The following is a 288,358-nucleotide window of genomic DNA, read 5'->3' on the forward strand; positions in this document are numbered from 1 at the left end:
CCACACCAAAACGGTGCAATAACGTACGAGTACATCCATACGGTACAAAACCACACCAAAACGGTGCAATACCGTACGAGTACATCCATACGGTACCAAACCACACCAAAACGGTGCAATACCGTACGAGGACATCCATACGGTACCAAACCACACCAAACCGGTGCAATACCGTACGAGTACATCCATACGGTACCAAACCAAACCAAAATGGTGCAATACCGTACGAGTACATCCATACGGTATAAAACCACACCAAAACGGTCCAATACCGTACGAGTACATCCATACGGTACAAAACCACACCAAAACGGTGAAATACCGTACGAGTAAATCCATACGGTACCAAACCACACCATAACGGTGCAATACCGTACGAGTACATCCATACGGTACAAAACCACACCAAAACGGTGCAATACCGTACGAGTACATCCACAGGGTACCAAACCACACCAAAACGGTGCAATACCGTACGAGTACATACTTACGGTACGAAACCACCCCAAAACGGTGCAATACGGTACGAGTACATCCATACGGTACAAAACCACACCAAAACGGTGAAATACCGTACGAGTAAATCCATACGGTACCAAACCACACCATAACGGTGCAATACCGTACGAGTACATCCATACGGTACAAAACCACACCAAAACGGTGCAATACCGTACGAGTACATCCACATGGTACCAAACCACACCAAAACGGTGCAATACCGTACGAGTACATACTTACGGTACGAAACCACCCCAAAACGGTGCAATACGGTACGAGTACATCCATACGGTACCAAACCACACCAAAACGGTGCAATACCGTACGAGTACATCCATACGGTACCAATCCACACCAAAACGGTCCAATACCGTACGAGTACTTCGTTACGGTACCAAACCAAACCAAAACGGTGCAATACCGTACGAGTACATCCATACGGTACCAAACCAAACCAAAACGGTGCGATACCGTACGAGTACATCCATACGGTACCAAACCACACGAAAACGGTCCAATACCGTATGAGTACATCCATACGGTACAAAACCACACCGAAACGGTGCAATACCGTACGAGTACATCCATACGGTACCAAACCACACCAAAAGGGTATAATACCGTACGAGTACTTCGTTACGGTACCAAACCACACCAAAACGGTGGAAAACCGTACGAGTACATCCTTACGGTACGAAACCACCCCAAAACGGTGCAATACGGTACGAGTACATCCATACGGTACCAAACCACACCAAAATGGTGCAATACCGTACGAGTACATCCACACGGTACCAAACCAAACCAAAACGGTGCAATACCGTACGAGTACATCCATACGGTACAAAACCACACCAAAACGGTCCAATACCGTACGAGTACATCCATACGGTACAAAACCACACCAAAACGGTCCAATACCCTACGAGTACATCCATACGGTACCAAACCACACCAAAACGGTGCAATACTGTACGAGTACATCCATACGGTACCAAACCACACTAAAACGGTACAATACCGTACGAGTACTTCGTTACGGTACCAAACCACACCTAAACGGTGCAAAACCGTACGAGTACATCCTTACGGTACGAAACCACACCAAAACGGTCCAATACGGTACGAGTACATCCATACGGTACCAAACGACACAAAAACGGTGCAATACCGTACGAGTACATCCATACGGTACCAATCCACACCAAAACGGTCCAATACCGTACGAGTACATCCATACGGTACCAAACCACACCAAAACGGTGCAATACCGTACCAGTACATCTATACGGTACCAATCCATACCAAAACGGTACAATACCGTACGAGTATTTCGTTACGGTACCAAACCCCACCAAAACGGTGCAAAACCGTACGAGTACATCCTTACGGTACCAAACCACACCAAAACGGTGCAATACTATACGAGTACATCCATACGGTACCAAACCACACCAAAACGGTGCAATACCGTACGAGTACATCCATACGGTACCAATCCGCACCAAAATGGTCCAATACCGTACGAGTACATCCATACGGTATAAAACCACACCAAAACGGTGCAATACGGTACGAGTACATCCATACGGTAGCAAACCACACCAAAACGGTGCAATACCGTACGAGTACATCCATACGGTACCAATCCACACCAAAACGGTCCAATACCGTACGAGTACATCCATACAGTACAAAACCACACCAAAACGGTGCAATACCTTACGAGTACATCCATACGGTACCAAACCACACCAAAACGGTGCAATACCGTACGAGTAAATCCATACTGTACCAAACCACACCAAAACGGTGCAATACCGTACGAGTACAACCATACGGTACCAATCCACACCAAAACGGTCCAATACCGTACGAGTACATCCATATGGTACCAAACCACACCAAAACGGTACAATACCGTACGAGTACTTCGTTACGGTACCAAACCACACCAAAATGGTGCAAAACCGTACGAGTACATCCATACGGTACCAAACCGCACCAAAACGTTGCAATACCGTACGAGTACATCCATACGGTACCAAACCACACCAAAACGGTGCAATACCGTACGAGTACATCCATACGGTACCAATCCATACCAAAACGGTACAATACCGTACGAGTTTTTCGTTACGGTACCAAACCACACCAAAACGGTGCAGAACCGTACGAGTACATCCTTACGGTACCAAACCACACCAAAACGGTGCAATACGGTACGAGTACATCCATACGGTACCAAACCACACCAAAACGGTGCAATACCGTACCAGTACATCCATACGGTACCAATCCACACCAAAACGGTCCAATACCGTACGAGTACATCCATACGGTACAAAACCACACCAAAACGGTGCAATACCGTACAAGTACATCCATACGGTACCAAACCACACCAAAATGGTGCAATACCGTACGAGTACATCCATACGGTACCAAACCGCACCAAAACGGTGCAATACCGTCCGAGTACTTCGTTACGGTACCAAACCACACCAAAACGGTGCAATAACGTACGAGTACATCCATACGGTACAAAACCACACCAAAACGGTGCAATACCGTACGAGTACATCCATACGGTACCAAACCACACCAAAACGGTGCAATACCGTACGAGGACATCCATACGGTACCAAACCACACCAAAACGGTGCAATACCGTACGAGTACATCCATACGGTACCAAACCAAACCAAAATGGTGCAATACCGTACGAGTACATCCATACGGTATAAAACCACACCAAAACGGTCCAATACCGTACGAGTACATCCATACGATACAAAACCACACCAAAACGGTGAAATACCGTACGAGTAAATCCATACGGTACCAAACCACACCATAACGGTGCAATACCGTACGAGTACATCCATACGGTACAAAACCACACCAAAACGGTGCAATACCGTACGAGTACATCCACATGGTACCAAACCACACCAAAACGGTGCAATACCGTACGAGTACATACTTACGGTACGAAACCACCCCAAAACGGTGCAATACGGTACGAGTACATCCATACGGTACCAAACCACACCAAAACGGTGCAATACCGTACGAGTACATCCATACGGTACCAATCCACACCAAAACGGTCCAATACCGTACGAGTACTTCGTTACGGTACCAAACCAAACCAAAACGGTGCATTACCGTACGAGTACATCCATACGGTACCAAACCAAACCAAAACGGTGCGATACCGTACGAGTACATCCATACGGTACCAAACCACACGAAAACGGTCCAATACTGTATGAGTACATCCATACGGTACAAAACCACACCGAAACGGTGCAATACCGTACGAGTACATCCATACGGTACCAAACCACACCAAAAGGGTATAATACCGTACGAGTACTTCGTTACGGTACCAAACCACACCAAAACGGTGGAAAACCGTACGAGTACATCCTTACGGTACGAAACCACCCCAAAACGGTGCAATACGGTACGAGTACATCCATACGGTACCAAACCACACCAAAATGGTGCAATACCGTACGAGTACATCCACACGGTACCAAACCAAACCAAAACGGTGCAATACCGTACGAGTACATCCATACGGTACAAAACCACACCAAAACGGTCCAATACCGTACGAGTACATCCATACGGTACAAAACCACACCAAAACGGTCAAATACCCTACGAGTACATCCATACGGTACCAAACCACACCAAAACGGTGCAATACTGTACGAGTACATCCATACGGTACCAAACCACACTAAAACGGTACAATACCGTACGAGTACTTCGTTACGGTACCAAACCACACCTAAACGGTGCAAAACCGTACGAGTACATCCTTACGGTACGAAACCACACAAAAACGGTCCAATACGGTACGAGTACATCCATACGGTACCAAACGACACCAAAACGGTGCAATACCGTACGAGTACATCCATACGGTACCAATCCACACCAAAACGGTCCAATACCGTACGAGTACATCCATACGGTACAAAACCACACCAAAACGGTGCAATACCGTACGAGTACATCCATACGGTACCAAACCACACCAAAACGGTGAAATACCGTACGAGTAAATCCATACGGTACCAAACCACACCATAACGGTGCAATACCGTACGAGTACTTCGTTACGGTACCAAACCACACCAAAACGGTGCAAAACCGTACGAGTACATCCATACGGTACCAAACCACACCAAAACGGGCCAATACCGTACGAGTACATCCAAACGGTACAAAACCACACAAAAACGGTGCAATACCGTACGAGTACATCCATACGGTACCAAACCACACCAAAACGGTGCAATACCGTACGAGTACAGCCACACGGTACCAAACCACACCAAAACGGTACAATACCGTACGAGTACTTCGTTACGGTACCAAACTAAACCAAAACGGTGCAATACCGTACGAGTTCATCCATACGGTACCAAACAAAACCAAAACGGTGCAATACCGTACGAGTACATCCACACGGTACCAAACCACACAAAAACGGTACAATACCGTACGAGTACTTCGTTACGGTACCAAACCAAACCAAAACGGTGCAATACCGTACGAGTACATCCATACGGTACCAAACCAAACCAAAACGGTGCAACACCGTACGAGTACATCCATACGGTACCAAACCACACCAAAACGGTCCAATACCGTACGAGTACATCCATACGGTACAAAACCACACCAAAACGGTGCAATACCGTACGAGTACATCCATACGGTACCAAACCACACCAAAACGGTGCAATACCGTACGAGTACATCCATACGGTACCAAACCACACCAAAACGGTCCAATACCGTACGAGTACATCCATACGGTACCAAACCAAAACGGTGCAATACCTTTCGAGTACATCCATACGGTACCAAACCACGCCAAAACGGTGCAATACCTTTCGAGTACATCCATACGGTACCAAACCACGCCAAAACGGTGCAATACCGTACGAGTACATCCATACGGTACCAATCCACACCAAAACGGTCCAATACCGTACAAGTACATCCATACCGTACAAAACCACACCAAAACGGTGCAATACCGTACGAGTACATCCATACGGTACCAAACCACACCAAAACGGTGCAATACCGTACGAGTGCATCCATACGGTACCAAACCACACAAAAATGGTGCAATACCGTCCGAGTACTTCGTTACGGTACCAAACCACACAAAAACAGTGCAAAACTGTACAAGTACATCCACACGGTACCAAACCACACCAAAACGGTCCAATACCGTACGAGTACATCCATACGGTACAAAACCACACCAAAACGGTGCAATACCGTACGAGTACATCCATACGGTACCAACTCACACCAAAACGGTACAATACCTTACGAGTACTTCGTTACGGTACCAAACCACACCAAAACGGTGCAAAACCGTACGAGTACATCCTTACGGTACCAAACCACACCAAAACGGTGCAATACCGTACGAGTACATCCATACGGTACCAATCCACACCAAAACGGTGCAATACCGTACGAGTACATCAATACGGTACCAATCCACACCAAAACGGTGCAATACCGTACGAGTACATCCATACGGTACCAAACCACACCAAAACGGTGCAATACCGTACGAGTACATCCATACGGTACCAAACCACACCAAAACGGTACAATACCTTACGAGTACTTCGTTACGGTACAAAACCACACCAAAACGGTGCAATACCGTACGAGTACATCCATACGGTACCAAACCACACCAAAACGGTGCAATACCGTCCGAGTACTTCGTTACGGTACCAAACCACACCATAACGGTGCAAAACCGTACGAGTACATCCATACGGTTCCGAACCACACCAAAACGGTCCAATACCGTACGAGTACATCCATACGGTACAAAACCACACAAAAACGGTGCAATACCGTACGAGTACATCCATACGGTACCAAACCACACCAAAACGGTGCAATACGTCCGAGTACTTCGTTACGGTACCAAACCACACCATAACGGTGCAAAACCGTACGAGTACATCCATACGGTTCCAAACCACACCAACACGGTCCAATACCGTACGAGTACATCCATACGGTACAAAACCACACAAAAACGGTGCAATACCGTACGAGTACATCCATACGGTACCAAACCAAACCAAAACGGTGCAATACCTTACGAGTACATCCATACGGTACCAAACCACACCAAAACGGTCCAATACCGTACGAGTACATCCATACGGTACCAAACCACACCAAAACGGTGCAATACCGTCCGAGTACTTCGTTACGGTACCAAACCACACCAAAACGGTGCAAAACCGTACGAGTACATCCATACTGTACCAAACCACACCAAAACGGTGCAATACCGTACGAGTACATCCATACGGTACCAAACCACACCAAAATGGTACAATACCTTACGAGTACTTCGTTACGGTACCAAACCAAACCAAAACGGTGCAATACCGTACGAGTACATCCATACGGTACCAAACCAAACCCAAACGGTGCAATACCGTACGAGTACATCCATACGGTACCAAACCACACCAAAACGGTCCAATACCGTACGAGTACATCCATACGGTACAAAACCACACCAAAACGGTGCAATACCGTACGAGTACATCCATACGGTACCAAACCACACCAAAACGGTGCAATACCGTACGAGTACATCCATACGGTAGCAAACCACACCAAAACGGTACAATACCGTACGAGTACTTCGTTACGGTACCATACCACACCAAAACTGTACAATACCGTACGAGTACTTCGTTACGGTACCAAACCACACCAAAATGGTGCAATACCGTACAAGTACATCCATACGTTACCAAACCACACCAAAATGGTACAATACCGTACGAGTACTTCGTTACGGTACCAAACCACACCAAAACGGTGCAAAACCGTACGAGTACATCCTTACGGTACCAAACAACACCAAAACGGTGCAATACCGTACGAGTACATCCATACGGAACCAAACCACACCAAAACGGTGCAATACCGTACGAGTACATCCATACGGTACCAAACCACACCAAAACGGTGCAATACCGTACGAGTACTTCGTTAAAACGGTGCAATACCGTACGAGTACATCCATACGGTACAAAACCACACCAAAACGGTACAATACCGTACGAGTACTTCGTTACGGTACGAAACCACACCAAAACGGTGCAATACCGTACGAGTACATCCATACGGTACCAAACCACACCAAAACGGTGCAATACCGTACGAGTACATCCATACGGTACTAAACCACACCAAAATGGTACAATGACGTACGAGTACTTCGTTACGGTCCCAAACCACACCAAAACGGTGCAAAACCGTACGAGTACATCCTTACGGTACGAAACCACACCAAAACGGTGCAATACCGTACGAGGACATCCATACGGTACCAAACCACACCAAAACGGTGCAATACCGTACGAGTACATCCATACGGTACCAAACCACCCCAAAACGGTATAATACCGTACGAATACTTCGTTACGGTACCATACCACACCAAAACGGTACAATACCGTACGAGTACTTCGTTACGGTACCAAACCACACCAAAACGGTACAATACAGTACGAGTACTTCGTTACGGTACCAAACCAAACGAAAACGGTGCAAAACCTTACGAGTACATCCTTACCGTACCAAACCACACCAAAACGGTCCAATATTGTACGAGTACTTCGTTACGGTACCAAACCACACCAAAACGGTGCAATACCGTACGAGTACATCCATACGGTACCAAACCACACCAAAACGGTCCAATACCGTACGAGTACTTCGTTACGGTACCAAACCACACCAAAACGGTGCAATACCGTACGAGTAAATCCATACGGTACCAAACCACACCAAAACGGTACAATACCGTACGAGTACTTCGTTACGGTACCATACCACACTAAAATGGTGCAATACCGTACGAGTACATCCATACGGTATAAAATCACACCAAAACGGTGCAATACCGTACGAATAAATCCATACGGTACAAAACCACACCAAAATGGTACAATGACGTCCGAGTACTTCGTTATGGTACCAAACCACACCAAAACGGTGCAAAACCGTACGAGTACATCCTTACGGTACGAAACCACACCGAAACGGTGCAATACCGTACGAGTACATCCATACGGAACCAAACCACACCAAAACGGTATAATACCGTACGAATACTTCGTTACGGTACCATACCACACCAAAACGGTACAATACCGTACGAGTAGTTCGTTACGGTACCAAACCACACTAAAACGGTGCAAACCCGTACGAGTACATCCTTACGGGACCAAACCACACCAAAACGGTGCAATACCGTACGAGTACATCCATACGGTACCTAACCACACCAAAACGGTGCAAAACCGTACGAGTACATCCATACGGTACCAAACCACACCAAAACGGTGCAATACCGTACGAGTACATCCATACGGTACCAAACCACACCAAAACGGTGCAATACCGTACGAGTACATCCATACGGTACCAAACCACACCAAAACGGTGCAAAACCGTACGAGTACATCCTTACGGTACCAAACCACCCCAAAATGGTACAATACCATACGAGTACTTCGTTACGGTACCATACCACACCAAAACGGTGCAATACCGTAGGAGTACATCCATACGGTTCCAAACCACACCAAAATGGTGCAATACCGTACGAGTACATCCATACGGTACCAAACCACACCAAAACGGAGCAATACTGTACGAGTACAATCATACGGTACCAAACCACACCAAAACGGTGCAAAACCGTACGAGTACATCCTTACGGTATCAAACCACACCAAAACTGTACAATACCATACGAGTACTTCGTTACGGTACCAAACCACACCAAAACGGTGCAATACTGTACGAGTACATCCATACGGTACCAAACCACACCAAAATGGTACAATACCGTACGAGTACTTCGTTACGGTACCAAACCACACCAAAACGGTGCAAAATCGTACGAGTACATCCATACGGAACCAAACCACACCAAAACGGTGCAATACCGTACGTGTACATCCATACGGTACCAAACCACACCAAAACGGTGCAATACCGTACGAGTATATCCATACTGTACCAAACCACACCAAAACGGTCAAATACCGTACGAGTACTTCGTTAAAACGGTGCAATACCGTACGAGTACATCCATACGGTACCAAACCACACCATAACGGTGCAATACCCGTACGAGTACATCCATACGGTACCAAACCACACCAAAACGGTACAATACCGTACGAGTATTTCGTTACGGTACCGTACCACACCAAAACGGTACAATACCGTACGAGTACTTCGTTACGGTACCAAACCACACCAAAATGGTGCAATACCATACGAGTACATCCATACGGTACCAAACCACACCAAAATGGTGCAATACCGTACGAGTACTTCGTTACGGTACCAAACCACACCAAAACGGTGCAAAACCGTACGAGTACATCCTTAATGTACCAAACCACACCAAAACGGTCCAATATCGTACGAGTACTTCGTTACGGTACCAAACCACACTAAAATGGTGCAATACCGTACGAGTACATCCATATGGTACCAAACCACACCAAAACCGTCCAATACCGTACGAGTACTTCGTTACGGTACCAAACCACACCAAAACGGTGCAATACCGTACGAGTACATCCATACGTTACCAAACCACACCAAAATGGTACAATACCGTACGAGTACTTCGTTACGGTACCAAACCACACCAAAACGGTGCAAAACCGTACGAGTACATCCATACGGAACCAAACCACACCAAAACGGTGCAATACCGTACGAGTACATCCATACGGTACCAAACAACACCAAAACGGTGCAATACCGTACGAGTACATCAATACGGTACCAAACCACACCAAAACGGTCCAATACCGTACGAATAGTTCGTTAAAACGGTGCACTACCGTACGAGTACATCCATACGGTACCAAACCACACCAAAACGGTGCAATACCGTACGAGTACATCCATACGGTAGCAAACCACACCAAAACGGTGCAATACCGTACGAGTACATCCATACGGTACCAAACCAAACCAAAACGGTGCAAAACCGTACGAGTACATCCTTACGGTACCAAACCACACCAAAACGGTACAATACCATACGAGTACTTCGTTACGGTACCAAACCACACCAAAACGGTGCAATACCGTCTGAGTACATCCATACGGTACCAAACCACACCAAAATGGTACAATACCGTACGAGTACTTCGTTATGGTACCAAACCACACCAAAACGGTGCAAAACCGTACGAAAACATCCATACGGAACCAAACCACACCAAAACGGTGCAATACCGTACGAGTACATCCATACGGTACCAAACCACACCAAAACGGTGCAATACCGTACGAGTACATCCATACGGTACCAAACCACACCAAAACGGTACAATACCGTACGAGTATTTCGTTACGGTACCGTACCACACCAAAACGGTACAATACCGTACGAGTACTTCGTTACGGTACCAAACCACACCAAAATGGTGCAATACCGTACGAGTACATCCATACGGTACCAAACCACACCAAAATGGTACAATACCGTACGAGTACTTCGTTACGGTACCAAACCACACCAATACGGTGCAAAACCGTACGAGTACATCCTTACCGTACCAAACCACACCAAAACGGTCCAATATCGTACGAGTACTTGGTTGCGGTACCAAACCACACCAAAATGGTGCAATACCGTACGAGTACATCCATACGGTACCAAACCACACCAAAATGGTGCAATACCGTACGAGTACATCCATACCGTACCAAACCACACCAAAACTGTACAATACCGTACGAGTAGTTCGTTACGGTACCAAACCACACCAAAACGGTGCAAAACCGTACGAGTACATCCTTACGGGGCCAAACCACACCAAAACGGTGCAATACCGTACGAGTACATCCATACGGTAGCAAACCACACCAAAACGGTGCAAAACCGTACGAGTACATCCTTACGGAACCAAACCACACCAAAACGGTGCAATACCGTACGAGTACATCCATACGGTACCAAACCACACCAAAAAGGTACAATACCGTACGAGTACATCCATACGGTACCAAACCACACCAAAACGGTACAATACCGTACGAGTACTTCGTTACGGTACCAAACCACACCAAAACGGTACAATACCGTACGAGTACTTTGTTACGGTACCAAACCACACCAAAACGGTACAAAACCGTACGAGTATTTCGTTACGGTACCAAACCACACCAAAACGGTGCAAAACCGTACGAGTACATCCTTACCGTACCAAACCACACCAAAACGGTCCAATATCGTACGAGTACTTCGTTGCGGTACCAAACCACACCAAAATGGTGCAATACCGTACGAGTACATCCATACGGTACCAAACCACACCAAAACCGTCCAATACCGTACGAGTAATTCGTTACGGTACCAAACCACACCAAAACGGTGCAATACCGTACGAGTACATCCATACGGTACCAAACCACACCAAAACGGTGCAATACCGTACGAGTACATCCATACGGTACCAAACCACACCAAAACGGTACAATACCGTACGAGTACATCCATACGTTACCAAACCACACCAAAACGGTACAATACCGTACGAGTACTTCGTTACGGTACCAAACCACACCAAAACGGTGCAAAACCGTACGAGTACATCCTTACCATATCAAACCTCACCAAAACGGTGCAATACCGTACGAGTACATCCATACGGTACCAAACCACACAAAAACGGTACAATACCGTACGAGTACATCCATACGGTACCAAACCACACCAAAACGGTGCAATACCGTAGGAGTACATCCATACGGTACCAAACCACACCAAAACGGTACAATACCGTACCAGTACATCCATACGGTACCAAACCACACCAAAAGGGTACAATACCGTACGAGTACTTCGTTACGGTACCAAACCACACCAAAACGGTACAATACCGTACGAGTACTTCGTTACGGTACCTTACCGCACCAAAACGGTACAATACCGTACGAGTATTTCGTTACGGTACCAAACCACACCAAAATGGTGCAATACCGTACGAGTACATCCATACGGTACCAAACCACACGAAAATGGTACAATACCGTACGAGTACTTCGTTACGGTACCAAACCACACCAAAACGGTGCAAAACCGTACGAGTACATCCTTACCGTACCAAACCACACCAAAACGGTCCAATATCGTACGAGTACTTCGTTGCGGTACCAAACCACACCAAAATGGTGCAATACCGTACGAGTACATCCATACGGTACCAAACCACACCAAAACCGTCCAATACCGTACGAGTAATTCGTTACGGTACCAAACCACACCAAAACGGTGCAATACCGTACGAGTACATCCATACGGTACCAAACCACACCAAAACGGTGCAATACCGTACGAGTACATCCATACGGTACCAAACCACACCAAAATGGTGCAATACCGTACGAGTACATCCATACGTTACCAAACCACACCAAAACGGTACAATACCGTACGAGTACTTCGTTACGGTACCAAACCACACCAAAACGGTGCAAAACCGTACGAGTACATCCTTACCATATCAAACCTCACCAAAACGGTGCAATACCGTACGAGTACATCCATACGGTACCAAACCACACAAAAACGGTACAATACCGTACGAGTACATCCATACGGTACCAAACCACACCAAAACGGTGCAATACCGTAGGAGTACATCCATACGGTACCAAACCACACCAAAACGGTACAATACCGTACCAGTACATCCATACGGTACCAAACCACACCAAAACGGTACAATACCGTACGAGTACTTCGTTACGGTACCAAACCACACCAAAACGGTACAATACCGTACGAGTACTTCGTTACGGTACCTTACCGCACCAAAACGGTACAATACCGTACGAGTATTTCGTTACGGTACCAAACCACACCAAAATGGTGCAATACCGTACGAGTACATCCATACGGTACCAAACCACACGAAAATGGTACAATACCGTACGAGTACTTCGTTACGGTACCAAACCACACCAAAACGGTGCAAAACCGTACGAGTACATCCTTACCGTACCAAACCACACCAAAACGGTACAATATCGTACGAGTACTTCGTTACGGTACCAAACCACACCAAAATGGTGCAATACCGTACGAGTACATCCATACGGTACCAAACCACACCAAAACCGTCCAATACCGTACGAGTACTTCGTTACGGTACCAAACCACACCAAAACGGTGCAATACCGTATGAGTACATCCATACGGTACCAAACCATACCAAAATGGTGCAATACCGTACGAGTACATCCATACGTTACCAAACCACACCAAAACGGTACAATACCGTACGAGTACTTCGTTACGGTACCAAACCACACCAAAACCGTGCAAAACCGTGCGAGTACATCCTTACGGTACCAAACCACACGATAACGGTGCAATACCGTACGAGTACATCCATACGGAACCAAACCACACCAAAACGGTGCAATACCGTACGAGTACATCCATACGGTACCAAACCACACCAAAACGGTGCAATACCGTACGAGTACATCCATACGGTACCAAACCACACCAAAATGGTGCAATACCGTACGAGTACATCCATACGTTACCAAACCACACCAAAACGGTACAATACCGTACGAGTACTTCGTTACGGTACCAAACCACACCAAAACGGTGCAAAACCGTACGAGTACATCCTTACCATATCAAACCTCACCAAAACGGTGCAATACCGTACGAGTACTTCCATACGGTACCAAACCACACCAAAACGGTACAATACCGTACGAGTACATCCATACGGTACAAAACCACACCAAAACGGTGCAATACCGTAGGAGTACATCCATACGGTACCAAACCACACCAAAACGGTACAATACCGTACCAGTACATCCATACGGTTCCAAACCACACCAAAACGGTACAATACCGTACGAGTACTTCGTTACGGTACCAAACCACACCAAAACGGTGCAAAACCGTACGAGTACATCCTTACGGTACCAAACCACACCAAAACGGTGCAAAACCGTACGAGTACATCTTTACGGTACCAAACCACACCAAATCGGTGCCATACCGTACGAGTAAATCCATACGGTACCAAACCACACCAAAACGGTACAATACCGTACGAGTACTTCGTTACGGTACCAAACCACACCAAAACGGTGCAAAACCGTACGGGTTTATCCTTACGGTACCAAACAACACCAAAACGGTGCAATACCGTACGAGTACATCCATACGGAACCAAACCACACCAAAACGGTGCAATACCGTACGAGTACATCCATACGGTACCAAACCACACCAAAACGGTACAATACCGTACGAGTACTTCGTTACGGTACCATACCACACCAAAATGGTGCAATACCGTACGAGTACATCCATACGGTACCAAACCACACCAAAACGGTGCAAAACCGTACGAGTACATCCTTACGGTACCAAACCACCCCAAAACGGTACAATACCATACGAGTACTTCGTTACGGTACCAAACCACACCAAAACGGTGCAAAACCGTACGAGTACATCCTTACGGTACCAAGCCACCCCAAAACGGTACAATACCGTACGAGTACATCCATACGGTACCAAACCACACCAAAACGGTACAATACCGTACGAGCACTTCGTTACGGTACCAAACCACACCAAAACGGTGCAAAACCGTACGAGTACATCCTTACGGTACCAAACAACACCAAAACGGTGCAATACCGTACGAGTACATCTATACGGAACCAAACCACACCAAAACGGTGCAATACCGTACGAGTACATCCATACGGTACCAAACAACACCAAAACGGTACAATACCGTACGAGTACTTCGTTACGGTACCAAACCACACCAAAATGGTGCAATACCGTACGAGTACATCCATACGGTACCAAACCACACCAAAACTGTACAATACCGTACGAGTAGTTCGTTACGGTACCAAACCACACCAAAACGGTGCAAAACCGAACGAGTACATCCTTACGGGACCAAACCACACCAAAACGGTGCAATACCGTACGAGTACATGCATACGGTACCAAACCACACAAAAACGGTGCAAAACCGTACGAGTACATCCTTACCGTACCAAACCACACCAAAACGGTACAATACCGTACCAGTACTTCGTTACGGTACCAAAACACACCAAAATGGTGCAATACCGTACGAGTACATCCATACGTTACCAAACCACACCAAATCGGTACAATACCGTACGAGTACTTCGTTAGGGTACCCAACCACACCAAAACGGTGCAAAACCGTACGAGTACATCCTTACGGTACCAAACCACACCAAAACGGTGCAATACCGTACGAGTACAACCATACGGTACCAAACCACACCAAAACGGTGCAATACCGTACGAGTACATCCATACGGTACCAAACCACACCAAAACGGTACAATACCGTACGAGTACTTCGTTACGGTACCATACCACACCAAAACGGTACAATACCGTACGAGTACTTCGTTATGGTACCAAACACACCAAAACGGTACAATACCGTACGAGTACATCCATACGGTACCAAACCACACCAAAACGGTACAATACCGTACGAGTACTTCGTTATGGTACCAAACCACACCAAAACGGTGCAAAACCGTACGAGTACATCCTTACCGTACCAAACCACACCAAAACGGTCCAATATCGTACGAGTACTTCGTTACGGTACCAAACCACACCAAAATGGTGCAAAACCGTACGAGTACATCCTTACGGTACCAAACCACCCCAAAACGGTACAATACCGTACGAGTACATCCATACGGTACCAAACCACACCAAAACGGTACAATACCGTACGAATACTTCGTTACAGTACCAAACCACACCAAAACGGTGCAAAACCGTACGAGGACATCCTTACGGTACGAAACAACACCAAAACGGTGCAATACCGTACGAGTACATCCATACGGAACCAAACCACACCAAAACGGTGCAATACCGTACGACTACATCCATACGGTACCAAACCACACCAAAACGGTACAATACCGTACGGGTACATCCATACGGTACCAAACCACACCAAAACGGTACAATACCGTACGAGTACTTCGTTACTGTTCCAAACCACACCAAAACGGTGCAAAACCGTACGAGTACATCCTTACGGTACCAAACCACACCAAAACGGTGCAATACCGTACGAGTACATCCATACGGTACCAAACCACACCAAAACGGTACAATACCGCACGAGTACTTCGTTACGGTACCATACCACACCAAAACGGTGCAATACCGTACGAGTACATCCATACGGTACCAAACCACACCAAAACGGTGCAAAACCGTACGAGTACATCCTTACGGTACCAAACCACACCAAAACGGTGCAATACCGTACGAGTACATCCATACGGTACCAAACCACACCAAAACGGTGCAATACCGTACGAGTACATCCATACGGTACCAAACCACACCAAAACGGTTCAATACCGTAGGAGTACATCCATACGGTACCAAACCACACCAAAACGGTACAATACCGTACGAGTACATCCATACGGTACCAAACCGCACCAAAACGGTGCAATACCGTAGGAGTACATCCATACGGTACCAAACCACACCAAAACGGTACAATACCGTACCAGTACATCCATACGGTACCAAACCACACCAAAACGGTACAATACCGTACGAGTACTTCGTTACGGTACCTTACCGCACCAAAACGGTACAATACCGTACGAGTATTTCGTTACGGTACCAAACCACACCAAAATGGTGCAATACCGTACGAGTACATCCATACGGTACCAAACCACACGAAAATGGTACAATACCGTACGAGTACTTCGTTACGGTACCAAACCACACCAAAACGGTGCAAAACCGTACGAGTACATCCTTACCGTACCAAACCACACCAAAACGGTCCAATATCGTACGAGTACTTCGTTACGGTACCAAACCACACCAAAATGGTGCAATACCGTACGAGTACATCCATACGGTACCAAACCACACCAAAACCGTCCAATACCGTACGAGTACTTCGTTAGGGTACCAAACCACACCAAAACGGTGCAATACCGTATGAGTACATCCATACGGTACCAAACCACACCAAAATGGTGCAATACCGTACGAGTACATCCATACGTTACCAAACCACACCAAAACGGTACAATACCGTACGAGTACTTCGTTACGGTACCAAACCACACCAAAACGGTGCAAAACCGTGCGAGTACATCCTTACGGTACCAAACCACACGATAACGGTGCAATACCGTACGAGTACATCCATACGGAACCAAACCACACCAAAACGGTGCAATACCGTACGAGTACATCCATACGGTACCAAACCACACCAAAACGGTGCAATACCGTACGAGTACATCCATACGGTACCAAACCACACCAAAATGGTGCAATACCGTACGAGTACATCCATACGTTACCAAACCACACCAAAACGGTACAATACCGTACGAGTACTTCGTTACGGTACCAAACCACACCAAAACGGTGCAAAACCGTGCGAGTACATCCTTACGGTACCAAACCACACGATAACGGTGCAATACCGTACGAGTACATCCATACGGAACCAAACCACACCAAAACGGTGCAATACCGTACGAGTACATCCTTACGGTACCAAACAACACCAAAACGGTGCAATACCGTACGAGTACATCCATACGGAACCAAACCACACCAAAACGGTGCAATACCGTACGAGTACATCCATACGGTACCAAACCACACCAAAACGGTACAATACCGTACGAGTACTTCGTTACGGTACCATACCACACCAAAATGGTGCAATACCGTACGAGTACATCCATACGGTACCAAACCACACCAAAACGGTGCAAAACCGTACGAGTACATCCTTACGGTACCAAACCACCCCAAAACGGTACAATACCATACGAGTACTTCGTTACGGTACCAAACCACACCAAAACGGTGCAAAACCGTACGAGTACATCCTTACGGTACCAAGCCACCCCAAAACGGTACAATACCGTACGAGTACATCCATACGGTACCAAACCACACCAAAACGGTACAATACCGTACGAGCACTTCGTTACGGTACCAAACCACACCAAAACGGTGCAAAACCGTACGAGTACATCCTTACGGTACCAAACAACACCAAAACGGTGCAATACCGTACGAGTACATCTATACGGAACCAAACCACACCAAAACGGTGCAATACCGTACGAGTACATCCATACGGTACCAAACCACACCAAAACGGTACAATACCGTACGAGTACTTCGTTACGGTACCAAACCACACCAAAATGGTGCAATACCGTACGAGTACATCCATACGGTACCAAACCACACCAAAACTGTACAATACCGTACGAGTAGTTCGTTACGGTACCAAACCACACCAAAACGGTGCAAAACCGAACGAGTACATCCTTACGGGACCGAACCACACCAAAACGGTGCAATACCGTACGAGTACATGCATACGGTACCAAACCACACCAAAACGGTGCAAAACCGTACGAGTACATCCTTACCGTACCAAACCACACCAAAACGGTACAATACCGTACGAGTACTTCGTTACGGTACCAAAACACACCAAAATGGTGCAATACCGTACGAGTACATCCATACGTTACCAAACCACACCAAATCGGTACAATACCGTACGAGTACTTCGTTAGGGTACCCAACCACACCAAAACGATGCAAAACCGTACGAGTACATCCTTACGGTACCAAACCACACCAAAACGGTGCAATACCGTACGAGTACAACCATACGGTACCAAACCACACCAAAACGGTGCAATACCGTACGAGTACATCCATACGGTACCAAACCACACCAAAACGGTACAATACCGTACGAGTACTTCGTTATGGTACCAAACCACACCAAAACGGTGCAATACCGTACGACTACATCCATACGGTACCAAACCACACCAAAACGGTACAATACCGTACGGGTACATCCATACGGTACCAAACCACACCAAAACGGTACAATACCGTACGAGTACTTCGTTACTGTTCCAAACCACACCAAAACGGTGCAAAACCGTACGAGTACATCCTTACGGTACCAAACCACACCAAAACGGTGCAATACCGTACTAGTACATCCATACGGTACCAAACCACACCAAAACGGTACAATACCGCACGAGTACTTCGTTACGGTACCATACCACACCAAAACGGTGCAATACCGTACGAGTACATCCATACGGTACCAAACCACACCAAAACGGTGCAAAACCGTACGAGTACATCCTTACGGTACCAAACCACACCAAAACGGTGCAATACCGTACGAGTACATCCATACGGTACCAAACCACACCAAAACGGTGCAATACCGTACGAGTACATCCATACGGTACCAAACCACACCAAAACGGTTCAATACCGTAGGAGTACATCCATACGGTACCAAACCACACCAAAACGGTACAATACCGTACGAGTACATCCATACGGTACCAAACCACACCAAAACGGTGCAATACCGTACGAGTACATCCATACGGAACCAAACCACACCAAAACGGTGCAATACCGTACGAGTACATCCATACGGTACCAAACCACACCAAAACGGTACAATACCGTACGAGTACATCTATACGGTACCAAACCACACCAAAACGGTACAATACCGTACGAGTACTTCGTTACGGTACCAAACCACACCAAAACGGTGCAAAACCGTACGAGTACATCCTTACGGTACCAAACCACCCCAAAACGGTACAATACCGTACGAGTACATCCATACGGTACCAAACCACACCAAAACGGTACAATACCGTACGAGTACTTCGTTACGGTACCAAACCACACCAAAACGGTGCAAAACCGTACGAGGACATCCTTACGGTACGAAACAACACCAAAACGGTGCAATACCGTACGAGTACATCCATACGGAACCAAACCACACCAAAATGGTGCAATACCGTACGAGTACATCCACATCGTACCAAACCACACCAAAACGGTACAATAGCGTACGAGTACTTCGTTACGGTACCAAACCACACCAAAATGGTGCAATACCGTACGAGTACATCCATACGGTACCAAACCACACCAAAACTGTACAATACCGTACGAGTAGTTCGTTACGGTACCAAACCACACCGAAAATGTGCAAAACCGTACGAGTACATCCTTACGGGACCAAACCACACCAAAACGGTGCAATACCGTACGAGTACATCCATACGGTACCAAACCACACCAAAACGGTGCAAAACTGTACGAGTACATCCTTACGGAACCAAACCACACCAAAACGGTGCAATACCGTACGAGTACATCCATACGGTACCAAACCACACCAAAACGGTACAATACCGTACGAGCACTTCGTTACGGTACCAAACCACACCAAAACGGTTCAAAACGGTACGAGTACATCCTTACGGTACCAAACCACACCAAAACGGTGCAATACCGTACGAGTACATCCATACGGTACCAAACCACACCAAAACGGTACAAAACCGTACGAGTACTTCATTACGGTACCAAACCACACCAAAACGGTGCAAAACCGTACGAGAACATCCTTACCGTACCAAACCACACCAAAACGGTACAATACCGTACGAGTACTTCGTTACGGTACCAAAACACACCAAAATGGTGCAATACCGTACGAGTGCATCCATACGTTACCAAACCACACCAAAACGGTACAATACCGTACGAGTACTTCGTTACGGTACCATACCACACCAAAACGGTACAATACCGTACGAGTACTTCGTTACGGTACCAAACCACACCAAAACGGTATAATACCGTACGAGTACATCCATACGGTACCAAACCACACCAAAACGGTACAATACCGTACGAGTACTTCATTACGGTACCAAACCACACCAAAACGGTGCAAAACCGTACGAGTACATCCTTACCGTACCAAACCACACCAAAACGGTCCAATATCGTACGAGTACTTCGTTACGGTACCAAACCACACCAAAATGGAGCAATACCGTACGAGTACATCCATACGGTACCAAACCACACCAAAACCGTCCAATACCGTACGAGTACTTCGTTACGGTACCAAACCACCTTAAAACGGTGCAATACCGTACGAGTACATCCATACGGTACCAAACCACACCAAAACGGTGCAATACCGTACGAGTACATCCATACGGTACCAAACCACACCAAAATGGTGCAAAACCCTACGAGTACATCCATACGTTACCAAACCACACCAAAACGGTACAATACCGTACGAGTACTTCGTTACGGTACCAAACCACACCAAAACGGTGCAAAACCGTACGAGTACATCCTTACGGTACCAAACCACACCAAAACGGTGCAATACCATACGAGCACATCCATACGGTACCAAACCACACCAAAACGGTACAATACCGTACGAGTACTTCGTTATAGTACCAAACCACACCAAAACGGTGCAAAACCGTACGACTACATCTTTACGGTACCAAACCACACCAAAACGGTACAATACCGTACGAGTACATCCATACGGTACCAAACCACACCAAAACAGTACAATACCGTACGAGTACTTCGTTACGGTTCCAAACCACACCAAAACGGTGCAAAACCGTACGAGTACATCCTTACGGTACCAAACAACACAAAAACGGTGCAATACCGCACGAGTACATCCATACGGAACCAAACCACACCAAAACGGTGCAATACCGTACGAGTACATCCATACGGTACCAAACCACACCAAAACGGTACAATACCGTACGAGTACATCCATACGGTACCAAACCACACCAAAACGGTACAATACCGTACGAGCACTTCGTTACGGTACCAAACCACACCAAAACGGTGCAAAACCGTACGAGTACATCCTTACGGTACCAAACCACACCAAAACGGTGCAATACCGTACGAGTACATCCATACGGTACCAAACCACACCAAAACGGTACAAAACCGTACGAGTACTTCATTACGATACCAAACCACACCAAAACGGTGCAAAACCGTACGAGAACATCCTTACCGTACCAAACCACACCAAAACGGTCCAATACCGTACGAGTACTTCGTTACGGTACCAAAACACACCAAAATGGTGCAATACCGTACGAGTGCATCCATACGTTACCAAACCACAACAAAACGGTACAATACCGTATGAGTACTTCGTTACGGTACCAAAACCACACAAAAACGGTGCAATACCGTACGAGTACTTCGTTACGGTACCATACCACACCAAAACGGTACAATACCGTACGAGTACTTCGTTACGGTACCAAACCACACCAAAACGGTACAATACCGTACGAGTACATCCATACGGTACCAAACCACACCAAAACGGTACAATACCGTACGAGTACTTCATTACGGTACCAAACCACACCAAAACGGTGCAAAACCGTACGAGTACATCCTTACCGTACCAAACCACACCAAAACGGTCCAATATCGTACGAGTACTTCGTTACGGTACCAAACCACACCAAAATGGTGCAATACCGTACGAGTACATCCATACGGTACCAAACCACACCAAAACCGTCCAATACCGTACGAGTACTTCGTTACGGTACCAAACCACCTTAAAACGGTGCAATACCGTACGAGTACATCCATACGGTACCAAACCACACCAAAACGGTGCAATACCGTACGAGTACATCCATACGGTACCAAACCACACCAAAATGGTGCAAAACCCTACGAGTACATCCATACGTTACCAAACCACACCAAAACGGTACAATACCGTACGAGTACTTCGTTACGGTACCAAACCACACCAAAACGGTGCAAAACCGTACGAGTACATCCTTACGGTACCAAACCACTCCAAAACGGTGCAATACCATACGAGCACATCCATACGGTACCAAACCACACCAAAACGGTACAATACCGTACGAGTACTTCGTTATAGTACCAAACCACACCAAAACGGTGCAAAACCGTACGACTACATCTTTACGGTACCAAACCACACCAAAACGGTACAATACCGTACGAGTACATCCATACGGTACCAAACCACACCAAAACAGTACAATACCGTACGAGTACTTCGTTACGGTACATAACCACACCAAAACGGTGCAAAACCGTACGAGTACATCCTTACGGTACCAAACAACACAAAAACGGTGCAATACCGTACGAGTACATCCATACGGAACCAAACCACACCAAAACGGTGCAATACCGTACGAGTACATCCATACGGTACCAAACCACACCAAAACTGTACAATACCGTACGAGTAGTTCGTTACGGTACCAAACCACACCGAAACGGTGCAAAACCGTACGAGTACATCCTTACGGGACCAAACCACACCAAAACGGTGCAATACCGTACGAGTACATCCATACGGTACCAAACCACACCAAAACGGTGCAAAACTGTACGAGTACATCCTTACGGAACCAAACCACACCAAAACGGTGCAATACCGTACGAGTACATCCATACGGTACCAAACCACACCAAAACGGTACAATACCGTACGAGTACATCCATACGGTACCAAACCACACCAAAACGGTACAATACCGTACGAGCACTTCGTTACGGTACCAAACCACACCAAAACGGTGCAAAACCGTACGAGTACATCCTTACGGTACCAAACCACACCAAAACGGTGCAATACCGTACGAGTACATCCATACGGTACCAAACCACACCAAAACGGTACAAAACCGTACGAGTACTTCATTACGGTACCAAACCACACCAAAACGGTGCAAAACCGTACGAGAACATCCTTACCGTACCAAACCACACCAAAACGGTACAATACCGTACGAGTACTTCGTTACGGTACCAAAACACACCAAAATGGTGCAATACCGTACGAGTGCATCCATACGTTACCAAACCACACCAAAACGGTACAATACCGTACGAGTACTTCGTTACGGTACCATACCACACCAAAACGGTACAATACCGTACGAGTACTTCGTTACGGTACCAAACCACACCAAAACGGTACAATACCGTACGAGTACATCCATACGGTACCAAACCACACCAAAACGGTACAATACCGTACGAGTACTTCATTACGGTACCAAACCACACCAAAACGGTGCAAAACCGTACGAGTACATCCTTACCGTACCAAACCACACCAAAACGGTCCAATATCGTACGAGTACTTCGTTACGGTACCAAACCACACCAAAATGGTGCAATACCGTACGAGTACATCCATACGGTACCAAACCACACCAAAACCGTCCAATACCGTACGAGTACTTCGTTACGGTACCAAACCACACCAAAACGGTGCAATACCGTACGAGTACATCCATACGGTACCAAACCACACCAAAACGGTGCAATACCGTACGAGTACATCCATACGGTACCAAACCACACCAAAATGGTGCAAAACCCTACGAGTAAATCCATACGTTACCAAACCACACCAAAACGGTACAATACCGTACGAGTACTTCGTTACGGTACCAAACCACACCAAAACGGTGCAAAACCGTACGAGTACATCCATACGGAACCAAACCACACCAAAACGGTGCAATACCGTACGAGTACATCCATACGGTACCAAACCACACCAAAACGGTGCAATACCGTACGAGTACATCCATACGGTACCAAACCACACCAAAACGGTACAATACCGTACGAGCACTTCGTTACGGTACCAAACCACACCAAAACGGTTCAAAACCGTACGAGTACATCCTTACGGTACCAAACCACACCAAAACGGTGCAATACCGTACGAGTACATCCATACGGTACCAAACCACACCAAAACGGTACAAAACCGTACGAGTACTTCATTACGGTACCAAACCACACCAAAACGGTGCAAAACCGTACGAGAACATCCTTACCGTACCAAACCACACCAAAACGGTCCAATACCGTACGAGTACTTCGTTACGGTACCAAAACACACCAAAATGGTGCAATACCGTACGAGTGCATCCATACGTTACCAAACCACACCAAAACGGTACAATACCGTACGAGTACTTCGTTACGGTACCCAAACCACACCAAAACGGTGCAATACCGTACGAGTACTTCGTTACGGTACCATACCACACCAAAACGGTACAATACCGTACGAGTACTTCGTTACGGTACCAAACCACACCAAAATGGTACAATACCGTACGAGTACATCCATACGGTACCAAACCACACCAAAACGGTACAATACCATACGAGTACTTCATTACGGTACCAAACCACACCAAAATGGTGCAATACCGTACGAGTACATCCATACGGTACCAAACCACACCAAAACCGTCCAATACCGTACGAGTACTTCGTTACGGTACCAAACCACACCAAAATGGTGCAATACCGTACGAGTACATCCATACGGTACCAAACCACACCAAAACTGTACAATACCGTACGAGTAGTTCGTTACGGTACCAAACCACACCAAAACGGTGCAAAACCGAACGAGTACATCCTTACGGGACCAAACCACACCAAAACAGTGCAATACCGTACGAGTACATGCATACGGTACCAAACCACACCAAAACGGTGCAAAACCGTACGAGTACATCCTTACGGAACCAAACCACACCAAAACGGTGCAATACCGTACGAGTACATCCATACGGTACCAAACCACACCAAAACGGTACAATACCGTACGAGTACATCCATACGGTACCAAACCACACCAAAACGGTACAATACCGTACGAGTACTTCGTTACGGTACCAAACCACACCAAAACGGTACAATACCGTACGAGTACTTCGTTACGGTACCAAACCACACCAAAACGGTTCAAAACCGTACGAGTACATCCTTACGGTACCAAACCTCACCAAAACTGTACAATACCGTACGAGTAGTTCGTTACGGTACCAAACCACACCTAAACGGTGCAAAACCGTACGAGTACATACTTAGGGGACCAAACCACACCAAAACGGTGCAATACCGTACGAGTACATCCATACGGTACCAAACCACACCAAAACGGTGCAAAACCGTACGAGTACATCCTTACAGAACCAAACCACACCAAAACGGTGCAATACCGTGCGAGCACATCCATACGGTACCAAACCACACCAAAACGGTGCAATATCGTACGAGTACATCCATACGGTACCAAACCACACCAAAACTGTACAATACCGTACGAGTAGTTCGTTACGGTACCAAACCACACCAAAACGGTGCAAAACCGTACGAGTACATCCTTACGGGACCAAACCACACCAAAACGGTGCAATACCGTACGAGTACATCCATACGGTACCAAACCACACCAAAACGGTGCAAAACTGTACGAGTACATCCATACGGTACCAAACCACACCAAAACGGTACAATACCGTACGAGTACTTCGTTACGGTACCATACCGCACCAAAACGGTACAATACCGTACGAGTACTTCGTTACGGTACCAAACCACACCAAAATGCTGCAATACCGTACAAGTACATCCATACGTTACCAAACCACACCAAAATGGTACAATACTGTACGAGTACTTCGATACGGTACCAAACCACAGCAAAACGGTGCAAAACCGTACGAGTACATCCTTACGGTACCAAACAACACCAAAACGGTTCAATACCGTACGAGTACATCCATACGGAACAAAACCACACCAAAACGGTGCAATACCGTACGAGTACATCCATACGGAACCAAACAACACCAAAACGGTGCAATACCGTACGAGTACATCCATACGATACCAAACCACACCAAAACGGTACAATACCGTACGAGTACATCCATACGGTACCAAACCACACCAAAACGGTACAATACCGTACGAGTAATTCGTTACGGTACCAAACCACACCAAAACGGTGCAAAACCGTACGAGTACATCCTTACGGTACCAAACAACACCAAAACGGTGCAACACCGTACGAGTACATCCATACGGAACCAAACCACACCAAAACGGTGCAATACCGTACGAGTACATCCATACGGTACCAAACCACACCAAAACGGTACAATACCGTACGAGTACTTCGTTACGGTACCAAACCACACCAAAACGGTGCAAAACCGTACGAGTACATCCTTACGGTACCAAACAACACCAAAACGGTGCAACACCGTACGAGTACATCCATACGGAACCAAACCACACCAAAACGGTGCAATACCGTACGAGTACATCCATACGGTACCAAACCACACCAAAACGGTACAATACCGTACGAGTACTTCGTTACGGTACCAAAACCACACCAAAATGGTGCAATACCGTACGAGTACATCCATACGGTACCAAACCACACCAAAAGTGTACAATACCGTACGAGTAGTTCGTTACGGTACCAAACCACACCAAAACGGTGCAAAACCGTACGAGTACATCCTTAGGGGACCAAACCACACCAAAACGGTGCAATACCGTACGAGTGCATCCATACGGTACCAAACCACACCAAAACGGAGAAAAACCATACGAGTACATCCTTACGGAACCAAACCACACCAAAACGGTGCAATACCGTACGAGTACATCCATACGGTACCAAACCACACCAAAACGGTGCAATACCTACGAGTACATCCATACGGTACCAAACCACACCAAAACTGTACAATACCGTACGAGTAGTTCGTTACGGTACCAAACCACACCAAAACGGTGCAAAACCGTACGAGTACATCCTTACGGGACCAAACCACACCAAAACGGTGCAATACCGTACGAGTACATCCATACGATACCAAACCACACCAAAACGGTACAATACCGTACGAGTACATCCATACGGTACCAAACCACACCAAAACGGTACAATGCCGTACGAGTACTTCGTTACGGTACCAAACCACACCAAAACGGTGCAAAACCGTACGAGTACATCCTTACGGTACCAAACAACACCAAAACGGTGCAACACCGTACGAGTACATCCATACGGAACCAAACCACACCAAAACGGTGCAATACCGTACGAGTACATCCATACGGTACTAAACCACACCAAAACGGTACAATACCGTACGAGTACTTCGTTACGGTACCAAACCACACCAAAATGGTGCAATACCGTACGAGTACATCCATACGGTACCAAACCACACCAAAACTGTACAATACCGTACGAGTAGTTCGTTACGGTACCAAACCACACCAAAACGGTGCAAAACCGTACGAGTACATCCTTAGGGGACCAAACCACACCAAAACGGTGCAATACCGTACGAGTGCATCCATACGGTACCAAACCACACCAAAACGGAGAAAAACCATACGAGTACATCCTTACGGAACCAAACCACACCAAAACGGTGCAATACCGTACGAGTACATCCATACGGTACCAAACCACACCAAAACGGTGCAATACCGTACGAGTACATCCATACGGTACCAAACCACACCAAAACTGTACAATACCGTACGAGTAGTTCGTTACGGTACCAAACCACACCAAAACGGTGCAAAACCGTACGAGTACATCCTTACAGGACCAAACCACACCAAAACGGTGCAATACCGTACGAGTACATCCATACGGTACCAAACCACACCAAAACGGTGCAAAACCGTACGAGTACATCCTTACGGAACCAAACCACACCAAAACGGTGCAATACCGTACGAGTACATCCATAGGGTACCAAACCACACCAAAACGGTACAATACCGTACGAGTACATCCATACGGTACCAAACCACACCAAAACGGTACAATACCGTACGAGTACTTCGTTACGGTACCAAACCACACCAAAACGGTTCAAAACCGTACGAGTACATCCTTACGGTACCAAACCTCACCAAAACTGTACAATACCGCACGAGTAGTTCGTTACGGTACCAAACCACACCAAAACGGTGCAAAACCGTACGAGTACATCCTTAGGGGACCAAACCACACCAAAACGGTGCAATACCGTACGAGTACATCCATACGGTACCAAACCACACCAAAACGGTGCAAAACCGTACGAGTACATCCTTACGGAACCAAACCACACCAAAACGGTGCAATACCGTACGAGCACATCCATACGGTACCAAACCACACCAAAACGGTGCAATACCGTACGAGTACATCCATACGGTACCAAACCACACCAAAACTGTACAATACCGTACGAGTAGTTCGTTACGGTACCAAACCACACCAAAACGGTGCAAAACCATACGAGTACATCCTTACGGGACCAAACCACACCAAAACGGTGCAATACCGTACGAGTCCATCCATACGGTACCAAACCACACCAAAACGGTGCAAAACCGTACGAGTACATCCTTACGGAACCAACCCACACCAAAATGGTGCAATACCGTACGAGTACATCCATACGGTACCAAACCACACCAAAACGGTACAATACCGTACGAGTACTTCGTTACGGTACCATACCACACCAAAACGGTACAATACCGTACGAGTACTTCGTTACGGTACCAAACCACACCAAAATGCTGCAATACCGTACAAGTACATCCATACATTACCAAACCACACCAAAATGGTAAAATACTGTACGAGTACTTCGTTACGGTACCAAACCACACCGAAACGGTGCAAAACCGTACGAGTACATCCTTACGGTACCAAACAACACCAAAACGGTTCAATACCGTACGAGTACATCCATACGGAACGAAACCATACCAAAACGGTGCAATACCGTACGAGTACATCCATACGGAACCAAACCACACCAAAACGGTGCAATACCGTACGAGTACATCCATACGATACCAAACCACACCAAAACGGTACAATACCGTACGAGTACATCCATACGGTACCAAACCACACCAAAACGGTACAATACCGTACGAGTACTTCGTTACGGTACCAAACCACACCAAAACGGTGCAAAACCGTACGAGTACATCCTTACGGTACCAAACAACACCAAAACGGTGCAACACCGTACGAGTACATCCATACGGAACCAAACCACACCAAAACGGTGCAATACCGTACGAGTACATCCATACGGTACCAAACCACACCAAAACGGTACAATACCGTACGAGTACTTCGTTACGGTACCAAACCACACCAAAATGGTGCAATACCGTACGAGTACATCCATACGGTACCAAACCACACCAAAACTGTACAATACCGTACGAGTAGTTCGTTACGGTACCAAACCACACCAAAACGGTGCAAAACCGTACGAGTACATCCTTAAGGGACCAAACCACAACAAAACGGTGCAATACCGTACGAGTACATCCATACGGTACCAAACCACACCAAAACGGTGAAAAACCGTACGAGTACATCCTTACGGAACCAAACCACACCAAAACGGTGCAATACCGTACGAGTACATCCATACGGTACCAAACCACACCAAAACGGTGCAATACCGTACGAGTACATCCATACGGTACCAAACCACACCAAAACTGTACAATACCGTACGAGTAGTTCGTTACGGTACCAAACCACACCAAAACGGTGCAAAACCGTACGAGTACATCCTTACGGGACCAAACCACACCAAAACGGTGCAATACCGTACGAGTACATCCATACGGTACCAAACCACACCAAAACGGTTCAAAACCGTACGAGTACATCCTTACGGAACCAAACCACACCAAAACGGTGCAATACCGTACGAGCACATCCATACGGTACCAAACCACACCAAAACGGTGCAATACCGTACGAGTACATCCATACGGTACCAAACCACACAAAAACTGTACAATACCGTACGAGTAGTTCGTTACGGTACCAAACCACACCAAAACGGTGCAAAACCGTACGAGTACATCCTTACGGGACCAAACCACACCAAAACGGTGCAATACCGTACGAGTACATCCATACGGTACCAAACCACACCAAAACGGTGCAAAACCGTACGAGTACATCCTTACGGAACCAAACCACACCAAAACGGTGCAATACCGTTCGAGTACATCCATACGGTACCAAACCACACCAAAACGGTACAATACCGTACGAGTACTTCGTTACGGTACCATACCACACCAAAACGGTACAATACCGTACGAGTACTTCGTTACGGTACCAAACCACACCAAAATGCTGCAATACCGTACGAGTACATCCATACGGTACCAAACCACACCAAAACTGTACAATACCGTACGAGTAGTTCGTTACGGTACCAAACCACACCAAAACGGTGCAAAACCGTACGAGTACATCCTTAGGGGACCAAACCACACCAAAACGGTGCAATACCGTACAAGTGCATCCATACGGTTCCAAACCACACCAAAACGGAGAAAAACCATACGAGTACATCCTTACGGAACCAAACCACACCAAAACGGTGCAATACCGTACGAGTACATCCATACGGTACCAAACCACACCAAAACGGTGCAATACCGTACGAGTACATCCATACGGTACCAAACCACACCAAAACTGTACAATACCGTACGAGTAGTTCGTTACGGTACCAAACCACACCAAAACGGTGCAAAACCGTACGAGTACATCCTTACGGGACCAAACCACACCAAAACGGTGCAATACCGTACGAGTACATCCATACGGTACCAAACCACACCAAAACGGTGCAAAACCGTACGAGTACATCCTTACGGAACCAAACCACACCAAAACGGTGCAATACCGTACGAGTACATCCATATAGGGTACCAAACCACACCAAAACGGTACAATACCGTACGAGTACATCCATACGGTACCAAACCACACCAAAACGGTACAATACCGTACGAGTACTTCGTTACGGTACCAAACCACACCAAAACGGTACAATACCGTACGAGTACTTCGTTACGGTACCAAACCACACCAAAACGGTGCAAAACCGTACGAGTACATCCATACGATACCAAACCACACCAAAATGGTACAATACCGTACGAGTACATCCATACGGTACCAAACCACACCAAAACAGTACAATACCATACGAGTACTTCGTTACGGTACCAAACCACACCAAAACGGTGCAAAACCGTACGAGTACATCCTTACGGTACCAAACCACCCCAAAACGGTACAATACCGTACGAGTACATCCATACGGTACCAAACCACACCAAACGGTACAATACCGTACGAGTACTTCGTTACGGTACCAAACCACTCCAAAACGGTGCAAAACCGTACGAGTACATCCTTACGGTACCAAACAACACCAAAACGGTGCAACACCGTACGAGTACGTCCATACGGAACCAAACCACACCAAAACGGTGCAATACCGTACGAGTACATCCATACGGTACCAAACCACACCAAAACGGTACAATACCGTACGAGTACTTCGTTACGGTACCAAACCACACCAAAATGGTGCAATACCGTACGAGTACATCCATACGGTACCAAACCACACCAAAACTGTACAATACCGTACGAGTAGTTCGTTACGGTACCAAACCACACCAAAACGGTGCAAAACCGTACGAGTACATCCTTAGGGGACCAAACCACACTAAAACGGTGCAATACCGTACAAGTGCATCCATACGGTACCAAACCACACCAAAACGGAGAAAAACCATACGAGTACATCCTTACGGAACCAAACCACACCAAAACGGTGCAATACCGTACGAGTACATCCATACGGTACCAAACCACACCAAAACGGTGCAATACCGTACGAGTACATCCATACGGTACCAAACCACACCAAAACTGTACAATACCGTACGAGTAGTTCGTTACGGTACCAAACCACACCAAAACGGTGCAAAACCGTACGAGTACATCCTTACGGGACCAAACCACACCAAAACGGTGCAATACCGTACGAGTACATCCATACGGTACCAAACCACACCAAAACGGTGCAAAACCGTACGAGTACATCCTTACGGAACCAAACCACACCAAAACGGTGCAATACCGTACGAGTACATCCATATGGTACCAAACCACACCAAAACGGTACAATACCGTACGAGTACATCCATACGGTACCAAACCACACCAAAACGGTACAATACCGTACGAGTACTTCGTTACGGTACCAAACCACACCAAAACGGTACAATACCGTACGAGTACTTCGTTACGGTACCAAACCACACCAAAACGGTGCAAAACCGTACGAGTACATCCTTACGGTACCAAACCACACCAAAACTGTACAATACCGTACGAGTAGTTCGTTACGGTACCAAACCACACCAAAACGGTGCAAAACCGTACGAGTACATCCTTAGGGGACCAAACCACACCAAAACGGTGCAATACCGTACGAGTACATCCATACGGTACCAAACCACACCAAAACGGTGCAAAACCGTACGAGTACATCTTTACGGAACCAAACCACACCAAAACGGTGCAATACCGTACGAGCACATCCATACGGTACCAAACCACACCAAAACGGTGCAATACCGTACGAGCACATCCATACGGTACCAAACCACACCAAAACTGTACAATACCGTACGAGTAGTTCATTACGGTACCAAACCACACCAAAACGGTGCAAAACCGTACGAGTACATCCTTACGGGACCAAACCACACCAAAATGGTGCAATACCGTACGAGTACATCCATACGGTACCAAACCACACCAAAACGGTGCAAAACCGTACGAGTTCATCCTTACGGAACCAAACCACACCAAAACGGTGCAATACCGTACGAGTACATCCATATGGTACCAAACCACACCAAAACGGTACAATACCGTACGAGTACATCCATACGGTACCAAACCACACCAAAACGGTACAATACCGTACGAGTACTTCGTTACGGTACCAAACCACACCAAAACGGTACAATACCGTACGAGTACTTCGTTACGGTACCAAACCACACCAAAATGGTGCAAAACCGTACGAGTACATCCATACGGTACCAAACCACACCAAAACTGTACAATACCGTACGAGTAGTTCATTACGGTACCAAACCACACCAAAATGGTGCAAAACCGTACGAGTACATCCTTACGGTACCAAACCACCCCAAAACGGTACAATACCGTACGAGTACATCCATACGGTACCAAACCACACCAAAACGGTACAATACCGTACGAGTACATCCTTACGGTACCAAACAACACCAAAACGGTGCAATACCGTACGCGTACATCCATACGGAACCAAACCACACCAAAACGGTGCAATACCGTACGAGTACATCCATACGGTACCAAACCACATCAAAACGGTACAATACCGTACGAGTACTTCGTTACGGTACCAAACCACACCAAAATGGTGCAATACCGTACGAGTACATCCATACGGTACCAAACCACACCAAAACTGTACAATACCGTACGAGTAGTTCGTTACGGTACCAAACCACACCAAAACGGTGCAAAACCGTACGAGTACATCCTTAAGGGACCAAACCACAACAAAACGGTGCAATACCGTACGAGTACATCCATACGGTACCAAACCACACCAAAACGGTGAAAAACCGTACGAGTACATCCTTACGGAACCAAACCACACCAAAACGGTGCAACACCGTACGAGTACATCCATACGGTACCAAACCACACCAAAACGGTACAATACCATACGAGTACATCCATACGGTACCAAACCACACCAAAACGGTACAATACCGTACGAGTACTTCGTTACGGTACCAAACCACACCAAAACGGTGCAAAACCGTACGAGTACATCCTTAAGGGACCAAACCACAACAAAACGGTGCAATACCGTACGAGTACATCCATACGGTACCAAACCACACCAAAACGGTGAAAAACCGTACGAGTACATCCTTACGGAACCAAACCACACCAAAACGGTGCAATACCGTACGAGTACATCCATACGGTACCAAACCACACCAAAACGGTGCAATACCGTACGAGTACATCCATACGGTACCAAACCACACCAAAACTGTACAATACCGTACGAGTAGTTCGTTACGGTACCAAACCACACCAAAACGGTGCAAAACCTTACGAGTACATCCTTACGGGACCAAACCACACCAAAACGGTGCAATACCGTACGAGTACATCCATACGGTACCAAACCACACCAAAACGGTACAATACCATACGAGTACTTCGTTACGGTACCAAACCACACCAAAATGGCGCAAAACCGTACGAGTACATCCTTACGGTACCAAACCACCCCAAAACGGTACAATGCCGTACGAGTACGTCCATACGGTACCGAACCACACCAAAACGGTACAATACCGTACGAGTACTTCGTTACGGTACCAAACCACACCAAAACGGTGCAAAACCGTACGAGTACATCCTTACGGTACCAAACAACACCAAAACGGTGCAATACCGTACGAGTACATCCATACGGAACCAAACCACACCAAAACTTTACAATACCGTACGAGTAGTCCGTTACGGTACCAAACCACACCAAAACGGTGCAAAACCGTACGAGTACATCCTTACGGGACCAAACCACACCAAAACGGTGCAATACCGTACGAGTACATCCATACGGTACCAAACCACACCAAAACGGTGCAAAACCGTACGAGTACATCCATACGATACCAAACCACACCAAAACGGTACAATACCGTACGAGTACATCCATACGGAACCAAACCACACCAAAACAGTGCAAAACCGTACGAGTACATCCTTACGGTACCAAACAACACCAAAACGGTGCAATACCGTACGAGTACATCCATACGGAACCAAACCACACCCAAACGGTGCAATACCGTACGAGTACATCCATACGGTACCAAACCACACCAAAACGGTACAATACCGTACGATTACTTCGTTACGGTACCAAACCACACCAAAATGGTGCAATACCGTACGAGTACATCCATACGGTACCAAACCACACCAAAACTGTACAATACCGTACGAGTAGTTCGTTACGGTACCAAACCACACCAAAACGGTGCAAAACCGTACGAGTACATCCTTACGGAACCAAACCACACCAAAACGGTGCAATACCGTACGAGTACATCCATACGGTACCAAACCACACCAAAACGGTGCACTACCGTACGAGTACATCCATACGGTACCAAACCACACCAAAACGGTACAATACCGTACGATTACATCGTTACGGTACCAAACCACACCAAAATGGTGCAATACCGTACGAGTACATCCATACGGTACCAAACCACACCAAAACTGTACAATACCGTACGAGTAGTTCGTTACGGTACCAAACCACACCAAAACGGTGCAAAACCGTACGAGTACATCCTTACGGTACCAAACAACACCAAAACGGTGCAATACCGTACGAGTACATCCATACGGAACCAAACCACACCAAAACGGTGCAATACCGTACGAGTACATCCATACGGTACCAAACCACACCAAAACGGTACAATACCGTACGAGTACTTCGTTACGGTACCAAACCACACCAAAATGGTGCAAAACCGTACGAGTACATCCTTACGGTACCAAACCACCCCAAAACGGTACAATACCGTACGAGTACATCCATACGGTACCAAACCACACCAAAACGGTACAATACCGTACGAGTACTTCGTTACGGTACCAAACCACACCAAAACGGTTCAAAACCGTACGAGTACATCCTTAAGGGACCAAACCACAACAAAACGGTGCAATACCGTACGAGTACATCCATACGGTACTAAACCACACCAAAACGGTGAAAAACCGTACGAGTACATCCTTACGGAACCAAACCACACCAAAACGGTGCAATACCGTACGAGTACATCCATACGGTACCAAACCACACCAAAACGGTGCAATACCGTACGAGTACATCCATACGGTACCAAACCACACCAAAACGGTGCAATACCGTACGAGTACATCCATACGGTACCAAACCACACCAAAACGGTACAATACCGTACGATTACATCGTTACGGTACCAAACCACACCAAAACGGTGCAATACCGTACGAGTACATCCATACGGAACCAAACCACACCAAAACTTTACAATACCGTACGAGTAGTCCGTTACGGTACCAAACCACACCAAAACGGTGCAAAACCGTACGAGTACATCCATACGGAACCAAACCACACCAAAACGGTGCAATACCGTACGAGTACATCCATACGGTACCAAACCACACCAAAACGGTGCACTACCGTACGAGTACATCCATACGGTACCAAACCACACCAAAACGGTACAATACCGTACGATTACATCGTTACGGTACCAAACCACACCAAAATGGTGCAATACCGTACGAGTACATCCATACGGTACCAAACCACACCAAAACTGTACAATACCGTACGAGTAGTTCGTTACGGTACCAAACCACACCAAAACGGTGCAAAACCGTACGAGTACATCCTTACGGTACCAAACAACACCAAAACGGTGCAATACCGTACGAGTACATCCATACGGAACCAAACCACACCAAAACGGTGCAATACCGTACGAGTACATCCATACGGTACCAAACCACACCAAAACGGTACAATACCGTACGAGTACTTCGTTACGGTACCAAACCACACCAAAATGGTGCAAAACCGTACGAGTACATCCTTACGGTACCAAACCACCCCAAAACGGTACAATACCGTACGAGTACATCCATACGGTACCAAACCACACCAAAACGGTACAATACCGTACGGGTACTTCGTTACGGTACCAAACCACACCAAAACGGTTCAAAACCGTACGAGTACATCCTTAAGGGACCAAACCACAACAAAACGGTGCAATACCGTACGAGTACATCCATACGGTACTAAACCACACCAAAACGGTGAAAAACCGTACGAGTACATCCTTACGGAACCAAACCACACCAAAACGGTGCAATACCGTACGAGTACATCCATACGGTACCAAACCACACCAAAACGGTGCAATACCGTACGAGTACATCCATACGGTACCAAACCACACCAAAACGGTGCAATACCGTACGAGTACATCCATACGGTACCAAACCACACCAAAACGGTACAATACCGTACGATTACATCGTTACGGTACCAAACCACACCAAAACGGTGCAATACCGTACGAGTACATCCATACGGAACCAAACCACACCAAAACTTTACAATACCGTACGAGTAGTCCGTTACGGTACCAAACCACACCAAAACGGTGCAAAACCGTACGAGTACATCCTTACGGGACCAAACCACACCAAAACGGTGCAATACCGTACGAGTACATCCATACGGTACCAAACCACACCAAAACGGTGCAAAACCGTACGAGTACATCCATACGATACCAAACCACACCAAAACGGTACAATACCGTACGAGTACATCCATACGGAACCAAACCACACCAAAACAGTGCAAAACCGTACGAGTACATCCTTACGGTACCAAACAACACCAAAACGGTGCAATACCGTACGAGTACATCCATACGGAACCAAACCACACCAAAACGGTGCAATACCGTACGAGTACATCCATACGGTACCAAACCACACCAAAACGGTACAATACCGTACGATTACTTCGTTACGGTACCAAACCACACCAAAATGGTGCAATACCGTACGAGTACATCCATACGGTACCAAACCACACCAAAACTGTACAATACCGTACGAGTAGTTCGTTACGGTACCAAACCACACCAAAACGGTGCAAAACCGTACGAGTACATCCTTACGGAACCAAACCACACCAAAACGGTGCAATACCGTACGAGTACATCCATACGGTACCAAACCACACCAAAACGGTGCACTACCGTACGAGTACATCCATACGGTACCAAACCACACCAAAACGGTACAATACCGTACGATTACATCGTTACGGTACCAAACCACACCAAAATGGTGCAATACCGTACGAGTACATCCATACGGTACCAAACCACACCAAAACTGTACAATACCGTACGAGTAGTTCGTTACGGTACCAAACCACACCAAAACGGTGCAAAACCGTACGAGTACATCCTTACGGTACCAAACAACACCAAAACGGTGCAATACCGTACGAGTACATCCATACGGAACCAAACCACACCAAAACGGTGCAATACCGTACGAGTACATCCATACGGTACCAAACCACACCAAAACGGTACAATACCGTACGAGTACTTCGTTACGGTACCAAACCACACCAAAATGGTGCAAAACCGTACGAGTACATCCTTACGGTACCAAACCACCCCAAAACGGTACAATACCGTACGAGTACATCCATACGGTACCAAACCACACCAAAACGGTACAATACCGTACGAGTACTTCGTTACGGTACCAAACCACACCAAAACGGTTCAAAACCGTACGAGTACATCCTTAAGGGACCAAACCACAACAAAACGGTGCAATACCGTACGAGTACATCCATACGGTACTAAACCACACCAAAACGGTGAAAAACCGTACGAGTACATCCTTACGGAACCAAACCACACCAAAACGGTGCAATACCGTACGAGTACATCCATACGGTACCAAACCACACCAAAACGGTGCAATACCGTACGAGTACATCCATACGGTACCAAACCACACCAAAACGGTGCAATACCGTACGAGTACATCCATACGGTACCAAACCACACCAAAACGGTACAATACCGTACGATTACATCGTTACGGTACCAAACCACACCAAAATGGTGCAATACCGTACGAGTACATCCATACGGTACCAAACCACACCAAAACTGTACAATACCGTACGAGTAGTTCGTTACGGTACCAAACCACACCAAAACGGTGCAAAACCGTACGAGTACATCCTTAGGGGACCAAACCACACCAAAACGGTGCAATACCGTACGAGTACATCCATACGGTACCAAACCACACCAAAACGGTGCAAAACCGTACGAGTACATCTTTACGGAACCAAACCACACCAAAACGGTGCAATACCGTACGAGCACATCCATACGGTACCAAACCACACCAAAACGGTGCAATACCGTACGAGTACATCCATACGGTACCAAACCACAACAAAACAGTACAATACCGTACGAGTAGTTCGTTACGGTACCAAACCACACCAAAACGGTGCAAAACCGTACGAGTACATCCTTACGGGACCAAACCACACCAAAACGGTGCAATACCGTACGAGTACATCCATACGGTACCAAACCACACCAAAACGGTGCAAAACCGTACGAGTACATCCTTAAGGGACCAAACCACAACAAAACGGTGCAATACCGTACGAGTACATCCATACGGTACCAAACCACACCAAAACGGTGAAAAACCGTACGAGTACATCCTTACGGAACCAAACCACACCAAAACGGTGCAACACCGTACGAGTACATCCATACGGTACCAAACCACACCAAAACGGTACAATACCATACGAGTACATCCATACGGTACCAAACCACACCAAAACGGTACAATACCGTACGAGTACTTCGTTACGGTACCAAACCACACCAAAACGGTGCAAAACCGTACGAGTACATCCTTAAGGGACCAAACCACAACAAAACGGTGCAATACCGTACGAGTACATCCACACGGTACCAAACCACACCAAAACGGTGAAAAACCGTACGAGTACATCCTTACGGAACCAAACCACACCAAAACGGTGCAATACCGTACGAGTACATCCATACGGTACCAAACCACACCAAAACGGTGCAATACCGTACGAGTACATCCATACGGTACCAAACCACACCAAAACTGTACAATACCGTACGAGTAGTTCGTTACGGTACCAAACCACACCAAAACGGTGCAAAACCGTACGAGTACATCCTTACGGGACCAAACCACACCAAAACGGTGCAATACCGTACGAGTACATCCATACGGTACCAAACCACACCAAAACGGTACAATACCATACGAGTACTTCGTTACGGTACCAAACCACACCAAAATGGCGCAAAACCGTACGAGTACATCCTTACGGTACCAAACCACCCCAAAACGGTACAATGCCGTACGAGTACGTCCATACGGTACCAAACCACACCAAAACGGTACAATACCGTACGAGTACTTCGTTACGGTACCAAACCACACCAAAACGGTGCAAAACCGTACGAGTACATTCTTACGGTACCAAACAACACCAAAACGGTGCAATACCGTACGAGTACATCCATACGGAACCAAACCACACCAAAACTGTACAATACCGTACGAGTAGTCCGTTACGGTACCAAACCACACCAAAACGGTGCAAAACCGTACGAGTACATCCTTACGGGACCAAACCACACCAAAACGGTGCAATACCATACGAGTACATCCATACGGTACCAAACCACACCAAAACGGTGCAAAACCGTACGAGTACATCCATACGATACCAAACCACACCAAAACGGTACAATACCGTACGAGTACATCCATACGGAACCAAACCACACCAAAATAGTGCAAAACCGTACGAGTACATCCTTACGGTACCAAACAACACCAAAACGGTGCAATACCGTACGAGTACATCCATACGGAACCAAACCACACCAAAACGGTGCAATACCGTACGAGTACATCCATACGGTACCAAACCACACCAAAACGGTACAATACCGTACGATTACTTCGTTACGGTACCAAACCACACCAAAATGGTGCAATACCGTACGAGTACATCCATACGGTACCAAACCACACCAAAACTGTACAATACCGTACGAGTAGTTCGTTACGGTACCAAACCACACCAAAACGGTGCAAAACCGTACGAGTACATCCTTACGGAACCAAACCACACCAAAACGGTGCAATACCGTACGAGTACATCCATACGGTACCAAACCACACCAAAACGGTGCACTACCGTACGAGTACATCCATACGGTACCAAACCACACCAAAACGGTACAATACCGTACGATTACATCGTTACGGTACCAAACCACACCAAAATGGTGCAATACCGTACGAGTACATCCATACGGTACCAAACCACACCAAAACTGTACAATACCGTACGAGTAGTTCGTTACGGTACCAAACCACACCAAAACGGTGCAAAACCGTACGAGTACATCCTTAAGGTACCAAACAACACCAAAACGGTGCAATACCGTACGAGTACATCCATACGGAACCAAACCACACCAAAACGGTGCAATACCGTACGAGTACATCCATACGGTACCAAACCACACCAAAACGGTACAATACCGTACGAGTACTTCGTTACGGTACCAAACCACACCAAAATGGTGCAAAACCGTACGAGTACATCCTTACGGTACCAAACCACCCCAAAACGGTACAATACCGTACGAGTACATCCATACGGTACCAAACCACACCAAAACGGTACAATACCGTACGAGTACTTCGTTACGGAACCAAACCACACCAAAACGGTTCAAAACCGTACGAGTACATCCTTAAGGGACCAAACCACAACAAAACGGTGCAATACCGTACGAGTACATCCATACGGTACTAAACCACACCAAAACGGTGAAAAACCGTACGAGTACATCCTTACGGAACCAAACCACACCAAAACGGTGCAATACCGTACGAGTACATCCATACGGTACCAAACCACACCAAAACAGTGCAATACCGTACGAGTACATCCATACGGTACCAAACCACACCAAAACGGTGCAATACCGTACGAGTACATCCATACGGTACCAAACCACACCAAAACGGTACAATACCGTACGATTACATCGTTACGGTACCAAACCACACCAAAATGGTGCAATACCGTACGAGTACATCCATACGGTACCAAACCACACCAAAACTGTACAATACCGTACGAGTAGTTCGTTACGGTACCAAACCACACCAAAACGGTGAAAAACCGTACGAGTACATCCTTACGGTACCAAACAACACCAAAACGGTGCAATACCGTACGAGTACATCCATACGGAACCAAACCACACCAAAACGGTGTAATACCGTACGAGTACATCCATACGGTACCAAACCACACCAAAACGGTACAATACCGTACGATTACATCGTTACGGTACCAAACCACACCAAAATGGTGCAATACCGTACGAGTACATCCATACGGTACCAAACCACACCAAAACTGTACAATACCGTACGAGTAGTTCGTTACGGTACCAAACCACACCAAAACGGTGCAAAACCGTACGAGTACATCCTTACGGTACCAAACAACACCAAAACGGTGCAATACCGTACGAGTACATCCATACGGAACCAAACCACACCAAAACGGTGCAATACCGTACGAGTACATCCATACGGTACCAAACCACACCAAAACGGTACAATACCGTACGAGTACTTCGTTACGGTACCAAACCACACCAAAATGGGGCAATACCGTACGAGTACGTCCATACGGTACCAAACCACACCAAAACTGTACAATACCGTACGAGTAGTTCGTTACGGTACCAAACCGCACCAAAACGGTGCAAAACCGTACGAGTACATCCTTAAGGGACCAAACCACAACAAAACGGAGCAATACCGTACGAGTACATCCATACGGTACCAAACCACACCAAAACGGTGAAAAACCGTACGAGTACATACTTACGGAACCAAACCACACCAAAACGGTGCAATACCGTACGAGTACATCCATACGGTACCAAACCACACCAAAACGGTGCAATACCGTACGAGTACATCCATACGGTACCAAACCACACCAAAACTGTACAATACCGTACGAGTTGTTCGTTACGGTACCAAACCACACCAAAACGGTGCAAAACCGTACGAGTACATCCTTACGGGACCAAACCACACCAAAACGGTGCAATACCGTACGAGTACATCCATACGGTACCAAACCACACCAAAACGGTACAATACCATACGAGTACTTCGTTACGGTACCAAACCACACCAAAGGGTGCAAAACCGTACGAGTACATCCTTACGGTACCAAACCACCCCAAAACGGTACAATACCGTACGAGTATATCCATACGGTACCAAACCACACCAAAACGGTACAATACCGTACGAGTACTTCGTTACGGTACCAAACCACACCAAAACGGTGCAAAACCGTACGAGTACATCCTTACGGTACCAAACAACACCAAAACGGTGCAATACCGTACGAGTACATCCATACGGAACCAAACCACACCAAAACGGTGCAATACCGTACGAGTACATCCATACGGTACCAAACCACATCAAAACGGTACAATACCGTACGAGTACTTCGTTACGGTACCAAACCACACCAAAATGGTGCAATACCGTACGAGTACATTCATACGGTACCAAACCACACCAAAACTGTACAATACCGTACGAGTAGTTCGTTACGGTACCAAACCACACCAAAACGGTGCAAAACCGTACGAGTACATCCTTACGGTACCAAACAACACCAAAACGGTGCAATACCGTACGAGTACATCCATACGGAACCAAACCACACCAAAACGGTGCAATACCGTACGAGTACATCCATACGGTACCAAACCACACCAAAACGGTACAATACCGTACGATTACATCGTTACGGTACCAAACCACACCAAAATGGTGCAATACCGTACGAGTACATCCATACGGTACCAAACCACACCAAAACTGTACAATACCGTACGAGTAGTTCGTTCCGGTACCAAACCACACCAAAACGGTGCAAAACCGTACGAGTACATCCTTACGGTACCAAACCACACCAAAACGGTGAAAAACCGTACGAGTACATACTTACGGAACCAAACCACACCAAAACGGTGCAATACCGTACGAGTACATCCATACGGTACCAAACCACACCAAAACGGTGCAATACCGTACGAGTACATCCATACGGTACCAAACCACACCAAAACTGTACAATACCGTACGAGTTGTTCGTTACGGTACCAAACCACACCAAAACGGTGCAAAACCGTACGAGTACATCCTTACGGTACCAAACCACACCAAAACGGTACAATACCGTACGAGTACTTCGTTACGGTACCAAACCACACCAAAATGGTGCAATACCGTACGAGTACGTCCATACGGTACCAAACCACACCAAAACTGTACAATACCGTACGAGTAGTTCGTTACGGTACCAAACCGCACCAAAACGGTGCAAAACCGTACGAGTACATCCTTAAGGGACCAAACCACAACAAAACGGTGCAATACCGTACGAGTACATCCATACGGTACCAAACCACACCAAAACGGTGAAAAACCGTACGAGTACAAACTTACGGAACCAAACCACACCAAAACGGTGCAATACCGTACGAGTACATCCATACGGTACCAAACCACACCAAAACGGTGCAATACCGTACGAGTACATCCATACGGTACCAAACCACACCAAAACTGTACAATACCGTACGAGTTGTTCGTTACGGTACCAAACCACACCAAAACGGTGCAAAACCGTACGAGTACATCCTTACGGGACCAAACCACACCAAAACGGTGCAATACCGTACGAGTACATCCATACGGTACCAAACCACACCAAAACGGTACAATACCATACGAGTACTTCGTTACGGTACCAAACCACACCAAAATGGTGCAAAACCGTACGAGTACATCCTTACGGTACCAAACCACCCCAAAACGGTACAATACCGTACGAGTACATCCATACGGTACCAAACCACACCAAAACGGTACAATACCGTACGAGTACTTCGTTACGGTACCAAACCACACCAAAACGGTGCAAAACCGTACGAGTACATCCTTACGGTACCAAACAACACCAAAACGGTGCAATACCGTACGAGTACATCCATACGGAACCAAACCACACCAAAACGGTGCAATACCGTACGAGTACATCCATACGGTACCAAACCACATCAAAACGGTACAATACCGTACGAGTACTTCGTTACGGTACCAAACCACACCAAAATGGTGCAATACCGTACGAGTACATTCATACGGTACCAAACCACACCAAAACTGTACAATACCGTACGAGTAGTTCGTTACGGTACCAAACCACACCAAAATGGTGCAAAACCGTACGAGTACATCCTTACGGTACCAAACCACCCCAAAACGGTACAATACCGTACGAGTACATCCATACGGTACCAAACCACACCAAAACGGTACAATACCGTACGAGTACTTCGTTACGGTACCAAACCACACCAAAACGGTGCAAAACCGTACGAGTACATCCTTACGGGACCAAACCACACCAAAACGGTGCAATACCGTACGAGTACATCCATACGGTACCAAACCACACCAAAACGGTACAATACCATACGAGTACTTCGTTACGGTACCAAACCACACCAAAATGGTGCAAAACCGTACGAGTACATCCTTACGGTACCAAACCACCCCAAAACGGTACAATACCGTACGAGTACATCCATACGGTACCAAACCACACCAAAACGGTACAATACCGTACGAGTACTTCGTTACGGTACCAAACCACACCAAAACGGTGCAAAACCGTACGAGTACATCCTTACGGTACCAAACAACACCAAAACGGTGCAATACCGTACGAGTACATCCATACGGAACCAAACCACACCAAAACGGTGCAATACCGTACGAGTACATCCATACGGTACCAAACCACATCAAAACGGTACAATACCATACGAGTACTTCGTTACGGTACCAAACCACACCAAAATGGTGCAATACCGTACGAGTACATTCATACGGTACCAAACCACACCAAAACTGTACAATACCGTACGAGTAGTTCGTTACGGTACCAAACCACACCAAAACGGTGCAAAACCGTACGAGTACATCCTTACGGTACCAAACAACACCAAAACGGTGCAATACCGTACGAGTACATCCATACGGAACCAAACCACACCCAAACGGTGCAATACCGTACGAGTACATCCATACGGTACCAAACCACACCAAAACGGTACAATACCGTACGATTACATCGTTACGGTACCAAACCACACCAAAATGGTGCAATACCGTACGAGTACATCCATACGGTACCAAACCACACCAAAACTGTACAATACCGTACGAGTAGTTCGTTCCGGTACCAAACCACACCAAAACGGTGCAAAACCGTACGAGTACATCCTTACGGTACCAAACCACACCAAAACGGTGAAAAACCGTACGAGTACATACTTACGGAACCAAACCACACCAAAACGGTGCAATACCGTACGAGTACATCCATACGGTACCAAACCACACCAAAACGGTGCAATACCGTACGAGTACATCCATACGGTACCAAACCACACCAAAACTGTACAATACCGTACGAGTTGTTCGTTACGGTACCAAACCACACCAAAACGGTGCAAAACCGTACGAGTACATCCTTACGGTACCAAACCACACCAAAACGGTACAATACCGTACGAGTACTTCGTTACGGTACCAAACCACACCAAAATGGTGCAATACCGTACGAGTACGTCCATACGGTACCAAACCACACCAAAACTGAACAATACCGTACGAGTAGTTCGTTACGGTACCAAACCGCACCAAAACGGTGCAAAACCGTACGAGTACATCCTTAAGGGACCAAACCACAACAAAACGGTGCAATACCGTACGAGTACATCCATACGGTACCAAACCACACCAAAACGGTGAAAAACCGTACGAGTACATACTTACGGAACCAAACCACACCAAAACGGTGCAATACCGTACGAGTACATCCATACGGTACCAAACCACACCAAAACGGTGCAATACCGTACGAGTACATCCATACGGTACCAAACCACACCAAAACTGTACAATACCGTACGAGTTGTTCGTTACGGTACCAAACCACACCAAAACGGTGCAAAACCGTACGAGTACATCCTTACGGGACCAAACCACACCAAAACGGTGCAATACCGTACGAGTACATCCATACGGTACCAAACCACACCAAAACGGTACAATACCATACGAGTACTTCGTTACGGTACCAAACCACACCAAAATGGTGCAAAACCGTACGAGTACATCCTTACGGTACCAAACCACCCCAAAACGGTACAATACCGTACGAGTACATCCATACGGTACCAAACCACACCAAAACGGTACAATACCGTACGAGTACTTCGTTACGGTACCAAACCACACCAAAACGGTGCAAAACCGTACGAGTACATCCTTACGGTACCAAACAACACCAAAACGGTGCAATACCGTACGAGTACATCCATACGGAACCAAACCACACCAAAACGGTGCAATACCGTACGAGTACATCCATACGGTACCAAACCACATCAAAACGGTACAATACCGTACGAGTACTTCGTTACGGTACCAAACCACACCAAAATGGTGCAATACCGTACGAGTACATTCATACGGTACCAAACCACACCAAAACTGTACAATACCGTACGAGTAGTTCGTTACGGTACCAAACCACACCAAAATGGTGCAAAACCGTACGAGTACATCCTTACGGTACCAAACCACCCCAAAACGGTACAATACCGTACGAGTACATCCATACGGTACCAAACCACACCAAAACGGTACAATACCGTACGAGTACTTCGTTACGGTACCAAACCACACTAAAACGGTTCAAAACCATACGAGTACATCCTTAAGGGACCAAACCATAACAAAACGGTGCAATACCGTACGAGTACATCCGTACGGTACTAAACCACACCAAAACGGTGAAAAACCGTACGAGTACATCCTTACGGAACCAAACCACACCAAAACGGTGCAATACCGTACGAGTACATCCATACGGTACCAAACCACACCAAAACGGTGCAATACCGTACGAGTACATCCATACGGTACCAAACCACACCAAAACTGTACAATACCGTACGAGTAGTTCGTTACGGTACCAAACCACACCAAAACGGTGCAAAACCGTACGAGTACATCCTTACGGGACCAAACCACACCAAAACGGTGCAATACCGTACGAGTACATCCATACGGTACCAAACCACACCAAAACGGTACAATACCATACGAGTACTTCGTTACGGTACCAAACCACACCAAAATGGTGCAAAACCGTACGAGTACATCCTTACGGTACCAAACCACCCCAAAACGGAGCAATACCGTACGAGTACATCCATACGGAACCAAACCACACCAAAACGGTGCAATACCGTACGAGTACATCCATACGGTACCAAACCACATCAACACGGTACAATACCGTACGAGTACTTCGTTACGGTACCAAACCACACCAAAATGGTGCAATACCGTACGAGTACATCCATACGGTACCAAACCACACCAAAACTGTACAATACCGTACGAGTAGTTCGTTACGGTACCAAACCACACCAAAACGGTGCAAAACCGTACGAGTACATCCTTAAGGGACCAAACCACAACAAAACGGTGCAATACCGTACGAGTACATCCATACGGTACCAAACCACACCAAAACGGTGAAAAACCGTACGAGCACATCCTTACGGAACCAAACCACACAAAAACGGTGCAACACCGTACGAGTACATCCATACGGTACCAAACCACACCAAAACGGTACAATACCGTACGAGTACATCCATACGGTACCAAACCACACCAAAACGGTACAATACCGTACGAGTACTTCGTTACGGTACCAAACCACACCAAAACGGTGCAAAACCGTACGAGTACATCCTTAAGGGACAAAACCACAACAAAACGGTGCAATACCGTACGAGTACATCCATACGGTACTAAACCACACCAAAACGGTGAAAAACCGTACGAGTACATCCTTACGGAACCAAACCACACCAAAACGGTGCAATACCGTACGAGTACATCCATACGGTACCAAACCACACCAAAACGGTGCAATACCGTACGAGTACATCCATACGGTACCAAACCACACCAAAACTGTACAATACCGTACGAGTAGTTCGTTACGGTACCAAACCACACCAAAACGGTGCAAAACCGTACGAGTACATCCTTACGGGACCAAACCACACCAAAACGGTGCAATACCGTACGAGTACATCCATACGGTACCAAAGCACACCAAAACGGTACAATACCATACGAGTACTTCGTTACGGTACCAAACCACACCAAAATGGCGCAAAACCGTACGAGTACATCCTTACGGAACCAAACCACACCAAAACGGTGCAATACCGTACGAGTACATCCATACGGTACCAAACCACACCAAAACGGTGCAATACCGTACGAGTACATCCATACGGTACCAAACCACACCAAAACTGTACAATACCGTACGAGTAGTTCGTTACGGTACCAAACCACACCAAAACGGTGCAAAACCGTACGAGTACATCCATACGGTACCAAACCACACCAAAACGGTACAATACCGTACGAGTACTTCGTTACGGTACCAAACCACACCAAAATGGTGCAATACCGTACGAGTACATCCATACGGTACCAAACGACACCAAAACTGTACAATACCGTACGAGTAGTTCGTTACGGTACCAAACCACACCAAAACGGTGAAAAACCGTACGAGTACATCCTTAAGGGACCAAACCACAACAAAACGGTGCAATACCGTACGAGTACATCCATACGGTACCAAACCACACCAAAACGGTGAAAAACCGTACGAGTACATCCTTACGGAACCAAACCACACCAAAACGGTGCAATACCGTACGAGTACATCCATACGGTACCAAACCACACCAAAACGGTGCAATACCGTACGAGTACATCCATACGGTACCAAACCACACCACAACTGTACAATACCGTACGAGTAGTTCGTTACGGTACCAAACCACACCAAAACGGTGCAAAACCGTACGAGTACATCCATACGATACCAAACCACACCAAAACGGTACAATACCGTACGAGTACATCCATACGGAACCAAACCACACCAAAACGGTGCAAAACCGTACGAGTACATCCTTACGGTACGAAACAACACCAAAACGGTGCAATACCGTACGAGTACATCCATACGGAACCAAACCACACCAAAACGGTGCAATACCGTACGAGTACATCCATACGGTACCAAACCACACCAAAACGGTACAATACCGTACGAGTACTTCGTTACGGTACCAAACCACACCAAAATGGTGCAATACCGTACGAGTGCATCCATACGGTACCAAACCACACCAAAACTGTACAATACCGTACGAGTAGTTCGTTACGGTACCAAACCACACCAAAACGGTGCAAAACCGTACGAGTACATCCTTAAGGGACCAAACCACAACAAAACGGTGCAATACCGTATGAGTACATCTATACGGTACCAAACCATACAAAAACGGTGAAAAACCGTACGAGTACATCCTTACGGAACCAAACCACACCAAAACGGAGCAATACCGTACGAGTACATCCATACGGTACCAAACCACACCAAAACGGTGCAATACCGTACGAGTACATCCATACGGTACCAAACCACACAAAAACTGTACAATACCGTACGAGTAGTTCGTTACAGTACCAAACCACACCAAAACGGTGCAAAACCGTACGAGTACATCCTTACGGGACCAAACCACACCAAAACGGTGCAATACCGTACGAGTACATCCATACGGTACCAAACCACACCAAAACGGTGCAAAACCGTACGAGTACATCCTTACGGAACCAAACCACACCAAAACGGTGCAATACCGTACGAGTACATCCATACGGTACCAAACCACACCAAAACGGTACAATACCGTACGAGTACTTCGTTACGGTACCATACCGCACCAAAACGGTACAATACCGTCCGAGTACTTCGTTACGGTACCAAACCACACCAAAATGCTGCAATACCGTACAAGTACATCCATACGTTACCAAACCACACCAAAATGGTACAATACCGTACGAGTACTTCGTTACGGTACCAAACCACACCAAAACGGTGCAAAACCGTACGAGTACATCCTTACGGTACCAAACAACACCAAAACGGTTCAATACCGTACGAGTACATCCATACGGAACAAAACCACACGAAACAGTGCAATACCGTACGAGTACATCCATACGGAACCAAACCACACCAAAACGGTGGAATACTGTACGAGTACATCCATACGATACCAAACCACACCAAAACGGTACAATACCGTCCGAGTACATCCATACGGTACCAAACCACACCAAAACGGTACAATACCATACGAGTACTTCGTTACGGTACCAAACCACACCAAAACGGTGCAAAACCGTACGAGTACATCCTTACGGTACCAAACCACCCCAAAACGGTACAATAACGTACGAGTACATCCATACGGTACCAAACCACACCAAAACGGTGCAATACCGTACGAGTACATCCTTACGGTACCAAACAACACAGAAACGGTGCAATACCGTACGAGTACATCCATACGGAACCAAACCACACCAAAAGGGTGCAATACCGTACGAGTACATCCATACGGTACCAAACCACATCAAAACGGTACAATACCGTACGAGTACTTCGTTACGGTACCAAACCACACCAAAATGGTGCAATACCGTACGAGTACATCCATACGGTACCAAACCACACCAAAACTGTACAATACCGTACGAGTAGTTCGTTACGGTACCAAACCACACCAAAACGGTGCAAAACCGTACGAGTACATCCTTAAGGGACCAAACCACAACAAAACGGTGCAATACCGTACGAGTACATCCATACGGTACCAAACCACACCAAAACGGTGAAAAACCGTACGAGTACATCCTTACGGAACCAAACCACACCAAAACGGTGCAACACCGTACGAGTACATCCATACGGTACCAAACCACACCAAAACGGTACAATACCGTACGAGTACTTCGTTACGGTACCAAACCACACCAAAACGGTGCAAAACCGTACGAGTACATCCTTACGGTACCAAACCACACCAAAATGGTGCAATACCGTACGAGTACATCCATACGGTACCAAACCACACCAAAACGGTACAATACCATACGAGTACTTCGTTACGGTACCAAACCACACCAAAATGGTGCAAAACCGTACGAGTACATCCTTACGGTACCAAACCACCCCAAAACGGTACAATACCGTACGAGTACATCCATACGGTACCAAACCACACCAAAACGGTACAATACCGTACGAGTACTTCGTTACGGTACCAAACCACACCAAAACGGTGCAAAACCGTACGAGTACATCCTTACGGTACCAAACAACACCAAAACGGTGCAATACCGTACGAGTACATCCATACGGAACCAAACCACACCAAAACGGTGCAATACCGTACGAGTACATCCATACGGTACCAAACCACATCAAAACGGTACAATACCATACGAGTACTTCGTTACGGTACCAAACCACACCAAAATGGTGCAATACCGTACGAGTACATTCATACGGTACCAAACCACACCAAAACTGTACAATACCGTACGAGTAGTTCGTTACGGTACCAAACCACACCAAAACGGTGCAAAACCGTACGAGTACATCCTTACGGTACCAAACAACACCAAAACGGTGCAATACCGTACGAGTACATCCATACGGAACCAAACCACACCCAAACGGTGCAATACCGTACGAGTACATCCATACGGTACCAAACCACACCAAAACGGTACAATACCGTACGATTACATCGTTACGGTACCAAACCACACCAAAATGGTGCAATACCGTACGAGTACATCCATACGGTACCAAACCACACCAAAACTGTACAATACCGTACGAGTAGTTCGTTCCGGTACCAAACCACACCAAAACGGTGCAAAACCGTACGAGTACATCCTTACGGTACCAAACCACACCAAAACGGTGAAAAACCGTACGAGTACATACTTACGGAACCAAACCACACCAAAACGGTGCAATACCGTACGAGTACATCCATACGGTACCAAACCACACCAAAACGGTGCAATACCGTACGAGTACATCCATACGGTACCAAACCACACCAAAACTGTACAATACCGTACGAGTTGTTCGTTACGGTACCAAACCACACCAAAACGGTGCAAAACCGTACGAGTACATCCTTACGGTACCAAACCACACCAAAACGGTACAATACCGTACGAGTACTTCGTTACGGTACCAAACCACACCAAAATGGTGCAATACCGTACGAGTACGTCCATACGGTACCAAACCACACCAAAACTGAACAATACCGTACGAGTAGTTCGTTACGGTACCAAACCGCACCAAAACGGTGCAAAACCGTACGAGTACATCCTTAAGGGACCAAACCACAACAAAACGGTGCAATACCGTACGAGTACATCCATACGGTACCAAACCACACCAAAACGGTGAAAAACCGTACGAGTACATACTTACGGAACCAAACCACACCAAAACGGTGCAATACCGTACGAGTACATCCATACGGTACCAAACCACACCAAAACGGTGCAATACCGTACGAGTACATCCATACGGTACCAAACCACACCAAAACTGTACAATACCGTACGAGTTGTTCGTTACGGTACCAAACCACACCAAAACGGTGCAAAACCGTACGAGTACATCCTTACGGGACCAAACCACACCAAAACGGTGCAATACCGTACGAGTACATCCATACGGTACCAAACCACACCAAAACGGTACAATACCATACGAGTACTTCGTTACGGTACCAAACCACACCAAAATGGTGCAAAACCGTACGAGTACATCCTTACGGTACCAAACCACCCCAAAACGGTACAATACCGTACGAGTACATCCATACGGTACCAAACCACACCAAAACGGTACAATACCGTACGAGTACTTCGTTACGGTACCAAACCACACCAAAACGGTGCAAAACCGTACGAGTACATCCTTACGGTACCAAACAACACCAAAACGGTGCAATACCGTACGAGTACATCCATACGGAACCAAACCACACCAAAACGGTGCAATACCGTACGAGTACATCCATACGGTACCAAACCACATCAAAACGGTACAATACCGTACGAGTACTTCGTTACGGTACCAAACCACACCAAAATGGTGCAATACCGTACGAGTACATTCATACGGTACCAAACCACACCAAAACTGTACAATACCGTACGAGTAGTTCGTTACGGTACCAAACCACACCAAAATGGTGCAAAACCGTACGAGTACATCCTTACGGTACCAAACCACCCCAAAACGGTACAATACCGTACGAGTACATCCATACGGTACCAAACCACACCAAAACGGTACAATACCGTACGAGTACTTCGTTACGGTACCAAACCACACTAAAACGGTTCAAAACCATACGAGTACATCCTTAAGGGACCAAACCATAACAAAACGGTGCAATACCGTACGAGTACATCCGTACGGTACTAAACCACACCAAAACGGTGAAAAACCGTACGAGTACATCCTTACGGAACCAAACCACACCAAAACGGTGCAATACCGTACGAGTACATCCATACGGTACCAAACCACACCAAAACGGTGCAATACCGTACGAGTACATCCATACGGTACCAAACCACACCAAAACTGTACAATACCGTACGAGTAGTTCGTTACGGTACCAAACCACACCAAAACGGTGCAAAACCGTACGAGTACATCCTTACGGGACCAAACCACACCAAAACGGTGCAATACCGTACGAGTACATCCATACGGTACCAAACCACACCAAAACGGTACAATACCATACGAGTACTTCGTTACGGTACCAAACCACACCAAAATGGTGCAAAACCGTACGAGTACATCCTTACGGTACCAAACCACCCCAAAACGGAGCAATACCGTACGAGTACATCCATACGGAACCAAACCACACCAAAACGGTGCAATACCGTACGAGTACATCCATACGGTACCAAACCACATCAACACGGTACAATACCGTACGAGTACTTCGTTACGGTACCAAACCACACCAAAATGGTGCAATACCGTACGAGTACATCCATACGGTACCAAACCACACCAAAACTGTACAATACCGTACGAGTAGTTCGTTACGGTACCAAACCACACCAAAACGGTGCAAAACCGTACGAGTACATCCTTAAGGGACCAAACCACAACAAAACGGTGCAATACCGTACGAGTACATCCATACGGTACCAAACCACACCAAAACGGTGAAAAACCGTACGAGCACATCCTTACGGAACCAAACCACACAAAAACGGTGCAACACCGTACGAGTACATCCATACGGTACCAAACCACACCAAAACGGTACAATACCGTACGAGTACATCCATACGGTACCAAACCACACCAAAACGGTACAATACCGTACGAGTACTTCGTTACGGTACCAAACCACACCAAAACGGTGCAAAACCGTACGAGTACATCCTTAAGGGACAAAACCACAACAAAACGGTGCAATACCGTACGAGTACATCCATACGGTACTAAACCACACCAAAACGGTGAAAAACCGTACGAGTACATCCTTACGGAACCAAACCACACCAAAACGGTGCAATACCGTACGAGTACATCCATACGGTACCAAACCACACCAAAACGGTGCAATACCGTACGAGTACATCCATACGGTACCAAACCACACCAAAACTGTACAATACCGTACGAGTAGTTCGTTACGGTACCAAACCACACCAAAACGGTGCAAAACCGTACGAGTACATCCTTACGGGACCAAACCACACCAAAACGGTGCAATACCGTACGAGTACATCCATACGGTACCAAAGCACACCAAAACGGTACAATACCATACGAGTACTTCGTTACGGTACCAAACCACACCAAAATGGCGCAAAACCGTACGAGTACATCCTTACGGAACCAAACCACACCAAAACGGTGCAATACCGTACGAGTACATCCATACGGTACCAAACCACACCAAAACGGTGCAATACCGTACGAGTACATCCATACGGTACCAAACCACACCAAAACTGTACAATACCGTACGAGTAGTTCGTTACGGTACCAAACCACACCAAAACGGTGCAAAACCGTACGAGTACATCCATACGGTACCAAACCACACCAAAACGGTACAATACCGTACGAGTACTTCGTTACGGTACCAAACCACACCAAAATGGTGCAATACCGTACGAGTACATCCATACGGTACCAAACGACACCAAAACTGTACAATACCGTACGAGTAGTTCGTTACGGTACCAAACCACACCAAAACGGTGAAAAACCGTACGAGTACATCCTTAAGGGACCAAACCACAACAAAACGGTGCAATACCGTACGAGTACATCCATACGGTACCAAACCACACCAAAACGGTGAAAAACCGTACGAGTACATCCTTACGGAACCAAACCACACCAAAACGGTGCAATACCGTACGAGTACATCCATACGGTACCAAACCACACCAAAACGGTGCAATACCGTACGAGTACATCCATACGGTACCAAACCACACCACAACTGTACAATACCGTACGAGTAGTTCGTTACGGTACCAAACCACACCAAAACGGTGCAAAACCGTACGAGTACATCCATACGATACCAAACCACACCAAAACGGTACAATACCGTACGAGTACATCCATACGGAACCAAACCACACCAAAACGGTGCAAAACCGTACGAGTACATCCTTACGGTACGAAACAACACCAAAACGGTGCAATACCGTACGAGTACATCCATACGGAACCAAACCACACCAAAACGGTGCAATACCGTACGAGTACATCCATACGGTACCAAACCACACCAAAACGGTACAATACCGTACGAGTACTTCGTTACGGTACCAAACCACACCAAAATGGTGCAATACCGTACGAGTGCATCCATACGGTACCAAACCACACCAAAACTGTACAATACCGTACGAGTAGTTCGTTACGGTACCAAACCACACCAAAACGGTGCAAAACCGTACGAGTACATCCTTAAGGGACCAAACCACAACAAAACGGTGCAATACCGTATGAGTACATCTATACGGTACCAAACCATACAAAAACGGTGAAAAACCGTACGAGTACATCCTTACGGAACCAAACCACACCAAAACGGAGCAATACCGTACGAGTACATCCATACGGTACCAAACCACACCAAAACGGTGCAATACCGTACGAGTACATCCATACGGTACCAAACCACACAAAAACTGTACAATACCGTACGAGTAGTTCGTTACAGTACCAAACCACACCAAAACGGTGCAAAACCGTACGAGTACATCCTTACGGGACCAAACCACACCAAAACGGTGCAATACCGTACGAGTACATCCATACGGTACCAAACCACACCAAAACGGTGCAAAACCGTACGAGTACATCCTTACGGAACCAAACCACACCAAAACGGTGCAATACCGTACGAGTACATCCATACGGTACCAAACCACACCAAAACGGTACAATACCGTACGAGTACTTCGTTACGGTACCATACCGCACCAAAACGGTACAATACCGTCCGAGTACTTCGTTACGGTACCAAACCACACCAAAATGCTGCAATACCGTACAAGTACATCCATACGTTACCAAACCACACCAAAATGGTACAATACCGTACGAGTACTTCGTTACGGTACCAAACCACACCAAAACGGTGCAAAACCGTACGAGTACATCCTTACGGTACCAAACAACACCAAAACGGTTCAATACCGTACGAGTACATCCATACGGAACAAAACCACACGAAACAGTGCAATACCGTACGAGTACATCCATACGGAACCAAACCACACCAAAACGGTGGAATACTGTACGAGTACATCCATACGATACCAAACCACACCAAAACGGTACAATACCGTCCGAGTACATCCATACGGTACCAAACCACACCAAAACGGTACAATACCATACGAGTACTTCGTTACGGTACCAAACCACACCAAAACGGTGCAAAACCGTACGAGTACATCCTTACGGTACCAAACCACCCCAAAACGGTACAATAACGTACGAGTACATCCATACGGTACCAAACCACACCAAAACGGTGCAATACCGTACGAGTACATCCTTACGGTACCAAACAACACAGAAACGGTGCAATACCGTACGAGTACATCCATACGGAACCAAACCACACCAAAAGGGTGCAATACCGTACGAGTACATCCATACGGTACCAAACCACATCAAAACGGTACAATACCGTACGAGTACTTCGTTACGGTACCAAACCACACCAAAATGGTGCAATACCGTACGAGTACATCCATACGGTACCAAACCACACCAAAACTGTACAATACCGTACGAGTAGTTCGTTACGGTACCAAACCACACCAAAACGGTGCAAAACCGTACGAGTACATCCTTAAGGGACCAAACCACAACAAAACGGTGCAATACCGTACGAGTACATCCATACGGTACCAAACCACACCAAAACGGTGAAAAACCGTACGAGTACATCCTTACGGAACCAAACCACACCAAAACGGTGCAACACCGTACGAGTACATCCATACGGTACCAAACCACACCAAAACGGTACAATACCGTACGAGTACTTCGTTACGGTACCAAACCACACCAAAACGGTGCAAAACCGTACGAGTACATCCTTACGGTACCAAACCACACCAAAATGGTGCAATACCGTACGAGTACATCCATACGGTACCAAACCACACCAAAACGGTACAAAACCGTACGAGTACTTCGTTACGGTACCAAACCACACCAAAACGGTGCAATACCATACGAGTACATCCATACGGTACCAAACCACACCAAAACGGTACAATACCGTACGAGTACTTCGTTACGGTACCATACCACACCAAAATGGTGCAATACCGTACGAGTACATCCATACGGTACCAAACCACACCAAAACGGTACAATAACGTACGGGTACATCCATACGGTACCAAACCACACCAAAACGGTACAAAACCGTACGAGTACTTCGTTACGGTACCAAACCACACCAAAACGGTGCAAAACCGTACGAGTACATCCATACAGAACCAAACCACACCAAAACGGTGCAATACCGTACGAGTACATCCATATGGTACCAAACCTCACCAAAACGGTGCAATACCGTACGAGTACATCCATACAGTACCAAACCACACCAAAACGGTACAATACCGTACGAGTACATCCATACGGTACCAAACCACACCAAAACGGTGCAATACCGTAGGAGTACATCAATACGGTACCAAACCACACCAAAACGGTACATTACCGTACCAGTACATCCATACGGTACCAAACCACACCAAAACGGTACAATACCGTAGAGTACTTCGTTACCGTACCAAACCACACCAAAAAGGTGCAAAACCGTACGAGTACATCCTTACGGTACCAAACCACACCAAAACGGTGCAATACCGTACGAGTACATCCATACGGTACCAAACCACACCAAAACGGTACAATACCGTACGAGTACTTCGTTACGGTACCAAACCACACCAAAACGGTGCAAAACCGTACGAGTACATCTTTACGGTACCAAACCACACCAAAACGGTCCAATACCGTACGAGTACATCCATACGGTACCAAACCACACCAAAACGGTACAATACCGTACGAGTACTTCGTTACGGTACCAAACCCCACCAAAACGGTGCAAAACCGTACGAGTACATCCTTACGGAACCAAACCACACCAAAACGGTGCAATACCGTACGAGTACATAAATACGGTACCAAACCACACCAAAACGGTACAATACCGTACGAGTACATCCATACGGTACCAAACCACACCAAAACGGTACAATACCGTAGGAGTACATCCATACGGTACCAAACCACACCAAAACGGTACAATACCGTAGGAGTACATCCATACGGCACCAAACCACACCAAAACGGTACAATACCGTAGAGTACTTCGTTACGGTACCAAACCACACCAAAAAGGTGCAAAACCGTACGAGTACATCCTTACGGTACCAAACCACACCAAAACGGTGCAGTACCGTACGAGTACATCCATACGGTACCAAACCACACCTAAACGGTACAATACCGTACGAGTACTTCGTTACGGTACCAAACCACACCAAAACGGTGCAAAACCGTACGAGTACATCTTTACGGTACCAAACCACACCAAAACGGTCCAATACCGTACGAGTACATCCATACGGTACCAAACCACACCAAAACGGTACAATACCGTACGAGTACTTCGTTACGGTACCAAACCCCACCAAAACGGTGCAAAACCGTACGAGTACATCCTTACGGTACCAAACAACACCAAAACGGTGCAATACCGTACGAGTACATCCATACGGAACCAAACCACACCAAAACGGTGCAATACCGTACGAGTACATCCATACGGTACCAAACCACACCAAAACGGTACAATACCGTACGAGTACTTCGTTACGGTACCAAACCACACCAAAATGGTGCAATACCGTACGAGTACATCCATACGGTACCAAACCACACCAAAACTGTACAATACCGTACGCGTAGTTCGTTACGGTACCAAACCACACCAAAACGGTGCAAAACCGTACGAGTACATCCTTACGGTACCAAACCACACCAAAACGGTACAAAACCGTACGAGTACTTCGTTACGGTACCAAACCACACCAAAACGGTGCAAAACCGTACGAGTACATCCTTACGGTACCAAACAACACCAAAACGGTGCAATACCGTACGAGTACATCCATACGGAACCAAACCACACCAAAACGGTGCAATACTGTACGAGTACATCCATACGGTACCAAACCACACCAAAACGGTGCAAAACCGTACGAGTACATCCTTACGGAACCAAACCACACCAAAACGGTGCAATACCGTACGAGTACATCCATACGGTACCAAACCACACCAAAACGGTACAATACCGTACGAGTACATCCATACGGTACCAAACCACACCAAAACGGTACAATACCGTACGAGTACTTCGTTACGGTACCAAACCACATCAAAACGGTACAATACCGTACGAGTACTTCGTTACGGTACCAAACCACACCAAAACGGTGCAAAACCGTACGAGTACATCCTTACGGTACCAAACCACACCAAAACGGTGCAATACCGTACGAGTACATCCATACGGTACCAAACCACACCAAAATGGTACAATACCGAACGAGTACTTCTTTACGGTACCAAACCACACCAAAACGGTGCAAAACCGTACGAGTACATCCTTACGGTACCAAACCACACAAAAACGGTGCAATACCGTACGAGTACATCCATACGGTACCAAACCACACCAAAACTGTACAATACCGTACGAGTAGTTCGTTACGGTACCAAACCACACCAAAACGGTGCAAAACCGTACGAGTACATCCTTACGGGACCAAACCACACCAAAACGGTGCAATACCGTACGAGTACATCCATACGGTACCAAACCACACCAAAACGGTGCAATACCGTACGAGTACATCCATAAGGTACCAAACCACACCAAAACTGTACAATACCGTACGAGTAGTTCGTTACGGTACCAAACCACACCAAAACGGTGCAAAACCGTACGAGTACATCCTTACGGGACCAAACCACACCAAAACGGTGCAAAACCGTACGAGTACATCCTTACGGGACCAAACCACACCAAAACGGTGCAATACCGTACGAGTACATCCATACGGTACCAAAGCACACCAAAACGGTACAATACCATACGAGTACTTCGTTACGGTACCAAACCACACCAAAATGGCGCAAAACCGTACGAGTACATCCTTACGGTACCAAACCACCCTAAAACGGTACAATGCCGTACGAGTACATCCATACGGTACCAAACCACACCAAAACGGTACAATACCGTACGAGTACTTCGTTACGGTACCAAACCACACCAAAACGGTGCAAAACCGTACGAGTACATCCTTACGGTACCAAACAACACCAAAACGGTGCAATACCGTACGAGTACATCCATACGGAACCAAACCACACCAAAACGGTGCAATACCGTACGAGTACATCCATACGGTACCAAACCACACCAAAACGGTACAATACCGTACGAGTACTTCGTTACGGTACCAAACCACACCAAAATGGTGCAATACCGTACGAGTACATCCATACGGTACCAAACCACACCAAAACTGTACAATACCGTACGAGTAGTTCGTTACGGTACCAAACCACACCAAAACGGTGAAAAACCGTACGAGTACATCCTTAAGGGACCAAACCACAACAAAACGGTGCAATACCGTACGAGTACATCCATACGGTACCAAACCACACCAAAACGGTGAAAAACCGTACGAGTACATCCTTACGGAACCAAACCACACCAAAACGGAGCAATACCGTACGAGTACATCCATACGGTACCAAACCACCCCAAAACGGTACAATACCGTACGAGTACTTCGTTACGGTACCAAACCACACCAAAATGGTGCAATACCGTACGAGTACATCCATACGGTACCAAACCACACCAAAACTGTACAATACCATACGAGTAGTTCGTTACGGTACCAAACCACACCAAAACGGTGCAAAACCGTACGAGTACATCCTTAAGGGACCAAACCACAACAAAACGGTGCAATACCGTATGAGTACATCTATACGGTACCAAACCATACCAAAACGGTGAAAAACCGTACGAGTACATCCTTACGGAACCAAACCACACCAAAACGGAGCAATACCGTACGAGTACATCCATACGGTACCAAACCACACCAAAACTGTACAATACCGTACGAGTAGTTCGTTACGGTACCAAACCACACCAAAACGGTGCAAAACCGTACGAGTACATCCTTACGGGACCAAACCACACCAAAACGGTGCAATACCGTACGAGTACATCCATACGGTACCAAACCACACCAAAACGGTGCAAAACCGTACGAGTACATCCTTACGGAACCAAACCACTCCAAAACGGTGCAATACCGTACGAGTACATCCATACGGTACCAAACCACACCAAAACGGTACAATACCGTACGAGTACTTCGTTACGGTACCATACCGCACCAAAACGGTACAATACCGTCCGAGTACTTCGTTACGGTACCAAACCACACCAAAATGCTGCAATACCGTACAAGTACATCCATACGTTACCAAACCACACCAAAATGGTACAATACCGTACGAGTACTTCGTTACGGTACCAAACCACACCAAAACGGTGCAAAACCGTACGAGTACATCCTTACGGTACCAAACAACACCAAAACGGTTCAATACCGTACGAGTACATCCATACGGAACAAAACCACACCAAAACAGTGCAATACCGTACGAGTACATCCATACGGAACCAAACCACACCAAAACGGTGGAATACCGTACGAGTACATCCATACGATACCAAACCACACCAAAACGGTGCAAAACCGTACGAGTACATCCTTACGGTACCAAACCACACCAAAACGGTGCAATACCGTACGAGTACATCCATACGGTACCAAACCACACCAAAATGGTACAATACCGAACGAGTACTTCTTTACGGTACCAAACCACACCAAAACGGTGCAAAACCGTACGAGTACATCCTTACGGTACCAAACCACACAAAAACGGTGCAATACCGTACGAGTACATCCATACGGTACCAAACCACACCAAAACTGTACAATACCGTACGAGTAGTTCGTTACGGTACCAAACCACACCAAAACGGTGCAAAACCGTACGAGTACATCCTTACGGGACCAAACCACACCAAAACGGTGCAATACCGTACGAGTACATCCATACGGTACCAAACCACACCAAAACGGTGCAATACCGTACGAGTACATCCATACGGTACCAAACCACACCAAAACTGTACAATACCGTACGAGTAGTTCGTTACGGTACCAAACCACACCAAAACGGTGCAAAACCGTACGAGTACATCCTTACGGGACCAAACCACACCAAAACGGTGCAATACCGTACGAGTACATCCATACGGTACCAAAGCACACCAAAACGGTACAATACCATACGAGTACTTCGTTACGGTACCAAACCACACCAAAATGGCGCAAAACCGTACGAGTACATCCTTACGGTACAAAACCACCCTAAAACGGTACAATGCCGTACGAGTACATCCATACGGTACCAAACCACACCAAAACGGTACAATACCGTACGAGTAATTCGTTACGGTACCAAACCACACCAAAACGGTGCAAAACCGTACGAGTACATCCTTATGGTACCAAACAACACCAAAACGGTGCAATACCGTACGAGTACATCCATACGGAACCAAACCACACCAAAACGGTGCAATACCGTACGAGTACATCCATACGGTACCAAACCACACCAAAACGGTACAATACCGTACGAGTACTTCGTTACGGTACCAAACCACACCAAAATGGTGCAATACCGTACGAGTACATCCATACGGTACAAAACCACACCAAAACTGTACAATACCGTACGAGTAGTTCGTTACGGTACCAAACCACACCAAAACGGTGAAAAACCGTACGAGTACATCCTTAAGGGACCAAACCACAACAAAACGGTGCAATACCGTACGAGTACATCCATACGGTACCAAACCACACCAAAACGGTGAAAAACCGTACGAGTACATCCTTACGGAACCAAACCACACCAAAACGGTGCAATACCGTACGAGTACATCCATACGGTACCAAACCACACCAAAACGGTGCAATACCGTACGAGTACATCCATACGGTACCAAACCACACCAAAACTGTACAATACCGTACGAGTAGTTCGTTACGGTACCAAACCACACCAAAACGGTGAAAAACCGTACGAGTACATCCTTACGGGACCAAACCACACCAAAACGGTGCAATACCGTACGAGTACATCCATACGGTACCAAACCACACCAAAACGGTGCAAAACCGTACGAGTACATCCTTACGGAACCAAACCACACCAAAACGGTGCAATACCGTACGAGTACATCCATACGGTACCAAACCACACCAAAACGGTACAATACCGTACGAGTACTTCGTTACGGTACCATACCGCACCAAAACGGTACAATACCGTCCGAGTACTTCGTTACGGTACCAAACCACACCAAAATGCTGCAATACCGTACAAGTACATCCATACGTTACCAAACCACACCAAAATGGTACAATACCGTACGAGTACTTCGTTACGGTACCAAACCACACCAAAACGGTGCAAAACCGTACGAGTACATCCTTACGGTACCAAACAACACCAAAACGGTGCAATACCGTACGAGTACATCCATACGGAACCAAACCACACCAAAACCGTGCAATACCGTACGAGTACATCCATACGGAACAAAACCACACCAAAACAGTGCAATACCGTACGAGTACATCCATACGGAACCAAACCACACCAAAACGGTGGAATACCGTACGAGTACATCCATACGATACCAAACCACACCAAAACGGTGCAATACCGTCCGAGTACATCCATACGGTACCAAACCACACCAAAACGGTACAATACCATACGAGCACTTCGTTACGGTACCAAACCACACCAAAACGGTGCAAAACCGTACGAGTACATCCTTACGGTACCAAACCACCCAAAAACGGTACAATAACGTACGAGTACATCCATACGGTACCAAACCACACCAAAACGGTACAATACCGTACGAGTACTTCGTTACGGTACCAAACCACACCAAAACGGTGCAAAACCGTACGAGTACATCCTTACGGTACCAAACAACACCAAAACGGTGCAATACCGTACGAGTACATCCATACGGAACCAAACCACACCAAAAAGGTGCAATACCGTACGAGTACATCCATACGGTACCAAACCACATCAAAACGGTACAATACCGTACGAGTACTTCGTTACGGTACCAAACCACACCAAAATGGTGCAATACCGTACGAGTACATCCATACGGTACCAAACCACACCAAAACTGTACAATACCGTACGAGTAGTTCGTTACGGTACCAAACCACACCAAAACGGTGCAAAACCGTACGAGTACATCCTTAAGGGACCAAACCACAACAAAACGGTGCAATACCGTACGAGTACATCCATACGGTACCAAACCACACCAAAACGGTGAAAAACCGTACGAGTACATCCTTACGGAACCAAACCACACCAAAACGGTGCAACACCGTACGAGTACATCCATACGGTACCAAACCACACCAAAACGGTACAATACCGTACGAGTACTTCGTTACGGTACCAAACCACACCAAAACGGTGCAAAACCGTACGAGTACATCCTTACGGTACCAAACCACACCAAAATGGTGAAATACCGTACGAGTACATCCATACGGTACCAAACCACACCAAAACGGTACAAAACCGTACGAGTACTTCGTTACGGTACCAAACCACACCAAAACGGTGCAATACCGTACGAGTACATCCATACGGTACCAAACCACACCAAAACGGTACAATACCGTACGAGTACTTCGTTACGGTACCATACCACACCAAAATGGTGCAATACCGTACGAGTACATCCATACGGTACCAAACCACACCAAAACGGTGAAAAACCGTACGAGTACATCCTTACGGAACCAAACCACACCAAAACGGTGCAATACCGTACGAGTACATCCATACGGTACCAAACCACACCAAAACGGTGCAATACCGTACGAGTACATCCATACGGTACCAAACCACACCACAACTGTACAATACCGTACGAGTAGTTCGTTACGGTACCAAACCACACCAAAACGGTGCAAAACCGTACGAGTACATCCTTACGGGACCAAACCACAGCAAAACGGTGCAATACCGTACGAGTACATCCATACGGTACCAAACCACACCAAAACGGTGCAAAACCGTACGAGTACATCCATACGATACCAAACCACACCAAAACGGTACAATACCGTACGAGTACATCCATACGGAACCAAACCACACCAAAACGGTGCAAAACCGTACGAGTACATCCTTACGGTACGAAACAACACCAAAACGGTGCAATACCGTACGAGTACATCCATACGGAACCAAACCACACCAAAACGGTGCAATACCGTACGAGTACATCCATACGGTACCAAACCACACCAAAACGGTACAATACCGTACGAGTACTTCGTTACGGTACCAAACCACACCAAAATGGTGCAATACCGTACGAGTGCATCCATACGGTACCAAACCACACCAAAACTGTACAATACCGTACGAGTAGTTCGTTACGGTACCAAACCACACCAAAACGGTGCAAAACCGTACTAGTACATCCTTAAGGGACCAAACCACAACAAAACGGTGCAATACCGTATGAGTACATCTATACGGTACCAAACCATACAAAAACGGTGAAAAACCGTACGAGTACATCCTTACGGAACCAAACCACACCAAAACGGAGCAATACCGTACGAGTACATCCATACGGTACAAAACCACACCAAAACGGTGCAATACCGTACGAGTACATCCATACGGTACCAAACCACACAAAAACTGTACAATACCGTACGAGTAGTTCGTTACAGTACCAAACCACACCAAAACGGTGCAAAACCGTACGAGTACATCCTTACGGGACCAAACCACACCAAAACGGTGCAATACCGTACGAGTACATCCATACGGTACCAAACCACACCAAAACGGTGCAAAACCGTACGAGTACATCCTTACGGAACCAAACCACACCAAAACGGTGCAATACCGTACGAGTACATCCATACGGTACCAAACCACACCAAAACGGTACAATACCGTACGAGTACTTCGTTACGGTACCATACCGCACCAAAACGGTACAATACCGTCCGAGTACTTCGTTACGGTACCAAACCACACCAAAATGCTGCAATACCGTACAAGTACATCCATACGTTACCAAACCACACCAAAATGGTACAATACCGTACGAGTACTTCGTTACGGTACCAAACCACACCAAAACGGTGCAAAACCGTACGAGTACATCCTTACGGTACCAAACAACACCAAAACGGTGCAATACCGTACGAGTACATCCATACGGAACAAAACCACACCAAAAGGGTGCAATACCGTACGAGTACATCCATACGGTACCAAACCACATCAAAACGGTACAATACCGTACGAGTACTTCGTTACGGTACCAAACCACACCAAAATGGTGCAATACCGTACGAGTACATCCATACGGTACCAAACCACACCAAAACTGTACAATACCGTACGAGTAGTTCGTTACGGTACCAAACCACACCAAAACGGTGCAAAACCGTACGAGTACATCCTTAAGGGACCAAACCACAACAAAACGGTGCAATACCGTACGAGTACATCCATACGGTACCAAACCACACCAAAACGGTGAAAAACCGTACGAGTACATCCTTACGGAACCAAACCACACCAAAACGGTGCAACACCGTACGAGTACATCCATACGGTACCAAACCACACCAAAACGGTACAATACCGTACGAGTACTTCGTTACGGTACCAAACCACACCAAAACGGTGCAAAACCGTACGAGTACATCCTTACGGTACCAAACCACACCAAAATGGTGAAATACCGTACGAGTACATCCATACGGTACCAAACCACACCAAAACGGTACAAAACCGTACGAGTACTTCGTTACGGTACCAAACCACACCAAAACGGTGCAATACCGTACGAGTACATCCATACGGTACCAAACCACACCAAAACGGTACAATACCGTACGAGTACTTCGTTACGGTACCATACCACACCAAAATGGTGCAATACCGTACGAGTACATCCATACGGTACCAAACCACACCAAAACGGTGAAAAACCGTACGAGTACATCCTTACGGAACCAAACCACACCAAAACGGTGCAATACCGTACGAGTACATCCATACGGTACCAAACCACACCAAAACGGTGCAATACCGTACGAGTACATCCATACGGTACCAAACCACACCACAACTGTACAATACCGTACGAGTAGTTCGTTACGGTACCAAACCACACCAAAACGGTGCAAAACCGTACGAGTACATCCTTACGGGACCAAACCACAGCAAAACGGTGCAATACCGTACGAGTACATCCATACGGTACCAAACCACACCAAAACGGTGCAAAACCGTACGAGTACATCCATACGATACCAAACCACACCAAAACGGTACAATACCGTACGAGTACATCCATACGGAACCAAACCACACCAAAACGGTGCAAAACCGTACGAGTACATCCTTACGGTACGAAACAACACCAAAACGGTGCAATACCGTACGAGTACATCCATACGGAACCAAACCACACCAAAACGGTGCAATACCGTACGAGTACATCCATACGGTACCAAACCACACCAAAACGGTACAATACCGTACGAGTACTTCGTTACGGTACCAAACCACACCAAAATGGTGCAATACCGTACGAGTGCATCCATACGGTACCAAACCACACCAAAACTGTACAATACCGTACGAGTAGTTCGTTACGGTACCAAACCACACCAAAACGGTGCAAAACCGTACTAGTACATCCTTAAGGGACCAAACCACAACAAAACGGTGCAATACCGTATGAGTACATCTATACGGTACCAAACCATACAAAAACGGTGAAAAACCGTACGAGTACATCCTTACGGAACCAAACCACACCAAAACGGAGCAATACCGTACGAGTACATCCATACGGTACAAAACCACACCAAAACGGTGCAATACCGTACGAGTACATCCATACGGTACCAAACCACACAAAAACTGTACAATACCGTACGAGTAGTTCGTTACAGTACCAAACCACACCAAAACGGTGCAAAACCGTACGAGTACATCCTTACGGGACCAAACCACACCAAAACGGTGCAATACCGTACGAGTACATCCATACGGTACCAAACCACACCAAAACGGTGCAAAACCGTACGAGTACATCCTTACGGAACCAAACCACACCAAAACGGTGCAATACCGTACGAGTACATCCATACGGTACCAAACCACACCAAAACGGTACAATACCGTACGAGTACTTCGTTACGGTACCATACCGCACCAAAACGGTACAATACCGTCCGAGTACTTCGTTACGGTACCAAACCACACCAAAATGCTGCAATACCGTACAAGTACATCCATACGTTACCAAACCACACCAAAATGGTACAATACCGTACGAGTACTTCGTTACGGTACCAAACCACACCAAAACGGTGCAAAACCGTACGAGTACATCCTTACGGTACCAAACAACACCAAAACGGTTCAATACCGTACGAGTACATCCATACGGAACAAAACCACACCAAAACAGTGCAATACCGTACGAGTACATCCATACGGAACCAAACCACACCAAAACGGTGGAATACCGTACGAGTACATCCATACGATACCAAACCACACCAAAACGGTACAATACCGTCCGAGTACATCCATACGGTACCAAACCACACCAAAACGGTACAATACCATACGAGTACTTCGTTACGGTACCAAACCACACCAAAACGGTGCAAAACCGTACGAGTACATCCTTACGGTACCAAACCACCCCAAAACGGTACAATAACGTACGAGTACATCCATACGGTACCAAACCACACCAAAACGGTACAATACCGTACGAGTACTTCGTTACGGTACCAAACCACACCAAAACGGTGCAAAACCGTACGAGTACATCCTTACGGTACCAAACAACACCAAAACGGTGCAATACCGTACGAGTACATCCATACGGAACCAAACCACACCAAAAGGGTGCAATACCGTACGAGTACATCCATACGGTACCAAACCACATCAAAACGGTACAATACCGTACGAGTACTTCGTTACGGTACCAAACCACACCAAAATGGTGCAATACCGTACGAGTACATCCATACGGTACCAAACCACACCAAAACTGTACAATACCGTACGAGTAGTTCGTTACGGTACCAAACCACACCAAAATGGTGCAAAACCGTACGAGTACATCCTTAAGGGACCAAACCACAACAAAACGGTGCAATACCGTACGAGTACATCCATACGGTACCAAACCACACCAAAACGGTGAAAAACCGTACGAGTACATCCTTACGGAACCAAACCACACCAAAACGGTGCAACACCGTACGAGTACATCCATACGGTACCAAACCACACCAAAACGGTACAATACCGTACGAGTACTTCGTTACGGTACCAAACCACACCAAAACGGTGCAAAACCGTACGAGTACATCCTTACGGTACCAAACCACACCAAAATGGTGCAATACCGTACGAGTACATCCATACGGTACCAAACCACACCAAAACGGTACAAAACCGTACGAGTACTTCGTTACGGTACCAAACCACACCAAAACGGTGCAATACCATACGAGTACATCCATACGGTACCAAACCACACCAAAACGGTACAATACCGTACGAGTACTTCGTTACGGTACCATACCACACCAAAATGGTGCAATACCGTACGAGTACATCCATACGGTACCAAACCACACCAAAACGGTACAATAACGTACGGGTACATCCATACGGTACCAAACCACACCAAAACGGTACAAAACCGTACGAGTACTTCGTTACGGTACCAAACCACACCAAAACGGTGCAAAACCGTACGAGTACATCCATACAGAACCAAACCACACCAAAACGGTGCAATACCGTACGAGTACATCCATACGGTACCAAACCACCCCAAAACGGTACAATAACGTACGAGTACATCCATACGGTACCAAACCACACCAAAACGGTACAATACCGTACGAGTACTTCGTTACGGTACCAAACCACACCAAAACTGTACAATACCGTACGCGTAGTTCGTTACGGTACCAAACCACACCAAAACGGTGCAAAACCGTACGAGTACATCCTTACGGTACCAACCCACACCAAAACGGTACAAAACCGTACGAGTACTTCGTTACGGTACCAAACCACACCAAAACGGTGCAAAACCGTACGAGTACATCCTTACGGTACCAAACAACACCAAAACGGTGCAATACCGTACGAGTACATCCATACGGAACCAAACCACCCCAAAACGGTACAATAACGTACGAGTACATCCATACGGTACCAAACCACACCAAAACGGTACAATACCGTACGAGTACTTCGTTACGGTACCAAACCACACCAAAACTGTACAATACCGTACGCGTAGTTCGTTACGGTACCAAACCACACCAAAACGGTGCAAAACCGTACGAGTACATCCTTACGGTACCAACCCACACCAAAACGGTACAAAACCGTACGAGTACTTCGTTACGGTACCAAACCACACCAAAACGGTGCAAAACCGTACGAGTACATCCTTACGGTACCAAACAACACCAAAACGGTGCAATACCGTACGAGTACATCCATACGGAACCAAACCACACCAAAACGGTGCAATACCGTACGAGTACATCCATACGGTACCAAACCACACCAAAACGGTGCAAAACCGTACGAGTACATCCTTACGGAACCAAACCACACCAAAACGGTGCAATACCGTACGAGTACATCCATACGGTACCAAACCACACCAAAACGGTACAATACCGTACGAGTACTTCGTTACGGTACCAAACCACATCAAAACGGTACAATACCGTACGAGTACTTCGTTACGGTACCAAACCACACCAAAACGGTGCAAAACCGTACGAGTACATCCTTACGGTACCAAACCACACCAAAACGGTGCAATACCGTACGAGTACATCCATACGGTACAAAACCACACCAAAATGGTACAATACCGAACGAGTACTTCTTTACGGTACCAAACCACACCAAAACGGTTCAAAACCGTACGAGTACATCCTTACGGTACCAAACCACACAAAAACGGTGCAATACCGTACGAGTACATCCATACGGTACCAAACCACACCAAAACTGTACAATACCGTACGAGTAGTTCGTTACGGTACCAAACCACACCAAAACGGTGCAAAACCGTACGAGTACATCCTTACGGGACCAAACCACACCAAAACGGTGCAATACCGTACGAGTACATCCATACGGTACCAAACCACACCAAAACGGTGCAATACCGTACGAGTACATCCATACGGTACCAAACCACACCAAAACTGTACAATACCGTACGAGTACTTCGTTACGGTACCAAACCACACCAAAACGGTGCAATACCATACGAGTACATCCATACGGTACCAAACCACACCAAAACGGTACAATACCGTACGAGTACTTCGTTACGGTACCATACCACACCAAAATGGTGCAATACCGTACGAGTACATCCATACGGTACCAAACCACACCAAAACGGTACAATAACGTACGGGTACATCCATACGGTACCAAACCACACCAAAACGGTACAAAACCGTACGAGTACTTCGTTACGGTACCAAACCACACCAAAACGGTGCAAAACCGTACGAGTACATCCATACAGAACCAAACCACACCAAAACGGTGCAATACCGTACGAGTACATCCATACGGTACCAAACCACCCCAAAACGGTACAATAACGTACGAGTACATCCATACGGTACCAAACCACACCAAAACGGTACAATACCGTACGAGTACTTCGTTACGGTACCAAACCACACCAAAACTGTACAATACCGTACGCGTAGTTCGTTACGGTACCAAACCACACCAAAACGGTGCAAAACCGTACGAGTACATCCTTACGGTACCAACCCACACCAAAACGGTACAAAACCGTACGAGTACTTCGTTACGGTACCAAACCACACCAAAACGGTGCAAAACCGTACGAGTACATCCTTACGGTACCAAACAACACCAAAACGGTGCAATACCGTACGAGTACATCCATACGGAACCAAACCACCCCAAAACGGTACAATAACGTACGAGTACATCCATACGGTACCAAACCACACCAAAACGGTACAATACCGTACGAGTACTTCGTTACGGTACCAAACCACACCAAAACTGTACAATACCGTACGCGTAGTTCGTTACGGTACCAAACCACACCAAAACGGTGCAAAACCGTACGAGTACATCCTTACGGTACCAACCCACACCAAAACGGTACAAAACCGTACGAGTACTTCGTTACGGTACCAAACCACACCAAAACGGTGCAAAACCGTACGAGTACATCCTTACGGTACCAAACAACACCAAAACGGTGCAATACCGTACGAGTACATCCATACGGAACCAAACCACACCAAAACGGTGCAATACCGTACGAGTACATCCATACGGTACCAAACCACACCAAAACGGTGCAAAACCGTACGAGTACATCCTTACGGAACCAAACCACACCAAAACGGTGCAATACCGTACGAGTACATCCATACGGTACCAAACCACACCAAAACGGTACAATACCGTACGAGTACTTCGTTACGGTACCAAACCACATCAAAACGGTACAATACCGTACGAGTACTTCGTTACGGTACCAAACCACACCAAAACGGTGCAAAACCGTACGAGTACATCCTTACGGTACCAAACCACACCAAAACGGTGCAATACCGTACGAGTACATCCATACGGTACAAAACCACACCAAAATGGTACAATACCGAACGAGTACTTCTTTACGGTACCAAACCACACCAAAACGGTTCAAAACCGTACGAGTACATCCTTACGGTACCAAACCACACAAAAACGGTGCAATACCGTACGAGTACATCCATACGGTACCAAACCACACCAAAACTGTACAATACCGTACGAGTAGTTCGTTACGGTACCAAACCACACCAAAACGGTGCAAAACCGTACGAGTACATCCTTACGGGACCAAACCACACCAAAACGGTGCAATACCGTACGAGTACATCCATACGGTACCAAACCACACCAAAACGGTGCAATACCGTACGAGTACATCCATACGGTACCAAACCACACCAAAACTGTACAATACCGTACGAGTAGTTCGTTACGGTACCAAACCACACCAAAACGGGTGCAAAACCGTACGAGTACATCCTTACGGGACCAAACCACACCAAAACGGTGCAAAACCGTACGAGTACATCCTTACGGGACCAAACCACACCAAAACGGTACAATACCGTACGAGTACATCCATACGGTACCAAACCACACCAAAACGGTGCAATACCGTAGGAGTACATCAATACGGTACCAAACCACACCAAAACGGTACATTACCGTACCAGTACATCCATACGGTACCAAACCACACCAAAACGGTACAATACCGTAGAGTACTTCGTTACCGTACCAAACCACACCAAAAAGGTGCAAAACCGTACGAGTACATCCTTACGGTACCAAACCACACCAAAACGGTGCAATACCGTACGAGTACATCCATACGGTACCAAACCACACCAAAACGGTACAATACCGTACGAGTACTTCGTTACGGTACCAAACCACACCAAAACGGTGCAAAACCGTACGAGTACATCTTTACGGTACCAAACCACACCAAAACGGTCCAATACCGTACGAGTACATCCATACGGTACCAAACCACACCAAAACGGTTCAATACCGTACGAGTACTTCGTTACGGTACCAAACCCCACCAAAACGGTGCAAAACCGTACGAGTACATCCTTACGGAACCAAACCACACCAAAACGGTGCAATACCGTACGAGTACATAAATACGGTACCAAACCACACCAAAACGGTGCAATACCGTACGAGTACATCCATACGGTACCAAACCACACCAAAACGGTACAATACCGTAGGAGTACATCCATACGGTACCAAACCACACCAAAACGGTACAATACCGTAGGAGTACATCCATACGGTACCAAACCACACCAAAACGGTAGAATACCGTAGAGTACTTCGTTACGGTACCAAACCACACCAAAAAGGTGCAAAACCGTACGAGTACATCCTTACGGTACCAAACCACACCAAAACGGTGCAGTACCGTACGAGTACATCCATACGGTACCAAACCACACCTAAACGGTACAATACCGTACGAGTACTTCGTTACGGTACCAAACCACACCAAAACGGTGCAAAACCGTACGAGTACATCTTTACGGTACCAAACCACACCAAAACGGTCCAATACCGTACGAGTACATCCATACGGTACCAAACCACACCAAAACGGTACAATACCGTACGAGTACTTCGTTACGGTACCAAACCCCACCAAAACGGTGCAAAACCGTACGAGTACATCCTTACGGTACCAAACAACACCAAAACGGTGCAATACCGTACGAGTACATCCATACGGAACCAAACCACACCAAAACGGTGCAATACCGTACGAGTACATCCATACGGTACCAAACCACACCAAAACGGTACAATACCGTACGAGTACTTCGTTACGGTACCAAACCACACCAAAATGGTGCAATACCGTACGAGTACATCCATACGGTACCAAACCACACCAAAACTGTACAATACCGTACGCGTAGTTCGTTACGGTACCAAACCACACCAAAACGGTGCAAAACCGTACGAGTACATCCTTACGGTACCAACCCACACCAAAACGGTACAAAACCGTACGAGTACTTCGTTACGGTACCAAACCACACCAAAACGGTGCAAAACCGTACGAGTACATCCTTACGGTACCAAACAACACAAAAACGGTGCAATACCGTACGAGTACATCCATACGGAACCAAACCACACCAAAACGGTGCAATACCGTACGAGTACATCCATACGGTACCAAACCACACCAAAACGGTGCAAAACCGTACGAGTACATCCTTACGGAACCAAACCACACCAAAACGGTGCAATAACGTACGAGTACATCCATACGGTACCAAACCACACCAAAACGGTACAATACCGTACGAGTACTTCGTTACGGTACCAAACCACATCAAAACGGTACAATACCGTACGAGTACTTCGTTACGGTACCAAACCACACCAAAACGGTGCAAAACCGTACGAGTACATCCTTACGGTACCAAACCACACCAAAACGGTGCAATACCGTACGAGTACATCCATACGGTACCAAACCACACCAAAATGGTACAATACCGAACGAGTACTTCTTTACGGTACCAAACCACACCAAAACGGTTCAAAACCGTACGAGTACATCCTTACGGTACCAAACCACACAAAAACGGTGCAATACCGTACGAGTACATCCATACGGTACCAAACCACACCAAAACTGTACAATACCGTACGAGTAGTTCGTTACGGTACCAAACCACACCAAAACGGTGCAAAACCGTACGAGTACATCCTTACGGGACCAAACCACACCAAAACGGTGCAATACCGTACGAGTACATCCATACGGTACCAAACCACACCAAAACGGTGCAATACCGTACGAGTACATCCATACGGTACCAAACCACACCAAAACTGTACAATACCGTACGAGTAGTTCGTTACGGTACCAAACCACACCAAAACGGGTGCAAAACCGTACGAGTACATACTTACGGGACCAAACCACACCAAAACGGTGCAAAACCGTACGAGTACATCCTTACGGGACCAAACCACACCAAAACGGTGCAATACCGTACGAGTACATCCATACGGTACCAAAGCACACCAAAACGGTACAATACCATACGAGTACTTCGTTACGGTACCAAACCACACCAAAATGGCGCAAAACCGTACGAGTACATCCTTACGGTACCAAACCACCCTAAAACGGTACAATGCCGTACGAGTACATCCATACGGTACCAAACCACACCAAAACGGTACAATACCGTACGAGTACTTCGTTACGGTACCAAACCACACCAAAACGGTGCAAAACCGTACGAGTACATCCTTACGGTACCAAACAACACCAAAACGGTGCAATACCGTACGAGTACATCCATACGGAACCAAACCACACCAAAACGGTGCAATACCGTACGAGTACATCCATACGGTACCAAACCACACCAAAACGGTACAATACCGTACGAGTACTTCGTTACGGTACCAAACCACACCAAAATGGTGCAATACCGTACGAGTACATCCATACGGTACCAAACCACACCAAAACTGTACAATACCGTACGAGTAGTTCGTTACGGTACCAAACCACACCAAAACGGTGAAAAACCGTACGAGTACATCCTTAAGGGACCAAACCACAACAAAACGGTGCAATACCGTACGAGTACATCCATACGGTACCAAACCACACCAAAACGGTGAAAAACCGTACGAGTACATCCTTACGGAACCAAACCACACCAAAACGGTGCAATACCGTACGAGTACATCCATACGGTACCAAACCACACCCAAACGGTGCAATACCGTACGAGTACATCCATACGGTACCAAACCACACCACAACTGTACAATACCGTACGAGTAGTTCGTTACGGTACCAAACCACACCAAAACGGTGCAAAACCGTACGAGTACATCCTTACGGGACCAAACCACAGCAAAACGGTGCAATACCGTACGAGTACATCCATACGGTACCAAACCACACCAAAACGGTGCAAAACCGTACGAGTACATCCATACGATACCAAACCACACCAAAACGGTACAATACCGTACGAGTACATCCATACGGAACCAAACCACACCAAAACAGTGCAAAACCGTACGAGTACATCCTTACGGTACGAAACAACACCAAAACGGTGCAATACCGTACGAGTACATCCATACGGAACCAAACCACACCAAAACGGCGCAATACCGTACGAGTACATCCATACGGTACCAAACCACACGAAAACGGTACAATACCGTACGAGTACTTCGTTACGGTACCAAACCACACCAAAATGGTGCAATACCGTACGAGTACATCCATACGGTACCAAACCACACCAAAACTGTACAATACCATACGAGTAGTTCGTTACGGTACCAAACCACACCAAAACGGTGCAAAACCGTACGAGTACATCCTTAAGGGACCAAACCACAACAAAACGGTGCAATACCGTATGAGTACATCTATACGGTACCAAACCATACCAAAACGGTGAAAAACCGTACGAGTACATCCTTACGGAACCAAACCACACCAAAACGGAGCAATACCGTACGAGTACATCCATACGGTACCAAACCACACCAAAACGGTGCAATACCGTACGAGTACATCCATACGGTACCAAACCACACCAAAACTGTACAATACCGTACGAGTAGTTCGTTACGGTACCAAACCACACCAAAACGGTGCAAAACCGTACGAGTACATCCTTACGGGACCAAACCACACCAAAACGGTGCAATACCGTACGAGTACATCCATACGGTACCAAACCACACCAAAACGGTGCAAAACCGTACGAGTACATCCTTACGGAACCAAACCACACCAAAACGGTGCAATACCGTACGAGTACATCCATACGGTACCAAACCACACCAAAACGGTACAATACCGTACGAGTACTTCGTTACGGTACCATACCGCACCAAAACGGTACAATACCGTCCGAGTACTTCGTTACGGTACCAAACCACACCAAAATGCTGCAATACCGTACAAGTACATCCATACGTTACCAAACCACACCAAAATGGTACAATACCGTACGAGTACTTCGTTACGGTACCAAACCACACCAAAACGGTGCAAAACCGTACGAGTACATCCTTACGGTACCAAACAACACCTAAACGGTTCAATACCGTACGAGTACATCCATACGGAACAAAACCACACCAAAACAGTGCAATACCGTACGAGTACATCCATACGGAACCAAACCACACCAAAACGGTGGAATACCGTACGAGTACATCCATACGATACCAAACCACACCAAAACGGTACAATACCGTCCGAGTACATCCATACGGTACCAAACCACACCAAAACGGTACAATACCATACGAGTACTTCGTTACGGTACCAAACCACACCAAAACGGTGGAAAACCGTACGAGTACATCCTTACGGTACCAAACCACCCCAAAACGGTACAATAACGTACGAGTACATCCATACGGTACCAAACCACACCAAAACGGTACAATACCGTACGAGTACTTCGTTACGGTACCAAACCACACCAAAACGGTGCAAAACCGTACGAGTACATCCTTACGGTACCAAACAACACCAAAACAGTGCAATACCGTACGAGTACATCCATACGGAACCAAACCACACCAAAAGGGTGCAATACCGTACGAGTACATCCATACGGTACCAAACCACATCAAAACGGTACAATACCGTACGAGTACTTCGTTACGGTACCAAACCACACCAAAATGGTGCAATACTGTACGAGTACATCCATACGGTACCAAACCACACCAAAACTGTACAATACCGTACGAGTAGTTCGTTACGGTACCAAACCACACCAAAACGGTGAAAAACCGTACGAGTACATCCTTAAGGGACCAAACCACAACAAAACGGTGCAATACCGTACGAGTACATCCATACGGTACCAAACCACACCAAAACGGTGAAAAACCGTACGAGTACATCCTTACGGAACCAAACCACACCAAAACGGTGCAATACCGTACGAGTACATCCATACGGTACCAAACCACACCAAAACGGTGCAATACCGTACGAGTACATCCATACGGTACCAAACCACACCACAACTGTACAATACCGTACGAGTAGTTCGTTACGGTACCAAACCACACCAAAACGGTGCAAAACCGTACGAGTACATCCTTACGGGACCAAACCACAGCAAAACGGTGCAATACCGTACGAGTACATCCATACGGTACCAAACCACACCAAAACGGTGCAAAACCGTACGAGTACATCCATACGATACCAAACCACACCAAAACGGTACAATACCGTACGAGTACATCCATACGGAACCAAACCACACCAAAACGGTGCAAAACCGTACGAGTACATCCTTACGGTACGAAACAACACCAAAACGGTGCAATACCGTACGAGTACATCCATACGGAACCAAACCACACCAAAACGGCGCAATACCGTACGAGTACATCCATACGGTACCAAACCACACCAAAACGGTACAATACCGTACGAGTACTTCGTTACGGTACCAAACCACACCAAAATGGTGCAATACCGTACGAGTACATCCATACGGTACCAAACCACACGAAAACTGTACAATACCATACGAGTAGTTCGTTACGGTACCAAACCACACCAAAACGGTGCAAAACCGTACGAGTACATCCTTAAGGGACCAAACCACAACAAAACGGTGCAATACCATATGAGTACATCTATACGGTACCAAACCATACCAAAACGGTGAAAAACCGTACGAGTACATCCTTACGGAACCAAACCACACCAAAACGGAGCAATACCGTACGAGTACATCCATACGGTACCAAACCACACCAAAACGGTGCAATACCGTACGAGTACATCCATACGGTACCAAACCACACCAAAACTGTACAATACCGTACGAGTAGTTCGTTACGGTACCAAACCACACCAAAACGGTGCAAAACCGTACGAGTACATCCTTACGGGACCAAACCACACCAAAACGGTGCAATACCGTACGAGTACATCCATACGGTACCAAACCACACCAAAACGGTGCAAAACCGTACGAGTACATCCTTACGGAACCAAACCACACCAAAACGGTGCAATACCGTACGAGTACATCCATACGGTACCAAACCACACCAAAACGGTACAATACCGTACGAGTACTTCGTTACGGTACCATACCGCACCAAAACGGTACAATACCGTCCGAGTACTTCGTTACGGTACCAAACCACACCAAAATGCTGCAATACCGTACAAGTACATCCATACGTTACCAAACCACACCAAAATGGTACAATACCGTACGAGTACTTCGTTACGGTACCAAACCACACCAAAACGGTGCAAAACCGTACGAGTACATCCTTACGGTACCAAACAACACCAAAACGGTTCAATACCGTACGAGTACATCCATACGGAACAAAACCACACCAAAACAGTGCAATACCGTACGAGTACATCCATACGGAACCAAACCACACCAAAACGGTGGAATACCGTACGAGTACATCCATACGATACCAAACCACACCAAAACGGTACAATACCGTCCGAGTACATCCATACGGTACCAAACCACACCAAAACGGTACAATACCATACGAGTACTTCGTTACGGTACCAAACCACACCAAAACGGTGCAAAACCGTACGAGTACATCCTTACGGTACCAAACCACCCCAAAACGGTACAATAACGTACGAGTACATCCATACGGTACCAAACCACACTAAAACGGTACAATACCGTACGAGTACTTCGTTACGGTACCAAACCACACCAAAACGGTGCAAAACCGTACGAGTACATCCTTACGGTACCAAACAACACCAAAACGGTGCAATACCGTACGAGTACATCCATACGGAACCAAACCACACCAAATGGGTGCAATACCGTACGAGTACATCCATACGGTACCAAACCACATCAAAACGGTACAATACCGTACGAGTACTTCGTTACGGTACCAAACCACACCAAAATGGTGCAATACCGTACGAGTACATCCATACGGTACCAAACCACACCAAAACTGTACAATACCGTACGAGTAGTTCGTTACGGTACCAAACCACACCAAAACGGTGCAAAACCGTACGAGTACATCCTTAAGGGACCAAACCACAAAGAAACGGTGCAATACCGTACGAGTACATCCATACGGTACCAAACCACACCAAAACGGTACAATACCGTACGAGTACATCCATACGGTACCAAACCACACCAAAACGGTACAATACCGTACGAGTACTTCGTTACGGTACCAAACCACATCAAAACGGTACAATACCGTACGAGTACTTCGTTACGGTACCAAACCACACCAAAACGGTGCAAAACCGTACGAGTACATCCTTACGGTACCAAACCACACCAAAACGGTGCAATACCGTACGAGTACATCCATACGGTACCAAACCACACCAAAATGGTACAATACCGAACGAGTACTTCTTTACGGTACCAAACCACACCAAAACGGTGCAAAACCGTACGAGTACATCCTTACGGTACCAAACCACACAAAAACGGTGCAATACCGTACGAGTACATCCATACGGTACCAAACCACACCAAAACTGTACAATACCGTACGAGTAGTTCGTTACGGTACCAAACCACACCAAAACGGTGCAAAACCGTACGAGTACATCCTTACGGGACCAAACCACACCAAAACGGTGCAATACCGTACGAGTACATCCATACGGTACCAAACCACACCAAAACGGTGCAATACCGTACGAGTACATCCATACGGTACCAAACCACACCAAAACTGTACAATACCGTACGAGTAGTTCGTTACGGTACCAAACCACACCAAAACGGTGCAAAACCGTACGAGTACATCGTTACGGGACCAAACCACACCAAAACGGTGCAATACCGTACGAGTACATCCATACGGTACCAAAGCACACCAAAACGGTACAATACCATACGAGTACTTCGTTACGGTACCAAACCACACCAAAATGGCGCAAAACCGTACGAGTACATCCTTACGGTAACAAACCACCCTAAAACGGTACAATGCCGTACGAGTACATCCATACGGTACCAAACCACACCAAAACGGTACAATACCGTACGAGTACTTCGTTACGGTACCAAACCACACCAAAACGGTGCAAAACCGTACGAGTACATCCTTACGGTACCAAACAACACCAAAACGGTGAAATACCGTACGAGTACATCCATACGGAACCAAACAACACCAAAACGGTGCAATACCGTACGAGTACATCCATACGGTACCAAACCACACCAAAACGGTACAATACCGTACGAGTACTTCGTTACGGTACCAAACCACACCAAAATGGTGCAATACCGTACGAGTACATCCATACGGTACCAAACCACACCAAAACTGTACAATACCGTACGAGTAGTTCGTTACGGTACCAAACCACACCAAAACGGTGAAAAACCGTACGAGTACATCCTTAAGGGACCAAACCACAACAAAACGGTGCAATACCGTACGAGTACATCCATACGGTACCAAACCACACCAAAACGGTGAAAAACCGTACGAGTACATCCTTACGGAACCAAACCACACCAAAACGGTGCAATACCGTACGAGTACATCCATACGGTACCAAACCACACCAAAACGGTGCAATACCGTACGAGTACATCCATACGGTACCAAACCACACCACAACTGTACAATACCGTACGAGTAGTTCGTTACGGTACCAAACCACACCAAAACGGTGCAAAACCGTACGAGTACATCCTTACAGGACCAAACCACAGCAAAACGGTGCAATACCGTACGAGTACATCCATACGGTACCAAACCACACCAAAACGGTGCAAAACCGTACGAGTACATCCATACGATACCAAACCACACCAAAACGGTACAATACCGTACGAGTACATCCATACGGAACCAAACCACACCAAAACGGTGCAAAACCGTAGGAGTACATCCTTACGGTACGAAACAACACCAAAACGGTGCAATACCGTACGAGTACATCCATACGGAACCAAACCACACCAAAACGGTGCAATACCGTACGAGTACATCCATACGGTACCAAACCACACCAAAACGGTACAATACCGTACGAGTACTTCGTTACGGTACCAAACCACACCAAAATGGTGCAATACCGTACGAGTACATCCATACGGTACCAAACCACACCAAAACTGTACAATACCGTACGAGTAGTTCGTTACGGTACCAAACCACACCAAAATGGTGCAAAACCGTACGAGTACATCCTTAAGGGACCAAACCACAACAAAACGGTGCAATACCGTATGAGTACATCTATACGGTACCAAACCATACCAAAACGGTGAAAAACCGTACGAGTACATCCTTACGGAACCAAACCACACCAAAATGGAGCAATACCGTACGAGTACATCCATACGGTACCAAACCACACCAAAACGGTGCAAAACCGTACGAGTACATCCTTACGGAACCAAACCACACCAAAACGGTGCAATACCGTACGAGTACATCCATACGGTACCAAACCACACCAAAACGGTACAATACCGTACGAGTACTTCGTTACGGTACCATACCGCACCAAAACGGTACAATACCGTGCGAGTACTTCGTTACGGTACCAAACCACACCAAAATGCTGCAATACCGTACAAGTACATCCATACGTTACCAAACCACACCAAAATGGTACAATACCGTACGAGTACTTCGTTACGGTACCAAACCACACCAAAACGGAGCAAAACCGTACGAGTACATCCTTACGGTACCAAACAACACCAAAACGGTGCAATACCGTACGAGTACATCCATACGGAACCAAACCACACCAAAACAGTGCAATACCGTACGAGTACATCCATACGGAACAAAACCACACCAAAACAGTGCAATACCGTACGAGTACATCCATACGGAACCAAACCACACCAAAACGGTGGAATACCGTACGAGTACATCCATACGATACCAAACCACACCAAAACGGTGCAATACCGTCCGAGTACATCCATACGGTACCAAACCACACCAAAACGGTACAATACCATACGAGTACTTCGTTACGGTACCAAACCACACCAAAACGGTGCAAAACCGTACGAGTACATCCTTACGGTACCAAACCACCCCAAAACGGTACAATAACGTACGAGTACATCCATACGGTACCAAACCACACCAAAACGGTACAATACCGTACGAGTACTTCGTTACGGTACCAAACCACACCAAAACGGTGCAAAACCGTACGAGTACATCCTTACGGTACCAAACAACACCAAAACGGTGCAATACCGTACGAGTACATCCATACGGAACCAAACCACACCAAAAGGGTGCAATACCGTACGAGTACATCCATACGGTACCAAACCACATCAAAACGGTACAATACCGTACGAGTACTTCGTTACGGTACCAAACCACACCAAAATGGTGCAATACCGTACGAGTACATCCATACGGTACCAAACCACACCAAAACTGTACAATACCGTACGAGTAGTTCGTTACGGTACCAAACCACACCAAAACGGTGCAAAACCGTACGAGTACATCCTTAAGGGACCAAACCACAACAAAACGGTGCAATACCGTACGAGTACATCCATACGGTACCAAACCACACCAAAACGGTGAAAAACCGTACGAGTACATCCTTACGGAACCAAACCACACCAAAACGGTGCAACACCGTACGAGTACATCCATACGGTACCAAACCACACCAAAACGGTACAATACCGTACGAGTACTTCGTTACGGTACCAAACCACACCAAAACGGTGCAAAACCGTACGAGTACATCCTTACGGTACCAAACCACACCAAAATGGTGCAATACCGTACGAGTACATCCATACGGTACCAAACCACACCAAAACGGTACAAAACCGTACGAGTACTTCGTTACGGTACCAAACCACACCAAAACGGTGCAATACCGTACGAGTACATCCATACGGTACCAAACCACACCAAAACGGTACAATACCGTACGAGTACTTCGTTACGGTACCATACCACACCAAAATGGTGCAATACCGTACGAGTACATCCATACGGTACCAAACCACACCAAAACGGTACAATACCGTACGGGTACATCCATACGGTACCAAACCACACCAAAACGGTACAAAACCGTACGAGTACTTCGTTACGGTACCAAACCACACCAAAACGGTGCAAAACCGTACGAGTACATCCATACAGAACCAAACCACACCAAAACGGTGCAATACCGTACGAGTACATCCAAATGGTACCAAACCTCACCAAAACGGTGCAATACCGTACGAGTACATCCATACAGTACCAAACCACACCAAAATGGTACAATACCGTACGAGTACATCCATACGGTACCAAACCACACCAAAACGGTGCAATACCGTAGGAGTACATCCATACGGTACCAAACCACACCAAAACGGTACAATACCGTAGAGTACTTCGTTACGGTACCAAACCACACCAAAAAGGTGCAAAACCGTACGAGTACATCCTTACGGTACCAAACCACACCAAAACGGTGCAATACCGTACGAGTACATCCATACGGTACCAAACCACACCAAAACGGTACAATACCGTATGAGTACTTCGTTACGGTACCAAACCACACCAAAACGGTGCAAAACCGTACGAGTACATCTTTACGGTACCAAACCACACCAAAACGGTCCAATACCGTACGAGTACATCCATACGGTACCAAACCACACCAAAACGGTACAATACCGTACGAGTACTTCGTTACGGTACCAAACCCCACCAAAACGGTGCAAAACCGTACGAGTACATCCTTACGGAACCAAACCACACCAAAACGGTGCAATACCGTACGAGTACATCCATACGGTACCAAACCACACCAAAACGGTACAATGCTGTACGAGTAGTTCGTTCCGGTACCAAACCACACTAAAACGGTGCAAAACCGTACGAGTACATCCTTACGGGACCAAACCACACCAAAACGGTGCAATATCGTACGAGTACATCCATACGGTACCAAACCACACCAAAACGGTGCAAAACCGTACGAGTACATCCTTACGGTACCAAACCACACCAAAACGGTGCAATACCGTACGAGTACATCCATACGGTACCAAACCACACCAAAACGGGCAATACCGTACGAGTACATCCATACGGTACCAAACCACACCAAAACGGTACAATACCGTACGAGTACATCCATACGGTACCAAACCACACCAAAATGGTACAATACCGTACTAGTACTTCCATACGGTACCAAACCACACCAAAACAGTGCAAAACCGTACGAGTACATCCTTACCGTACCAAACCACACCAAAACGGTCCAATATCGTACGAGTATTTCGTTATGGTACCAAACCACACCAAAACGGTGCAATACCGTACGAGTACATCCATACGGTACCAAACCACACCAAAACGGTCCAATACCGTACGAGTACTTCGTTACGGTAGCAAACCACACCAAAACGGTGAAATACCGTACGAGTACATCCATACGGTACCAAACCACACCAAAACGGTGCAATACCGTACGAGTACATCCATACGGTACCAAACCACACCAAAACGGTACAATACCGTACGAGTACTTCGTTACGGTACCAAACCACACCAAAACGGTGCAATACCGTACGAGTACATCCATACGGTACCAAACCACACCAAAACGGTACAATACCGTACGAGTAGTTCGTTCCGGTACCAAACCACACCAAAACGGTGCAATACCGTACGAGTACATCCTTACGGGACCAAACCACACACAATACCGTACGAGTAGTTCGTTCCGGTACCAAACCACACCAAAACGGTGCAAAACCGTATGAGTACATCCTTACGGGACCAAACCACACCAAAACGGTGCAATACCGTACGAGTACATCCTTACGGTACCAAACCACACCAAAACGGTGCAATACCGTACGAGTACATCCATACGGTACCAAACCACACCAAAACGGTACAATACCGTACGAGTACTTCGTTACGGTACCAAACCACACCAAAACGGTGCAAAACCGTACGAGTACATCCTTACGGTACCGAACCACACCAAAACGGTGCAATACCGTACGAGTACATCCATACGGAACCAAACCACACCAAAACGGTGCAATACCGTACGAGTACATCCATACGGTACCAAACCACACCAAAACGGTACAATACCGTACGAGTACATCCATACGGTACCAAACCACACCAAAATGGTGCAATACCGTACGAGTACATCCATACGGTACCAAACCACACCAAAACGGTGCAAAACCGTACGAGTACATCCTTACCGTTCCAAACCACACCAAAACGGTTCAATATCGTATGAGTATGTCGTTACGGTACCAAAACACACCAAAACGGTGCAATACCGTACGAGTACATCCATACGGTACCAAACCACACCAAAACGGTCCAATACCGTACGACTACTTCGTTACGGTACCGAACCACACCAAAACGGTGCAATACCGTACGAGTACATCCATACGGTACCAAACCACACCAAAACGGTACAATACCGTACGAGTACTTCGTTACGGTACCATACCACACGAAAACGGTGCAATACCGTATGAGTACATCCTTACGGTACCAAACCACACCAAAACGGTGCAATACCGTACGAGTACATCCATACGGTACCAAACCACACCAAAACGGTCCAATACCGTACGAGTACTTCGTTACGGTACCGAACTACACCAAAACGGTGAAATACCGTACGGGTACATCCATACGGTACCAAACCACACCAAAACGGTGCAATACCGTACGAGTACATCCATACGGTACCAAACCACACCAAAACGGTACAATACCGTACGAGTAGTTCGTTCCGGTACCAAACCACACCAAAACGGTGCAAAACCGTACGAGTACATCCTTACGGGACCAAACCACACCAAAACGGTGCAAAACCGTACGAGTACATCCATACGGTACCAAACCACACCAAAACGGTGCAATACCGTACGAGTACATCCATACGGTACCAAACCACACCAAAACGGTGCAATACCGTACGAGTACATCCATACGGTACCAAACCACACCAAAACGGTCCAATACCGTACGAGTACTTCGTTACGGTACCAAACCACACCAAAACGGTGAAATACCGTACGAGTACATCCATACGGTACCAAACCACACCAAAACAGTACAATACCGTACGAGTACTTCGTTACGGTACCAAACCACACCAAAACGGTGCAAAACCGTACGAGTACATCCTTACGGTACCAAACCACACAAAAACGGTGCAATACCGTACGATTACATACATACGGTACCAAACCACACCAAAACGGAGCAATACCGTACGAGTACATCCATACGGTACCAAACCACACCAAAACGGTGCAAAACCGTACGAGTACATCCTTACGGTACCAAACCACACCAAAACGGTGCAATACCGTACGAGTACATCCATACGGTACCAAACCACACCAAAACGGTGCAATACCGTACGAGTACATCCATACGGTACCAAACCACACCAAAACGGTCCAATACCGTACGAGTACTTCGTTACGGTACCAAACCACACCAAAACGGTGAAATACCGTACGAGTACATCCATACGGTACCAAACCACACCAAAACGGAGCAATACCGTACGAGTACATCCATACGGTACCAAACCACACCAAAACGGTCCAATACCGTACGAATACTTCGTTACGGTACCAAACCACACCAAAACGGTGAAATACCGTACGAGTACATCCATACGGTACCAAACCACACCAAAATGGTACAATACCGTACGAGTACTTCGTTACGGTACCAATCCACACAAAAACGGTGCAAAACCGTACGAGTACATCCTTACGGTACGAAACCACACCAAAACGGTGCAATACCGTACGAGTACATCCATACGGTACCAAACCACACCAAAGCAAAACCGTACGAGTACATCCTTACGGTACCAAACCACACCAAAACGGTGCAAAACCGTACGAGCACATCCTTACCGTACCAAACCACACCAAAACGGTCCAATATCGTACGAGTATTTCGTTACGGTACCAAACCACACCAAAACGGTGCAATACCGTACGAGTACATCCATACGGTACCAAACCACACCAAAACAGTGCAATACCGTACGAGTACATCCATACGGAACCAAACCACACCAAAATGGTCCAATACCGTACGAGTACATCCATACGGTACCAAACCACACCAAAACGGTACAATACCGTACGAGTACTTCGTTACGGTACCATACCACACCAAAACGGTGCAATATCGTACGAGTACATCCATACGGTACCAAACCACACCAAAACGGTGCAAAACCGTACGAGTACATCCTTACGGTACCAAACCACACCAAAACGGTGCAAAATCGTACGAGTACATCCTTACTGTACCAAACCACACCAAATGGTGCAATACCGTATGAGTACATCCATACGGTACCAAACCACACCAAAACGGTGCAATACCGTACGAGTACATCCATACGGTACCAAACCACACCAAAACGGTACAATACCGTACGAGTACTTCGTTACGGTACCATACCACACCAAAACGGTGCAATACCATATGAGTATATCCATACGGTATTAAACCACACCAAAACGGTGCAATACCGTACGAGTACATCCATACGGTACCAAACCACACCAAAAGGGTACAATACCGTACGAGTACTTCGTTACGGTACCAAACCACACAAAAATGGTGCAAAACCGTACGAGTACATCCTTACGGTACGAAACCACACCAAAACGGTGCAATACCGTACGAGTACATCCATACGGAACCAAACCACAACAAAACGGTACAATACCGTACGAGTACATCCATACGGTACCAAACCACACCAAAACGGTACAATACCGTACGAGTACTTCGTTATGGTACCATACCACACCAAAACGGTGCAATACCGTACGAGTACATCCATACGGTACCAAACCACACCAAAATGGTGCAATACCGTACGAGTACATCCATACGTTACCAAACCACACCAAAACGGTACAATACCGTTCGAGTACTTCGTTACGGTACCAAACCAAACCAAAACGGTGCAATAGCGTACGAGTACATCCATACGGTACCAAACCACACCAAAACGGTGCAATACCGTACCAGTACATCCATACGGTACCAAACCACACCAAAACGGTGCAATACCGTACGAGTACATCCATACGGTACCAAACCACACAAAAACGGTACAATACCGTACGAGTACTTCGTTACGGTACCAAACCACACCAAAACGGTGAAATACCGTACGAGTACATCCATACGGTACCAAACCACACCAAAACGGTGCAATACCGTACGAGTACATCCATACGGTACCAAACCACACCAAAACGGTCCAATACCGTACGAGTACTTCGTTACGGTACCAAACCACACCAAAACGGTGAAATACCGTACGAGTACATCCATACGGTACCAAACCACACCAAAACGGTGCAATACCGTACGAGTACATCCATACGGTACCAAACCACACCAAAACGGTCCAATACCGTACGAGTACATCCATACGGTACCAAACCACACCAAAACGGTACAATACCGTACGAGTACTTCGTTACGGAACCAAAGCACACCAAAACGGTGCAAAACCGTACGAGTACATCCTTACCGTACCAAACCACACCAAAACGGTCCAATATTGTACGAGTACTTCGTTACGGTACCAAACCATACGAAAACGGTGCAATACCGTACGAGTACATACTTACGGTACTAAACCACACCAAAACGGTCCAATATCGTACGAGTACATCCATACGGTACGAAACCACACCAAAACGTTGCAATACCGTACGAGTACATCCATACGGTACCAAACCACACCGAAACGGTGCAATGCCGTACGAGTACATCCATACGGTACCAAACCACACCAAAACGGTACAATACCGTACGAGTACATCCATACGGTACCAAACCACACCGAAATGGTACAATACCGTACAAGTACTTCGTTACGGTACCAAACCACACCAAAACGGTGAAACACCGTACGAGTACATCCTTACCGTACCAAACCACACCAAAACGGTGCAATACCGTATGAGTACATCCATACGGTGCAAAATCACACCAAAACGGTGCAATACCGTACGAGTACATCTATACGGTACCAAACCACACCAAAACGGTGAAACACCGTACGAGTACATCCTTACGGTACCAAACCACACCAAAACGGTGCAATACCGTACGAGTACATCCATACGGAACCAAACCACACCAAAACGGTGCAATACCGTACGAGTACATCCATACGGTACCAAACCACACCAAAACGGTACAATACCGTACGAGTACTTCGTGACGGTACCAAACCACACCAAAACGGTACAATACCGTACGAGTACATCCATACGGTACCAAACCACACCAAAACGGTGCAATACCGTACGAGTACATCCATACGGTACCAAACCACACCGAAATGGTACAATACCGTACGAGTACTTCGTTACGGTACCAAACCACACCAAAACGGTGAAACACCGTACGAGTACATCTTTACTGTACCAAACCACACCAAAACGGTGCAATACCGTACGAGTACATCCATACGGAACCAAACCACACCAAAACGGTGCAATACCGTACGAGTACATCCATACGGTACAAAACCACACCAAAACGGTACAATACCGTACGAGTACTTCGTTACGGTACCAAAGCACACCAAAACGGTGCAAAACCGTACGAGTACATCCTTACCGTACCAAACCACACCAAAACGGTCCAATATCGCACGAGTACTTCGTTACGGTACCAAACCACACCAAAACGGTGCAATACCGTACGAGTACATCCATACGGTACCAAACCACACCAAAACGGTCCAATATCGTACGAGTACATCAATACGGTATGAAACCACACCAAAACGGTGCAATACCGTACGAGTACATCCATACGGTACCAAACCACACCGAAACGGTGCAATGTCGTACGAGTACATCCATACGGTACCAAACCACACCAAAACGGTGCAATACCGTACGAGTACATCATACGGTACCAAACCACAACAAAACAGTCCAATACCGTACGAATACTTCGATACGGTACCAAACCACACCAAAACGGTACAATACCGTACGAGTACTTCGTTACGGTACCAAACCACACCAAAACGGTGCAATACCGTACGAGTACATCCATACGGTACCAAACCACACCAAAACGGTCCAATACCGTACGAGTACTTCGTTACGGTACCAAACCACCCCAAAACGGTGCAAAACCGTACGAGTACATCCTTACCGTACCAAACCACACCAAAACGGTCCAATACCGTACGAGTACTTCGTTACGGTACCAAACCACCCCAAAACAGTGCAAAACCGTACGAGTACGTCCTTACCGTACATAACCACACCAAAACGGTCCAATACCGTACGAGTACTTCGTTACGGTACCAAACCACACCAAAACGGTGCAATACCGTACGAGTACATGCATACGGTACCAAACCACACCAAAACGGTCCAATACCGTACGAGTACTTCGTTACGGTACCAAACCACCCCAAAACAGTGCAAAACCGTACGAGTACGTCCTTACCGTACATAACCACACCAAAACGGTCCAATACCGTACGAGTACTTCGTTACGGTACCAAACCACACCAAAACGGTGCAAAACCGCACGAGTACATCCTTACCGTACCAAACCATACCAAAACGGTGCATTACCGTACGAGTACATCCATACGGTACCAAACCACACCAAAACGGTGCAATACCGTACGAGTACATCCATACGGTACCAAACCACACCAAAACGGTACAATACCGTAGGAGTACTTCGTTACGGTACCAAACCCCACAAAAACGGTGCAAAACCGCACGAGTACATCCTTACCGTACCAAACCACACCAAAACGGTCCAATACCGTACGAGTACATCCATACGGTACCAAACCACACCAAAACGGTCCAATACCGTACGAGTACTTCGTTACGGTACCAAACCACCCCAAAACGGTGCAAAACCGTACGAGTACATCCTTACCGTACCAAACCACACCAAAACGGTCCAATACCGTACGAGTACTTCGTTACGGTACCAAACCACACCAAAACGGTGCAATACCATATGAGTACATCCATACGGTACCAAACCACACCAAAACGGTATAATACCGTAGGAGTACTTCGTTACGGTACCAAACCACACCAAAACGGTGCAAAACCGTATGAGTACATCCTTACCGTAGCAAACCACACCAAAACGGTGCAATACCGTAGGAGTACATCCATACGGTACCAAACCACACCAAAACGGTGCAATACAGTACGAGTACATCCATACGGTACCAAACCACACCAAAACGGTGCATTACCGTAGGAGTACATCGTTTTGGTACCAAACCACCCCAAAACGGTGCAAAACCGTACGAGTACATCCTTACCAGACCAAACCACACCAAAACGGTCCAATACCGTACGAGTACTTCGTTACGGTACCAAAAAACACCAAAACGGTGCAATACCGTACGTGTACATCCATACGGTACCAAACCACACCAAAATGATGCAATACCGTACGAATACATCCATACGGTACCAAACCACACCAAAACGGTGCAATACCGTACGAGTACATCCATACGGTACCAAACCACACCAAAACGGTCCAATACCGTACGAGTACTTCGTTACGGTACCAAACCACCCCAAAACGGTGCAAAACCGTACGAGTACATCCTTACCGTACCAAACCACACCAAAACGGTCCAATACCGTACGAGTACTTCGTTACGGTACCAAACCACCCCAAAACAGTGCAAAACCGTACGAGTACGTCCTTACCGTACATAACCACACCAAAACGGTCCAATACCGTACGAGTACTTCGTTACGGTACCAAACCACACCAAAACGGTCCAATACCGTACGAGTACTTCGTTACGGTACCAAACCACCCCAAAACAGTGCAAAACCGTACGAGTACGTCCTTACCGTACATAACCACACCAAAACGGTCCAATACCGTACGAGTACTTCGTTACGGTACCAAACCACACCAAAACGGTGCAAAACCGCACGAGTACATCCTTACTGTACCAAACCATACCAAAACGGTGCATTACCGTACGAGTACATCCATACGGTACCAAACCACACCAAAACGGTGCAATACCGTACGAGTACATCCATACGGTACCAAACCACACCAAAACGGTACAATACCGTAGGAGTACTTCGTTACGGTACCAAACCCCACAAAAACGGTGCAAAACCGCACGAGTACATCCTTACCGTACCAAACCACACCAAAACGGTCCAATACCGTACGAGTACATCCATACGGTACCAAACCACACCAAAACGGTCCAATACCGTACGAGTACTTCGTTACGGTACCAAACCACCCCAAAACGGTGCAAAACCGTACGAGTACATCCTTACCGTACCAAACCACACCAAAACGGTCCAATACCGTACGAGTACTTCGTTACGGTACCAAACCACACCAAAACGGTGCAATACCATATGAGTACATCAATACGGTACCAAACCACACCAAAACGGTATAATACCGTAGGAGTACTTCGTTACGGTACCAAACCACACCAAAACGGTGCAAAACCGTATGAGTACATCCTTACCGTAGCAAACCACACCAAAACGGTGCAATACCGTAGGAGTACATCCATACGGTACCAAACCACACCAAAACGGTGCAATACAGTACGAGTACATCCATACGGTACCAAACCACACCAAAACGGTGCATTACCGTAGGAGTACATCGTTTTGGTACCAAACCACCCCAAAACGGTGCAAAACCGTACGAGTACATCCTTACCAGACCAAACCACACCAAAACGGTCCAATACCGTACGAGTACTTCGTTACGGTACCAAAAAACACCAAAACGGTGCAATACCGTACGTGTACATCCATACGGTACCAAACCACACCAAAATGATGCAATACCGTACGAATACATCCATACGGTACCAAACCACACCAAAACGGTGCAATACCGTACGAGTACATCCATACGGTACCAAACCACACCAAAACGGTCCAATACCGTACGAGTACTTCGTTACGGTACCAAACCACCCCAAAACGGTGCAAAACCGTACGAGTACATCCTTACCGTACCAAACCACACCAAAACGGTCCAATACCGTACGAGTACTTCGTTACGGTACCAAACCACCCCAAAACAGTGCAAAACCGTACGAGTACGTCCTTACCGTACATAACCACACCAAAACGGTCCAATACCGTACGAGTACTTCGTTACGGTACCAAACCACACCAAAACGGTGCAATACCGTACGAGTACATGCATACGGTACCAAACCACACCAAAACGGTCCAATACCGTACGAGTACTTCGTTACGGTACCAAACCACCCCAAAACAGTGCAAAACCGTACGAGTACGTCCTTACCGTACATAACCACACCAAAACGGTCCAATACCGTACGAGTACTTCGTTACGGTACCAAACCACACCAAAACGGTGCAAAACCGCACGAGTACATCCTTACCATACCAAACCATACCAAAACGGTGCATTACCGTACGAGTACATCCATACGGTACCAAACCACACCAAAACGGTGCAATACCGTACGAGTACATCCATACGGTACCAAACCACACCAAAACGGTACAATACCGTAGGAGTACTTCGTTACGGTACCAAACCCCACAAAAACGGTGCAAAACCGCACGAGTACATCCTTACCGTACCAAACCACACCAAAACGGTCCAATACCGTACGAGTACATCCATACGGTACCAAACCACACCAAAACGGTCCAATACCGTACGAGTACTTCGTTACGGTACCAAACCACCCCAAAACGGTGCAAAACCGTACGAGTACATCCTTACCGTACCAAACCACACCAAAACGGTCCAATACCGTACGAGTACTTCGTTACGGTACCAAACCACACCAAAACGGTGCAATACCATATGAGTACATCCATACGGTACCAAACCACACCAAAACGGTATAATACCGTAGGAGTACTTCGTTACGGTACCAAACCACACCAAAACGGTGCAAAACCGTATGAGTACATCCTTACCGTAGCAAACCACACCAAAACGGTGCAATACCGTAGGAGTACATCCATACGGTACCAAACCACACCAAAACGGTGCAATACAGTACGAGTACATCCATACGGTACCAAACCACACCAAAACGGTGCATTACCGTAGGAGTACATCGTTACGGTACCAAACCACCCCAAAACGGTGCAAAACCGTACGAGTACATCCTTACCAGACCAAACCACACCAAAACGGTCCAATACCGTACGAGTACTTCGTTACGGTACCAAAAAACACCAAAACGGTGCAATACCGTACGTGTACATCTATACGGTACCAAACCACACCAAAATGATGCAATACCGTACGAATACATCCATACGGTACCAAACCACACCAAAACGGTGCAATACCGTACGAGTACATCCATACGGTACCAAACCACACCAAAACGGTCCAATACCGTACGAGTACTTCGTTACGGTACCAAACCAATCCAAAACGGTGAAATACCGTATGAGTACATCCATACGGTACCAAACCACACCAAAACGGTGCAATACCGTACGAGTACATCCATACGATACCAAACCACACCAAAACGGTACAATACCGTACGAGTACTTCGTTACCGTACCAAACCACACCAAAACGGTGCAATACTGTACGAGTACATCCATACAGTACCAAACCACACTAAAACGGTACAATACCGTACGAGTAGTTCGTTCCGGTACCAAACCACACTAAAACGGTGCAAAACCGTACGAGTACATCCTTACGGGACCAAATCACACAAAAACGGTGCAATACCGTACGAGTACATCCATACGGTACCAAACCACACCAAAACGGTGCAAAACCGTACGAGTACATCCTTACGGTACCAAACCACACCAAAACGGTGCAATACCGTACGAGTACATCCATACGGTACCAAACCACACCAAAACGGTAAAATACCGTACGAGTACATCCATACGGTACCAAACCACACCAAAACGGTACAATACCGTACGAGTACATCCATACGGTACCAAACCACACCAAAATGGTACAATACCGTACTAGTACTTCCATACGGTACCAAACCACACCAAAACAGTGCAAAACCGTACGAGTACATTCTTACCGTACCAAACCACACCAAAACGGTCCAATATCGTACGAGTATTTCGTTATGGTACCAAACCACACCAAAACGGTGCAATACCGTACGAGTACATCCATACGGTACCAAACCACACCCAAACGGTCCAATACCGTACGAGTACTTCGTTACGGTAGCAAACCACACCAAAACGGTAAAATACCGTACGAGTACATCCATACGGTACCAAACCACACCAAAACGGTGCAATACCGTACGAGTACATCCATACGGTACCAAACCACACCAAAACGGTACAATACCGTACGAGTACTTCGTTACGGTACCAAACCACACCAAAACGGTGCAATACCGTACGAGTACATCCATACGGTACAAAACCACACCAAAACGGTACAATACCGTACGAGTAGTTCGTTCCGGTACCAAACCACACCAAAACGGTGCAAAACCGTACGAGTACATCCTTACGGGACAAAACCACACCAAAACGGTGCAATACCGTACGAGTACATCCATACGGTACCAAACCACACCAAAACGGTGCAAAACCGTACGAGTACATCCTTATGGTACCAAACCACACCAAAACGGTGCAATACCGTACGAGGTACGGTACATCCATACGGTACCAAACCACACCAAAACGGTGCAATACCGTACGAGTACATCCATACGGTACCAAACCACACCAAAACGGTACAATACCGTACGAGTACTTCGTTACGGTACCAAACCACACCAAAACGGTGCAAAACCGTACGAGTACATCCTTACGGTACCGAACCATACCAAAACGGTGCAATACCGTACGAGTACATCCATACGGAACCAAACCACACCAAAACGGTGCAATACCGTACGAGTACATCCATACGGTACCAAACCACACCAAAACGGTACAATACCGTACGAGTACATCCATACGGTACCAAACCACACCAAAATGGTACAATACCGTACGAGTACTTCGTTACGGTACCAAACCACACCAAAACGGTGCAAAACCGTACGAGTACATCCTTACCGTTCCAAACCACACCAAAACGGTTCAATATCGTATGAGTATTTCGTTACGGTACCAAACCACACCAAAACGGTGCAATACCGTACGAGTACATCCATACGGTACCAAACCACACCAAAACGGTCCAATACCGTACGACTACTTCGTTACGGTACCAAACCACACCAAAACGGTGCAATACCGTACGAGTACATCCATACGGTACCAAACCGCACCAAAACGGTACAATACCGTACGAGTACTTCGTTACGGTACCATACCACACGAAAACGGTGCAATACCGTATGAGTACATCCTTACGGTACCAAACCACACCAAAACGGTGCAATACCGTACGAGTACATCCATACGGTACCAACCCACACCAAAACGGTCCAATACCGTACGAGTACTTCGTTACGGTACCAAACTACACCAAAACGGTGAAATACCGTACGAGTACATCCATACGGTACCAAACCACACCAAAACGGTGCAATACCGTACGAGTACATCCATACGGTACCAAACCACACCAAAACGGTACAATACCGTACGAGTACTTCGTTACGGTACCAAACCACACCAAAACGGTGCAATACCGTACGAGTACATCCATACGGTACCAAACCACACCAAAACGGTACAATACTGTACGAGTAGTTCGTTCCGGTACCAAACCACACTAAAACGGTGCAAAACCGTACGAGTACATCCTTACGGGACCAAACCACACCAAAACGGTGCAATACCGTACGAGTACATCCATACGGTACCAAACCACACCAAAACGGTGCAAAACCGTACGAGTACATCCTTACGGTACCAAACCACACCAAAACGGTGCAATACCGTACGAGTACATCCATACGGTACCAAACCACACCAAAACGGGCAATACCGTACGAGTACATCCATACGGTACCAAACCACACCAAAACGGTACAATACCGTACGAGTACATCCATACGGTACCAAACCACACCAAAATGGTACAATACCGTACTAGTACTTCCATACGGTACCAAACCACACCAAAACAGTGCAAAACCGTACGAGTACATCCTTACCGTACCAAACCACACCAAAACGGTCCAATATCGTACGAGTATTTCGTTATGGTACCAAACCACACCAAAACGGTGCAATACCGTACGAGTACATCCATACGGTACCAAACCACACCAAAACGGTCCAATACCGTACGAGTACTTCGTTACGGTAGCAAACCACACCAAAACGGTGAAATACCGTACGAGTACATCCATACGGTACCAAACCACACCAAAACGGTGCAATACCGTACGAGTACATCCATACGGTACCAAACCACACCAAAACGGTACAATACCGTACGAGTACTTCGTTACGGTACCAAACCACACCAAAACGGTGCAATACCGTACGAGTACATCCATACGGTACCAAACCACACCAAAACGGTACAATACCGTACGAGTAGTTCGTTCCGGTACCAAACCACACCAAAACGGTGCAATACCGTACGAGTACATCCTTACGGGACCAAACCACACACAATACCGTACGAGTAGTTCGTTCCGGTACCAAACCACACCAAAACGGTGCAAAACCGTATGAGTACATCCTTACGGGACCAAACCACACCAAAACGGTGCAATACCGTACGAGTACATCCTTACGGTACCAAACCACACCAAAACGGTGCAATACCGTACGAGTACATCCATACGGTACCAAACCACACCAAAACGGTACAATACCGTACGAGTACTTCGTTACGGTACCAAACCACACCAAAACGGTGCAAAACCGTACGAGTACATCCTTACGGTACCGAACCACACCAAAACGGTGCAATACCGTACGAGTACATCCATACGGTACCAAACCGCACCAAAACGGTACAATACCGTACGAGTACTTCGTTACGGTACCATACCACACGAAAACGGTGCAATACCGTATGAGTACATCCTTACGGTACCAAACCACACCAAAACGGTGCAATACCGTACGAGTACATCCATACGGTACCAACCCACACCAAAACGGTCCAATACCGTACGAGTACTTCGTTACGGTACCAAACTACACCAAAACGGTGAAATACCGTACGAGTACATCCATACGGTACCAAACCACACCAAAACGGTGCAATACCGTACGAGTACATCCATACGGTACCAAACCACACCAAAACGGTACAATACCGTACGAGTACTTCGTTACGGTACCAAACCACACCAAAACGGTGCAATACCGTACGAGTACATCCATACGGTACCAAACCACACCAAAACGGTACAATACTGTACGAGTAGTTCGTTCCGGTACCAAACCACACTAAAACGGTGCAAAACCGTACGAGTACATCCTTACGGGACCAAACCACACCAAAACGGTGCAATACCGTACGAGTACATCCATACGGTACCAAACCACACCAAAACGGTGCAAAACCGTACGAGTACATCCTTACGGTACCAAACCACACCAAAACGGTGCAATACCGTACGAGTACATCCATACGGTACCAAACCACACCAAAACGGGCAATACCGTACGAGTACATCCATACGGTACCAAACCACACCAAAACGGTACAATACCGTACGAGTACATCCATACGGTACCAAACCACACCAAAATGGTACAATACCGTACTAGTACTTCCATACGGTACCAAACCACACCAAAACAGTGCAAAACCGTACGAGTACATCCTTACCGTACCAAACCACACCAAAACGGTCCAATATCGTACGAGTATTTCGTTATGGTACCAAACCACACCAAAACGGTGCAATACCGTACGAGTACATCCATACGGTACCAAACCACACCAAAACGGTCCAATACCGTACGAGTACTTCGTTACGGTAGCAAACCACACCAAAACGGTGAAATACCGTACGAGTACATCCATACGGTACCAAACCACACCAAAACGGTGCAATACCGTACGAGTACATCCATACGGTACCAAACCACACCAAAACGGTACAATACCGTACGAGTACTTCGTTACGGTACCAAACCACACCAAAACGGTGCAATACCGTACGAGTACATCCATACGGTACCAAACCACACCAAAACGGTACAATACCGTACGAGTAGTTCGTTCCGGTACCAAACCACACCAAAACGGTGCAATACCGTACGAGTACATCCTTACGGGACCAAACCACACACAATACCGTACGAGTAGTTCGTTCCGGTACCAAACCACACCAAAACGGTGCAAAACCGTATGAGTACATCCTTACGGGACCAAACCACACCAAAACGGTGCAATACCGTACGAGTACATCCTTACGGTACCAAACCACACCAAAACGGTGCAATACCGTACGAGTACATCCATACGGTACCAAACCACACCAAAACGGTACAATACCGTACGAGTACTTCGTTACGGTACCAAACCACACCAAAACGGTGCAAAACCGTACGAGTACATCCTTACGGTACCGAACCACACCAAAACGGTGCAATACCGTACGAGTACATCCATACGGAACCAAACCACGCCAAAACGGTGCAATACCGTACGAGTACATCCATACGGTACAAAACCACACCAAAACGGTACAATACCGTACGAGTACATCCATACGGTACCAAACCACACCAAAATGGTGCAATACCGTACGAGTACATCCATACGGTACCAAACCACACCAAAACGGTGCAAAACCGTACGAGTACATCCTTACCGTTCCAAACCACACCAAAACGGTTCAATATCGTATGAGTATGTCGTTACGGTACCAAAACACACCAAAACGGTGCAATACCGTACGAGTACATCCATACGGTACCAAACCACACCAAAACGGTCCAATACCGTACGACTACTTCGTTACGGTACCGAACCACACCAAAACGGTGCAATACCGTACGAGTACATCCATACGGTACCAAACCACACCAAAACGGTACAATACCGTACGAGTACTTCGTTACGGTACCATACCACACGAAAACGGTGCAATACCGTATGAGTACATCCTTACGGTACCAAACCACACCAAAACGGTGCAATACCGTACGAGTACATCCATACGGTACCAAACCACACCAAAACGGTCCAATACCGTACGAGTACTTCGTTACGGTACCGAACTTCACCAAAACGGTGAAATACCGTACGGGTACATCCATACGGTACCAAACCACACCAAAACGGTGCAATACCGTACGAGTACATCCATACGGTACCAAACCACACCAAAACGGTACAATACCGTACGAGTAGTTCGTTCCGGTACCAAACCACACCAAAACGGTGCAAAACCGTACGAGTACATCCTTACGGGACCAAACCACACCAAAACGGTGCAAAACCGTACGAGTACATCCATACGGTACCAAACCACACCAAAACGGTGCAATACCGTACGAGTACATCCATACGGTACCAAACCACACCAAAACGGTGCAATACCGTACGAGTACATCCATACGGTACCAAACCACACCAAAACGGTCCAATACCGTACGAGTACTTCGTTACGGTACCAAACCACACCAAAACGGTGAAATACCGTACGAGTACATCCATACGGTACCAAACCACACCAAAACAGTACAATACCGTACGAGTACTTCGTTACGGTACCAAACCACACCAAAACGGTGCAAAACCGTACGAGTACATCCTTACGGTACCAAACCACACCAAAACGGTGCAATACCGTACGATTACATACATACGGTACCAAACCACACCAAAACGGAGCAATACCGTACGAGTACATCCATACGGTACCAAACCACACCAAAACGGTGCAAAACCGAACGAGTACATCCTTACGGTACCAAACCACACCAAAACGGTGCAATACCGTACGAGTACATCCATACGGTACCAAACCACACCAAAACGGTGCAATACCGTACGAGTACATCCATACGCTACCAAACCACACCAAAACGGTCCAATACCGTACGAGTACTTCGTTACGGTACCAAACCACACCAAAACGGTGAAATACCGTACGAGTACATCCATACGGTACCAAACCACACCAAAACGGAGCAATACCGTACGAGTACATCCATACGGTACCAAACCACACCAAAACGGTCCAATACCGTACGAATACTTCGTTACGGTACCAAACCACACCAAAACGGTGAAATACCGTACGAGTACATCCATACGGTACCAAACCACACCAAAATGGTACAATACCGTACGAGTACTTCGTTACGGTACCAATCCACACAAAAACGGTGCAAAACCGTACGAGTACATCCTTACGGTACGAAACCACACCAAAACGGTGCAATACCGTACGAGTACATCCATACGGTACCAAACCACACCAAAGCAAAACCGTACGAGTACATCCTTACGGTACCAAACCACACCAAAACGGTGCAAAACCGTACGAGCACATCCTTACCGTACCAAACCACACCAAAACGGTCCAATATCGTACGAGTATTTCGTTACGGTACCAAACCACACCAAAACGGTGCAATACCGTACGAGTACATCCATACGGTACCAAACCACACCAAAACAGTGCAATACCGTACGAGTACATCCATACGGAACCAAACCACACCAAAATGGTCCAATACCGTACGAGTACATCCATACGGTACCAAACCACACCAAAACGGTACAATACCGTACGAGTACTTCGTTACGGTACCATACCACACCAAAACGGTGCAATATCGTACGAGTACATCCATACGGTACAAAACCACACCAAAACGGTGCAAAACCGTATGAGTACATCCTTACGGTACCAAACCACACCAAAACAGTGCAAAATCGTACGAGTACATCCTTACTGTACCAAACCACACCAAATGGTGCAATACCGTATGAGTACATCCATACGGTACCAAACCACACCAAAACGGTGCAATACCGTACGAGTACATCCATACGGTACCAAACCACACCAAAACGGTACAATACCGTACGAGTACTTCGTTACGGTACCATACCACACCAAAACGGTGCAATACCATATGAGTATATCCATACGGTATTAAACCACACCAAAACGGTGCAATACCGTACGAGTACATCCATACGGTACCAAACCACACCAAAAGGGTACAATACCGTACGAGTACTTCGTTACGGTACCAAACCACACAAAAATGGTGCAAAACCGTACGAGTACATCCTTACGGTACGAAACCACACCAAAACGGTGCAATACCGTACGAGTACATCCATACGGAACCAAACCACAACAAAACGGTACAATACCGTACGAGTACATCCATACGGTACCAAACCACACCAAAACGGTACAATACCGTACGAGTACTTCGTTATGGTACCATACCACACCAAAACGGTGCAATACCGTACGAGTACATCCATACGGTACCAAACCACACCAAAATGGTGCAATACCGTACGAGTACATCCATACGTTACCAAACCACACCAAAACGGTACAATACCGTTCGAGTACTTCGTTACGGTACCAAACCAAACAAAAACGGTGCAATAGCGTACGAGTACATCCATACGGTACCAAACCACACCAAAACGGTGCAATACCGAACCAGTACATCCATACGGTACCAAACCACACCAAAACGGTGCAATACCGTACGAGTACATCCATACGGTACCAAACCACACAAAAACGGTACAATACCGTACGAGTACTTCGTTACGGTACCAAACCACACCAAAACGGTGAAATACCGTACAAGTACATCCATACGGAACCAAACCACACCAAAACGGTGCAATACCGTACGAGTACATCTATACGGAACCAAACCACACCAAAACGGTGCAATACCGTACGAGTACATCCATACGGTACCAAACCACACCAAAACGGTACAATACCGTACGAGTACTTCGTTACGGTACCAAACCACACCAAAACGGTGAAACACCGTACGAGTACGTCCTTACGGTACCAAACCACACCAAAACGGTGCAATACCGTACGAGTACATCCATATGGAACCAAACCACACCAAAACGGTGCAATACCGTACGAGTACATTCATACGGTACCAAACCACACCAAAACGGTCCGATACCGTACGAGTACTTCGTTACGGTACCAAACCACACCAAAACGGTGAAACACCGTACGAGTACATCCTTACGGTACCAAACCACACCAAAACGGTGCAATACCGTACGAGTACATCCATACGGAAACAAACCACACCAAAACGCTGCAATACCGTACGAGTACAACCATACGGTACCAAACCACACCAAAACGGTACAATACCGTACGAGTACTTCGTGACGGTACCAAACCACACCAAAACGGTACAATACAGTACGAGTACTGCGTTACGGTACCATACCACACCAAAACGGTGCAATACCGTAGGAGTACATCCATACGGTACCAAACCACACCAAAACGGTGCAATACCGTACGAGTACATCCATACGGTACCAAACAACACCGAAATGGTACAATACCGTACGAGTACTTCATTACGGTACCAAACCATACCAAAATGGTGAAACACCGTACGAGTACATCCTTACGGTACCAAACCACACCATAACGGTGCAATACCGTACGAGTACATCCATACGGAACCAAACCACACCAAAACGGTGCAATACCGTACGAGTACATCCATACGGTACCGAACCACACCAAAACGGTACAATACCGTACGAGTACTTCGTTACGGTAGCAAACCACACCAAAACGGTGAAATACCGTACGAGTACATCCATACGGTGCCAAACCACACCAAAACGGTGCAATACCGTACGAGTACATCAATACGGTACCAAACAACACCAAAACGGTACAATACCGTACGAGTACTTCGTTACGGTACCAAACCACACCAAAACGGTGCAATACCGTACGAGTACATCCATACGGTACCAAACCACACCAAAACGGTACAATACCGTACGAGTAGTTCGTTCCGGTACCAAACCACACCAAAACGGTGCAAAACCGTACGAGTACATCCTTACGGGACCAAACCACACCAAAACGGTGCAATACCGTACGAGTACATCCATACGGTACCAAACCACACCAAAACGGTGCAAAACCGTACGAGTACATCCTTACGGTACCAAACCACACCAAAACGGTGCAATACCGTACGAGTACATCCATACGGTACCAAACCACACCAAAACGGTGCAATACCGTACGAGTACATCCATACGGTACCAAACCACACCAAAACGGTACAATACCGTACGAGTACTTCGTTACGGTACCAAACCACACCAAAACGGTGCAAAACCGTACGAGTACATCCTTACGGTACCGAACCACACCAAAACGGTGCAATACCGTACGAGTACATCCATACGGAACCAAACCACACCAAAACGGTGCAATACCGTACGAGTACATCCATACGTTACCAAACCACACCAAAACGGTATAATACCGTACGAGTACATCCATACGGTACCAAACCACACCAAAATGGTAAAATACCGTACGAGTACTTCGTTACGGTACCAAACCACACCAAAACGGTGCAAAACCGTACGAGTACATCCTTACCGTTCCAAACCACACCAAAACGGTTCAATATCGTATGAGTATTTCGTTACGGTACCAAACCACACCAAAACGGTGCAATACCGTACGAGTACATCCATACGGTACAAAACCACACCAAAACGGTCCAATACCGTACGACTACTTCGTTACGGTACCAAACCACACCAAAACGGTGCAATACCGTACGAGTACATCCATACAGTACCAAACCACACCAAAACGGTATAATACCGTACGAGTACTTCGTTACGGTACCATACCACACGAAAACGGTGCAATACCGTATGAGTACATCCTTACGGTACCAAACCACACCAAAACGGTGCAATACCGTACGAGTACATCCATACGGTACCAAACCACACCAAAACGGTCCAATACCGTACGAGTACTTCGTTACGGTACCAAACTACACCAAAACGGTGAAACACCGTACGAGTACATCCATACGGTACCAAACCACACCAAAACGGTGCAATACCGTACGAGTACATCCATACGGTACCAAACCACACCAAAACGGTACAATACCGTACGAGTACTTCGTTACGGTACCAAACCACACCAAAACGGTGCAATACCGTACGAGTACATCCATACGGTACCAAACCACACCAAAGCGGTACAATACCGTACGAGTAGTTCGTTCCGGTACCAAACCACACCAAAACGGTGCAAAACCGTACGAGTACATCCTTACAGGACCAAACCACACCAAAACGGTGCAAAACCGTACGAGTACATCCATACGGTACCAAACCACACCAAAACGGTGCAATACCGTACGAGTACATCCATACGGTACCAAACCACACCAAAACGGTGCAATACCGTACGAGTACATCCATACGGTACCAAACCACACCAAAACGGTCCAATACCGTACGAGTACTTCGTTACGGTACCAAACCACACCAAAACGGTGAAATACCGTACGAGTACATCCATACGGTACCAAACCACACCAAAACGGTGCAATACCGTACGAGTACATCCATACGGTACAAAACCACACCAAAACGGTGCAATACCGTACGAGTACATCCATACGGTACCAAACCACACCAAAACGGTCCAATACCGTACGAGTACTTCGTTACGGTACCAAACCACACCAAAACGGTGAAATACCGTACGAGTACATCCATACGGTACCAAACCACACCAAAACGGTGCAATACCGTACGAGTACATCCATACGGTACCAAACCACACCAAAACGGTGCAAAACCGTACGATTACATCCTTACGGTACCAAACCACACCAAAACGGTGCAATACCGTACGATTACATCCATACGGTACCAAACCACACCAAAACGGTGCAATACCGTCCGAGTACATCCATACGGTACCAAACCACACCAAAACGGTGCAAAACCGTACGAGTACATCCTTACGGTACCAAACCACACCAAAACGGTGCAATACCGCACGAGTACATCCATACGGTACCAAACCACACCAAAATGGTGCAATACCGTACGAGTACATCCATACGGTACCAAACCACACCAAAACAGTCCAATACCGTACGAGTACTTCGTTACGGTACCAAACCACACCAAAACGGTGAAATACTGTACGAGTACATCCATACGGTACCAAACCACACCAAAACGGTACAATACCGTACGAGTACTTCGTTACGGTACCAAACCACACCAAAACGGTGCAAAACCGTACGAGTACATCCTTACGGTACCAAACCACACCAAAACGGTGCAATACCGTACGAGTACATCCATACGGAACCAAACCACCCCAAAACGGTGCAATACCATACGAGTACATACATACGGTGCCAAACCACACCAAAATGGTACAATACCGTACGAGTACTTCCATACGGTACCAAACCACACCAAAACAGTGCAAAACCGTACGAGTACATCCTTACCGTACCAAACCACACCAAAACGGTCCAATATCGTACGAGTATTTCGTTATGGTACCAAACCACACCAAAACGGTGCAATACCGTACGAGTACATCCATACGGTACCAAACCACACCAAAACGGTCCAATACCGTACGAGTACTTCGTTACGGTACCAAACCACACCAAAACGGTGAAATACCGTACGAGTACATCCATACGGTACCAAACCACACCAAAACGGTGCAATACCGTACGAGTACATCCATACGGTACCAAACCACACCAAAGCGGTGCAATACCGTACGAGTACTTCATTACGGTACCAAACCACACCAAAACGGTGCAATACCGTACGAGTACATCCATACGGTACCAAACCCCACCAAAACGGTACAATACCGTACGAGTAGTTCGTTCCGGTACCAAACCACACTAAAACGGTTCAAAACCATACGAGTACATCCTTACGGGACCAAACCACACCAAAACGGTGCAAAACCGTACGAGTACATCCATACGGTAGCAAACCACACCAAAACGGTGCAATACCGTACGAGTACATCCATACGGTACCACACCACACCAAAACGGTGCAATACCGTACGAGTACATCCATACGGTACCAAACCACACCAAAACGGTCCAATACCGTACGAGTACTTCGTTACGGTACCAAACCACACCAAAACGGTGAAATACCGTACGAGTACATCCATACGGTACCAAACCACACCAAAACGGTGCAATACCGTACGAGTACATCCATACGGTACCAAACCACACCAAAACGGTGCAAAACCGTACGAGTACATCCTTACGGTACCAAACCACACCAAAACGGTGCAATACCGTACGAGTACATCCATACGGTACCAAACCACACCAAAACATTCCAATACCGTACGAGTACTTCGTTACGGTACGAAACCACACCAAAACGGTGAAATACCGTACGAGTACATCCATACGGTACCAAACCACACCAAAACGGTGCAATACCGTACGAGTACATCCATACGGAACCAAACCACACCAAAACGGTGCAATACCGTACGAGTACATCCATACGGTACCAAACCACACCAAAACGGTACAATACCGTACGAGTACATCCATACGGTACCAAACCACACCAAAATGGTACAATACCGTACGAGTACTTCGTTACGGTACCAAACCACACCAAAACGGTGCAAAACCGTACGAGTACATCCTTACCGTTCCAAACCACACCAAAACGGTTCAATATCGTATGAGTATTTCGTTACGGTACCAAACCACACAAAAACGGTGCAATACCGTACGAGTACATCCATACGGTACCAAACCACACCAAAACGGTCCAATACCGTACGACTACTTCGTTACGGTACCAAACCACACCAAAACGGTGCAATACCGTACGAGTACATCCATACGGTACCAAACCACACCAAAACGGTACAATACCGTACGAGTACTTCGTTACGGTACCATACCACACGAAAACGGTGCAATACCGTATGAGTACATCCTTACGGTACCAAACCACACCAAAACGGTGCAATACCGTACGAGTACATCCATACGGTACCCAACCACACCAAAACGGTCCAATACCGTACGAATACTTCGTTACGGTTACAAACTACACCAAAACGGTGAAATACCGTACGAGTACATCCATACGGTACCAAACCACACCAAAACGGTGCAATACCGTACGAGTACATCCATACGGTACCAAACCACACCAAAACGGTACAATACCGTACGAGTACTTCGTTACAGTACCAAACCACACCAAAACGGTGCAATACCGTACGAGTACATCCATACGGTACCAAACCACACCAAAACGGTACAATACCGTACGAGTAGTTCGTTCCGGTACCAAACCACACTAAAACGGTGCAAAACCGTACGAGTACATCCTTACGGGACCAAACCACACCAAAACGGTGGAAAACCGTACGAGTACATCCATACGGTACCAAACCACACCAAAACGGTGCAATACCGTACGAGTACATCCATACGGTACCAAACCACACCAAAACGGTGCAATACCGTACGAGTACATCCATACGGTACCAAACCACACCAAAACGGTCCAATACCGTACGAGTACTTCGTTACGGTACCAAACCACACCAAAACGGTGAAATACCGTACGAGTACATCCATACGGTACCAAACCCAACCAAAACGGTACAATACCGTACGAGTACTTCGTTACGGTACCAAACCACACCAAAACGGTGCAAAACCGTACGAGTACATCCTTACGGTACCAAACCACACCAAAACGGAGCAATACCGTACGAGTACATCCATACGGAACAAAACCACCCCAAAACGGTGCAATACCGTACGAGTACATACATACGGTACCAAACCACACCAAAATGGTACAATACCGTACGAGTACTTCCATACGGTACCAAACCACACCAAAACAGTGCAAAACTGTACGAGTACATCCTTACCGTACCAAACCACACCAAAACGGTCCAATATCGTACGAGTATTTCGTTATGGTACCAAACCACACCAAAACGGTGCAATACCGTACGAGTACATCCATACGGTACCAAACCACACCAAAACGGTCCAATACCGTACGAGTACTTCGTTACGGTACCAAACCACACCAAAACGGTGAAATACCGTACGAGTACATCCATACGGTACCAAACCACACCAAAACGGTGCAATGCCGTACGAGTACATCCATACGGTACCAAACCACACCAAAGCGGTACAATACCGTACGAGTATTTCGTTACGGTACCAAACCACACCAAAACGGTGCAATACCGTACGAGTACATCCATACGGTACCAAACCACACCAAAATGGTACAATACCGTACGAGTAGTTCGTTCCGGTACCAAACCACACTAAAACGGTGCAAAACCGTACGAGTACATCCTTACGGGACCAAACCACACCAAAATGGTGCAAAACCGTACGAGTACATCCATACGGTAGCAAACCACACCAAAACGGTGCAATACCGTACGAGTACATCCATACGGTACCACACCACACCAAAACGGTGCAATACCGTACGAGTACATCCATACGGTACCAAACCACACCAAAACGGTCCAATACCGTACGAGTACTTCGTTACGGTACCAAACCACACCAAAACGGTGAAATACCGTACGAGTACATCCATACGGTACCAAACCACACCAAAACGGTGCAATACCGTACGAGTACATCCATACGGTACCAAACCACACCAAAACGGTGCAAAACCGTACGAGTACATCCTTACGGTACCAAACCACACCAAAACGGTGCAATACCGTACGATTACATCCATACGGTACCAAACCACACCAAAACGGTGCAATACCGTACGAGTACATCAATACGGTACCAAACCACACCAAAACGGTACAATACCGTACGAGTACTTCGTTACGGTACCATACCACACGAAAACGGTGCAATACCGTAAGAGTACATCCTTACGGTACCAAACCACACCAAAACGGTGCAATACCGTACGAGTACATCAATACGGAACCAAACCACACCAAAACGGTGCAATACCGTACGAGTACATCCATACGGTACCAAACCACACCAAAACGGTACAATACCGTACGAGTACATCCATACGGTACCAAACCACACCAAAATGGTACAATACCGTACGAGTACTTCGTTACGGTACCAAACCACACCAAAACGGTGCAAAACCGTACGAGTACATCCTTACCGTTCCAAACCACACCAAAACGGTTCAATATCGTATGAGTATTTCGTTACGGTACCAAACCACACAAAAACGGTGCAATACCGTACGAGTACATCCATACGGTACCAAACCACACCAAAACGGTCCAATACCGTACGACTACTTCGTTACGGTACCAAACCACACCAAAACGGTGCAATACCGTACGAGTACATCCATACGGTACCAAACCACACCAAAACGGTACAATACCGTACGAGTACTTCGTTACGGTACCATACCACACGAAAATGGTGCAATACCGTATGAGTACATCCTTACGGTATCAAACCACACCAAAACGGTGCAATACCGTACGAGTACATCCATACGGTACCAAACCACACCAAAACGGTCCAATACCGTACGAGTACTTCGTTACGGTTACAAACTACACCAAAACGGTGAAATACCGTACGAGTACATCCATACGGTACCAAACCACACCAAAACGGTGCAATACCGTACGAGTACATCCATACGGTACCAAACCACACCAAAACGGTACAATACCGTACGAGTACTTCGTTACGGTACAAAACCACACCAAAACGGTGCAATACCGTACGAGTACATCCATACGGTACCAAACCACACCAAAACGGTACAATACCGTACGAGTAGTTCGTTCCGGTACCAAACCACACTAAAACGGTGCAAAACCGTACGAGTACATCCTTACGGGACCAAACCACACCAAAACGGTGGAAAACCGTACGAGTACATCCATACGGTACCAAACCACACCAAAACGGTGCAATACCGTACGAGTACATCCATACGGTACCAAACCACACCAAAACGGTGCAATACCGTACGAGTACATCCATACGGTACCAAACCACACCAAAATGGTCCAATACCGTACGAGTACTTCGTTACGGTACCAAACCACACCAAAACGGTGAAATACCGTACGAGTACATCAATACGGTACCAAACCCCACCAAAACGGTACAATACCGTACGAGTACTTCGTTACGGTACCATACCACACGAAAACGGTGCAATACCGTAAGAGTACATCCTTACGGTACCAAACCACACCAAAACGGTACAATACCGTACGAGTACATCCATACGGTACCAAACCACACCAAAATGGTACAATACCGTACGAGTACTTCGTTACGGTACCAAACCACACCAAAACGGTGCAAAACCGTACGAGTACTTCCTTACCGTTCCAAACCACACCAAAACGGTTCAATATCGTATGAGTATTTCGTTACGGTACCAAACCACACAAAAACGGTGCAATACCGTACGAGTACATCCATACGGTACCAAACCACACCAAAACGGTCCAATACCGTACGACTACTTCGTTACGGTACCAAACCACACCAAAACGGTGCAATACCGTACGAGTACATCCATACGGTACCAAACCACACCAAAACGGTACAATACCGTACGAGTACTTCGTTACGGTACCATACCACACGAAAATGGTGCAATACCGTATGAGTACATCCTTACGGTATCAAACCACACCAAAACGGTGCAATACCGTACGAGTACATCCATACGGTACCAAACCACACCAAAACGGTCCAATACCGTACGAGTACTTCGTTACGGTTACAAACTACACCAAAACGGTGAAATACCGTACGAGTACATCCATACGGTACCAAACCACACCAAAATGGTGCAATACCGTACGAGTACATCCATACGGTACCAAACCACACCAAAACGGTACAATACCGTACGAGTACTTCGTTACGGTACCAAACCACACCAAAACGGTGCAATACCGTACGAGTACATCCATACGGTACCAAACCACACCAAAACGGTACAATACCGTACGAGTAGTTCGTTCCGGTACCAAACAGCACTAAAACGGTGCAAAACCGTACGAGTACATCCTTACGGGACCAAACCACACCAAAACGGTGGAAAACCGTACGAGTACATCCATACGGTACCAAACCACACCAAAACGGTGCAATACCGTACGAGTACATCCATACGGTACCAAACCACACCAAAACGGTGCAATACCGTACGAGTACATCCATACGGTACCAAACCACACCAAAATGGTCCAATACCGTACGAGTACTTCGTTACGGTACCAAACCACACCAAAACGGTGAAATACCGTACGAGTACATCCATACGGTACCAAACCACACCAAAACGGTGCAATACCGTACGAGTACATCCATACGGTACCAAACCACACCAAAACGGTGCAAAACCGTACGAGTACATCCTTACGGTACCAAACCACACCAAAACGGTGCAATACCGTACGAGTACATCCATACGGTACCTAACCACACCAAAGCGGTACAATACCGTACGAGTACTTCGTTACGGTACCAAACCACACCAAAACGGTGCAATACCGTACGAGTACATCCATACGGTACCAAACCACACCAAAACGGTCCAATACCGTACGAGTACTTCGTTACGGTACCAAACCACACCAAAACGGTGAAATACCGTACGAGTACATCCATACGGTACCAAACCACACCAAAACGGTGCAATACCGTACGAGTACATCCATACGGTACCAAACCACACCAAAACGGTGCAATACCGTACGAGTACATCCATACGGTACCAAACCACACCAAAACGGTCCAATACCGTACGAATACTTCGTTACGGTACCAAACCACACCAAAACGGTGAAATACCGTACGAGTACATGCATACGGTACCAAACCACACCAAAACGGTGCAATACCGTACGAGTACATCCATACGGTACCAAACCACACCAAAACGGTGCAATACCGTACGAGTACATCCATACGGTACCAAACCACACCAAAACGGTGCAAAACCGTACGAGTACATCCATACGGTACCAAACCACACCAAAACGGTGCAATACCGTACGAGTACATCCATACGGTACCAAACCACACCAAAACGGTGCAATACCGTACGAGTACATCAATACGGTACCAAACCACACCAAAACGGTACAATACCGTACGAGTACTTCGTTACGGTACCATACCACACGAAAACGGTGCAATACCGTAAGAGTACATCCTTACGGTACCAAACCACACCAAAACGGTGCAATACCGTACGAGTACATCCATACGGAACCAAACCACACCAAAACGGTGCAATACCGTACGAGTACATCCATACGGTACCAAACCACACCAAAACGGTACAATACCGTACGAGTACATCCATACGGTACCAAACCACACCAAAATGGTACAATACCGTACGAGTACTTCGTTACGGTAACAAACCACACCAAAACGGTGCAAAACCGTACGAGTACATCCTTACGGTACCAAACCACACCAAAACGGTGCAATACCGTACGAGTACATCCATACGGTACCAAACCACACCAAAGCGGTACAATACCGTACGAGTACTTCGTTACGGTACCAAACCACACCAAAACGGTGCAATACCGTACGAGTACATCCATACGGTACCAAACCACACCAAAACGGTCCAATACCGTACGAGTACTTCGTTACGGTACCAAACCACACCAAAACGGTGAAATACCGTACGAGTACATCCATACGGTACCAAACCACACCAAATTGGTGCAATACCGTACGAGTACATCCATACGGTACCAAACCACACCAAAACGGTCCAATACCGTACGAATACTTCGTTACGGTACCAAACCACACCAAAACGGTGAAATACCGTACGAGTACATGCATACGGTACCAAACCACACCAAAACGGTGCAATACCGTACGAGTACATCCATACGGTACCAAACCACACCAAAACGGTGCAATACCGTACGAGTACATCCATACGGTACCAAACCACACCAAAACGGTGCAAAACTGTACGAGTACATCCTTACGGTACCAAACCACACCAAAACGGTGCAATACCGTACGAGTACATCCATACGGTACCAAACCACACCAAAACGGTGCAATACCGTACGAGTACATCAATACGGTACCAAACCACACCAAAACGGTACAATACCGTACGAGTACTTCGTTACGGTACCATACCACACGAAAACGGTGCAATACCGTAAGAGTACATCATTACGGTACCTAACCACACCAAAACGGTGCAATACCGTACGAGTACATCCATACGGAACCAAACCACACCAAAACGGTGCAATACCGTACGAGTACATCCATACGGTACCAAACCACACCAAAACGGTACAATACCGTACGAGTACATCCATACGGTACCAAACCACACCAAAATGGTACAATACCGTACGAGTACTTCGTTACGGTAACAAACCACACCAAAACGGTGCAAAACCGTACGAGTACATCCTTACCGTTCCAAACCACACCAAAACGGTTCAATATCGTATGAGTATTTCGTTACGGTACCAAACCACACCAAAACGGTGCAATACCGTACGAGTACATCCATACGGTACCAAACCACACCAAAACGGTCCAATACCGTACGACTACTTCGTTACGGTACCAAACCTCACCAAAACGGTGCAATACCGTACGAGTACATCCATACGGTACCAAACCACACCAAAACGGTACAATACCGTACGAGTACTTCGTTACGGTACCATACCACACGAAAACGGTGCAATACCGTATGAGTACATCCTTACGGTACCAAACCACACCAAAACTGTGCAATACCGTACGAGTACAGCCATACGGTACCAAACCACACCAAAACGGTCCAATACCGTACGAGTACTTCGTTACGGTACCAAACTACATCAAAACGGTGAAATACCGTACGAGTACATCCATACGGTACCAAACCACACCAAAACGGTGCAATACCGTACGAGTACATCCATACGGTACCAAACCACACCAAAACGGTACAATACCATACGAGTACTTCGTTACGGTACCAAACCACACCAAAACGGTGCAATACCGTACGAGTACATCCATACGGTACCAAACCACACCAAAACGGTACAATACCGTACGAGTAGTTCGTTCCGGTACCAAACCTCACTAAAACGGTGCAAAACCGTACGAGTACATCCTTACGGGACCAAACTACACCAAAACGGTGCAAAACCGTACGAGTACATCCATACGGTACCAAACCACACCAAAACGGTGCAATACCGTACGAGTACATCCATACGGTACCAAACCACACCAAAACGGTCCAATACCGTACGAGTACTTCGTTACGGTACCAAACCACACCAAAACGGTGAAATACCGTACGAGTACATCCATACGGTACCAAACCCCACCAAAACGGTACAATACCGTACGAGTACTTCGTTACGGTACCAAACCACACCAAAACGGTGCAAAACCGTACGAGTACATCCTTACGGTACCAAACCACACCAAAACGGTGCAATACCGTACGAGTACATCCATACGGAACCAAACCACCCCAAAACGGTGCAATACCGTACGAGTACATACATACGGTACCAAACCACACCAAAATGGTACAATACCGTACGAGTACTTCCATACGGTACCAAACCACACCAAAACAGTGCAAAACCGTACGAGTACATCCTTACCGTACCAAACCACACCAAAACGGTCCAATATCGTACGAGTATTTCGTTATGGTACCAAACCACACCAAAACGGTGCAATACCGTATGAGTACATCCATACGGTACCAAACCACACCAAAACGGTCCAATACCGTACGAGTACTTCGTTACGGTACCAAACCACACCAAAACGGTGAAATACCGTACGAGTACATCCATACGGTACCAAACCACACCAAAACGGTGCAATACCGTACGAGTACATCCATACGGTACCAAACCACACCAAAACGGTCCAATACCGTACGAATACTTCGTTACGGTACCAAACCACACCAAAACGGTGAAATACCGTACGAGTACATGCATACGGTACCAAACCACACCAAAACGGTGCAATACCGTACGAGTACATCAATACGGTACCAAACCACACCAAAACGGTGCAATACCGTACGAGTACATCCATACGGTACCAAACCACACCAAAACGGTGCAAAACTGTACGAGTACATCCTTACGGTACCAAACCACACCAAAACGGTGCAATACCGTACGAGTACATCCATACGGTACCAAACCACACCAAAACGGTGCAATACCGTACGAGTACATCAATACGGTACCAAACCACACCAAAATGGTACAATACCGTACGAGTACTTCGTTACGGTACCATACCACACGAAAACGGTGCAATACCGTAAGAGTACATCCTTACGGTACCAAACCACACCAAAACGGTGCAATACCGTACGAGTACATCCATACGGAACCAAACCACACCAAAACGGTGCAATACCGTACGAGTACATCCATACGGTACCAAACCACACCAAAACGGTACAATACCGTACGAGTACATCCATACGGTACCAAACCACACCAAAATGGTACAATACCGTACGAGTACTTCGTTACGGTACCAAACCACACCAAAACGGTGCAAAACCGTACGAGTACATCCTTACCGTTCCAAACCACACCAAAACGGTTCAATATCGTATGAGTATTTCGTTACGGTACCAAACCACACCAAAACGGTGCAATACCGTACGAGTACATCCATACGGTACCAAACCACACCAAAACGGTCCAATACCGTACGACTACTTCGTTACGGTACCAAACCTCACTAAAACGGTGCAATACCGTACGAGTACATCCATACGGTACCAAACCACACCAAAACGGTACAATACCGTACGAGTACTTCGTTACGGTACCATACCACACGAAAACGGTGCAATACCGTATGAGTACATCCTTACGGTACCAAACCACACCAAAACGGTGCAATACCGTACGAGTACAGCCATACGGTACCAAACCACACCAAAACGGTCCAATACCGTACGAGTACTTCGTTACGGTACCAAACTACACCAAAACGGTGAAATACCGTACGAGTACATCCATACGGTACCAAACCACACCAAAACGGTGCAATACCGTACGAGTACATCCATACGGTACAAAACCACACCAAAACGGTACAATACCATACGAGTATTTCGTTACGGTACCAAACCACACCAAAACGGTGCAATACCGTACGAGTACATCCATACGGTACCAAACCACACCAAAACGGTACAATACCGTACGAGTAGTTCGTTCCGGTACCAAACCTCACTAAAACGGTGCAAAACCGTACGAGTACATCCTTACGGGACCAAACTACACCAAAACGGTGCAAAACCGTACGAGTACATCCATACGGTACCAAACCACACCAAAACGGTGCAATACCGTACGAGTACATCCATACGGTACCAAACCACACCAAAACGGTCCAATACCGTACGAGTACTTCGTTACGGTACCAAACCACACCAAAACGGTGAAATACCGTACGAGTACATCCATACGGTACCAAACCCCACCAAAACGGTACAATACCGTACGAGTACTTCGTTACGGTACCAAACCACACCAAAACGGTGCAAAACCGTACGAGTACATACTTACGGTACCAAACCACACCAAAACGGTGCAATACCGTACGACTACATCCATACGGAACCAAACCACCCCAAAACGGTGCAATACCGTACGAGTACATACATACGGTACCAAACCACACCAAAATGGTACAATACCGTACGAGTACTTCCATACGGTACCAAACCACACCAAAATAGTGCAAAACCGTACGAGTACATCCTTACCGTACCAAACCACACCAAAACGGTCCAATATCGTACGAGTATTTCATTATGGTACCAAACGACACCAAAACGGTGCAATACCGTACGAGTACATCCATACGGTACCAAACCACACCAAAACGGTCCAATACCGTACGAGTACTTCGTTACGGTACCAAACCACACCAAAACGGTGAAATACCGTACGAGTACATCCATACGGTACCAAACCACACCAAAACGGTGCAATACCGTACGAGTACATCCATACGGTACCAAACCACACCAAAACGGTCCAATACCGTACGAGTACTTCGTTACGGTACCAAACCACACCAAAACGGTGAAATACCGTACGAGTACATCCATACGGTACCAAACCACACCAAAACGGTGCAATACCGTACGAGTACATCCATACGGTACCAAACCACACCAAAACGGTGCAAAACCGTACGAGTACATCCTTATGGTACCAAACCACACCAAAACGGTGCAATACCGTACGATTACATCCATACGGTACCAAACCACACCAAAACGGTGCAATACCGTACCAGTACAACCATACGGTACCAAACCACACCAAAACGGTGCAAAACCGTACGAGTACATCCTTACGGTACCAAACCACACCAAAACGGTGCAAAACCGTACGAGTACATCCATACGGTACCAAACCACACCAAAACGGTCCAGTACCGTACGAGTACTTCGTTACGGTACCAAACCACACCAAAACGGTGAAATACCGTACGAGTACATCCATACGGTACCAAACCCCACCAAAACGGTACAATACCGTACGAGTACTTCGTTACGCTACCAAACGACACCAAAACGGTGCAAAACCGTACGAGTACATCCTTACGGTACCAAACCACACCAAAACGGTGCAATACCGTACGAGTACATCCATACGGTACCAAACCACACCAAAACGGTCCAATACCGTACGAGTACTTCGTTACGGTACCAAACCACACCAAAACGGTGAAATACCGTACGAGTACATCCATACGGTACCAAACCCCACCAAAACGGTACAATACCGTACGAGTACTTCGTTACGGTACCAAACCACACCAAAACGGTGCAAAACCGTACGAGTACATCCTTACGGTACCAAACCACACCAAAACGGTGCAATACCGTACGAGTACATCCATACGGAACCAAACCACCCCAAAACGGTGCAATACCGTACGAGTACATACATACGGTACCAAACCACAGCAAAATGGTACAATACCGTACGAGTACTTCCATACGGTACCAAACCACACCAAAATAGTGCAAAACCGTACGAGTACATCCTTACCGTACCAAACCACACCAAAACGGTCCAATATCGTACGAGTATCTCATTATGGTACCAAACGACACCAAAACGGTGCAATACCGTACGAGTACATCCATACGGTACCGAACCACATCAAAACGGTCCAATACCGTACGAGTACTTCGTTACGGTACCAAACCACACCAAAACGGTGAAATACCGTACGAGTACATCCATACGGTACCAAACCACACCAAAACGGTGCAATACCGGTACCAAACCACACCAAAACGGTGCAATACCGTACGAGTACATCCATACGGTACCAAACGACACCAAAACGGTCCAATACCGTACGAGTACTTCGTTACGGTACCAAACCACACCAAAACGGTGAAATACCGTACGAGTACATCCATACGGTACCAAACCACACCAAAACGGTGCAATACCGTACGAGTACATCCATACGGTACCAAACCACACCAAAACGGTGCAAAACCGTACGAGTACATCCTTATGGTACCAAACCACACCAAAACGGTGCAATACCGTACGATTACATCCATACGGTACCAAACCACACCAAAACGGTGCAATACCGTACGAGTACAACCATACGGTACCAAACCACACCAAAACGGTGCAAAACCGTACGAGTACATCCTTACGGTACCAAACCACACCAAAACGGTCCAATACCGTACGAGTACTTCGTTACGGTACCAAACCCCACCAAAACGGTGAAATACCGTACGAGTACATCCATACGTTACCAAACCACACCAAAACGGTACAATACCGTACGAGTACTTCGTTACGGTACCAAACCACACCAAAACGGTGCAATACCGTACGAGTACATCCATACGGTACCAAACCACACCAAAACGGTCCAATACCGTACGAGTACTTCGTTACGGTACCAAACCCCACCAAAACGGTGAAATACCGTACGAGTACATCCATACGGTACCAAACCACACCAAAACGGTACAATACCGTACGAGTACTTCGTTACGGTACCAAACCACACCAAAACGGTGCAATACCGTACGAGTACATCCATACGGTACCAAACCACACCAAAACGGTACAATACCGTACGAGTAGTTCGTTCCGGTACCAAACCACACTAAAACGGTGCAAAACCGTACGAGTACATCCTTACGGGACCAAACCACACCAAAACGGTGCAATACCGTACGAGTACATCCATACGGAACCAAACCACCCCAAAACGGTGCAATACCGTACGAGTACATACATACGGTACCAAACCACAGCAAAATGGTACAATACCGTACGAGTACTTCCATACGGTACCAAACCACACCAAAATAGTGCAAAACCGTACGAGTACATCCTTACCGTACCAAACCACACCAAAACGGTCCAATATCGTACGAGTATTTCATTATGGTACCAAACGACACCAAAACGGTGCAATACCGTACGAGTACATCCATACGGTACCGAACCACATCAAAACGGTCCAATACCGTACGAGTACTTCGTTACGGTACCAAACCACACCAAAACGGTGAAATACCGTACGAGTACATCCATACGGTACCAAACCACACCAAAACGGTGCAATACCGGTACCAAACCACACCAAAACGGTGCAATACCGTACGAGTACATCCATACGGTACCAAACGACACCAAAACGGTCCAATACCGTACGAGTACTTCGTTACGGTACCAAACCACACCAAAACGGTGAAATACCGTACGAGTACATCCATACGGTACCAAACCACACCAAAACGGTGCAATACCGTACGAGTACATCCATACGGTACCAAACCACACCAAAACGGTGCAAAACCGTACGAGTACATCCTTATGGTACCAAACCACACCAAAACGGTGCAATACCGTACGATTACATCCATACGGTACCAAACCACACCAAAACGGTGCAATACCGTACGAGTACAACCATACGGTACCAAACCACACCAAAACGGTGCAAAACCGTACGAGTACATCCTTACGGTACCAAACCACACCAAAACGGTCCAATACCGTACGAGTACTTCGTTACGGTACCAAACCCCACCAAAACGGTGAAATACCGTACGAGTACATACATACGGTACCAAACCACACCAAAATGGTACAATACCGTACGAGTACTTCCATACGGTACCAAACCACACCAAAATAGTGCAAAACCGTACGAGTACATCCTTACCGTACCAAACCACACCAAAACGGTCCAATATCGTACGAGTATTTCATTATGGTACCAAACGACACCAAAACGGTGCAATACCGTACGAGTACATCCATACGGTACCAAACCACACCAAAACGGTCCAATACCGTACGAGTACTTCGTTACGGTACCAAACCACACCAAAACGGTGAAATACCGTACGAGTACATCCATACGGTACCAAACCACACCAAAACGGTGCAATACCGTACGAGTACATCCATACGGTACCAAACCACACCAAAACGGTCCAATACCGTACGAGTACTTCGTTACGGTACCAAACCACACCAAAACGGTGAAATACCGTACGAGTACATCCATACGGTACCAAACCACACCAAAACGGTGCAATACCGTACGAGTACATCCATACGGTACCAAACCACACCAAAACGGTGCAAAACCGTACGAGTACATCCTTATGGTACCAAACCACACCAAAACGGTGCAATACCGTACGATTACATCCATACGGTACCAAACCACACCAAAACGGTGCAATACCGTACCAGTACAACCATACGGTACCAAACCACACCAAAACGGTGCAAAACCGTACGAGTACATCCTTACGGTACCAAACCACACCAAAACGGTGCAAAACCGTACGAGTACATCCATACGGTACCAAACCACACCAAAACGGTCCAGTACCGTACGAGTACTTCGTTACGGTACCAAACCACACCAAAACGGTGAAATACCGTACGAGTACATCCATACGGTACCAAACCCCACCAAAACGGTACAATACCGTACGAGTACTTCGTTACGCTACCAAACGACACCAAAACGGTGCAAAACCGTACGAGTACATCCTTACGGTACCAAACCACACCAAAACGGTGCAATACCGTACGAGTACATCCATACGGTACCAAACCACACCAAAACGGTCCAATACCGTACGAGTACTTCGTTACGGTACCAAACCACACCAAAACGGTGAAATACCGTACGAGTACATCCATACGGTACCAAACCCCACCAAAACGGTACAATACCGTACGAGTACTTCGTTACGGTACCAAACCACACCAAAACGGTGCAAAACCGTACGAGTACATCCTTACGGTACCAAACCACACCAAAACGGTGCAATACCGTACGAGTACATCCATACGGAACCAAACCACCCCAAAACGGTGCAATACCGTACGAGTACATACATACGGTACCAAACCACAGCAAAATGGTACAATACCGTACGAGTACTTCCATACGGTACCAAACCACACCAAAATAGTGCAAAACCGTACGAGTACATCCTTACCGTACCAAACCACACCAAAACGGTCCAATATCGTACGAGTATTTCATTATGGTACCAAACGACACCAAAACGGTGCAATACCGTACGAGTACATCCATACGGTACCGAACCACATCAAAACGGTCCAATACCGTACGAGTACTTCGTTACGGTACCAAACCACACCAAAACGGTGAAATACCGTACGAGTACATCCATACGGTACCAAACCACACCAAAACGGTGCAATACCGGTACCAAACCACACCAAAACGGTGCAATACCGTACGAGTACATCCATACGGTACCAAACGACACCAAAACGGTCCAATACCGTACGAGTACTTCGTTACGGTACCAAACCACACCAAAACGGTGAAATACCGTACGAGTACATCCATACGGTACCAAACCACACCAAAACGGTGCAATACCGTACGAGTACATCCATACGGTACCAAACCACACCAAAACGGTGCAAAACCGTACGAGTACATCCTTATGGTACCAAACCACACCAAAACGGTGCAATACCGTACGATTACATCCATACGGTACCAAACCACACCAAAACGGTGCAATACCGTACGAGTACAACCATACGGTACCAAACCACACCAAAACGGTGCAAAACCGTACGAGTACATCCTTACGGTACCAAACCACACCAAAACGGTCCAATACCGTACGAGTACTTCGTTACGGTACCAAACCCCACCAAAACGGTGAAATACCGTACGAGTACATCCATACGTTACCAAACCACACCAAAACGGTACAATACCGTACGAGTACTTCGTTACGGTACCAAACCACACCAAAACGGTGCAATACCGTACGAGTACATCCATACGGTACCAAACCACACCAAAACGGTCCAATACCGTACGAGTACTTCGTTACGGTACCAAACCCCACCAAAACGGTGAAATACCGTACGAGTACATCCATACGGTACCAAACCACACCAAAACGGTACAATACCGTACGAGTACTTCGTTACGGTACCAAACCACACCAAAACGGTGCAATACCGTACGAGTACATCCATACGGTACCAAACCACACCAAAACGGTACAATACCGTACGAGTAGTTCGTTCCGGTACCAAACCACACTAAAACGGTGCAAAACCGTACGAGTACATCCTTACGGGACCAAACCACACCAAAACGGTGCAAAACCGTACGAGTACATCCATACGGTACCAAACCACACCAAAACGGTGCAATATCGTACGAGTACATCCATACGGTACCAAACCACACCAAAACGGTGCAATACCGTACGAGTACATCCATACTGTACCAAACCACACCAAAACGGTCCAATACCGTACGAGTACTTCGTTACGGTACCAAACCACACCAAAACGGTGAAATACCGTACAAGTACATCCATACGGTACCAAACCACACCAAAACGGTACAATACCGTACGAGTACTTCGTTACGGTACCAAACCACACCAAAACGGTGCAAAACCGTACGAGTACATCCTTACGGTACCAAACCACACCAAAACGGTCAAATACCGTACGAGTACATCCATACGGTACCAAACCACACCAAAACGGTGCAATACCGTACGAGTACATCCATACGGTACCAAACCACACCAAAACGGTGCAAAACCGTACGAGTACATCCTTACGGTACCAAACCACACCAAAACGGTGCAATACCGTACGATTACATACATACGGTACCAAACCACACCAAAACGGAGCAATACCGTACGAGTACATCCATACGGTACCAAACCACACCAAAACGGTGCAAAACCGTACGAGTACATCCTTACGGTACCAAACCACACCAAAACGGTGCAATACCGTACGAGTACATCCATACGGTACCAAACCACACCAAAATGGTCCAATACCGTCCGAGTACTTCGTTACGGTACCAAACCACACCAAAACGGTGAAATACCGTACGAGTACATCCATACGGTACCAAACCCCACCAAAACGGTACAATACCGTACGAGTACTTCGTTACGGTACCAAACCACACCAAAACGGAGCAATACCGTACGAGTACATCCATACGGTACCAAACCACACCAAAACGGTGCAAAACCGTACGAGTACATCCTTACGGTACCAAACCACACCAAAACGGTGCAATACCGTACGAGTACATCCATACGGTACCAAACCACACCAAAATGGTCCAATACCGTACGAGTACTTCGTTACGGTACCAAACCACACCAAAACGGTGAAATACCGTACGAGTACATCCATACGGTACCAAACCCCACCAAAACGGTACAATACCGTACGAGTACTTCGTTACGGTACCAAACCACACCAAAACGGTGCAAAACCGTACGAGTACATCCTTACGGTACCAAACCACACCAAAACGGAGCAATACCGTACGAGTACATCCATACGGAACCAAACCACCCCAAAACGGTGCAATACCGTACGAGTACATACATACGGTACCAAACCACACCAAAATGGTACAATACCGTACGAGTACTTCCATACGGTACCAAACCACACCAAAACAGTGCAAAACCGTACGAGTACATCCTTACCGTACCAAACCACACCAAAACGGTCCAATATCGTACGAGTATTTCGTTATGGTACCAAACCACACCAAAACGGTGCAATACCGTACGAGTACATCCATACGGTACCAAACCACACCAAAACGGTCCAATACCGTACGAGTACTTCGTTACGGTACCAAACCACACCAAAACGGTGAAATACCGTACGAGTACATCCATACGGTACCAAACCCCACCAAAACGGTACAATACCGTACGAGTACTTCGTTACGGTACCAAACCACACCAAAACGGTGCAAAACCGTACGAGTACATCCTTACGGTACCAAACCACACCAAAACGGAGCAATACCGTACGAGTACATCCATACGGAACCAAACCACCCCAAAACGGTGCAATACCGTACGAGTACATACATACGGTACCAAACCACACCAAAATGGTACAATACCGTACGAGTACTTCCATACGGTACCAAACCACACCAAAACAGTGCAAAACCGTACGAGTACATCCTTACCGTACCAAACCACACCAAAACGGTCCAATATCGTACGAGTATTTCGTTATGGTACCAAACCACACCAAAACGGTGCAATACCGTACGAGTACATCCATACGGTACCAAACCACACCAAAACGGTCCAATACCGTACGAGTACTTCGTTACGGTACCAAACCACACCAAAACGGTGAAATACCGTACGAGTACATCCATACGGTACCAAACCACAGCAAAACGGTGCAATACCGTACGAGTACATCCATACGGTACCAAACCACACCAAAGCGGTACAATACCGTACGAGTACTTCGTTACGGTACCAAACCACACCAAAACGGTGCAATACCGTACGAGTACATCCATACGGTACCAAACCACACCAAAACAGTACAATACCGTACGAGTAGTTCGTTCCGGTACCAAACCACACTAAAACGGTGCAAAACCGTACGAGTACATCCTTACGGGACCAAACCACACCAAAACGGTGCAAAACCGTACGAGTACATCCATACGGTAGCAAACCACACCAAAACGGTGCAATACCGTACGAGTACATCCATACGGTACCACACCACACCAAAACGGTGCAATACCGTACGAGTACATCCATACGGTACCAAACCACACCAAAACGGTCCAATACCGTACGAGTACTTCGTTACGGTACCAAACCACACCAAAACGGTGAAATACCGTACGAGTACATCCATACGGTACCAAACCACACCAAAACGGTGCAATACCGTACGAGTACATCCATACGGTACCAAACCACACCAAAACGGTGCAAAACCGTACGAGTACATCCTTACGGTACCAAACCACACCAAAACGGTGCAATACCGTACGAGTACATCCATACGGTACCAAACCACACCAAAGCGGTACAATACCGTACGAGTACTTCGTTACGGTACCAAACCACACCAAAACGGTGCAATACCGTACGAGTACATCCATACGGTACCAAACCACACCAAAACGGTCCAATACCGTACGAGTACTTCGTTACGGTACCAAACCACACCAAAACGGTGAAATACCGTACGAGTACATCCATACGGTACCAAACCACACCAAAACGGTGCAATACCGTACGAGTACATCCATACGGTACCAAACCACACCAAAACGGTGCAATATCGTACGAGTACATCCATACGGTACCAAACCACACCAAAACGGTGCAATACCGTACGAGTACATCCATACTGTACCAAACCACACCAAAACGGTCCAATACCGTACGAGTACTTCGTTACGGTACCAAACCACACCAAAACGGTGAAATACCGTACAAGTACATCCATACGGTACCAAACCACACCAAAACGGTACAATACCGTACGAGTACTTCGTTACGGTACCAAACCACACCAAAACGGTGCAAAACCGTACGAGTACATCCTTACGGTACCAAACCACACCAAAACGGTGCAAAACCGTACGAGTACATCCATACGGTACCAAACCACACCAAAACGGTCCAATACCGTACGAGTACTTCGTTACGGTACCAAACCACACCAAAAGGGTGAAATACCGTACGAGTACATCCATACGGTACCAAACCCCACCAAAACGGTACAATACCGTACGAGTACTTCGTTACGCTACCAAACGACACCAAAACGGTGCAAAACCGTACGAGTACATCCTTACGGTACCAAACCACACCAAAACGGTGCAATACCGTACGAGTACATCCATACGGTACCAAACCACACCAAAACGGTCCAATACCGTACGAGTACTTCGTTACGGTACCAAACCACACCAAAACGGTGAAATACCGTACGAGTACATCCATACGGTACCAAACCCCACCAAAACGGTACAATACCGTACGAGTACTTCGTTACGGTACCAAACCACACCAAAACGGTGCAAAACCGTACGAGTACATCCTTACGGTACCAAACCACACCAAAACGGTGCAATACCGTACGAGTACATCCATACGGAACCAAACCACCCCAAAACGGTGCAATACCGTACGAGTACATACATACGGTACCAAACCACAGCAAAATGGTACAATACCGTACGAGTACTTCCATACGGTACCAAACCACACCAAAATAGTGCAAAACCGTACGAGTACATCCTTACCGTACCAAACCACACCAAAACGGTCCAATATCGTACGAGTATTTCATTATGGTACCAAACGACACCAAAACGGTGCAATACCGTACGAGTACATCCATACGGTACCGAACCACATCAAAACGGTCCAATACCGTACGAGTACTTCGTTACGGTACCAAACCACACCAAAACGGTGAAATACCGTACGAGTACATCCATACGGTACCAAACCACACCAAAACGGTGCAATACCGTACGAGTACATCCATACGGTACCAAACCACACCAAAACGGTCCAATACCGTACGAGTACTTCGTTACGGTACCAAACCACACCAAAACGGTGAAATACCGTACGAGTACATCCATACGGTACCAAACCACACCAAAACGGTGCAATACCGTACGAGTACATCCATACGGTACCAAACCACACCAAAACGGTGCAAAACCGTACGAGTACATCCTTATGGTACCAAACCACACCAAAACGGTGCAATACCGTACGATTACATCCATACGGTACCAAACCACACCAAAACGGTGCAATACCGTACGAGTACAACCATACGGTACCAAACCACACCAAAACGGTGCAAAACCGTACGAGTACATCCTTACGGTACCAAACCACACCAAAACGGTCCAATACCGTACGAGTACTTCGTTACGGTACCAAACCCCACCAAAACGGTGAAATACCGTACGAGTACATCCATACGTTACCAAACCACACCAAAACGGTACAATACCGTACGAGTACTTCGTTACGGTACCAAACCACACCAAAACGGTGCAATACCGTACGAGTACATCCATACGGTACCAAACCACACCAAAACGGTCCAATACCGTACGAGTACTTCGTTACGGTACCAAACCCCACCAAAACGGTGAAATACCGTACGAGTACATCCATACGGTACCAAACCACACCAAAACGGTACAATACCGTACGAGTACTTCGTTACGGTACCAAACCACACCAAAACGGTGCAATACCGTACGAGTACATCCATACGGTACCAAACCACACCAAAACGGTACAATACCGTACGAGTAGTTCGTTCCGGTACCAAACCACACTAAAACGGTGCAAAACCGTACGAGTACATCCTTACGGGACCAAACCACACCAAAACGGTGCAAAACCGTACGAGTACATCCATACGGTACCAAACCACACCAAAACGGTGCAATATCGTACGAGTACATCCATACGGTACCAAACCACACCAAAACGGTGCAATACCGTACGAGTACATCCATACTGTACCAAACCACACCAAAACGGTCCAATACCGTACGAGTACTTCGTTACGGTACCAAACCACACCAAAACGGTGAAATACCGTACAAGTACATCCATACGGTACCAAACCACACCAAAACGGTACAATACCGTACGAGTACTTCGTTACGGTACCAAACCACACCAAAACGGTGCAAAACCGTACGAGTACATCCTTACGGTACCAAACCACACCAAAACGGTCAAATACCGTACGAGTACATCCATACGGTACCAAACCACACCAAAACGGTGCAATACCGTACGAGTACATCCATACGGTACCAAACCACACCAAAACGGTGCAAAACCGTACGAGTACATCCTTACGGTACCAAACCACACCAAAACGGTGCAATACCGTACGATTACATACATACGGTACCAAACCACACCAAAACGGAGCAATACCGTACGAGTACATCCATACGGTACCAAACCACACCAAAACGGTGCAAAACCGTACGAGTACATCCTTACGGTACCAAACCACACCAAAACGGTGCAATACCGTACGAGTACATCCATACGGTACCAAACCACACCAAAATGGTCCAATACCGTCCGAGTACTTCGTTACGGTACCAAACCACACCAAAACGGTGAAATACCGTACGAGTACATCCATACGGTACCAAACCCCACCAAAACGGTACAATACCGTACGAGTACTTCGTTACGGTACCAAACCACACCAAAACGGAGCAATACCGTACGAGTACATCCATACGGTACCAAACCACACCAAAACGGTGCAAAACCGTACGAGTACATCCTTACGGTACCAAACCACACCAAAACGGTGCAATACCGTACGAGTACATCCATACGGTACCAAACCACACCAAAATGGTCCAATACCGTACGAGTACTTCGTTACGGTACCAAACCACACCAAAACGGTGAAATACCGTACGAGTACATCCATACGGTACCAAACCCCACCAAAACGGTACAATACCGTACGAGTACTTCGTTACGGTACCAAACCACACCAAAACGGTGCAAAACCGTACGAGTACATCCTTACGGTACCAAACCACACCAAAACGGAGCAATACCGTACGAGTACATCCATACGGAACCAAACCACCCCAAAACGGTGCAATACCGTACGAGTACATACATACTGTACCAAACCACACCAAAATGGTACAATACCGTACGAGTACTTCCATACGGTACCAAACCACACCAAAACAGTGCAAAACCGTACGAGTACATCCTTACCGTACCAAACCACACCAAAACGGTCCAATATCGTACGAGTATTTCGTTATGGTACCAAACCACACCAAAACGGTGCAATACCGTACGAGTACATCCATACGGTACCAAACCACACCAAAACGGTCCAATACCGTACGAGTACTTCGTTACGGTACCAAACCACACCAAAACGGTGAAATACCGTACGAGTACATCCATACGGTACCAAACCACAGCAAAACGGTGCAATACCGTACGAGTACATCCATACGGTACCAAACCACACCAAAGCGGTACAATACCGTACGAGTACTTCGTTACGGTACCAAACCACACCAAAACGGTGCAATACCGTACGAGTACATCCATACGGTACCAAACCACACCAAAACAGTACAATACCGTACGAGTAGTTCGTTCCGGTACCAAACCACACTAAAACGGTGCAAAACCGTACGAGTACATCCTTACGGGACCAAACCACACCAAAACGGTGCAAAACCGTACGAGTACATCCATACGGTAGCAAACCACACCAAAACGGTGCAATACCGTACGAGTACATCCATACGGTACCACACCACACCAAAACGGTGCAATACCGTACGAGTACATCCATACGGTACCAAACCACACCAAAACGGTCCAATACCGTACGAGTACTTCGTTACGGTACCAAACCACACCAAAACGGTGAAATACCGTACGAGTACATCCATACGGTACCAAACCACACCAAAACGGTGCAATACCGTACGAGTACATCCATACGGTACCAAACCACACCAAAACGGTGCAAAACCGTACGAGTACATCCTTACGGTACCAAACCACACCAAAACGGTGCAATACCGTACGAGTACATCCATACGGTACCAAACCACACCAAAGCGGTACAATACCGTACGAGTACTTCGTTACGGTACCAAACCACACCAAAACGGTGCAATACCGTACGAGTACATCCATACGGTACCAAACCACACCAAAACGGTCCAATACCGTACGAGTACTTCGTTACGGTACCAAACCACACCAAAACGGTGAAATACCGTACGAGTACATCCATACGGTACCAAACCACACCAAAACGGTGCAATACCGTACGAGTACATCCATACGGTACCAAACCACACCAAAACGGTCCAATACCGTACGAATACTTCGTTACGGTACCAAACCACACCAAAACGGTGAAATACCGTACGAGTACATGCATACGGTACCAAACCACACCAAAACGGTGCAATACCGTACGAGTACATCCATACGGTACCAAACCACACCAAAACGGTGCAATACCGTACGAGTACATCCATACGGTACCAAACCACACCAAAACGGTGCAAAACTGTACGAGTACATCCTTACGGTACCAAACCACACTAAAACGGTGCAATACCGTACGAGTACATCCATACGGTACCAAACCACACAAAAACGGTGCAATACCGTACGAGTACATCAATACGGTACCAAACCACACCAAAACGGTACAATACCGTACGAGTACTTCGTTACGGTACCATACCACACGAAAACGGTGCAATACCGTAAGAGTACATCCTTACGGTACCAAACCACACCAAAACGGTGCAATACCGTACGAGTACATCCATACGGAACCAAACCACACCAAAACGGTGCAATACCGTCTGAGTACATCCATACGGTACCAAACCACACCAAAACGGTACAATACCGTACGAGTACATCCATACGGTACCAAACCACACCAAAATGGTACAATACCGTACGAGTACTTCGTTACGGTAACAAACCACACCAAAACGGTGCAAAACCGTACGAGTACATCCTTACCGTTCCAAACCACACCAAAACGGTTCAATATCGTATGAGTATTTCGTTACGGTACCAAACCACACCAAAACGGTGCAATACCGTACGAGTACATCCATACGGTACCAAACCACACCAAAACGGTCCAATACCGTACGACTACTTCGTTACGGTACCAAACCTCACCAAAACGGTGCAATACCGTACGAGTACATCCATACGGTACCAAACCACACCAAAACGGTACAATACCGTACGAGTACTTCGTTACGGTACCATACCACACGAAAACGGTGCAATACCGTATGAGTACATCCTTACGGTACCAAACCACACCAAAACTGTGCAATACCGTACGAGTACAGCCATACGGTACCAAACCACACCAAAACGGTCCAATACCGTACGAGTACTTCGTTACGGTACCAAACTACACAAAAACGGTGAAATACCGTACGAGTACATCCATACGGTACCAAACCACACCAAAACGGTGCAATACCGTACGAGTACATCCATACGGTACCAAACCACACCAAAACGGTACAATACCATACGAGTACTTCGTTACGGTACCAAACCACACCAAAACGGTGCAATACCGTACGAGTACATCCATACGGTACCAAACCACACCAAAACGGTACAATACCGTACGAGTAGTTCGTTCCGGTACCAAACCTCACTAAAACGGTGCAAAACCGTACGAGTACATCCTTACGGGACCAAACTACACCAAAACGGTGCAAAACCGTACGAGTACATCCATACGGTACCAAACCACACCAAAACGGTGCAATACCGTACGAGTACATCCATACGGTACCAAACCACACCAAAACGGTCCAATACCGTACGAGTACTTCGTTACGGTACCAAACCACACCAAAACGGTGAAATACCGTACGAGTACATCCATACGGTACCAAACCCCACCAAAACGGTACAATACCGTACGAGTACTTCGTTACGGTACCAAACCACACCAAAACGGTGCAAAACCGTACGAGTACATCCTTACGGTACCAAACCACACCAAAACGGTGCAATACCGTACGAGTACATCCATACGGAACCAAACCACCCAAAAACGGTGCAATACCGTACGAGTACATACATACGGTACCAAACCACACCAAAATGGTACAATACCGTACGAGTACTTCCATACGGTACCAAACCACACCAAAACAGTGCAAAACCGTACGAGTACATCCTTACCGTACCAAACCACACCAAAACGGTCCAATATCGTACGAGTATTTCGTTATGGGACCAAACCACACCAAAACGGTGCAATACCGTACGAGTACATCCATACGGTACCAAACCACACCAAAACGGTCCAATACCGTACGAGTACTTCGTTACGGTACCAAACCACACCAAAACGGTGAAATACCGTACGAGTACATCCATACGGTACCAAACCACACCAAAACGGTGCAATACCGTACGAGTACATCCATACGGTACCAAACCACACCAAAACGGTCCAATACCGTACGAATACTTCGTTACGGTACCAAACCACACCAAAACGGTGAAATACCGTACGAGTACATGCATACGGTACCAAACCACACCAAAACGGTGCAATACCGTACGAGTACATCCATACGGTACCAAACCACACCAAAACGGTGCAATACCGTACGAGTACATCCATACGGTACCAAACCACACCAAAACGGTGCAAAACTGTACGAGTACATCCTTACGGTACCAAACCACACCAAAACGGTGCAATACCGTACGAGTACATCCATACGGTACCAAACCACACCAAAACGGTGCAATACCGTACGAGTACATCAATACGGTACCAAACCACACCAAAATGGTACAATACCGTACGAGTACTTCGTTACGGTACCATACCACACGAAAACGGTGCAATACCGTAAGAGTACATCCTTACGGTACCAAACCACACCAAAACGGTGCAATACCGTACGAGTACATCCATACGGAACCAAACCACACCAAAACGGTGCAATACCGTACGAGTACATCCATACGGTACCAAACCACACCAAAACGGTACAATACCGTACGAGTACATCCATACGGTACCAAACCACACCAAAATGGTACAATACCGTACGAGTACTTCGTTACGGTACCAAACCTCGCCAAAACGGTGCAAAACCGTACGAGTACATCCTTACCGTTCCAAACCACACCAAAACGGTTCAATATCGTATGAGTATTTCGTTACGGTACCAAACCACACCAAAACGGTGCAATACCGTACGAGTACATCCATACGGTACCAAACCACACCAAAACGGTCCAATACCGTACGACTACTTCGTTACGGTACAAAACCTCACCAAAACGGTGCAATACCGTACGAGTACATCCATACGGTACCAAACCACACCAAAACGGTACAATACCGTACGAGTACTTCGTTACGGTACCATACCACACGAAAACGGTGCAATACCGTATGAGTACATCCTTACGGTACCAAACCACACCAAAACGGTGCAATACCGTACGAGTACAGCCATACGGTACCAAACCACACCAAAACGGTCCAATACCGTACGTGTACTTCGTTACGGTACCAAACTACACCAAAACGGTGAAATACCGTACGAGTACATCCATACAGTACCAAACCACACCAAAACGGTGCAATACCGTACGAGTACATCCATACGGTACCAAACCACACCAAAACGGTACAATACCATACGAGTACTTCGTTACGGTACCAAACCACACCAAAACGGTGCAATACCGTACGAGTACATCCATACGGTACCAAACCACACCAAAACGGTACAATACCGTACGAGTAGTTCGTTCCGGTACCAAACCTCACTAAAACAGTGCAAAACCGTACGAGTACATCCTTACGGGACCAAACTACACCAAAACGGTGCAAAACCGTACGAGTACATCCATACGGTACCAAACCACACCAAAACGGTGCAATACCGTACGAGTACATCCATACGGTACCAAACCACACCAAAACGGTCCAATACCGTACGAGTACTTCGTTACGGTACCAAACCACACCAAAACGGTGAAATACCGTACGAGTACATCCATACGGTACCAAACCCCACCAAAACGGTACAATACCGTACGAGTACTTCGTTACGGTACCAAACCACACCAAAACGGTGCAAAACCGTACGAGTACATACTTACGGTACCAAACCACACCAAAACGGTGCAATACCGTACGAGTACATCCATACGGAACCAAACCACCCCAAAACGGTGCAATACCGTACGAGTACATACATACGGTACCAAACCACACCAAAATGGTACAATACCGTACGAGTACTTCCATACGGTACCAAACCACACCAAAATAGTGCAAAACCGTACGAGTACATCCTTACCGTACCAAACCACACCAAAACGGTCCAATATCGTACGAGTATTTCATTATGGTACCAAACGACACCAAAACGGTGCAATACCGTACGAGTACATCCATACGGTACCAAACCACACCAAAACGGTCCAATACCGTACGAGTACTTCGTTACGGTACCAAACCACACCAAAACGGTGAAATACCGTACGAGTACATCCATACGGTACCAAACCACACCAAAACGGTGCAATACCGTACGAGTACATCCATACGTTACCAAACCACACCAAAACGGTCCAATACCGTACGAGTACTTCGTTACGGTACCAAACCACACCAAAACGGTGAAATACCGTACGAGTACATCCATACGGTACCAAACCACACCAAAACGGTGCAATACCGTACGAGTACATCCATACGGTACCAAACCACACCAAAACGGTGCAAAACCGTACGAGTACATCCTTATGGTACCAAACCACACCAAAACGGTGCAATACCGTACGATTACATCCATACGGTACCAAACCACACCAAAACGGTGCAATACCGTACGAGTACAACCATACGGTACCAAACCACACCAAAACGGTGCAAAACCGTACGAGTACATCCTTACGGTACCAAACCACACAAAAACGGTGCAAAACCGTACGAGTACATCCATACGGTACCAAACCACACCAAAACGGTCCAATACCGTACGAGTACTTCGTTACGGTACCAAACCACACCAAAACGGTGAAATACCGTACGAGTACATCCATACGGTACCAAACCCCACAAAAACGGTACAATACCGTACGAGTACTTCGTTACGGTACCAAACGACACCAAAACGGTGCAAAACCGTACGAGTACATCCTTACGGTACCAAACCACACCAAAACGGTGCAATACCGTACGAGTACATCCATACGGTACCAAACCACACCAAAACGGTCCAATACCGTACGAGTACTTCGTTACGGTACCAAACCACACCAAAACGGTGAAATACCGTACGAGTACATCCATACGGTACCAAACCCCACCAAAACGGTACAATACCGTACGAGTACTTCGTTACGGTACCAAACCACACCAAAACGGTGCAAAACCGTACGAGTACATCCTTACGGTACCAAACCACACCAAAACGGTGCAATACCGTACGAGTACATCCATACGGAACCAAACCACCCCAAAACGGTGCAATACCGTACGAGTACATACATACGGTACCAAACCACAGCAAAATGGTACAATACCGTACGAGTACTTCCATACGGTACCAAACCACACCAAAATAGTGCAAAACCGTACGAGTACATCCTTACCGTACCAAACCACACCAAAACGGTCCAATATCGTACGAGTATTTCATTATGGTACCAAACGACACCAAAACGGTGCAATACCGTACGAGTACATCCATACGGTACCGAACCACATCAAAACGGTCCAATACCGTACGAGTACTTCGTTACGGTACCAAACCACACCAAAACGGTGAAATACCGTACGAGTACATCCATACGGTACCAAACCACAGCAAAACGGTGCAATACCGTACGAGTACATCCATACGGTACCAAACCACACCAAAACGGTCCAATACCGTACGAGTACTTCGTTACGGTACCAAACCACACCAAAACGGTTAAATACCGTACGAGTACATCCATACGGTACCAAACCACACCAAAACGGTGCAATACCGTACGAGTACATCCATACGGTACCAAACCACACCAAAACGGTGCAAAACCGTACGAGTACATCCTTATGGTACCAAACCACACCAAAACGGTGCAATACCGTACGATTACATCCATACGGTACCAAACCACACCAAAACGGTGCAATACCGTACGAGTACAACCATACGGTACCAAACCACACCAAAACGGTGCAAAACCGTACGAGTACATCCTTACGGTACCAAACCACACCAAAACGGTCCAATACCGTACGAGTACTTCGTTACGGTACCAAACCCCACCAAAACGGTGAAATACCGTACGAGTACATCCATACGTTACCAAACCACACCAAAACGGTACAATACCGTACGAGTACTTCGTTATGGTACCAAACCACACCAAAACGGTGCAATACCGTACGAGTACATCCATACGGTACCAAACCACACCAAAACGGTCCAATACCGTACGAGTACTTCGTTACGGTACCAAACCCCACCAAAACGGTGAAATACCGTACGAGTACATCCATACGGTACCAAACCACACCAAAACGGTCCAATACCGTACGAGTACTTCGTTACGGTACCAAACCCCACCAAAACGGTGAAATACCGTACGAGTACATCCATACGTTACCAAACCACACCAAAACGGTACAATACCGTACGAGTACTTCGTTACGGTACCAAACCACACCAAAACGGTGCAATACCGTACGAGTACATCCATACGGTACCAAACCACACCAAAACGGTCCAATACCGTACGAGTACTTCGTTACGGTACCAAACCCCACCAAAACGGTGAAATACCGTACGAGTACATCCATACGGTACCAAACCACACCAAAACGGTACAATACCGTACGAGTACTTCGTTACGGTACCAAACCACACCAAAACGGTGCAATACCGTACGAGTACATCCATACGGTACCAAACCACACCAAAACGGTACAATACCGTACGAGTAGTTCGTTCCGGTACCAAACCACACTAAAACGGTGCAAAACCGTACGAGTACATCCTTACGGGACCAAACCACACCAAAACGGTGCAAAACCGTACGAGTACATCCATACGGTACCAAACCACACCAAAACGGTGCAATATCGTACGAGTACATCCATACGGTACCAAACCACACCAAAACGGTGCAATACCGTACGAGTACATCCATACTGTACCAAACCACACCAAAACGGTCCAATACCGTACGAGTACTTCGTTACGGTACCAAACCACACCAAAACGGTGAAATACCGTACAAGTACATCCATACGGTACCAAACCACACCAAAACGGTACAATACCGTACGAGTACTTCATTACGGTACCAAACCACACCAAAACGGTGCAAAACCGTACGAGTACATCCTTACGGTACCAAACCACACCAAAACGGTCAAATACCGTACGAGTACATCCATACGGTACCAAACCACACCAAAACGGTGCAATACCGTACGAGTACATCCATATGGTACCAAACGACACCAAAACGGTGCAAAACCGTACGAGTACATCCTTACGGTACCAAACCACACCAAAACGGTGCAATACCGTACGATTACATACATACGGTACCAAACCACACCAAAACGGAGCAATACCGTACGAGTACATCCATACGGTACCAAACCACACCAAAACGGTGCAAAACCGTACGAGTACATCCTTACGGTACCAAACCACACCAAAACGGTGCAATACCGTACGAGTACATCCATACGGTACCAAACCACACCAAAACGGTCCAATACCGTACGAGTACTTCGTTACGGTACCAAACCACACCAAAACGGTGAAATACCGTACGAGTACATCCATACGGTACCAAACCACACCAAAACGGTGCAATACCGTACGAGTACATCCATACGGTACCAAACCACACCAAAACGGTCCAATACCGTACGAGTACTTCGTTACGGTACCAAACCACACCAAAACGGTCAAATACCGTACGAGTACATCCATACGGTACCAAACCACACCAAAACGGTGCAATACCGTACGAGTACATCCATACGGTACCAAACCACACCAAAACGGTGCAAAACCGTACGAGTACATCCTTACGGTACCAAACCACACCAAAACGGTGCAATACCGTACGATTACATACATACAGTACCAAACCACACCAAAACGGAGCAATACCGTACGAGTACATCCATACGGTACCAAACCACACCAAAACGGTGCAAAACCGTACGAGTACATCCTTACGGTACCAAACCACACCAAAACGGTGCAATACCGTACGAGTACATCCATACGGTACCAAACCACACCAAAACGGTCCAATACCGTACGAGTACTTCGTTACGGTACCAAACCACACCAAAACGGTGAAATACCGTACGAGTACATCCATACGGTACCAAACCCCACCAAAACGGTACAATACCGTACGAGTACTTCGTTACGGTACCAAACCACACCAAAACGGTGCAAAACCGTACGAGTACATCCTTACGGTACCAAACCACACCAAAACGGTGCAATACCGTACGAGTACATCCATACGGAACCAAACCACCCCAAAACGGTGCAATACCGTACGAGTACATACATACGGTACCAAACCACAGCAAAATGGTACAATACCGTACGAGTACTTCCATACGGTACCAAACCACACCAAAATAGTGCAAAACCGTACGAGTACATCCTTACCGTACCAAACCACACCAAAACGGTCCAATATCGTACGAGTATTTCGTTAAGGTACCAAACGACACCAAAACGGTGCAATACCGTACGAGTACATCCATACGGTACCAAACCACACCAAAACGGTCCAATACCGTACGAGTACTTCGTTACGGTACCAAACCACACCAAAACGATCAAATACCGTACGAGTACATCCATACGGTACCAAACCACACCAAAACGGTGCAATACCGTACGAGTACATCCATACGGTACAAAACCACACCAAAACGGTGCAAAACCGTACGAGTACATCCTTACGGTACCAAACCACACCAAAACGGTGCAATACCGTACGATTACATACATACGGTACCAAACCACACCAAAACGGAGCAATACCGTACGAGTACATCCATACGGTACCAAACCACACCAAAACGGTGCAAAACCGTACGAGTACTTCCTTACGGTACGAAACCACACCAAAACGGTGCAATACCGTACGAGTACATCCATACGGTACCAAACCACACCAAAACGGTGCAATACCGTACGAGTACATCCATACGGTACCAAACCACACCAAAACGGTCCAATACCGTACGAGTACTTCGTTACGGTACCAAACCACACCAAAACGGTGAAATACCGTACGAGTACATCCATACGGTACCAAACCACACCAAAACGGTACAATACCGTACGAGTACTTCGTTACGGTACCAAACCACACCAAAACGGTGCAAAACCGTACGAGTACATCCTTACGGTACCAAACCACACCAAAACGGTGCAATACCGTACGAGTACATCCGTACGGAACCAAACCACACCAAAACGGTGCAATACCGTACGAGTACATCCATACGGTACCAAACCACACCAAAACGGTACAATACCGTACGAGTACATCCATACGGTACCAAACCACACCAAAATGGTACAATACCGTACGAGTACTTCGTTACGGTACCAAACCACACCAAAACGGTGCAAATCCGTACGAGTACATCCTTACGGTACCAAACCACACCAAAACGGTGCAATACAGTACGAGTACATCCATATGGTACCAAACCACACCAAAACGGTGCAATACCGTACGAGTACATCAATACGGTACCAAACCACACCAAAACGGTACAATACCGTACGAGTACTTCGTTACGGTACCATACCACACGAAAACGGTGCAATACCGTAAGAGTACATCCTTACGGTACCAAACCACACCAAAACGGTGCAATACCGTACGAGTACATCCATACGGAACCAAACCACACCAAAACGGTGCAATACCGTACGAGTACATCCATACGGTACCAAACCACACCAAAACGGTACAATACCGTACGAGTACATCCATACGGTACCAAACCACACCAAAATGGTACAATACCGTACGAGTACTTCGTTACGGTACCAAACCACACCAAAACGGTGCAAAACCGTACGAGTACATCCTTACCGTTCCAAACCACACCAAAACGGTTCAATATCGTATGAGTATTTCGTTACGGTACCAAACCACACCAAAACGGTGCAATACCGTACGAGTACATCCATACGGTACCAAACCACACCAAAACGGTCCAATACCGTACGACTACTTCGTTACGGTACCAAACCACACCAAAACAGTGCAATACCGTACGAGTACATCCATACGGTACCAAACCACACCAAAACGGTACAATACCGTACGAGTACTTCGTTACGGTACCATACCACACGAAAACGGTGCAATACCGTAAGAGTACATCCTTACGGTACCAAACCACACCAAAACGGTGCAATACCGTACGAGTACATCCATACGGAACCAAACCACACCAAAACGGTGAAATACCGTACGAGTACATCCATACGGTACCAAACCACACCAAAACGGTGCAATACTGTACGAGTACATCCATACGGTACCAAACCACACCAAAACGGTGCAATACCGTACGAGTACATCCATACGGTACCAAACCACACAAAAACGGTGCAAAACCGTACGAGTACATCCATACGGTACCAAACCACACCAAAACGGTGCAATACCGTACGAGTACATCCATACGGAACCAAACCACCCCAAAACGGTGCAATACCGTACGAGTACATACATACGGTACCAAACCACACCAAAATGGTACAATACCGTACCAGTACTTCCATACGGTACCAAACCACACCAAAACAGTGGAAAACCGTACGAGTACATCCTTACCGTACCAAACCACACCAAAACGGTCCAATATCGTACGAGTATTTCGTTATGGTACCAAACCACACCAAAACGGTGCAATACCGTACGAGTACATCCATACGGTACAAAACCACACCAAAACGGTCCAATACCGTACGAGTACTTCGTTACGGTACCAAACAACACCAAAACGGTGAAATACCGTACGAGTACATCCATACGGTACCAAACCACACCAAAACGGTGCAATACCGTACGAGTACATCCATACGGTACCAAACCACACCAAAGCGGTACAATACCGTACGAGTACTTCGTTACGGTACCAAACCACACCAAAACGGTGCAATACAGTACGAGTACATCCATATGGTACCAAACCACACCAAAACGGTGCAATACCGTACGAGTACATCAATACGGTACCAAACCACACCAAAACGGTACAATACCGTACGAGTACTTCGTTACGGTACCATACCACACGAAAACGGTGCAATACCGTAAGAGTACATCCTTACGGTACCAAACCACACCAAAACGGTGCAATACCGTACGAGTACATCCATACGGAACCAAACCACACCAAAACGGTGCAATACCGTACGAGTACATCCATACGGTACCAAACCACACCAAAACGGTACAATACCGTACGAGTACATCCATACGGTACCAAACCACACCAAAATGGTACAATACCGTACGAGTACTTCGTTACGGTACCAAACCACACCAAAACGGTGCAATACCGTACGATTACATACATACGGTACCAAACCACACCAAAACGGAGCAATACCGTACGAGTACATCCATACGGTACCAAACCACACCAAAACGGTGCAAAACCGTACGAGTACATCCTTACGGTACCAAACCACACCAAAACGGTGCAATACCGTACGAGTACATCCATACGGTACCAAACCACACCAAAACGGTCCAATACCGTACGAGTACTTCGTTACGGTACCAAACCACACCAAAACGGTGAAATACCGTACGAGTACATCCATACGGTACCAAACCACACCAAAACGGTGCAATACCGTACGAGTACATCCATACGGTACCAAACCACACCAAAACGGTCCAATACCGTACGAGTACTTCGTTACGGTACCAAACCACACCAAAACGGTCAAATACTGTACGAGTACATCCATACGGTACCAAACCACACCAAAACGGTGCAATACCGTACGAGTACATCCATACGGTACCAAACCACACCAAAACGGTGCAAAACCGTACGAGTACATCCTTACGGTACCAAACCACACCAAAACGGTGCAATACCGTACGATTACATACATACAGTACCAAACCACACCAAAACGGAGCAATACCGTACGAGTACATCCATACGGTACCAAACCACACCAAAACGGTGCAAAACCGTACGAGTACATCCTTACGGTACCAAACCACACCAAAACGGTGCAATACCGTACGAGTACATCCATACGGTACCAAACCACACCAAAACGGTCCAATACCGTACGAGTACTTCGTTACGGTACCAAACCACACCAAAACGGTGAAATACCGTACGAGTACATCCATACGGTACCAAACCCCACCAAAACGGTACAATACCGTACGAGTACTTCGTTACGGTACCAAACCACACCAAAACGGTGCAAAACCGTACGAGTACATCCTTACGGTACCAAACCACACCAAAACGGTGCAATACCGTACGAGTACATCCATACGGAACCAAACCACCCCAAAACGGTGCAATACCGTACGAGTACATACATACGGTACCAAACCACAGCAAAATGGTACAATACCGTACGAGTACTTCCATACGGTACCAAACCACACCAAAATAGTGCAAAACCGTACGAGTACATCCTTACCGTACCAAACCACACCAAAACGGTCCAATATCGTACGAGTATTTCGTTAAGGTACCAAACGACACCAAAACGGTGCAATACCGTACGAGTACATCCATACGGTACCAAACCACACCAAAACGGTCCAATACCGTACGAGTACTTCGTTACGGTACCAAACCACACCAAAACGATCAAATACCGTACGAGTACATCCATACGGTACCAAACCACACCAAAACGGTGCAATACCGTACGAGTACATCCATACGGTACAAAACCACACCAAAACGGTGCAAAACCGTACGAGTACATCCTTACGGTACCAAACCACACCAAAACGGTGCAATACCGTACGATTACATACATACGGTACCAAACCACACCAAAACGGAGCAATACCGTACGAGTACATCCATACGGTACCAAACCACACCAAAACGGTGCAAAACCGTACGAGTACTTCCTTACGGTACGAAACCACACCAAAACGGTGCAATACCGTACGAGTACATCCATACGGTACCAAACCACACCAAAACGGTGCAATACCGTACGAGTACATCCATACGGTACCAAACCACACCAAAACGGTCCAATACCGTACGAGTACTTCGTTACGGTACCAAACCACACCAAAACGGTGAAATACCGTACGAGTACATCCATACGGTACCAAACCACACCAAAACGGTACAATACCGTACGAGTACTTCGTTACGGTACCAAACCACACCAAAACGGTGCAAAACCGTACGAGTACATCCTTACGGTACCAAACCACACCAAAACGGTGCAATACCGTACGAGTACATCCGTACGGAACCAAACCACACCAAAACGGTGCAATACCGTACGAGTACATCCATACGGTACCAAACCACACCAAAACGGTACAATACCGTACGAGTACATCCATACGGTACCAAACCACACCAAAATGGTACAATACCGTACGAGTACTTCGTTACGGTACCAAACCACACCAAAACGGTGCAAATCCGTACGAGTACATCCTTACGGTACCAAACCACACCAAAACGGTGCAATACAGTACGAGTACATCCATATGGTACCAAACCACACCAAAACGGTGCAATACCGTACGAGTACATCAATACGGTACCAAACCACACCAAAACGGTACAATACCGTACGAGTACTTCGTTACGGTACCATACCACACGAAAACGGTGCAATACCGTAAGAGTACATCCTTACGGTACCAAACCACACCAAAACGGTGCAATACCGTACGAGTACATCCATACGGAACCAAACCACACCAAAACGGTGCAATACCGTACGAGTACATCCATACGGTACCAAACCACACCAAAACGGTACAATACCGTACGAGTACATCCATACGGTACCAAACCACACCAAAATGGTACAATACCGTACGAGTACTTCGTTACGGTACCAAACCACACCAAAACGGTGCAAAACCGTACGAGTACATCCTTACCGTTCCAAACCACACCAAAACGGTTCAATATCGTATGAGTATTTCGTTACGGTACCAAACCACACCAAAACGGTGCAATACCGTACGAGTACATCCATACGGTACCAAACCACACCAAAACGGTCCAATACCGTACGACTACTTCGTTACGGTACCAAACCACACCAAAACAGTGCAATACCGTACGAGTACATCCATACGGTACCAAACCACACCAAAACGGTACAATACCGTACGAGTACTTCGTTACGGTACCATACCACACGAAAACGGTGCAATACCGTAAGAGTACATCCTTACGGTACCAAACCACACCAAAACGGTGCAATACCGTACGAGTACATCCATACGGAACCAAACCACACCAAAACGGTGAAATACCGTACGAGTACATCCATACGGTACCAAACCACACCCAAACGGTGCAATACTGTACGAGTACATCCATACGGTACCAAACCACACCAAAACGGTGCAATACCGTACGAGTACATCCATACGGTACCAAACCACACAAAAACGGTGCAAAACCGTACGAGTACATCCATACGGTACCAAACCACACCAAAACGGTGCAATACCGTACGAGTACATCCATACGGAACCAAACCACCCCAAAACGGTGCAATACCGTACGAGTACATACATACGGTACCAAACCACACCAAAATGGTACAATACCGTACCAGTACTTCCATACGGTACCAAACCACACCAAAACAGTGGAAAACCGTACGAGTACATCCTTACCGTACCAAACCACACCAAAACGGTCCAATATCGTACGAGTATTTCGTTATGGTACCAAACCACACCAAAACGGTGCAATACCGTACGAGTACATCCATACGGTACAAAACCACACCAAAACGGTCCAATACCGTACGAGTACTTCGTTACGGTACCAAACAACACCAAAACGGTGAAATACCGTACGAGTACATCCATACGGTACCAAACCACACCAAAACGGTGCAATACCGTACGAGTACATCCATACGGTACCAAACCACACCAAAGCGGTACAATACCGTACGAGTACTTCGTTACGGTACCAAACCACACCAAAACGGTGCAATACAGTACGAGTACATCCATATGGTACCAAACCACACCAAAACGGTGCAATACCGTACGAGTACATCAATACGGTACCAAACCACACCAAAACGGTACAATACCGTACGAGTACTTCGTTACGGTACCATACCACACGAAAACGGTGCAATACCGTAAGAGTACATCCTTACGGTACCAAACCACACCAAAACGGTGCAATACCGTACGAGTACATCCATACGGAACCAAACCACACCAAAACGGTGCAATACCGTACGAGTACATCCATACGGTACCAAACCACACCAAAACGGTACAATACCGTACGAGTACATCCATACGGTACCAAACCACACCAAAATGGTACAATACCGTACGAGTACTTCGTTACGGTACCAAACCACACCAAAACGGTGCAAAACCGTACGAGTACATCCTTACCGTTCCAAACCACACCAAAACGGTTCAATATCGTATGAGTATTTCGTTACGGTACCAAACCACACCAAAACGGTGCAATACCGTACGAGTACATCCATACGGTACCAAACCACACCAAAACGGTCCAATACCGTACGACTACTTCGTTACGGTACCAAACCACACCAAAACAGTGCAATACCGTACGAGTACATCCATACGGTACCAAACCACACCAAAACGGTACAATACCGTACGAGTACTTCGTTACGGTACCATACCACACGAAAACGGTGCAATACCGTAAGAGTACATCCTTACGGTACCAAACCACACCAAAACGGTGCAATACCGTACGAGTACATCCATACGGTACCAAACCACACAAAAACGGTGCAAAACCGTACGAGTACATCCATACGGTACCAAACCACACCAAAACGGTGCAATACCGTACGAGTACATCCATACGGAACCAAACCACCCCAAAACGGTGCAATACCGTACGAGTACATACATACGGTACCAAACCACACCAAAATGGTACAATACCGTACCAGTACTTCCATACGGTACCAAACCACACCAAAACAGTGGAAAACCGTACGAGTACATCCTTACCGTACCAAACCACACCAAAACGGTCCAATATCGTACGAGTATTTCGTTATGGTACCAAACCACACCAAAACGGTGCAATACCGTACGAGTACATCCATACGGTACAAAACCACACCAAAACGGTCCAATACCGTACGAGTACTTCGTTACGGTACCAAACAACACCAAAACGGTGAAATACCGTACGAGTACATCCATACGGTACCAAACCACACCAAAACGGTGCAATACCGTACGAGTACATCCATACGGTACCAAACCACACCAAAGCGGTACAATACCGTACGAGTACTTCGTTGCGGTACCAAACCACACCAAAACGGTGCAATACAGTACGAGTACATCCATATGGTACCAAACCACACCAAAACGGTGCAATACCGTACGAGTACATCAATACGGTACCAAACCACACCAAAACGGTACAATACCGTACGAGTACTTCGTTACGGTACCATACCACACGAAAACGGTGCAATACCGTAAGAGTACATCCTTACGGTACCAAACCACACCAAAACGGTGCAATACCGTACGAGTACATCCATACGGAACCAAACCACACCAAAACGGTGCAATACCGTACGAGTACATCCATACGGTACCAAACCACACCAAAACGGTACAATACCGTACGAGTACATCCATACGGTACCAAACCACACCAAAATGGTACAATACCGTACGAGTACTTCGTTACGGTACCAAACCACACCAAAACGGTGCAAAACCGTACGAGTACATCCTTACCGTTCCAAACCACACCAAAACGGTTCAATATCGTATGAGTATTTCGTTACGGTACCAAACCACACCAAAACGGTGCAATACCGTACGAGTACAGCCATACGGTACCAAACCACACCAAAACGGTCCAATACCGTACGAGTACTTCGTTACGGTACCAAACCACACCAAAACGGTGCAATACCGTACGAGTACATCCATACGGTACCAAACCACACCAAAACGGTACAATACCGTACTAGTACGTCCATAGGGTACCAAACCACACCAAAATGGTACCATACCGTACGAGTACTTCGTTACGGTACCAAACCACACCAAAACGGTGCAAAACCGTACGAGTACATCCTTACCGTTCCAAACCACACCAAAACGGTTCAATATCGTATGAGTATTTCGTTACGGTACCAAACCACACCAAAACGGTGCAATACCGTACGAGTACATCCATACGGTACCAAACCACACCAAAACGGTCCAATACCGTACGACTACTTCGTTACGGTACCAAACCACACCAAAACGGTGCAATACCGAACGAGTACATCCATACGGTACCAAACCACACCAAAACGGTACAATACCGTACGAGTACTTCGTTACGGTACCATACCACACGAAAACGGTGCAATACCGTATGAGTACATCCTTACGGTACCAAACCACACCAAAACGGTGCAATACCGTACGAGTACATCCATACGGTACCAAACCACACCAAAACGGTCCAATACCGTACGAGTACTTCGTTACGGTAACAAACTACACCAAAACGGTGAAATACCGTACGAGTACATCCATACGGTACCAAACCACACCAAAACGGTGCAATACCGTACGACTACATCCATACGGTACCAAACCACACCAAAACGGTACAATACCGTCCGAGTACTTCGTTACGGTACCAAACCACACCAAAACGGTGCAATACCGTACGAGTACATCCATACGGTACCAAACCACACCAAAATGGTACAATACCGTACGAGTAGTTCGTTCCGGGACCAAACCACACTAAAACGGTGCAAAACCGTACGAGTACATCCTTACGGGACCAAACCACACCAAAACGGTGCAAAACCGTACGAGTACATCCATACGGTACCAAACCACACCAAAACGGTGCAATACTGTACGAGTACTTCGTTACGGTACCAAACCACACCAAAACGGTGCAAAACCGTACGAGTACATCCTTACGGTACCAAACCACACCAAAACGGTGCAATACCGTACGAGTACATCCATACGGAACCAAACCACCCCAAAACGGTGCAATACCGTACGAGTACATACATACGGTACCAAACCACACCAAAATGGTACAATACCGTACGAGTACTTCCATACGGTACCAAACCACACCAAAACAGTGCAAAACCGTACGAGTAAATCCTTACCATACCAAACCACACCAAAACGGTGCAATACCGTACGAGTACATCCATACGGTACCAAACCACACCAAAACGGTCCAATATCGTACGAGTATTTCGTTATGGTACCAAACCACACCAAAACGGTGCAATACCGTACGAGTACATCCATACGGTACCAAACCACACCAAAACGGTCCAATATCGTACGAGTACTTCGTTACGGTACCAAACCACACCAAAACGGTGAAATACCGTACGAGTACATCCATACGGTACCAAACTACACCAAAACGGTGCAATACCGTACGAGTACATCCATACGGTACCAAACGACACCAAAACGGTCCAATACCGTACGAATACTTCGTTACGGTACCAAACCACACCAAAACGGTGAAATACCGTACGAGTACATGCATACGGTACCAAACCACACCAAAACGGTGCAATACCGTACGAGTACATCCATACGGTACCAAACCACACCAAAACGGTGCAATACCGTACGAGTACATCCATACGGTACCAAACCACACCAAAACGGTGCAAAACTGTACGAGTACATCCTTACGGTACCAAACCACACCAAAACGGTGCAATACCGTACGAGTACATCCATACGGTACCAAACCACACCAAAACGGTGCAATACCGTACGAGTACATCAATACGGTACCAAACCACACCAAAACGGTACAATACCGTACGAGTACTTCGTTACGGTACCATACCACACGAAAACGGTGCAATACCGTAAGAGTACATCCTTACGGTACCAAACCACACCAAAACGGTGCAATACCGTACGAGTACATCCATACGGAACCAAACCACACCAAAACGGTGCAATACCGTATGAGTACATCCATACGGTACCAAACCACACCAAAACGGTACAATACCGTACGAGTACATCCATACGGTACCAAACCACACCAAAATGGTACAATACCGTACGAGTACTTCGTTACGGTACCAAACCACACCAAAACGGTGCAAAACCGTACGAGTACATCCTTACCGTTCCAAACCACACCAAAACGGTTCAATATCGTATGAGTATTTCGTTACGGTACCAAACCACACCAAAACGGTGCAATACCAAACGAGTACATCCATACGGTACCAAACCACACCAAAACGGTCCAATACCGTACGACTACTTCGTTACGGTACCAAACCTCACCAAAACGGTGCAATTCCGTACGAGTACATCCATACGGTACCAAACCACACCAAAACGGTACAATACCGTACGAGTACTTCGTTACGGTACCATACCACACGAAAACGGTGCAATACCGTATGAGTACATCCTTACGGTACCAAACCACACCAAAACGGTGCAATACCGTACGAGTACAGCCATACGGTACCAAACCACACCAAAACGGTCCAATACCGTACGAGTACTTCGTTACGGTACCAAACTACACCAAAACGGTGAAATACCGTACGAGTACATCCATACGGTACCAAACCACACCAAAACGGTGGAATACCGTACGAGTACATCCATACGGTACCAAACCACACCAAAACGGTACAATACCATACGAGTACTTCGTTACGGTACCAAACCACACCAAAACGGTGCAATACCGTACGAGTACATCCATACGGTACCAAACCACACCAAAACGGTACAATACCGTACGAGTAGTTCGTTCCGGTACCAAACCTCACTAAAACGGTGCAAAACCGTACGAGTACATCCTTACGGGACCAAACTACACCAAAACGGTGCAAAACCGTACGAGTACATCCATACGGTACCAAACCACAACAAAACGGTGCAATACCGTACGAGTACATCCATACGGTACCAAACCACACCAAAACGGTGCAAAACCGTACGAGTACATCCTTATGGTACCAAACCACACCAAAACGGTGCAATACCGTACGATTACATCCATACGGTACCAAACCACACCAAAACGGTGCAATACCGTACGAGTACAACCATACGGTACCAAACCACACCAAAACGGTGCAAAACCGTACGAGTACATCCTTACGGTACCAAACCACACCAAAACGGTGCAAAACCGTACGAGTACATCCATACGGTACCAAACCACACCAAAACGGTCCAATACCGTACGAGTACTTCGTTACGGTACCAAACCACACCAAAACGGTGAAATACCATACGAGTACATCCATACGGTACCAAACCCCACCAAAACGGTACAATACCGTACGAGTACTTCGTTACGGTACCAAACGACACCAAAACGGTGCAAAACCGTACGAGTACATCCTTACGGTACCAAACCACACCAAAACGGTGCAATACCGTACGAGTACATCCATACGGTACCAAACCACACCAAAACGGTCCAATACCGTACGAGTACTTCGTTACGGTACCAAACCACACCAAAACGGTGAAATACCGTACGAGTACATCCATACGGTACCAAACCCCACCAAAACGGTACAATACCGTACGAGTACTTCGTTACGGTACCAAACCACACCAAAACGGTGCAAAACCGTACGAGTACATCCTTACGGTACCAAACCACACCAAAACGGTGCAATACCGTACGAGTACATCCATACGGAACCAAACCACCCCAAAACGGTGCAATACCGTACGAGTACATACATACGGTACCAAACCACACCAAAATGGTACAATACCGTACGAGTACTTCCATACGGTACCAAACCACACCAAAATAGTGCAAAACCGTACGAGTACATCCTTACCGTACCAAACCACACCAAAACGGTCCAATATCGTACGAGTATTTCATTATGGTACCAAACGACACCAAAACGGTGCAATACCGTACGAGTACATCCATACGGTACCAAACCACACCAAAACGGTGCAATACCGTACGAGTACATCCATACGGTACCAAACCACACCAAAACGGTCCAATACCGTACGAGTACATCCTTACGGTACCAAACCACACCAAAACGGTGCAATACCGTACGAGTACATCCATACGGTACCAAACCACACCAAAACGGTGCAATACCGTACGAGTACATCCATACGGTGCCAAACCACACCAAAACGGTGCAATACCGTACGAGTACATCCTTACGGTACCAAACCACACCAAAACGGTGCAATACCGTACGAGTACATCCATACGGTACCAAACCACACCCAAACGGTCCAATACCGTACGAGTACTTCGTTACGGTTCCATACCACACCAAAACGGTGAAATACCGTACAACTACATCCATACGGTACCAAACCACACCAAAACGGTACAATACCGTACGAGTACTTCGTTACGGTACCAAACCACACCAAAACGGTGCAAAACCGTACGAGTACATCCTTACGGTACCAAACCACACCAAAACAGTGCAATACCGTACGAGTACATCCATACGGAACCAAACCACCCCAAAACGGTGCAATACTGTACGAGTACATACATACGGTACCAAACCACACCAAAATGGTACAATACCGTACGAGTACTTCCATACGGTACCAAACCACACCAAAACAGTGCAAAACCGTACGAGTACATCCTTACCGTACCAAACCACACCAAAACGGTCCAATATCGTACGAGTATTTCGTTATGGTACCAAACGACACCAAAACGGTGCAATACCGTACGAGTACATCCATACGGTACCAAACCACACCAAAACGGTCCAATACCGTACGAGTACTTCGTTACGGTACCAAACCACACCAAAACGGTGAAATACCGTACGAGTACATCCATACGGTACCAAACCACACCAAAACGGTGCAATACCGTACGAGTACATCCATACGGTACCAAACCACACCAAAACGGTCCAATACCGTACGAGTACTTCGTTACGGTACCAAACCACACCAAAACGGTCAAATACCGTACGAGTACATCCATACGGTACCAAACCACACCAAAACGGTGCAATACCGTACGAGTACATCCATACGGTACCAAACCACACCAAAACGGTGCAAAACCGTACGAGTACATCCTTACGGTACCAAACCACACCAAAACGGTGCAATACCGTACGATTACATACATACGGTACCAAACCACACCAAAATGGAGCAATACCGTACGAGTACATCCATACGGTACCAAGCCACACCAAAACGGTGCAAAACCGTACGAGTACATCCTTACGGTACGAAACCACACCAAAACGGTGCAATACCGTACGAGTACATCCATACGGTACCAAACCACACCAAAACGGTGCAATACCGTACGAGTACATCCATACGGTACCAAACCACACCAAAACGGTCCAATACCGTACGAGTACTTCGTTACGGTTCCAAACCACACCAAAACGGTTAAATACCGTACAACTACATCCATACGGTACCAAACCACACCAAAACGGTACAATACCGTACGAGTACTTCGTTACGGTACCAAACCACACCAAAACGGTGCAAAACCGTACGAGTACATCCTTACGGTACCAAACCACACCAAAACAGTGCAATACCGTACGAGTACATCCATACGGAACCAAACCACCCCAAAACGGTGCAATACTGTACGAGTACATACATACGGTACCAAACCACACCAAAATGGTACAATACCGTACGAGTACTTCCATACGGTACCAAACCACACCAAAACAGTGCAAAACCGTACGAGTACATCCTTACCGTACCAAACCACACCAAAACGGTCCAATATCGTACGAGTATTTCGTTATGGTACCAAACGACACCAAAACGGTGCAATACCGTACGAGTACATCCATACGGTACCAAACCACACCAAAACGGTCCAATACCGTACGAGTACTTCGTTACGGTACCAAACCACACCAAAACGGTGAAATACCGTACGAGTACATCCATACGGTACCAAACCACACCAAAACGGTGCAATACCGTACGAGTACATCCATACGGTACCAAACCACACCAAAACGGTCCAATACCGTACGAGTACTTCGTTACGGTACCAAACCACACCAAAACGGTCAAATACCGTACGAGTACATCCATACGGTACCAAACCACACCAAAACGGTGCAATACCGTACGAGTACATCCATACGGTACCAAACCACACCAAAACGGTGCAAAACCGTACGAGTACATCCTTACGGTACCAAACCACACCAAAACGGTGCAATACCGTACGATTACATACATACGGTACCAAACCACACCAAAACGGAGCAATACCATACGAGTACATCCATACGGTACCAAACCACACCAAAACGGTGCAAAACCGTACGAGTACATCCTTACGGTACGAAACCACACCAAAACGGTGCAATACCGTACGAGTACATCCATACGGTACCAAACCACACCAAAACGGTGCAATACCGTACGAGTACATCCATACGGTACCAAACCACACCAAAACGGTCCAATACCGTACGAGTACTTCGTTACGGTACCAAACTACACCAAAACGGTGAAATACCGTACGAGTACATCCATACGGTACCAAACCACACCAAAACGGTACAATACCGTACGAGTACTTCGTTACGGTACCAAACCACACCAAAACGGTGCAAAACCGTACGAGTACATCCTTACGGTACCAAACCACACCAAAACGGTGCAATACCGTACGAGTACATCCATACGGAACCAAACCACACCAAAACGGTGCAATACCGTACGAGTACATCCATACGGTACCAAACCACACCAAAACGGTACAATACCGTACGAGTACATCCATACGGTACCAAACCACACCAAAATGGTACAATACCGTACGAGTACTTCGTTAAGGTACCAAATCACACCAAAACGGTTCAAAACCGTACGAGTACATCCTTACGGTACCAAACCACACCAAAACGGTGCAATACAGTACGAGTACATCCATATGGTACCAAACCACACCAAAACGGTGCAATACCGTACGAGTACATCAATACGGTACCAAACCACACCAAAACGGTACAATACCGTACGAGTACTTCGTTACGGTACCATACCACACGAAAACGGTGCAATACCGTAAGAGTACATCCTTACGGTACCAAACCACACCAAAACGGTGCAATACCGTACGAGTACATCCATACGGAACCAAACCACACCAAAACGGTGCAATACCGTACGAGTACATCCATACGGTACCAAACCACACCAAAACGGTACAATACCGTACGAGTACATCCATACGGTACCAAACCACACCAAAATGGTACAATACCGTACGAGTACTTCGTTACGGTACCAAACCACACCAAAACGGTGCAAAACCGTACGAGTACATCCTTACCGTTCCAAACCACACCAAAACGGTTCAATATCGTATGAGTATTTCGTTACGGTACCAAACCACACCAAAACGGTGCAATACCGTACGAGTATATCCATACGGTACCAAACCACACCAAAACGGTCCAATACCGTACGACTACTTCGTTACGGTACCAAACAACACCAAAACAGTGCAATACCGTACGAGTACATCCATACGGTACCAAACCACACCAAAACGGTACAATACCGTACGAGTACTTCGTTACGGTACCATACCACACGAAAACGGTGCAATACCGTAAGAGTACATCCTTATGGTACCAAACCACACCAAAACGGTGCAATACCGTACGAGTACATCCATACGGAACCAAACCACACCAAAACGGTGAAATACCGTACGAGTACATCCATACGGTACCAAACCACACCAAAACGGTGCAATACCGTACGAGTACATCCATACGGTACCAAACCACACAAAAACGGTGCAATACCGTACGAGTACATCCATACGGTACCAAACCACACCAAAACGGTGCAAAACTGTACGAGTACATCCTTACGGTACCAAACCACACCAAAACGGTACAATACCGTACGAGTACATCCATACGGTACCAAACCACACCAAAACGGTGCAATACCGTACGAGTACATCCATACGGAACCAAACCACCCCAAAACGGTTCAATACCGTACGAGTACATACATACGGTACCAAACCACACCAAAATGGTACAATACCGTACGAGTACTTCCATACGGTACCAAACCACACCAAAACAGTGCAAAACCGTACGAGTACATCCTTACCGTACCAAACCACACCAAAACGGTCCAATATCGTACGAGTATTTCGTTATGGTACCAAACCACACCAAAACGGTGCAATACCGTACGAGTACATCCATACGGTACCAAACCACACCAAAACGGTCCAATACCGTACGAGTACTTCGTTACGGTACCAAACCACACCAAAACGGTGAAATACCGTACGAGTACATCCATACGGTACCAAACCACACCAAAACGGTGCAATACCGTACGAGTACATCCATACGGTACCAAACCACACCAAAACGGTACAATACCGTACGAGTAGTTCGTTCCGGTACCAAACCACACTAAAACGGTGCAAAACCGTACGAGTACATCCTTACGGGACCAAACCACACCAAAACGGTGCAAAACCGTACGAGTACATCCATACGGTACCAAACCACACCAAAACGGTACAATACCGTACGAGTACATCCATACAGTACCACACCACACCAAAACGGTGCAATACCGTACGAGTACATCCATACGGTACCAAACCACACCAAAACGGTCCAATACCGTACGAGTACTTCGTTACGGTACCAAACCACACCAAAACGGTGAAATACCGTACGAGTACATCCATACGGTACCAAACCACACCAAAACGGTGCAATACCGTACGAGTACATCCATACGGTACCAAACCACACCAAAACGGTGCAAAACCGTACGAGTACATCCTTACGGTACCAAACCACACCAAAATGGTGCAATACCGTACGAGTACATCCATACGGTACCAAACCACACCAAAACGGTGCAATACCGTACGAGTACATCAATACGTTACCAAACCACACCAAAACGGTACAATACCGTACGAGTACTTCGTTACGGTACCATACCACACGAAAACGGTCCAATACCGTAAGAGTACATCCTTACGGTACCAAACCACACCAAAACGGTGCAATACCGTACGAGTACATCCATACGGAACCAAACCACACCAAAACGGTGCAATACCGTACGAGTACATCCATACGGTACCAAACCACACCAAAACGGTACAATACCGTACGAGTACGTCCATACGGTACCAAACCACACCAAAATGGTACAATACCGTACGAGTACTTCGTTACGGTACCAAACCACACCAAAACGGTGCAAAACCGTACGAGTACATCCTTACCGTTCCAAACCACACCAAAACGGTTCAATATCGTATGAGTATTTCGTTACGGTACCAAACCACACCAAAACGGTGCAATACCGTACGAGTACATCCATACGGTACCAAACCACACCAAAACGGTCCAATACCGTACGAGTACTTCGTTACGGTACCAAACCACACCAAAACGGTGCAATACCGTACGAGTACATCCATACGGTACCAAACCACACCAAAACGGTACAATACCGTACGAGTACTTCGTTACGGTACCATACCACACGAAAACGGTGCAATACCGTATGAGTACATCCTTACGGTACCAAACTACACCAAAACGGTGCAATACCGTACGAGTACATCCATACGGTACCAAACCACACCAAAACGGTCCAATACCGTACGACTACTTCGTTACGGTACCAAACCACACCAAAACAGTGCAATACCGTACGAGTACATCCATACGGTACCAAACCACACCAAAACGGTACAATACCGTACGAGTACTTCGTTACGGTACCATACCACACGAAAACGGTGCAATACCGTAAGAGTACATCCTTACGGTACCAAACCACACCAAAACGGTGCAATACCGTACGAGTACATCCATACGGAACCAAACCACACCAAAACGGTGAAATACCGTACGAGTACATCCATACGGTACCAAACCACACCAAAACGGTGCAAAACCGTACGAGTACATCCTTACGGTACGAAACCACACCAAAACGGTGCAATACCGTACGAGTACATCCATACGGTACCAAACCACACCAAAACGGTGCAATACCGTACGACTACATCCATACGGTACCAAACCAAACCAAAACGGTCCAATACCGTACGAGTACTTCGTTACGGTACCAAACCACACCAAAACGGTGAAATACCGTACGAGTACATCCATACGGTACCAAACCACACCAAAACGGTACAATACCGTACGAGTACTTCGTTACGATACAAAACCACACCAAAACGGTGCAAAACCGTACGAGTACATCCTTACGGTACCAAACCACACCAAAACGGTGCAATACCGTACGAGTACATCCATACGGAACCAAACCACACCAAAACGGTGCAATACCGTACGAGTACATCCATACGGTACCAAACCACACCAAAACGGTACAATACCGTACGAGTACATCCATACGGTACCAAACCACACCAAAATGGTACAATACCGTACGAGTACTTCGTTACGGTACCAAACCACACCAAAACGGTGCAATACCGTACGAGTACATCCTTACGGTACCAAACCACACCAAAACGGTGCAATACAGTACGAGTACATCCATACGGTACCAAACCACACCAAAACGGTGCAATACCGTACGAGTACATCAATACGGTACCAAACCACACCAAAACGGTACAACACCGTACGAGTACTTCGTTACGGTACCATACCACACGAAAACGGTGCAATACCGTAAGAGTACATCCTTACGGTACCAAACCACACCAAAACAGTGCAATACCGTACGAGTACATCCATACGGAACCAAACCACACCAAAACGGTGCAATACCGTACGAGTACATCCATACGGTACCAAACCACACCAAAACGGTACAATACCGTACGAGTACATCCATACGGTACCAAACCACACCAAAATGGTACAATACCGTACGAGTACTCCGTTACGGTACCAAACCACACCAAAACGGTGCAAAACCGTACGAGTACATCCTTACCGTTCAAAACCACACCAAAACGGTTCAATATCGTATGAGTATTTCGTTACGGTACCAAACCACACCAAAACGGTGCAATACCGTACGAGTTCATCCATACGGTACCAAACCACACCAAAACGGTCCAATACCGTACGACTACTTCGTTACGGTACCAAACCACACCAAAACAGTGCAATACCGTACGAGTACATCCTTACGGTACCAAACCACACCAAAACGGTACAATACCGTACGAGTACTTCGTTACGGTACCATACCACACGAAAACGGTGCAATACCGTAAGAGTACATCCTTACGGTACCAAACCACACCAAAACGGTGCAATACCGTACGAGTACATCCATACGGAACCAAACCACACCAAAACGGTGAAATACCGTACGAGTACATCCATACGGTACCAAACCACACCAAAACGGTGCAATACCGTACGAGTACATCCATACGGTACCAAACCACACCAAAACGGTGCAATACCGTACGAGTACATCCATACGGTACCAAACCACACCAAAACGGTCCAATACCGTACGACTACTTCGTTACGGTACCAAACCACACCAAAACAGTGCAATACCGTACGAGTACATCCATACGGTACCAAACCACACCAAAACGGTACAATACCGTACGAGTACTTCGTTACGGTACCATACCACACGAAAACGGTGCAATACAGTAAGAGTACATCCTTACGGTACCAAACCACACCAAAACGGTGCAATACCGTACGAGTACATCCATACGGTACCAAACCACACCAAAACGGTGCAATACAGTACGAGTACATCCATACGGTACCAAACCACACCAAAACGGTGCAATACCGTACGAGTACATCCATACGGTACCAAACCACACCAAAACGGTCCAATACCGTACGACTACTTCGTTACGGTACCAAACCACACCAAAACAGTGCAATACCGTACGAGTACATCCATACGGAACCAAACCACACCAAAACGGTGCAATACCGTACGAGTACATCCATACGGTACCAAACCACACCAAAACGGTGCAATACCGTACGAGTACATCCATACGGTACCAAACCACACCAAAACGGTCCAATACCGTACGAGTACTTCGTTACGGTACCAAACCACACCAAAACGGTGAAATACCGTACGAGTACATCCATACGGTACCAAACCACACCAAAACGGTACAATACCGTACGAGTACTTCGTTACGGTACCAAACCACACCAAAACGGTGCAAAACCGTACGAGTACATCCTTACGGTACCAAACCACACCAAAACGGTGCAATACCGTACGAGTACATCCATACGGAACCAAACCACACCAAAACGGTGCAATACCGTACGAGTACATCCATACGGTACCAAACCACACCAAAATGGTACAATACCGTACGAGTACATCCATACGGTACCAAACCACACCAAAATGGTACAATACCGTACGAGTACTTCGTTACGGTACCAAACCACACCAAAACGGTGCAAAACCGTACGAGTACATCCTTACGGTACCAAACCACACCAAAACGGTGCAATACAGTACGAGTACATCCATACGGTACCAAACCACACCAAAACGGTGCAATACCGTACGAGTACATCAATACGGTACCAAACCACACCAAAACGGTACAATACCGTACGAGTACTTCGTTACGGTACCATACCACACGAAAACGGTGCAATACCGTAAGAGTACATCCTTACGGTACCAAACCACACCAAAACAGTGCAATACCGTACGAGTACATCCATACGGAACCAAACCACACCAAAACGGTGCAATACCGTACGAGTACATCCATACGGTACCAAACCACACCAAAACGGTACAATACCGTACGAGTACATCCATACGGTACCAAACCACACCAAAATGGTACAATACCGTACGAGTACTCCGTTACGGTACCAAACCACACCAAAACGGTGCAAAACCGTACGAGTACATCCTTACCGTTCCAAACCACACCAAAACGGTTCAATATCGTATGAGTATTTCGTTACGGTCCCAAACCACACCAAAACGGTGCAATACCGTACGAGTACATCCATACGGTACCAAACCACACCAAAACGGTCCAATACCGTACGACTACTTCGTTACGGTACCAAACCACACCAAAACAGTGCAATACCGTACGAGTACATCCTTACGGTACCAAACCACACCAAAACGGTACAATACCGTACGAGTACTTCGTTACGGTACCATACCACACGAAAACGGTGCAATACCGTAAGAGTACATCCTTACGGTACCAAACCACACCAAAACGGTGCAATACCGTACGAGTACATCCATACGGAACCAAACCACACCAAAATGGTGAAATACCGTACGAGTACATCCATACGGTACCAAACCACACCAAAACGGTGCAATACCGTACGAGTACATCCATACGGTACAAAACCACACCAAAACGGTGCAATACCGTACGAGTACATCCATACGGTACCAAACCACACCAAAACGGTCCAATACCGTACGACTACTTCGTTACGCTACCAAACCACACCAAAACAGTGCAATACCGTACGAGTACATCCATACGGTACCAAACCACACCAAAACGGTACAATACCGTACGAGTACTTCGTTACGGTACCATACCACACGAAAACGGTGCAATACCGTAAGAGTACATCCTTATGGTACCAAACCACACCAAAACGGTGCAATACCGTACTTGTACATCCATACGGTACCAAACCACACCAAAACGGTGCAATACAGTACGAGTACATCCATACGGTACCAAACGACACCAAAACGGTGCAATACCGTACGAGTACATCCATACGGTACCAAACCACACCAAAACGGTCCAATACCGTACGAGTACTTCGTTACGGTACCAAACCACACCAAAACGGTGAAATACCGTACGAGTACATCCATACGGTACCAAACCACACCAAAACGGTGCAATACCGTACGAGTACATCCATACGGTACCAAACCACACCAAAACGGTCCAATACCGTACGAGTACTTCGTTACGGTACCAAACCACACCAAAACGGTGAAATACCGTACGAGTACATCCATACGGTACCAAACCACACCAAAACGGTGCAATACCGTACGAGTACTTTCGTTACGGTACCAAACCCCACCAAAACGGTGTAAAACCGTACGAGTACATCCTTACGGTACCAAACCACACAAAAACGGTGCAATACCGTACGAGTACATCCATACGGTACCAAACCACACCAAAACGGTGCAATACCGTACCAGTACATCCATACGGTACCAAACCACACCAAAACGGTGCAATACCGTACGAGTACATCCATACGGTACCAAACCACACCAAAACGGTCCAATACCGTACGAGTACTTCGTTACGGTACCAAACCACACCAAAACGGTGAAATACCGTACGAGTACATCCATACGGTACCAAACCACACCAAAACGGTGCAATACCGTACGAGTACATCCATACAATACCAAACCACACCAAAATGGTGCAATACCGTACGAGTACATCCATACGGTACCAAACCACACCAAAACGGTGCAATACCGTACGAGTACATCCATACGGTACCAAACCACACCAAAACGGTACAATACCGTACGACTACTTCTTTACGGTACCAAACCACACCAAAATGGTGCAAAACCGTACGAGTACATCCATACGGTACCAAACCACACCAAAACGGTGCAATACCGTAGGAGTACATCCATACGGTACCAAACCACACCAAAACGGTCCAATACCGTACGAGTACTTCGTTACAGTACCAAACCACCCCAAAACGGTGCAAAACCGTACGAGTACATCCTTACCGTACCAAACCACACGAAAACGGTGCAATACCGTACGAGTACATCCTTACGGTACCAAACCACACCAAAACGGTGCAATACCGTAGGAGTAAATCCATACGGCACCAAACGACACCAAAACGGTGCAATACCGTATGAGTACATCCATACGGTACCAAACCACACCAAAATGGTACAATACCGTACGAGTACTTCGTTACGGTACCATACCACACCAAAACGGTGCAATACCGTATGAGTACATCCATACGGGACCAAACCACACCAAAACGGTCCAATACCGTACGAGTACTTCGTTACGGTACCAAACCACACCAAAACGGTGCAAAACCGTACGAGTACATCCTTACGGTACGAAACCACACCAAAACGGTGCAATACCGTACGAGTACATCCATACGGAACCAAACCACACCAAAACAGTGCAATACCGTACGAGTACATCCATACGGTACCAAACAACACAAAAACGGTACAATACCGTACGAGTACTTCGTTACGGTACCAAACCACACCAAAACGGTGCAAAACCGTACGAGTACATCCTTACGGTACCAAACCACACCAAAACGGTGCAATACCGTACGAGTACATCCATACGGTACCAAACCACACCAAAACGGTGCAATACCGTACGAGTACATCCATACGGTACCGAACCACACAAAAATGGTACAATACCGTACGAGTTCTTCGTTACGGTACCAAACCACACCAAAACGGTGCAAAACCGTACGAGTACATCCTTACGGTACCAAACCACACCAAAACGGTGCAATACCGTACGAGTACATCCATACGGTACCAAACCACACCAAAACGGTGCAATACCGTACGAGTACATCCATACGGTACCAAACCACACAAAAACGGTACAATACCGTACGAGTACTTCGTTACGGTACCAAACCACACCAAAACGGTGCAAAACCGTACGAGTACATCCTTACGGTACCAAACCACACCAAAACGGTGCAATACCGTACGAGTACATCCATACGGAACCAAACCACACCAAAACGGTGCAATACCGTACGAGAACATCCATACGGTACCAAACCACACCAAAACGGTGCAATACCGTACGAGTACATCCATACGGTACCAAACCACACCAAAACGGTACAATACCGTTCGAGTACATCCTTACGGTACCAAACCACACCAAAACGGTGCAATACCGTACGAGGACATCCATACGGTACCAAACCACACCAAAACGGTACAATACCGTATGAGTACATCCATACGGTACCAAACCACACCAAAATGGTACAATACCGTACGAGTACTTCGTTACGGTACCAAACCACACCAAAACGGTGCAAAACCGTACGAGTACATCCTTACCGTACCAAACCACACCAAAACGGTCCAATATCGTACGAGTATTTCGTTACGGTACCAAACGACACCAAAACGGTGCAATACCGTACGAGTACATCCATACGGTACCAAACCACACCAAAACGGTCCAATAACGTACGACTACTTCGTTACAGTACCAAACCAAACCAAAACGGTGCAATACCGTACGAGTACATCCATACGGTACCAAACCACACCAAAACGGTACAATACCGTACGAGTACTTCAGTACGGTACCATACCACACGAAAACGGTGCAATACCGTATTAGTACATCCTTACGGTACCAAACCACACCAAAACGGTGCAATACCGTACGAGTACATCCATACGGTACCAAACCACACCAAAACGGTCCAAAACCGTACGAGTACATCCTTACGGTACCAAACCACACCAAAACGGTGCAAAATCGTACGAGTACATCCTTACCGTACCAAACCACACCAAATGGTGCAATACCGTACGAGTACATCCATACGGTACCAAACCACACCAAAACGGTGCAATACCGTACGAGTACATCCATACGGTACCAAACCACACCAAAACGGTACAATACCGTACGAGTACTTCGTTACGGTACCATACCACACCAAAACGGTGCAATACCGTAGGAGTACATCCATACGGTACCAAACCACACCAAAACGGTGCAATACCGTACGAGTACATCCTTACGGTACGAAACCACACCAAAACGGTGCAATACCGTACGAGTACAACCATACGGTACCAAACCACACCAAAACGGTGCAATACCGTACGAGTACATCCATACGGAACCAAACCACACCAAAATGGTCCAATACCGTACGAGTACATCCATACGGTACCAAACCACACCAAAACGGTGCAAAACAGTACGAGTACATCCTTACGGTGCCAAACCACACCAAAACGGTGCAAAATCGTACGAGTACATCCTTACCGTACCAAACCATACCAAATGGTGCAATACCGTATGAGTACATCCATACGGTACCAAACCACACCAAAATGGTACAATACCGTACGAGTACTTCGTTACGGTACCAAACCACACCAAAACGGTACAATACCATACGAGTACTTCGTTACGGTACCATACCACACCAAAACGGTGCAATACCGTACGAGTACATCCATACGGTACCAAACCACACCAAAACGGTGCAAAACCGTACGAGTACATCCTTACGGTACCAAACCACACTAAAACGGTGCAAAATCGTACGAGTACATCCTTACCGTACCAAACCATACCAAATGGTGCAATACCGTATGAGTACATCCATACGGTACCAAACCACACCAAAACGGTGCAATACCGTACGAGTACATCCATACGGTACCAAACCACACCAAAACGGTACAATACCGTACGAGTACTTCGTTACGGTACCATACCACACCAAAACGGTGCAATACCGTACGAGTACATCCATACGGTACCAAACCACACCAAAACGGTGCAAAACCGTACGAGTACATCCTTACGGTACTAAACCACACCAAAACGGTGCAAAACCGTACGAGTACATCCTTACGGTACCAAACCACACCAAAACGGTGCAATACCGTACGAGTACATCCATACGGAACCAAACCACACCAAAACGGTGCAATACCGTACGAGAACATCCATACGGTACCAAACCACACCAAAACGGTGCAATACCGTACGAGTACATCCATACGGTACCAAACCACCCCAAAACGGTACAATACCGTTCGAGTACATCCTTACGGTACCAAACCACACCAAAACGGTGCAATACCGTACGAGGACATCCATACGGTACCAAACCACACCAAAACGGTGCAATACCGTACGAGTACATCCATACGGTACCAAACCACACCAAAACGGTACAATACCGTACGAGTACTTCGTCACGGTACCAAACCACACCAAAACGGTGCAAAACCGTACGAGTACATCCTTACCGTACCAAACCACACCAAAACGGTCCAATATCGTACGAGTACATCCATACGGTACCAAACCACACCAAAACGGTGCAATACCGTACGAGTACATCCATACGGTACCAAACCACACCAAAACGGTCCAATAACGTACGACTACTTCGTTACAGTACCAAACCAAACCAAAACGGTGCAATACCGTACGAGTACATCCATACGGTACCAAACCACACCAAAACGGTACAATACCGTACGAGTACTTCGTTACGGTACCGTACCACACGAAAACGGTGCAATACCGTATTAGTACATCCTTACGGTACCAAACCACACCAAAACGGTGCAATACCGTACGAGTACATCCATACGGTACCAAACCACACCAAAACGGTCCAAAACCGTACGAGTACATCCTTACGGTACCAAACCACACCAAAACGGTGCAAAATCTTACGAGTACATCCTTACCGTACCAAACCACACCAAATGGTGCAATACCGTACGAGTACATCCATACGGTACCAAACCACACCAAAACGGTGCAATACCGTACGAGTACATCCATACGGTACCAAACCACACCAAAACGGTACAATACCGTACGAGTACTTCGTTACGGTACAATACCACACCAAAACGGTGCAATACCGTAGGAGTACATCCATACGGTACCAAACCACACCAAAATGGTACAATACCGTACGAGTACATCCATACGGTACAAAACCACACCAAAACGGTGCAATACCGTACGAGTACATCTATACGGTACCAAACCACACCAAAACGGTGCAAAACCGTAAGAGTACATCCTTAAGGTACCAAACGACACCAAAACGGTGCAAAACCGTACGAGTACATCCTTACGGTACCAAACCACACCAAAACGGTGCAATACCGTACGAGTACATCCATACGGTACCAAACCACACCAAAACGGTGCAATACCGTACGAGTACATCCATACGGAACCAAACCACACCAAAATGGTCCAATACCGTACGAGTACATCCATACGGTACCAAACCACACCAAAACGGTCCAATAACGTCCGACTACTTCGTTACAGTACCAAACCAAACCAAAACGGTGCAATACCGTACGAGTACATCCATACGGTACAAAACCACACCAAAACGGTACAATACCGTGCGAGTACTTCGTTACGGTACCATACCACACCAAAACGGTGCAATACCGTAGGAGTACATCCATACGGTACCAAACCACACCAAAACGGTGCAATACCGTACGAGTACATCCTTACGGTACGAAACCACACCAAAACGGTGCAATACCGTACGAGTACATCCATACGGTACCAAACCACACCAAAACGGTGCAATACCGTACGAGTACATCCATACGGAACAAAACCACACCAAAATGGCCCAATACCGTACGAGTACATCCATACGGTACCAAACCACACCAACACGGTACAATACCGTACGAGTACTTCGTTACGGTACCATACCACACCAAAACGGTGCAATACCGTACGAGTACATCCATACGGTACCAAACCACACCAAAACGGTCCAAAACCGTACGAGTACATCCTTACGGTACCAAACCACACCAAAACGGTGCAAAATCGTACGAGTACATCCTTACCGTACCAAACCACACCAAATGGTGCAATACCGTATGAGTACATCCATACGGTACCAAACCACACCAAAACGGTGCAAAACCGTACGAGTACATCCTTACCGTTCCAAACCACACCAAAACGGTTCAATATCGTATGAGTATTTCGTTACGGTACCAAACCACACCAAAACGGTGCAATACCGTACGAGTACATCCATACGGTACCAAACCACACCAAAACGGTCCAATACCGTACGACTACTTCGTTACGGTACCAAACCACACCAAAACGGTACAATACCGTACGAGTACTTCGTTACGGTACCATACCACACGAAAACGGTGCAATACCGTAAGAGTACATCCTTACGGTACCAAACCACACCAAAACGGTGCAATACCGTACGAGTACATCCATACGGAACCAAACCACACCAAAACGGTGAAATACCGTACGAGTACATCCATACGGTACCAAACCACACCAAAACGGTGCAATACCGTACGAGTACATCCATACGGTACCAAACCACACCAAAACGGTGCAATACCGTACGAGTACATCCATACGGTACCAAACCACACCAAAACGGTCCAATACCGTACGACTACTTCGTTACGGTACCAAACCACACCAAAACAGTGCAATACCGTACGAGTACATCCATACGGTACCAAACCACACCAAAACGGTACAATACCGTACGAGTACTTCGTTACGGTACCATACCACACGAAAACGGTGCAATACCGTAAGAGTACATCCTTACGGTACCAAACCACACCAAAACGGTGCAATACCGTACGAGTACATCCATACGGTACCAAACCACACCAAAACGGTGCAATACAGTACGAGTACATCCATACGGTACCAAACCACACCAAAACGGTGCAATACCGTACGAGTACATCCATACGGTACCAAACCACACCAAAACGGTGCAATACCGTACGAGTACAACCATACGGTACCAAACCACACCAAAACGGTCCAATACCGTACGAGTACTTCGTTACGGTACCAAACCACACCAAAACGGTGAAATACCGTATGAGTACATCCATACGGTACCAAACCCCACCAAAACGGTACAATACCGTACGAGTACTTCGTTACGGTACCAAACCAAACCAAAACGGTGCAAAACCGTACGAGTACATCCTTACGGTACCAAACCACACCAACACGGTGCAATACCGTACGAGTACATCCATACGGAACCAAACCACCCCAAAACGGTGCAATACCGTACGAGTACATACATACGGTACCAAACCACACCAAAATGGTACAATACCGTACGAGTACTTCCATACGGTACCAAACCACACCAAAACAGTGCAAAACCGTACGAGTACATCCTTACCGTACCAAACCACACCAAAACGGTCCAATATCGTATGAGTATTTCATTATGGTACCAAACGACACCAAAACGGTGCAATACCGTACGAGTACATCCATACGGTACCAAACCACACCAAAACGGTCCAATACCGTACGAGTACTTCGTTACGGTACCAAACCACACCAAAACGGTGAAATACCGTACGAGTACATCCATACGGTACCAAACCACACCAAAACGGTGCAATACCGTACGAGTACATCCATACGGTACCAAACCACACCAAAACGGTCCAATACCGTACGAGTACTTCGTTACGGTACCAAACCACACAAAAACGGTGAAATACCGTACGAGTACATCCATACGGTACCAAACCACACCAAAACGGTGCAATACCGTACGAGTACTTCGTTACGGTACCAAACCCCACCAAAACGGTGTAAAACCGTACGAGTACATCCTTACGGTACCAAACCACACAAAAACGGTGCAATACCGTACGAGTACATCCATACGGTACCAAACCACACCAAAACGGTGCAATACCGTACCAGTACATCCATACGGTACCAAACCACACCAAAACGGTGCAATACCGTACGAGTACATCCATACGGTACCAAACCACACCAAAACGGTCCAATACCGTACGAGTACTTCGTTACGGTACCAAACCACACCAAAACGGTGAAATACCGTACGAGTACATCCATACGGTACCAAACCACACCAAAACGGTGCAATACCGTACGAGTACATCCATACGGTACCGAACCACACAAAAATGGTACAATACCGTACGAGTACTTCGTTACGGTACCAAACCACACCAAAACGGTGCAAAACCGTACGAGTACATCCTTACGGTACCAAACCACACAAAAACGGTGCAATACCGTACGAGTACATCCATACGGTACCAAACCACACCAAAACGGTGCAATACCGTACCAGTACATCCATACGGTACCAAACCACACCAAAACGGTACAATACCGTACGAGTACTTCGTTACGGTACCATACCACACCAAAATGGTGCAATACCGTAGGAGTACATCCATACGGTACCAAACGACACCAAAACGGTGCAATACCGTACGAGTACATCCATACGGTACCAAACCACACCAAAATGGTACAATACCGTACGAGTACTTCGTTACGGTACGAAACCGCACCAAAACGGTGCAATACCGTACGAGTACATCCATACGGTACCAAACCACACCAAAACGGTGCAATACTATACGAGTACATCCATACGGTACCAAACCACACCAAAACGGTACAATACCGTACGAGTACTTCTTTACGGTACCAAACCACACCAAAACGGTGCAAAACCGTACGAGTACATCCTTACCGTACTAAACCACACCAAAACGGTACAATACCGTACGAGTACTTCATTATGGTACCAAACCACACCAAAACGGTGAAATACCGTACGAGTACATCCATACGGTACCAAACCACACCAAAACGGTGCAATACCGTACGAGTACATCCATACGGTACCAAACCACACCAAAACGGTGCAATACCGTACGAGTACATCCATACGGTACCAAACCACACCAAAACGGTGCAATACCGTACGAGTACATCCATACGGTACCAAACCACACCAAAACGGTACAATACCGTACGACTACTTCTTTACGGTACCAAACCACACCAAAATGGTGCAAAACCGTACGAGTACATCCATACGGTACCAAACCACACCAAAACGGTGCAATACCGTAGGAGTACATCCATACGGTACCAAACCACACCAAAACGGTCCAATACCGTACGAGTACTTCGTTACGGTACCAAACCACCCCAAAACGGTGCAAAACCGTACGAGTACATCCTTACCGTACCAAACCACACGAAAACGGTGCAATACCGTACGAGTACATCCTTACGGTACCAAACCACACCAAAACGGTGCAATACCGTAGGAGTATATCCATACGGCACCAAACAACACCAAAACGGTGCAATACCGTATGAGTACATCCATACGGTACCAAACCACACCAAAATGGTACAATACCGTACGAGTACTTCGTTACGGTACCATACCACACCAAAACGGTGCAATACCGTATGAGTACATCCATACGGGACCAAACCACACCAAAACGGTGCAATACCGTACGAGTACATCCATACGGTACCAAACCACACCAAAACGGTGCAACACCGTACGAGTACATCCTTACGGTACCAAACCACACCAAAACGGTGCAATACCGTACGAGTACATCCATACGGTACAAAACCACACCAAAACAGTGCAATACCGTACGAGTACATCCATACGGTACCAAACAACACAAAAACGGTACAATACCGTACGAGTACTTCGTTACGGTACCAAACCACACCAAAACGGTGCAAAACCGTACGAGTACATCCTTACGGTACCAAACCACACCAAAACGGTGCAATACCGTACGAGTACATCCATACGGTACCAAACCACACCAAAACGGTGCAATACCGTACGAGTACATCCATACGGTACCAAACCACACCAAAACGGTCCAAAACCGTACGAGTACATCCTTACGGTACCAAACCACACCAAAACGGTGCAAAATCGTACGAGTACATCCTTACCGTACCAAACCACACCAAATGGTGCAATACCGTACGAGTACATCCATACGGTACCAAACCACACCAAAACGATGCAATACCGTACGAGTACATCCATACGGTACCAAACCACACCAAAACGGTACAATACCGTACGAGTACTTCGTTACGGTACAATACCACACCAAAACGGTGCAATACCGTAGGAGTACATCCATACGGTACCAAACCACACCAAAACGGTACAATACCGTACGAGTACATCCATACGGTACAAAACCACACCAAAACGGTGCAATACCGTACGAGTACATCTATACGGTACCAAACCACACCAAAACGGTGCAAAACCGTAAGAGTACATCCTTATGGTACCAAACGACACAAAAACGGTGCAAAACCGTACGAGTACATCCTTACGGTACCAAACCACACCAAAACGGTGCAATACCGTACGAGTACATCCATACGGTACCAAACCACACCAAAACGGTGCAATACCGTACGAGTACATCCATACGGAACCAAACCACACCAAAATGGTCCAATACCGTACGAGTACATCCATACGGTACCGAACCACACCAAAACGGTCCAATAACGTCCGACTACTTCGTTACAGTACCAAACCAAACCAAAACGGTGCAATACCGTACGAGTACATCCATACGGTACCAAACCACACCAAAACGGTACAATACCGTGCGAGTACTTCGTTACGGTACCATACCACACCAAAACGGTGCAATACCGTAGGAGTACATCCATACGGTACCAAACCACACCAAAACGGTGCAATACCGTACGAGTACATCCTTACGGTACGAAACCACACCAAAACGGTGCAATACCGTACGAGTACATCCATACGGTACCAAACCACACCAAAACGGTGCAATACCGTACGAGTACATCCATACGGAACCAAACCACACCAAAATGGCCCAATACCGTACGAGTACATCCATACGGTACCAAACCACACCAAAACGGTACAATACCGTACGAGTACTTCGTTACGGTACCATACCACACCAAAACGGTGCAATACCGTACGAGTACATCCATACGGTACCAAACCACACCAAAACGGTCCAAAACCGTACGAGTACATCCTTACGGTACCAAACCACACCAAAACGGTGCAAAATCGTACGAGTACATCCTTACCGTACCAAACCACACCAAAACGGTGCAATACCGTATGAGTACATCCATACGGTACCAAACCACACCAAAACGGTGCAATACCGTACGAGTACATCCATACGGTACCAAACCACACCAAAACGGTACAATACCGTACGAGTACTTCGTTACGGTACCATACCACACCAAAACGGTGCAATACCGTACGAGTACATCCATACGGTACCAAACCACACCAAAACGGTGCAAAACCGTACGAGTACATCCTTACGGTACCAAACCACACCAAAACGGTGCAAAACCGTACGAGTACATCCTTACGGTACCAAACCACACCAAAACGGTGCAATACCGTACGGTACATCCATACGGTACCAAACCACACCAAAACGGTGCAATATCGTACGAGTACATCCATACGGAACCAAACCACACCAAAATGGTCCAATACCGTACGAGTACATCCATACGGTACCAAACCACACCAAAACGGTCCAATAACGTACGACTACTTCGTTACAGTACCAAACCAAACCAAAACGGTGCAATACCGTACGAGTACATCCATACGGTACCAAACCACACCAAAACGGTACAATACCGTACGAGTACTTCGTTAGGTACCATACCACACGAAAACGGTGCAATACCGTATTAGTACATCCTTACGGTACCAAACCACACCAAAACGGTGCAATACTGTACGAGTACATCCATACGGTACCAAACCACATCAAAACGGTCCAAAACCGTACGAGTACATCCTTACGGTACCAAACCACACCAAAACGGTGCAAAATCGTACGAGTACATCCTTACCGTACCAAACCACACCAAATGGTGCAATACCGTACGAGTACATCCATACGGTACCAAACCACACCAAAACGGTGCAATACCGTACGAGTACATCCATACGGTACCAAACCACACCAAAACGGTACAATACCGTACGAGTACTTCGTTACGGTACCATACCACACCAAAACGGTGCAATATCGTAGGAGTACATCCATACGGTACCAAACCACACCAAAACGGTGCAATACCGTACGAGTACATCCTTACGGTACCAAACCACACCAAAACAGTGCAATACCGTACGAGTACATCCATACGGTACCAAACCACACGAAAACGGTGCAATACCGTACGAGTACATCCATACGGAACCAAACCACACCAAAATGGTCCAATACCGTACGAGTACATCCATACGGTACCAAACCACACCAAAACGGTACAAAACCGTACGAGTACTTCGTTACGGTACAATACAACACCAAAACGGTGCAAAATCGTACGAGTACATCCTTACCGTACCAAACCACACCAAATGGTGCAATACCGTACGAGTACATCCATACGGTACCAAACCACACCAAAACGGTGCAATACCGTACGAGTACATCCATACGGTACCAAACCACACCAAAACGGTACAATACCGTACGAGTACTTCGTTACGGTACCATACCACACCAAAACGGTGCAATACCGTAGGAGTACATCCATACGGTACCAAACCACACCAAAACGGTACAATACCGTACGAGTACATCCATACGGTACAAAACCACACCAAAACGGTGCAATACCGTACGAGTACATCTATACGGTACCAAACCACACCAAAACGGTGCAAAACCGTAAGAGTACATCCTTACGGTACCAAACCACACCAAAACGGTGCAATACCGTACGAGTACATCCATACGGAACAAAACCACACCAAAATGGTCCAATATCGTACGAGTACATCCATACGGTACCAAACCACACCAAAACGGTACAATACCGTACGAGTACTTCGTTACGGTACCATACCACACAAAAACGGTGCAATACCGTACGAGTACATCCATACGGTACCAAACCACACCAAAACGGTGCAAAACCGTACGAGTACATCCTTACGGTACCAAACCACACCAAAACGGTGCAAAATCGTACGAGTACATCCTTACCGTAACAAACCACACCAAATGGTGCAATACCGTATGAGTACATCCATACGGTACCAAACCACACCAAAACGGTGCAATACCGTACGAGTACATCCATACGGTACCAAACCACACCAAAACGGTACAATACCGTACGAGTACTTCGTTACGGTACCATACCACACCAAAACGGTGCAATACCGTACGAGTACATCCTTACGGTACGAAACCACACCAAAACGGTGCAATACCGTACGAGTACATCCATACGGTACCAAACCACACCAAAACGGTACAATACCGTACGAGTACTTCGTTAGGTACCATACCACACGAAAACGGTGCAATACCGTATTAGTACATCCTTACGGTACCAAACCACACCAAAACGGTGCAATACTGTACGAGTACATCCATACGGTACCAAACCACATCAAAACGGTCCAAAACCGTACGAGTACATCCTTACGGTACCAAACCACACCAAAACGGTGCAAAATCGTACGAGTGCATCCTTACCGTACCAAACCACACCAAATGGTGCAATACCGTACGAGTACATCCATACGGTACCAAACCACACCAAAACGGTGCAATACCGTACGAGTACATCCATACGGTACCAAACCACACCAAAACGGTACAATACCGTACGAGTACTTCGTTACGGTACCATACCACACCAAAACGGTGCAATATCGTAGGAGTACATCCATACGGTACCAAACCACACCAAAACGGTGCAATACCGTACGAGTACATCCTTACGGTACGAAACCACACCAAAACGGTTCAATACCGTACGAGTACATCCATACGGTACCAAACCACACCAAAACGGTGCAATACCGTACGAGTACATCCATACGGAACCAAACCACACCAAAACGGTCCAATACCGTACGAGTACATCCATACGGTACCAAACCACACCAAAACGGTACAATACCGTACGAGTACTTCGTTACGGTACAATACAACACAAAAACGGTGCAATACCGTACGAGTACATCCATACGGTACCAAACCACACCAAAACGGTGCAAAACCGTACGAGTACATCCTTACGGTACCAAACCACACCAAAACGGTGCAAAATCGTACGAGTACATCCTTACGGTACCAAACCACACCAAAACGGTGCAATACCGTACGAGTACATCCATACGGTACCAAACCACACCAAAACGGTACAATACCGTACGAGTACTTCGTTACGGTACCATACCACACCAAAACGGTGCAATACCGTACGAGTACATCCTTACGGTACGAAACCACACCAAAACGGTGCAATACCGTACGAGTACATCCATACGGTACCAAACCACACCAAAACGGTACAATACCGTACGAGTACTTCGTTAGGTACCATACCACACGAAAACGGTGCAATACCGTATTAGTACATCCTTACGGTACCAAACCACACCAAAACGGTGCAATACTGTACGAGTACATCCATACGGTACCAAACCACATCAAAACGGTCCAAAACCGTACGAGTACATCCTTACGGTACCAAACCACACCAAAACGGTGCAAAATCGTACGAGTGCATCCTTACCGTACCAAACCACACCAAATGGTGCAATACCGTACGAGTACATCCATACGGTACCAAACCACACCAAAACGGTGCAATACCGTACGAGTACATCCATACGGTACCAAACCACACCAAAACGGTACAATACCGTACGAGTACTTCGTTACGGTACCATACCACACCAAAACGGTGCAATATCGTAGGAGTACATCCATACGGTACCAAACCACACCAAAACGGTGCAATACCGTACGAGTACATCCTTACGGTACGAAACCACACCAAAACGGTTCAATACCGTACGAGTACATCCATACGGTACCAAACCACACCAAAACGGTGCAATACCGTACGAGTACATCCATACGGAACCAAACCACACCAAAACGGTCCAATACCGTACGAGTACATCCATACGGTACCAAACCACACCAAAACGGTACAATACCGTACGAGTACTTCGTTACGGTACAATACAACACAAAAACGGTGCAATACCGTACGAGTACATCCATACGGTACCAAACCACACCAAAACGGTGCAAAACCGTACGAGTACATCCTTACGGTACCAAACCACACCAAAACGGTGCAAAATCGTACGAGTACATCCTTACCGTACCAAACCACACCAAATGGTGCAATACCGTATGAGTACATCCATACGGTACCAAACCACACCAAAACGGTGCAATACCGTACGACTACATCCATACGGTACCAAACCACACCAAAACGGTACAATACCGTACGAGTACTTCGTTACGGTACCATACCACACCAAAACGGTGCAATACCGTACGAGTACATCCATACGGTACCAAACCACACCAAAACGGTGCAAAACCGTACGAGTACATCCTTACGGTACCAAACCACACCAAAACGGTGCAATATCGTAGGAGTACATCCATACGGTACCAAACCACACCAAAACGGTGCAATACCGTACGAGTACATCCTTACGGTACCAAACCACACCAAAACGGTGCAATACCGTACGAGTACATCCATACGGTACCAAACCACACGAAAACGGTGCAATACCGTACGAGTACATCCATACGGAACCAAACCACACCAAAATGGTCCAATACCGTACGAGTACATCCATACGGTACCAAACCACACCAAAACGGTGCAAAACCGTACGAGTACATCCTTACGGTACCAAACCACACCAAAACGGTGCAAAATCGTACGAGTACATCCTTACCGTACCAAACCACACCAAATGGTGCAATACCGTATGAGTACATCCATACGGTACCAAACCACACCAAAACGGTGCAATACCGTACGAGTACATCCATACGGTACCAAACCACACCAAAACGGTACAATACCGTACGAGTACTTCGTTACGGTACCATACCACACCAAAACGGTGCAATACCGTACGAGTACATCCTTACGGTACGAAACCACACCAAAACGGTGCAATACCGTACGAGTACATCCATACGGTACCAAACCACACCAAAACGGTACAATACCGTACGAGTACTTCGTTAGGTACCATACCACACGAAAACGGTGCAATACCGTATTAGTACATCCTTACGGTACCAAACCACACCAAAACGGTGCAATACTGTACGGGTACATCCATACGGTACCAAACCACATCAAAACGGTCCAAAACCGTAGGAGTACATCCTTACGGTACCAAACCACACCAAAACGGTGCAAAATCGTACGAGTACATCCTTACCGTACCAAACCACACCAAAACGGTGCAAAATCGTACGAGTACATCCTTACCGTACCAAACCACACCAAATGGTGCAATACCGTATGAGTACATCCATACGGTACCAAACCACACCAAAACGGTGCAATACCGTACGACTACATCCATACGGTACCAAACCACACCAAAACGGTACAAAACCGTACGAGTACTTCGTTACGGTACAATACAACACCAAAACGGTGCAAAATCGTACGAGTACATCCTTACCGTACCAAACCACACCAAATGGTGCAATACCGTACGAGTACATCCATACGGTACCAAACCACACCAAAACGATGCAATACCGTACGAGTACATCCATACGGTACCAAACCACACCAAAACGGTACAATACCGTACGAGTACTTCGTTACGGTACCAAACCACACCAAAACGGTGCAATACCGTAGGAGTACATCCATACGGTACCAAACCACACCAAAACGGTACAATACCGTACGAGTACATCCATACGGTACAAAACCACATCAAAACGGTGCAATACCGTACGAGTACATCTATACGGTACCAAACCACACCAAAACGGTGCAAAACCGTAAGAGTACATCCTTACGGTACCAAACCACACCAAAACGGTGCAATACCGTACGAGTACATCCATACGGAACCAAACCACACCAAAATGGTCCAATATCGTACGAGTACATCCATACGGTACCAAACCACACCAAAACGGTACAATACCGTACGAGTACTTCGTTACGGTACCATACCACACCAAAACGGTGCAATACCGTACGAGTACATCCATACGGTACCAAACCACACCAAAACGGTGCAAAACCGTACGAGTACATCCTTACGGTACCAAACCACACCAAAACGGTGCAAAATCGTACGAGTACATCCTTACCGTACCAAACCACACCAAATGGTGCAATACCGTATGAGTACATCCATACGGTACCAAACCACACCAAAACGGTGCAATACCGTACGAGTACATCCATACGGTACCAAACCACACCAAAACGGTACAATACCGTACGAGTACTTCGTTACGGTACCATACCACACCAAAACGGTGCAATACCGTACGAGTACATCCTTACGGTACGAAACCACACCAAAACGGTGCAATACCGTACGAGTACATCCATACGGTACCAAACCACACCAAAACGGTACAATACCGTACGAGTACTTCGTTAGGTACCATACCACACGAAAACGGTGCAATACCGTATTAGTACATCCTTACGGTACCAAACCACACCAAAACGGTGCAATACTGTACGGGTACATCCATACGGTACCAAACCACATCAAAACGGTCCAAAACCGTAGGAGTACATCCTTACGGTACCAAACCACACCAAAACGGTGCAAAATCGTACGAGTACATCCTTACCGTACCAAACCACACCAAATGGTGCAATACCGTATGAGTACATCCATACGGTACCAAACCACACCAAAACGGTGCAATACCGTACGAGAACATCCATACGGTACCAAACCACACCAAAACGGTACAATACCGTACGAGTACTTCGTTACGGTACCATACCACACCAAAACGGTGCAATACCGTACGAGTACATCCATACGGTACCAAACCACACCAAAACGGTGCAAAACCGTACGAGTACATCCTTACGGTACCAAACCACACCAAAACGGTGCAATACCGTAGGAGTACATCCATACGGTACCAAACCACACCAAAACGGTGCAATACCGTACGAGTACATCCATACGGTACCAAACCACACGAAAACGGTGCAATACCGTACGAGTACATCCATACGGAACCAAACCACACCAAAATGGTCCAATACCGTACGAGTACATCCATACGGTACCAAACCACACCAAAACGGTACAAAACCGTACGAGTACTTCGTTACGGTACAATACAACACCAAAACGGTGCAAAATCGTACGAGTACATCCTTACCGTACCAAACCACACCAAATGGTGCAATACCGTACGAGTACATCCATACGGTACCAAACCACACCAAAACGATGCAATACCGTACGAGTACATCCATACGGTACCAAACCACACCAAAACGGTACAATACCGTACGAGTACTTCGTTACGGTACCAAACCACACCAAAACGGTGCAATACCGTAGGAGTACATCCATACGGTACCAAACCACACCAAAACGGTACAATACCGTACGAGTACATCCATACGGTACAAAACCACACCAAAACGGTGCAATACCGTACGAGTACATCTATACGGTACCAAACCACACCAAAACGGTGCAAAACCGTAAGAGTACATCCTTACGGTACCAAACCACACCAAAACGGTGCAATACCGTACGAGTACATCCATACGGAACCAAACCACACCAAAATGGTCCAATATCGTACGAGTACATCCATACGGTACCAAACCACACCAAAACGGTATAATACCGTACGAGTACTTCGTTACGGTACCATACCACACCAAAACGGTGCAATACCGTACGAGTACATCCATACGGTACCAAACCACACCAAAACGGTGCAAAACCGTACGAGTACATCCTTACGGTACCAAACCACACCAAAACGGTGCAAAATCGTACGAGTACATCCTTACCGTACCAAACCACACCAAATGGTGCAATACCGTATGAGTACATCCATACGGTACCAAACCACACCAAAACGGTGCAATACCGTACGAGTACATCCATACGGTACCAAACCACACCAAAACGGTACAATACCGTACGAGTACTTCGTTACGGTACCATACCACACCAAAACGGTGCAATACCGTACGAGTACATCCTTACGGTACGAAACCACACCAAAACGGTGCAATACCGTACGAGTACATCCATACGGTACCAAACCACACCAAAACGGTACAATACCGTACGAGTACTTCGTTAGGTACCATACCACACGAAAACGGTGCAATACCGTATTAGTACATCCTTACGGTACCAAACCACACCAAAACGGTGCAATACTGTACGGGTACATCCATACGGTACCAAACCACATCAAAACGGTCCAAAACCGTACGAGTACATCCTTACGGTACCAAACCACACCAAAACGGTGCAAAATCGTACGAGTACATCCTTACCGTACCAAACCACACCAAATGGTGCAATACCGTACGAGTACATCCATACGGTACCAAACCACACCAAAACGGTGCAATACCGTACGAGTACATCCATACGGTACCAAACCACACCAAAACGGTACAAGACCGTACGAGTACTTCGTTACGGTACCATACCACACCAAAACGGTGCAATATCGTAGGAGTACATCCATACGGTACCAAACCACACCAAAACGGTGCAATACCGTACGAGTACATCCTTACGGTACGAAACCACACCAAAACGGTGCAATACCGTACGAGTACATCCATACGGTACCAAACCCCACCAAAACGGTGCAATACCGTACGAGTACATCCATACGGAACCAAACCACACCAAAATGGTCCAATACCGTACGAGTACATCCATACGGTACCAAACCACACCAAAACGGTACAATACCGTACGAGTACTTCGTTACGGTACAATACAACACCAAAACGGTGCAATACCGTACGAGTACATCCATACGGTACCAAACCACACCAAAACGGTGCAAAACCGTACGAGTACATCCTTACGGTACCAAACCACACCAAAACGGTGCAAAATCGTACGAGTACATCCTTACCGTACCAAACCACACCAAATGGTGCAATACCGTATGAGTACGTCCATACGGTACCAAACCACACCAAAACGGTGCAATACCGTACGACTACATCCATACGGTACCAAACCACACCAAAACGGTACAATACCGTACGAGTACTTCGTTACGGTACCATACCACACCAAAACGGTGCAATACCGTACGAGTACATCCATACGGTACCAAACCACACCAAAACGGTGCAAAACCGTACGAGTACATCCTTACGGTACCAAACCACACCAAAACGGTGCAAAACCGTACGAGTACATCCTTACGGTACCAAACCACACCAAAACGGTGCAATACCGTACGAGTACATCCATACGGTACCAAACCACACCAAAACGGTGCAATACCGTACCAGTACATCCATACGGAACCAAACCACACCAAAATGGTCCAATACCGTACGAGTACATCCATACGGTACCAAACCACACCAAAACGGTCCAATAACGTCCGACTACTTCGTTACAGTACCAAACCAAACCAAAACGGTGCAATACCGTACGAGTACATCCATACGGTACCAAACCACACCAAAACGGTACAATACCGTGCGAGTACTTCGTTACGGTACCATACCACACGAAAACGGTGCAATACCGTATTAGTACATCCTTACGGTACCAAACCACACCAAAACGGTGCAATACCGTACGAGTACATCCATACGGTACCAAACCACACCAAAACGGTGCAAAACCGTACGAGTACATCCTTACGGTACCAAACCACACCAAAACGGTGCAAAATCGTACGAGTACATCCTTACCGTACCAAACCACACCAAATGTTGCAATACCGTACGAGTACATCCATACGGTACCAAACCACACCAAAACGGTGCAATACCGTACGAGTACATCAATACGGTACCAAACCACACCAAAACGGTACAATACTGTATGAGTACTTCGTTACGGTACCATACCACACCAAAACGGTGCAATACCGTAGGAGTACATCCATACGGTACCAAACCACACCAAAACGGTGCAATACCGTACGAGTCCATCCTTACGGTACGAAACCACACCAAAACGGTGCAATACCGTACGAGTACATCCATACGGTACCAAACCACTCCAAAACGGTGCAATACCGTACGAGTACATCCATACGGAACCAAACCACACCAAAATGGTCCAATATCGTACGAGTACATCCATACGGTACCAAACCACACCAAAACGGTACAATACCGTACGAGTACTTCGTTACGGTACCATACCACACCAAAACGGTGCAATACCGTACGAGTACATCCATACGGTACCAAACCACACCAAAACGGTACAATACCGTACGAGTACTTCGTTACGGTACCATACCACACCAAAACGGTGCAATACCGTACGAGTACATCCATACGGTACCAAACCACACCAAAACGGTGCAAAACCGTACGAGTACATCCTTACGGTACCAAACCACACCAAAACGGTGCAAAACCGTACGAGTACATCCTTACGGTACCAAACCACACCAAAACGGTACAATACCGTACGAGTACATCAATACGGTACCAAACCACACCAAAACGGTGCAATACCGTACGAGTACATCCATACGGAACAAAACCACACCAAAATGGTCCAATACCGTACGAGTACATCCATACGGTACCAAACCACACCAAAACGGTACAATACCGTACGAGTACTTCGTTACGGTACCATACCACACCAAAACGGTGCAATACCGTACGAGTACATCCATACGGTACCAAACCACACCAAAACGGTGCAAAACCATACGAGTACATCCTTACGGTACCAAACCACACCAAAACGGTGCAAAACCGTACGAGTACATCCTTACGGTACCAAACCACACCAAAACGGTGCAATACCGTACGAGTACATCCATACGGTACCAAACCACACCAAAACGTTGCAATACCGTACGAGTACATCCATACGGAACCAAACCACACCAAAATGGTCCAATACCGTACGAGTACATCCATACGGTACCAAACCACAACAAAACGGTCCAATAACGTCCGACTACTTCGTTACAGTACCAAACCAAACCAAAACGGTGCAATACCGTACGAGTACATCCATACGGTACCAAACCACACCAAAACGGTACAATACCGTACGAGTACTTCGTTACGGTACCATACCACACGAAAACGGTGCAATACCGTATTAGTACATCCTTACGGTACCAAACAACACCAAAACGGTGCAATACCGTACGAGTACATCCATACGGTACCAAACCACACCAAAACGGTGCAAAACCGTACGAGTACATCCTTACGGTACCAAACCACACCAAAACGGTGCAAAATCGTACGAGTACATCCTTACCGTACCAAACCACACCAAATGGTGCAATACCGTATGAGTACATCCATACGGTACCAAACCACACCAAAACGGTGCAATACCGTACGAGTACATCCATACGGTACCAAACCACACCAAAACGGTACAATACCGTACGAGTACTTCGTTACGGTACCATACCACACCAAAACGGTGCAATACCGTACGAGTACATCCATACGGTACCAAACCACACCAAAACGGTGCAAAACCGTACGAGTACATCCTTACGGTACCAAACCACACCAAAACGGTGCAAAACCGTACGAGTACATCCTTACGGTACCAAACCACACCAAAACGGTGAAATACCGTACGAGTACATCCATACGGTACCAAACCACACCAAAACGGTGCAATACCGTACGAGTACATCCATACGGAACCAAACCACACCAAAATGGTCCAATACCGTACGAGTACATCCATACGGTACCAAACCACACCAAAACGGTACAATACCGTACGAGTACTTCGTTACGGTACCATACCACACCAAAACGGTGCAATACCGTACGAGTACATCCATACGGTACCAAACCACACCAAAACGGTGCAAAACCATACGAGTACATCCTTACGGTACCAAACCACACCAAAACTGTGCAAAATCGTACGAGTACATCCTTACCGTACCAAACCACACCAAATGGTGCAATACCGTATGAGTACATCCATACGCACCAAACCACACCAAAACGGTGCAATACCGTACGAGTACATCCTTGGGTACCAAACCACACCAAAACGGTGCAATACCGTACGAGTACATCCATACGGAACCAAACCACACCAAAATGGTCCAATATCGTACGAGTACATCCATACGGTACCAAACCACACCAAAACGGTACAATACCGTACGAGTACTTCGTTACGGTACCATACCACACCAAAACGGTGCAATACCGTACGAGTACATCCATACGGTACCAAACCACACCAAAACGGTGCAAAACCGTACGAGTACATCCTTACGGTACCAAACCACACCAAAACGGTGCAAAATCGTACGAGTACATCCTTACCGTACCAAACCACACCAAATGGTGCAATACCGTATGAGTACATCCATACGGTACCAAACCACACCAAAACGGTGCAATACCGTACGAGTACATCCATACGGTACCAAACCACACCAAAACGGTACAATACCGTACGAGTAATTCGTTACGGTACCATACCACACCAAAACGGTGCAATACCGTACGAGTACATCCATACGGTACCAAACCACACCAAAACGGTGCAAAACCGTACGAGTACATCCTTACGGTACCAAACCACACCAAAACGGTGCAAAACCGTACGAGTACATCCTTACGGTACCAAACCACACCAAAACGGTGCAATACCGTACGAGTACATCCATACGGTACCAAACCACACCAAAACGGTGCAATACCGTACGAGTCCATCCTTACGGTACGAAACCACACCAAAACGGTGCAATACCGTACGAGTACATCCATACGGTACCAAACCACACCAAAACGGTGCAATACCGTACGAGTACATCCATACGGTACCAAACCACACCAAAACGGTACAATACCGTATGAGTACTTCGTTACGGTACCATACCACACCAAAACGGTGCAATACCGTAGGAGTACATCCATACGGTACCAAACCACACCAAAACGGTGCAATACCGTACGAGTCCATCCTTACGGTACGAAACCACACCAAAACGGTGCAATACCGTACGAGTACATCCTTACGGTACCAAACCACACCAAAACGGTGCAAAACCGTACGAGTACATCCTTACGGTACCAAACCACACCAAACCACACCAAATGGTGCAATACCGTACGAGTACATCCATACGTTACCAAACCACACCAAAACGGTGCAATACCGTACGAGTACATCCATACGGTACCAAACCACACCAAAACGGTACAATACCGTATGAGTACTTCGTTACGGTACCATACCACACCAAAACGGTGCAATACCGTAGGAGTACATTCATACGGTACCAAACCACACAAAAACGGTGCAATACCGTACGAGTCCATCCTTACGGTACCAAACCACACCAAAACGGTGCAATACCGTACGAGTACATCCATACGGTACCAAACCACACCAAAACGGTGCAATACCGTACGAGTACATCCATACGGAACCAAACCGCACCAAAATGGTCCAATATCGTACGAGTACATCCATACGGTACCAAACCACACCAAAACGGTACAATACCGTACGAGTACTTCGTTACGGTACCATACCACACCAAAACGGTGCAATACCGTACGAGTACATCCATACGGTACCAAACCACACCAAAACCGTGCAAAACCGTACGAGTACATCCTTACGGTACCAAACCACACCAAAACGGTGCAAAATCGTACGAGTACATCCTTACCGTACCAAACCACACCAAATGGTGCAATACCGTATGAGTACATCCATACGGTACCAAACCACACCAAAATGGTGCAATACCGTACGAGTACATCCATACGGTACCAAACCACACCAAAACGGTACAATACCGTACGAGTACTTCGTTACGGTACCATACCACACCAAAACGGTGCAATACCGTACGAGTACATCCATACGGTACCAAACCACACCAAAACGGTGCAAAACCGTACGAGTACATCCTTACGGTACCAAACCACACCAAAACGGTGCAAAACCGTACGAGTACATCCTTACGGTACCAAACCACACCAAAACGGTGCAAAAACGTACGAGTACATCCATACGGTACCAAACCACACCAAAACGGTGCAATACCGTACGAGTACATCCATACGGAACCAAACCACACCAAAATGGTCCAATACCGTACGAGTACATCCATACGGTACCAAACCACACCAAAACGGTACAATACCGTACGAGTACTTCGTTACGGTACCATACCACACCAAAATGGTGCAATACCGTACGAGTACATCCATACGGTACCAAACCACACCAAAACGGTGCAAAACCATACGAGTACATCCTTACGGTACCAAACCACACCAAAACTGTGCAAAATGGTACGAGAACATCCTTACCGTACCAAACCACACCAAATGGTGCAATACCGTATGAGTACATCCATACGGTACCAAACCACACCAAAACGGTGCAATACCGTACGAGTACATCCTTACGGTACCAAACCACAACTAAAACGGTGCAAAATCGTACGAGTACATCCTTACCGTACCAAACCACACCAAATGGTGCAATACCGTACGAGTACATCCATACGGTACCAAACCACACCAAAACGGTGCAATACCGTACGAGTACATCCATACGGTACCAAACCACACCAAAACGGTGCAATACCGTACGAGTACATCCATACGGTACCAAACCACACCAAAACGGTGCAATACCGTACGAGTACATCCATACGGAACAAAACCACACCAAAATGGTCCAATACCGTACGAGTACATCCATACGGTACCAAACCACACCAAAACGGTCCAATAACGTCCGACTACTTCGTTACAGTACCAAACCAAACCAAAACGGTGCAATACCGTACGAGTACATCCATACGGTACCAAACCACACCAAAACGGTACAATACCGTACGAGTACTTCGTTACGGTACAATACCACACGAAAACGGTGCAATACCGTATTAGTACATCCTTACGGTACCAAACAACACCAAAACGGTGCAATACCGCACGAGTACATCCATACGGTACCAAACCACACCAAAACGGTGCAAAACCGTACGAGTACATCCTTACGGTACCAAACCACACCAAAACGGTGCAAAATCGTACGAGTACATCCTTACCGTACCAAACCACACCAAATGGTGCAATACCGTACGAGTACATCCATACGGTACCAAACCACACCAAATTGGTGCAATACCGTACGAGTACATCCATACGGTACCAAACCACACCAAAACGGTACAATACCGTATGAGTACTTCGTTACGGTACCATACCACACCAAAACGGTGCAATACCGTAGGAGTACATCCATACGGTACCAAACCACACCAAAACGGTGCAATACCGTACGAGTCCATCCTTACGGTACGAAACCACACCAAAACGGTGCAATACCGTACGAGTACATCCATACGGTACCAAACCACACCAAAACGGTGCAATACCGTACGAGTACATCCATACGGAACCAAACCACACCAAAATGGTCCAATATCGTACGAGTACATCCGTACGGTACCAAACCACACCAAAACGGTACAATACCGTACGAGTACTTCGTTACGGTACCATACCACACCAAAACGGTGCAATACCGTACGAGTACATCCATACGGTACCAAACCACACCAAAACGGTGCAAAACCGTACGAGTACATCCTTACGGTACCAAACCACACCAAAACGGTGCAAAATCGTACGAGTACATCCTTACCGTACCAAACCACACCAAATGGTGCAATACCGTATGAGTACATCCATACGGTACCAAACCACACCAAAACGGTGCAATACCGTACGAGTACATCCATACGGTACCAAACCACACCAAAACGGTACAATACCGTACGAGTACTTCGTTACGGTACCATACCACACCAAAACGGTGCAATACCGTACGAGTACATCCATACGGTACCAAACCACACCAAAACGGTGCAAAACCGTACGAGTACATCCTTACGGTACCAAACCACACCAAAACGGTGCAAAACCATACGAGTACATCCTTACGGTACCAAACCACACCAAAACGGTGCAATACCGTACGAGTACATCCATACGGTACCAAACCACACCAAAACGGTGCAATACCGTACGAGTACATCCATACGGAACCAAACCACACCAAAATGGTCCAATACCGTACGAGTACATCCATACGGTACCAAACCACACCAAAACGGTACAATACCGTACGAGTACTTCGTTACGGTACCATACCACACCAAAACGGTGCAATACCGTACGAGTACATCCATACGGTACCAAACCACACCAAAACGGTGCAAAACCATACGAGTACATCCTTACGGTACCAAACCACACCAAAACTGTGCAAAATCGTACGAGTACATCCTTACCGTACCAAACCACACCAAATGGTGCAATACCGTAAGAGTACATCCATACGGTACCAAACCACACCAAAACGGTGCAATACCGTACGAGTACATCCATACGGTACCAAACCACACCAAAACGGTACAATACCGTACGAGTACTTCGTTACGGTACCATACCACACCAAAACGGTGCAATACCGTAGGAGTACATCCATACGGTACCAAACCACACCAAAACGGTGCAATACCGTACGAGTACATCCTTACGGTACGAAACCACACCAAAACGGTACAATACCGTACGAGTACTTCGTTACGGTACCATACCACACCAAAACGGTACAATACCGTACGAGTACTTCGTTACGGTACCAAACCACACCAAAACGGTGCAAACCGTACGAGTACATCCTTACGGTACCAAACCACACCAAAACGGTGCAAAACCGTACGAGTACATCCTTACAGTACCAAACCACACCAAAACGGTGCAATACCGTACGAGTACATCCATACGGTACCAAACCACACCAAAACGGTGCAATACCGTACGAGTACATCCATACGGAACCAAACCACACCAAAATGGTCCAATACCGTACGAGTACATCCATACGGTACCAAACCACACCAAAACGGTACAATACCGTACGAGTACTTCGTTACGGTACCATACCACACCAAAACGGTGCAATACCGTACTTGTACATCCATACGGTACCAAACCACACCAAAACGGTGCAATACCGTACGAGTACATCCATACGGTACCAAACCACACCAAAACGGTACAATACCGTACGAGTACTTCGTTACGGTACCATACCACACCAAAACGGTGCAATACCGTTGGAGTACATCCATACGGTACCAAACCACACCAAAACGGTGCAATACCGTACGAGTACATCCTTACGGTACGAAACCACACCAAAACTGTGCAATACCGTACGAGTACATCCATACGGTACCAAGCCACACCAAAACGGTGCAATACCGTACGAGTACATCCATACGGAACCAAACCACACCAAAATGGTCCAATACCGTACGAGTACATCCATACGGTACCAAACCACACCAAAATGGTACAATACCGTACGAGTACTTCGTTACGGTACCATACCACACCAAAACGGTGCAATACCGTACGAGTACATCCATACGGTACCAAACCACACCAAAACGGTGCAATACCGTACGAGTACATCCATACGGTACCAAACCACACCAAAACGGTACAATACCGTATGAGTACTTCGTTACGGTACCATACCACACCAAAACGGTGCAATACCGTATGAGTACATCCATACGGTACCAAACCACACCAAAACGGTGCAATACCGTACGAGTCCATCCTTACGGTACGAAACCACACCAAAACGGTGCAATACCGTACGAGTACATCCTTACGGTACCAAACCACACCAAAACGGTGCAAAACCGTACGAGTACATCCTTACCGTACCAAACCACACCAAAATGGTCCAATATCGTACGAGTACATCCATACGGTACCAAACCACACCAAAACGGTGCAATACCGTACGAGTACATCCATACGGTACCAAACCACACCAAAACGGTACAATACCGTACGAGTACTTCGTTACGGTACCATACCACACCAAAACGGTGCAATACCGTACGAGTACATCCATACGGTACCAAACCACACCAAAACGGTGCAAAACCGTACGAGTACATCCTTACGGTACTAAACCACACCAAAACGGTGCAAAACCGTACGAGTACATCCTTACGGTACCAAACCACACCAAAACGGTGCAATACCGTATGAGTACATCCATACGGAACCAAACCACACCAAAACGGTGCAATACCGTACGAGAACATCCATACGGTACCAAACCACACTAAAACGGTGCAATACCGTACGAGTACATCCATACGGTACCAAACCACACCAAAACGGTACAATACCGTTCGAGTACATCCTTACGGTACCAAACCACACCAAAACGGTGCAATACCGTACGAGGACATCCATACGGTACCAAACCACACCAAAACGGTACAATACCGTACGAGTACATCCATACGGTACCAAACCACACCAAAACGGTACAATACCGTACGAGTACTTCGTTACGGTACCAAACCACACCAAAACGGTGCAAAACCGTACGAGTACATCCTTACCGTACCAAACCACACCAAAACGGTCCAATATCGTACGAGTACATCCATACGGTACCAAACCACACCAAAACGGTGCAATACCGTACGAGTACATCCATACGGTACCAAACCACACCAAAACGGTCCAATACCGTACGAGTACTTCGTTACGGTACCAAACCCCACCAAAACGGTGAAATACCGTACGAGTACATCCATACGGTACCAAACCACACCAAAACGGTACAATACCGTACGAGTACTTCGTTACGGTACCATACCACACGAAAACGGTGCAATACCGTATTAGTACATCTTTACGGTACCAAACCACACCAAAACGATACAATACCGTACAAGTACTTCGTTACGGTACCATACCACACGAAAACGGTGCAATACCGTATTAGTACATCCTTACGGTACCAAACCACACCAAAACGGTGCAATACCGTACGAGTACATCCATACGGTACCAAACCACACCAAAACGGTCCAAAACCGTACGAGTACATCCTTACGGTACCAAACCACACCAAAACGGTGCAAAATCATACGAGTACATCCTTACCGTACCAAACCACACCAAGTGGTGCAATACCGTACGAGTACATCCATACGGTACCAAACCACACCAAAACGGTGCAATACCGTACGAGTACATCCAGACGGTACCAAACCACACCAAAACGGTGCAATACCGTACGAGTACATCCATACGGTACCAAACCACACCAAAACGGTGCAATACCGTACGAGTACATCCATACGGAACCAAACCACACCAAAATGGTCCAATACCGTACGAGTACATCCATACGGTACCAAACCACACCAAAACGGTACAATACCGTACGAGTACTTCGTTAGGTACCATACCACACGAAAACGGTGCAATACCGTATTAGTACATCCTTACCGTACCAAACCACACCAAATGGTGCAATACCGTATGAGTACATCCATACGGTACCAAACCACACCAAAACGGTGCAATACCGTACGAGTACATCCATACGGTACCAAACCACACCAAAACGGTACAATACCGTACGAGTACTTCGTTACGGTACCATACCACACCAAAACGGTGCAATACCGTACGAGTACATCCATACGGTACCAAACCACACCAAAACGGTGCAAAACCGTACGAGTACATCCTTACGGTACCAAACCACACCAAAACGGTGCAAAACCGTATGAGTACATCCTTACGGTACCAAACCACACCAAAACGGTGCAATACCGTACGAGTACATCCATACGGTACCAAACCACACCAAAACGGTGCAATACCGTACGAGTACATCCATACGGAACCAAACCACACCAAAATGGTCCAATACCGTACGAGTACATCCATACGGTACCAAACCACACCAAAACGGTACAATACCGTACGAGTACTTCGTTACGGTACCATACCACACCAAAACGGTGTAATACCGTACGAGTACATCCATACGGTACCAAACCACACCAAAACGGTGCAAAACCGTACGAGTACATCCTTACGGTACCAAACCACACCAAAACGGTGCAAAATCGTACGAGTACATCCTTACCGTACCAAACCACACCAAATGGTGCAATACCGTATGAGTACATCCATACGGTACCAAACCACACCAAAACGGTGCAATACCGTACGAGTACATCAATACGGTACCAAACCACACCAAAACGGTACAATACCGTACGAGTACTTCGTTACGGTACCATACCACACCAAAACGGTGCAATACCATATGAGTATATCCATACGGTACCAAACCACACCAAAACGTTGCAATACCGTACGAGTGCATCCATACGGTATCAAACCACACCAAAATGGTACAATACCGTACGAGTACTTCGTTACGGTACCAAACCACACAAAAACGGTGCAAAACCGTACGAGTACATCCTTACGGTACGAAACCACACCAAAACGGTGCAATACCGTACGAGTACATCCATACGGAACCAAACCACACCAAAACGGTCCAATACCGTACGAGTACATCCATACGGTACCAAACCACACCAAAACGGTACAATACCGTACGAGTACTTCGTTATGGTACCATACCACACCAAAACGGTGCAATACCGTACGAGTACATCCATACGGTACCAAACCACACCAAAATGGTGGAATACCGTACGAGTACATCCATACGTTACCAAACCACACCAAAACGGTACAATACCGTACGAGTACTTCGTTACGGTACCAAACCACACCAAAACGGAGCAAAACCCTACGAGTACATCCTTACGGTACCAAACCACACCAAAACGGTGCAATACCGTACGAGTACAACCATACGGAACCAAACCACACCAAAACGGTGCAATACCGTACGAGTACATCCACACGGTACCAAACCACACCAAAACGGTACAATACCGTACGAGTACTTCGTTACGGTACCATACCACACCAAAACGGTGCAATACCGTATGAGTACAACCATACGGTACCAAACCACACCAAAACGGTGCAATACCGTACGAGTACATCCATACGGTACCAAACCACACCAAAACGGTGCAAAACCGTACGAGTACATCCTTACGGTACCAAACCACACCAAAACGGTGCAAAATAGTACGAGTACATCTTTACCGTACCAAACCACACCAAATGGTGCAATACCGTACGAGTACATCCATACGGTACCAAACAACACCAAAACGGTGCAATACCGTACGAGTACATCCGTACGGTACCAAACCACACCAAAACGGTACAATACCGTACGAGTACTTCGTTACGGTACCAAACCACACCAAAACGGTGCAAAACCGTACGAGTACATGCTTACCGTACCAAACCACACCAAAACGGTCCAATATCGTACGAGTACTTCGTTACGGTACCAAACCACACCAAAATGGTGCAATACTTACGAGTACATCCATACGGTACCAAACCACACCAAAACGGTCCAATACCGTACGAGTACTTCGTTACGGTACCAAACCACACCAAAACGGTGCAATACCGTACGAGTACATCCTTACGGTACCAAACAACACCAAAACGGTGCAATACCGTACGAGTACATCCATACGGAACCAAACCACACTAAAACGGTGCTATACTATACGAGTACATCCATACGTTACCAAACCACACCAAAACGGTGCAATACCGTACGAGTACATCCATACGGTACCAAACCACACCAAAATGGTACAATACCGTACGAGTACTTCGTTACGGTACCAAACCACACAAAAACGGTGCAAAACCGTACGAGTACATCTTTACGGTACGAAACCACACCAAAACGGTGCAATACCGTACGAGTACATCTATACAGAATGAAACCACACCAAAACGGTGCGATACCGTACGAGTACATCCATACGGTACCAAACCACACCAAAACGGTACAATACCGTACGAGTACTTCGTTACGGTACCATACCACACCAAAACGGTGCAATACCGTACGAGTACATCCATACGGTACCAAACCACACCAAAATGGTGCAATACCGTACGAGTACATCCATACGTTACCAAACCACACCAAAACGGTACAATACCGTACGAGTACTTCGTTACGGTACAAAACCACACCAAAACGGTGCAAAACCCTACGAGTACATCCTTACGGTACCAAACCACAACAAAACGGTGCAATACCGTACGAGTACATCCTTACGGTACCAAACCACACCAAAACGTTGCAATACCGTACGAGTACATCCATACGGAACCAAACCACACCAAAACGGTGCTATACCGTACGAGTACATCCTTACGATACCAAACCACACCAAAACGGTGCAATACCGTACGAGTACATCCATACGGAACCAAACCACACCAAAACGGTGCAATACCGTACGAGTACATCCATACGGTACCAAACCACACCAAAACGGTAAAATACCGTACGAGTACTTCGTTACGGTACCATACCACACCAAAACGGTGCAATACCGTATGAGTACATCTATACGGTACCAAACCACACCAAAACGGTGGAATACCGTACGAGTACATCCATACGGTACCAAACCACGCCAAAACGGTGCAAAACCGTACGAGTACATCCTTACGGTACCAAACCACACCAAAACGGTGCAAAAGCGTACGAGTACATCCTTACCGTACCAAACCACACCAAATGGTGCAATACCGTACGAGTACATCCATACGGTACCAAACCACACCAAAATGGTGCAATACCGTACGAGTACATCCATACGGTACCAAACCACACCAAAACGGTACAATACCGAACGAGTACTTCGTTACGGTACCATACCACACCAAAACGGTGCAATACCGTATGAGTACATCCATACGGTACCAAACCACACCAAAACGGTGCAATACCGTACGAGTACATCCATACGGTACCAAACCACACCAAAATGGTACAATACCGTACGAGTACTTCGTTACGGTACCAAACCACACAAAAACGGTGCAAAACCGTACGAGTACATCGTTACGGTACGAAACCACACCAAAACGGTGCAATGCCGTACGACTACATCTATACGGAACGAAACCACACCAAAACGGTTCGATACCGTACGAGTACATCCATACGGTACCAAACCACACAAAAACGGTACAATACCGTACGAGTACTTCGTTACGGAACCATACCCCACCAAAACGGTGCAATACCGTACGAGTACATCCATACGGTACCAAACCACACCAAAATGGTGCAATACCGTACGAGTACATCCATACGTTACCAAACCACACCAAAACGGTACAATACCGTACGAGTACTTCGTTACGGTACCAAACCACACCAAAACGGTGCAAAACCGTACGAGTACATCCTTACGGTACAAAACCACACCAAAACGGTGCAATACCGTACGAGTACATCCATACGGAACCAAACCACACCAAAACGGTGCTATACCGTACGAGTACATCCATACGGTACGAAACCACACCAAAACGGTACAATACCGTACGAGTACTTCGTTACGGTACCATACCACACCAAAACGGTGCAATACCCTATGAGTACATCCATACGGTACCAAACCACTCCAAAACGGTGCAATACCGTACGAGTACATCCATACGGTACCAAACCACACCAAAACGGTGCAAAACCGTACGAGTACATCCTTACGGTACCAACCCACACCAAAACGGTGCAAAATCGTACGAGTACATCCTTACCGTACCAAACCACACCAAATGGTGCAATACCGTACGAGTACATCCATACGGTACCAAACAACACCAAAACGGTGCAATACCGTACGCGTACATCCATACGGTACCAAACCACACCAAAACGGTACAATACCGTACGAGTACTTCGTTACGGTACCAAACCACACCAAAACGGTGCAAAACCGTATGAGTACATCCTTACCGTACTAAACCACACCAGAACGGTCCAATATCGTACGAGTACTTTGTTACGGTACCAAACCGCACCAAAACGGTGCAATACTGTACGAGTACATCCATACGGTACCAAACCACACCAAAACGGTCCAATACCGTACGACTACTTCGTTACGGTACCAAACCACACCAAAACGGTGCAATACCGTACGAGTACATCCATACGGTACAAAACCACACCAAAACGATACAATACCGTACGAGTACTTCGTTACGGTACCATACCACACCATAACGGTGCAATACCGTAGGAGTACATCCATCCGGTACCAAACCACACCAAAACGGTGCAATACCGTACGAGTACATCCATACGGTACCAAACCACACCAAAATGGTACAATACCGTACGAGTACTTCGTTACGGTACCAAACCACACCAAAACGGTGCAATACCGTACGAGTACATCCATACGGTACCAAACCACACCAAAACGGTGCAATACTATACGAGTACATCCTTACGGTACCAAACCACACAAAAACGATACAATACCGTACGAGTACTTCGTTACGGTACCAAACCACACCAAAACGGTGCAAAACCGCACGAGTACATCCTTACCGTACCAAACCACACCAAAACGGTGCAATACCGTACGAGTACATCCATACGGTACCAAACCACACCAAAATGGTCCAATACCGTACGAGTACATCCATACGGTACCAAACCACACCAAAACGGTCCAATCACGTACGACTACTTCGTTACAGTACCAAACCAAACCAAAACGGTGCAATACCGTACGAGTACATCCATACGGTACCAAACCACACCAAAACGGTACAATACCGTACGAGTACTTCGTTACGGTACCATACCACACGAAAACGGTGCAATACCGTATTAGTACATCCTTACGGTACCAAACCACACCAAAACGGTGCAATACCGTACGAGTACATCCATACGGTACCAAACCACACCAAAACGGTGCAAAACCGTACGAGTACATCCTTACGGTACCAAACCACACCAAAACGGTGCAAAATCGTACGAGTACATCCTTACCGTACCAAACCACACCAAATGGTGCAATACCGTACGAGTACATCCATACGGTACCAAACCACACCAAAACGGTGCAATACCGTACGAGTACATCCATACGGTACCAAACCACACCAAAACGGTACAATACCGTATGAGTACTTCGTTACGGTACCATACCACACCAAAACGGTGCAATACCGTAGGAGTACATCCATACGGTACCAAACCACACCAAAACGGTGCAATACCGTACGAGTACATCCTTACGGTACGAAACCACACCAAAACGGTGCAATACCGTACGAGTACATCCATACGGTACCAAACCACACCAAAACGGTGCAATACCGTACGAGTACATCCATACGGAACCAAACCACACCAAAATGGTCCAATATCGTACGAGTACATCCATACGGTACCAAACCACACCAAAACGGTACAATACCGTACGAGTACTTCGTTACGGTACCATACCACACCAAAACGGTGCAATACCGTACGAGTACATCCATACGGTACCAAACCACACCAAAACGGTGCAAAACCGTACGAGTACATCCTTACGGTACCAAACCACACCAAAACGGTGCAAAATCGTACGAGTACATCCTTACCGTACCAAACCACACCAAATGGTGCAATACCGTATGAGTACATCCATACGGTACCAAACCACACCAAAACGGTGCAATACCGTACGAGTACATCCATACGGTACCAAACCACACCAAAACGGTACAATACCGTACGAGTACTTCGTTACGGTACCATACCACACCAAAACGGTGCAATACCGTACGAGTACATCCATACGGTACCAAACCACACCAAAACGGTGGAAAACCGTACGAGTACATCCTTACGGTACCAAACCACACCAAAACGGTGCAAAACCGTATGAGTACATCCTTACGGTACCAAACCACACCAAAACGGTGCAATACCGTACGAGTACATCCATACGGTACCAAACCACACCAAAACGGTGCAATACCGTACGAGTACATCCATACGGAACCAAACCACACCAAAATGGTCCAATACCGTACGAGTACATCCATACGGTACCAAACCACACCAAAACGGTACAATACCGTACGAGTACTTCGTTACGGTACCATACCACACCAAAACGGTTCAATACCGTACGAGTACATCCATACGGTACCAAACCACACCAAAACGGTGCAAAACCGTACGAGTACATCCTTACGGTACCAAACCACACCAAAACGGTGCAAAATCGTACGAGTACATCCTTACCGTACCAAACCACACAAAATGGTGCAATACCGTATGAGTACATCCATACGGTACCAAACCACACCAAAACGGTGCAATACCGTACGAGTACATCCATACGGTACCAAACCACACCAAAACGGTACAATACCGTACGAGTACTTCGTTACGGTACCAAACCACACCAAAACGGTGCAAAACCGTACGAGTACATCCTTACGGTACAAAACCACACCAAAACGGTGCAATACCGTACGAGTACATCCATACGGAACCAAACCACACCAAAACGGTGCTATACCGTACGAGTACATCCATACGGTACGAAACCACACCAAAACGGTACAATACCGTACGAGTACTTCGTTACGGTACCATACCACACCAAAACGGTGCAATACCCTATGAGTACATCCATACGGTACCAAACCACTCCAAAACGGTGCAATACCGTACGAGTACATCCATACGGTACCAAACCACACCAAAACGGTGCAAAACCGTACGAGTACATCCTTACGGTACCAACCCACACCAAAACGGTGCAAAATCGTACGAGTACATCCTTACCGTACCAAACCACACCAAATGGTGCAATACCGTACGAGTACATCCATACGGTACCAAACAACACCAAAACGGTGCAATACCGTACGCGTACATCCATACGGTACCAAACCACACCAAAACGGTACAATACCGTACGAGTACTTTGTTACGGTACCAAACCGCACCAAAACGGTGCAATACTGTACGAGTACATCCATACGGTACCAAACCACACCAAAACGGTCCAATACCGTACGACTACTTCGTTACGGTACCAAACCACACCAAAACGGTGCAATACCGTACGAGTACATCCATACGGTACAAAACCACACCAAAACGATACAATACCGTACGAGTACTTCGTTACGGTACCATACCACACCATAACGGTGCAATACCGTAGGAGTACATCCATCAGGTACCAAACCACACCAAAACGGTGCAATACCGTACGAGTACATCCATACGGTACCAAACCACACCAAAATGGTACAATACCGTACGAGTACTTCGTTACGGTACCAAACCACACCAAAACGGTGCAATACCGTACGAGTACATCCATACGGTACCAAACCACACCAAAACGGTGCAATACTATACGAGTACATCCATACGGTACCAAACCACACAAAAACGATACAATACCGTACGAGTACTTCGTTACGGTACCAAACCACACCAAAACGGTGCAAAACCGCACGAGTACATCCTTACCGTACCAAACCACACCAAAACGGTGCAATACCGTACGAGTACATCCATACGGTACCAAACCACACCAAAATGGTCCAATACCGTACGAGTACATCCATACGGTACCAAACCACACCAAAACGGTCCAATCACGTACGACTACTTCGTTACAGTACCAAACCAAACCAAAACGGTGCAATACCGTACGAGTACATCCATACGGTACCAAACCACACCAAAACGGTACAATACCGTACGAGTACTTCGTTACGGTACCATACCACACGAAAACGGTGCAATACCGTATTAGTACATCCTTACGGTACCAAACCACACCAAAACGGTGCAATACCGTACGAGTACATCCATACGGTACCAAACCACACCAAAACGGTGCAAAACCGTACGAGTACATCCTTACGGTACCAAACCACACCAAAACGGTGCAAAATCGTACGAGTACATCCTTACCGTACCAAACCACACCAAATGGTGCAATACCGTACGAGTACATCCATACGGTACCAAACCACACCAAAACGGTGCAATACCGTACGAGTACATCCATACGGTACCAAACCACACCAAAACGGTACAATACCGTATGAGTACTTCGTTACGGTACCATACCACACCAAAACGGTGCAATACCGTAGGAGTACATCCATACGGTACCAAACCACACCAAAACGGTGCAATACCGTACGAGTACATCCTTACGGTACGAAACCACACCAAAACGGTGCAATACCGTACGAGTACATCCATACGGTACCAAACCACACCAAAACGGTGCAATACCGTACGAGTACATCCATACGGAACCAAACCACACCAAAATGGTCCAATATCATACGAGTACATCCATACGGTACCAAACCACACCAAAACGGTACAATACCGTACGAGTACTTCGTTACGGTACCATACCACACCAAAACGGTGCAATACCGTACGAGTACATCCTTACGGTACCAAACCACACCAAAACGGTGCAAAACCGTATGAGTACATCCTTACGGTACCAAACCACACCAAAACGGTGCAATACCGTACGAGTACATCCATACGGTACCAAACCACACCAAAACGGTGCAATACCGTACGAGTACATCCATACGGAACCAAACCACACCAAAATGGTCCAATACCGTACGAGTACATCCATACGGTACCAAACCACACCAAAACGGTACAATACCGTACGAGTACTTCGTTACGGTACCATACCACACCAAAACGGTGCAATACCGTACGAGTACATCCATACGGTACCAAACCACACCAAAACGGTGGAAAACCGTACGAGTACATCCTTACGGTACCAAACCACACCAAAACGGTGCAAAACCGTATGAGTACATCCTTACGGTACCAAACCACACCAAAACGGTGCAATACCGTACGAGTACATCCATACGGTACCAAACCACACCAAAACGGTGCAATACCGTACGAGTACATCCATACGGAACCAAACCACACCAAAATGGTCCAATACCGTACGAGTACATCCATACGGTACCAAACCACACCAAAACGGTACAATACCGTACGAGTACTTCGTTACGGTACCATACCACACCAAAACGGTGCAATACCGTACGAGTACATCCATACGGTACCAAACCACACCAAAACGGTGCAAAACCGTACGAGTACATCCTTACGGTACCAAACCACACCAAAACGGTGCAAAATCGTACGAGTACATCCTTACCGTACCAAACCACACAAAATGGTGCAATACCGTATGAGTACATCCATACGGTACCAAACCACACCAAAACGGTGCAATACCGTACGAGTACATCCATACGGTACCAAACCACACCAAAACGGTACAATACCGTACGAGTACTTCGTTACGGTACCATACCACACCAAAACGGTGCAATACCATATGAGTATATCCATACGGTACCAAACCACACCAAAACGTTGCAATACCGTACGAGTGCATCCATACGGTATCAAACCACACCAAAATGGTACAATACCGTACGAGTACTTCGTTACGGTACCAAACCACACAAAAACGGTGCAAAACCGTACGAGTACATCCTTACGGTACGAAACCACACCAAAACGGTGCAATACCGTACGAGTACATCCATACGGAACCAAACCACACCAAAACGGTCCAATACCGTACGAGTACATCCATACGGTACCAAACCACACCAAAACGGTACAATACCGTACGAGTACTTCGTTATGGTACCATACCACACCAAAACGGTGCAATACCGTACGAGTACATCCGTACGGTACCAAACCACACCAAAATGGTGGAATACCGTACGAGTACATCCATACGTTACCAAACCACACCAAAACGGTACAATACCGTACGAGTACTTCGTTACGGTACCAAACCACACCAAAACGGAGCAAAACCCTACGAGTACATCCTTACGGTACCAAACCACACCAAAACGGTGCAATACCGTACGAGTACAACCATACGGAACCAAACCACACCAAAACGGTGCAATACCGTACGAGTACATCCACACGGTACCAAACCACACCAAAACGGTACAATACCGTACGAGTACTTCGTTACGGTACCATACCACACCAAAACGGTGCAATACCGTATGAGTACAACCATACGGTACCAAACCACACCAAAACGGTGCAATACCGTACGAGTACATCCATACGGTACCAAACCACACCAAAACGGTGCAAAACCGTACGAGTACATCCTTACGGTACCAAACCACACAAAAACGGTGCAAAATAGTACGAGTACATCTTTACCGTACCAAACCACACCAAATGGTGCAATACCGTACGAGTACATCCATACGGTACCAAACAACACCAAAACGGTGCAATACCGTACGAGTACATCCGTACGGTACCAAACCACACCAAAACGGTACAATACCGTACGAGTACTTCGTTACGGTACCAAACCACACCAAAACGGTGCAAAACCGTACGAGTACATGCTTACCGTACCAAACCACACCAAAACGGTCCAATATCGTACGAGTACTTCGTTACGGTACCAAACCACACCAAAATGGTGCAATACCGTACGAGTACATCCATACGGTACCAAACCACACCAAAACGGTCCAATACCGTACGAGTACTTCGTTACGGTACCAAACCACACCAAAACGGTGCAATACCGTACGAGTACATCCTTACGGTACCAAACCACACCAAAACGGTGCAATACCGTACGAGTACATCCATACGGAACCAAACCACACTAAAACGGTGCTATACTATACGAGTACATCCATACGTTACCAAACCACACCAAAACGGTGCAATACCGTACGAGTACATCCATACGGTACCAAACCACACCAAAATGGTACAATACCGTACGAGTACTTCGTTACGGTACCAAACCACACAAAAACGGTGCAAAACCGTACGAGTACATCTTTACGGTACGAAACCACACCAAAACGGTGCAATACCGTACGAGTACATCTATACAGAATGAAACCACACCAAAACGGTGCGATACCGTACGAGTACATCCATACGGTACCAAACCACACCAAAACGGTACAATACCGTACGAGTACTTCGTTACGGTACCATACCACACCAAAACGGTGCAATACCGTACGAGTACATCCATACGGTACCAAACCACACCAAAATGGTGCAATACCGTACGAGTACATCCATACGTTACCAAACCACAGCAAAACGGTACAATACCGTACGAGTACTTCGTTACGGTACCAAACCACACCAAAACGGTGCAAAACCCTACGAGTACATCCTTACGGTACCAAACCACACCAAAACGGTGCAATACCGTATGAGTACATCCTTACGGTACCAAACCACACCAAAACGTTGCAATACCGTACGAGTACATCCATACGGAACCAAACCACACCAAAACGGTGCTATACCGTACGAGTACATCCTTACGATACCAAACCACACCAAAACGGTGCAATACCGTACGAGTACATCCATACGGAACCAAACCACACCAAAACGGTGCAATACCGTACGAGTACATCCATACGGTACCAAACCACACCAAAACGGTAAAATACCGTACGAGTACTTCGTTACGGTACCATACCACACCAAAACGGTGCAATACCGTATGAGTACATCTATACAGTACCAAACCACGCCAAAACGGTGCAATACCGTACGAGTACATCCTTACGGTACCAAACCACGCCAAAACGGTGCAAAACCGTACGAGTACATCCTTACGGTACCAAACCACACAGAAACGGTGCAAAAGCGTACGAGTACATCCTTACCGTACCAAACCACACCAAATGGTGCAATACCGTACGAGTACATCCATACGGTACCAAACCACACCAAAATGGTGCAATACCGTACGAGTACATCCATACGGTACCAAACCACACCAAAACGGTACAATACCGAACGAGTACTTCGTTACGGTACCATACCACACCAAAACGGTGCAATACCGTATGAGTACATCCATACGGTACCAAACCACACCAAAACGGTGCAATACCGTACGAGTACATCCATACGGTACCAAACCACACCAAAATGGTACAATACCATACGAGTACTTCGTTACGGTACCAAACCACACAAAAACGGTGCAAAACCGTACGAGTACATCGTTACGGTACGAAACCACACATAAACGGTGCAATGCCGTACGAGTACATCTATACGGAACGAAACCACACCAAAACGGTGCGATACCGTACGAGTACATCCATACGGTACCAAACCACACCAAAACGGTACAATACAGTACGAGTACTTCGTTACGGAACCATACCCCACCAAAACGGTGCAATACCGTACGAGTACATCCATACGGTACCAAACCACACCAAAATGGTGCAATACCGTACGAGTACATCCATACGTTACCAAACCACACCAAAACGGTACAATACCGTACGAGTACTTCGTTACGGTACCAAACCACACCAAAACGGTGCAAAACCGTACGAGTACATCCTTACGGTACAAAACCACACCAAAACGGTGCAATACCGTACGAGTACATCCATACGGAACCAAACCACACCAAAACGGTGCTATACCGTACGAGTACATCCATACGGTACGAAACCACACCAAAACGGTACAATACCGTACGAGTACTTCGTTACGGTACCATACCACACCAAAACGGTGCAATACCCTATGAGTACATCCATACGGTACCAAACCACTCCAAAACGGTGCAATACCGTACGAGTACATCCATACGGTACCAAACCACACCAAAACGGTGCAAAACCGTACGAGTACGTCCTTACGGTACCAACCCACACCAAAACGGTGCAAAATCGTACGAGTACATCCTTACCGTACCAAACCACACCAAATGGTGCAATACCGTACGAGTACATCCATACGGTACCAAACAACACCAAAACGGTGCAACACCGTACGCGTACATCCATACGGTACCAAACCACACCAAAACGGTACAATACCGTACGAGTACTTCGTTACGGTACCAAACCACACCAAAACGGTGCAAAACCGTATGAGTACATCCTTACCGTACTAAACCACACCAGAACGGTCCAATATCGTACGAGTACTTTGTTACGGTACCAAACCGCACCAAAACGGTGCAATACTGTACGAGTACATCCATACGGTACCAAACCACACCAAAACGGTCCAATACCGTACGACTACTTCGTTACGGTACCAAACCACACCAAAACGGTGCAATACCGTACGAGTACATCCATACGGTACATAACCACACCAAAACGATACAATACCGTACGAGTACTTCGTTACGGTACCATACCACACCATAACGGTGCAATACCGTAGGAGTACATCCATCCGGTACCAAACCACACCAAAACGGTGCAATACCGTACGAGTACATCCATACGGTACCAAACCACACCAAAATGGTACAATACCGTACGAGTACTTCGTTACGGTACCAAAACACACCAAAACGGTGCAATACCGTACGAGTACATCCATACGGTACCAAACCACACAAAAACGGTGCAATACTATACGAGTACATCCATACGGTACCAAACCACACCAAAACGATACAATACCGTACGAGTACTTCGTTACGGTACCAAACCACACCAAAACGGTGCAAAACCGCACGAGTACATCCTTACCGTACCAAACCACACCAAAACGGTGCAATACCGTACGAGTACATCCATACGGTACCAAAGCACACCAAAACGGTGCAATACCGTACGAGTACATCCATACGGTACCAAACCACACCAAAACGGTGCAATACCGTACGAGTACATCCATACTGTACCAAACCACACCGAAACGGTACGATACCGTACGAGTACTTCGTTACGGTACCAAACCACACAGAAATGGTGCAAAACCGTACGAGTACATCCATACGGTACCAAACCACACAAAAACGGTGCAATACTGTAGGAGTACATCCATACGGTACCAAACCACACCAAACGGTCCAATACCGTACGAGTACTTCGTTACGGTACAAAACCACCCCAAAACGGTGCAAAACCGTACGAGTACATCCTTACCGTACCAAACCACACCAAAACGGTGCAATACCGTACGAGTATATCCATACGGTACCAAACCACACCAAAACAGTGCAATACCGTAGGAGTACATCCATACGGTACCAAACCACACCAAAACGGTCCAATACCGTACGAGTATTTCATTACGATACCAAACCACCCCAAAACGGTGCAAAACCGTACGAGTATATCCTTACCGTACCACACCACACCAAAACGGTGCAAAACCGTACGAGTACATCCTTACGGTACCAACCCACACCAAAACGGTGCAAAATCGTACGAGTACATCCTTACCGTACCAAACCACGCCAAATCGTGCAATACGGTACGAGTACATCCATACGGTACCAAACAACACCAAAACGGTGCAATACCGTACGCGTACATCCATACGGTACCAAACCACACCAAAACGGTACAATACCGTACGAGTACATCCATACGGAACCAAACCACACCAAAACGGTGCGATACCGTACGAGTACATCCATACGGTACCAAACCACACCAAAACGGTGCAATACCGTACGAGTACATCCATACGGTACCAAACCACACCAAAACGGTGCAATACCGTACGAGTACATCCATACGGTACCAAACCACACCGAAACGGTACAATACCGTACGAGTACTTCGTTACGGTACCAAACCACACCAAAATGGTGCAAAACCGTACGAGTACATCCATACGGTACCAAACCGCACCAAAACGGTGCAATACCGTAGGAGTACATCCATACGGTACCAAACCACACCAAACGGTCCAATACCGTACGAGTACTTCGTTACGGTACCAAACCACCCCAAAACGGTGCAAAACCGTACGAGTACATCCTTACCGTACCAAACCACACCAAAACGGTGCAATACCGTACGAGTATATCCATACGGTACCAAACCACACCAAAACAGTGCAATACCGTAGGAGTACATCCATACGGTACCAAACCACACCAAAACGGTCCAATACCGTACGAGTATTTCGTTACGGTACCAAACCACCCCAAAACGGTGCAAAACCGTACGAGTACATCCTTACCGTACCAAACCACACCAAAACGGTCCAATACCGTACGAGTACTTCGTTACGGTACCAAACCACACCAAAACGGTGCAATACCGTACGAGTACATCCATACGGTACCAAACCACACCAAAACGGTACAATACCGTACGAGTACTTCGTTACGGTACCATACCACACCAAAACGGTGCAATACCGTAGGAGTACATCCATACGGTACCAAACCACACCAAAACGGTGCAATACCGTACGAGTACATCCATACGAAACCAAACCACACCAAAATGATGCAGTACCGTACGAGTACATCCATACGGTACCAAACCACACCAAAACGGTACAATACCGTACGAGTACTTCGTTACGGTACCATACCACACAAAAACGGTGCAATACCGTAGGAGTACATCCATACGGTACCAAACCACACCAAAACGGTGCAATACCGTACGAGTACATCCATACGGTACCAAACAACTCCAAAATGGTACAATACCGTACGAGTACTTCGTTACGGTACCAAACCACACAAAAACGGTGCAAAACCGTACGAGTACATCCTTACAATACCAAACCACACCAAAACGGTGCAATACCGTACGAGTACATCCATACGGAACCAAACCACACCAAAACGGTGCGATACCGTACGAGTACATCCATACGGTACCAAACCACACCAAAACGGTACAATACCGTACGAGTACTTCGTTACGGTACCATACCACACCAAAACGGTGCAATACCGTATGAGTACATCCATACGGTACCAAACCACACCAAAATGGTACAATACCGTACGAGTACATCCATACGTTACCAAACCACACCAAAACGGTACAATACCGTACGAGTACTTCGTTACGGTACCAAGCCACACCAAAACGGTGCAAAACTGTACGAGTACATCCTTACGGTACCAAACCACACCAAAACGGTACAATACCGTACGAGTACTTCGTTACGGTACCATACCACACCAAAACGGTGCAATACCGTAGGAATACATCCATACGGTACCAAACCACACCAAAACGGTCCAATACCGTACGAGTACATCCATACGGTACCAAACCACACCAAAATGGTACAATACCGTACGAGTACTTCGTTACGGTACCAAACCACACCAAAACGGTGCAATACCGTACGAGTACATCCATACGGTACCAAACCACACCAAAACGGTGCAATACTATACGAGTACATCCATACGGTACCAAACCACACCAAAACGGTACAATACCGTACGAGTACTTCGTTACGGTATCAAACCACACCAAAATGGTGCAAAACCGCACGAGTACATCCTTACCGTACCAAACCACACCAAAACGGTGCAATACCGTACGAGTACATCCATACGGTACCAAACCACCCCAAAACGGTGCAAAACCGCACGAGTACATCCATACGGTACCAAACCACACCAAAACGGTGCAATACCGTACGAGTACATCCATACGGTACCAAACCACACCGAAACGGTACAATACCGTACGAGTACTTCGTTACGGTACCAAACCACACCAAAATGGTGCAAAACCGTACGAGTACATCCATACGGTACCAAACCGTACCAAAACGGTGCAATACCGTAGGAGTACATCCACACGGTACCAAACCACACCAAACGGTCCAATACCGTACGAGTACTTCGTTACGGTACCAAACCACCCCAAAACGGTGCAAAACCGTACGAGTACATCCTTACCGTACCAAACCACACCAAAACGGTGCAATACCGTACGAGTATATCCATATGGTACCAAACCACACCAAAACAGTGCAATACCGTAGGAGTACATCCATACGGTACCAAACCACACCAAAACGGTCCAATACCGTACGAGTATTTCGTTACGGTACCAAACCACCCCAAAACGGTGCAAAACCGTACGAGTACATCCTTACCGTACCAAACCACACCAAAACGGTCCAATACCTTACGAGTACTTCGTTACGGTACCAAACAACACCAAAACGGTGCAATACCGTACGACTACATCCATACGGTACCAAACCACACCAAAATGATGCAATACCGTACGAGTACATCCATACGGTACCAAACCACACCAAAACGGTACAATACCGTACGAGTACTTCGTTACGGTACCAAACCACACTAAAACGGTGCAATACCGTACGAGTACATCCATACGGTACCAAACCACACCAAAACGGTGCAATACCGTACGAGTACATCCATACGGTACCAAACCACACCGAAACGGTACAATACCGTACGAGTACTTCGTTACGGTACCAAACCACACCAAAATGGTGCAAAACCGTACGAGTACATCCATACGGTACCAAACCGCACCAAAACGGTGCAATACCGTAGGAGTACATCCATACGGTACCAAACCACACCAAACGGTCCAATACCGTACGAGTACTTCGTTACGGTACCAAACCACCCCAAAACGGTGCAAAACCGTACGGGTACATCCTTACCGTACCAAACCACACCAAAATGATGCAATACCGTACGAGTACATCCATACGGTACCAAACCACACCAAAACGGTACAATACCGTACGAATACTTCGTTACGGTACCAAACCACACCAAAACGGTGCAATACCGTACGAGTACATCCATACGGTACCAAACCACACCAAAACGGTGCAATACCGTACGAGTACATCCATACGGTTCCAAACCACACCAAAACGGTGCAATACCGTACGAGTACATCCATACGGTACCAAACCACACCGAAACGGTACAATACCGTACGAGTACTTCGTTACGGTACCAAACCACACCAAAATGGTGCAAAACCGTACGAGTACATCCATACGTTACCAAACCGCACCAAAACGGTGCAATACCGTAGGAGTACATCCATACGGTACCAAACCACACCAAACGGTCCAATACCGTACGAGTACTTCGTTACGGTACCAAACCACCCCAAAACGGTGCAAAACCGTACGAGTACATCCTTACCGTACCAAACCACACCAAAACGGTGCAATACCGTACGAGTATATCCATACGGTAACAAACCACACCAAAACAGTGCAATACCGTAGGAGTACATCCATACGGTACCAAACCACACCAAAACGGTCCAATACCGTACGGGTATTTCGTTACGGTACCAAACCACCCCAAAACGGTGCAAAACCATACGAGTACATCCTTACCGTACCAAACCACACCAAAACGGTCCAATACCGTACGAGTACTTCGTTACGGTACCAAACAACACCAAAACGGTGCAATACCGTACGAGTACATGCATACGGTACCAAACCACACCAAAATGATGCAATACCGTACGAGTACATCCATACGGTACCAAACCACACCAAAACGGTACAATACCGTACGAGTACTTCGTTACGGTACCAAACCACACCAAAACGGTGCAAAACCGCACGAGTACATCCTTACCGTACCAAACCACTCCAAAACGGTGCAATACCGTACGAGTACATCCATACGGTACCAAACCACACCGAAACGGTACAATACCGTACGAGTACTTCGTTACGGTACCAAACCACACCAAAATGGTGCAAAACCGTACGAGTACATCCATACGGTACCAAACCGTACCAAAACAGTGCAATACCGTAGGAGTACATCCATATGGTACCAAACCACACCAAACGGTCCAATACTGTACGAGTACTTCGTTACGGTACCAAACCACCCCAAAACGGTGCAAAACCGTACGAGTATATCCTTACCGTACCAAACCACACCAAAACGGTGCAATACCGTACGAGTATATCCATACGGTACCAAACCACACCAAAACAGTGCAATACCGTAGGAGTACATCCATACGGTACCAAACCACACCAAAACGGTCCAATACCGTACGAGTATTTCGTTACGGTACCAAACCACCCCAAAACGGTGCAAAACCGTACGAGTACATCCTTACCGTACCAAACCACACAAAAACGGTCCAATACCGTACGAGTACTTCGTTACGGTACCAAACAACACCAAAACGGTGCAATACCGTACGAGTACATCCATACGGTACCAAACCACACCAAAATGATGCAATACCGTACTAGTACATCCATACGGTACCAAACCACACCAAAACGGTACAATACCGTACGAATACTTCGTTACGGTACCATACCACACAAAAACGGTGCAATACCGTAGGAATACATCCATACGGTACCAAACCACACCAAAACGGTGCAATACCATACGAGTACATCCATACGGTACCAAACCACACCAAAATGGTACAATACCGTACGAGTACTTCGTTACGGTACCAAACCTCACAAAAACGGTGCAAAACCGTACGAGTACATCCTTACGTTACCAAACCACACCAAAACGGTGCAATACCGTACGAGTACATCCATACGGAACCAAACCACACCAAAATGGTGCGATACCGTACGAGTACATCCATACGGTACCAAACCACACCAAAATGGTGCAATACCGTACGAGTACATCCATACGGAACCAAACCACACCAAAACGGTGCAATACCGTACGAGTACATCCATACGTTACCAAACCACACCAAAACGGTACAATACCGTACGAGTACTTCGTTACGGTACGAAAGCACACCAAAACGGTGTCATACCGTACGAGTACATCCATACGGAACCAAACCACACCAAAATGGTGCGATACCGTACGAGTACATCCATACGGTACCAAACCACACCAAAACGGTGCAATACCGTACGAGTACATCCATACGGAACCAAACCACACCAAAACGGTGCAATACCGTACGAGTACATCCATACGTTACCAAACCACACCAAAACGGTACAATACCGTACGAGTACTTCGTTACAGTACCATACCACACCAAAACGGTGCAATACCGTAAGAGTACATCCATACGGTACCAAACCACTCCAAAACGGTGCAATACTGTACGAGTACATCCATATGGTACCAAACCACACCAAAACGGTGCAAAACCGTACGAGTACATCCTTACGGTACCAAACCACACCAAAACGGTGCAAAATCGTACGAGTACATCCTTACCGTACCAAACCACACCAAATGGTGCAATACCGTACGAGTACATTCATACGGTACCAAACAACACCAAAACGGTGCAATACCGCACGAGTACATCCATACGTTACCAAACCACACCAAAACGGTACAATACCGTACGAGTACTTCTTTACGGTACCAAACCACACCAAAACGGTGCAAACCCGTACGAGTACATCCTTACCGTACTAAACCACACCAAAACGGTCCAATATCGTACGAGTACTTCGTTACGGTACCAAACCGCACCAAAACGGTGCAATACCGTACGACTACATCCATACGGTACCAAACCACACCAAAACGGTCCAATACCGTACGAGTACTTCGTTACGGTACCAAACTACACCGAAACGGTGCAATACCGTACGAGTACATCCATACGGTACCAAACCACACCAAAATGGTACAATACCGTACGAGTACTTCGTTACGCTACCAAACCACACCAAAACGGTGCAAAACCGTACGACTACATCCTTACGGTACCAAACCACACCAAAACGGTGCAATACCGTACGAGTACATCCATACGGAACCAAACCACACCAAAACGGTGCAATACCGTACGAGTACATCCATACGGTACCAAACCACACCAAAACGGTACAATACCGTACGAGTACTTCGTTACGGTACCATACCACACCAAAACGGTGCAATACCGTACGAGTACATCCATACGGTACCAAACCACTCCAAAACGGTGCAATACCGTACGAGTACATCCATACGGTACTAAACCACACCAAAACGGTGCAAAACCGTACGAGTACATCATTACTGTACCAAACCACACCAAAACGGTGCAAAATCGTACGAGTACATCCTTACCGTACCAAACCACACCAAATGGTGCAATACCGTACGAGTACATTCATACGGTACCAAACAACACCAAAACGGTGCAATACCGCACGAGTACATCCATACGTTACCAAACCACACCAAAACGGTACAATACCGTACGAGTACTTCTTTACGGTACCAAACCACACCAAAACGGTGCAAACCCGTACGAGTACATCCTTACCGTACTAAACCACACCAAAACGGTCCAATATCGTACGAGTACTTCGTTACGGTACCAAACCGCACCAAAACGGTGCAATACCGTACGACTACATCCATACGGTACCAAACCACACCAAAACGGTCCAATACCGTACGAGTACTTCGTTACGGTACCAAACTACACCGAAACGGTGCAATACCGTACGAGTACATCCATACGGTACCAAACCACACCAAAACGGTACAATACCGTACGAGTACTTCGTTACGGTACCATACCATACCAAAACGGTGCAATACCGTAGGAGTACATCCATACGGTACCAAACGACACCAAAATGGTGCAATACCGTACGAGTACATCCATACGGTACCAAACCACACCAAAATGGTACAATACCGTACGAGTACTTCGTTACGCTACCAAACCACACCAAAACGGTGCAAAACCGTACGAGTACATCCTTACGGTACCAAACCACACCAAAACGGTGCAATACCGTACGAGTACATCCATACGGAACCAAACCACACCAAAATGGTGCAATACCGTACGAGTACATCCATACGGTACCAAACCACACCAAAACGGTACAATACCGTACGACTACTTCGTTACAGTACCAAACCACACCAAAATGGTGCAAAACCGTACGAGTACATCCGTACGTTACAAAACCACACCAAAACGGTGCAATACCGTAGGAGTACATCCATACGGTACCAAACCACACCAAAACGGTCCAAGACCGTACGAGTACTTCGTTACGGTACCAAACCACCCCAAAACGGTGCAAAACCGTACGAGTACATCCTTACCGTACCAAACCACACCAAAACGGTGCAATACCGTACGAGTACATCCATATGGTACCAAACCAAACCAAAACGGTGCAATACCGTAGGAGTACATCCATACGGTACCAAACCACACCAAAACGGTCCAATACCGTACGAGTATTTCGTTACGGTACCAAACCACCCCAAAACGGTGCAAAACCGTACGAGTACATCGTTACCGTACCAAACCAAACCAAAACGGTCCAATACCGTACGAGTACTTCGTTACGGTACCAAACAACACCAAAACGGTGCAATACCGTACGAGTACATCCTTACCGTACCAAACCACACCAAAACGGTGCAATACCGTACGAGTACATCCATGCGGTACCAAACCACACCTACACGGTCCAATACCGTACGAGTACTTCGTTACGGTACCAAACCACACCAAAATGGTGCAAAACCGTACGAGTACATCCATACGGTACCAAACCACACCAAAACGGTGCAATACCGTAGGAGTACATCCATACGGTACCAAACCACACCAAAACGGTCTAATACCGTACGAGTACTTCGTTACGGTACCAAACCACCCCAAAACGGTGCAAAACCGTACGAGTACATCCTTACCGTACCAAACCACACCAAAACGGTGCAATACCGTACGAGTACATCCATACGGTACCAAACAACACCAAAACAGTGCAATACCGTAGGAGTACATCCATACGGTACCAAACCACACCAAAACGGTCCAATACCGTGCGAGTATTGCGTTACGGTACCAAACCACCTCAAAACGGTGCAAAACCGTACGAGTACATCCTTACCGTACCAAACCACACCAAAACGGTCCAATACCGTACGAGTACTTCGTTACGGTACCAAACAACACCAAAACGGTGCAATACCGTACGAGTACATCCATACGGTACCAAACCACACCAAAATGATGCAATACCGTACGAGTACATCCATACTGTACCAAACCACACCAAAACGGTACAATACCGTACGAGTACTTCATTACGGTACCATACCACACAAAAACGGTGCAATACCGTAGGAGTACATCCATACGGTACCAAACCACACCAAAACGGTGCAATACCGTACGAGTACATCCATACGGTACCAAACCACACCAAAATGGTACAATACCGTACAAGTACTTCGTTACGGTACCAAACCACACAAAAACGGTGCAAAACCGTACGAGTACATCCTTACGGTACCAAACCACACCAAAACGGTGCAATACCGTACGAGTACATCCATACGGAACCAAACCACAACAAAACGGTGCGATACCGTACGAGTACATCCATACGGTACCAGTCCACACCAAAACGGTACAATACCGTACGAGTACTTCGTTACGGTACCATACCACACCAAAACGGTGCAATACCGTACGAGTACATCCATACGGTACCAAACCACACCAAAATGGTGCAATACCGTACGAGTACATCCATACGTTACCAAACAACACCAAAACGGTACAATACCGTACGAGTACTTCGTTACGGTACCAAACCACACCAAAACGGTGCAAAACCGTACGGGTACATCCTTACGGTACCAAACCACACCAAAACGGTGCAATACCGTACGAGTACATCCATACGAAACCAAACCACACCAAAACGGTGCAATACCGTACGAGTAAATCCATACGGTACCAAACCACACCAAAACGGTACAATACCGTACGAGTACTTCGTTACGGTACCATACCACACCAAAACGGTGCAATACCGTACGAGTACATCCATACGGTACCAAACCACTCCAAAACGGTGCAATACCGTACGAGTACATCCATACGGTACTAAACCACACCAAAACGGTGCAAAACCGTACGAGTACATCATTACGGTACCAAACCACACCAAAACGGTGCAAAATCGTACGAGTACATCCTTACCGTACCAAACCACACCAAATGGTGCAATACCGTACGAGTACATTCATACGGTACCAAACAACACCAAAACGGTGCAATACCGCACGAGTACATCCATACGTTACCAAACCACACCAAAACGGTACAATACCGTACGAGTACTTCTTTACGGTACCAAACCACACCAAAACTGTGCAAACCCGTACGAGTACATCCTTACCGTACTAAACCACACCAAAACGGTCCAATATCGTACGAGTACTTCGTTACGGTACCAAACCGCACCAAAACGGTGCAATACCATACGACTACATCCATACGGTACCAAACCACACCAAAACGGTCCAATACCGTACGAGTACTTCGTTACGGTACCAAACTACACCGAAACGGTGCAATACCGTACGAGTACATCCATACGGTACCAAACCACACCAAAACGGTACAATACCGTACGAGTACTTCGTTACGGTACCATACCACACCAAAACGGTGCAATACCGTAGGAGTACATCCATACGGTACCAAACGACACCAAAATGGTGCAATACCGTACGAGTACATCCATACGGTACCAAACCACACCAAAATGGTACAATACCGTACGAGTACTTCGTTACGCTACCAAACCACACCAAAACGGTGCAAAACCGTACGACTACATCCTTACGGTACCAAACCACACCAAAACGGTGCAATACCGTACGAGTACATCCATACGGAACCAAACCACACCAAAACGGTGCAATACCGTACGAGTACATCCATACGGTACCAAACCACACCAAAACGGTACAATACCGTACGAGTACTTCGTTACGGTACCATACCACACCAAAACGGTGCAATACCGTACGAGTACATCCATACGGTACCAAACCACTCCAAAACGGTGCAATACCGTACGAGTACATCCATACGGTACTAAACCACACCAAAACGGTGCAAAACCGTACGAGTACATCATTACTGTACCAAACCACACCAAAACGGTGCAAAATCGTACGAGTACATCCTTACCGTACCAAACCACACCAAATGGTGCAATACCGTACGAGTACATTCATACGGTACCAAACAACACCAAAACGGTGCAATACCGCACGAGTACATCCATACGTTACCAAACCACACCAAAACGGTACAATACCGTACGAGTACTTCTTTACGGTACCAAACCACACCAAAACGGTGCAAACCCGTACGAGTACATCCTTACCGTACTAAACCACACCAAAACGGTCCAATATCGTACGAGTACTTCGTTACGGTACCAAACCGCACCAAAACGGTGCAATACCGTACGACTACATCCATACGGTACCAAACCACACCAAAACGGTCCAATACCGTACGAGTACTTCGTTACGGTACCAAACTACACCGAAACGGTGCAATACCGTACGAGTACATCCATACGGTACCAAACCACACCAAAACGGTACAATACCGTACGAGTACTTCGTTACGGTACCATACCATACCAAAACGGTGCAATACCGTAGGAGTACATCCATACGGTACCAAACGACACCAAAATGGTGCAATACCGTACGAGTACATCCATACGGTACCAAACCACACCAAAATGGTACAATACCGTACGAGTACTTCGTTACGCTACCAAACCACACCAAAACGGTGCAAAACCGTACGAGTACATCCTTACGGTACCAAACCACACCAAAACGGTGCAATACCGTACGAGTACATCCATACGGAACCAAACCACACCAAAATGGTGCAATACCGTACGAGTACATCCATACGGTACCAAACCACACCAAAACGGTACAATACCGTACGAGTACTTCGTTACGGTACCATACCACACCAAAACGGTGCAATACCGTACGAGTACATCCATACGGTACCAAACCACTCCAAAACGGTGCAATACCGTACGAGTACATCCATACGGTACTAAACCACACCAAAACGGTGCAAAACCGTACGAGTACATCATTACGGTACCAAACCACACCAAAACGGTGCAAAATCGTACGAGTACATCCTTACCGTACCAAACCACACCAAATGGTGCAATACCGTACGAGTACATTCATACGGTACCAAACAACACCAAAACGGTGCAATACCGCACGAGTACATCCATACGTTACCATCCACACCAAAACGGTACAATACCGTACGAGTACTTCTTTACGGTACCAAACCACACCAAAACGGTGCAAACCCGTACGAGTACATCCTTACCGTACTAAACCACACCAAAACGGTCCAATATCGTACGAGTACTTCGTTACGGTACCAAACCGCACCAAAACGGTGCAATACCGTACGAGTACATCCATACGGTACCAAACCACACCAAAACGGTCCAATACCGTACGAGTACTTCGTTACGGTACCAAACTACACCGAAACGGTGCAATACCGTACGAGTACATCCATACAGTACCAAACCACACCAAAACGGTACAATACCGTACGAGTACTTCGTTACGGTACCATACCACACCAAAACGGTGCAATACCGTAGGAGTACATCCATACGGTACCAAACGACACCAAAATGGTGCAATACCGTACGAGTACATCCATACGGTACCAAACTACACCAAAATGGTACAATACCGTACGAGTACTTCGTTACGGTACGAAACCACACCAAAACGGTGCAATACCGTACGAGTACATCCATACGGTACCAAACCACACCAAAACGGTGCAATACTATACGAGTACATCCATACGGTACCAAACCACACCAAAACGGTACAATACCGTACGACTACTTGGTTAGGGTACCAAACCACTCCAAAACGGTGCAAAACCGCACGAGTACATCCTTACCGTACCAAACCACACCAAAACGGTGCAATACCGTACGAGTACATCCATACGGTACCAAACCACACCAAAACAGTGCAATACCGTACGAGTGCATCCATACGGTACCAAACCACACCAAAACGGTGCAATACCGTACGAGTACATCCATACGGTACCAAACCACACCAAAACGGTGCGATACCGTACGAGTACATCCATACGGTACCAGACCACACCAAAACGGTACAATACCGTACAAGTACTTCGTTACGGTACCATACCACACCAAAACGGTGCAATACCGTACGAGTACATCCATACGGTGCCAAACCACACCAAAATGGTGCAATACCGTACGAGTACATCCATACGTTACCAAACAACACCAAAACGGTACAATACCGTACGAGTACTTCGTTACGCTACCAAACCACACCAAAACGGTGCAAAACCGTACGAGTACATCCTTACGGTACCAAACCACACCAAAACGGTGCAATACCGTACGAGTACATCAATACGGAACCAAACCACACCAAAATGGTGCAATACCGTACGAGTACATCATACGGTACCAAACCACACCAAAACGGTACAATACCGTACGAGTACTTCGTTACGGTACCATACCACACCAAAACGGTGCAATACCGTACGAGTACATCCATACGGTACCAAACCACTCCAAAACGGTGCAATACCGTACAGGTACATCCATACGGTACTAAACCACACCAAAACGGTGAAAAACCGTACGAGTACATCATTACGGTACCAAACCACACCAAAACGGTGCAAAATCGTACGAGTACATCCTTACCGTACCAAACCACACCAAATGGTGCAATACCGTACGAGTACATTCATACGGTACCAAACAACACCAAAACGGTGCAATACCGCACGAGTACATCCATACGTTACCAAACCACACCAAAACGGTACAATACCGTACGAGTACTTCTTTACGGTACCAAACCACACCAAAACGGTGCAAACCCGTACGAGTACATCCTTACCGTACTAAACCACACCAAAACGGTCCAATATCGTACGAGTACTTCGTTACGGTACCAAACCGCACCAAAACGGTGCAATAGCGTACGACTACATCCATACGGTACCAAACCACACCAAAACGGTCCAATACCGTACGAGTACTTCGTTACGGTACAAAACTACACCGAAACGGTGCAATACCGTACGAGTACATCCATACGGTACCAAACCACACCAAAACGGTACAATACCGTACGAGTACTTCGTTACGGTACCATACCACACCAAAACGGTGCAATACCGTAGGAGTACATCCATACGGTACCAAACGACACCAAAATGGTGCAATACCGTACGAGTACATCCATACGGTACCAAACCACACCAAAATGGTACAATACCGTACGAGTACTTCGTTACGGTACAAAACCACACCAAAACGGTGCAATACCATACGAGTACATCCATACGGTACCAAACCACACCAAAACGGTGCAATACTATACGAGTACATCCATACGGTACCAAACCACACCAAAACGGTACAATACCGTACGACTACTTCGTTAGGGTACCAAACCACTCCAAAACGGTGCAAAACCGCACGAGTACATCCTTACCGTACCAAACCACACCAAAACGGTGCAATACCGTACGAGTACATCCATACGGTACCAAACCACACCAAAACAGTGCAATACCGTACGAGTACATCCATACGGTACCAAACCACACCAAAACGGTGCAATACCGTACGAGTACATCCATACGGTACCAAACCACACCAAAACGGTACAATACCGTACGACTACTTCGTTACAGTACCAAACCACACCAAAATGGTGCAAAACCGTACGAGTACATCCGTACGTTACAAAACCACACCAAAACGGTGCAATACCGTAGGAGTACATCCATACGGTACCAAACCACACCAAAACGGTCCAAGACCGTACGAGTACTTCGTTACGGTACCAAACCACCCCAAAACGGTGCAAAACCGTACGAGTACATCCTTACCGTACCAAACCACACCAAAACGGTGCAATACCGTACGAGTACATCCATATGGTACCAAACCAAACCAAAACGGTGCAATACCGTAGGAGTACATCCATACGGTACCAAACCACACCAAAACGGTCCAATACCGTACGAGTATTTCGTTACGGTACCAAACCACCCCAAAACGGTGCAAAACCGTACGAGTACATCCTTACCGTACCAAACCAAACCAAAACGGTCCAATACCGTACGAGTACTTCGTTACGGTACCAAACAACACCAAAACGGTGCAATACCGTACGAGTACATCCTTACCGTACCAAACCACACCAAAACGGTGCAATACCGTACGAGTACATCCATGCGGTACCAAACCACACCTACACGGTCCAATACCGTACGAGTACTTCGTTACGGTACCAAACCACACCAAAATGGTGCAAAACCGTACGAGTACATCCATACGGTACCAAACCACACCAAAACGGTGCAATACCGTAGGAGTACATCCATACGGTACCAAACCACACCAAAACGGTCTAATACCGTACGAGTACTTCGTTACGGTACCAAACCACCCCAAAACGGTGCAAAACCGTACGAGTACATCCTTACCGTACCAAACCACACCAAAACGGTGCAATACCGTACGAGTACATCCATACGGTACCAAACAACACCAAAACAGTGCAATACCGTAGGAGTACATCCATACGGTACCAAACCACACCAAAACGGTCCAATACCGTGCGAGTATTGCGTTACGGTACCAAACCACCTCAAAACGGTGCAAAACCGTACGAGTACATCCTTACCGTACCAAACCACACCAAAACGGTCCAATACCGTACGAGTACTTCGTTACGGTACCAAACAACACCAAAACGGTGCAATACCGTACGAGTACGTCCATACGGTACCAAACCACACCAAAATGATGCAATACCGTACGAGTACATCCATACTGTACCAAACCACACCAAAACGGTACAATACCGTACGAGTACTTCATTACGGTACCATACCACACAAAAACGGTGCAATACCGTAGGAGTACATCCATACGGTACCAAACCACACCAAAACGGTGCAATACCGTACGAGTACATCCATACGGTACCAAACCACACCAAAATGGTACAATACCGTACAAGTACTTCGTTACGGTACCAAACCACACAAAAACGGTGCAAAACCGTACGAGTACATCCTTACGGTACCAAACCACACCAAAACGGTGCAATACCGTACGAGTACATCCATACGGAACCAAACCAAAACAAAACGGTGCGATACCGTACGAGTACATCCATACGGTACCAGTCCACACCAAAACGGTACAATACCGTACGAGTACTTCGTTACGGTACCATACCACACCAAATTGGTGCAATACCGTACGAGTACATCCATACGGTACCAAACCACACCAAAATGGTGCAATACCGTACGAGTACATCCATACGTTACCAAACAACACCAAAACGGTACAATACCGTACGAGTACTTCGTTACGGTACCAAACCACACCAAAACGGTGCAAAACCGTACGGGTACATCCTTACGGTACCAAACCACACCAAAACGGTGCAATACCGTACGAGTACATCCATACGAAACCAAACCACACCAAAACGGTGCAATACCGTACGAGTAAATCCATACGGTACCAAACCACACCAAAACGGTACAATACCGTACGAGTACTTCGTTACGGTACCATACCACACCAAAACGGTGCAATACCGTACGAGTACATCCATACGGTACCAAACCACTCCAAAACGGTGCAATACCGTACGAGTACATCCATACGGTACTAAACCACACCAAAACGGTGCAAAACCGTACGAGTACATCATTACGGTACCAAACCACACCAAAACGGTGCAAAATCGTACGAGTACATCTTTACCGTACCAAACCACACCAAATGGTGCAATACCGTACGAGTACATTCATACGGTGCCAAACAACACCAAAACGGTGCAATACCGCACGAGTACATCCATACGTTACCAAACCACACCAAAACGGTACAATACCGTACGAGTACTTCTTTACGGTACCAAACCACACCAAAACTGTGCAAACCCGTACGAGTACATCCTTACCGTACTAAACCACACCAAAACGGTCCAATATCGTACGAGTACTTCGTTACGGTACCAAACCGCACCAAAACGGTGCAATACCGTACGACTACATCCATACGGTACCAAACCACACCAAAACGGTCCAATACCGTACGAGTACTTCGTTACGGTACCAAACTACACCGAAACGGTGCAATACCGTACGAGTACATCCATACGGTACCAAACCACACCAAAACGGTACAATACCGTACGAGTACTTCGTTACGGTACCATACCACACCAAAACGGTGCAATACCGTAGGAGTACATCCATACGGTACCAAACGACACCAAAATGGTGCAATACCGTACGAGTACATCCATACGGTACCAAACCACACCAAAATGGTACAATACCGTACGAGTACTTCGTTACGGTACGAAACCACACCAAAACGGTGCAATACCGTACGAGTACATCCATACGGTACCAAACCACACCAAAACGGTGCAATACTATACGAGTACATCCATACGGTACCAAACCACACCAAAACGGTACAATACCGTACGACTACTTCGTTAGGGTACCAAACCACTCCAAAACGGTGCAATACCGTACGAGTACATCCATACGATACCAAACCACACCAAAATAGTGCAATACCGTACGAGTACATCCATACGGTACCAAACCACACCAAAACGGTGCAATACCGTACGAGTACATCCATACGGTACCAAACCACACCAAAACGGTACAATACCGTACGACTACTTCGTTACAGTACCAAACCACACCAAAATGGTGCAAAACCGTACGAGTACATCCGTACGTTACAAAACCACACCAAAACGGTGCAATACCATAGGAGTACATCCATACGGTACCAAACCACACCAAAACGGTCCAAGACCGTACGAGTACTTCGTTACGGTACCAAACCACCCCAAAACGGTGCAAAACCGTTCGAGTACATCCTTACCGTACCAAACCACACCAAAACGGTGCAATACCATACGAGTACATCCATACGGTACCAAACCAAACCAAAACGGTGCAATACCGTAGGAGTACATCCATACGGTACCAAACCACACCAAAACGGTCCAATACCGTACGAGTATTTCGTTACGGTACCAAACCACCCCAAAACGGTGCAAAACCGTACGAGTACATCCTTACCGTACCAAACCAAACCAAAACGGTCCAATACCGTACGAGTACTTCGTTACGGTACCAAACAACACCAAAACGGTGCAATACCGTACGAGTACATCCTTACCGTACCAAACCACACCAAAACGGTGCAATACCGTACGAGTACATCCATGCGGTACCAAACCACACCTACACGGTCCAATACCGTACGAGTACTTCGTTACGGTACCAAACCACACCAAAACGGTGCAAAACCGTACGAGTACATCCTTACCGTACCAAACCACACCAAAATGGTCCAATACCGTACGAGTACTTCGTTACGGTACAAAACCACACCAAAACGGCGCAATACCGTACGAGTACATCCATACGGTACCAAACCACACCAAAACGGTCCAATACCTTACGAGTACTTCGTTACGGTACCAAACCACACCAAAACGGTACAATACCGTACGAGTACTTCGTTACGGTACCAAACCATACAAAACGGTGCAAAACCGTACGAGTACATCCATACGGTACCAAACCACACCGAAACGGTGCAATATTGTACGAGTACATCCATACGGTACCAAACCACACCAAAACGGTGCAATACCGTACGAGTGCATCCATACGGTACCAAACCACACCAAAACGGTGCAATACCGTACCAGTACATCCATACGGTACCAAACCACACCAAAACGGTCCAATATCGTACGAGTACGTCCATACGTTACGAAACCACACCAAAACGGTGCAATATCGTACGAGTACATCCATACGGTACCAAACCACACGAAAACGGTGCAATGCCGTACGAGTACATCCATACGGAACCAAACCACACCAAAACGGTGCAATACCGTACGAGTACATCCATACGGTACCAAAACACAACAAAACAGTCCAATACCGTACGACTACTTCGTTACGGTACCAAACCACACCAAAACGGTGCAAAACTGTACGAGTACATCCTTACCGTACCAAACCACACCAAAATAGTCCAATACCGTACGAGTACTTCGTTACGGTACCAAACCACACCAAAACGGTGCAATACCGTACGAGTACATCCATACGGTACCAAACCACACCAAAACGGTACAATACCGTACGAGTACATCGTTACGGTACCACACCACACAAAAACGGTGCAATACCGTACGAGTACATCCATACGGTACCAAACCACACCAAAACGGTACAATACCGTACGAGTACTTCGTTACGGTACCAAACCACACCAAAACGGTGCAAAACCGCACGAGTACATCCTTACCGTACCAAACCACACCAAAACGATGCAATACCGTACGAGTACATCCATACGGTACCAAACCACACCAAAACGGTGCAATACCGTAGGAGTACATCCATACGGTACCAAACCACACCAAAACGGTCCAATACCGTACGAGTATTTCGTTACGGTACCAAACCACCCCAAAACGGTGCAAAACCGTACGAGTACATCCTTACCGTACCAAACCACACCAAAACGGTGCAATACCGTACGAGTACATCCATACGGTACCAAACAACACCAAAACAGTGCAATACCGTAGGAGTACATCCATACGGTACCAAACCACACCAAAACGGTCCAATACCGTGCGAGTATTGCGTTACGGTACCAAACCACCTCAAAACGGTGCAAAACCGTACGAGTACATCCTTACCGTACCAAACCACACCAAAACGGTCCAATACCGTACGAGTACTTCGTTACGGTACCAAACAACACCAAAACGGTGCAATACCGTACGAGTACGTCCATACGGTACCAAACCACACCAAAATGATGCAATACCGTACGAGTACATCCATACTGTACCAAACCACACCAAAACGGTACAATACCGTACGAGTACTTCATTACGGTACCATACCACACAAAAACGGTGCAATACCGTAGGAGTACATCCATACGGTACCAAACCACACCAAAACGGTGCAATACCGTACGAGTACATCCATACGGTACCAAACCACACCAAAATGGTACAATACCGTACAAGTACTTCGTTACGGTACCAAACCACACAAAAACGGTGCAAAACCGTACGAGTACATCCTTACGGTACCAAACCACACCAAAACGGTGCAATACCGTACGAGTACATCCATACGGAACCAAACCACAACAAAACGGTGCGATACCGTACGAGTACATCCATACGGTACCAGTCCACACCAAAACGGTACAATACCGTACGAGTACTTCGTTACGGTACCATACCACACCAAAACGGTGCAATACCGTACGAGTACATCCATACGGTACCAAACCACACCAAAATGGTGCAATACCGTACGAGTACATCCATACGTTACCAAACAACACCAAAACGGTACAATACCGTACGAGTACTTCGTTACGGTACCAAACCACACCAAAACGGTGCAAAACCGTACGGGTACATCCTTACGGTACCAAACCACACCAAAACGGTGCAATACCGTACGAGTACATCCATACGAAACCAAACCACACCAAAACGGTGCAATACCGTACGAGTAAATCCATACGGTACCAAACCACACCAAAACGGTACAATACCGTACGAGTACTTCGTTACGGTACCATACCACACCAAAACGGTGCAATACCGTACGAGTACATCCATACGGTACCAAACCACTCCAAAACGGTGCAATACCGTACGAGTACATCCATACGGTACTAAACCACACCAAAACGGTGCAAAACCGTACGAGTACATCATTACGGTACCAAACCACACCAAAACGGTGCAAAATCGTACGAGTACATCTTTACCGTACCAAACCACACCAAATGGTGCAATACCGTACGAGTACATTCATACGGTGCCAAACAACACCAAAACGGTGCAATACCGCACGAGTACATCCATACGTTACCAAACCACACCAAAACGGTACAATACCGTACGAGTACTTCTTTACGGTACCAAACCACACCAAAACTGTGCAAACCCGTACGAGTACATCCTTACCGTACTAAACCACACCAAAACGGTCCAATATCGTACGAGTACTTCGTTACGGTACCAAACCGCACCAAAACGGTGCAATACCGTACGACTACATCCATACGGTACCAAACCACACCAAAACGGTCCAATACCGTACGAGTACTTCGTTACGGTACCAAACTACACCGAAACGGTGCAATACCGTACGAGTACATCCATACGGTACCAAACCACACCAAAACGGTACAATACCGTACGAGTACTTCGTTACGGTACCATACCACACCAAAACGGTGCAATACCGTAGGAGTACATCCATACGGTACCAAACGACACCAAAATGGTGCAATACCGTACGAGTACATCCATACGGTACCAAACCACACCAAAATGGTACAATACCGTACGAGTACTTCGTTACGGTACGAAACCACACCAAAACGGTGCAATACCGTACGAGTACATCCATACGGTACCAAACCACACCAAAACGGTGCAATACTATACGAGTACATCCATACGGTACCAAACCACACCAAAACGGTACAATACCGTACGACTACTTCGTTAGGGTACCAAACCACTCCAAAACGGTGCAATACCGTACGAGTACATCCATACGATACCAAACCACACCAAAATAGTGCAATACCGTACGAGTACATCCATACGGTACCAAACCACACCAAAACGGTGCAATACCGTACGAGTACATCCATACGGTACCAAACCACACCAAAACGGTACAATACCGTACGACTACTTCGTTACAGTACCAAACCACACCAAAATGGTGCAAAACCGTACGAGTACATCCGTACGTTACAAAACCACACCAAAACGGTGCAATACCATAGGAGTACATCCATACGGTACCAAACCACACCAAAACGGTCCAAGACCGTACGAGTACTTCGTTACGGTACCAAACCACCCCAAAACGGTGCAAAACCGTTCGAGTACATCCTTACCGTACCAAACCACACCAAAACGGTGCAATACCATACGAGTACATCCATACGGTACCAAACCAAACCAAAACGGTGCAATACCGTAGGAGTACATCCATACGGTACCAAACCACACCAAAACGGTCCAATACCGTACGAGTATTTCGTTACGGTACCAAACCACCCCAAAACGGTGCAAAACCGTACGAGTACATCCTTACCGTACCAAACCAAACCAAAACGGTCCAATACCGTACGAGTACTTCGTTACGGTACCAAACAACACCAAAACGGTGCAATACCGTACGAGTACATCCTTACCGTACCAAACCACACCAAAACGGTGCAATACCGTACGAGTACATCCATGCGGTACCAAACCACACCTACACGGTCCAATACCGTACGAGTACTTCGTTACGGTACCAAACCACACCAAAACGGTGCAAAACCGTACGAGTACATCCTTACCGTACCAAACCACACCAAAATGGTCCAATACCGTACGAGTACTTCGTTACGGTACAAAACCACACCAAAACGGCGCAATACCGTACGAGTACATCCATACGGTACCAAACCACACCAAAACGGTCCAATACCTTACGAGTACTTCGTTACGGTACCAAACCACACCAAAACGGTACAATACCGTACGAGTACTTCGTTACGGTACCAAACCATACAAAACGGTGCAAAACCGTACGAGTACATCCATACGGTACCAAACCACACCGAAACGGTGCAATATTGTACGAGTACATCCATACGGTACCAAACCACACCAAAACGGTGCAATACCGTACGAGTGCATCCATACGGTACCAAACCACACCAAAACGGTGCAATACCGTACCAGTACATCCATACGGTACCAAACCACACCAAAACGGTCCAATATCGTACGAGTACGTCCATACGTTACGAAACCACACCAAAACGGTGCAATATCGTACGAGTACATCCATACGGTACCAAACCACACGAAAACGGTGCAATGCCGTACGAGTACATCCATACGGAACCAAACCACACCAAAACGGTGCAATACCGTACGAGTACATCCATACGGTACCAAAACACAACAAAACAGTCCAATACCGTACGACTACTTCGTTACGGTACCAAACCACACCAAAACGGTGCAAAACTGTACGAGTACATCCTTACCGTACCAAACCACACCAAAATAGTCCAATACCGTACGAGTACTTCGTTACGGTACCAAACCACACCAAAACGGTGCAATACCGTACGAGTACATCCATACGGTACCAAACCACACCAAAACGGTACAATACCGTACGAGTACATCGTTACGGTACCACACCACACAAAAACGGTGCAATACCGTACGAGTACATCCATACGGTACCAAACCACACCAAAACGGTACAATACCGTACGAGTACTTCGTTACGGTACCAAACCACACCAAAACGGTGCAAAACCGCACGAGTACATCCTTACCGTACCAAACCACACCAAAACGATGCAATACCGTACGAGTACATCCATACGGTACCAAACCACACCAAAACGGTGCAATACCGTAGGAGTACATCCATACGGTACCAAACCACACCAAAACGGTCCAATACCGTACGAGTATTTCGTTACGGTACCAAACCACCCCAAAACGGTGCAAAACCGTACGAGTACATCCTTACCGTACCAAACCACACCAAAACGGTCCAATACCGTACGAGTACTTCGTTACGGTACCAAACCACACCAAAACGGTGCAAAACCGTACGAGTACATCCATACGGTACCAAACCACACCAAAACGGTGAAATATTGTACGAGTACATCCATACGGTACCAAACCACACCAAAACGGTGCAATACTGTACGAGTGCATCCATACGGTACCAAACCACACCAAAACGGTGCAATATCGTACCAGTATATCCATACGGTACCAAACCACACCAAAATGGTCCAATATCGTACGAGTACATCCATACGTTACGAAACCACACCAAAACGGTGCAATACCGTACGAGTACATCTATACGGTACCAAACCACACGAAAACGGTGCAATGCCGTACGAGTACATCCATACGGTACCAAACCACACCAAAACGGTGCAATACCGCACGAGTACATCCATACGGTACCAAACCACACCAAAATAGTCCAATACCGAACGAGTACTTCGTTACGGTACCAAACCACACCAAAACGGTGCAAAACCGTACGAGTACATCCTTACCGTACCAAACCACACCAAAACGATGCAATACCGTACGAGTACATCCATACGGTACCAAACCACACCAAAACGGTGCAATACCGCACGAGTACATCCTTACCGTACCAAACCACACCAAAACGATGCAATACCGTACGAGTAATTCCATACGGTACCAAACCACACCAAAACGGTGCAATACCGTAGGAGTACATCCATACGGTACCAAACCACACCAAAACGGTCCAATACCGTACGAGTATTTCGTTACGGTACCAAACCACCCCAAAACGGTGCAAAACCGTACGAGTACATCCTTACCGTACCAAACCACACCAAAACGGTCCAATACCGTACGAGTACTTCGTTACGGTACCAAACCACACCAAAACGGTGCAAAACCGTACGAGTACATCCATACGGTACCAAACCACACCAAAACGGTGAAATATTGTACGAGTACATCCATACGGTACCAAACCACACCAAAATGGTGCAATACCGTACGAGTGCATCCACACGTTACGAAACCACACCAAAACGGTACAATACCGTACGAGTACATCCATACGGTACTAAACCACACCAAAACGGTGCAAAACCGTACGAGTACATCATTACGGTACCAAACCACACCAAAACGGTGCAAAATCGTACGAGTACATCCTTACCGTACCAAACCACACCAAATGGTGCAATACCGTACGAGTACATTCATACGGTACCAAACAACACCAAAACGGTGCAATACCGCACGAGTACATCCATACGTTACCAAACCACACCAAAACGGTACAATACCGTACGAGTACTTCTTTACGGTACCAAACCACACCAAAACGGTGCAAACCCGTACGAGTACATCCTTACCGTACTAAACCACACCAAAACGGTCCAATATCGTACGAGTACTTCGTTACGGTACCAAACCGCACCAAAACGGTGCAATACCGTACGAGTACATCCATACGGTACCAAACCACACCAAAACGGTCCAATACCGTACGAGTACTTCGTTACGGTACCAAACTACACCGAAACGGTGCAATACCGTACGAGTACATCCATACGGTACCAAACCACACCAAAACGGTACAATACCGTACGAGTACTTCGTTACGGTACGAAACCACACCAAAACGGTGCAATACCGTACGAGTACATCCATACGGTACCAAACCACACAAAAACGGTGAAATATTGTACGAGTACATCCCTACGGTACCAAACCACACCAAAACGGTGCAATACCGTACGAGTGCATCCATACGGTACCAAACCACACCAAAACGGTGCAATATCGTACCAGTACATCCATACGGTACCAAACCACACCAAAATGGTCCAATATCGTACGAGTACATCCACACGTTACGAAACCACACCAAAACGGTACAATACCGTACGAGTACATCCATACGGTACTAAACCACACCAAAACGGTGCAAAACCGTACGAGTACATCATTACGGTACCAAACCACACCAAAACGGTGCAAAATCGTACGAGTACATCCTTACCGTACCAAACCACACCAAATGGTGCAATACCGTACGAGTACATTCATACGGTACCAAACAACACCAAAACGGTGCAATACCGCACGAGTACATCCATACGTTACCAAACCACACCAAAACGGTACAATACCGTACGAGTACTTCTTTAAGGTACCAAACCACACCAAAACGGTGCAAACCCGTACGAGTACATCCTTACCGTACTAAACCACACCAAAACGGTCCAATATCGTACGAGTACTTCGTTACGGTACCAAACCGCACCAAAACGGTGCAATACCGTACGAGTACATCCATACGGTACCAAACCACACCAAAACGGTCCAATACCGTACGAGTACTTCGTTACGGTACCAAACTACACCGAAACGGTGCAATACCGTACGAGTACATCATACGGTACCAAACCACACCAAAACGGTACAATACCGTACGAGTACTTCGTTACGGTACCATACCACACCAAAACGGTGCAATACCGTAGGAGTACATCCATACGGTACCAAACGACACCAAAATGGTGCAATACCGTACGAGTACATCCATACGGTACCAAACCACACCAAAATGGTACAATACCGTACGAGTACTTCGTTACGGTACGAAACCACACCAAAACGGTGCAATACCGTACGAGTACATCCATACGGTACCAAACCACACCAAAACGGTGCAATATCGTACCAGTACATCCATACGGTACCAAACCACACCAAAATGGTCCAATATCGTACGAGTACATCCATACGTTACGAAACCACACCAAAACGGTGCAATACCGTACGAGTACATCCATACGGTACCAAACCACACGAAAACGGTGCAATGCCGTACGAGTACATCCATACGGTACCAAACCACACCAAAACGGTGCAATACCGAACGAGTACATCCATACGGTACCAAACCACACCAAAATAGTCCAATACCGTACGAGTACTTCGTTACGGTACCAAACCACACCAAAACGGTGCAAAACCGTACGAGTACATCCTTACCGTACCAAACCACACCAAAACGATGCAATACCGTACGAGTACATCCATACGGTACCAAACCACACCAAAACGGTGCAATACCGCACGAGTACATCCTTACCGTACCAAACCACACCAAAACGATGCAATACCGTACAAGTACATCCATACGGTACCAAACCACACCAAAACGGTGCAATACCGTAGGAGTACATCCATACGGTACCAAACCACACCAAAACGGTCCAATACCGTACGAGTATTTCGTTACGGTACCAAACCACCCCAAAACGGTGCAAAACCGTACGAGTACATCCTTACCGTACCAAACCACACCAAAACGGTCCAATACCTTCCGAGTACTTCGTTACGGTACCAAACCACACCAAAACGGTGCAAAACCGTACGAGTACATCCATACGGTACAAAACCACACCAAAACGGTGAAATATTGTACGAGTACATCCATACGGTACCAAACCACACCAAAACGGTGCAATACCGTACGAGTGCATCCATACGGTACCAAACCACACCAAAACGGTGCAATATCGTACCAGTACATCCATACGGTACCAAACCACACCAAAATGGTCCAATATCGTACGAGTACATCCACACGTTACGAAACCACACCAAAACGGTACAATACCGTACGAGTACATCCATACGGTACTAAACCACACCAAAACGGTGCAAAACCGTACGAGTACATCATTACGGTACCAAACCACACCAAAACGGTGCAAAATCGTACGAGTACATCTTTACCGTACCAAACCACACCAAATGGTGCAATACCGTACGAGTACATTCATACGGTACCAAACAACACCAAAACGGTGCAATACCGCACGAGTACATCCATACGTTACCAAACCACACCAAAACGGTACAATACCGTACGAGTACTTCTTTACGGTACCAAACCACCCCAAAACGGTGCAAACCCGTACGAGTACATCCTTACCGTACTAAACCACACCAAAACAGTCCAATATCGTACGAGTACTTCGTTACGGTACCAAACCGCACCAAAACGGTGCAATACCGTACGAGTACATCCATACGGTACCAAACCACACCAAAACGGTCCAATACCGTACGAGTACTTCGTTACGGTACCAAACTACACCGAAACGGTGCAATACCGTACGAGTACATCCATACGGTACCAAACCACACCAAAACGGTACAATACCGTACGAGTACTTCGTTACGGTACGAAACCACACCAAAACGGTGCAATACCGTACGAGTACATCCATACGGTACCAAACCATACCAAAACGGTGCAATATCGTACCAGTACATCCATACGGTACCAAACCACACCAAAATGGTCCAATATCGTACGAGTACATCCATACGTTACGAAACCACACCAAAACGGTGCAATACCGTACGAGTGCATCCACACGTTACGAAACCACACCAAAACGGTACAATACCGTACGAGTACATCCATACGGTACTAAACCACACCAAAACGGTGCAAAACCGTACGAGTACATCATTACGGTACCAAACCACACCAAAACGGTGCAAAATCGTACGAGTACATCCTTACCGTACCAAACCACACCAAATGGTGCAATACCGTACGAGTACATTCATACGGTACCAAACAACACCAAAACGGTGCAATACCGCACGAGTACATCCATACGTTACCAAACCACACCAAAACGGTACAATACCGTACGAGTACTTCTTTACGGTACCAAACCACACCAAAACGGTGCAAACCCGTACGAGTACATCCTTACCGTACTAAACCACACCAAAACGGTCCAATATCGTACGAGTACTTCGTTACGGTACCAAACCGCACCAAAACGGTGCAATACCGTACGAGTACATCCATACGGTACCAAACCACACCAAAACGGTCCAATACCGTACGAGTACTTCGTTACGGTACCAAACTACACCGAAACGGTGCAATACCGTACGAGTACATCCATACGGTACCAAACCACACCAAAACGGTACAATACCGTACGAGTACTTCGTTACGGTACGAAACCACACCAAAACGGTGCAATACCGTACGAGTACATCCATACGGTACCAAACCACACCAAAACGGTGCAATATCGTACCAGTACATCCATACGGTACCAAACCACACCAAAATGGTCCAATATCGTACGAGTACATCCATACGTTACGAAACCACACCAAAACGGTGCAATACCGTACGAGTACATCCATACGGTACCAAACCACACGAAAACGGTGCAATGCCGTACGAGTACATCCATACGGTACCAAACCACACCAAAACGGTGCAATACCGAACGAGTACATCCATACGGTACCAAACCACACCAAAATAGTCCAATACCGTACGAGTACTTCGTTACGGTACCAAACCACACCAAAACGGTGCAAAACCGTACGAGTACATCCTTACCGTACCAAACCACACCAAAACGATGCAATACCGTACGAGTACATCCATACGGTACCAAACCACACCAAAACGGTGCAATACCGCACGAGTACATCCTTACCGTACCAAACCACACCAAAACGATGCAATACCGTACGAGTACATCCATACGGTACCAAACCACACCAAAACGGTGCAATACCGTAGGAGTACATCCATACGGTACCAAACCACACCAAAACGGTCCAATACCGTACGAGTATTTCGTTACGGTACCAAACCACCCCAAAACGGTGCAAAACCGTACGAGTACATCCTTACCGTACCAAACCACACCAAAACGGTCCAATACCGTACGAGTACTTCGTTACGGTACCAAACCACACCAAAACGGTGCAAAACCGTACGAGTACATCCATACGGTACCAAACCACACCAAAACGGTGTAATATTGTACGAGTACATCCATACGGTACCAAACCACACCAAAACGGTGCAATACCGTACGAGTGCATCCATACGGTACCAAACCACACCAAAACGGTGCAATATCGTACCAGTACATCCATACGGTACCAAACCACACCAAAATGGTCCAATATCGTACGAGTACATCCACACGTTACGAAACCACACCAAAACGGTACAATACCGTACGAGTACATCCATACGGTACTAAACCACACCAAAACGGTGCAAAACCGTACGAGTACATCATTACGGTACCAAACCACACCAAAACGGTGCAAAATCGTACGAGTACATCCTTACCGTACCAAACCACACCAAATGGTGCAATACCGTACGAGTACATTCATACGGTACCAAACAACACCAAAACGGTGCAATACCGCACGAGTACATCCATACGTTACCAAACCACACCAAAACGGTACAATACCGTACGAGTACTTCTTTACGGTACCAAACCACACCAAAACGGTGCAAACCCGTACGAGTACATCCTTACCGTACTAAACCACACCAAAACGGTCCAATATCGTACGAGTACTTCGTTACGGTACCAAACCGCACCAAAACGGTGCAATACCGTACGAGTACATCCATACGGTACCAAACCACACCAAAACGGTCCAATACCGTACGAGTACTTCGTTACGGTACCAAACTACACCGAAACGGTGCAATACCGTACGAGTACATCCATACGGTACCAAACCACACCAAAACGGTACAATACCGTACGAGTACTTCGTTACGGTACCATACCACACCAAAACGGTGCAATACCGTAGGAGTACATCCATACGGTACCAAACGACACCAAAATGGTGCAATACCGTACGAGTACATCCATACGGTACCAAACCACACCAAAATGGTACAATACCGTACGAGTACTTCGTTACGGTACGAAACCACACCAAAACGGTGCAATACCGTACGAGTACATCCATACGGTACCAAACCACACCAAAACGGTGCAATATCGTACCAGTACATCCATACGGTACCAAACCACACCAAAATGGTCCAATATCGTACGAGTACATCCATACGTTACGAAACCACACCAAAACGGTGCAATACCGTACGAGTACATCCATACGGTACCAAACCACACGAAAACGGTGCAATGCCGTACGAGTACATCCATACGGTACCAAACCACACCAAAACGGTGCAATACCGAACGAGTACATCCATACGGTACCAAACCACACCAAAATAGTCCAATACCGTACGAGTACTTCGTTACGGTACCAAACCACACAAAAACGGTGCAAAACCGTACGAGTACATCCTTACCGTACCAAACCACACCAAAACGATGCAATACCGTACGAGTACATCCATACGGTACCAAACCACATCAAAACGGTGCAATACCGCACGAGTACATCCTTACCGTACCAAACCACACCAAAACGATGCAATACCGTACGAGTACATCCATACGGTACCAAACCACACCAAAACGGTGCAATACCGTAGGAGTACATCCATACGGTACCAAACCACACCAAAACGGTCCAATACCGTACGAGTATTTCGTTACGGTACCAAACCACCCCAAAACGGTGCAAAACCGTACGAGTACATCCTTACCGTACCAAACCACACCAAAACGGTCCAATACCTTCCGAGTACTTCGTTACGGTACCAAACCACACCAAAACGGTGCAAAACCGTACGAGTACATCCATACGGTACCAAACCACACCAAAACGGTGAAATATTGTACGAGTACATCCATACGGTACCAAACCACACCAAAACGGTGCAATACCGTACGAGTGCATCCATACGGTACCAAACCACACCAAAACGGTGCAATATCGTACCAGTACATCCATACGGTACCAAACCACACCAAAATGGTCCAATATCGTACGAGTACATCCACACGTTACGAAACCACACCAAAACGGTACAATACCGTACGAGTACATCCATACGGTACTAAACCACACCAAAACGGTGCAAAACCGTACGAGTACATCATTACGGTACCAAACCACACCAAAACGGTGCAAAATCGTACGAGTACATCCTTACCGTACCAAACCACACCAAATGGTGCAATACCGTACGAGTACATTCATACGGTACCAAACAACACCAAAACGGTGCAATACCGCACGAGTACATCCATACGTTACCAAACCACACCAAAACGGTACAATACCGTACGAGTACTTCTTTACGGTACCAAACCACACCAAAACGGTGCAAACCCGTACGAGTACATCCTTACCGTACTAAACCACACCAAAACGGTCCAATATCGTACGAGTACTTCGTTACGGTACCAAACCGCACCAAAACGGTGCAATACCGTACGAGTACATCCATACGGTACCAAACCACACCAAAACGGTCCAATACCGTACGAGTACTTCGTTACGGTACCAAACTACACCGAAACGGTGCAATACCGTACGAGTACATCCATACGGTACCAAACCACACCAAAACGGTACAATACCGTACGAGTACTTCGTTACGGTACCATACCACACCAAAACGGTTCAATACCGTAGGAGTACATCCATACGGTACCAAACGACACCAAAATGGTGCAATACCGTACGAGTACATCCATACGGTACCAAACCACACCAAAATGGTACAATACCGTACGAGTACTTCGTTACGGTACGAAACCACACCAAAACGGTGCAATACCGTACGAGTACATCCATACGGTACCAAACCACACCAAAACGGTGCAATATCGTACCAGTACATCCATACGGTACCAAACCACACCAAAATGGTCCAATATCGTACGAGTACATCCATACGTTACGAAACCACACCAAAACGGTGCAATACCGTACGAGTACATCCATACGGTACCAAACCACACGAAAACGGTGCAATGCCGTACGAGTACATCCATACGGTACCAAACCACACCAAAACGGTGCAATACCGAACGAGTACATCCATACGGTACCAAACCACACCAAAATAGTCCAATACCGTACGAGTACTTCGTTACGGTACCAAACCACACAAAAACGGTTCAAAACCGTACGAGTACATCCTTACCGTACCAAACCACACCAAAACGATGCAATACCGTACGAGTACATCCATACGGTACCAAACCACACCAAAACGGTGCAATACCGCACGAGTACATCCTTACCGTACCAAACCACACCAAAACGATGCAATACCGTACGAGTACATCCATACGGTACCAAACCACACCAAAACGGTGCAATACCGTAGGAGTACATCCATACGGTACCAAACCACACCAAAACGGTCCAATACCGTACGAGTATTTCGTTACGGTACCAAACCACCCCAAAACGGTGCAAAACCGTACGAGTACATCCTTACCGTACCAAACCACACCAAATGGTGCAATACCGTACGAGTACATTCATACGGTACCAAACAACACCAAAACGGTGCAATACCGCACGAGTACATCCATACGTTACCAAACCACACCAAAACGGTACAATACCGTACGAGTACTTCTTTACGGTACCAAACCACACCAAAACGGTGCAAACCCGTACGAGTACATCCTTACCGTACTAAACCACACCAAAACGGTCCAATATCGTACGAGTACTTCGTTACGGTACCAAACCGCACCAAAACGGTGCAATACCGTACGAGTACATCCATACGGTACCAAACCACACCAAAACGGTCCAATACCGTACGAGTACTTCGTTACGGTACCAAACTACACCGAAACGGTGCAATACCGTACGAGTACATCCATACGGTACCAAACCACACCAAAACGGTACAATACCGTACGAGTACTTCGTTACGGTACCATACCACACCAAAACGGTTCAATACCGTAGGAGTACATCCATACGGTACCAAACGACACCAAAATGGTGCAATACCGTACGAGTACATCCATACGGTACCAAACCACACCAAAATGGTACAATACCGTACGAGTACATCATTACGGTACCAAACCACACCAAAACGGTGCAAAATCGTACGAGTACATCCTTACCGTACCAAACCACACCAAATGGTGCAATACCGTACGAGTACATTCATACGGTACCAAACAACACCAAAACGGTGCAATACCGCACGAGTACATCCATACGTTACCAAACCACACCAAAACGGTACAATACCGTACGAGTACTTCTTTACGGTACCAAACCACACCAAAACGGTGCAAACCCGTACGAGTACATCCTTACCGTACTAAACCACACCAAAACGGTCCAATATCGTACGAGTACTTCGTTACGGTACCAAACCGCACCAAAACGGTGCAATACCGTACGAGTACATCCATACGGTACCAAACCACACCAAAACGGTCCAATACCGTACGAGTACTTCGTTACGGTACCAAACTACACCGAAACGGTGCAATACCGTACGAGTACATCCATACGGTACCAAACCACACCAAAACGGTACAATACCGTACGAGTACTTCGTTACGGTACCATACCACACCAAAACGGTTCAATACCGTAGGAGTACATCCATACGGTACCAAACGACACCAAAATGGTGCAATACCGTACGAGTACATCCATACGGTACCAAACCACACCAAAATGGTACAATACCGTACGAGTACTTCGTTACGGTACGAAACCACACCAAAACGGTGCAATACCGTACGAGTACATCCATACGGTACCAAACCACACCAAAACGGTGCAATATCGTACCAGTACATCCATACGGTACCAAACCACACCAAAATGGTCCAATATCGTACGAGTACATCCATACGTTACGAAACCACACCAAAACGGTGCAATACCGTACGAGTACATCCATACGGTACCAAACCACACGAAAACGGTGCAATGCCGTACGAGTACATCCATACGGTACCAAACCACACCAAAACGGTGCAAAACCGAACGAGTACATCCATACGGTACCAAACCACACCAAAATAGTCCAATACCGTACGAGTACTTCGTTACGGTACCAAACCACACAAAAACGGTTCAAAACCGTACGAGTACATCCTTACCGTACCAAACCACACCAAAACGATGCAATACCGTACGAGTACATCCATACGGTACCAAACCACACCAAAACGGTGCAATACCGCACGAGTACATCCTTACCGTACCAAACCACACCAAAACGATGCAATACCGTACGAGTACATCCATACGGTACCAAACCACACCAAAACGGTGCAATACCGTAGGAGTACATCCATACGGTACCAAACCACACCAAAACGGTCCAATACCGTACGAGTATTTCGTTACGGTACCAAACCACCCCAAAACGGTGCAAAACCGTACGAGTACATCCTTACCGTACCAAACCACACCAAAACGGTCCAATACCTTCCGAGTACTTCGTTACGGTACCAAACCACACCAAAACGGTGCAAAACCGTACGAGTACATCCATACGGTACCAAACCACACCAAAACGGTGAAATATTGTACGAGTACATCCATACGGTACCAAACCACACCAAAACGGTGCAATACCGTACGAGTGCATCCATACGGTACCAAACCACACCAAAACGGTGCAATATCGTACCAGTACATCCATACGGTACCAAACCACACCAAAATGGTCCAATATCGTACGAGTACATCCACACGTTACGAAACCACACCAAAACGGTACAATACCGTACGAGTACATCCATACGGTACTAAACCACACCAAAACGGTGCAAAACCGTACGAGTACATCATTACGGTACCAAACCACACCAAAACGGTGCAAAATCGTACGAGTACATCCTTACCGTACCAAACCACACCAAATGGTGCAATACCGTACGAGTACATTCATACGGTACCAAACAACACCAAAACGGTGCAATACCGCACGAGTACATCCATACGTTACCAAACCACACCAAAACGGTACAATACCGTACGAGTACTTCTTTTTTACGGTACCAAACCACACCAAAACGGTGCAAACCCGTACGAGTACATCCTTACCGTACTAAACCACACCAAAACAGTCCAATATCGTACGAGTACTTCGTTACGGTACCAAACCGCACCAAAACGGTGCAATACCGTACGAGTACATCCATACGGTACCAAACCACACCAAAACGGTCCAATACCGTACGAGTACTTCGTTACGGTACCAAACTACACCGAAACGGTGCAATACCGTACGAGTACATCCATACGGTACCAAACCACACCAAAACGGTACAATACCGTACGAGTACTTCGTTACGGTACCATACCACACCAAAACGGTGCAATACCGTAGGAGTACATCCATACGGTACCAAACGACACCAAAATGGTGCAATACCGTACGAGTACATCCATACGGTACCAAACCACACCAAAATGGTACAATACCGTACGAGTACTTCGTTACGGTACGAAACCACACCAAAACGGTGCAATACCGTACGAGTACATCCATACGGTACCAAACCACACCAAAACGGTGCAATATCGTACCAGTACATCCATACGGTACCAAACCACACCAAAATGGTCCAATATCGTACGAGTACATCCATACGTTACGAAACCACACCAAAACGGTGCAATACCGTACGAGTACATCCATACGGTACCAAACCACACGAAAACGGTGCAATGCCGTACGAGTACATCCATACGGTACCAAACCACACCAAAACGGTGCAATACCGAACGAGTACATCCATACGGTACCAAACCACACCAAAATAGTCCAATACCGTACGAGTACTTCGTTACGGTACCAAACCACACAAAAACGGTTCAAAACCGTACGAGTACATCCTTACCGTACCAAACCACACCAAAACGATGCAATACCGTACGAGTACATCCATACGGTACCAAACCACACCAAAACGGTGCAATACCGCACGAGTACATCCTTACCGTACCAAACCACACCAAAACGATGCAATACCGTACGAGTACATCCATACGGTACCAAACCACACCAAAACGGTGCAATACCGTAGGAGTACATCCATACGGTACCAAACCACACCAAAACGGTCCAATACCGTACGAGTATTTCGTTACGGTACCAAACCACCCCAAAACGGTGCAAAACCGTACGAGTACATCCTTACCGTACCAAACCACACCAAAACGGTCCAATACCTTCCGAGTACTTCGTTACGGTACCAAACCACACCAAAACGGTGCAAAACCGTACGAGTACATCCATACGGTACCAAACCACACCAAAACGGTCCAAGACCGTACGAGTACTTCGTTACGGTACCAAACCACCCCAAAACGGTGCAAAACCGTACGAGTACATCCTTACCGTACCAAACCACACCAAAACGGTGCAATACCGTACGAGTACATCCATACGGTACCAAACCAAACCAAAACGGTGCAATACCGTAGGAGTACATCCATACGGTACCAAACCACACCAAAACGGTCCAATACCGTACGAGTATTTCGTTACGGTACCAAACCACCCCAAAACGGTGCAAAACCGTACGAGTACATCCTTACCGTACCAAACCAAACCAAAACGGTCGAATACCGTACGAGTACTTCGTTACGGTACCAAACAACACCAAAACGGTGCAATACCGTACGAGTACATCCTTACCGTACCAAACCACACCAAAACGGTGCAATACCGTACGAGTACATCCATGCGGTACCAAACCACACCTACACGGTCCAATACCGTACGAGTACTTCGTTACGGTACCAAACCACACCAAAATGGTGCAAAACCGTACGAGTACATCCATACGGTACCAAACCACACCAAAACGGTGCAATACCGTAGGAGTACATCCATACGGTACCAAACCACACCAAAACGGTCTAATACCGTACGAGTACTTCGTTACGGTACCAAACCACCCCAAAACGGTGCAAAACCGTACGAGTACATCCTTACCGTACCAAACCACACCAAAACGGTGCAATACCGTACGAGTACATCCATACGGTACCAAACAACACCAAAACAGTGCAGTACCGTAGGAGTACATCCATACGGTACCAAACCACACCAAAACGGTCCAATACCGTGCGAGTATTGCGTTACGGTACCAAACCACCTCAAAACGGTGCAAAACCGTACGAGTACATCCTTACCGTACCAAACCACACCAAAATGGTCCAATACCGTACGAGTACTTCGTTACGGTACAAAACAACACCAAAACGGTGCAATACCGTACGAGTACATCCATACAGTACCAAACCACACCAAAATGATGCAATACCGTACGAGTACATCCATACTGTACCAAACCACACCAAAACGGTACAATACCGTACGAGTACTTCGTTACGGTACCATACCACACAAAAACGGTGCAATACCGTAGGAGTACATCCATACGGTACCAAACCACACCAAAACGGTGCAATACCGTACGAGTACATCCATACGGTACCAAACCACACCAAAATGGTACAATACCGTACAAGTACTTCGTTACGGTACCAAACCACACAAAAACGGTGCAAAACCGTACGAGTACATCCTTACGGTACCAAACCACACCAAAACGGTGCAATACCGTACGAGTACATCCATACGGAACCAAACCACACCAAAACGGTGCGATACCGTACGAGTACATCCATACGGTACCAGACCACACCAAAACGGTACAATACCGTACGAGTACTTCGTTACGGTACCATACCACACCAAAACGGTGCAATACCGTACGAGTACATCCATACGGTACCAAACCACACCAAAATGGTGCAATACCGTACGAGTACCTCCATACGTTACCAAACAACACCAAAACGGTACAATACCGTACGAGTACTTCGTTACGGTACCAAACCAAACCAAAACGGTGCAAAACCGTACGTGTACATCCTTACGGTACCAAACCACACCAAAACGGTGCAATACCGTACGAGTACATCCATACGGAACCGAACCACACCAAAACGGTGCAATACCGTACGAGTACATCCATACGGTACCAAACCACACCAAAACGGTACAATACCGTACGAGTACTTCGTTACGGTACCATACCACACCAAAACGGTGCAATACCGTACGAGTACATCCATACGGTACCAAACCACTCCAAAACGGTGCAATACCGTACGAGTACATCCATACGGTACTAAACCACACCAAAACGGTGCAAAACCGTACGAGTACATCATTACGGTACCAAACCACACCAAAACGGTGCAAAATCGTACGAGTACATCCTTACCGTACCAAACCACACCAAATGGTGCAATACCGTACGAGTACATTCATACGGTACCAAACAACACCAAAACGGTGCAATACCGCACGAGTACATCCATACGTTACCAAACCACACCAAAACGGTTTAATACCGTACGAGTACTTCTTTACGGTACCAAACCACACAAAAACGGTGCAAACCCGTACGAGTACATCCTTACCGTACTAAACCACACCAAAACGGTCCAATATCGTACGAGTACTTCGTTACGGTACCAAACCGCACCAAAACGGTGCAATACCGTACGACTACATCCATACGGTACCAAACCACACCAAAACGGTCCAATACCGTACGAGTACTTCGTTACGGTACCAAACTACACCGAAACGGTGCAATACCGTACGAGTACATCCATACGGTACCAAACCACACCAAAACGGTACAATACCGTACGAGTACTTCGTTACGGTACCATACCACACCAAAACGGTGCAATACCGTAGGAGTACATCCATACGGTACCAAACGACACCAAAATGGTGCAATACCGTACGAGTACATCCATACGGTACCAAACCACACCAAAATGGTACAATACCATACGAGTACTTCGTTACGGTACGAAACCACACCAAAACGGTGCAATACCGTACGAGTACATCCATACGGTACCAAACCACACCAAAACGGTGCAATACTATACGAGTACATCCATACGGTACCAAACCACACCAAAACGGTACAATACCGTACGACTACTTCGTTAGGGTACCAAACCACTCCAAAACGGTGCAATACCGTACGAGTACATCCATACGGTACAAAACCACACCAAAACAGTGCAATACCGTACGAGTACATCCATACGGTACCAAACCACACCAAAACGGTGCAATACCGTACGAGTACATCCATACGGTACCAAACCACACCAAAACGGTACAATACCGTACGACTACTTCGTTACAGTACCAAACCACACCAAAATGGTGCAAAACCGTACGAGTACATCCGTACGTTACAAAACCACACCAAAACGGTGCAATACCGTAGGAGTACATCCATACGGTACCAAACCACACCAAAACGGTCCAAGACCGTACGAGTACTTCGTTATGGTACCAAACCACCCCAAAACGGTGCAAAACCGTACGAGTACATCCTTACCGTACCAAACCATACCAAAACGGTGCAATACCGTACGAGTACATCCATACGGTACCAAACCAAACCAAAACGGTGCAATACCGTAGGAGTACATCCATACGGTACCAAACCACACCAAATTGGTCCAATACCGTACGAGTATTTCGTTACGGTACCAAACCACCCCAAAACGGTGCAAAACCGTACGAGTACATCCTTACCGTACCAAACCAAACCAAAACGGTCCAATACCGTACGAGTACTTCGTTACGGTACCAAACAACACCAAAACGGTGCAATACCGTACGAGTACATCCTTACCGTACCAAACCACACCAAAACGGTGCAATACCGTACGAGTACATCCATGCGGTACCAAACCACACCTACACGGTCCAATACAGTACGAGTACTTCGTTACGGTACCAAACCACACCAAAACGGTGCAAAACCGTACGAGTACATCCTTACCGTACCAAACCACACCAAAACGGTCCAATACCGTACGAGTACTTCGTTACGGTACCAAACCACACCAAAACGGCGCAATACCGTACGAGTACATACATACGGTACCAAACCACACCAAAACGGTCCAATACCTTACGAGTACTTCGTTACGGTACCAAACCACACCAAAACGGTACAATACCGTACGAGTACTTCGTTACGGTACCAAACCATACCAAAACGGTGCAAAACCGTAAGAGTACATCCATACGGTACCAAACCACACCGAAACGGTGCAATATTGTACGAGTACATCCATACGGTACCAAACCACACCAAAACGGTGCAATACCGTACGAGTGCATCCATACGGTACCAAACCACACCAAAACGGTGCAATACCGTAGGAGTACATCCATACGGTACCAAACCACACCAAAACGGTCCAATACCGTACGAGTATTTCGTTACGGTACCAAACCACACCAAAACGGCGCAATACCGTACGAGTACATCCATACGGTACCAAACCACACCAAAACGGTCCAATACCTTACGAGTACTTCGTTACGGTACCAAACCACACCAAAACGGTACAATACCGTACGAGTACTTCGTTACGGTACCAAACCATACCAAAACGGTGCAAAACCGTACGAGTACATCCATACGGTACCAAACCACACCGAAACGGTGCAATATTGTACGAGTACATCCATACGGTACCAAACCACACCAAAACGGTGCAATACCGTACGAGTGCATCCATACGGTACCAAACCACACCAAAACGGTGCAATACCGTACCAGTACATCCATACGGTACCAAACCACACCAAAACGGTCCAATATCGTACGAGTACGTCCATACGTTTCGAAACCACACCAAAACGGTGCAATATCGTACGAGTACATCCATACGGTACCAAACCACACGAAAACGGTGCAATGCCGTACGAGTACATCCATACGGAACCCTACCACACCAAAACGGTGCAATACCGTACGAGTACATCCATACGGTACCAAAACACAACAAAACAGTCCAATACCGTACGACTACTTCGTTACGGTACCAAACCACACCAAAACGGTGCAAAACTGTACGAGTACATCCTTACCGTACCAAACCACACCAAAATAGTCCAATACCGTACGAGTACTTCGTTACGGTACCAAACCACACCAAAACGGTGCAATACCGTACGAGTACATCCATACGGTACCAAACCACACCAAAACGGTATAATACCGTACGAGTACTTCGTTACGGTACCACACCACACAAAAACGGTGCAATACCGTACGAGTACATCCATACGGTACCAAACCACACCAAAACGGTACAATACCGTACGAGTACTTCGTTACGGTACCAAACCACACCAAAACGGTGCAAAACCGCACGAGTACATCCTTACCGTACCAAACCACACCAAAACGATGCAATACCGTAGGAGTACATCCATACGGTACCAAACCACAACAAAACGGTCCAATACCGTACGAGTATTTCGTTACGGTACCAAACCACCCCAAAACGGTGTAAAACCGTACGAGTACATCCTTACCGTACAAAACCACACAAAAACGGTCCAATACCATACGAGTACTTCGTTACGGTACCAAACCACACCAAAACGGTGCAAAACCGTACGAGTACATCCATACGGTACCAAACAACACCAAAACGGTGAAATATTGTACGAGTACATCCATACGGTACCAAACCACACCAAAACGGTGCAATACCGTACGAGTGCATCCATACGGTACCAAACCACACCAAAACGGTGCAATACCGTAGGAGTACATCCATACGGTACCAAACCACAACAAAACGGTCCAATACCGTACGAGTATTTCGTTACGGTACCAAACCACCCCAAAACGGTGCAAAACCGTACGAGTACATCCTTACCGTACCAAACCACACCAAAACGGTCCAATACCGTACGAGTACTTCGTTACGGTACCAAACCACACCAAAACGGTGCAAAACCGTACGAGTACATCCATACGGTACCAAACCACACCAAAACGGTGAAATATTGTACGATTACATCCATACGGTACCAAACCACACCAAAACGGTGCAATATCGTACCAGTACATCCATACGGTACCAAACCACACCAAAATGGTCCAATATCGTACGAGTACATCCATACGTTACGAAACCACACCAAAACGGTGCAATACCGTACGAGTACATCCATACGGTACCAAACCACACGAAAACGGTGCAATGCCGTACGAGTACATCCATACGGTACCAAACCACACCAAAACGGTGCAATACCGCACGAGTACATCCATACGGTACCAAACCACACCAAAATAGTCCAATACCGTACGAGTACTTCGTTACGGTACCAAACCACACCAAAACGGTGCAAAACCGTACGAGTACATCCTTACCGTACCAAACCACACCAAAACGATGCAATACCGTACGAGTACATCCATACGGTACCAAACCACACCAAAACGGTGCAATACCGCACGAGTACATCCTTACCGTACCAAACCACACCAAAACGATGCAATACCGTACGAGTACATCCATACGGTACCAAACCACACCAAAACGGTGCAATACCGCACGAGTACATCCTTACCGTACCAAACCACACCAAAACGATGCAATACCGTACGAGTACATCCATACGGTACCAAACCACACCAAAATGGTGCAATACCGTAGGAGTACATCCATACGGTACCAAACCACACCAAAACGGTCCAATACCGTACGAGTATTTCGTTACGGTACCAAACCACCCCAAAACGGTGCAAAACCGTACGAGTACATCCTTACCGTACCAAACCACACCAAAACGGTCCAATACCGTACGAGTACTTCGTTACGGTACCAAACAACACCAAAACGGTGCAAAACCGTACGAGTACATCCATACGGTACCAAACCACACCAAAACGGTGAAATATTGTACGAGTACATCCATACGGTACCAAACCACACCAAAACGGTGCAATACCGTACGAGTGCATCCATACGGTACCAAACCACACGAAAACGGTGCAATGCCGTACGAGTACATCCATACGGTACCAAACCACACCAAAACGGTGCAATACCGCACGAGTACATCCATACGGTACCAAACCACACCAAAATAGTCCAATACCGTACGAGTACTTCGTTACGGTACCAAACCACACCAAAACGGTGCAAAACCGTACGAGTACATCCTTACCGTACCAAACCACACCAAAACGATGCAATACCGTACGAGTACATCCATACGGTACCAAACCACACCAAAACGGTGCAATACCGCACGAGTATATCCTTACCATACCAAACCACACCAAAACGATGCAATACCGTACGAGTACATCCATACGGTACAAAACCACACCAAAATGGTGCAATACCGTAGGAGTACATCCATACGGTACCAAACCACACCAAAACGGTCCAATACCGTACGAGTATTTCGTTACGGTACCAAACCACCCCAAAACGGTGCAAAACCGTACGAGTACATCCTTACCGTACCAAACCACACCAAAACGGTCCAATACCGTACGAGTACTTCGTTACGGTACCAAACCACACCAAAACGGTGCAAAACCGTACGAGTACATCCATACGGTACCAAACCACACCAAAACGGTGAAATATTGTACGAGTACATCCATACGGTACCAAACCACACCAAAACGGTGCAATACCGTACGAGTGCATCCATACGGTACCAAACCACACCAAAACGGTGCAATATCATACCAGTACATCCATACGGTACCAAACCACACCAAAATGGTCCAATATCGTACGAGTACATCCACACGTTACGAAACCACACCAAAACGGTGCAATACCGTACGAGTACATCCATACGGTACCAAACCACACGAAAACGGTGCAATGCCGTACGAGTACATCCATACGGTACCAAACCACACCGAAACGGTGCAATACTATACGAGTACATCCATACGGTACCAAACCACACCAAAACGGTACAATACCGTACGACTACTTCGTTAGGGTACCAAACCACTCCAAAACGGTGCAAAACCGCACGAGTACATCCTTACCGTACCAAACCACACCAAAACGGTGCAATACCGTACGAGTACATCCATACGGTACCAAACCACACCAAAACAGTGCAATACCGTACGAGTACATCCATACGGTACCAAACCACACCAAAACGGTGCAATACCGTACGAGTACATCCATACGGTACCAAACCAGACCAAAACGGTACAATACCGTACGACTACTTTGTTACAGTACCAAACCACACCAAAATGGTGCAAAACCGTACGAGTACATCCGTACGTTACAAAACCACACCAAAACGGTGCAATACCGTAGGAGTACATCCATACGGTACCAAACCACACCAAAACGGTCCAATACCGTACGAGTACTTCGTTACGGTACCAAACCACCCCAAAACGGTGCAAAACCGTACGAGTACATCCTTACCGTACCAAACCACACCAAAACGGTGCAATACCGTACGAGTACATCCATACGGTACCAAACCAAACCAAAACGGTGCAATACCGTAGGAGTACATCCATACGGTACCAAACCTCACCAAAACGGTCCTATACCGTACGAGTATTTCGTTACGGTACCAAACCACCCCAAAACGGTGCAAAACCGTACGAGTACATCCTTACCGTACCAAACCAAACCAAAACGGTCCAATACCGTACGAGTACTTCGTTACGGTACGAAACAACACCAAAACGGTGCAATACCGTACGAGTACATCCTTACCGTACCAAACCACACCAAAACGGTGCAATACCGTACGAGTACATCCATGCGGTACCAAACAACACCAAAACGGTGCAATACCGTACGAGTACATCCTTACCGTACCAAACCACACCAAAACGGTGCAATACCGCACGAGTACATCCATACGGTACGAAACCACACCAAAATAGTCCAATACCGTACGAGTACTTCGTTACGGTACCAAACCACACCAAAACCGTACGAGTATTTCGTTACGTTACCAAACCACCCCAAAACGGTGCAAAACCGTACGAGTACATCCTTACCGTACCAAACCACACCAAAACGGTGCAATACCGTACGAGTACATCCATACGGTACCAAACCACACCAAAACGGTGCAATACCGTACGAGTACATCCATACGGTACCAAACAACACCAAAACGGTGCAATACCGTACGAGTACATCCATACGGTACCAAACCACACCAAAATGGTACAATACCGTACGAGTACTTCGTTACGGTACGAAACCACACCAAAACGGCGCAATACCGTATGAGTACGTCCATACGGTACCGAACCACACCAAAACGGTGCAATACTATACGAGTACATCCATACGGTACCAAACCACACCAAAACGTTACAATACCGTACGAGTACTTCGTTACGGTACCAAACCACACCAAAACGGTGCAAAACCGCACGAGTACATCCTTACCGTACCAAACCACACCAAAACGGTACAATACCGTACGAGTACATCCATACGGTACCAAAACGGTGCAATACCGTACGAGTACATCCATACGGTACCAAACCACACCAAAATAGTCCAATACCGTACGAGTACTTCGTTAGGGTACCAAACCACACCAAAACGGTGCAAAACCGTACGAGTACATCCATACGGTACCGAACCACACCAAAACGGTGCAATACTATACGAGTACATCCATACGGTACCAAACCACACCAAAACGGTACAATACCGTACGAGTACTTCGTTACGGTACCAAACCACACAGAAACGGGGCAAAACCGTACGAGTACATCCTTACCGTACTAAACCACACCAAAACGTTCCAATATCGTACGAGTACTTCGTTACGGTACCAAACCGCAACAAAACGGTGCAATACCGTACGAGTACATCCATACGGTACCAAACCACACCAAAACGGTCCAATACCGTACGAGTACTTCGTTACGGTACCAAACCACACCAAAACGGTGCAATACCGTACGAGTACATCCATACGGTACCAAACCACACCAAAACGGTATAATACCGTACGAGTACTTTGTTACGGTACCATACCACACCAAAACGGTGCAATACCGTAGGAGTACATCCATACGGTACCAAACCACACCAAAACGGTGCAATACCGTACGAGTACATCCATACGGTACCAAACCACACCAAAATGGTACAATACCGTACGAGTACTTCGTTACGGTACGAAACCACACCAAAACGGCGCAATACCGTATGAGTACGTCCGTACGGTACCGAACCACACCAAAACGTTGCAATACTATACGAGTACATCCATACGGTACCAAACCACACCAAAACGTTACAATACCGTACGAGTACTTCGTTACGGTACCAAACCATACCAAAACGGTGCAAAACCGCACGAGTACATCCTTACCGTACCAAACCACACCAAAACGGTACAATACCGTACGAGTACATCCATACGGTACCAAAACGGTGCAATACCGTACGAGTACATCCATACGGTACCAAACCACACCAAAATAGTCCAATACCGTACGAGTACTTCGTTACGGTACCAAACCACACCAAAACGGTGCAAAACCGTACGAGTACATCCTTACGGTACCAAGCCACACCAAAACGGTCCAATACCGTACGAGTACTTCGTTACGGTACCAAACCACACCAAAACCGTACGAGTATTTCGTTACGTTACCAAACCACCCCAAAACGGTGCAAAACCGTACGAGTACATCCTTACCGTACCAAACCACACCAAAACGGTGCAATACCGTACGAGTACATCCATACGGTACCAAACCACACCAAAACGGTGCAATACCGTACGAGTACATCCATACGGTACCAAACCACACCAAAATAGTCCAATACCGTACGAGTACTTCGTTACGGTACCAAACCACACCAAAACGGTGCAAAACCGTACGAGTACATCCTTACCGTACCAAACCACACCAAAACGGTGCAATACCGTACGAGTACATCCATACGGTACCAAACCACACCAAAATAGTCCAATACCGTACGAGTACTTCGTTACGGTACCAAACCACACCAAAACGGTGCAAAACCGTACGAGTACATCCTTACCGTACTAAACCACACCAAAACGGCCCAATATCGTACGAGTACTTCGTTACGGTACCAAACCGCACCAAAACGGTGCAATACCGTACGAGTACATCCATACGGTACCAAACCACACCAAAACGGTCCAATACCGTACGAGTACTTCGTTACGGTACCAAACCACACCAAAACGGTGCAATACCGTACGAGTACATCCATACGGTACCAAACCACACCAAAACGGTACAATACCGTGCGAGTACTTCGTTACGGTCCCATACCACACCAAAACGATGCAATATCGTAGGAGTACATCCATACGGTACCAAACCACACCAAAACGGTGCAATACCGTACGAGTACATCCATACGGTACTAAACCACACCGAAATGGTACAATACCGTACGAGTACTTCGTTACGGTACCAAACCACACTAAAACGGTGCAATACCGTACGAGTACATCCATACGGTACCAAACCACACCAAAATGGTGCAATACTGTACGAGTACATCCATACGGTACCAAACCACACCAAAACGGTACAATACCGTACGAGTACTTCGTTACGGTACCAAACCACACCAAAACGGTGCAAAACCGCACGAGTACATCCTTACCGTACCAAACCACACCAAAACGGTGCAATACCGTACGAGTACATCCATACGGTACCAAACCACACCAAAACGGTGCAATACCGTACGAGTACATCCATACGGTACCAAACCACACCAAAACGGTACAATACCGTACGAGTACTTTGTTACGGTACCATACCACTCCAAAACGGTGCAATACCGTAGGAGTACATCCATACGGTACCAAACCACACCAAAACGGTGCAATACCGTACGAGTACATCCATACGGTACCAAACCACACCAAAACGGTACAATACCGTACGAGTACGTCGTTACGGTACGAAACCACACCAAAACGGCGCAATACCGTATGAGTACGTCCATACGGTACCGAACCACACCAAAACGGTGCAATACTATACGAGTACATCCATACGGTACCAAACCACACCAAAACGTTACAATACCGTACGAGTACTTCGTTACGGTACCAAACCACACCAAAACGGTGCAAAACCGCACGAGTACATCCTTACCGTACCAAACCACACCAAAACGGTGCAATACCGTACGAGTACATCCATACGGTACCAAACCACACCAAAACGGTGCAATACCGTACGAGTACATCCATACGGTACCAAACCACACCAAAATGGTACAATACCGTACGAGTACTTCGTTACGGTACGAAACCACACCAAAACGGCGCAATACCGTATGAGTACGTCCATACGGTACCGAACCACACCAAAACGGTGCAATACTATACGAGTACATCCATACGGTACCAAACCACACCAAAACGTTACAATACCGTACGAGTACTTCGTTACGGTACCAAACCACACCAAAACGGTGCAAAACCGCACGAGTACATCCTTACCGTACCAAACCACACCAAAACGGTACAATACCGTACGAGTACATCCATACGGTACCAAAACGGTGCAATACCGTACGAGTACATCCATACGGTACCAAACCACACCAAAATAGTCCAATACCGTACGAGTACTTCGTTAGGGTACCAAACCACACCAAAACGGTGCAAAACCGTACGAGTACATCCTTACGGTACCAAGCCACACCAAAACGGTCCAATACCGTACGAGTACTTCGTTACGGTACCAAACCACACCAAAACCGTACGAGTATTTCGTTACGGTACCAAACCACCCCAAAACGGTGCAAAACCGTACGAGTACATCCTTACCGTACCAAACCACACCAAAACGGTGCAATACCGTACGAGTACATCCATACGGTACCAAACCACACCAAAACGGTACAATACCGTACGAGTACTTCGTTACGGTACCAAACCACACCAAAACGGTGCAATACCGTACGAGTACATCCATACGGTACCAAACCACACCAAAACGGTGCAATACCGTACGAGTACATCCATACGGTACCAAACCACACGAAAACGGTACAATACCGTACGAGTACGTCGTTACGGTACGAAACCACACCAAAACGGCGCAATACCGTATGAGTACGTCCATACGGTACCGAACCACACCAAAACGGTGCAATACTATACGAGTACATCCATACGGTACCAAACCACACCAAAACGTTACAATACCGTACGAGTACTTCGTTACGGTACCAAACCACACAAAAACGGTGCAAAACCGCACGAGTACATCCTTACCGTACCAAACCACACCAAAACGGTTCAATACCGTACGAGTACATCCATACGGTACCAAACCACACCAAAACGGTGCAATACCGTACGAGTACATCCATACGGTACCAAACCACACCAAAATGGTACAATACCGTACGAGTACTTCGTTACGGTACGAAACCACACCAAAACGGCGCAATACCGTATGAGTACGTCCATACGGTACCGAACCACACCAAAACGGTGCAATACTATACGAGTACATCCATACGGTACCAAACCACACCAAAACGTTACAATACCGTACGAGTACTTCGTTACGGTACCAAACCACACCAAAACGGTGCAAAACCGCACGAGTACATCCTTACCGTACCAAACCACACCAAAACGGTACAATACCGTACGAGTACATCCATACGGTACCAAAACGGTGCAATACCGTACGAGTACATCCATACGGTACCAAACCACACCAAAATAGTCCAATACCGTACGAGTACTTCGTTAGGGTACCAAACCACACCAAAACGGTGCAAAACCGTACGAGTACATCCTTACGGTACCAAGCCACACAAAAACGGTCCAATACCGTACGAGTACTTCGTTACGGTACCAAACCACACCAAAACCGTACGAGTATTTCGTTACGGTACCAAACCACCCCAAAACGGTGCAAAACCGTACGAGTACGTCCTTACCGTACCAAACCACACCAAAACGGTGCAATACCGTACGAGTACATCCATACGGTACCAAACCACACCAAAACGGTACAATACCGTACGAGTACTTCGTTACGGTACCAAACCACACCAAAACGGTGCAATACCGTACGAGCACATCCATACGGTACCAAACCACACCAAAACGGTGCAATACCGTACGAGTACATCCATACGGTACCAAACCACACCAAAACGGTACAATACCGTACGAGTACTTCGTTACGGTACCATACCACACCAAAACTGTGCAATATCGAAGGAGTACATCCATACGGTACCAAACCACACCAAAACGGTGCAATACCGTACGAGTACATCCATACGGTACCAAACCACCCGAAAATGGTGCAAAACCGTACGAGTACATCCTTACCGTACCAAACCACACCAAAACGGTCCAATACCGTACGAGTACTTCGTTACGGCACCAAAAAACACCAAAACGGTGCAATACCGTACGAGTACATCCATACGGTACCAAACCACACCGAAATGATGCAATACCGTACGAGTACATCCATACGGTACCAAACCACACCAAAACGGTCCAATACCGTACGAGTACTTCGTTACGGTACCAAACCACCCCAAAACGGTGCAAAACCGTACGAGTACATCCTTACCCTACCAAACCACACCAAAACGGTCCAATACCGTACTAGTACTTCGTTACGGTACCAAACCACACCAAAACGGTGCAATACCGTACGAGTACATCCATACGGTACCAAACCACACCAAAACGGTATAATACCGTACGAGTACTTGGTTACGGTACCAAACAACACCAAAACGGTGCAAAACCGTACGAGTACATCCTTACCGTACATAACCACACCAAAACGGTGCAATACCGTATGAGTACATCCATACGGTACCAAACCACACCAAAACGGTGGAATACCGTACGAGTGCATCCATACGGTACCAAACCACACCAAAAAGGTGCAATACCGTACCAGTACATCCATACGGTACCAAACCACACCAAAACGGTCCAATATCGTATAAGTACATTCCTACGTTACGAAACCACACCAAAACGGTGCAATACCGTACGAGTACATCCATACGATACCAAACCACACCAAAACGTTGCAATGCCGTACGAGTACATCCATACGGTACCAAACCACACCAAAACGGTGCAATAACGTACGAGTACATCCATACGGTACCAAACCACAACATAACAGTCCAATACCGTACGAATACTTCGTTATGGTACCAAACCACACCAAAACGGTACAATACCGTACGAGTACTTCGTTACGGTACCAAACCACACCAAAACGGTGCAAAACCGCACGAGTACATCCTTACCGTACCAAACCACACCAAAACGGTGCAATATCGTACGAGTGCATCCATAGGGTACCAAACCACACAAAAACGGTGCAATACCGTACGAGTACATCCATACGGTACCAAACCACACCAAAACGGTACAATACCGTACGAGTACTTCGTTACGGTACCAAACCACACCAAAACGGTGCAAAACCGCACGAGTACATCCTTACCGTACCAAACCACACCAAAACGGTGCAATACCGTACGAGTACATCCATACGGTACCAAACCACACCAAAACGGTGCAATACCGTAGGAGTACAACCATACGGTACCAAACCACACCAAAACGGTCCAATACCGTACGAGTATTTCGTTACGGTACCAAACCCCACCAAAACGGTGCGAAACCGCACGAGTACATCCTTATCGTACCAAACCACACAAAAACGGTCCGATATCATACGAGTACTTCGTTACGGTACCAAACCACACCAAAACGGTGCAATACCGTACGAGTACATCCATACGGTACCAAACCACACCAAAACGGTCCAATACCGTACGAGTACTTCGTTACGGTACCAAACCACACCAAAACGGTGCAATACCGTACGAGTACATCCATACGGTACCAAACCACACCAAAACGGGGCAATACCGTAGGAGTACATCCATACGGTACCAAACCACACCAAAACGGTCCAATACCGTACGAGTATTTCGTTACGGTACCAAACCCCACCAAAACGGTGCAAAACCGCACGAGTACATCCTTACCGTACCAAACCACACCAAAACGGTGCAATACCGTACGAGTACATCCATACGGTACCAAACCACACCAAAACGGTGCAATACCGTACGAGTACATCCATACGGTACCAAACCACACCAAAACGGTACAATACCGTACGAGTACTTCGTTACGGTACCAAACCACACCAAAACGGTGCAAAACCGTACGAGTACATCCTTATCGTACCAAACCACACCAAAACGGTCCGATATCATACGAGTACTTCGTTGCGGTACCAAACCACACAAAAACGGTGCAATACCGTACAAGTACATCCATACGGCACCAAACCACACCAAAAAGGTCCAATACCGTACGAGTACTTCGTTACGGTACCAAACAACACCAAAACGGTGCAATACCGTACGAGTACACCCATATGGTACCAAACCACACCAAAACGGTCCAATACCGTACGAGTACTTCGTTACGGTACCAAACCACACCAAAACGGTGGAATACCGTACGAGTACATCCATACGGTACCAAACCACACCAAAACGGTGCAATACCGTACGAGTACATCCATACGGTACCAAACCACACCAAAACGGTATAATACCGTACGAGTACTTCGTTACGGTACCAAACCACACCAAAACGGGGCAAAACCGTACGAGTACATCCTTACCGTACCAAGCTACACCAAAACGGTGCAATACCGTATGAGTACATCCATACGGTACCAAACCACACCAAAACGGTGCAATACAGTACGAGTACATCCATACGGTACCAAACCACACCAAAACGGTTCAATACCGTAGGAGTACATCGTTACTGTACCAAACCACCCCAAAACGGTGAAAAACCGTACGAGTACATCCTTACCGTACCAAACCACACCAAAACGGTCCAATATTGTACGAGTACTTCGTTACAGTACCAAACAACACCAAAACGGTGCAATACCGTACGTGTACATCCATACGGTACCAAACCACACCAAAATGATGCAATACCGTCCGAATACATCCATATGGTACCAAACCACACCAAAACGGTGCAATACCGTACGAGTACATCCATACGGTACCAAACCACACCAAAACGATCCAATACCATACGAGTACTTCGTTACGGCCCCAAACCACACCAAAACGGTGCAATACCGTACGAGTACTTCGTTACGGTACCAAACCACACCAAAACGGTGCAAAACTGTACGAGTACATCCATACGCTACCAAACCACACCAAAACGGTGCAATACCGTACGAGTACATCCATACGGTACCAAACCACACCAAAACGGTACAATACCGTACGAGTACTTCGTTACGGTACCAAACCACACCAAAACGGTGCAAAACCGTACGAGTACATCCTTACCGTACCAAACCACACCAAAACGGTCCAATATCGTACGAGTACTTCGTTACGGTACCAAACCACACCAAAACGGTGCAATACCGTACAAGTACATCCATACGGTACCAAACCACACCAAAACGGTCCAATACCGTACGAGTACTTCGTTACGGTACCAAACAACACCAAAACGGTGAAAAACCGTATGAGTACATCCTTACCGTACCAAACCACACCAAAACGGTCCAATACCGTACGAGTACTTCGTTACGGTACCAAACCACACCAAAACGGTGCAATACCGTACGAGTACATCCATACGGTACCAAACCACACCAAAACGGTGCAATACCGTAGGAGTACATCCATACGTTACCAAACCACACCAAAACGGTCCAATACCGTACGAGTACTTCGTTACGGTACCAAACCACACCAAAACGGTGCAATACCGTACGAGTACATCCATACGGTACCAAACCACACCAAAACGGTTTAATACCGTACGAGTACTTCGTTACGTTACCAAACCACACGAAAACGGTGCAAAACCGTACGAGTACATCCTTACGGTACCAAACCACACCAAAACAGTCCAATACCGAACGAGTACTTCGTTACGGTACAAAACCACACCAAAACGGTGCAAAACCGTACGAGTACATCCATACGGTACCAAACCACACCAAAACGGTGCAAAACCGTACGAGTACATCCTTACCATACCTAACCACACCAAAATGGTCCAATACCGTACGAGTACTTCGTTACGGTACCAAACCACACCAAAATGGTGCAATACCGTACGAGTACATCCATACGGTGCCAAACCACACCAAAACGGTATAATACCGTACGAGTACTTCGTTACGGTACCAAACCACACCAAAACGGTGCAATACCGTACGAGTACATCCATACGGTACCAAACCACTCCAAAACGGTACAATACCGTACGAGTACTTCGTTACGGTACCATACCACACCAAAACGGTGCAATACCGTAGGAGTACATCCATACGGTACCAAACCACACAAAAACGGTGCAATACCGACAAAAACGGTGCAATACCGTACGAGTACATCCATACGGTACCAAACCACACCGAAATGGTACAATACCGTACGAGTACTTCGTTACGCTACCAAACCACACTAAAACGGTGCAATACCGTACGAGTACATCCATACGGTACCAAACCACACCAAAACGGTGCAATACCGTAGGAGTACATCCATACGGTACCAAACCACACCAAAACGGTCCAATACCGTACGAGTATTTCGTTACGGTACCAAACCACCCCAAAACGGTGCAAAACCGTATGAGTACATCCTTACCGTACCAAACCACACCAAAACGGTGCAATACCGTACGAGTACATCCATACGGTACCAAACCACACCAAAACGGTGCAATACCGTACGAGTACATCCATACGGTACCAAACCACACCAAAACGGTACAATACCGTACGAGTACTTCGTTACGGTACCAAACCACACCAAAACGGTGCAAAACCGTACGAGTACATCCTTATCGTACCAAACCACACCAAAACGGTCCGATATCATACGAGTACTTCGTTGCGGTACCAAACCACACAAAAACGGTGCAATACCGTACAAGTACATCCATACGGCACCAAACCACACCAAAAAGGTCCAATACCGTACGAGTACTTCGTTACGGTACCAAACAACACCAAAACGGTGCAATACCGTACGAGTACACCCATATGGTACCAAACCACACCAAAACGGTCCAATACCGTACGAGTACTTCGTTACGGTACCAAACCACACCAAAACGGTGGAATACCGTACGAGTACATCCATACGGTACCAAACCACACCAAAACGGTGCAATACCGTACGAGTACATCCATACGGTACCAAACCACACCAAAACGGTATAATACCGTACGAGTACTTCGTTACGGTACCAAACCACACCAAAACGGGGCAAAACCGTACGAGTACATCCTTACCGTACCAAGCTACACCAAAACGGTGCAATACCGTATGAGTACATCCATACGGTACCAAACCACACCAAAACGGTGCAATACAGTACGAGTACATCCATACGGTACCAAACCACACCAAAACGGTTCAATACCGTAGGAGTACATCGTTACTGTACCAAACCACCCCAAAACGGTGAAAAACCGTACGAGTACATCCTTACCGTACCAAACCACACCAAAACGGTCCAATATTGTACGAGTACTTCGTTACAGTACCAAACAACACCAAAACGGTGCAATACCGTACGTGTACATCCATACGGTACCAAACCACACCAAAATGATGCAATACCGTCCGAATACATCCATATGGTACCAAACCACACCAAAACGGTGCAATACCGTACGAGTACATCCATACGGTACCAAACCACACCAAAACGATCCAATACCATACGAGTACTTCGTTACGGCCCCAAACCACACCAAAACGGTGCAATACCGTACGAGTACTTCGTTACGGTACCAAACCACACCAAAACGGTGCAAAACTGTACGAGTACATCCATACGCTACCAAACCACACCAAAACGGTGCAATACCGTACGAGTACATCCATACGGTACCAAACCACACCAAAACGGTACAATACCGTACGAGTACTTCGTTACGGTACCAAACCACACCAAAACGGTGCAAAACCGTACGAGTACATCCTTACCGTACCAAACCACACCAAAACGGTCCAATATCGTACGAGTACTTCGTTACGGTACCAAACCACACCAAAACGGTGCAATACCGTACAAGTACATCCATACGGTACCAAACCACACCAAAACGGTCCAATACCGTACGAGTACTTCGTTACGGTACCAAACAACACCAAAACGGTGAAAAACCGTATGAGTACATCCTTACCGTACCAAACCACACCAAAACGGTCCAATACCGTACGAGTACTTCGTTACGGTACCAAACCACACCAAAACGGTGCAATACCGTACGAGTACATCCATACGGTACCAAACCACACCAAAACGGTGCAATACCGTAGGAGTACATCCATACGTTACCAAACCACACCAAAACGGTCCAATACCGTACGAGTACTTCGTTACGGTACCAAACCACACCAAAACGGTGCAATACCGTACGAGTACATCCATACGGTACCAAACCACACCAAAACGGTTTAATACCGTACGAGTACTTCGTTACGTTACCAAACCACACGAAAACGGTGCAAAACCGTACGAGTACATCCTTACGGTACCAAACCACACCAAAACAGTCCAATACCGAACGAGTACTTCGTTACGGTACAAAACCACACCAAAACGGTGCAAAACCGTACGAGTACATCCATACGGTACCAAACCACACCAAAACGGTGCAAAACCGTACGAGTACATCCTTACCATACCTAACCACACCAAAATGGTCCAATACCGTACGAGTACTTCGTTACGGTACCAAACCACACCAAAATGGTGCAATACCGTACGAGTACATCCATACGGTGCCAAACCACACCAAAACGGTATAATACCGTACGAGTACTTCGTTACGGTACCAAACCACACCAAAACGGTGCAATACCGTACGAGTACATCCATACGGTACCAAACCACTCCAAAACGGTACAATACCGTACGAGTACTTCGTTACGGTACCATACCACACCAAAACGGTGCAATACCGTAGGAGTACATCCATACGGTACCAAACCACACAAAAACGGTGCAATACCGACAAAAACGGTGCAATACCGTACGAGTACATCCATACGGTACCAAACCACACCGAAATGGTACAATACCGTACGAGTACTTCGTTACGCTACCAAACCACACTAAAACGGTGCAATACCGTACGAGTACATCCATACGGTACCAAACCACACCAAAACGGTGCAATACCGTATGAGTACATCCATACGGTACCAAACCACACCAAAACGGTACAGTACCGTACGAGTACTTCGTTACGGTACCAAACCACACCAAAACGGTGCAAAACCGCACGAGTACATCCTTACCGTACCAAACCACACCAAAACGGTGCAATACCGTACGAGTACATCCATACGGTATCAAACCACATCAAAACGGTGCAATACCGTACGAGTACATCCATACGGTACCAAACCACACCAAAACGGTACAATACCGTACGAGTACTTCGTTACGGTACCATACCACACCAAAACGGTGCAATACCGTAGGAGTACATCCATACGGTACCAAACCACACCAAAACGGTGCAATACCGTACGAGTACATCCATACGGTACCAAACAACACAAAAACCGTGCAATACCGTACGAGTACTTCGTTACGGTACCATACCACACCAAAACGGTGCAATATCGTAGGAGTACATCCATACGGTACCAAACCACACCAAAACGGTGCAATACCGTACGAGTACATCCATACGGTACCAAACCACACCAAAACGGTGCAAAACCGTACGAGTACATCCTTACGGTACCAAACCACACCAAAACGGTGCAAAATTGTACGAGTACATCCTTACCGTGCCAAACCACACCAAATGGTGCAATACCGTACGAGTACATCCATACGGTACCAAACCACACCAAAACGGTGCAATACCGTACGAGTACATACATACGGTACCAAACCACACCAAAACGGTACAATACCGTACGAGTACTTCGTTACGGTACCAAACCACACCAAAACGGTGCAAAACCGCACGAGTATATCCTTGCCGTACCAAACCACACCAAAACGGTGCAATACTGTACGAGTACATCCATACGGTACCAAACCACACCAAAACGGTGCAATACCGTAGGAGTACATCCATACGGTACCAAACCACACCAAAACGGTCCAATACCGTACGAGTATTTCGTTACGGTACCAAACCACCCCAAAACGGTGCAAAACCGTATGAGTACATCCTTACCGTACCAAACCACACCAAAACGGTCCAATACTGTACGAGTACTTCGTTACGGTACCAAACAACACCAAAACGGTGCAATACCGTACGAGTACATCCATACGGTACCAAACCACACCGAAATGATGCAATACCGTACGAGTACATCCATACGGTACCAAACCACACCAAAACGGTCCAATACCGTACGAGTACTTCGTTACGGTACCAAACCACCCCAAAACGGTGCAAAACCGTACGAGTACATCCTTACCGTACCAAACCACACCAAAACGGTCCAATACCGTACTAGTACTTCGTTACGGTACCAAACCACACCAAAACGGTGCAATACCGTACGAGTACATCCATACGGTACCAAACCACACAAAAACGGTATAATACCGTACGAGTACTTCGTTACGGTACCAAACCACACCAATGAGACACCTTCGGATATTTATTGTTTATCCACTGATTTTTATATTCGAGTTGATTGTGATAATAAAAATCATGTTGCATTTAAATTGTTATGCACTTACAATTGTGTGTCAAAAGGCATAAGTTGACCATTTCACATGGTAACCTACCTTGGCGCTGATGGGCGAGCGAGATGAGACATAATTATACTCTTTATATGATGCTGAGTTTACAATATTGTCGCCTTGGTTGGACCAAGATGAGGTCACTTTTGACCGAACACAGAGTTTGTGTAGCCTTTGCTTGAGCCAGACGGAGACCTAGATAGGGCGCAGTGCATGCGACAAATTTGAGAGTCTCGAGTCAGGCGCTTTTAGTAGCGACTGTACTTAAGTCTGTATGGTGTTTTTGGGAGTGACACAATCTTTATGGATTACTCCACCGTAGCATGTGAATCATACCACATGTGCTGTTGTCAACCATACTTAGAGAGGAGTGATAGCGTGGATCCCTTTTCCTATCACTGTGTGGGCTCTAAGAGTCATTTATATGACCACTCGTTACCCTTACTTGACTTGAGACTATGTCATGAAGTAGAGACTTTGTGTTGCTACTCTAGCTTGACTACCTAAGGCCACGAAATGTCAGGGTCCCATGGAGCATGACTGGGAAAGCAGCAAGGTTAACATGGATTGACATGAGGGCTCAAGGAAGACTTTCTGGTATCACGTTCGTTTATGCGGTTGGTTGTGCTTTGTGCCAGCACAAGTTATTATACTTTTACATACAGTATATCAAAATGAAAAATAATTTTGAAATTGGAAGCACACCAATGCAAGGGGGGTGAGCATAGCTCTGAGCTAGGACTCATGAGGGATTGGAGATGCTCAATCCAATGTGGCTAGATTTGTCTAGGGAAATGACAAGATATTGTGGAGTGATGTGTCATGTTAGTTTGATGGAAGCTTAATATGGCACTCCTGTTTTGTTTGTTTCTTTCTCGTCGGTCGCACGCCTCATTTCCTATATGAAGAGAGAATTGATAAGATTGACATGGATGAGATATTTTCATATTGCCCATTGTGTACGAGTGGGAGATGTTAGAAAAATGGGTCGGTTCGGACCGGACCCAACCCACATGGGTCGTCCACATGGGTTATGTAATTGAATTGGTTAGAAGGATGAGATAGACTCCTTATCTCTATCTGTTAGGAGAGTTCAAAGATAATGGATCACCTACATCTATTAGGAGACTATGAACTCTTGGACTTTAATCTATAAATTCAGTCCTGCAGATATTTGGAGATATACACAATACGAAATAGTTAGAGTTTCATCTCTCATTCTCCTCTAGAAAAATTCTCCTGTCAAATATCTTCTCTCTCTAGGGTTTCCATCTAAGAACCCTAGGATTTGCGGTGTGGATATTGAGAGTAGACTCTAGTAGTCTCCTCTACCCGGTGTGAAGAGAAGACGGTATTTGTGTACGTAATCGGTGCTTGTAGAGCGAGCCTCAGATCATGAAAAGCTTGAAGCAATTCAATTCCGCTGCGCTTCAATCGTGCGTGTAAGTCTTATATGATTTACAAGCTTTCCTTCCTATAAAGTTAACAGAGTTAAAGGGATTTTAATTACAATTCTGAAGTTGTCACATAAAAGAATTGTTGGGCCTGACATAATCGAATGACCCAACAATAGATGCCGTGCAACAAACTGGACTGTACAATCTAATCTTGTCTCCTAATTTACTGAGAAGCCAGATCGCACGTTAAAATCTCTCTTGTAAGCACTTAGTCTTTAATTTTAACGTTTTTCACAGATGGATGCAAGCATGTTTAAGCCAAAGCCACTGAGCTCTGAGTACCGTGGAACTTCTGGTAAGGGGTGGGTTGATCTCCATAAAACCAACCGAATAGGGACCCCAAGTTTCCGAGGCTGATACAATTAGAGGCGGATCAGTAATTTTCTCAAAGTCAATTCCCCTGGTCTCAAAAGTATCTTTTGATTCCTCTCAAAAGTCTCAGTCCCAGAAGTTACTTGATGAGGAGGCCACTGCTACTGGGATTAATGTGAATCTAATGAACAAGGACTACTCAGGAGCAATTTTTGATAATCCTCCTCGCAAGCCTCCAATTTTGAGCCTTTGGTTCATGAAAATAAAGCACCTTAAGGCAGGGCCGGCCCCGGGGTAAGTCCCGCAAGCCCTCGGTCTTGGGCAGTCCCACGGGCTGGAGCAACCCAAAAAAAAAAAAACTTTAGTTACATATAAATATAAAAAAGTTTCTCATAGAGGCATAAATGATGGTCTTGGTGTTGTGGGACAGCAAGTGGGTTTAAGTCTCAGAAGAAACGTCGATTCTCGGAACTCCCGCTTCATTGTTTTTATTCTCCACTTTTGTTCTACTGGAGTACCTCTTTTTGTTCTCGGAAAATTTAAAAAAAACCCTTGAATTTGTCATGAATTCTCAAAAAAAACCCATAAATTTTTACTAATGACAAAAAGACACTCGAACTTGCTATTCAGTCAACAATTAGGCTCATGTCGTTCCATTCCGTCAATTTATAACGGATGGAACCCCTTTTTTTTTGTATTTTTTACTTCAAAAAATACTTTTTATTATTTCTTTTTTTACTAGTAAATAAATATGCAATAAAGTTTTTTTTTAAATTCCCTTTTGTTTTCCTTCCAATACACAATATTACGAAAATCAAATTACTTTATTAAAGATTTTTGATTTAACAAATACAACAGTAATGTATAAGTGATATGCTCCTACATTTGATTAATTAAATCATAACAAAAATAAACCGAGCGAGCTAACATGATTTTTTATTTTTACATTCAAACTACCATTTCACAAGAGAGATTAAAGAGATTGGCTATGATCTTGAATGTAAATGAGGCGTCATTCCACTAAAAACATCTGTAAGTCTATGGGTACAAAAAAATGGTACAGATTTTGTACATAGATTTTTTGTGGGGCCCACTACGGATCCCACATAAATGATCCGAGCCGTTCACTAAATGTAAAACATTTTGTCAAGGGCCCTCGCAAAAATTCAGCTCAATCCTATACTTATAGGTATTCGATCCAATCATCTAACTTTTTCATATCCTGAAAAATTAGATGATTGGATTGAACACCTATAAGTATCGGATTGAGTTGAATTTTTGCAGGAGCCCTTAAAAAAATATTTTACATTTAATGATCGGCTCGGATTATTTGTGTGGAACCCGTAGTGGGCCCAAAAAAAAATCTATGTATAAAATCTGTACCTTTTTCTATACCCATAGACTTAATGTAAAAACATTTTTGGGTTTTTCAACTTTTTACGTTTTTCGAGATAAGTCATTCTCTTCACATATATATCAACTAAAAAGCCCAAAAATCAAAGTTAGCGAAGCAGCCCCAAGTTCTTGAATAAGTAAAGTACGATGACTCAATTGAAAATTTTGCTTCAAAAAATGTGAGGATTTAGTTTCTATGAATCAAATTGTTCTAATCATAAAATATTATAACCGGGGTTTACATTTTAATGTTATTTTTTTATGTTATTCAAGCTAAAATAACAATGCAATTTTATTTTTTTTGTACTTGAATATATATATATATATATATATATATATATATATATATATATATATATATATATATATATATATATATTATTTTATTTTATTTTATTTTTTTGTACGACTTAATTTTAAGTGGGCAACAAAGCATGAGGTTGGGCTAAGGCAACCCAAATATCGGGGGCCGGCACTGCCTTAAGGATAGTTTAGTTGCTTTTTTTGACAATTTTGCTCCCGCAAAAGAGGAGCATTAAGTACCTCACTAGCTTTTGTAACTAACCACTCACAGAGCGGTTTTTGAGCTGTTACTGAAAAATGACAGGAAATCTCGATTTTCATGTAGTGCGCTCTTTTTTCCTAGCTAACAGTTCTAATTACCAACATTTTGTGGAGGTTTTTCTGTTCTAGAAGTTGTTGACTAAGTTGGAGAGATTCATAATAATATGTTGTTAATTATATACAGTAGTTTTTTTAATTAGCAGGCCCAGTGCCCCACTTGTTAGCCTTCCATTGAGGCTGAAAACAGAAAAGATAAAAATAAAAAATAAAAAAATAACGGAATTGAAGAAGCATGCAATGTTTCGTAGGTTTCTCTCTCATTTTTCTCGGCAAACCCCTCAATCATACATGGTCCAAACACAGTCTTAAGGGGATATTAGTGAAAGTTGTCAATTTCACAGATGTCATTATAAGGGTTCTAACTCTCCCTTAAATTGTTTTCTTTTTTCCCCGACGAACAAGATAATCCCATATATCAAAGTTAAAATTTTATGTATCCGTGGTAGCGTGGTATATTATAGGCAGCAATTTAAGTGGTTCTCAAAGGGCCACCATGCATGAAATTGTAACAATAGGTTCGGACATGAAAGATGGGTTGATTGTGCTGCCAAAAAAAAGTGTCGTGGTATGCAGTTGTCCAAACACTTCCACGTCTAAATCTCTGGATCATAATCAGACAATTAATGCATATGCAAACTTCATTCCTTGAACATTACCAATCTGTGTGGGCCTCATACTATACACAGTCTTATAACGATGATCCGTTAATTTGTAGACTTTCATTTTTTAGTCATTCTTAAAATCAACTCAATTGGACATTCGTACATTTGGATTTTTTCAAGTCTTTGATCGAATCATGCAACCCGTCTAAAATTTTGAAAAAAAATACTAAAGTAGGGCAAATTATGGAGTTCTTGATTTGAAATTCTGAACTCAGACAATTGTTATTTGATTGAATAATTACTGATTATCAAATGGAGTTGATTTTATGAATGGATGGGTGACTTCAAGTGAGTCCCAATATGAATTCCACAAAAAAAAAAAGTGAATAATGTTCATCCGCTTGACAATTACACTCAGATTTTGAGTTATTGGGGCCTTCTATAATTGTTCATCAGGGATAAAACATTTGACTGAAAGCCTCGCCCTTACGAACCACAACTCAACGAATTCTGGGCGGAATACTTCAATTCCTTTTGAAGGAAAACCAACTATTGTGTATCGTACTATATACAGTACCACTCATTACATTTCGTTTTTTTGTTCTTTCAAAGAAAAAAAAGGAAAGCAGAACATGTGAGATAGAATATGAGTGGAAATGAGTCACTTTTTTTCTCATTACATTTCATTTCTGTTTGCATCTCAATTCTTCTGTCTATTTATCCTCGGATTTGTGGTCTTCGTAGTAGGAACCAGGGTCCCTATACTACAGATTTGCACTACAGAGATAAAGTGTGCAATTAGAGCCATTCATCTCAACAATCAATAGTTCGGTTTCTTTATCCGCACGCGATCGAATTTCTTTATCATCATCCCATTTTAATTAGTACTTGTTTTTTTCCGTTTCTCATCAAACTACTGAGAACGAAGGACCTTTACTTTCCCAACGGGCTCATTTTCTTAGGTGTGGCAAAATATGCACAATGGAATTTTTTATTTTTTTTTTGGTTAACCAGGAAACTTAAATAAAATTACAAGTACAAAGTTTGGGGATAAGAAACACCCCTCATATCTGCCAACAGTTGTGGCTTCAGACAATTAGGAATAAACTGATGAATTAAAGGAGAACAACAATGAACTCTGGCATCCACTTATCACAAAAAAAAAAAAAAAAAAACTCTAGCATCCCGTACCTGTAGGTAGGTCGGCCCATTTGTTTCCTTCTCTCATCACATGGCTAAATGCTAATCATCGAATTCCCGATCGAGCACTTGGAGCACGGACCTGGAAACACGCGTGGATTGCCTACTGGGTCACATTGAGAATGTCGCTATGGATTTCCGATTTCCTGATCGTTCCACAGAAGCCAAATGCCACCAGCATAACCAATGTGTTTACACCCGTTTTTGGCACCCAGTCCTGGACAAACGTTGGGGGGCCATTTAATTATCTTTGATTAAATTGGGCCAAAAAAGTAGAGATGTATTGGACTAAAGTTAATGGGCCAAAACAGTCTTGATTGGGCCCAATTAACTTTAACCCATTTCGGTCAGAGATTGGAATCGTGGGTATTGGGCCATGTTCTATGGAGGGCAAACCGAGGCCCAATCGGTTTATTATGGGAACAAGGCCTTGTACATGTTAATTTGTTTGCAAGGCCCATTATCAAGATTGATTTTGCTTCTGATGAAGTTTCGTGAGAAGAAAAAGAGGAAGTTGATAGGAACAATTGCCACATGGCCATTTGACCTAGTCAAATGGCCCATTACCTGTTAGCTCCCATGAGAATAGGAAATGGAGGAAACTCATTATCCCATTAACTGACATGATCTCGAAGAGAAAATATAGGAGAGGCCCACTAGCCTTTCTCAACTTCTGATAACTACTCACTCACGGATGATGGAGGAATCATGGGACACATGGCGCCAATATGGTGAAGGCTGGAAAATCATTTGAATGCAAAACTGTGGGATCACTTGGCCTATAAATAGAAGAACTCAAGAAGAAAAAATGGTTCACACACCAATCAAGCTCAACGCTTAAAACCAAAGTCTTCCCAATGAAGCAATTATCTCACTTCTTTCACATTCACTCAATTACTTCTTCAAGTGATTCGGGTTTCTATCTCTCTTGTACCCTAAACTTTATTATTACGACATAATAACGTTATTACATCTCTCTTGTACCCCCAACTTATTATTACGACATAATAAAGTTATTCTACGTTGTTATTTCTTTTTCTACACGGTTAGAAAATTATTAAGTCCTCGCTCGTAGAGGCAAAATCACGAACAAACACTGCAATCCAGCCCTTAGGTTTGCAGCACGATCACTCTTACAGATTCGAAGTCAAAAAAAGGACGCTCAGCCCTTACGTTAGACGCGACAAGTCTTGGCACGCCCATTCAGTCCTTGAGCCATTTCGGAGCCGAACATCTTTTTGGCACGACCGATGGGACCATAATCGTCTAAGGGTTTTATTATGGCAAGGAAGCAACAGCAGCAGCAACAGCAAGCGGATCCACACATCCCGGAACCATCACAGAGTCCTGAGGGAGTGGCAGTCGACGTGCCATTACTCGAGGAAGTTGGTCCTCAAATCAGCGCTCAAGATCTTAGCGACGCTACCGACAGTGTCAAAAATTATATGTTTTTAGTAGAACATGAGATCTCCCACAACGTTACGCAGTCAATCTCGTAATCATTCTCTCAGTCCTTAGAACCTTTGACCATAGCAATCAAAAAAATGGTTGCTACGCTTACAGAGAGGCTACCGCTTGCTCCTCAACAGTAGGGGTTTCCACAGTTTGGTGTTTATGGCAACGGTCAAGACCAAGCTAGCTTATTGGGGGAACCTCCCCCTCCTCAAACATTTTAACACGTTACCTCATCTAACAGCCCTACACTCGGGGGGCAAAAAGAAAAGGGAGTTGTGATTGGAGGAGCCCAGATGCCTCCAGCAAATAATGATCAAATGCTTGTTTTGGTTGAAGACCAACCCAAACTTGACAAATCTGACAAGACAGACAAAAGGCCTTTGTAAGGAGGCCAGGGCTCTGGAAAGGACAAAGGAGTTGCTCATACTCCTCAAAGCTCTAATACTCGGGGGGCAAGTCCAGCCCAGAACCAACAAGCACAAAAAGCACGCCCACAACCACCTCCTGTGCCAGACCTGTCTATGGGAAGAGGTCAAGTCCTGAACTTGCTCCAAGAGCAGTTAGGGCCTGGTTTCAGACCTTTGGGAAGGCAAATGTATAGGAAGCCTCATACCGAAGAGGTAGACAATACACCTTTCCCAAAGGGCTATAGAGTCCTAGAATTCTAAACCTTCAGTGGTGAAAGCATGCAATCAATAGTGGAGCACATTGCCAGGTTTCAAGTTCAATATGGAGAGGTTGGGGCCATTGATGCTCTAAAGGCTTTTTCCCAATTTTCTTACTGGGACAACCTTTACTTGGTACATCAACTTGCCACCTAACTCAGTACAGACATGGGCACAGTTGGAGGAAATGTTCCACCAACAGTTCTACAGGGTAGAACCAGAAGTGACATTGGCAGACCTGTCATGCTATCGTCAAATCTATCTCGAATCTATGGAGTCCTATCTCTTACATTTCAAAACTGCTCGATTCAAATGTAAGATTGTCCTTCCAGAGGCCGAATATGTGCGTATAGCATTAAACGGCTTAGGCTTTGAAATGAAGAAGTTCTATGGGACAAAATTCAAAGACTTGTTTGAATTATCCTCTACGGCCTCTCATTATGAAAGGTTCTTGGCAGAAGAGCAGGACAGGAAGACATCATCTAAGGGAACGTACTATCGAGTGACCCTAATTATGAGATTGCTGCAGTCGAGACAGAGGCAGATCCAGATGTGGCAGTGGCTGAAATCATCAACAAGAAGCCATACGTTTGCAAGGCCTTTGTCAAGATGGAGCCAACGAAGCAACCTATCCAAAACACTTTTAATAGGCCAACCAGGGCCGACACTTTTAATGTTAGCAGGGCTGAGGCTATCTTTGATTAACTCCTTGCCGACAAGTTGCTCAAACTGCCCTTTGGTCACAAGATTCCAACTCTAGAAGAACTGAAGGGCAAAGATTATTGTAAGTACCACAACTCTTGGAGTCATACAACTAATAATTGCATAGTATTTAGAAATGATATCCAGGACAAAATTGAGTGAAGAGAGTTCAAGTTCCCTGAAAAAGACAAGCAGCCCATGGGGGTCGATGGCAATCCCTTCCCTTCGGGCTAAGTACAAATATGGTCTCTGTCAATATAAGAGGCATGCCTAGGACTGCTCCTAGGCAGAAAGATAATTTTGGGAGCCCCTTCTAGAGAAGTTTACAAGTCCAGCCCAGACAGGTAATTGGATCCTTATTATGATGAAGGGGATTACAGGACTGAATGGGTCAAGAGGTTTGAAAAGCAGAATTCATGGTGGTCCAGACCTACAGGGGTGAAGAAACTAGAAAGGCCAACTTGTTCCATGATATGCATAGAGTGTCCCAACATGCCAGTCCTAGTATGCCAGCCTTGAAGAGCATTATTGTGGGAAGGGTTAAGCCCAGTCCTGAGGAGCCACGCAGATCTAAGGGGAAGAAGGTTGCACGTGAATCTATCTTCGACCGAATTCAGCCAAGTTTGGTTGAAGTTGAGGATGAGCTGGAGAATTTAAGGATATCTGCTCCTTCCAAGGATAGGCCAAGGGTTGTGAGACCTCCGGTCACTCTTCCAAATGAATGGAAAAGGGTTGAGCATCCCAAGTTTCCTTCTAAACCTCCACCTTTGTCCAGATTTCAGAAGAGGCACCGCCAACGATTCAGGCAAGTAGTTAGAAGGGCTGAGGAAGAAACATATCTTTTGGACGACCCAATGATTGAAGATAATCCTAAGGGGAAGATGAAGATGGAAGTCCCAGTTGAAGAGCATAAGGTCGAAAAACCTAATGCTAAAAGAGTATACAAACCCTTGGAAAGGATTGTGGTAAAGGCTATCATTGAGCCTCCTCCAAGGACTTTACCTAAGAAGCAAGTTGTGATGCCCGGACTTTTATTTCCTTATCTTTCGTTTTCCGTTTAGAAATTTGACTTTTATTGTTGGGGTCGATTTGCGGTAATGGCATTATTGTGGTTTTGGAGGTATAAGATTTATTTTAGTGAGTTTAGTTGTATAAGTTTATTGATTTATATATAGTGCGGGTGGATAGTGTCATTATCTTTATTTATTATTTAGAATGTTATAATAATCCATTGGCTATAAATGTTGGTTTTGGTTAGTCTCCCACGCATACACATACGTTGAATTATAGGTTAGGGTTTTGGATTTGGGAAAAAGAAAAAGGGTATCTGGAGAGAGAGAGAGAGAGAGAGAGAGAGAGAGAGAGACAAGTGGCGGTCGACTTCAACAATTTCCTCGGCTTCTTTCGAAGGTAAACTTGTTGTAATATTCTTCCCATTATATTAATTTTATTGCTGGTCACTTTTGGTCATGGGCGTCAGTAGATTATTGAGTGAGATGTGCTTGGAGGTCTCATGTGTGTTGTGGATTTTATGTCTTGGCGGTCGTAGTTTGATTCAGGTGGTGTGTGGTGCATGGTGAATGGAGTTTTTGCAATTTTAAATAGTTTAATTGTTCGTATTGGATTAGACAGTAAAAGGGAGGAGTTGGGGATTTATGCAATTGGTGGATCCAATGGGAGTTATGCGTGGAACTAAGTGGGTTGGATTTCAGTGATGATTTTGGTTAGTAATTATGGCCCTGATGAGTTAGACTTAGGAAATTTGCTAGTAACAATACGGTAATATTATTTTATAGGGTTACTAGTAATCAAATGCGATTTATTTTTGTAGCAGGTTAGCCTCATTTTGCTTGTTCAATTGCATCTGCTTTGGACCCAGGTGAGTAGTTAAGTATGTTACGTATTTTTGAAAGTTTCTTGTGTTCCATAAAAGTATTTCCTTCAGAAATTTATAATGTTATTCGGAGACTCAAAACTGTTTATAAGTTCTATAAATTGGCATGCAATGAATTTTCTGAGATCAATTGTTAATATTCTTTTTGGTGAGAACTTGGTGGATATTAATGGGAACATTTATTTCAAAAGTCCAGGGAAATTATTCATTCCCATGTTGGTGACCCTGGCCATTGGGGAAAAGACCGTGTAAGGCCGGTGACCCTAATGCTCAACATTTTTCTTTTGCCGGATCGTCTTAGGGAAAAGTACCATGGGTTGCCAACCCTGATGACTCTAAGTTCGATATTTGATCCAATTTTGATGAGATTTATTTTGGCCATGGTACTGTTTGAATGTGGTTCCCCATTGTTGATGGAGTTAATGTTGTGATCACCACCAAGAATATTTATTAGTTAAATGCTTCATTGATTAATTTATTATTCTGCTGGACACCTCGTATGCCAAATTATGATTTAATGGTAAATTATTTTAATCTCCGTTTTCAACTTTATTTAATATACATACTTGATATTCACTGGGCTCGTCAGCTGACAGATTTTTATCCAACTTTTCTTTCAGGCAAGTTGGGGAGTTAGGTAAGGACTCTGGCGGCACCTTGGGAATTCTTTTGTTTGACCTCCATAGGGCGTATCATTCTAGTTTTATTTTCAAAATTGCTTCTGCATTGAAAACAATTGTTAGATAACAAATTCTTTTTTTTTTATTGTTGGACCACTGGATATTGTTTGGTTCATGGAATGGTTGTACCCCATGTTTATGATTGAGACACATTTAGCTTTTGATTTGATTAATAACGAAAAAGCAATCATTTGATTTTCAGTTACTTTGATTTATTCAGACTGCGTGTTCTATGGATTAGCCTCATGGTTCATGGTCGGTCACTTCTCATTTTTGAGGTGTAACACAAGTCCCTTCAGAGAAGACATACAAAGAGGCTGTTACCCTACCACCTGCAAAGCAAGCTACTGTATCCAAGAAATAACCTCTCTTAGAAATAACTCTAGAGGAGGCTAGAATTGAGTCTCTTTCCAGACAAGTGACTTTGCTCAAGAAGACAGTCCTTCAATCAAGGAAGCTAGACTTGGGGGCAAGTCAAATCTGAATCCACGGGCCAAGGAGTTCAGGCCTAGACAGGGTCCTAATATGCAATGCAATGTGGTTATGATCCTATCAGCAGATCTGGAAGCCAAAGACAACACTCCAACAGCCATGAGGGGGGATGTTGTGGAGATAGGGCAGACAGCTGAAATTCTAAACGATTCCTTCTCTGTAGGACTAAACTGGCCTTCAGTGATTGTGTTAAAGGATGAGACCGAAGGAAAGACTGAGGATCGGGCAGCTAGCATGATCTTTGAGAGGCCAAGTCTCACGATGAACAAACACATCAAGCCCTTGTACATCACGGGTTGTCTCGATGGGATGTCAATCAACTGTCTCCTAGTGGATAATGGGTCAGCAACCAATCTCATTTTTAGGTTTATGATGCAGAAGCTTGGAAAGACTAATCAAGACCTAGTCTCCAGCACTTCAACCTTGACTGATTTCACTGGAAAGGAGACAGTTTGTCAAGGTGTTTTGATCATAAACCTAATAGTAGGATCCAAGACCTTAACAACACCTTTCTTTGTTGTTAATTCACATTTTTCTTTCAATGTTCTATTGGGGAGAGATTGGATTCACTTCTGTTTAGCAATTCCATTAACCCTTCACCAATGTCTTATCTTCTGGAATCAAGACGATGTAGAGGTGATATGGGCTGACCGTAGACCTTTCCAGGCCTCTACTAATCAAGCTGAAGCCCATTTATATGATGAGGGGGTTGGTCCAATGAAGGTGGCAGGTCTTGATAAGTATGGCCGTCACAAGATAGCCCCTATTCATAATAACAAGTCAGCAGAAGAAGTGAAGGCACTTTTTCAAGAGTTAATCGGTCTAATGATCACGGATCAAGTAGGCCGATTATAGCTTCATTTAAACACCATTCTCAATGTCAGTAAGCCCTTCGAAAATAGAGAAACATGTGACCCTTCAAACCACATTATCAAAATTTGAAGCTTATTTACTAGAAATGAGGCTGATGGAAAATCAAGAGTCAGAGGAAGATTATTCAGCTTGTGCGGTCGAAGTAATCAACGAGGATGAAGATCTGGTTAAAGATCTGGACCAAATTCGGTTGGAAGACCTTGAGGCAGCCCCAACCAAGTTGTATGATCTAAAAGTTGACGTGCAAGATCCTTTGGAAGAACTTAACTTAGGAGATGCAGAGAATCTCAGGCCTGTATATATTAGTCAACTTCTGCCAGAGGATGTCAAGAAGAAGTTCATCCAAATCTTAAAAGAGTTCAAGTCCTGTTTTACTTGGACTTATGAGGAGCTTCCAGGTCTATCCAGAGACCTAGTAGAGCACAAGCTGCCCATTCAACCAGAATTCAAACCTTTCAAGCAACCGCTAAGAAGGATGTCCAATGAGGTCTATTTGCAGGTCAAAGATGAGATCGAACGACTCTTCAATGCTGGTAAGTTACTTGGCTCTCTAATATTGTATTAGTCCTTAAGAAGAATGGCAAGGTCAGACTATGTGTGAACTTCAAAAACTTGAATTTGGCATCCCCAAAGGACAAGTATCCAATGCCAATTGTAGATCAGTTAGTAGATGGAGCTTCTAGTCACAAGGTTTTGTCCTTCATGGATGGACATTCTGGCTACAATCATATCTTCATCGACGAGGCAGATACGGCTAAGACAACTTTAGATGTCCTGGAGCCCTAGGAACCTTTGAGTGGGTCGTAATGCCCTTCGGCCTAAAGAATGCATGTGCTTCGTTCCAACGAGCAATGAATTCCATATTTTATGATTTCATTAGCCGCTTCATGGAGATCTACATTGACGATATCGTGGTCAAGTCTCAGTCCTATGATGAACATTTGGAACACTTGAGGAGGTCATTCTTTAGGATGCAACAGTTTGATTTGAAAGTGAACCCCTTGAAGTGCACCTTTGAAGTTTCTGCAAGCAAGTTCCTTGGATTTCTGGTCCACAACAGGGGGATTGAGATTGACAAGTACAAGACCAAAGCAATTATGGAAGCTAAACCTCCTACCACTAAGAAGGAGTTGCAGAAGCTCTTGGGTTCATTCAACTTCTTAAGAAGGTTCATCTCAAACCTAGCTAGGAGAATTCAAGTCTTTTCTCAACTCTTGAAGCTGAAGGACCGTGACACTTTTGTTTAGGAGGCAAGTCATCAGAAGGCCTTTGATGAGATTAAAGGCTACTTAGCAACGGCTCCGGTCCTTATGCCTCCCATCAAGAACAAGCCTTTGAAACTCTACATTTCAGCAGCTGAAGGCTCAATTGGAGGCCTTTTAGCTCAAGATAACACTCAAGGAAAGGAACAAGCGATTTATTATTTAAGTAGGTTGTTGACTCCTTGTGAAAGGAGATACGCTCCTATTGAAAAATCTGTCTTGCCTTGTACTTTTCAGCAATAAAATTAAGGCACTACATGCTTCCTATTTTGGTTTACATTATGAGTAAAACATACCTAGTTAAATACTTGCTTTCTCAGTCAATCATGAGAGGCCAAATTGGCAAATGGTTTTTAGCTCTAATGGAATTCAGTTTTCAATACATTCCTCAAAAAGCTGTGAAGGGCCAGGCCTTAGCAGATTTTCTTGCTAATCATCCATGCGTGGATATCAGCGATGAATCTGAGATAGGGCTGAGCGCTCTTGAAATATCACTCACTCTTTGGATGCTGCCTTTTGGTGGATCAAGAACTCAAGAGGTCTCAGGCTGTGGAGTAATTATTATTTCTCCTCAAGGCCTGAGGACTGAATTGTCCTTTCAATTTGATTTCCCATGTACTAACAATCAAATTGAATATGAAGCAGTTGTTATAGGCCTTGAAATCCTTAGGGATCTAGAGGCCAGAGAAGTGAAAGTTATTGGAGATTCAAACCTTGTTATCAATCACTTGGTAGGAACATTCAAATGCTATAGTGAGGACTTAGCCCCTTATTATATGGCAGCTGTGCAATTAATTCAAGATTTTGACAATGTCACTGTCAAACACGTTTCAAGGAGTATGAACACTGAAGCCAACAGCTTGGCTCAGGTCTCAACAGGACTGAAGTTAGCTCTATAAACAATTCACAAGATCATTTCAGTCCAAAAGAGATTGTAACCTTCTATTAGAAGAAAAAGTCTAGGACTTGAGGTATTTACTTCAGACTTCACAGGAGTAGAATCAGATGACGAGCCGGAGAATGATTGGCGTACGCCTATTATTTCTTTCCTAAAGAGGCCTCATCATAAGGCCTCTAGGAAGGTAAGGATAAGAGCCATGAGCTATATCCTCATGGATGATGAATTATACAAGAAAAGCCCTGAAAATGACTTGCTTTTAAGGTGTTTAGGGTACCCCGAGACCATAAGGGTCATGAGTGAAGTCCAGAAGGAGTCTGTGGAGCCCATCAATCAGGGATAAAGATGAGATGGTTAATCAGAAGGCATGGATACTATTGGCCAACCGTTTTAGAGGATTGTATTCGTTTTTCCAAAGGATGTCAGCCCCATCAAGCCCATGGCCCAATTCAGCGTGTTTCTGCAGCTGATTATCATGTTGTGGTCAAACCTTGGCCATTTAGAGGCTAGGCCCTTGACGTAATTGGAAAATTTTATCCTCTTTCTTTTGGAAATCATACTTACATCTTGGTAGCTACAGACTATTTTACTAAATGGGCAGAAGTAGTGCCATTAAAGTCTGTGGATCAACAAGAAGTAATCAAGGTGATCAAGGAGAGAATCATCCATAGGTTTGGATTGCCCAAACACTTGGTTGCAGATAGAGGTACAATATTCATGGGAGAACAAGTGGTCAATTTTGCTGCACAACAAAACATTATCATCTCCAATTTCACTCCTTATTATGCACAATGAAATGGTCAGGCTGAGTCCACTAATAGGACTTTAGTCAATATTAGAGAAAAAATGGTGGAGAATAATCCAAGGGCCTGACACGAATTGCTTTCTAAGGCTTTATGGGCCTACAGAATCTCTAAGAAGGAAGTCACCAATATAACTCCTTATATGTTGGTGTATGGACATGATCCAATCCTACCAATGGAGGTAGCAGTAAAGTCAGCAAGGATAACATATCAACATGGCCTCACTCCTGCAGATTATACTCAAGCCATGCTGATAGAGCTTGAGGACTTAGATGAAGTCAGACTCACAGCCCTTGACCACATGTTGGTCCAAAAAAAAAGAGTTTCTAGGGCTTATGACAAGCGTGTAAGAAAGAAGAGCTTTTCTAAAGGTGATTTGGTTTGGAAAGCTGTCTTTCCTCTAGGAGAAAAGAATTCAAGATATGGCAATTGGTCTCCAACATGGGAAGGACCGTACCAGATTTCTTGAGTCCTCAGAGGTAATGTGTATCTTCTAATGGAATTAGATGGTGGTTTACATAAACATTTGTCAAATGGAAAGTACCTAAAGCATCATTATCCTACCTATGGGAAATGAGAGATTTTGGGGAAAATCAATCTAACAAACCATAGAAGACGTGTCATTAAGGCCTAAAAGAAAGCCATGATACTTGTCATGCAAAAATCATAAAGGCCTTAAATTTAGGTCACAAATTATCTAAACCAAAACCGGTGCCTCTAGCCATTTATGGGAAAGTTCCAGGCCAGGCACAAAGAGGGACAAAAGTTAAACTTATTACAGACCAATGATCAAAAGATAAAGTTTTTGGAGGTCCAGACCTATAGAAGGCCTTCGAGACCGTTTTTGAGATTCTCCCAGGAGGTGTCAAGACTGGCAAGTTGAGCTTCAAGCATTTCCCTCTGTCCACGAAGATTTGGCATCTCTTCGACCAAGAGGTTTTGTTTCATCTTCTGGCTCCTTGATCCAGCTTTCAGATCATCATGTTGCTTGACCAGAGTTGTAGCCTCATTTCAAAGGTCAACCAGGTGACCTTCAGCTTGTGCCAATTTTGTCTTCAGATCTGCAATTTCATTGGAGGTGGCCGTGATGCCTGCTTCATTGAATTGCATGTCTTCCTTCAACTGAAGCCATTCAGTACTGAATTTGGTAAGCTCTAAGTCAACCGCCTCCAGTTCTGCCATCTTGGCATTTACCTTGCCAAGCTCATGAGTGGAGGAGTCATGGGATTAAATCATGTTAGGGAATTCTTTTTGAAAGTACTAGAGAGAGGTCTCCTCTGTTCCTAAGGCTTGGGACTTTACCAACACATCCATGGCCTTTTTGATGTTTGAAGCCCTAGCAGGATGAACTATTGCCTTGAAATTCTGGAGAAGGGCCATTCTGAAGGCTGTTTTGGCCTCAGCAACTTCTTCTCAAGTAAACTGAAACTGAGAAGTTGAGGCAAGGCCACTGCCTGAGGTACCAGAGGTGGCTGCCTTCAACAAGTCCTGGGCAGATTTGAACAAGGAATCCAGGTCTTCGTCTTCTTCTTCTTCTGGCACATTGACAAACTCAAGTTCAACGAGAGGATCGATCGGTAGAATAGACTGGATGTCTGGAGATCTAGGCTTCTCTGGAGTCCTGGAGGATGCTTCATGTTCAGGTTCTTAATCAGGCATGTCTAGTCCTTTATCTTCTGCCTCTACCTCTTCTTCAAAGTAATCGTCAAGTTCCTGAGAATTGAAAACAATGGGAAGTAGATGATAATATCGAGCCATAAATGCTGTGAAATTCATGTCACAATACATCTGATGTAGGGAGGCGTGGCGAAAAAGATGAATGTGCAATAAGGACAATCACAAATAAGTACAAACTAGAGGTGCTCCCTCTACAAACACATAATAATGAGAAATAATCTCAATTTTCATTAATATTCATCAAAAGAAAACCAAATTTTAATGTCACCCTATAACTTATTTAATACTAAAAAACTAAGACCGAAAAGGAATCAGCAAAACAGGAAGCTGAATCTCGGTGAATCTCTTATTGACTCAATAATTACCAAAATCAAAAGATTTGAGATATTCTCAAATTTGAATATTAGAAAATAAAAGAAAACTTGCCAAAACAAATAGCACTTAAAGCGGAATATTTAAAAATAATTTAAAACCAAAATAATAAAATTAGGGAATGCTATTTATTAAATTATTTTAATTTTCATTCTGCATCATTCTCCCCGTCTTGAAGAAACTTGTCCTCGAGTTTATATAGTTGAATTTGCCGAAACTTGTCTGCATCAATCTTGTACTTCAAATTTATTTTTTTCAACCCAAACTGTAAACAACAATCTGAAAATTGTGAGAAAATAATTTCCATCAAAAAAACAAATCTACCTTCCTCTTGGATCTAAACACAAGGACA

The sequence above is a fragment of the Rhododendron vialii genome, chromosome 8a (assembly GCF_030253575.1).
Source record: "Rhododendron vialii isolate Sample 1 chromosome 8a, ASM3025357v1".
NCBI lineage: Eukaryota > Viridiplantae > Streptophyta > Magnoliopsida > Ericales > Ericaceae > Rhododendron > Rhododendron vialii.